Here is a 288,358-nt window from a genome sequence, read left to right as displayed (position 1 = left end):
AGGGTAAAGGAGACATGTCCTGGCATTAGTATATATGAAAAATATCTAAATATCCTAGTAGAATTATGACCCATTGTTGGTTATGTTCATTGTGACTGAATTGAATGACCTACTGTGAGTAGGCATATACTATTTTGGGATATATTAAGATAACTTTAAACCCTAGGTCCTCAGAAGTAACAATCCCACTGTATTGTTTCTTGGTCAGGTCCCATTTAGACTAGGATGTCCAGTTTTGGACACCACAAGTTCAGAGAAGGCCTACTAAAATGGTGAGGGGGACCAGAAATCGCACCCTATGAGGATCTGGATTTACTGAAACTACAGAATAGAAAATTAAAGGGAGATATGATAAAAGTCTTTAGATACCCCCACAAGCTTTTAAGAAGTAAGAGATATGGCAAATTTTGCTTTCCAAATTAGGCAGCTGCTATGTTGGAATGTAGTCCATATTCCCGGGAGGGAGAGCATGCTTTCCAAAGGAGCAAAGACAGCGAAGTTTAAATAGTTTGTTTGGAAAAAGAGGGTTAAGAGAGCTCCCCACTAAGAAGTTCCCAGAGTATTTGTTGAATGATTTAAATAATATGTTTTAGTTTGGCAAGATTAATGTCAGGTTCCCAAAACCAAGAAAGACACAGGTTCCTTGAAAACAATTCTTTTATTGTCCCTCATCTAGAATCTTGCCAAATTAAGCTACTTGCATCATTAAAAAAAATACTCCAAGGGAGAGCCATCTTAACTCTTTTTCTCTCGCACAAACTATCTAAACTTCACTGTCTTTTACTCCTCTGGAAAGCAGTGTCTCCCTCCTGGGAATCTGGACAATATTCTACCACTGTTCCATTAGGTTTATGGTTTAGGTTTATTAGATTTATATGCATTACACATATAGATTGATGTTATAATGTTTAGGTCTTTCCCAAACACAAATGAAAATAAGTGATGGAATAATCAATATGATTTAGCACAATGTTTTTCAACATTGATAGCTTTAAAATGTCTGAACTTTAACTCCCAGAATCCTTCAGCTAAGCAAGTAGTTCACACATCTTAAAGTTTTCAAGGTTGAGAAACATTGATTTAGCACATCTGGGAGTTGGAGTAGACAATCCTTGAGTTACAATTCTATGATTCCATATTCTTTCACCAATTAGTTGGCCTTCTTATATAGAAAAGCATTTGTTTCATTGGTAGTAAACATTTTATAAGATATTCTTATTGATATGGAAAGATGGGTAATTTTATAAACAAACAAACAAATAATTTTTGTAATTACTTAGTGTATTGCATTTTTTGCATTCTTTATTATATAGTTTTATCACACAATTTTTTAATTCTGGTTATCCACCTTGGCTGAGAAAAATGCATTAGAGACATGAGCTATAAATATTACATAAGCAAACAAACATTATTTATTTATTCTTTAAGTTGGTTTTGAACATCTTCTTTCTCACAATCTGCAACAATATACTTAGGGAAATGATGGAATAGAATCAGACAGAATCTGACTTATATTGCTGGACTGATCTGACTGAAGCAGGATTTTTCCAAATCCAAGATACACACGTCTTTTAAAGGAACAATTCACACTGTCAGCTTATGCACTGCAAAGATGGACTTCTTCCAGCATTAGCAGGGCTCTTAAAAGCAATCAGAAAAAAAGATATTCTTCCTCATTAAGTGATTTTTACCCTAGCCTTGCAAATAAATTCCTAAGTAAATTTTTTGTTGCTTATGTAAATGCAGTCACTAAATTTGATGATACTTGGCAGTTTTCAACTCAACTAAGCTTGCTGTATCCTTTGGAGTACCTGGCAAGAACATTGTGTTCTAGTGAGGAAGTGTCAATAGCTGTCCAAGCAATCTCATTACAAGCATTTAGAGATTATGAAGCTAATGGGCAAAGACTGCAATCTGCACATCTCTGAGCTATCAGAATGACAGTCTATGAGGCTTAAGTAAGAAAATAATAAAATGTAATGCATCCAATTACAAAATCAGCTGATGGGAATCAAATTTTCTATTACATCTGACAGGTTCTCCCTGGTAAAAGGATGGGCACAATGTATCTTGAGATCTACTCTTTGTTTTTGCATAATGAATAATAACTTGGGAGCCCAGAAAATCTTACAATGAGAAGAGGTTGCATTTTACTTCACTAACTATAATGTTGTTAGATGTTGTCTCTTGTTTCTGATATCTTGGGAGAGGATTTGGAGATAATGGATTAGTTTGCTTCTCTGTAGATGAAATGTATAAGCTGTGATTGAACCATCTTGCAGGTTGTTTACAAGGCCGATGAGGTGAAAGGCTGCAGACTTAGTGTAACAAACAAATGAGAGCTTAATGCTTGAAAGAAAGGCCAAATGATAAACAGCACTCAAATGCTGATTAGTTGCAACAGCTTGTCTTGTCCTAAGTCAAGCCATTTCATTGGGGAAACAGCCTCAGAGTTGCTAATGTAATTGGCCAAAAGTTCAAGTCAAACATTGCTTTGCTAATTTCATTAGGTGTTTGTCATTTATAGACTTGTTAGCTATTGATTAGTAGTCAAACTATGGTTAAAGTTAATAGGAATTTCACAATCTCTTTTGTGGAAAAATTGGATACTTCCCAAATCCAAGATGGAATATATAATAATATTTGTGGCCAGCTAATGGGCTAAAAACAATAAAGTAACTGTTATCAATAGCAATTGCACTTACATTCATATACCACTTTACAGTTCTTTTCAGCCCTCTCTAAGCGGTTTACAGAGTCAGCATATTGCCCCCAACAAAATGAATCCACATTTTACCAACCTCGGAAGGATGGAAGGCTGAGTCCACCTTGAGCCTGATGAGATTTGAACTGCCAATTGCAGGCAGCTGGCAGGCAGCAGAAGTAGCCTGCAGTGCTGCACTCTAAGCATTGTGCCACCAGGGCTCATGTACTGTTAGTATATGGAGGCATGTGGAAGAAAGATTATAAGTTTTGTACATGGTAGCTACTCACCATAATAATGAAATCACAGCTTGGAACGTGGTTATTCGCACTGCCTTCCTTTGAAAGAACCTGCAGGTAGACATAACTTCTAATATTAGACTTCTAATATGAACTTTATTGAATACTCATGTGCAAAAAATTAAGTGGGAAATAGAATATATTAACAATTTCGTTTATGTGGATTTGTGCTGCAAATATCCAGACAATAACAAGATGGCAACAATGGTCTAGAGTTTTCTTTAGTTTTTAGTGCCATGTATACCAGCCCAGATCTGGTAGCTCTACCTTTCTGAATTAGAATATGCTTGTTGATTTAAATGCTAGTCATAAAATGTGAGGACCAATAATCTATAAATTGCATGTAACAAAGCACTTTTCTTCTTTGAAAAAGCCTTGGAAATAAATTATTTTGAATAGAATTTTGCATTGAAAATAATTGCCTCTTATAGCCTATTCTTCTCCCTTGCCCACTGCCCAGGGAAATCCACATGTGTACATTGCAGTTAATACTCAAGCTGGCCTTGCTGCTAGAATTAAAATTTACATAACAAATTAGTGATGAAAATCTTATTGTGTCTGTTTTGGTAAAGGAAACAATGTCCTTGGAAGAGGCAGGCTGCACATAACTTAGGTAAACATTAGTCTAATCAGAACAATGTTACCTAAGTTGTACAGGTTTTCATTTCTTGTGTATTGTTATTTACATTTTATAAATGTATTTCTTGTTATAATTAAATGCAATTCTAGTTTCGTTTACATTTTGAGTTCTAGTCCCACTTTAGGCATGAAAGTTAGCTTTGGCCAGTTCCTCTCTCTCTCAGCCCACAGAGTCGCTGTGAAGACAATACTGCAGACTAATATTTTCAACACCTTGAGTTATTTATTAAAAAATAATTTAAAAATTGTAGACCAGAATTCACAAAGCTTAAGCATGATTTTATTGTCTGTACTTCATTATATTTCATAAGAGGTCATCTGTGTTTATTTCTAGTAGGAGAAAATGTCATATGCTTCATATTATATGCTATAGATATTTTTCTAATTAGCTGGTACTTTTAAAGAACTGAAGTGGAACCAGATTTCAACAGCAAATTTCCATATAATCACTGTGGTTCGAAGAGATGGAGATGTTCCATGGTTATATGTGCATGGGTATGTGTATGTGTCAGTGTATATGTGTGTCACCATTTAATAATAATCATTTTTGCAGCCAGATCTGGTGGTGATCAGAAAAGAAGGAAGAATATACAGACCTTTTGAAGTTAGGATTAACCCCAAAATGGTACTTACGACACAGATTCAAAGTCCTGATTTTTCCACATTCACAACCCATGATTAAAAGATCATATTTTGGATGGTCAGCAACTTTACTGCCATTTGCAGCATCCCATTGTCACGTGACCAAGATTTTTTTGCTGGAGAACTTCCAATTTCAGCAAAAAATGCCAACAGATTCCATGTTGTATTCACTCCTCTCTGCTTTAAGCCAGATCTTGCTACCCTCTGGACATTTTCTATGACTTGCACTGGAGATTTTAGAATTTGATCTTAGTCTATATACTTATGTTCTTAATATCCTTAGTCCTGAATTGGAATATGGAATTATTTTCAGGACCAAATTGGTAAGCATTTGGGGACACACCAGTTTGGCTCAAAAAGGAACACTCACAGTGCTGTCAAAACACTTTTTCTTTGTTTTGTTGTAGTGCTAGAGATTGCTGTGTGATTTCATTGTGGTAGTAAGCAGTCTACCATTTTTCCTTAAAAATGGATGCAACTGTACATTTCTATAATTTTAGAAATGCTTGCAGGAGTATTACATAAAGCTAATACAGCAATAGCATGTCAGACTATGTGGAATCCAAAGCTTTAAGATTTATGGATTCCCATTTAATTATCTGTGTGCATATATTTCTCTTATCATTCAAAATAAGTTGTCACTCATGTGAAAAATCTATTCTAAATATTATTTATAAAACCATGGTATTAAAATGCATTCCCCTATATCTCAAATTATATGTTAAAATCCACTTCAGAGCATCGGTAATATAAGTTATAACACAAAGCTTCATTATCTGTGCAACAGAGATTAATGTCACATTAACAGTTCTTGTTTAACATAAGAATGGTTATACTTAAAGTGTTGGCTTTCCTGTGTTAAGTTTTATCTGGTACGAAAAATTCAAGAAGATTTATTACATTAAATCGTTAAGGGGATTATTACATTCTATATTATTGTTAAGTATAGCTCAGTTCCCTTAATAAGAAAAATTCTACAGTCTCAGCACACTTAACAGTCAGGTTGAAATTCCTTTGTAAGAAGGTCACTGAAGCTTGATTGTCACTTTGTGACTTTTTTATTTACAAATAAATAAAATATATACCTAGATTTCACTGCTTCCACATCAGTTCTCCAGGGAGAGAGCCAAGGACATAAAACAGCCACAACCTGTTAAAACAAAAATATGGAAGAAGCAGTAACTAAGCCACTTTCTGTTCTTCTCCCATATAAAGTTTACTCCTCCCCACATTTTAGAGGATGAAACTCTCTTTTGAAAATGTCCTAGTTTTCATGAGACATTTGATTCCCATGGCAGTACAGCGATAGTTGAGAGCGTTCTACCTTGGATGCAATGTCATTTAGCCAATGCATAAAGACCAGAATTCCTACTGGCAGAAATCACACCTTATTGGAAAGACAGAATAGTGCAGTTGTGGGGGGATATGGAGGGCTTATTTGAATGAATTACCTCCATTATTCCCCTGCCTGGGGGGGGATCGTGAGCTGAAGATTTGGAAAGTTGGGGAGAAAGTCTGTCTTATTCTTCACTATTGGGTTATAATACTCTAGAGGAGAAGGGAGCCTGAACTAATACATCTGTTACTCAGAATTTGTGTTATATGTGCTGTGCAGAGAATGGAGTCAATCCTTATCTGATGTTCCACTATTTTAAAAGGGTTTACTTAGATGCCAACTATGTTGGGTTTTCTGAATAACTTTGCAGCTGGAAAGAAATTAATTAGAAGACAGCACTGGGGCACTGGTCATAGCAGCCCAAGAATAGGCATTAAGCCTATTCATAGAAGCAAGGGTCTACCACACTGCATAGGACCCAAAGTGCAGATTATGCAGAGAGGTTTCAGAGACAGTCCAACAGTTAGTGGCAGGGTTTAAGATACAGGCAGGAATAGCATACACTTAATGGCATAGCCAAGTAGCTGGCATTATGTACAGAAACAGCTGTATAGAATATGGGCTACATCGCCTGAAGTCTAGATGGGAGATCCCATGGAAGGTTGTGGAAAGTAAGAGGGCTAAGATTCTGTGGGATTTCCAGATCCAGACTGGTACTGGTCAATCAACCAGATATTATGGTAGTAGACAAAGACCAGAAGATAGTGGCAGTGATAGATGTTGCATGATAGCAACATCAGGAAGAAAGAGAATGAGAAACCAGTACTGGTCCCTGAAGGAGGATCTGGAGAGAATGTAAAAAGTAAATGCAAAAGTGATTCCAATAATGGTAGGAGCACTTGGAGCTGTGACTCAGGGGTGGGTTTCTTGCCCTGTTCCAACCGGTTCGGTTGGAACAGGGTCGGTGGCGACCTCGTGCACGCGCGCAGTGCACGCATGCGTACTAGCACCTGTGCGATGCTCCAGCTGCTCCTGGAGGATCGCACAGGCGCTGTATGCGTTCTGCGCATGCGTGGAAGCGCAGAACTCATCAAAACCGGGTAAGAAACGTGGGCGGGCGGGTGTATCTTTTGGCGTTCCTGGAAGTTACTTACTTCTGGGTTCGCCGACCAACTGGTTCGCGGGGACCGCCGCAAACCACCTGAAACCCACCCCTGCTGTGACTCCTAAACTGGGAGAGTGGTTCTAACAGATTCCCAGGAACGACACCAAAATTCTTTATCCAGAATCCACACTGTATTTCGGACATTAAAACAATCGAGCGAGCCAGAGGTATTTCATGAGACGTATTCTACTCCTCTGCTCACAATAGAATCCCTTATGCCACCAGGCTTGAAATTTTGGGCCTGAACAACCTAGAACTATGCTGACTAAGGTCTGACCTAAGCGTAGTACACAAAATTGTCTGCTATAACATTCTACCTGTCAATGACTACTTTAGCTTCAACCTCAATAATACAAGGGAAAACAATAGATACACACTCAAGGTAAACTGCTTCAAACTCGATTGCAGAAAATATGACTTCAGCTGCAGAGCAATCAATGCCTGAAATGCACTACCCAACTCTGCTGTTATATCCTCAAACCCCCAATAACTTTAACCTTAAACTGTCTAGAATGGACCTTACCCCTTTCCTAAGAGGTCTGTAAGGGGTGTGCTTAAGCGCACCTGTGTGCCTATCATCCCTGCCATATTCTTCCCATTTATTTGTATCCATTTCCTGTGTTCATGTTTATACGTATACCTGTTATCTCTGCATGTTTGACTAAATAAATAAACAAATAAGATTACCGTACTAGGAACAACTAAGATACTGCACAGAACGCTCAAAATCCCAGGCCTATGGTAGCGGACTTGAGTTTGAAAAAAGACGTGATTTTTAAAATAAAGTAAATTTTAAATTTTACTTTATTAAATAAAGACTTTGTTGCATTATTAATTTTTAAATATTTCCATTGGGAAGAAGTGTGAGAAAATTTTTAGTGAGCCATTAACTAAAATTCAGCCTTCCAAATCTCTTCTCAGATATGCATGAGAAATATATGGAGCACTGACATTTTTTATCATGCACAAAATAGAACTTGTTTACATTATATTTTAATAAGAAATTCAAAGTAAAATCCCTTAAGAAACTGTAGAAAACATAAGAAGCCACTTAAATAACAAGAGTGTGTGCTTTGTCAAAATAACATAGCCTTCCAAATGAAATATCATAATTAACAGGGAATGTAGCCATCTGTATTTCCTTTTTCTAAACATGCTAATCTTGAACCAGATATTATTTCTTTGGGAGATGATATTCAGTAAATCTCTTCATGAGACTAGTTCTCCTACAGAACTGTGCAATTGATTAATGCTGAGAAATGTGCTGGGGGTATTTTTAAGAACCAGAAGATTTTGAATCTTGCAAATCCAAAGGTTCCTTTGAGTTACTCTGCGTACTGTTGTCCTGCCCCAGGTCCAGGTCTGTTTCCCTTTTTCTGCTAGAACTCCAGAATCAGAGAGGTAAAGACAACAATGCTGTTGGCAGGAACGGATTGCAGGGAGTTTGAAGGAGCGTTGAAGTTTGGTTATTTCTTTGTGAGGGTAGACCTCTTTCTCTCTTGATGGACAGTCCTTGAGGAAGAACTGTGGCAAGAAGCAGGTAAAATGCATTTTTCCTAGAGAATGCAGTGAGGTACGGCATGAGACAAAAAGAGAAAGATTCCCCTTGTTAAGTCCTCGGACTTACGACCTGAGTCGGGTCGAACCCGCTCGGTCTTCATTGATTGGTTCCAGCGCGCCTGTTGGCGGGCACAGAAATTGCAGCCCTTGGATTGGCTGCCCGCCTGGCAGCTGCCATATAAATAGCTGTCAGGCGGCCCCTGTTGTTACGTGTTGTTTCTGATGTTTGGTTCGTTAATAAACAGTTCTACTGCAGCACGACGTCTGTTTTACCTCAGTTTGCGAACAAAGTACCCCTCGCTACATAGAGCAGAGGGAGACACCTGCAATCTGAGAGTTAAATTTCTCAAATAATTTATTTTAAATAAATGGTTCAGGTGCATATGAAGGGGCTACTTCTGTAATTGACAACAGGAACAATTTTATTTGGGTAACAACTTTACATGATAAATTAATCTCATTAGTTTGCGTTTGATATGACTGTAAGGGTCAGTGCTACATGAACTACCTGTATTTTTCAGAGTATAAGGCACACCTTTTTTCCCTGAAAAGGAGGGTGAAAATCTGGGTGTGTCTTATGCACTGAATACAGCAGCCTGAAAACCTGCCCCCTTCACAAAGATTGAGGTGCAGAGGCTTTGGGAGGCCTACAAAGTACTCCTGGGAGGCTGGGGAGGGCAGAAACAAGCAAAAAATGGGCTATTTTTGCTTGTTTTTCCTCCTCCGGCCCCCAGGAGCACTCTACAAGCTTCCTAAAGGCTATGCATGCCCTTTTTATTTGGCAAAAAAACGGGCCCGTTTTTGCATAGAATTGGTCAGTTTTTTGCTCATTCCCCCTCCCCCAGCTCCCAGGAGCACTTTGCAGGCTTCTCAAACTCTCTGCATGCCCCATTTTTTTCCACAAGAAATGAGGTGTGCAGAGGGTTTGGGAGGTGTGCAGAGTTCAAAAACCTTTTTTAAAATTTATCTCTTCAAAATTTTGATGCATCTTATACTCCGGTGTCTTATACTCTGAAAAATACGGTGTACCTTATTCAAGAAATCCTAGTTTGATTAATGCAATATGTAATGCCATTCTTTTATATGTTGTTTTGCATGTACATATAGTCCTTGATTTACAGCCATTAGTTTAGCAACCCTTTGAAATTATAAGTATGCTGACAAAGAGTGACTTACCATCATTGTTTTCATTTACAATCATCTCAGCATCCCTGTGTCATGTGATCAAAATCCAGGCCTTGGCAACTGGCATGCATTTAAGATGGTTGCAGCAACATGGAGTCACCTGATTGCCATTTCCCGGCCAGTGTCTGACAAGCAACATGATTGCAGGAAGCCAGATTTGCTTAATGACTGCAGGATTCACTTAACAACCACAATTTACTTAACTATTGTGGCAAAAAAGATCATAACATAGCAATAGCAAACACTTAGACTTATATACCACTTCATAGTGCTTTTACAGCCCTCTCTAAGCGGTTTACAGAGTTAGCCTATTGCCCTCAATAATCTGGGTCCTCATTTTACCCACTTTGCAAGGATGGAAGGCTGAGTCCAACTTGAGCCTGGTGAGATTCAATATGCCAAACTGCAGCTAGCAGTCAGCTGAAGTAGCCTGCAGTACTGCACTCTAACCACTGCACCACCTCGGCTCTCAAACATAACTCATTTAACAACCATTTTAGCAACAGAAAATCTTGTTCCAATTATGGTCATAAGTTAAGGACTACTTGTAGTCATTGTTAAAGGGAAGAATCAATATATTTTAATCTATCTTCAACAGTCCAGAACAGGGGTGTCAAACGTGAGATGATACGTTGTCATTACATGACCTATCACAACTTCCCCCCTTTGCTAAACCAGGGGTGGGCATGGCCAGCACATAACACATCTGGCCTGTAGGACACTCCTGATGTAGAAGACTACCTAATAAAATTTAAGTATAACTTTTTATTTCTTGACATATTCATTTCTTTCAATGATTCCTCCTTTGTATTATTTGATAAGTGAAAATTGCAAGCTTCTCTCCAAGCTGTGCTGAATTGCCTGCAGAAATTCATATATTAAGTAGGTTTTATTTTTCACTGGAGACGTAGATATCTTTCTTAACCACCTCAATGCCAAAAAAAAAACCCAAAAGATTACAAATAAAAGAATGTTTGTAGAATATTTGTAGCTCAGGGTTGAACTATCACTGTCTACTCTGAGTGCAAACTTTGCTCTTTCATACTTAGATTGCAATGTCACTTACAAAGTAAAAATTTAAGGGAGGGCATTTGTATTGAAGCTTCACAATGCCCATTTTGTTATTTCCCACAGTCTCTCCTTGCAGATACCAATGAAAGGAAAACACATGATTTGTTAATAAGCATTCCATTTAAATGGTCAAGGACTCTTGCAATGTTACAGAAACCTTGTTACATCTAAAGTGTTGTGCTTTTTAAAGAACAATTCGATTCTGGCAACTATGTAAATAAACTCCCCTTGATCTAGCTCTTGAACATTTTGCACGTGTAATCAACACTCAAGAAATCTTGAATAATAAAATCTCAATGTTTGCTTAATTCTTGAATAAGACAGTAGACAATTAAAGCAATGCACTCTGAGCTTATAATATCTGAGCTATTCTCTAAAAAATAGCAAGATAGTCACAGAAGAGAGCATGATTGACGGCAAATATTAGACAGTGAAAGGAAAGAATTAAAAGTGAGAAATGAGGGAAGGAAATAAAATGATTATACAGTAGATACTGTGCACCACTCTTTATTATTAGTTCACTTATTTTGCATTCTAAGATCTGTCCAAGAACTCAAATGTTAAACAGGAGTTAAAGCATAAAGGTGTTAACTTAAAGGTCAGTACTGTACATTTCAGCTTATATGCTGATTTGAAATATAGTGCCATGAATACCAGGACACGAATCCTATTGTTTTTTACAACTTAATAGACAGAATCAATTACTATTCTGGAAAGCAGAATATTTTATATCAGAGACTTCTACTAGCCCATGCTCAGGAGAAAAACTAGATATTAGGGTTGTGCCAATGGTGGGATTCAAATAATTTAACAATCTGTTCTCTGCCCTAATGATCAGCTGGGTAGGTGGGGCTCAGTGGTCATGTGACTGGGTGAGCGTGGCCAACTCATCACTCACATCGATGGGCGCTTCGCCTTAGCTGTTACAATGTAATAAGGGTTAACTGGAGAGGCAGTTTCTGTAAGCAGGACAATAAGGATTAGGCTAGAAACAACACCAGAATATTTACTTCCTGCCTTCCTTAAAGGACTAGCCCTGTAAGGTGGGAAAAAACAAAATGAGATATCTTCCAACAACTGGTTCTCTGAGCTGCTTAGAAAGTTAACAACCGGTTCTCCCGGATAGGTACGAACTGACTGAATCCCACCACTGGGCTGTGCAGATCCGCTCAGAATGATGTGTACTGTTGACTTGAATTGATTTGGATGTATCTGATTCAACAGTTAAATTTGTTTTCTGATTTGTTAAATTGATTCGGTCAGATCAATTTCCAGATGACTCCTGGAACTAGAGCCTTATGTAACTGTTCTAGGTTTGCCACAATTGTCTGAATAATCCTACTAAATCATAAGGATAGGTAAACAGATGTGCTGTTTAAATATTTTATTATAGCCATCTTTCTAATTACACTCTGTAAGAATGGTATTTCTGATAAGTTTCTCAATACTCAGAATTTCCCCTCCTCATCCCTTGCTGCTGTTTCCAAATTTGAAATAACCAAATAAGGTAAAATTCAATGTAATCAATGAAAACTGTGTATTTCTCACATCACTGATCAGAATAGTCAGAATACCACATGTTCCTTATGACTTTGAACACCCTAAATAAGGGTTGCTGTTAAAGACAGAAACACATTTTCTTAGCTAAGAATTGCTTTCATGGGTAATATCAGACACACTGAAAGTTCCCTTGGGAACATTATGTTCTCAAAGAAGCCATATTTTCAAGCAATAACTTTCAAGCATACTGAAATTTGAGATAGATAACAATGTACTGCTTACTGAGCACATTCAGAGGCCTTCTACCATGGGATTTATCCAAAACAATGCAGACAATCTCATTATTCTTAAAAGTAGCAGTACGGGTTCTTATCAGAGAGACAAATATCTTAAAACATCACCAAGCTTCATAACAGAAAACTTTACAGAAATTGTTCTTTAAAAACTCTTCAGAATAATGAATTACTTTATGCCTTAAAATATTTATCCATTTCCTGTATACCACAAAGATGCAGTTCATCCAAATCCATTCTAAATCAGCAAAGGTATTTCAGAGCTCTAAGTGTATTTCACTTCTTTTGGTTCAAATGCAGGACTAAATTATTAGTTATGTTACTTTTAAAGCAGACGTGAAGCTTTGTGAGTTATTTAATTTTTTCCCCTCCACTGGATTGCTTCACCATTTCTTAGGATGTAAAGAAAAATTATCAAAGATTTCTATGGAATGAAATTCCAACCTAAACTATGACTTGAAAAGTGTTGTTAGGGATGTAATTCTAGTCTTGGGTTGGCAATATCTATATAAATAAAAATGTAATGGTTGTTTGTTCAAAATCGCTAATCTCTGAAAGTTCTTCACCGATTGCTTTGAAATTTTGACATGTTGATTTGAATATGCAAATGTTTTTATATACGTATATTACATAGATGTTACACCTGTGACAGGTAAAAACATGATTTTTGTAAAAACATGCTTTTTTGAAAACCAGCGCCATCTGGTGGACGTAAAAGCAACACACGCTATACTAAATATTTCATGATTCCATTTCAATATTTCTGATTGCATTGTTATATTGAATTTTCATAGATTTTGGTTTATTTTCATTTTGATTTAATTATTTCGTGTGACATTGCATTGGAATTGAGCTGTGTCGTTTACCATAGCGTTCATTTAGTGAGTATAGTATATTTGGAACAATTTGGTCTGTCTTCAGCTTCATCCCAGCGGCCCATTTATATGTGTGGCTGGGCTGTGGCTGCACCCTTTCCCCTTTCCACCCTCCTCTGATGAGCTTTGGCCATTTTTGCCAAGGAGAGCCAAAGCCCTTCGGCTTCCCCCTCCCCTCTCTCCCTTCCCCTCTGGCCGACCTATGCCATGATTGAAATAATGTATTTGTCACTTTAAATGCTCAAGTGAGATGCGATTGGATGCTGTTGCTTTAATCAGCCATAAGAGGGAGTAGAAACTACTACTGTTTATTCCTGGTTGTTCCTGTATGTTCTCCGTGCTTGTTATTGGAGTTGAATACTGTATATTGGATGATGGCTACTCTATATGTTAGTTACCTGTCTACATGGTGAATCGTGAGTTGAACATCTGTAAACCAATGTGTATATAATTCAAGACTACTTATCGCTTGTTTTGGAGAATGTTTATCCTACTTTATTTTTGTTAACGCAAGTAAAGTTATTCTTGTTTTAACTTCGGTGGCTGTGATTGATAGCGTGACTATTCAGCGGCACATTCCTTGCTACCTTCTGCTACTCAACTCTAGTCTCCAAAAGGAGATATACTTAACAGGTGTTAATTAACTTGTTTTTTAAAAAAATCCTGGTAAAACATTCCACCAAATGTTTGTTCATAAAATTACAAAGTTGGAAGGAACCTTAGGGGTTTTCTACTTTGTGGGTTATACTGATTTAATTTTTAAAAAATGTCATCCTGGATCTTCTTAGATTCCAGGAAGCATCTGGAATTTTTTTCAGCAATAAGTAGGAAACTCTCCAGACTCTGTTGACCCTTGGAAGCTGAGGGCATTGACATGATTACTCTAGTGCTCTTTCTCTCCAAGGTTCTCCTTGATTTACCGAGAAACTATAAGAAATAAGGGATCATAATTGTTATCTGCAGTAACAATGGTGGAAAGCAAAGTATGAATGTGGCTGAATGCAAACGTTAGCTTGAAACTCAACATTAAGAAAACTAAGATCATGGCATCTGGCCTTCTCAATTCCTGGCAAATAGATGGGGAAGAAATGGAGGTAGTGATAGATTTCATTTTCTTGGGCTCCAAGATCAATGCAGATGAGGACTGCTGCCAAGAAATTAAAAGATGCTGGCTCCTGGGGAGGAAAGCTATGGAAAATCGAAACAGCATACTAAAAAATAGAGACATCACCCTGCCAAGAAAAGTGTGTATAGTCAAGGCTATAGTTTTCCCAGTTGCAATGTATGACTGTGAAGGTTGCACCATAAGAAAATCTGAGCGCCAAAGAATTGAGGCCTTTGAACTATGGTGCTGGAGAAGACTCCTGCGAGTACCTTGAGCTGCAAGACGATCAAACCAGTCAGTCCTAGAAAAGATCAACCCTGACTGTTCTTTAGAAGGCCAGATCCTGAAGATGAAACTCAAATACTTTGGCCACCTAATGAGAAGGAAGGACTCACTGGAGACGAGCCTAATGCTGGGAAAGATTGAGGGCAAAAGAAGAAGAGGATAACACTGAGGTGGCTGGATGGAATCACTGAAGCAGTAGGTGTGAGCTTAAATGGACTCCAGATGTTGGTAGAGGATAGGAAGGCCCAGAGAAATGTTGTCCATGAGGTGTGATGGTCGGACATGACTTTGCAACTAACTAACAACAACAAGCTGGACACAGGTGTAACCCCATATTTAGACCCACTGATAAGTGTAGCACAATATCAGTATATCTTCTTATTTCATCAGAGGATTGTGATCTGGCAGCACAGGATAAAGTGGTTGAACCCTGTTGGGACAGGAAGAGTTAGTTAATGTTCCTTCAGGTTGTTCTATCAATTTTTCTAGACAAGTCCATATTAACTCATGTCCTTATTGTCTCTTGATTGTGCTACTGTAATGATCTCCACTAGGGTCTGTCTCTGAAGACTACTAGAAACTGAAGTTGTTCCAGAATAGTAGCTCTCTTATTGTTATATTCAAATCATCAGTTTGCCAGTTTTGTTGTTGATGTTGCATTAGCTGCTTTTAAGTCCTGGTACAGTTCAAGATGCTGGTATTAACCTGTAAACCCATATAGGGCTCAGGTCCAGTCTACCTTTGGGATTGTCTTCTCCACATAGAATTTGCAGGCAGTGTTCACCCTGACCAGGAAGCAGTCTTGCTAATACTCTTTTTTTTTAATGTCAGCAGGCAAAAGTCTTAAATTGGTCTGGTGTGTACCTTCCGTCCTTTGGAGTAAGCTTTGCCCTGAGTTTTAGATAATGTCATTTTCATAAAAACAATGGAAACATGGTTTTTTCCCTCCAGCAAGCCACTTGTTCAGAGGCCCCACTGGATTTTTTAAAATTAATTTTTCTGATTGTTGCTGAGTATAAATCATGTTTTAATATTGAAATTATTGGTGGTTTTATGCTACATATTATTTCTATGCTGAGGCTAGAATTAGAGAAGTAGACATGTTGAAGTAAATTAATATAAAATAATATTAAATAGTGTCTCAGAAGCTAATTAAATCATGAAAGTATGTGTAGCAAAACACTGTGTGTTGCAACAAATAGATATCAACTAAAACAAGATTGGTTAAAAAAAAAAAACCAGAGGGTTTGTTTTTCTGCCCTAGTAAAACATTTTGAATTTAGATTGACCAAACCTTGCTACTTTCAGCTCTCAATCTACAATGTATTTTGTCTAAAGGACAGGTTTTTTTTTCAATTTCCTGAATTAAAATATGCTTAAAATAATTATAGTTCAGGCATAATGAGTATAATAATTCCTGTATTTCAGAGATCTTCAGCAATAAAGCTAAATGGGGTAGGAAGTCTTGTGAAAAGTACAGTATGTTTGTTCTATGCATACAGCAAAGATTCCCCGTGGAGATTTGGATCTCCTGAAGTGCTAAGCACATTTGTTTTAATTAAGCTATATTTTCCTCCCTAAACCAATTATCAACCTGGGTTTGAATTAAGGACTTGTTTCAATATTGCCAAATATGCTTCCCTTGACTGATATGTAACTGACTTTTCTTCAGTGTGAACGAACAAGCACCAGATTCATGTTACTGGTGGAGAAGGTTATATCTCTTATGTCTTTGTCCATTATGGAGATTTATTGCAGTCATTTTTTTCATCCTCTTTCATTCTTTATTTCAGCTTTCATTGTACATATCATGTGTTGTCATTTTTCCCATAAAAGCAGTGTATAGCATGCCATACTTAATATGAAATAATGCTGCATCTATAGCAAACAATATTTGTCCTCTAGGCATTTATTTCATTTCTTTTTGATAAAAATGGTGCCTGCATCTATTCATTTTCACTCTTATGGTTGTTCACAGAGCCATGGGAAATTATGTTATGCTACATCAATTTTTTTGCTTATCTATTCTAACATCATCTTAAATTGACAATAATTCTTCAAGATCTCCTTTTTTATAATCTCCCATATCATCCTTTTGACCAAAGACCCAAAAATCTGAACACAGAATTTTCCATCCTCAAAACATGTTTTACTACAAAATTCAGATCCTTTTTTTTTTGTCCACTCACAAATAGGTTTTGTTTTATAGCTTTAAGTAGTGGCTGATCCAATTTATATTTCAAATCTAAATCTGGGAATAGGTATACCTAAATAGTCAGAATGTCAGGGTTCCAAAAAGCACCCCCAATGAAATAAAATTCTGAGGCTAGAAGTTCCTCAAAGTTCCATTGTCATGTTGGCACATCTGGGAGAACCCGAATCTGAAAGCTTCCAGGTTTCTCCCACCGAGTTGAAAATTCACAACTCTGGCCCACACCCACAAGTTCATTACATGGTCTAATCCATTATTCCCACAAAACTGGAGACAATCTCCCATCACTCCCATCCAGCAAGTGTCTCGCAGAATAAGGAATGTTGTTATGGATAAATTTCCACCATTCCATCGGGGAAAAAAAACCCCTTTCAATTTCCCAGGCTAAAATATGTGGCACGCAGGAAGCTAAAATGAAAAAAATGGCTTCCAAAACTGACACATGAATCTCTCCATTCATCTATTTTAACATTTTTCTTCACCAGCCTTCCCAATCTATTCATTTTCAAAAGTGTTAGATTTCAGAACTTCCAGTCAGAAAAGTTATTTCCATATTTGAGAGGAATCATGTTAGGGAAGACTGTTGAATACTGATTACCAATTTTTAACAGCCGCTGTCATCACCCATTCATTGGAGTTGTTATTCATTGTAGAAAATATTAGGTGAAATCCATAAATTGATGAAAGAGTGTTTTGGGATTCAACTGTACTTTCTTGATTTTTTTCCATTTGAAAACTGTTTGGTTCTCACCCAAGAAGCTTCTTCAGTTGTAACTAATTTATAGGGATGGAATGATTTATATTCTTTGCACTCATCAGGTTGTTAGTATTCTGAGAGTCATTGAGGCCATTTACAAATTTACCTGGGTTCTCAGAGTCACCTGAATCAGAGAGCAAACAGATGTGGAACCTTCTTGGGCCTGCTGAAAGGACTGGGTTGTAAACAGGAGATTGTTGCTGTTTTTTGTTGCAAAATCATGTCCGACCCATTATGATCCCATGGACAATGTTCCTCCAGGCCTTCCTGTCCTCTACCATCCTCTGGAGTCCATTTAAGCTCATGCTTACTGCTTCAGTGACTCCATACAGCCATCTCATTCTCTGTCTTCTTTTGCCCACAATTGTTCCCAGCATTATGCTCTTCTCCAGTAACTCCTTCCTTCTCATGGCCAAAGTATTTGAGTTTCATCTTCAGGATCTGGCATTAAGAGCAGTAATGGTTGATCTTCTCTAGGAATGACCGGTTTGATCTTCTTGCAGTCCAAGGTACTCGCAGGAGTCTTCTCCAGCACTATAGTTCAAAGGCCTCAATTCTTTGGTGCTCAGCTTTTCGTATGGTCCAACTTTCACAGCCATACATTGCAACTGGGAAAACCATAGCCTTGACTATATGTACTTTTGCTGGCAGCGTAATGTCTCTTCTTTTTAGTATGCCGTCTAGATTTGCCATAGCTTTCCTTCCAAGAAACAGGAGATTGGTGGTGTCATATCCCTTGTCCTGTGTTAAGGGAGGGCTAATATAGATAGTCTCTCTGAATCCTCTTTCAAACCAGTTGTCCTCTCTGTCCAGAAGGGTGAACCTAATGACCAACCCCCAAGAATGCTAGTGACTGGATGACTGAAAAAATCTAAACTGTTTCATTATCTATCAATTAGTTAGAACTGAAGAAGCTTCTTGGATGAGGAACAAATCACTTCAAAGAAAAAAAAGAAAAAGAAAGTCCAGTTGCCTTTTGAAAAAAAAACACCTTTGGAACAACCAAGACCTGGATGATTGTGAATCTCCATAGTAAAATAGCAGCCCTTCCGAGTCCTTATGAAGGATGAGGGAAAGGATTATAGTTATTTTACTGCTACTGTCTAACAGGATGGAAGCTTTTCTCTCAGAGCTCTATCCATCTGCTCCATAAATCCAACTCCATAAAATATGTAATCTGAGATAATCTTTGTATGTAACTAATGCAATGCACTGGTCAAAACAAAGATATAATTTCCCTTTAATTTTGAATTTTCTCTGAATCAACATCCTATGTCTCTTGCTAGACATATCAAAAGGTACAAACTATGCCTGCTAATTTTGCAGTGGAAATCTGGAACTCAGTTTAGCAGAATGTGTATACCCTGCACCATAGAATAAGTGTGCCCTTGCATAGAGGTAAGTGAAACAATCTGCACAGTAGTACCATTTATAGGTGTTTTATGTCTACACTCTGCCATTTATTAAGAACTTTAAATCAAAAGATTTAAATTTAAATACCTACTTTATTTTTTTTTAAGACAGTGGTTCATATCAAGTATGCAATAAGCTGTGAATTTTCCATCAAAAAAAATATGAAGCAGCAAAGATCCAAATGACTTTTCCCTTTTCCTTCCTCTCTTTTGTTCCCACACACTGATGTGATTTCTTTGCAAGTCACAATGGTTTGTTCCCACTGAATCACAACCAATGGCTAAAAGCAAAAAAACTTCAGGTATTAGAAAGAAAAATTTCTACTCAAGACATCTGGTATTTATTTCTGTGTATTGCTTTGGAGAAGGGAGTTCTCTAAATAGGCAAAATTCCAAGGTGGAGATCAATTGGACTCGGGAAATTCCTCCCTTTAACCTCTATGGTTGCATTTTTACACCATAGCAACTTTAAGATGTGTGGATTTCAACTCACAGAATTCCCTGGCCAGCTTGCTATTGGAATCTATTTTTATATATTTCATCTCAAAATATGCATTTCAAGGCTGTTACAGGGTGCTAAGAGCTTTATTGGAACATAGTAGTCTAAAAAGTTACAAGATTGGTTCTGATACATACTTCAGAAATGCAGAATAGAGTCTCATAATAAAGTCAGTGACAATCAGATTCCTTGATTTCAGAAATTCCTAAAGCAACTTTTCCCCCTCACCCCAAAAGTGATTTTTAAAGAAGGAACTTTTGGGAGTATATCTACCGTAATTCACTGAAAAGAAATAGCAATTTCCTAAAGAGTTGAATAAACTAAACTTTTTAATGCTTCATTTTGAAAGCTCTCACTCTAAATTATTTTCAATCAAATGCAAAATTAGTTCACTAAAACTCTCATCAGAACTGGGATTAAAATTGAGACAGGGTACCATGTGCATTTCATAGGACAATCTCTGTAGAATTTAAGATGCATAGTTAGAATAATCTGTCAGTTTTAAAACACTGGCAAAATTCAAAATCCATTTAATACATGATTTCTCTTTTAGAGTTTTGCTTTTTCGTGATTGAAGAAGAACTTTATTACAGTCACATCCAAATAGAGGAACAATTGAACTCATAATTTACAAGAAAAGGCACTATAAGCAAGCTACCTGGCATAAACACAACCATGATCTACTTAAACATATGTTTGCATCCTGAATTGCAAAGGAAAGGGAAAGCTTTGGGTCTTGGCCATCCAGAAGGTATCAGGGTTCATCAGGGTGCCAGAAATATTCCTAATCAGAAGTAATATTATACTATTGGTATTCTTACACGGGTTACAGGAAATCAGATTGTGTGCCAATATTTTGTTCTTGTTGTTAGTTGCGAAGTCATGTCTGATCCATCGCAACCCAATGGACAATGTTCCTCCAGGCCTTCCTGTCCTCTACCATCCCCTGAAGTCCATTTAAACTCAAGCCTACTGCTTTGATGACTCCATCCAGCCACCCCATTCTCTGTCGTCCCCTTCTTCTTTTGCCCTCAATCTTTCCCAGCATTAGGCTCTTCTCCAGGGAGTCCTTCTTTCTCATTAGGAGGCCAATATTTTAATAGCACCCAAATTACTTTCAATTTCACATATATTAAGGAATGTTCCTTCTACTACCATTGCATAAAGAATATTAAATTAGATGAGTGGTAAATATTCTGTAGTATTTTTTACAAAGAGGTAGCGGCCCAAAGTACTTTTTTTTACTATGACAACATATGTGGGGCAGATAACAAACTGGTTATTAACATCTACCTTTTTCTGCTTTGAGGTACTGCAGTTTGGTTTGCTTGTAGTGTAAATTTCCTCAGCAGTCAACAACCTATGCTAAAGCATTTTCTCTTCATTCTTGTGTTTCTAAATGGATATAAAACTGTCAGCAGTATTAAGGGATTTAGAGAATCTGTGGAAGGAAAAACATCTTCAGTCACAAATTGAAGATATTAATCCATGCCTGGCTTTACCTTCAGTAAACCTATTTCTATATGAACAGTCACACTGGGGATGTTTAATGAGGTGATAATCGGCCAGCTACTCATGTCAATGTCAGAGGTACCAATGTAACATTCAACAATTCCTTCAGTATTCGCCTTATATAGAAGTATGATTGCAATATTGAATATTGTTTGTAGAGGCTACAGAAGAAGCAGGAAATCTACTGAATCTGTAAAGCACTTTTGAAGAATGTAAAGCGCTTCAAAACCGCCTGATCTTATGAGCTGCATCAAAACAAGTTGCCATTCCAGTGTGAGTATCTGCTTCATTCGAAGGCTCACTGAATGAAAACACTTTGCACAGTCTTTGCAAATAGATTTGCAAAGGGAGAAAATCTGAAAATGAAAAGATAATTGTAAAGTAGGAATGTTAGATATCTAAGTGGTTTGGTCTGGTTCACAAGAACCAGTTATTATTTTTCCCCTAGAAAACTCAGCGGTGCTGGATGAGGTTCAGACTCACCCAACAGCTTTATCAAAGTATGGAAGTAGCCTGCCACATCACTCTTCCCATGAATTCCAGGACAACTACCTTCAAAAGAAACTGTCAGACCTGCAGCCATATTTTCTTGTGGATCTCAGGCCTGCCACACTTTCTATTATTCTACTATGCATTTCCTATTATGGGAAAATGGGAGGGGGGATTGTATGGAATTAGATGAGATGTAGCCATAACAAAATTCTTTCTAGAAAGCCAAGGTCATCTTTTGTTTGCACCGCTGCGACTGACCGGAATTGGATGGGTGGAACTGCCAGCATGGCAGTGGGAGATTAAACTATGTGATGGACTTGTGGGTGTGAGGGCAAAATCTTGAACTTGCAACTAGGTGGGGAAAACCAGGAAGCTTTCAGATTCATGGCTCTCTTAATAAATTGGAACTTTGAGCAATACTTTGCCTTGGACTCTGATTTACTTTTGGTAATGGAACACATTAACCTAAATCGACAAGAAAAAATTCTTCAGCACCCCCATTTCCACTAGCTCCAATCACCTTTGGACACAATGAAAATCTATATTAGCAATGGTGTCAAGTCTAGCATCAAATGTAGCACTGTTGGCCCTTATGTTAAAGTATCTACCATAAGATTACATTAAGCTCTCATTCAGCCATATGTAAAACAAATAGAGTTGAAATGTAAACTTGCACAATAACCAGAAAGTTAAATTTAGTACAATTATAATTCTGATAAGAGAAAAAATATCAAAAGGAAATGTTTTGAATGTCATAGTCAAGTGACAAGAATTAAGTCCAATTTTTCAGCTTGTCAAAAATGTGGGAGAAATAATAGATTTCTGGTCCCTGGGCTAGAATCAATCAAATATGGATGGTGGTGTGCATTGGTAAGTGTGCATGCTATGGTAGAAAGTAAACTGCATTCATCATTCTAAAATAGAGTATCAGAATCTGTTACCTTGGATGAAGATAACACAGCTTCAGAAATATAGCATTGTAAGCTGGCAGATGGCATGGCTGAGATTTTGTCTAAACTTCAGGCTCTATGGAACAGCTGTGCTTATGTTTACGTGGTAAACTCCAGCCTAACATTTTCCTCCTTTTCTTTAAATCAATCAATAAATACAAGGCTATGAAAACCTACATTACGCTGATTCACCAGTTGATTTTTGATTATCACATACTAGCAATTTCCCTAATTTTTCAGATCTCCAAAGTATTTTTTTTACTTTTAACAGATGTTGAACAGATGTTTATTTCTTAGCTAAAGCCAGATTGGAAACGATTCTGTATATGGCTAATTATTCAGCATGCCAAAAGTGTCTCTTCAGTAACTGAAGCGGCATATTGAAAATTTTACTCATATTCAGGAGATGCATCTTAATTGCAGCCAATTAGGTTCCACAAAGTCCAACATATTATTTAATACCACATCTGTAAGATGGCTGGCTACCACAAACTTATAAAGAAATTTCAGCTTCTTCATTTCAAAGTTTGGGTCTCTGCTCATCTTGCCTGACCTGGAATTCATGAGCAACAGCTGGAAACTAAGCCTCTAAACATGTGTTTCTATTTGATCTCACAGCTGCTCTTGATACTTGTAGTCTTGGCAAACTTTTGGACCACCTCTTGGTCTTGTGAGTGTAGAGAACTCTGTTGCAGAGATTGTCTTCTGTCCTCCAGTATTAATTGCTGCTAATATAGAAGAAAGTTGGATGCTGCTTTTATTTAACAGGACATGAAACTACTCAAGGAACTCACCTGCATCAAAATGTCAGGTATTATCAAAATCCTGATGATGATCAATTGAAAATAGCAATCCTGCACTGAGGATCTGAATGAGAAAAAAACTCAGGATGAAACTGGTCAAGGTGGGATAAATTTGGAATCTAAATAAAAGTCAGCTAAGACGTCATATTTTAACTTAGTTTTATCTGTTATTTAATTATGATGTTCCAAAGTTAACAGATTCATTATTTGGAGGTCTCCCAAATCCAGCTCAAAGACCAGTAGGCATCTGGTGATAGAAGGGTCTTTATCTTACTTTTAAATTTTATTTTATTTATGGTAATTGTTTTACATATCTCTACACCTTTCAGACATTATGAAGGGGTGTGTGATGGCTCAATGGCTAAGACGCTGAGCTTGTTGATCAGAAAGGTCAGCAGTTCGGTGGTTCAAATCCATAGTGTTGCATAAAGGTGTGAGCTCCTGTTACTTTTCCCAGCTTCTGCCAACCTAGCAGTTCTAAAGCATGTAAAAATGCAAGAAGAAAAATAGGAACCACCTTTGGTGGGAAGGTAACAGCATTCCGTGCGCCTTTGGCATTTAGTCATGCCAGCCACATGACCAGGGAGATGTCTTTGGACAGTGCTGGCTCTTCAGCTTTGAAACAGAGATGAGCACTGACCCCTAGAGTCGGGAACAACTAGCACATATGTGCAAGGGGAACCTTTATCTTTACCTTAATATATGGATGCTATTTGTTGTTTGAACAAAAGCCTAGCTCCACAATGCACATTGAGGTCTTTGATTTAGAATTTTAAAAAGAGAAATTTCTGGATCCAATGTCTCAACAATCCACAGCTACTTGTTCTTATGGGAGTTAATTATGAGCCTTTTCTTCTATTTCCAGATCTCTACACCTGTAAGACATCAAGCCAGAACCTTGACATATCACTTGGAAAAACCAGGGTGACATGTAAAACCCTTAAACCATCAGTAATAACTATTTCTAGATCAGGAGGTCTTGAATAATATGGATCAACTCTTGTTTTGATTATTGCCATTCTGCTCTACCTAGGGTTCTATTTGAAGATCATACAGAGATTACAGTTGGTGAAAAATATAGAAATTAAAATAGATGAGAGCATTTCTCAATTTGCCTTTTGAACAGCACTACCATAAAGGTGTAGAGACTGTATCTTATAGTTTGAAGCTGTTACTTTTCTTCGTTATTAATGGTTTATTCTAGTATCTGCAATAAAACCACCTTATAAAGATCTATATCATTGTCTGCAGTCTTTCTAGTTCAAGTTTTGGTCTGGGTGAAACTTGACAGGAAATGGTATACTCAGGAAGTGAATATAGTAAAGCAAGAAAAAATAAAGGTCAAGAATCACTGGACGGTAGATAAATGTGGAATGAATACAAAGTAAGAGACTGGTACAAGAGATGTGCTTTAAACTGATTTGGCCATATACAGACACTGAATGAAGATGGAACTGCAAATAAAATTAAATACTATGGAAGAATAGTGGATGGGCTAAGAGAAAAGGGAAGATCAAGAAAGTCCTACTTGGATGGAGCAGATGAGATACTCTAAAAAGTGATGTGAAAATTACAAAAGAAAAAAGATGATGTATGTAACAGTATCAGGAACAGATGTCCTCAGAAATGATTACTGTTCCTACCTAGGCTTCTTTAGAGAACATAAATCACAATCTTAGTCCCAAAAACCCTCTTTTATTTGGACAGCTGTGAATTTTGGTCATTCACAACCGATAAGGATTCACAAACAGTCTGTGAAGATTCTGACAGATGTCTGCTCGAGTTGACAACAGTCTTTCAGGGTAATGTTGATAAGCACCCTTATAATAAGCCAATTAGTTTTGCAAGGCCAAACATAGCACAGTCAAACAGGACTTCTCAGAGTTTGAACTGACTAGATGAACGAAGTTGCTTCCTGCAAAGGCTCACACCCATTTGCTCCTCTTTTATGTCTTATGGGAGGGGCCAATCATCTCCAAGCCTTACTCCCAAGTCGTCCTTTTTTTCTTAATTGTTCTTACCTTCTGGCAGCTCTGCACATGCACACACTGGGAAAAGGCTCACACTGTTCTTCTGCCTCACTTCTCTCAGACTCTGGAGGCTCCAAAGGCAGCACATAACTACCAGATGGCCCTGGCCCCCTCTCTGCCTCCGATACAGAGCCCTCATCCAAGCCTTCCCCCAGACTCCCGGACTGCCCCATGTTCCTCCCCAACCTCCTCACTGTCCGACTCTGCTGTCAGCTCCACAGGCCGCTGGCGTACCACAACAGTTTCAAAGACTTAACGGTATGAAGAGACATAGTGAAGAGCCTTAAATCAGATATAGATGTATTTCCTTTTTTCATGCTTTTAGCTTCTCTGACTTACATTTCTTAATTCCAAATCTTCAGTCATACATTTGGGCTACAATAGTTGTAATGATCCCAAATCTCAAGTTTCCTTGTTTCCTTCCTCCCTCCTTCCCTGATCATTGCAGTTTACTTCTGATTCTGCAGAATGTAACTGAAACAAATAGAATGGTTCCAGATTCCTGGTGCACATTTAGTATAGGTGGGGAATCAACATAATAATTCTTTCTTTCCATTTCAACCTTGAATTCTTTGTGGACAAGCTATGAACTAGAGTCACAGCTAAATTTAAACTCTGTTCAGATGTTTCGCCACCAAATAATGTCTAAAGGGTATTTCTGTGGAATCTTAATGGGTTGAAGACAGGGATCTGAATCACTAGTGAAATAAAGTAGTTTCCATTTTTAAAGCTGGAAATTATAGCTTCCCTATAGAGGCAGAAATAAAAGAAGGAAGGCTTGTATTTTATGGAATGAATTTTTTTCTCCTTCATTTGGATGACTTTATAAAGTTGGCAGTATATTCCTCATTTTGGCTCATAAGACTTTAGAAATAATACTTGTCTCATAATAAGAAAGGACAAGAGTGATTGGAAATATATTGATGAACATTTTACTTCATCACCCAGTGAAAATTGTCTAAAACTTTAGATAAATCATGAGAAACATTTAGTCTTTTGAACATACCTTTAAAAGAAAGAGTCAGTGTGTTCTGTTTGGCTTGTTAATAAGGAATCATCTTAAGAAAATGCCAGTGATAGCAGGATACTTTCCATTTTATCTTTGTATTTAAAACAAACCTCAGAAGTTAACTTGATGAAGAAAAGCAATATAAATCGTGATGTTACACATCAGATTTCCAATTAGTTCAAACTGCTATTGAAAACCTCTGTTGAACTGAAGATCAGAAAATAAAATTAGATGCTTTCATTGCTGTTCCGAAAGCAGTAAATAAAAAGCATTAATCACTGCATGTAACATTTTATAGTCTGGGGTGGAATGGGAGGATTAGAAGTAAACATAGAAACATCAAGGACATGACTTTAAGTCATATTAATTGGAATATCTAACTTTATGACCAGTACAGACTTTCTAGCAGAACGTGGACTTTAAATAATGGAAACATATTTGGCAAAAGCATCCAATAATAGCAAGATTTTTCAGTGCTCTTCCTTACACCTGTCTGTAGTTTCTCATTTTTCCCATTGAACTAATATCTTGTATTCTGAAACCAGCCTGAGTGGAGATTCCCACCCTTCCCTGTGCTAGACTGCAGTATATCCATTTTTGTTGCCAAACAGATGGAGAACTAGCAGGCTTCCATCAGATATTAATCTGCTCCAATCTTATTTAATGTTTAGCATGATAATAAGTATCCATAGAGATTAACATACTCATTTCACCCTAAAGCAGTCCCTAGTCTTCTCTATTGGAGAAAAAAGGATAAAATAATGGTCTTGATTCTTCTAGTATTATTACTGGCAATGGCCCGTAATACCTTCCTAAGACAAATACAAAATAGAAATGCAGCCCAAGAAAGTAAAATACTTTGCCTATGCCAAAGGTAGAATTAGGCATGTCAGATATTTCTTAGGTAATTAAATTTAGCCCTAAGAACAACAGAACATTGTACAAGTTAAATATTACCATCCAGTGACACAGTGACTAATTTAAGTAATAATAAGAAATATTCAGAGAATATAAATAGTTAATAAATAGTTCAGAGAACCGGCAAATGCCACCTCTGGCTGGCCCCAGAGTAGGGTGGGAATGGAGATTTTGCAGTATCCTTTCCCTGCCACACCCACCAAGCCATGCCCAGCAAGCCACACCATACCCACCAAGCCATGCCCACAGAACTGGTAGTAAAAAAATTTGAATTTCACCACTGCTCTTGAGTGCCGTTGACCCTTATCTAACTCTAAGCAGGTGCCATATACCCTGTTTCCCTGAAAATAAGACTTCCCCAGGTAATAAGCCCAATCAGGCTTTTGAGTGCATGCGCTAAAATAAGCCGTCCCCTGAAAATAAGCCCTCCATGAAAACATTGCAACAGAATAGCAGCCATGAGGTAGTTACACAGTAGTTAGTTGAAAAGATTACTTGCCTAGGCTTTTAGCAATAAATAAGTTTAATCGAACCTTCATGTGTGGAACTGATCTTTCATGCTGACAATGTGTCTGCATACATACAAGAATGCATCTTTTTGAGAAAGGGGATAACAACTCTAATTCACTACTATCTTTCTGCTTTATATCTCAGTGGAGACATAACAAGTTCAACTGAAATGGGAAGGCAGTTTTGCTTCAGTGGACAAATGTGAGGATTCAGGCATTTTTATTTTATAATAAAAAGGGCAAGTTCTAGCAGGCACACAAAAATGCTATACTTAGAACCTGCTGTAGTAATTACTACTCCGTTGTGAATAATTATCACAGCAAGGCCACAATTACATGTCACACAGGCATTCATAATGTATCTAAAATTACTAAAGTACAAAAATAACAGCAAGTATCTGAAGTTCACCAAAAGCAAAGAGCAAGGCATGCAAAACCATATCCGGCCTGATGCTCTAATCTCCTTTTCATTTTGGGGGCAGGCAAAATGATGACATAGGTGAAGTCTTTAATATAATATTAATACTCTACTTTCTTTTACAGTTGTACTGTGCGAAGTGGTTACTCAACAATGAGCCTCAATGCCTGGCCAATTAAATTGTGCAAAATTTCTTCCTTTAATGTCTGGCAGATAATCAGGGATTCTAAAGGTCAATTCTGGCTCTAGGTTTGATGGATTTAAGTGCTGTCTGCTAGATTCATCCCCTGTACTGGTAAATCCTGACAGGCTGATCTGTTTATGGTTTAAAGCCAGCCAGAAGCACAAGAAACTAATTGAAAAGCTGTTTACAGATCAAGTTCTTATAGACATCAGATTGTTTATTGATTTATTTTCATTTATTGCAAGGGTTTTTATGCCACTTCAATGAAGTGAATGTGGCTTATAACAGCTGTATAACAATAATGTATGTTTAATTTATGCATGCACCCAACTCCATATATATGTAATTCATGCACATATACAGACACATACACATATACACATACATACATACATACATACATACAAACAAACATACATACATACATACATACATACATACATACATACATACAACAATACATCAATGATATAGAGGATGTGTATGTGTGCATGTGTGTGTATTTCAATCAAATAACAAAAATATCAATAAAGCATAAAACAGAATCCCAAGTGTATAGATCATTGACTCCCCAAACATCAACTGAATTAACTAGGTTTTTAAAAGCTGTCTTCTCTATGCTAATAAATATTAATAATAAGGACACTTATCTTATTTCTGGTGCCATCTGATCCTGCAGAATAGGAGTTCCTATCTCTAAAATTATTAAATAAAAGTTTGAAAAACTGAAACATCACAGATCCAATTCATCAAGGCAAGGGATTAGAGCAGTGATATTCAGAAGTATTTTAGCATTTTGGTTAGCAGCCCATAATATACCATTATTGTTGATAATGAGGGCCACTGGGAAGTCTAATAGAACAAAGAAGAACTCAGTCTCATCATTCAATTTCCAAGGTGGATTGTCTTCCAGAGCAACAATGTTTTTTTTTTCTTTCTCATGCTCAATTTGGAATTCCAACTGAAAAGTACCTGAATAATTTGTCAAGTGATGACTCATAACCAAAAAGGTTAAGTTAGAGACAGGGCTAATATCTATGGAGATTCTCAATCATGGTTGTCCCACAGGTGCTTTTCAAAATGCAACTGGACATTCTTAGTTTTTAGCAATAGCAATAGCACTTAAACTTATATACCACTTCACAGTGCTTTTACATCCCTCCCCAAGTGGTTCACAGAGTTAGCATATTACCCCCAACAATCTGGGTCCTCATTTTATCCACTTCAGAAGGATGGCAGACTGAGTCAACCTCGAGCCGGTAAGATTTGAACTGCCGAACTGCAGCTAGCAGTCAGCTAAAGTATCCTGCGGTACTGCATTCTAATCACTGTGCCACCTTGTGAAAATGTTTCACTTCTCTTCCAAGAAGTTTCTTTAGTTCTCAAGAAGCTTCTTGAGTGAGAAGCAAAACACTCGCTTAGCAGATTATTCAGTTGCCTTTTAAAAAGCACTTTGGGGTTAGAACAATAATTCTCAAGTAAAGCTGGATGAGATATGGTGTCTTTAAGAAAGAGCACACTACTATCTCAGAATAACAGAATACCAGAGTTGGAAGTCTTCTTAGTTCAACTGCCCACTCAGGCAGGAAACCCTACAGCATTTCAAACAACTGCTCATCCAATTTCTTTTTAAAAACTTCCAGTGTTGGAGCATCCACAACTTCTGGAGGCAAGTCGTTCCACAATCAGTTCACTGATCTCTTTCCGGATTGATGGCACTCTGGTCTCTTTTAAAATCTCTGAATCTGAAATTCAGCTGATAAAAGAAATCAGACCTGGTCCAAATCAAAAATGGCATGTGCATACTGCAAAGAATCATATCTATTTCCTTGATTTACACAAGCTGAAATTAATTCTAGGTAACATTATGAGGCAATCATCACCCTAACTTCACTCCAAATGATTAAACTCAGACTATGTTTTTCCACTGATTATGTGTAACAGTAAGGTGATTTGCTAGAATTGGAAAAAAATGTTCAAGAAGCAAGAAGTCCAGCATTCAAATGCTTAGTTTATGTCACCAGACTATTAATTGGAGAAAATGAAACACAACTGATTGGGATGGGTTTTTTTTTTCTTTACGTAGACAGCGGCTGCAGGCTACTTAGAACAATAATTGACAATATTCCTATGGCAGCTGAATTGCTTGAGGGGATGTTATCTATAGCCATCAGCAATCAAAAAGGAGAGTGAGGAAAGTAAAGGCCAATTGTCCAAAAATAAATCCAGTGATTTATTACAATTCAGCACTTTTTTTCTTATAAAGTTGGTGAAGCAGCATGCAGGAAATGGGATGGAACAGAACAGCTTGTCCTTTTGTATTGAAGCAGATTTTTCACATTTTTTCCAAGACAATGAACATGTTTCAAGTACCACAATCACTATCTATAGATTTGTCAAACTACACAATCATATCCTGAAATTTGGAAGCACCTCTGCGGAGTTGTCTGAAAGGGTGACTAACAGATCGCCATGGTTTCCATAGTCTTCTCTTCAGGCAAAAATGCAACAAGCAATGAGGTTGGATTCATTACAAGGACAAGTTTGCATTCCACTGATATCACTCACTGTTTCACTGACTGAACACTAGACCAAACAATCATTATGTTAAGTGCATGTTTCAGAAACATTATCTTCAGTCTCTTAAATGCAGAGAACTGCCCAGAGTACGTTATTGCAAAACTATCTAATGTGGGAAACCTTGAACTTAGAATGATCCTGATCTAATCAGTATTATAACAAAAACTATGTTTGACTACATGATAATGAAAGATACTCAGTGGATGTCTGAGTCAAACAAGGATCTGCCAATAATTTTCTAGGAAAATTGTCACTGTCACTATCAACATTATCACTAGAAAAATTTAATTTAGGCACAGGAGGAAAAAAGACACATCATTCTTATTGTGGAACATATTTGTTTATTATGGGAACTACTTGATTGGCATTTTGACCTCTGGAAATAATATTAACATTCGTGACCCGACAAATGCGTGCTCGACAAAAGCGCACCGACGAAACCACGGGTTAGGTTTAGGGTTAGGTTTAGGGTTAGGTTTAGGGTTAGGTTTAGGGTTAGGTTTAGGGTTAGGTTTAGGGTTAGGTTTAGGTTTAGGGTTAGGTTTAGGGTTAGGTTTAGGTTTAGGTTTAGGGTTAGGGTTAGGGTTAGGTTTAGGGTTAGGTTTAGGGTTAGGTTTAGGGTTAGGTTTAGGTTTAGGTTTAGGTTTAGGTTTAGGTTTAGGTTTAGGGTTAGGGTTAGGTTTAGGGTTAGGTTTAGGGTTAGGTTTAGGGTTAGGGTCAGGTTTATAGTGCGCTTCTGTCGGCGCGCTGTTGTCGGCGTGCTTCATCGCTCATTCGTCGGCGCTGTTTAGAACTCGCGGTTTTGTTGGTCGCTCTTTTGTTGGTGAACCATTAACATTTACTTCTCTGTCAATGATTGTTACAATTGAATCGCTGAATTCTTCCTGGAAAAACAACCTGTGAAGACTCATGCCAGACCTGGTTGTTTATGGACTCAGCTACTATTGTATTAACACATTCATTGAGAGATTTATCCCCATGAATCTATGTAACTATTTTTTGTTAAGCCACGTAACCTATGTTCCTTGCATCACCATTTTCTTTTTTAAAAAAATTAAGGAATAAAAGAACATTATTGAATGTTCAAACTTATGACTGACCTCCCCAAAACTACTGACCATTTCAAAGATATGACAGTGCATGCATCCTTGTGGTCACTTGACTCCATTTTGGCTGTTTGGCAACCAAATCACCTTTATGGTCATTTGCAGCATCCCACAGCCATATGACTGTGTGTATTGTGATGTATTTGTCCAGCATGTTCTGGTTTATGAGAAAAAATGTCAACTGGGAAAAATGGATTCACTTAAAGACCACCACATTCACTTAACAACTGTCATTTAAAAAATTGTTATTTTGAGTCCAGTTACATGCCTTGACTTATACCTGTAACAATTTACAATGTAATTCTAAGCTCAATGACAATCATAAAGGCAAGGACTATCTGTATTGTATTTATGCCTCACCCTTTCTTCAAGAGAATCAAGGCAGTATATATAATTTGCCCATTCCCCTTTATTTACCCTCCCAGCAACTCTATAAAGTAAGTTGGGATGAGAAACGGGGATTAGCCTACCAAAATTGAACCAAGTTCTACATTGGGAGGAAAAATTGATCCTGGATGTTCTTAGATATCAGCATATAGCCAACTCACTGATTCTCAGAAAATACATGTGGTGGAAAAAATTCTGTAAAGTAATTAGGTAGAACAGGATAGTTAGATAATTTATAATGTTATAATGTCAATCCTGGTAGTGCCATCGTTAGAATGCAGCATTGCAAGGGAGAGGTGGTATTCATCAAGTCCTGACCAGTTTTGGAGAATCGGTAGTGGAAATTTTGAATAGATCGGAGAACTCTGGCTGGCCTTGCCCCCATCTATTCTCTGCCTCCTGAGTCCCAGCTGATTGGAAGGGAATAGGAATTTTGCAGTAACCTTCCCCTAGAGTGGGGAGGGAATAGAGATTTTACAGTATTCTTCCTCTGCCACACCCACCAAGTCATGCACACCAACTCATGCCTTGCCCACCAAGTCACGCCCACAGAACTGGTAGTAATTTTTTAAAAATCTCACCGCTGTTGCAGGGTAACTCTGTCCACACAATCCTGATGGGCTCAAGGTTGATTCAGCCTTCCATCCTTCTGAAATTGGGTAAAATGAGGACCAGGATTGTTGGGGGTAATATGCTGATGTTGTAAATCACCCAGAGAGTGCTATATAAAGTGCTATGGGATAGTATATAAGCCTAACTGTAATTGCTATTGAACAAGACTAATAAAATGGGGGGGGGGGTGTAATATGTAGCCAAGGACAACTTGCCATTCTTGGCCAAATTTCATGTAGTCCTTAGCCCAATTTCAAAAGCTTCTGGAAGTCATCGGTTCAAATTTCTTGCAATAGTCCACTATCTCTTCCCTGCTAGCCAATTGTGCAGAGAAAAGGAGTACAGATAAGGACTGTTATTAGAAAAGGGAAAATAAAATGAAAAAAAATGAAAAAAGAAGGAAAATATTAGGAATTGGAGCCTACTTCTAGTTCAGGCAATACCTCTTTGCCCAGAGTTCCCTAACCACATACTAACTCAGGGAAAAATGATTTTGCCCAGAAACAAGTTGCTTATTCTTAGTTTATTGTCTAGCTGATAATCAGGTGGTACATGTAAGTCCAATCAACAACCTGGATTAATCAATGAATATTTAGATAGAAATATTAGATAGCAATATGAAAAGCTAAAAAAAAGAGCCATATCATAAAATATATCTTACATTTGATATTTATGCCAAGGAATACATTTAAAAAACCTTGAAAGCAAGGTGAGCTTCATAACACACTGAATGGACATGCTGAAATGAAATGGAGAACTTAAAGGTATTAGAACTTAAAAAAAAACTTTGGGACAAAGATATATTGTGTCTCATTCTAAGGCAATAGGAGAGCTGGCTAGACATCTTGCAAGGCTTTTAATCAAAGTATTCCTCAAGAAATTATCATCTTCCCTTGAAGAATAACATCCTGTCACTACTCAATGAAACTTTGGGGGTTATCTGATATAATACAAGAGAGGAAAACCACCACCAAACAATTGCTTTTTAGTTGTGTGCTTTCTTTATAATTCTACTTGAGCTTTGTGAATTATTCATTATCTCAGGATTTGGAGCATAAACAAAGTTTATCTCCAGCAGAAAAATATCATGCCTTTGCACTTCTAAAATATTCAGCATTGGCTGAGTCATATTTCCCAGTTTCTTTACTATAGTTAGCAGATCAGAAGTGCATTCCAGATTGCTTATACTCCTCTTTCTATTTTACTTTTGAGTGCAGACATCTGCTACCACTGATGCAAATGATCTCTTCTTAGGGCCAAAGTTGGTAGAATCATAAAGCTGTAAGGAGACATTTAATTAATGGAGTCTAATCCTCTACTTAGAGCAGTAATCAAAATTAAAGCATGCCTGATAGGTACACCTCAAATTTAACATTTGGTTAATGCTAAATTTAAGGAAGTAAAGAGAGCCCTAGAATTCAGGGGTGTCAAACTTGTGGCCCTTGGGCTGGATGCATCACGTGCAGGCCATGCCCACCCCAGTTCTGCGAATGGGAAAAACGTTGTGAAATGTCAACATGACATGGCAACATGATATGGTGAGTTTGATACCTGAGCTGGAATTCATAGGAAAAGTGGGAGGGCAATGGTAGAATAGCCTTGTTGATGGTGAACCCAAGGGAAAAAACAAGGGGCATTTGTGTGAGGACATCCCCCTTGTGCAAATCATTTTAACTTGATTTCTCTTTGCTTTGAGTGCTATTGCCCATCCCTTTTTAAAGTACAATATCTGCATTCACCCTTATCATGAGCAAATTGTTCAAACTCAAACTAATGTTTTGCAAGGTCGGGCAGAAAATCCTGCCATTCCCAATCCCTGACAGTAACCATGGAGCAATAACATCTTACTTCAGTTTGTTGCCTTTGCATTTTATCCAAAACAAGAGCGGTCTGATGTGGTGACCTTACCTTGCCCCATGTCAGGTGTGGCCCAGAACCCTGAGTATGTAATTGAACTGTAGCAATATGAACGCCAGCCATATTTTAGATTCTAAAATAGAATCTGAAACCCTGTTCACGATTAGGATCCATTTAAATTGGAGAAGTAGAATTCTGCCTATACTTAGTGTTCAGAAGGAAATAGAGAGTATTAAAGCTGGAGGAAGTGGGGGAAACAACATCCTGAACACATTCCTCCTTTGTGTAATTTCTCAGAGATAATCTATTTAATCCCATAAAAATAAAGCAGACTTCTTTGAACTTAGTTCTTGTCAGCTACAAGCCCAAATTCCTTAAATTGCTTCTCATTCATCACTCCCACATCATATGGTTGATGCTTTGTATGTTCTTTACTTACAAGCACTCTGTGGTATGTATATCCGCAAAATCTCTTTTTTGATTTCTCACACCACAATCTACTTTAAAAGAATAATCCCTCTCCCCCAAACAAATCCCTATTAAATTTAGCAAGGTCGCCTCCTCCTGCCATATCTACCACATCTATATAAATTATATTGTTTTCATGCAGGTGCCTTCCTAAATAGAGATGAATTCATTTGTATGGTGATAAGAAATGAATTCATTTTGGAAAATAACTCCAAATGGCCAAGTTTACACCTACATAAAAACCTTCCACCTATTCTTTCTGAAAACTGTCAGAATTCCATTCTGCAAAAAAGGTAAATATTTTCGAGTTATATTAACAGGGAAGTTAAACAAACCTTGTCAATTCCTTCATCTAACTTTAAACTGCTGGAAATTCGGCACAGTTTGTGCTCTTAAGGGCACCTACTGTGCCTACAAATCTTACAATACTTCTGTCAAAAACAGGCCCTTATTAATTTTCAGCAAAACCCAGTAGGGAGACTGAAACAACTGAATATCTAAAGCACTGTTTCTCAACCTCGACAACTGTAAGAGCAGTCTGGCTGGGGAATTCTGGAGTTGAAGTCCACACATCTTAGAGTTGAAAAACACTGATTTAAAATGAGATTTTGATTGGATTCTGAACACGGTTAAGAGTCTTCAATAGCAGTGTTTCTCAACCCCAGCACCTTTAAGATGTGTGGATTTCAATTCCCTTACTGGTTGGGGAATTTCAAAAGGCCAGGCTGAAGTAGCCTGTTTTCTAAATCACAAAATTGGCATGGGAAAGTTTTAAAATAGCAATAGCACTAGACTTATATATCGCTTCACAGTGCTTTTACAGCCCTCTCTAAGCAGTTTACAGAGTCAGCTTATTGCCCCCAACAATCTGGGTCCTCATTTTATGAAGGATGGGAGGCTGAGTCAACCTTGAGCCTGCTGAGATTCAAACTGCCAAATTGAAGGCAGCCAGCAATCAGCAGAAGTAGCCTGCAGTACTGCATTCTAACCACTGCACCACTGCAACAAAACTTCTAATAATTAATGTACTGTTATCAGTTTGACTTGCATAATTCCAAATCATGAAGTAAGGTTTTCCTGAGTTTCTGTAGCTCACCTTTTTACCCTCCAAAATAGGAGCAACAACAAAAAAATCATAGGATTTTTAACATTGCTAACACACACACTTGTTTAATGGGACTCACTCTTCCTGAATGCATTCTAAGGCCTCTGTCAACAGTATGATTCTAATCCAAAGGTGTTAGATTGGGAATGGATAGGCACACACAAGCTTAACAGTAACAACAGCTCTTTATTACGTACAACAGGTGAGAACAATCCAGCGAAGGTTGAGTCTGACAGCAGCACTTTTATAGGAAGCTTCGACCAGTAGGATTAAACCTCTGTTCCCTCCTTAACAGAGGACCTTGGTGGAAACCACTGTAGTTAGAACAAGTATCTAACACCCCTCCCCTCTTGGATGGAACAATCCTACTTGTTATGAAGTCACACAGGTAGGTGGGCTTTTGGGTAGCTCTGCCTGACCTGTGCAGTTCAGTAGGAAGGGTTTCCGTGAACAGGTCAGACAGACCTGTTTGCTCCGCAGCTCTGCTTGGTGGAAGCTCCTAGAACCTTTTACCGGCCGTGGCTGGAGCTTCTAGAGCTGGTTTGCTCAGAGCTCGCTGTGGGCCTGCAACATAACCAGATAAGTTTCCCAGTACCCTTGAGCTGGCCGTGGAAGTGCCACAACGTACGCATTAATCGACTCGTACTCTTTCTGGTTCCTGATGTTAAACTCATGCCGGCAAACGTGCTTGGACGGCTTGGAGGCATAGTGGATCCTTAGCATCTGCTGAAGCACGGACCAGGTGACTGATTGTAGCGGTGTCAGCTCAGAAAGGCCTTTCGCTGTATCGAAAACTTCCCAACCACAGTATCTGAGGAACTGTTCTTCTTGCAGCCCTCAGAAAGGCCCATGAGGTCATTTGCCTCAAGGAAGCAGTCAAATCGTAGCATGTATGAGTCCCAGTGCTTGGTGACTGGGTCAGACAGAGTCGGTGGGGGGTGCATGGCCATTTTGTGTTGTGAGGGCGTTATGAGTTTGCCATCAAAAATGGCTGCTCGAAGCCACACTGAGCTCTGGGCTGGATGTACTTGCTGGATTGCTACGCTCTTTTTGGTTCGCCTAGTTGCCTTCCAATCCCATCCTCATCACCAGTGTTAGATTGGGTAATGGATAGGCACACACAGGCTTAATGGTAACAACAGCTCTTTATTAAGTACAACAAGTGAGAACAATCCAGCGAAGGTTGAGTCTGACAGCAGCCCTTTTATAGGGAGCTGTCAGACCCTTCGACCAATAGGATTAAACTTCTGTTCCCGCTGGAACAGAGAATCTTGTTGGAAACCACTGTAGTTAGAACAAATATCTAACAAAACATGTGATTAATCATGCAGATATTTATGTGAATCTGCTTGTGTCACGTTGGTAGAATTAATAAATTTTACCATTATGCTGGTATGTATATGATATCCAGGGGTGGGTTTCTCACCCCGTTCCAACCGGTTCGGTTGGAACGGGGCCGGCAGCATCCTCGTGCACGTGCGCGGCGCACGCATGCATACTAGCATCTGTGCGATGCTCCAGCTGCTCCTGGAGGATCGCGCAGGCGCTGTATGCGTCCTGCGCATGCGTGGAAGCGCAGAACTCATCAAAACCGGTTAAGGAGCGTGGGCGGGCGGGTGGGCCAGTCACCGTTCCTGGAAGTTACTTACTTCCGGGTTCGCCGACCAACCAGTTCGCAAGGACCGCCGCGAACCGGTTGAAACCCACCTCTGATGATATCAATGTTTCAGTATGATCATATCTCTCAGTATGCATACTACTCATCCACGTGTGAAAGTAATAAAAAGTTCTATGAGTATGTAGGAACTTGTGCAAACTTTCTTTGCTGAAGTCACAATGAAGGATATTAAATATGTCACGGAAAAGAAATTGGATTCAGAATTATCAGTCTACTGAAATTTTTTTTATCTCAGATTGAACAAATGGAACTTTGTCTCAGCCTCATGATAATTGATTCCAGTAGGTTTTGAATGAGAAATCTTTCAGTCGCATTGATTAAAATACAGTGGCTTAAAGTATTTTATGCTGTGCTTTCAGCATTCATTCGAAAACAATGAAGACAACTTTAGCTGGGTTTATAGAAGATTGCACCATTAAATATGTAAAAAGGTATATCTTCTGTACAAAAATTAATTTGACACACAGACTTGTGCAAACAAAGGCATTTAAGTGCCAGTCTGGATTGGATATAATAAAAAATATATATTGCTAGACGCCATCTGTAGTTCTCTGAAAATATTCTAATACAGATGTTCTAGGAAAATCATTTTAGAACCTCACCTTTTTCTTGCTTGCTTGCTTCCTTGCTTTATTAAATGGTTGTTGATTTAGCCTTTAGGAGTTTTTTCCACTGTTCAACCCTTAGGCTTGTGAGCAAATTGCATATTATAAAACACTAAATACAAGGGTCAGACCATTGTTCTACTGCATAGAAATGGGTCACTGATACCTCATTAAGGTTATTAAGTCAATTAGTAATTAGCGACTCAGATTCTGCAAAGAAGTCAATAGCTTGTTGCAATATTCTCTTTAAAATTATAGTGTGAAAAAAATTGCTTTAGTGCCACATAGTGGTGAAATTAAGACATACATAATCTTAGACAAAGGCAAGAATGCTTTTATGATCATAGTATTCCGCCCCCCCACCCCCGATGCCCTATAGGCATCTATTAACGTAATTTTTGAAATTAAAAAAATGATAAGTAGTCAACTGGTAAAGAAGTCAGACTTTTAAAAGTAAATTTCTTTCAAATCCCAGATTGTGGAGATTGGTTGCAGGGAAAGTTTTATTATTAACATTGATAGTGCTTGACTTACAACAGTTAGAGACCATTCAAAGTTACAAAGGCACTGAAAACAATAACTTATGATCATTTTTCACCCAACCATTGTAGCTGTTGTGTCCTCGACTTGCAACCGGTCCTAGGTCCTTGACTTACAACTGGCCACAAGTCCTCGACTTACGAATGACAGCCCGGCAACCAAGGGCTCACGCCTATTGGCTAAGATGCGCCGGGCTGGAAGCTGGCTTTCTGTTGTATTGCTACTGGCTGCCCTGCTTGACAGCGCCTGTATAAATAGCCGTCAAGCAGGGCATCTTGCTGAATTGTACATAGTTACATTTACCCTTGTTCCTATTAATAAATCGCTGTTCTAATTACCTCAATTGTCTGTGCCTCATCTGTCAACCCAGAATTCAATAGTAGCATCCGCTGATCACAGAATCAAAGTACAAATGTTTGGCAACTGACTGATATTTATAATGGTTGCTGTGTTCCAGGCTCATGTGTCATTGACAAGCAAAGTCAATGGGGAAGCCAGATTCACTTAACAACTGTGCTACTAACTTAACCACTGCAGCAATTTACTTAACAACTGTATACAAGAATACAAGAATACAATACCAGAGTTGGAAGGGACCTTGGAGGTCTTCTAGTCCAACCCACTGCCTAGGCAGGAAACCTTATATCATTTCAGACAAATGGCTATCCATTATCTTCTTAAAGACTTCCAGTGTTGGGCCATTCACAACTTCTGGAGTCAAGCTGTTCCACTGATTAATTGTTCTAACTATCAGGAAATTTCTCCTCAGTTCTAAGTTGCTTCTCTCCTTGATTAGTTTCCACCCATTGCTTCTTGTTCTGCCATCAGGTGCTTTGGAGAATAGCTTGATTCCCTCTTCTTTGTGGCAACCCCTGAGATATTGGAACATTGCTATCATTTCTCCCCTAGTCCTTCTTTTCATTAAACTAGACATACCCAGTTCCTGCAACCATTCCTCATATGTTTTAGCCTCCAGTGTCATCATCTTTGTTGCTCTTCTCTGCATTCTTTCTAGAGTCTCCACATCTTAGAGCCAAGGTGACGCAGTGGTTAAATGCAGCACTGCAGGCTACTGCTAGATCAGCAGGTCAGCGGTTCAAATCTCACCGGCTCAGGGTTGACTCAGCCTTCCATCCTTCCGAGGTGGGTAAAATGAGGACCCAGATTGTTGGGGGCAATATGCTGACTCTCTGTAAACCGCTTAGAGAGGCCTGAAAGGCCTATGAAGCGGTATATAAGTCTACTGCTATTGCTATCTTTTCTACATCGTGGTGACCAAAACTGAATGCAGTATTCCAAGTGTGGCCTTACCAAGGCATTATAAAGTGGTATTAACACTTCACGTGATCTTGATTCCATCCTTCTGTTTATGTAGCCTAGAACTGTGTTGGTTTTTTGGACAGCTGCTGCACATTGCTGGCTCATATTTAAATGGTTGTCCACTAGGATTCCAAGATCTCTCTCACAGTTACTACTGTTGAGCAAGTTACCACATATACTGTACCTATGCATTTTGTTTTTCTTGCCTTCAATGTTTCACCATTGAATTTCATTTTGTTAGATAGTGGCCAATGTTCAAGTTTGTCAAGATCCTTCTGTATCTTAAGCCTATCTTCTGGAGTGTTGGCTATTCCTGCCATCTTGGTATCATCAGCAAGTTTGATAAATTCCCCATTTAGCCCCTCATCCAGATCATTGATGAAGATGTTGAAAAGTACTGGGCCTAAAACAGAACCTTGGGGTACTCCACTACATACTTCCCTCCATGTAGATGCATTTCCATTGAGGACTACATGTTGAGTGTGGTTGGTCAGCCAGTTATGAATCCATCTGGTGGTGATGCTGTCTAACCCACATTTTTCTACTTTATCTAGTAGTAGGTTATGGTCTACTTTATCAAATGCCTTGCTGAAGTCAGTAAATTATATTGACGGCATTCCTCTGGTCCACTAATTTTATCACTTTGTTGAAGAATGCAATAAGATTAGTTAGCTCTTTACCAGTCTCTGGCAGTTCCCCAGTGCTCCAGGATCTTGGAAAGATATAGTTCAGTGATTCTGAGATCTCGTCTGCCAGTTCCTTCAGAACCCTGAAGGAACCCACCATCCGGTCCTGGTGATTTGAACTCGTCTAGGGTAGACTGGTTCTCACTCACTCTTCCAATCTTATAGTTACTATATCTTTCTTCAGACTTTCTGGTATAGCTTGGTGAGAACCATTACAACTGCTTCTTCTTTTGCTTGTCATATTTCAGGGAGTATTCTGTCGGTTGCCGTTGCTTTCCTATTTGGAAATATTAATGAACTAACTCAAGTACTCAACTATCTAACTCTAGTACTTGAGTTAGTAAATATGGAATATCTTCTAAGCAGGGGTGGGCTTCACAAATTTTAGCAAGGGGTTTTCTGCCTGGTTGCTGGGTGGGCATGGCCATGGTGGCCTCCTGCACCATGGTAGGGGGGGCATTTTCAACCTGCCCGAGCTCTGGAGGCTTTCTGTGAGCCTCCAGGAGGGCAAAAACAGTCTCCCTGGGCTCCAGAGACCATCTGGAGGCTGGAAATAGGCCATTTTTGGCTTCCTGAACTTCCGGTAGGTCTGTTTTTCACACTCGTTGAGCCTCTGCACATGTCCTGCACTTACCTGCATCCAAAATGTGCCATGTGAGGACTCCTGAGAGGGACGGACAGGGAGGGTGTGGCCAGCCAGAAGTGGGATTTGAGTGTTCTCCGAACTGCAGAATTTTAGCTAGAGGTTCTCCCGAACCCCTGCGAAGCCCCAGCAGGCCACCTCTGCTTCTAAGATACTGTGGATATTGACATTTCTATTGTACAATATACTGTATACAAACTACAAGTATAGTGTTTTTTTCAATCTTTGATCTCCTTTGAATCAGTTACTGTCCATTGGCATCCTTTACCTATCAATCTCATGGTTGGAAACTCGGAATTCAGAATTCTTCTGAAAAATTGTCCTTATTTTTCTTTTTCTTTTTGTTTGTTTGTTTGTAGATGACAATGTTGAGGAGGTACACCAACTCCACTGACATCACAGAAGAACTTACCAAATCTGCTGTTAGGGCACCAAGAGGAAATGACTCCCAGTGCCTAAAAAAATTGTTCATGTACTTTTTAGAGATTACTTTCAAAAAGCTATAAGAGAGAAGTTATTAAACAGCAACATTCCTTGATTTGTAGATTTGGCATACTGTCCATATTTTACTTTTCTTAGGATGAAACTATTTTTCAGACATATTCAGTCATCTATTTCAGCTTTCTATTGGGAGCTGCTTATTCCATTCATCTTTTTAACATTATCTTTTCAGTTACACCCCAACATGTTTCAAAGGAAACAGCTTTAGGATGTGAGTGCTATTTGATCCTGAGGTTTTTTTTGCAACCATCTGTTCACAAAGCTATTGATAGGGAGACAGAAGGCAAGTGAACTCTAGAATAGTTTACAAGTTTATGGCTGCATAATTTTGGTTCTTAAGGAGATACAAATTGTATAATACCCAGGCAATAAACGTAGTCCATTTTCAAAGACAGATGCAGTGTATAAGCAGTCAATATGGATCTTCTATGAATTTTCAAGGCACAAAACTTTATACAACTAGAAAGCACACCATATGTTTTATGTAACAATTCACTAATCCATGATGCACCAGAATTATATAATATTTGAGCCATGGTGGCGCAGGGATTAGAATATAGTACTGCAGGCTACTTCTGCTGACTGCCGGCTGCCAGCAATTTGGCAGTTCAAATCTCACCAGCACAAGGTTGAATCAGCTTTCCATCCTTCAAAGATCTGTAAAATAAGGACCCAGATTCTTGGGAGCAATATGCTGACTCTGTCAGAGAGCATTGTGAATGTGGTATATAAATCTAAGTACTATTGCTATTAGAACGTCTCAGGAAGTCTGAGATTCTTACCCCCCCTCCCCTATCATCATCATCATCATCATCATCATCATCATCTTCTTCTTCTTCTTCTTATTTCCCACCTGTTGTCATTAAAATAATAATCACCATAGATAGGCAACTTACTGCCTATGGGCCAAATGTGGGCTTCCACCTAAATTTATCTATCTATGGTCCGTAAAAGAAATATATTTACTTGGCCTGCAGAAGAGTAGAAGAAACTGCTTGTTGATTCCTCAAATGGTCATATGGGGGATGGTTTCAATGACTGACCCCTGAAAAAGTGGTGCCAGTGGTGGTGTAGTCTCTAGTTTCTACGAGAAGAAGGTTGCCAAACCTTCAACTGTATTATGCCTTGCTGGGCAGTAATGCAAGCTATAGAAGTTCTGCCTGTAGAACTTCTTGGAATTACATAAGCTTTAGTGTCTTCTAATGCTGCTTCTGTTCTCCATTGAGAAAATTAGCAGACCTTAGCAGGATAGCTGGGAGGAGAAAATGAGGGTTGCCCTACTATTTTGTTTGAGAAGACTTGTTCATGTAAACTTTGCATACAGTAGGGATAGGAAATCTATAATCTGAGGAGCTAATCCAAAGTGCCAGATTCCCATCAAGTCTTTCCTTGTCCCTTGGAAAACTACATGTTCCTCCCTATTTATTCTTTTGCTAGGAAAGAGTCAGGCGAGAGGTCCAAGGAAAGGAGAAATCAAGCACAACTTACTGTCTTTTCTCCTCTGATGGTAAGAAGACAGTTACATCTTATCAGTTGGGAGCCAAGTAGTTCCGTTCTGAGTACATTTGCCTTTTCCTTTTGGAATATCACACTTATGGAATTCAGGGTGCACCTTTTCTTTCCTCTTTGAAGGAAAATGACCAGTGCAACTAGAAGATTCACATTGTGCGTGTATTGAATTTGATTTTCAAGTTGGCTTCAAGTTCTTTGAAAAATTCTTGTAATGAAAATTCTTTTTTTGACTGTATTTTGAGTCATTTGAATTTGTTTTCATCTTTAAACAATCACCTTTACATAGTGTTTTTGTTTCACGTTTTCCTGTGTGGGAAGTTATCATCCAGCCCTCTCCCAGAAAAATGAAATATCCTAGGAAATATTGAAAAGGCAGAATATTTTTCTGGATGTGAAAAGAAAGAAACATGTTTTAAAAGATAGAATAGTTGCCTGTAGCTTCCTGCCCATTCCCACTGTTAATAATAAAGACTTCACCAGCAGCTACAGGAAAGCATGATAATATTGGCCCTTTACTCAACTGACCACATGGCAACTGAGAACTCATCCATACCTGGATTCAAAACACAGCCTAGAGAGTAGCCCCTGCATGGCCCCATGGCAGTCTGACAAGCAATCAGAATACATTTCTTACACAGGAACAGGAAACAGAGAGGTGGGACTAGACAGGTTATAAAAAGCCTAGCAAGCCCCTTCTTCAGCCCTTTTCTTCTTCTCCACCAACATTGAAGCATGTGATCATCTTTTCTGTTCAGGACTCAAGCCATGTGGTCCTGTCCACCAATAAACCATCTTTCCAAGCAGCCTCCATGTCTCCAGTGTCTTTTTCCCCACTTGGAGCCAAACCCAGAAGGACATTTCTTTCATCACCTGCTTATGTTCTTATTCAGCCTGTATTTTTCAGTGTGTTTTATTTTATACTGCCCAGAACGCTTTGGCTATTGGGTGGTTTTTCAAAATAATTTAAAATTAAATAATCACTGGCATATCCAGTTAAGACAGTGAGAAGGACTTCTACATAAAACTGGAAAGTTACTGAAATAAACAACATGGGGGCGGGAGGGAAATCCTGGGCAAGGCAGTCTCTTACATTCCTATGATTTTTGCTTCTTGCAAGCTAGGAAATTCGATAGGGTTCCTCCTTCTGTGATTGTTTTATTTTGTTTCTGTCTCCAACCACTGGACCATTCAGTATGAAGAATCATCTGCCATGTTTGATTTTATAGTTCCTCTTCAACTCGTACCATTTTGATGGCCTGTGCAAGAAAATGAGACAGTTAGTTTCCGCATGATTAAGAGACCTGCGCTTTAAAAAAAACTTTAAAAAAGCAATCAGCACCAGACTTATAATACTTTTTTGCTGCTGATAAAGCTGATGGAATATGAGTGAGAAAAATAAATGAAATGCAGTCAATATCATCATCACTTATTCCACAGAGTATTTGCTTACTATGGCTTACCCGCAAATGTTTGAAATAAGACAGGAACGTCCTAATTATTCTATGTAGATTTATTATTGGTGACAAATAAATGCAAGATATGTGCCTCCTCTAATCCTCCTGATATTTAATGTTTTCTTTTACTAGAATTCCTCAACACTGGTGTGGCTATTTATTGACTATTTAATTTCAAAAAAAATTGTTCTGGAAATCAAATTTGTTCTACAAGGACAGAAGTTCTTGCAGCTAATCTCCCCCACTTCTTTCTAAACCCCAGATCATGCTTACTTATTTTATTTAAATCACCTATTAGACAATACTGTTCTGTGTTGCTATACTGAATTATACAGTATATCCATTTTCCCATGAGTTGTTTCTGTTGATACTTAGACAGTGTTTTACTATAGTAGTCTTTTCCTTTTTGGTCTATAATAGTAAGAAAGTCCTCCCCTTCCTTCCTCTCCCCTCTTCAAGCTATCTCTTGCTGCATAATCGCAAGTTGCTCGGTCAGCATCACTGTTTTTTTCCCCCCAAATAATTTTTATTTTTTTTATTCTTACATACCATTTTAAGAATACATTCACATAATTGGTATTCTTCTTTACTTTTATCATTCTTATACATTTATAATTTCATTTAATAAGTTATAATGTACAATTTGGGTTGCTTTATTTACCATCCCTTCCTCCTTTTGTAACAGCCCCTTGTTTTCCCTTTCTTTTCTCCCTCCCTCCCTTCTCTGCTTCCTTCCTTCCTCCTCTCCTTCTCCTCCCTTCTTCCCTTACCTTTCTGATATTCCTGCTCTTCCTCTTCCCCTTCCTACCCTCTCTCCTTCTCTTTCTCCCCCTTCCATCCTCCTCTCCTTACCTCTTTCTTCTCCCCCCATCTTCCTTTCTTTCTCCCCTTCTCTCTCCCTTTCTTTTTCTAGTATTGTTGTTGTTATATTTCAAAACTCAGTTTATGTTTCCTTGGGATGGTATTTCTATCAGCCCAGTTATAATTTAGTATCATTTCTTATTCCCTTACCTTCACTAGTCTACCTAGGTATGTTTCCACAGTCAGTATCACTGTTAAGCTTTTTTTAGCAGGCAGCTCAGATCAAGCATCAATATCTAGCTGACTTTGGCTGACTTAAAAAAAGATAAAAACAAAAAACCCACTTTCCAAAACTTAAATCAGTTTTGAACCTCTGTGAGAGTTTAGCAAACTGTAGGTGAGACCTGAAGATTCAGTGGAAAAGAAGTCAAAAGAAAACAATTACAAACATTTCCATCTGCATGTTTTCTCAACTACCCCACTCACAAACAATCCTTGAAGACATCTACATGTGTATCAAGAATCAAGTCAAATTGAAGCTTTGAGCAAACAGCAGATTAAATGTATTGCCAATAGGTGGAGACAAAACAGTAAAATTTCAGCTCACAGTTGAAAAACAATCTTGCTCAATTCAGCTTTCTAGGAATCTTGAATTTCTTCTTTGAATCTAACATGTTTACTGCTATACGCACATTTCTTAGTGCAAAATAATTAATTGTTGGACACCATTTCCAACAGCAAGCTTAACTTCAGGGTCTTGAGGAATGAAAGAGATAAACTATATCATAATTCTTAGTTTTATTTTTTCTGTACACTACAAATCGATAGAGCAACTCTGCACATTGATTGTAGATGCATACGATTTTGTTTTCTTTTGTTTTGTTTTGCCTTTGGTGGATTTCAATTTATTTTTATTTCACATGATTTAGAAAGCTTGGAGCTTTCCTAATTATTTTCTCTCCCCCCCACCCTCGCTTTGGTTTTTCTTCCTTTTTTTCTTTCGTCAGTCCTCATTCATTTTAGTCGCTTTGTGTGTTCTGTGTTGGCAACTCCTTGTGCAAGTGCCTGCCAACTCCTTGCAAATCCTCATGTCTGTTTTTCCACTTGGTATGTTTTTTGGCTGCTGGTCAATATCTAGCCTTTAACGTTTTCCAGTCTCTGTTCTCAATAAGCATTTCTTTCTTCCACATACTCTGATTCTTCAGACATGACGTGGAAGTGGCCTCACTGATTTCACTGGAGCCTCTTTTCAAAGAAGTATGTTTTGGATCCCAGCTTAGTCTCCATTCATCAACCTCCTAATTATTACCAATTTTCCCCTTTGTTTTTCTACAGAGCATCTCCTGGGGAAACCATTTCAGATGTAAGTTGGAGGAAAGAGTGGGGTTTTTTTTAGGGTGGGGACTGGGCAGCTGATATTAGATAACCTGCAAAAAATTAAACCATGCATTTTATGATCATGTATTTTCTGAATTACTTAAATACTGCAGAACAATTCCAGCAATGTTATAGATGCAGCTCAAAGGTCCATTTTTGGTTTAAACAGACAGATTCCACTATGCGTAAATGCCATACTTTTGTCAGGCATAAATGGATGGATAGTACAGAAATACAACTTAATCATTCTGAACAATCATGTCTAAAAATTAAAGAGCAAAAACTATGGAAGTTAAATCAATTGCAAACTGATAGTCATCTATTGATTTTAGAGTCATCTACTGAGTTTTTTTACATTCCAGTTTACTTTATGTCAATATTTTCCCCTCTTTTTTCCTTCCCTACAATGCAATCTCTCCCATCCCTTGAGTCCTGTTGTAATTAAATGATCCTATTGGGAACAGCATGTAGTGTGGTTACAAGATGCTCAACTTGGGAGGGGGTATATTTATAAGTACCACAGCCCCAATATTTATGGGAGAATAGAATGTTAGCTGGTAAACAATTCTAATAATAATGTTTTATATTCTCTAATTAGACATATGTGTTTGTATAATATACATCTTGATTAAACTGCATTGTACAATTGTATATTGTACTGCATTGTTGAATATGACAAGAATTACTCCATATAGAATCTGTGAAGAATGTACACACACTTGAGAAATAACTACATGTACGTCAAAAATGGACTATCATCTCCTTTTTCCAACAGTATCCGTCTATTCCTGTTAAATAATAGACTTTGTTTTTCTTTTAATTTAACTGCAAGCAGAATAATTTGCAAAAAGATACACTTGCACTTCCAAAGTCTTCTAAGGGACTCTAGGTTGACACTGTGTTTTATCTGGATCTGTAGCCCTTGACAAACCAGCGAGAGATGAAAGAGCATTGCTTCTGGCGGAGTTATTGCTATTGGCTGGAAGTGTACATTATTTGAGAATATGAAAAACTCTACTTGCTTTGAATGTACCATGATGAAAGAGATTAGCATTTCTATCAGTTTAATTTGATGCACCAAGGAAAGTTAAGTATAAAACAAACACATTAAGGAGGGGGACAGGGAAGGAGGGAGGGGGAAGCATTTTTATTTTTCTGACACGTTAGTGTTATTTTATGCTCGTGCTCAAAGAGTGGAAATATATAATGGAAAACTGTACCAATTACAATTATTTTTCCAGCTATTCATGGTCTGGTAAGCTCCTATTTATATTACAGGACTCATGTTTTCTAAGATGATCTGGTGATAGACATCAACATAGACAATTTAAAAAAGGGATTGAGCAGATTTACAGGTCATCAGATTATGAACAGTTAACTATGTTAAGTATCTTCAGTATCTAAAACATTTTCACCGTCAGCTGCTGGGGAATGTAAACCAAGATTGCTGTGACATTCAAGTCCTCTTGTGAGCTTTTCATAGGCATGGGGCTGACCACCATGAAAACTGAATCCTGACCAGATAGGATTGAGAAGAGCATGAGTCTAACTTGAACTCCTGATTCAATGACTTTAGGGCAATTACTACTATGCAGCCCAGAAACTTCAGCAAATTTCAGTGCTATTTTATATAAATATAAAATCATAGCCATATCCTAAAGAAAGGAGATGAAATAATACTAATAGTAATAATTTAAAACACTGCAGATCTAAGTAACTATTTTTGGTGAGAAAGGACATTGCTTCTTATTTACAGTTAAAGTCTACAGTGAATCAAGAATTGATATGGTTTATATAATGTTTATGGAAGAGATATTAGACAACTCTTATCATGCATTTATAGAACCTTGCAGCTATATCATCTACATATCAAAGTCAGTTTAAGGTGAAGTTTATAATTTGAATATATTTGCTAGCAAGAAATGGGATGGGGAATCCATTCCCCCACCCCCGACACACACAAACATTACTTTCTGGCCCTACTGATATAAAAATTATATATGAACCATGATATAATATCTGTGTATACCATGCATAGTAAGAAAGAGATAGGACATAGTAGGTAATTGATTTTCAAGGTAAAAGAAGCAATAATTTTGCTAGTAACTGAATGTCACACGTAAATTGATGCAATCTTTCATTTTTGTAGTATTGCATCTGAAGAACAATTCTGGGGAATTTAAAACTTAGTATACTTTATTTACTATGATTGGTTCCAATAAAATTATTATCTATTATGACTTAATTTAATGCAATATAAAATTTATGAATTTACTGATTGCATTTATGTTCCTCCTTTCTATTTATAGAAATATTCAAGGTGGCTTACTATGGTTAAAACAAAAATACAAAGCTTAAGACAACAGCTAAAATCAATTAAATTAAACAACATATTTGATTCTCATTTGCTGTAACTAAGGTAAAGGTAAAGGTTCGCCTCATACATATGTGCTAGTCGTTCCCAACTCTAGGAGACAGTGCTCATCTCCGTTTCAAAGCTGAAGAGCCAGCGCTGTCTGAAGATGTCTCCCTGATCATATGGCTGGCATGACTAAATGCCAAAGGTGCACGGAATGCTGTTACCTTCCCACCTTCCCACTTGCATTTTTACGTGCTTTAGAACTCCTAGGTTGGCAGAAGCTGGGACAAGTAAAGGGAGCTCACTCCATTATGTGGCGCCAGGGATTTGAACCACAGAACTGCCAACCTTTCTGATCAACAAGCTCAGCCTCTTAGCCACTGAGCCACTGCGTCCCTCTACTGCTGCAACTTCTACAGAACTATTTTGAAGGGATAACAATGATACATTCAGCACTCTTCCCTTTAAAGATTAGCTTCATGCTCTTTATCTGAGAAACCCCAACCCACCCACTCCCCATTTTAAGTTTAATAGTAATCGTCTCCTAGAAATCATATATTACTTTGTTCAGTAGAGAACTTTTATTGCTTCACTCTTGGTTATTTTCATTGCTGTTGTCTATCTGAGAGCATCAATTAGCCAAGAATGTTTTCTTTAAACATCTGTTTTAGAATGAAGATGCAAATTTATCACATGCAGATTTATTATGCAAATTATCAATTCCTATAATGAATGTTCAGGAAGACATCGTGTCAGGAAGAAACCTTGAAAAGATAATTATCCCTTAGTTGCAGCACTGAATTTCAACTGGTTTGTGTGGGCATTTCAGGCATATGGTAGTATCTACTGCAGCAGTAGAAAACTTATTTCAGCCCAAGATCCAAACTGACTCTAGGCAATTTGCCAGGTGGCAGAAACCAGTAGTAATTCCAGGAAGTGAAGGCTTGACTCTTTCCCTCACCATTGGGTAAAGATGATTTGAGATTTGGTGGGTTGTTGGGGAAGAAAAGGATGATTTCATGTTTACCATGTTCTCATTGCTTCTTGTGCACCTAGAATCATTGCATGAGATGAATGACCATCTAGATCTATGATGGTGAACCTATGGCACGTTGCCCGAAATAGCACACGGAGCCATGTTGGTTGGCACACACAGCATTGCATGTTCCTCTTCTGGATTTCTTGGGTGCATGCACACACGATGATCAGCTGTTTTTGCAGATGCGGTAATACCGGAAACTAGAAGATATGGTCTTCTGGTTTCCGTTGTGTGCATGTGTGCCATCCAGCTGATCATCGTCTGCACATGCACACCAGTAACTAAGAGATAAACTGGTCAGTGTGCATGCACGTGCCGGAAACCGGCAGTTCATATTCTGGCACATGCATGTCCACTTGGCAGCTTTTCTTCTGGGGCATATTTCTGACAAGCGCACGGACACTCCCTTTTCGGCACGGGGTGCCAAAAAGTTTCGCCTTCACTGAGAATGTTCCGATAATACTTGGAATTATATTAAAATCTGTTCAGGATACAGAACGTTATTATTAATGACATATCATTACTATGTATACATTTCATATGTTGTAGTTACATTTGATGTACAAAAATATATAAACATTTTTACTGGTTTACGTTTTTATAAGCATGTTAAAAGTTGGAATTGAACTTTATGAACGTGGGGTTTTAGCTTCAGCCTTTTACAAGAACAAGAAGTATATTTCTTATCTATAACTGCCTTACAGACCACCAACAAAAAAACACAAAGAAATAACACAAACCACAGGGAAGCTTTTATTATTTGTAATCCCTATCACTAAGCCTATTTCCTGTGATAATTTATGGAAGCAAAACTTGGACTTTAAAGAGGCAGTATAAGAAGAGTATTCATTCGTTTGAATTTTGGTACTAGAGAAGATTCCTGAAAATACTTTGGACAGTCAGGAAAACAAACCAATGAATGATTGAACAAACCAACCCAGCATTCTTACTCAAGCCACAAATGACGACACCCAAATGATCCCACTTTGGACACATTATGTGAAGTTGTGGCTCTCTGAAGAAGGCACTTTGGAAAATGAAAGGGAAAGAGAAGAAGATGTTATTAACAGGAAGGTAGACAGACTCTCTTATTGTAGGGATGAGTGCATCTTTGAAAAGATTGTAAAAACAGGTTGAAGATAGACCATCGTGGAGAAAATCTCTATGAGACTTTACATGGTCAACAGGAGTTGAAAATGATGCTTGATAGCACATAATCTGTATGCCCATGCAGGGGTTTTTATCTAATACCTAAACAGTCCTAAGAACAATTCTGTTCTCCTCAGTTGCAGAGAAGAGCAACAAAGATAATTAGGGGACTGGAGGCTAAAACCTATGACAAATGGCTACAGGAATTGGGTATGTCTAGTTTAATGAAAAGAAGGACTAGGGGAGACATGATAGCAGTGTTCTGATCTCTCAGGGGCTGCCACAAAGAAGAGGGAGTCAAACTGTTCTCCAAGGCACCTGACGGTAGAACAAGAAGCAATGGGAGGAAATTAATCAAGGAGAGAAGCAATTTAGAACTATGGAGAAATTTCCTGACAGAACAATTAATGAGTGGAACAACTTGCCTCCAGAAGTTGTAAATGCTCCAACACTGTAAGTTTTTAAGAAGAGATTGGCTAACCATTTGTCTGAAATGATATAGGGTTTCCTGCCTAAGCAGAAGGGTGGACTGGAAGATCTCCAAGGTCCCTTCCAACTCTGTTATTCTGTTTTCTGTTTCTGTTGCCTGAACTTATAACATGGATTTTAGCCAGCTCTTAGCCACTTTCAAGTTACTTGGCTTCTATGGCTCTTAGCTGCTGTACTGCATTGCTTCTGAAGTGTTGGTTTTTCAGTTTCTTGGTCTGTGCTAAAGTGGGAAAAGGAAGATGCTTTACCAGCTGGTCATAGCATCTCTATTGGGATAGTGAAACTGCTGGATTTCTTTTCAGCTTGTCTGAATCTGCTGTAGCCTTGTAGAAGTCCAAACTGGCTCTTCCTTCACCATCAGTTGCCTGCTGAGCTGATGGCTGCTCCACTCCCTCAACTGTGAATTCTTCCTCTCTGTGCTCCCACACAACACAAAGCTTTCTCCAAAACACACCTACGTACCCATGCTCTTGTGTTAACAGTGTTTTCCTTTTGTAATTGGAAACCAAGTGTAGAAACCAGGGCTCTTGACACTGCCTTAAAGTTCCAGGGGATGAATGAAAGGGAAGGAAGAGTTCAGGCAAATCACTGTAAGAATTTTCTTAAAGTATATTCCTTAAACCATTTCCTTAATAGTATATTTGCCTTGCATATTCAGAGAAAGCTTGAAAATGAAGAAAGGACTTTGGACTTACTTTTCAGAAAGTATCCTGCTATTCGAAGTGTCTCTTTGACTAATGTTTTTCATATAGCCCTGAGGAGAAACATTTGCCATTCAAAGGGGAGAAAAGTTTGTTTGATACCCTGATTAGAGATTTTGAACCCTGGCCAGAGATAATTTTCGGTTATTGCAAATCCAGTCTCTGAATCTATCTGTGATCTTTTAATACAAAATTCCATTATAATCAGTTGCCATTTTCATTCTCTTTCTCCCCTTCCTCCCCCACCAATATGCACAAACTACATTCAATTTTCACACTAAACTTGGATTTCTGGAATATTTTCATTGAATAATAAAAGCATTTCTTTTGCTTGAGGGAAGATACATGTTCAGCTGATCTTATCTACCAGTTATATTACTATTAATCTTCAAATATATTTTTAAGCTTAATTTTTCCACATGTATTTTCCCATCAAGGATTTGAATACTGTTAATACTGACAGCTAAGGTACAGTAAATCAGGCGTGTCAATGTTGTGTCATCATGGTGGTGTCACGTGACATATCGGGACTCCCCTCCCCCTTCGCTAAAGTGGGCAGGGGCGGGACCAAGACATGTCGCATCTGGCCCGTGGGCCACAAGTTTGATACCCCTGCAGTAAATGATTGGCTCAATGCAATTTTTAAGTAAGATTTTTGTTGGTTATTAAAAATTAGAAATATGCTAAAAAAAGATACACAATGATTGCCTTTTGCTCAACTAATATCAATCAGATAATACTAGAAGGATTTATAGAACCAATGGTTATAGTTTTATTCTTGTGTTACATCTAACCATGACTGGCTGACCGCTGTTGAAAATGAAACATTGGCATATGCCTAGTTTTAGGTTAATAGAGTCACTAATAGCAGACATGTTCTAGGATGATCTATTAAAATACAGAATCCTTTAATGCCAAATTTCCACTCTGTTACTTGGTGCTAGGGATTCAAACCGCTGAACTGCTGACCTTCTGATCGACAACTCAGTGTCTTAGCCACTCAGCCACTGCGACTCATACAGTATACATACCATCCTTCAAATTTCACAGCCTGCTATTAGGCAGAAATAAGAGATTGTTAATGTTTATCTTTGAAGAGTCAACTTTACTTTACGATTACCTCCCTCAGACCGATTAGATCTCACAGGTTAGGTCTCCTCTGGATTCCATCTGCCAGTCAATGTCGGCTGGCGACTCCCCGAGGGAGAGCCTTCTCTGTTGCAGCTCCAGCCCTCTGGAATGACCTCCCCGTGGAGATCTGGACCCTTACTACCCTCCCGGCCTTCCGCAAAGCCACCAAGTCCTGGCTGCTCCAGCAGGCCGGGGGGGGGGGGGGGGCTTGTGAAACATCCAGCCCCATGGAAATTGTGAATGTTGCGTTTTTAAAGTGTTGTCTTTATCTATTTATCCCCCTTGCCTTGTGAGCCGCCCGGAGTCCTTCGGGAGTGGGCGGCATACAAGACAAATAAATACAAATACAAATACTATCCTGAGATTATTCCATTTTTAATCAGTTGGATTTGGTAATCACGCTAAGGAGTACAGAAAAATGAATTATCACAATTATCACACTAAATTTATGTGCATGTAGGACAGAGGTGGGTTCCTACCAGTCCGCACCTATTCGGTAGAACCGGTTTATCAAATCTACCAAACCGGTTAGAAGAGGTTCCACCAGTGAACCCAGAAAGCAGGCCACACTTACAGAAGAGGTTCCAAAAATTTTTGAAACCCACCACTGGTCCTTGGATATGATTATTCTACATTATCAAGCTCATATTTATAAAACTCAGTGCCTCTGTGAAAGGTAAGGATGATTACGGCATTTGTGGGGTAATCAGAACATTGCGTGTATTGAAGTTGTTTTAACGCAAACCAAACATGCCTTTTAAAAAACAAGTTTACATCATATTCTTATGTATGCCAGTGCTGTGTGTGAGGTAATTTAAGGTGGTTCTGACAAGTGTCGTCGGCATATTCATATCTGGTCACATGGGCGGCAAGCCACTCCTATCCGGTCACATGGGTGGCAAGCCACTCCCACAAAGGAAGCCACGCCCACAGAGTAGGTTCGAACAATTTTTGAAACCCACCACTGATGTAGGATCACATAAACCCTAAGCAAGAAAAAGGATTTTCATTTTCTTCACACTTCACACAAAGCTTTCTATTGATGCTTGCTAGCTAAATGCCCACAAAAGTTACATTTTGATACCTTTTGAATAATATTTTGAATGATTCTCTTTTTTTAATCCAAAATTAGAACTGTTTTTGTCAGAAAGGTATGCTGCATCCAGACATCAATCTTCTTTGACATTATTCTGTCCAATTCTATTTTATTTTTCTTGTGGAACTGTCAGGTGGCAATCACACATTTCATACTTCATTTTATGGCATCACTCACAACCTGCCAGGGTCCATTCTTATCAGGAGCAGATTGTGATGGAATGTGTTTGGAGCTTTCCATCTCTGCTCTAGCTGTCCCAGCCATCCTTTCTCCACCTTCCACTAATCACTCTCCAGAATGTAATTGAAACTGTGATCCCAGAATACAGGTGTGCAGGACACCTGCACAAGCATTTTATTTAAAAAAAGATTAGACCTGAATACCAAAATAGTGAAACTATTCATCTTTGCTTAATCCCCCTATGGTAATAAGAAACTTGCATTCTTGATTTTGATGCTTGTAGTGTCAGTTATAACAATATGCTGTTATTTGGAGCGAAACCTTTAGCAACAGGTTTCGTTTTATTTTTTATGTGGTAGTGTAGCAGATTTTTGGGAAAGCTCTGAAGACTTGTCTTTTCATCAGGGCATGGGCAGGGTGATGTGTGACACCATTAAAAAAATTTTTTAAAAGAACTGGTCACCAACTGGTGGTCCATGGACTACTGGTGGTCTGTGAGAAAATTTTGGTGGTCCGCAGAAAAATTATTTGCCTTTTTTATATTGCACTAAATACTATTTGTCTTTTTTAAAAAAAATCGTATTAGTGGTCTGCGAAATTTAAAATTATGAATTTAGTGGTCCCTGAGGTCCGAAAGGTTGGTGAGCCCTGTCCTAAAGTTTGTATTTGCAACTATAATTATCATCTGCCATGACATGGACTATTAAAAGTTGTTGAAATTGTTGCTCTTCAGTGAGGCATTAGTTGAAGGAGAGTGAGATCCCTCACTTCATCATACTTGCCATCTTTTCCCCATAATCTTTAATTGTTTTTATTGTAATTTCTTGGTTTGATTGTTAGAACTAACTGCCCGGAGTTGTTAACAGTCAGGCGGCATAGAGGTTTAGTAGATTAGTAGTAGTAGTACAGGTACTTCTTGACTTACAACTGTAATGGAGCTGTATAATGCCTAGAGTTGCCATGGCAATTTAGGCAGCTACTAAATAGATTAGATAAATAAATAAATAAAATTAATGTATATTCTTTCCTCTTCCTGTCAACTATGGTTACCTTCACATCTTTTGTGTGTTGTGTGCATATGCAGAATTGATGGTGGGGCTGGTGCTTGGAGAAATAGACTTCTACTAACGGGGAGAATTCAGTTCACAGACTATTTTATTCTTCTTCCAAGCTTGTTTCAGTTTCCAATAGCAACCGCAAACTCTGTGTGAGAGTATTACACATGCCCTTCTTCTTTTCCTTGTGTTTGTTCTGTGGAAAGTTTTTTTTTTTTTTTTTAATTTAACAGTAAGCCATGACAAGTGGCAAAACTGGGTACAGTTCATGAGATGTGAAAATATTGGTGGCACTTACATCTGAGTATTCTCATATCATATATTATTCAAAAAACAGACCCATCAGGGTTTCTGCCTAAGAGAGAGTTACTGCCTGAGGATATGCATATTTACTCAGAGGCAGTGCCAAGGGAACATTTGTCTGGGCCCCTTTCCCACAAAAGGCCATGTCTATTTTGAAAAATTAGGGGATTGATTGGCATCCTTTTGCTTCTTGAGCTCTTTTGTTTAAGCTAATTGCATTTCTGGCTGTCTGGTTTGTATTTGTAGCCAGGCTTAGCAGGATAACATACATATACATATAGAGGGGAGACAGATGCTGCTGTTCCCCAATATTATCATGTCTTATATCAACATCACACTTTATTCAGCCTTCAATTCAGAGGTGGGTTGCTGCCGGTTTGGCCCAAACCGGTAGTGGAATTCAAGCCTGAGTCGCAGAACCGGCAGTGACCCAGGCCTGCTGCGCCCCCGAACCCATTCCCTTGCTGCTGCTTGGCTGCTGCCATTTTGGATTTTAGTGACTCTGCATGCGCAGTTCACTGTAAATTGTTCTGCACAAAAAGCGCAGAACAATTTACATTGAGCAGCACACGCACATGCACTTTGCGCGCAGGTTGCGAATCGGCAGTAACACCGGCAGCAACCCACCCTGCTTCCAGTATTATATTTATATTAAGTTCTGCCTTTGATGAAGACCTCAGCTTGACAGTTGTCTATCGGACTCTCCTACACTGCTGTGGAAGAATGGGAAGATCATGAGGGAAAAATTGAGATTCCACTAAAGAGACCACGGTTGAAAATATCATGCAAGTAGAAATATTGCTTCCAGTTTTAAGGTATCTAATCCAAAATAAAACCTGATTGTCTAAGGCACATGTGTCAAACTCGGATCACATGATGTATTGGGCTTTTTTAACCCTTTGCTAAACTGGGTGGGGGCGGGGCCAGTATGTGACGCATATGAACCGCGAGCCAAAAGTTTGACACCCCTAGTCTAAGGGATCTGTTTGGGACACCCTAAGTGCCTTTTTTCCTGATTCACCCCTATGACAGCACCAAGAAAGTAGCAAATATTACCTATGGACCTTTTGCCATATGTTTTACGGAATGAATTCTGGGGGTTTCTCTGGAAATCTCAGAATATATTAGTCAGCTTATTCTAAAGACCCCTAACTTTTATTTGTTTCATTAATTCATTTTACAGTACTTAAAATATTTCATCTCTGTCAGAAGTACAAATCTTTACCTTTAATCCAAAGCATTATTAACATGAAAGCAAGGATAAAAACTCAAACGTGGCATCAGATAAGTGCCTACAATCAGACAGCTAGGACTAAAAACACATTAAAAAAAGACAACGTTAATGTTTTTCTGGAACTGCAGCAAGATAAAAGCAACATATTCCTCAAGAATGTTCCATAAGTTGGGAGCTATTTCAAAGAAAGCATGTTAACTTGCCCACTGAAAAGGTATATGGAAACCCCTTGAAGGAGGAATGCAAGAGTAATTAAATGAACATCTGGTCAGCACTGAAAAGGGTGAGAAAGGAGCTCAGTTCTCTTTGGTATAAATTGGTGATAAACCGATAAACTTTTCACTATTATTATAGTCAGGTGTGGGTTCTGGCTTCTTTTACCGCCAGTTCACTCAGGGATGCACTTTGCGCATGCACACTTTGCACGCTATGTGTGTGTGCACAGAAGTAAAAAAAAATGCTTCTGTGCATGTGTAGAAGCAAAAACAAGATAGTGGCACCTATGATATAACCAGTTTGGGCACGTATCTGGCTGAGTTACTCCCTACTTGGCCGAACTGGTCTGAACCGGTAGGAACCCACCTCTGATTATACTCTACAACATCAAACTAAATTCCTATAATCTTTGTGGTGTCTAATCATGTCCCACCAATCTCACAATGGGACCCAGTTTTCTGCAGCTCCTCTTCTGATGATCTGTCATGGCAATCTCAAATGAGAGACCAACAATGAACAGCCAGTTACAGATTTGACTAGCCATAGGTGGAGAGGGTGGAGCTCACTGTTAGCGTACAAATTAGATGAAAGCATACAGGTTTCTCAAGTCCTCTTTCTATGTTCTAATAAGAAATATTCTACAGGTAGTTCCCTACTTACAACAGTTCAGTTAGTGACCATTCAAAGTTACAGCGACACTGAAAAATGACTTAGGACCGTTTTTTGCAGGGATGACTTTTGCAGCATCTCCATGATCCTGTGATCAAAATTCAGCTGCTTGGTAACTGGTTCATACTTTTGATGATTGCTGGGTCCCAAGATCATGTGATCACCTTTTGCAACCTTCTGACAATTAAAGTCAGCGGGAAGCCAGATTCACTTAACAACCAGATTACTAACTTATCAACTGCAGTGAATCACTTCACACATGTGGCAAGAAAAGTTGGAAAATAGGGCAAAACTTGCCTAACAAATGTCCCAGAAACGTTGGGCTCAATTGAGTTCATAAATTGAGGACTACCTGTATTTCTATTTGAAGTGCAGCATTTGTTAAAGTTTTCACTTCTAGTTATAAATTAATTAGTTTACACAAACATGCCATTTTTGTCTTATTTTCTTCTTTTTTTCTTTTTGGTAGGATGACATGGAGCTTCAGGTTTGATTCCCAAAAGGAGCTAACTAAGAGTGTAAAGGATCCCAAATATTGCAACTGTTTGTAACTTTTTAAAGTATGTGTTTCTTCATGAGAAATGATGTAGCTGATTTAATGAGTTGTAGTCAGGTAGTAGGTTTTTGCCCTTGCCCTACTGAAATCAAATGTGAACTGTTGCATAGTCCCATTCTGCAGTAATGCATATGTAGTCATGTTTATCTAGGTAAGTGGAAAGATGTATTAAGGATAAAAATCACCAACTTCAAATTTAACTCTAGAGTTAATTGACTATTCATTTGTATGTTGTTTTTGAAGATAGTGTAGCAATTACAGGAATACTGCTTTGAAGTTAAAATATATCATTTTAAAGCTCAGATGGCAGGGTACATTATAAAAGCAAAAATGTTTCTTGCTTGAAAAAGTTTTTTTAAAGCCTTGGGTTAGGAACAAGGAATGGCTAAGCACTCCCTGTTATGTGAATATTCCAAAAACAATACTTGTGCTCATTAATTTTAAAGTGAGTATGATATATTAACTAATTTTATTCAGAAAGACTCCCTGTAATAGAATATCTTGGTAGAAAAGCTGATGGTAATAAAAAGGGATTCTAAGAAGTTAATAGGCTGCCGTGGGCTGGAAGAAATACATAATCTGCTGAGCATTTGAAAGAAAAGAATTAACTTTGAGAAATTAATACGGGATAGCAAAATGTGTATGGAGTACCAGACAGTGGAAAGAGGTATGACACCTGGGGCTAATCCAATATTAAGTATTTTTACAGTGCCAGTTCTCTTCCTCATCAATTTCATGAAACAGTTTGATGATCTTTTCATTTACTGACTTTTAAATTCTATGAAAACAAAGTAAAGAATATAATTCACTTACTGTCCAAGTCGTCTGAGCAATTCCTATGAAGAAGAGCTGCAAAGACAACATTTCCTTGTAATTCTATGACTGCAAAAGCCCAGGAGTGGGAAACAAGATGGAGCCAGAGTTACTATCAATGGAGAAAGGAACTATCCCAAATTCCAAAGAACCACAGTGTTTTAAATAAAATAGAGTTTGGAAATGGAAGAGTCATCTAGAGTTAAGATTAGGATTAGACTTCCATGAGATTGGCCAAAAACCAACACCATAGTTCAACACCTGGGCCCCAAGATCACCACAGATGGGAACTGCAACCACAAAATTAAAAGACGCTTGCTCCTGGGGAGGAAAGCTATGGCAAATCTAGACAGCATGCTAAAAAGCAGAGACATCACCCTGCTAACAAAAGTGTGTATAGTCAGGGCTATGGTTTTTCCAGTTGCAATGTATGGCTGTGAAAGTTAGACCACAAGAAAGGCTGAGCGCCAAAGAATTGAGGCCTTTGAACTATGGTGCTGGAGAAGACTTCTGCAAGTCCCTTGGAATGCAAGGCAATCAAACTGGTTAGTCCTAGAAGAGATAAATCCTGACATTTCTTTAGAAGGCCAGATCCTGAAGCTTAAACTCAAATACTTTGGCTACCTAATAAGAAGGAAGGATTCACTAGAGAAGAGCCTAATGCTGGAAAATATTAAGGGCAAAAGAAGGGGATGACAGCGAATGAGATGACTGGATGGAGTCAGAGTAGGCGTGAGCTTAAATGGACTCCAGAGGATGGTAGAGGACAGGAAGGCCTGGAGGAATGTTGTCCATGGGGTCGTGATGGGTCGGACACAACTTCGGTACTAACAACAACAAGTTCAATTTAGAGAGCCTCTTTATGCCTAATCGATCTGCTTTCTTTCTAATTTGTCTCTCTTGAAATCCTAAGCACATTGCATGGGAAAACTCTATTGAAATAGGAAAGTCATCTAGAGTTAGGGTTTTGCCCCCATCTTGGTTCAAAACTAACCTCTTAATTCAATTTAAAGGGCCTCTTTAGGCATGGTAGACCTTTTTCCTTTCAAAAAGAAAGTCAGCAGCCTTTGTTGAAGAGAAGCAGAAATGACACAGATCAGGCCTATGTTTCAGGAAGGTAGAGAGAGATTCACTTTGTGGCTATATGGTAAAATGCTTCACTGAACTAGGTCACGGTCAATTTATACTATTGTTGAATTAAGTTCCTATATTAGAAGGAGATACACAGAATTGTGTGCATTAGGGCAAATTGCTTGTAATAACAAATATATTTTTTTCTATTTTTTAATGTAGAGAAAACGGAATGTGACAGAATATATCATAAGGTAAAGATTTCCCTTGCACATATATGCTAGTCATTCCCGACTCTAGGAGGCGGTGCTCATCTCTGTTTCAAAGCCAAAGAGCCAGCACTGTCCGAAGATGTCTCTGTGGTCATGTGGCTGGCATAACTAAACGCCAAAGGTGCACGGAACACCGTTATCTTCCCGCCAAAGGTGGTTCCTATTTTTCTACTTGTATTTTTACATGCTTTTGAACTGCTAGGTTGGCAGAAGCTGGGACAAGTAATGGGAGCTCACTATGTTACCCGGTGCTAGGGATTCGAACCGCCAAACTGCTGACCTTCTGATAGACAAGCTTAGCATCTTAGCCATTGAGACACCACGTCCTGATATATCATAAATGAATACAAATAAGGCAATACAGTAAAAATATAACGATGTGGTCTGAATTTACTTACACCCACACATTCCTATTTCTAAGATCTCCATAATTATATTTGCAGCAAATAAGAAACTTTCTTTCTGGAAAAAAAAACTTTGCTGATTTCTTCAGTTCCCAATTTTTTGCTAACTTGCATGGGTGGTAAAGCTAAATCTTTCTATATAGCTGTGTTACAGACACACAGCACATGTACCTATATTCCATTATATTATATCTAAACAGAGAACAGTTTGCTCAGATTCTTACTCTGATTTAGAACCAACATGGAGTCATTAGACAAATAAGTCATCGCAGCTGAACAAGTACTTTCAACTCCAAACAGTGGGTAATGTTTATCAGAGACAAACATTTCATTTCTAAAAGGTTCACAGTTTTCTTTTATATACTATGAAAACATAAAGTTGTAGAAGAACAATCATATTATAGGGGGAAAAAGATTGTTAAATAGGGATGGGAAAGCTTATAACTATTTGTAGCCTCGATATGTAAAGTGGAAAATTCATCTTTTCTTTTTTTCAGCCAGGATAGATTCTACAAGTTTAATGTTAAATTTACGTGATACTTGGGTCATTTGTTTTCCTTTTTCGTACATCAATCTTCATTGTTGTTGTTGTTGTTAGTGATGGATATATGTTTTTTTGTATTTTGAATTGACAAAAAAAATTGATTTACAAAAATACTTGGAAATTGCATTTTATTTTTGTTGATAAACAAATATATTTTTAAAGAACAATAGAAAATGATTTTAATTAGTATTCACAAAGAGCATATTAATTCCAACCACCCCCAACTTAAAAAGAGAAATGGCAACCTGAGGAGAACCAGCATTATCTAAATTCAGAGCGCGGTGCCAGGGAAATAACAGGGTTGGACAGCAACAAAGCAGAAGGAAGTTCAATTGCTAATTTAAAAGAGAAGCTGGGGGTGGGAGGCTAAAACAGTTATTAGAAGGCAGAAAAACTGAAAAAGTACAAAAAAAAAAGCAGTTTCTGTTTCAGGTAAGAGAAACATAAAAACATTAAATTTCAGGTGTTCATATCTCAATAACAAATATATGTTGCATAAAAGTTGAATCCTAGGGAAGTTTATATTTGAATCCAAATTAAAATAGGTTCAAATATATAAGCTTTGGAACCCAATCCTGAAAATGAAGAAGTTCCCAAGTGCCAACCCACCGCCACCACCCACCCCAAGCCAGTTCTGGCAGTGATGCTCCCGGGGACAGGGAGAGGAGGCTTCAGTTTTAAATCCTGGTTATATTGGTTGTAAAAATAACTTTAAAGAGAGCAATAGTCAGCATCCACTTGACAACTTTGATGGTGGTCTTTCAAATGGCAAGTTCCTTGTTTAAACAAAACAACAATATGCTTTAGGGTCAAAAGCTCAAACAGAGGCCTTTTCTGTCGGCAGCTAAAGCTTGATCATTAAAGAAGTACACATTGAATTCAATGGATGAGTTGTGTGGATGGTGCCAATAAGACATCTGTATCTCCCCAACTCTCACTTGGAGATTAAAGTCTAGTACATGACTCTTGAGCCAATCCAATGTAGTGGTTAAAACACCAGGAGAACATGATTTCTAGTCCTTCCTTGGGCACAAAGCCAGATAGCCCTAAAAAGAAAGCATTGGCAAACCACTTCTGAAATCTTGTCAGGAAAACTGCAGGGACTTGTGGAAGTAATCGTTAGGAATCAAGAGAGAAGAAGGGAGGGGATAGGAATAGAGGGGAGGGAAGGGGAGGGAAGGGAGGAGGAGGAGAGTCAATTCGAAGGGAGGGGAGGCCCTGACTATGATAAATATCATTATTTACCAGTTACCAGTTTGTTTAACTGGTTATGTGCCATCGAGTCATTTTTCATTCTAACAACAAAGCTTTTTTTAAAAAAAAGATATAAATAGTTTTTAGGTAAGGAAAAAAAGGAAAGGGTGAAAAATATTTTTTTTAAAAAAATCCAGATCAATTTCTTGAACCAAATCATTATGCAGGAATTACAGTAAAAAAAGTAATAACCCCAAAACAAGCAAAGAACAAGAAAAGACAACTGATGCTCAATCTTAAAGACAATTACAGGCTTTAGACAAAGCACCAAGGGATTCGGTGATCATGGGACTACGCTTAAGATGGGCTGAAACAAAGAAAGCAGTGTGTTTCTTTTCAAGCAATGAAAAGAAACAGAAGCTTGATTTCGCTTCATTGCCTTTAAAACTGCTAAACAAAGACAGACTACCATGGACAAAGTTGCTATATGCAGTTAATTTATTCAGGTTGCACACTGAACCTCTTGATCTGTGAAAGAGTTGGTTTCCTTATTGGCTTTATTGGCAAAGGGAGTTGGCATTCTTCTCTGAATTTTCCTGCATACATTTCTTCTTAACTCAATTGGTAGCAGAAGCACATGCATAATAGCAGCACAGGAACAATTCGTGTGCTTTTGTCTGTATCAGTTCCACAAGATTCTTAAGCTTGGCAGCCTTTTTTGGAACAAAATTTAAATATGAAGCTATGAAAACTGAGTAAGGTTGAAAGAAAATGTATGGTATTAAATTCATATGAAAATATTTCCATATTTCCGACTTTCTCTGCAATTCTAACCTCAAACCCAATTTTTTAGCCCCCCCCCCCCACATAGATATAATCTACATATCTGATCAGAAATTTCCTGTATCAGGAATGATATGTAGCCTTTATATCAGTGGTGGGTTCCTACTAGTTCAAACCGGTTCGGTCGAACCCAGGGGTGAGTTGTTCCCGGTTTGCAGCGGTACGCCAGAAGGGGTTCGTCAAATTTACTGTACCTTTTAGAACCCATTCGCTGGTGGGACAGTACCGGAACGACCCCTCCCACTTGCCCCACCTTGCTCGTTCCCCCCGTCCGTCCGATCACCGCTCACTCACCCTGCCCATCTGCACCATGCTTTTCCCGCCCTCCGCTCACTGATTGGCTGGCTCACCAATCGCCCCACCTCTGAGAGGCAGGGGGGGCTTTTTCGCATGCCTTCTTTCTTTCTCCAAAGGCGTGCGAGAAACACCCTCCTCCATTGCCCAAACGTGTGAACTGTGAAGGAAGGAGGCTGAAGGGTCATTTGCCTCGACTACGCGATCTCCTTTCATTCTCAGTCTGCCTCATTCACTAATTCGGGCAGCAGAGAATGAAAGGAGGTCGTGTAGCCAGGGGCAAATGAGCCTACAGCCTCCTTCGTTCACACATTCGGGCAGTAGGGGGGGAGCTTTCTCACATGCCTTCTTTATTTCTCCAAAGACGTGCAAGAAAGCCCCCCCCCATTTCCCGAATGTGTGAACTGTGAAGGAACGAGGCTGCAGGCTCATTTGCCTCAGCTACGCAATTTTCTTTCATTCTCCATCTGCATCATTCACTCGTTTGGGCAGCTGAGAATGAAAGGATGTTGTGTAGCTGGGGGCAAATGAGCCTGTAGCCTCGTTCGTTCCTTCCTTCCCTCAGCGTCCACCAAAGTGCTGCTGCTGCTCGGCTGCTGTCATTGCCGCCATGCCCCCTCTGCATGCCTGGCCTCCGGCCTGTGTGGTAGCGAGCAATGGCGGCATGGGGCAGTTGGTGGCTGTGGCTACTGCTCCTGGCTAGCTTTGGGTCATGCTGCTCAGTGGGCAGAGCCCTGACTCCCCCCGCCGCTGCGCCACCTCAGCAGCAGCACCTCTCACACACAGAACCGAGGTGGGGAAGAAGATCGAGAGACTTGGAGCCACAGACACCCACTTTTCCCTGCCCCACAGCTTGCCTCCTTGGGTAGGACCAGGGAGCACACAGGGTGAGTGGAGTTCATGACTAAGTTTAAAGTGAATAGGGCTGTTTGTGATTAAATGGGACAGAGAACATAGCGGGATGCAAGGGAACATGGAGGTAATCTAATCCAACCCCTTTCCAACACCTTCTTTCTCTTTGAGAGCTGTCAATGGCAGGCAAGAGGAAAATGGTGTGTGTGTGTGTGTGTGTGTTTGTGTGTGTATGAGAGAGTGAGAGAAAGAAAGAATGAGAAAGAGAAAAAAGTTGGAGAGAAAGAGATAATAAAGAAGGAAGGAAGAGAAAGAAAGAAAATGTATGGGAGAGAGAGACACAAGAAGGAAAGAAGAAGGAAGAGAAAGAAAGAAAATAAGTAGGGGAGAGAGGCACAGGAAGGAAGGAAGGAAGGAAGGAAGGGAGGGAGGGAGGGAGGGAGGGAGGGAGGGAGGGAGGGAACTTATAATCACAATTGAACCCAAAAATTTGGTTGCTAAGCAAGAGCGTTGTTAAATGAGTTTTACCACATTTTCCAACTTGGCCATGCCCACCCGGTCACATGACCACCAAGCCACTCCCACCTGGTCACATGACATCCGAGCCACTCCCACAAAACAGACCACACCAACAGAATAAGTTGTAAACATTTTTGAAGCCCACCACTGGTCGAACCGGTAGTGGTTTGGTGGCCTGGGTCACAGGAACTGGCAGTGACTCAGGCCTGCCACCCCCCCAAACCAGTTCCCCGGTCGGCACCGTCGGCTCCACCATCTTGTTTTTCAGTTGCGTACACAGCGAAGAGCGCACACGAGCGAAACAACAGTAGTGCCAGCTGGAACCCACCCCTGCTTTATATGTTAAATCCTGTTGCAATTCACTAAATAGTTATTCCAACTACTTTTTACAGCTCACATTTTCCTTTTCCAGATAATGTTTGGAACAGAATCGCCGCTGTTCTCTGCATGGCAAGTTGGATATAGGCCCAAGTTTTTGTTCTAAAGGTATGTGTGTAGGTGAGTATTCAGGTTCAAATTCACTGAGGGAAGGAAGCCTTATCTTTTCCCAGGCACAATGAAAGCAGAATGCCTTTGTCAAGTACAAGGAAATTGGCAGTAAGTTTACCAAATGACTAGCTAGCTTGCACTCCTCTACCTGTTTCCTTTTAAGCTCAATTTCAGAAACAATGACCAATGAACAATGAAATTTTTCAACATGAATTTAAGTGGCAGGAAACTTGAAAGTGCGAGCCAAGTCTAACAGCAGTTATAGAAGGTATGCAAGACTTTCCAAAAGAATGTGTCTGCTTGAAAACTGAGGACTTAAACCAAGATCTAAACATAAAAGAGCAATATATATTCTGGAAAAATATATAGTACTCCAAAATTCTGAGCCTGAAAAATAATTAATAACTATCCTAGTTCAATGACACTTGGGTTTTATTCCTAATTACAATGGAATGTTTTTCTTTCTACATTTTTGGAATTTAAAATAACAAAAAAATGACTCTATTTGGCAATGTTCAGGCTGTTTTACAGGGGAATTAAAGCAATGGATTTAAGCCAAATATGTCTTCATCACTTATCAGTTTACTTAAAATACATTCTTGAAGCCACTTTAATAATAATAATAATAATAAAAAAGCTGAGCAGGGCTAGATACGTTAATATGGATGGGAGAATATCAGGCAAACCCTGGGGAATAGGTTCAAAGAAACAAACAAATCCTGGTGAAAGTTAATGGCAAACCACTTATATATTGTTGCCAAACCACTCAATTTGTGTCCACATAATCATTTTGCTTGTCAATCCATGCAGATTGTTTGTTGTCCATGTAATCAGTAGATATTGTGCTTGACTTGAGGCAGTATTTATCATTACTTTATAGTAAAATGTCTTACATTAAGTTGCAGTGTTTAACTAAATATGGCAGGATAGAGGCAATGGCCCATGGTGAACTGGGCTATGAACGAATTCAAAAAAACATTATATTTGTTAAAATTAGAACTATGTTGCTTCCACAGCAATGAGAGGAATGTTTGCTATTGTACAATCTATTGTCATATTGGCTGCATGCCCATTACATAAAAAGATGAGGATATAGCAACCTGTTTTTAAAAGTTATATTCTTTGTTTATAAATACACCATCTCTGATTAATCACTAGATTCTGAACACAATGGATTTTCACCCATTGTGGTTTAAAAAAAATAAATTATGAAAATTTGAACATACTAGTTAACTCATAAATTAGCTGTAAAATTTCTAAGAAAAGCGTTTGTCTGACAGAGATTCCTCTTTTTTAAATACATATTATTTCCAAAACAGCTTTCACTAATACTAAGTAGTTGGTAAAGTCTGCTTTCCCTTCCCACTTTTATGTATTGATTCAATTATTATGGTTTATTTTAGAACTCTCTCAAGAAGATTTTAGGAAGTTCTCCAACTATGGTTTCTACATATAACTACAGAAACCTCTTGTTGACAATGAAGGCAGAGTGTGCAAAATTCAGACACATCTATCTATCTAGCTATCTATCCATCCATCCATCCATCCATCCATCCATCCATCCATCTATCCATCCTGTTTTATTCAAAGATTATGTCAACAAAGAAACCTGCATAATGTAAGTAGGCAGAGGATACTTGATATGGTAATGGACTTTGTCTTGCCCGATTCTAAATTTCAAAGTAATTGTGTAATCATGAAAAAAGGAAGTCTCTTATGTGGAAGAACTATTATTACAGATTTAAACACATTATTAAAAGTGGATATATTGCACTGAAATGCAAGGACAATACTGCAAGGGTATAGTTATCCCATTTGCAGCATATGGCTGTAAAAGTTGGAACATTGGACTAAATGAAGAAGAAAAACCATACTGTTGAACTGAATTTATTGAGAATACATTTGTTCTTAACCCCCACTAAGAATAAATGATTGGTTTCGGTGGAATACGTCGATGACCAGCGCTAGTAGCGTAGCCTTGCGCAGGTGCAGTTCAGTATGGCTAGCATAGATAGCATAGCACAAACTGCGCCTACGCAAGGCTACACTACTAGCGCTGTCTACGCTAGCCCTACGTAGCTGCGCAGGCGCTCTTAGGTTTTTTTCAGGAATCGGCCAGCGCTGAAGTGCTGAAAAGGAATGAGAAGGGCGGCGCTGGACACAGGGGGGCGGTGGGCCGCTGGTGACGTCAGAGTGCCACCAGCGGTCCAGTAACACCCCTTGTGCCAGTTAGCCCTAATTTGCATACAGAAAGAAACTATGGCCCCCGGCCGCTGCAGCGATCATGGCCCCCGGCCGCTGCGCGGCCCGGTGCCAGATACTCCACGGCCCGGCACCGGTCCGCAGACCGGGGGTTGGGGATCACTGTCCTAGGAAATATTGAAATGGGAGAATATTTCTCTGGATGTGAAAAGAAAGAAACATGTTTTAAAAGACATAATAGCTGCCTGTAGCTTCCTGCCCATCCCCACTTTGGCAATGGGCCATTAAGAAGGCCAAGCTAGTCCACTTTACATAATAAAGGCTTCTCCACTGCAGCAACAGGGGGATGGGGTTAAAGCATGATAATATTGTCCCCAACTCACCACATGGCATCTAAGAACTCAACCAAACCTGGATTCAAAACACAACTTAGAGAGTTGCCCCTGCATGGCTCCATGGGAGTCTGACAACCAATCAGAATACATTTCTTACACAGGAATAGGAAACAGAGAGGTGGGACTGAACAGGTTATAAAAAGCCTAGCAAGCCCCTTCTTCAGCCCTTCTCTTCTTCTCCACCAACATTGAAGCATGTGATCACCTTTTCTGTTCAAGACTCAAGCCATGTGGTCCTGTCCACCAATAAACCATTCTTTCCAAGCAGCCTCCATGTCTCCAGTGTCTTTTTCCCCACTTGGAGCCAAACCCAGAAGGACATTTCTTTCATCAATGAAGGGTATCCAAATCCCTACCCTCCCCCACACACAAATGGATGAAATATTTTCCTATAGTGGTGGCCTACAAATTGTTTTGAACATGTTACAGTGATCCAAATAAAATATAAAGAGGCCTTCAAACCAGGCCTTCTTTATCTGAAGTTGGCAATTCCTGGCCAAGCAATTTTGTTATAAGACTCACTGTATGTTTGAGTTGGGTGGCTATATAAATCTGTTTAATAAATAAATAAAAATAAATAAATAACCTGACTCCAAAGAAACAAAAAAATGATTGAAACTTCACGTTACATCTATAATCATCCAGAAAACATGTTGAACTAATCTATACTTGATTTTTCCCATCATCCCAATTTGAAAGCAACAGATAAATTTAGAACACTGAATAATCTTGGGGCTCTGGCACCAGATGAGTTTTTGCCAACTCACTTTATTCAACCTAAGAATTAAATCTGACCTCCCAGGAACAGAACTGTGTTCTGTATATGTTCCAAGTAGGCAGAGCACAGAATAAATAAAATCTGCAGAATATTGCTGGCGAAATAGTTCTTTATTTCCTAGCTTTAGTTGCCTTTCTTGAACAGTGAAAGAGGAACAGGAAACAAGAAAGGAAATGCCATTCCTATTCATCCTTCGGGAAAGCTCAGATTTTAAATCTAAATTACTAGTAGAAGTGTTTCCTTTTTCCTGTACTTAGAAATAGATGGTATAATTATATTGCCTTTGACACTACTTCTTATTTACCAGCAATGAAAGATGGCATTTGGACTTTATTTCCTGCTGAATATTGTGGTTTAACAACTACTTTTTGTCCTTCTTTTTAAAGGTGGTTGTTAAGATTATTAATGTATTTTAATTACTGCGCTGTAAATTGGTCCAGAGGCATTAATTAAGGGTGGCATGCATATAAACACATTAAATTTTTTAAAAAAAACAGCGGTCACAGATTTCTACAAATAGAAAGAGTCACCCCTTAAGGCCTGTCCTCATTAGTAGTCCTTAGCAGGGTTCAATTTTTATGGTGGCAGTAGAAAATGTTGCTGGCATAATAATGCATTGTCTTGACCATCTCTATCCTCCTTTGTATTTGTTGGCCTTGCTGGGGTTTTGTGATTTAGAAAACAGTGGGATAAAGCTGTGTAAATCATGGTCTGACAAAGGTCACCCTCGTAGGGATAGGGACAAAACTCTGGTTGCTAGGCTGTTCCACTTATGCTGTAAATAACTAATAAAGGAAGGCTCTGAATTTTAATGTATGCATGTACGACCGGCAGTATCAATTTAAATACAGGACCTGTTTGCATTACATTTTGGCCTGAATAATTATTTTGGTTTGAAAATTTATGGATTGCATAATTGCTGTGTTGCCCTGATGAAAAAAAAAAAAGACAGTGAAATTACAACTAAGTTCCTACTTTGCAGTAAGCCATAATTTGAAGATTTCTTACCAAAGCTTTATGGAACAATAAAAGATCCACAAAATCTTTCAGTGCATTTTATAAATCACCAAAACTGATTGTTTAGTGATATGGTGTGATGTACATACAGTGCTGTGTGTAAAGGCTCATACATGTTCTGGTAATCTATTATCTAGGAAATAGTAAACCTGCATGAAGTCACCTTAGTTTTCCTTGAGTGAGGGAAGCACTTTGCATTAAAAAAGAAGAAAAATGTGATTCGCATCTAGAAGTTTCATGTAATTCCGAATGCTTCCTCTAGTAGCTGGGAGAAATTTTTGCATATATATGCAACTGATGTATAGGAGTCATTGGCTGCTATTCATTGTGTCAGAAGATCTTATTTTACCGTAGGGGCTACGTTAATTCAAGAAATTGGTTTGAAAAGTGTTTCTGTTAGAGAAGAGTTAATCCATACTTTTTCAGTTTTGCTAAGTCTTAAGAAATGTAGTACCTCTTTTTATGTTTTATACTCATGGTTTTAATGTAGAGTTACTTTCTGGTTTGATCCCTGATCCTATCAAAAGTTTGATATAAGCATACAAAATTGTCAGCAGGGACATAAGAGAAAATCCTGTCAATTCAAACCACACAGTAGTTGAAAAGTTGTGATTTTTTAGATTTGTTTTGTTGTGTTTTGTCTTATTGAGTTTTTTTCTTTGCTGTGTCTTTCCTGTTGTTTTTAAGATCAAAACATTTAATAAAAATTATTTATAAAAAAAGAAAAGTTGCGATTTTTAAAAATCATGTAATTGCAATAATAAAGAAAACCTTACTTATTCGATTTCCAGCTTGCTTGATTTCTAGCTGACATGCAAATAGAGGTAGAAGGCTTCTCTGAAAAAGAAGTTGGCAAATCTACATATTTTAAAGTTGCCAAATTTGAAAAGGACTGGCCTACAGGAATTCCAATGAATGCATACAGGAGCCTTTGAAATTCTTGAAACTATCTAAAAACCTCTTGGCAAATTTGCATGATACAGAAGTGATGTTTACTACTTTAAATGTTTTTCTTCTGATCCTTAAAATTACAGCATGTGCCAAAGCCTTCAAAAAGTTGCAACATCTTTGAAGCTGCAGGCTTTGGTGCTTAGTAATTTACAAAGATGGCCAACATTATTCTGCTTATTTACAATGCAAAACCATGACTTTCTCTAGATGTCATTGTAAAACTTCATTTGGAATGCTGTGAAATGATAGCAGAAGGTAGATGTGACCGAAGAATAACAGACCAGAAAAATGACTGCAGCTGGGGATATAGAAGAACTGGAAAGTCTCATTGTATTCATTGTACTTCATTATAACAGACATTTTTAATAATAATAAACAGATAATGGCAATTCTACAATGAATTGTATGGACACTTTCCTTTTCAACCCTTTAGGCTCACAACTCTTCCATAAGAAATATGGATTAAATATTGGGACATTTGCACATGAATAGAAAGGTTAGAGTAATAATGTACAATTGTTTGACAATTATTTGACTAACTTCACAACAAGCATGCAGAACCTTTTTAACATAGAAAGGCGTATCTTTTTTGACAAAGTACTTTTCTTCTTTCCTATTTATCCAGTGAAATCATGGTCCAAAAATGACAATGCAGGAAGAACCTCACATTTCTCAGCTCCTAGGATTTTTTTTTCTTTACTGTTTTAGTACTTTAGTCACTGAAAAGGTCAGATCTATTTTTAATAGGCTCTTTTTTATGTAGGGAGCCCAGTTTAGTACTTTACATCAGACTGGAAAATTAGGATAGCTGCAAAAAGCTCCAAATTAATGCTGCTCAAGATTATACTTTACTGAGGCTACAGAATGCAACCCCATGTTTTGAGTGAGGTAGTGTAGCTCAAGTCCTGCTGAGTTGTAACAGCCAAAGCCTCCATTTAGGTTCCAATACCTTTAACTTGTCACCAGAACATAATTAAAAACCCTACAACATAATATGGCTGATTTGATTTAATGCTGTGAAAGCTTATTACATATTAGCATTATATGAATCAGTCCACTATGGTAGGGCTACAATAGCCATGTGGTTTTACTCAATTTAATTGGTATCGTCATTTGATTAATCATTAACAAACTAACATATCCATGTGGCAAACATCCAAGTTTCAACCAGATAACAGCAAAAATGACCTAAGTTTTCCGTATTTTTTGCCATCTGGATATCTGCCATTTAGACCTGGCAGCCGAAATTATGGCAGGTTTAACGAAAACCCAGTTTAATTTGTTTAAAGAAAACCCAGTTTAATTTGTGCATGAACCAGGATAACGTGCAAGTCTTCATGTTCATTGGTATATACAGTAAGTTGATAAAGGGGGAAGCAAAGTTCTAGATTGCTTATCTCCGTCTAAATTTGCTCCTGGTGGCAAGCTTTATTTCATTTAATTATATGACGATCCCAACCAGGTGATTTGGTTTTTACGCCTCATCCAGGTGATCCCTTTTTTAAGGATCTTGCAGGGTCCTCACATGTTTTGGTCTGATAATGTGTCATATATTTTGTCTATTGCGATCTTTGCACTTTTGTTAGTCCCACTGACTGAAATAGCTCAAAGGACTCCAGGCTCCCTTATTTCCTCCTCCGCCTCTTTTGGACACCATCCCCTTCAGCCTTTAGGACCGGGGAGTCTCATTCCCAAACGCTGCGTGATTGATGGGACAATTTCCCCGCGCCCTTAAAAGCCCTTCCCGGCTCCGTCAATCGCGCAGCAGACGGGAGGGTTGTGTTTTTGCATGCAAATCAGACCAAGTTCTTTGGGGGCGGGTTGAGAAAACCTCGGGGGGACTCGCGGGTCTAAGCCGCCCGAGTCCCCGCGAGGCGGCGGCAGGAGTAGCTGGGTTAGGCTTAAACATTAACGCCCTCCTGTCGAATTGAGAAGGCGGGGCTCCGAAGAAGGCCGAACACGGTGCGGGGACCGGACAGGAGGGCAAAGGAGCAGGTCGAGTTTGGAGCGCGCGACCTGGAGCGCGCCGGAGCAACCGGAGGGAAGTTTTTGGCTGCGCCGAAGCTCGGAAGCTTCGCAAGTGCTTTGTCCGCCGCCGCCTTTGGTGCGGTTCCAATGAGGTGAGTTGGCTGGGTTTAACTGGGGAAGGATTAGACTTGACCTGGGGGCTTTCTGTATGTTGATATTTTGGCGGGAAAGGCGCTTGGCGCTTCCTTAGTTGGGAGACAAGCTGGCAGGACCCCTCTCCTCTTCCCCGCAGAAAGTTTCCCTAGCAGACGCTGCCGTTAAAGGGATCTTGAAGGGAGGGCTGAGTTGGGGATTGTAAACACATTTTTATTGCTGAGCCGCAGGAGTTTCTCATGTTGGGGGTCTCTCTCTCTCTCACACACACACACACACAAACACACACAACACCCTCCAGAAGACTACTGTAGACATTAATGTCACTGCTAACGGGAACGGTAAACTGGTATGCACCCAGTTACAGAGGAATGCATAATATAGGAATTACTCTAGTGCTCATACCAGGAGTGCGTGTTCAGAATTTTCTTCTTAAAGGTGCAGTCTGCTTAATTCAAAGGCTTCAGAAGGATTACGCCGCCCGTCCTGGAAGGACAAAAGGAGGGCAAAAAATAATCTGGTTTCAGATACTGTTTATTTCGAGGGATCCTACACAGAAGGTTTCTCGCCCTCCCCTTCTTGTGCTTCATTATGTGTCATAAACTCCTCCAAACCCTATCAGAGTGCTGGAGTCCTGGAACGGTTGCAACTGTATTATGGCCTACAGTTGGATTAATGGGGATGCTGGAATTCTTGTTTATTGACCTCCCTAGTACTAACTCTGTAATGTTTTACATGTTTTCCCACAAGTTCCATGGGGCTGAAGGGGTCTTATCCTCAAAACAGGCCTGGGTTTTCTCAGCCTTAGGCTAAGCAATTGAGTAAACAGGGCAGGCATACTTTTGCATGGAGTTGGAGCAAATACAGTTCTAAAACCCTATTTTAAGTATTTTGGAGCAAATGTCCAAAAGCAAAATGTTCGTTTCTGCTATCTTGCTTTTAAAAGCTAAAGTTGTGTAATAAATATACAAGTTTGTAAAATATTCCTAGACTTTGTACAGTTCTGCTTATCAGATTGGGATTCTGCTGGCAGGAGGCACAAACTTTGCTGCTGAACTGCAATCTTATACATGTTAACTCAAAAGTGAATACCCTGGAGTTCATTGGTGCTTTCTTCAATGTAAATTTAAGAAGGATTTATTTGTCTGGGAAAGGAGGTGAAATTTGTGTAATGCCATTATTCTTCGTTGAAACAGCTTGGGAACAGGTTTGTCCTACAGTAGCTACTTTCTTAGGATTCCTTGTGTAAATTTTGGGGTATATTTGAAGGTATCTCCACCCCTTCTCAAAAGCACTGTTAACATTTGGACAAATTGTACCTATTTTCTTAATAACCCTGAAATATTTGCATATTAGTATTTGAAATATGGATTGGTAGTGCTATTGAGTGAAATTATGTTTGATGGAGAAAAAAAATGTTCCAGTCTGCATAACTATTGCATATCCTACAAGGTTTCAAACTTAAAAGAAATATTTTTCTACAGAATTTATTTGTGATAGGAAATATAAAGAGTTCTTAATTTGCCTGTCTGCTGGAGGGCAGAATGTGACTTACTTGTAGATCAACAGAAGTTGATCCAATACAAATGATTACTTTTCCTTTGCTTTGCCTTCTGGAACCACGTGGCTTATGTTAAATTATTCTTGGCTAGTAATCTTGTGCTGTAATTAAGTAGACCCCTTTATTTAAAAACAGTCTTGCTGTTTAACTGCATGTAGAATAAGAAACTGCCTACTTTAAATGTCTCAGAAAAACCTCAATTAGAAATTTCTATTTTTTTTCCCTATATAACCAGTCAACCTTTTCATGTTATCATGCTGGGAATAACTGCAAAAATACATTTGAAACTGCCTACTTATTTAAATGTTAAATTCTGCTTCCATAGGTCTACTATTAGTATACTGTACTCACTAGCTGTAGGCCTAAAGTCTTAGAGTGTTCATCAAGCATTTATTTCATTTTATGGAACATAATTTTTCTTCTCTATTCTTTAACCACACTGATCGGAGTCTGTGGGAAGATGGAAAACACTGGAACAATTTTTTGATATTTCAATTTGAATGAGAAATATCAATACATCTGCTAATTATCCTGCATAAATGGGGCACGGGAAATTACTGTTTAAAGAAGGATCTAGAACTTAATCCATTCCTCCCCTGTATTTTTGAGAAGCATTTGAATGGTATCCATTAGCTATGTTAGCTGCTACTGCTCAAATCCTCTTCCAACAGTACTAGGCATGCTTTGGAAATGATAAACAGTTCCTTTTTTTTTATTAAAAAAATAAAACTGAAATGATGGACACTTTCTCCTCTATCATTTCTTCCCATCAATGGAAGAATTTATTAGATTGTAGCTACTGAATGATTTTAAGTTTTTGTTTTTCCTTTTTTGTTGTGCAATAGGACATATTGCAGTCCTGTGTTGATGTTGAATTGACCTCAGTTCTGGGTAATGGATGGACAAAATGAAGTAGACTTTTCCAATAACAACATTACACCATTGTGGAAGAGAAGATCAGCGCATCGTGGGCATTTGTATACCAAGAACAAAACTAGACCACAGTCCTATCAGAGTTCCACTGGGGTCCTCTTCACAGATTTTCCTGTGGAAGACAAAGACACATTCACTTTAATGCAACCTGATGAAACAATTACTTCTCCAGAGAGCAAATCTATTCAAAGACGTCCCTTGCTTTTGACCTGTAAAAGTATGCCAAATGGAAAGGTTCAGTTTCCAGAACACAGAATCTTATCTTCTACACTTTCTGATCAAACCCCACAAATCTTGAAAATGGTTTCAAATAACTCTATAAACTTTAAGTCTAGTGGTTCTATAGATTCAGCAAGCAGTAAATCAACTTACGCAAGGAAGGCCTCTAAGCAAGCATCACTTAGTCCTGAAAAGGAACGTATTGTTTTCACATCAAGCCTTGGAGTGTCGCCACCAGAAATTGGGCATTTGCCAAACAATAGCACAACCATTGCCTTAGCATTACAATCCAGTCAACCTCCTAAAAATTTAGAAAATGAACCTGTTTGCCTGCATGCTCCCCCAGACATTCCACATTTGCCTCTGCAAAGAATACCATCAAATCGGAACGACCAATCTGATAGGCCATCTGTGACTCTGAGCACCAATAGTCTTGCTGCATTAAAAGTGGGGAAACAGCAGCTCATCCCTAAGAGCTTAGCTTCTGAAACGAGAGTGATTGGCAAAGCTAATGGTCAGAATTCAGAGCCAAACAGCAGGGTACTTAAGGTACGCAGCATGGTGGAGACACTTGATGTTCCTTTGGTAGCCAGTGAAGATGATGAAGCAGAAGGGGATGTGGAAAGCCCAGGGATGCTAAAACGTAGCTTGAGGTCTACTTCATACCGACGAGCTGTTGTGAGTGGTATTGACTTTGATGGTATTGCCAATATTAAAATGAAAAACAAACTCTGTCAGCCAGGGCTGAAGGCAGTCATAGAAGATAAAGAGAAATTCTCTAGTTTAGGAAGAATAAAGGTAAGTAAATAAGTGAAATTATTAATAGTTTACACTCCTTGGTAGTACAGATTGGCTTATTCTGAACTTTTGCTATTTTAGTTTTTATGCTGCAAGATCAGGATAGTATTTTAACTGTAGATTAATAAGAAAAAACGTGAGAAATCTTACAGGTTTAAGGATGAGAAAGGAAATACTCATCACAATTAAGTGATAACAGCCATATCACAAAATGAATCTTTGAAATCTTCCTGAACAGGCCCTTTGCGATTATATATAATCTTACCCATTTAGGAAAAAAACTTAATAGTTTAGTATTTTTCTTAAAATGTACACATTTTAAGTTTTTATACAATTCATCACCCACTTTTCATTATCTGTGATAATCCTTTATTTACTCTGTTAAGTGGAAACTTAATTGAAACTCTGTGGCTGGAACATTACAGTGACTTCTTTATTTCATTAAGTGCTCTTAGTAGCTATCCAAAAATTTATCCCTATGGCATATGGGATGAAGTCTTGAGTCTGAGATGTTTCTCAACTCTAGCACAAGCTCTGGATACAAACCCATTTTTTTCCTCTTTGTGTTCAAAACTTGGTTAGTGTGGAGCAGTGGTGGGATACGACCAGTACGCCCCAGTATGGGCGTACTGGTGCCTGTTGGGAGCACCAAGTACTTCCGGTACGGTGCTCCAGAGGGCCCACTCACCCGCTGTCCCTACCTGTATTTGAGCTGATCGGAGCTTCCATGCATGAAGCGTATGTCGCCTGCACGATGCTCCGCTGAGCAGCTGGAGCATCACGGGTGGTAAGTATGCACACGTGCACTGCGCGCGTGCATGTGGTGAACACCTGGCCCCGTTGCACTGTACCAGTTGCAACAGGATCCGGAACCCACGACTGGTGTGGAGTATTGTTCAGTGCAGAAATAAACTGTTGAGAGCAGTGACTTTCTGTGACCTTTTTGGCACTCTAGCTCTTATTAGGATCAGAGGTAAGCCATGTGCCTCTTATCTCAGAAAAAAACAAACTCATGCATTAATTTGCTGCGGAATGGCAACCTAAAATGTTTATATGTATAAGAATGAGATTACTTTTGATACATTTCTATTCAGATTCTCAAGTTTATGACATTGAAATGGTAAACATGATTGTTCCAGAATATGTCAATATGACTTGATTGAAGATTTGGGATTATGAGCCACGGTCGCGCAGTGGTTAGACTGCAGTACTGCAAGCTATTTCTGTTGACTGCTGGCTGCCTGCAATTTGGCAGTTCAAATCTCATCAGGCTCAACCTTCCATCCTTCCGAGATTGGTAAAATGAGGACCCAATATGCTGACTCTGTAAACCACTTAGAGAGGACTGTAATGAGCTGTCTACTGTAAATTTATGGTGCTAAGGATTTCCTGGTTGTAAATATGTGTATAACTTTGATGGAAATATTGCTTATATAACCATGCGCTTCAATTATACTTCAAGATTAATCCACTATATAAAGTTTATATTAATTTTATTTAGGACAGTCATGGAACTGACAAATGAGAGGAGCAGAATGCAAAGATGCAAGCTAGCAATAGCAATAGCAATAGCAGTAGACTTATATACCGCTTCATAGGCCTTTCAGGCCTCTCTAAGCGGTTTACAGAGAGTCAGCATATTGCCCCCAACAATCTGGGTCCTCATTTTACCCACCTCGGAAGGATGGAAGGCTGAGTCAACCCTGAGCCGGTGAGATTTGAACCGCTGACCTGCTGATCTAGCAGTAGCCTGCAGTGCTGCATTTAACCACTGCGCCACCTTGGCTCTTTTGAAGCTAATGAATTCAAACGTTTTGTGCATATTACATGTCCTATCTAGATTCCAGTGTGTGTATTTAGAATTATTTTGAGTTGGGGTTTCTTTTTAGATAATTGTATTAAGTGAGTGGATATTCTACAAATCAAATTTTTCTGGCATCTTAATTCATATTAGTCAAAAGAAACTGACAGGATTTCTTGCTATCTATTCATGTAGCACCTTTTTCATAAAGAAAAGTTAAATTTCCCAGAATTTCAAAGTCAAATAATTTGTGCAAAGGCAACATAACTAATTACAGAGTTCAACACATATACAGTGTATAAGGTTGACTCAGCCATCCATCCTTCTGAGATTGATAAAATGAGGACCCAGATTGGGTCAATATAGTGACTATAAACCACTTAGAGAAGGCTGTAAAGCACTGTAAAGCGGTATATAAGTTTAAGTCCTATTGCTATTTGACATGGTTTTTTTATTGGATATTTTTGTATATACGTTTGCCAAATCTTGACTTTACTAAAAGCAACATGTTTTTTTAATTAACAGTCCAGTCTTTTCTAGGCCCCAAGGAAAGCTGTCCACCCAATATTTTTTTTTAAATATCATAATCAAACCTACCTGGGACTTCAGAGATTTTATGCAGGAAATGTATGCATTAAACCAGAGGTGTGAAACTCAAAGCCCATGGGCCAGATCTGGCCCATGGGGTGGTTAGATCTGGCCTGTGGGGCCACCATGGAAACAGCAAAGGACTAGCCCACGGTGCGTCTGCCAGCGAAAACAGAGCTCAGGAGGGCCGTGGGATGCCTTCCCAAGCTTTGTTTTTGCTGGCAGACGGTTGCCGGGGGCGATCACAGCCAAAAATGGAGCTTGAGAACCCATTTTCATTGGCAGAGCACTCAGGTACCCCCAACACAAATGATATCAAGCTGGCCATGCCCACCATGGCCATGCCCCTTGCCCTCCTGAAGTCAGACACAACCCTGATGCTGCCCTCAATAAAATCGAGTTTGACACCCCTGTATTAAACACTTAAAAAAAACAAAGAATTTGAAGATTTATTTTTTAAAATTCCATCTTGGAATGTAGAGATCATCTGAAGAATGTTAGGCTTTTCTTTTAGTATCCCTGATCCACTGTGTGGTTTGTTTAGTTTTAGCTTAATGTGTTGTGCGGCCCAGCCATTCTGTGTTGCAAGTTATGATTATCTCTTAGCAAGATGCATAAACCTAGCTCGTCATTTAACACTCTGATCATGACTGTTATATCCTGTTCTTTTCATTTCAATTCTTCTATTGAAACTGAATGAAGTAAATTGTGATGCAAGAGGTCTTTCTGTCAATCCAGCCTTCCTCTGATCGCTAACCTGTTACTTTTGACCTTTTATGTAACTCTGGGAGCATGGAGAATCTGCTTGGTGGAGGTGGAATAGGAAAGTCTATTTAAGTCAATCCTGTTTCATGTGTCCAAATTTTTATCCAATTCCCTAGACTTATTATCAAATGTGAAGACATTATCTATGATGGAATATATATGAAGTCTAAAAGAAAATGCTTTAAAAATCTTGAAAAAATAGAAATTTAGAGAAAATCTGGTGTGAAATTCTTAGTAATTTTCTATAGAACTAGAGGGTTTTTTTAGGATAATTAGGGGGAAAAATGGCCCTTTTAACCAAATGCTATTGACTTTAAAGACCTCCCCTCTTGAGTTGTAGCCGCCCTGAGTCCCCCCAGGGAAAAGGGCGGCATATAAATTTAATAAAATACTCAAATACTCAAATAAATAAAATCATTTACTGTATACATTTTATTACGCTTAAACTGAACCATTACATATTTTAACAAAGAATTTTTTAAAGAATTTCAGCGAAAACATTACTGATACATGTTAAAAGTCTGTTATTTTTAAACATTCCTCTAATTTCAGTAGACTGTGATTCTAAGAGTGGTTTTATTTTGTGAATGGGTTTGGAAAATTCTGGTTCAGAATCAGAACTCTACCAAAGTTTTAGATCTGGAAGATGGCTACTATCCTAACTTACTAATGATTAAATATGTTCTGGGAAACATTTGAACTTCATTTATTCTTATGCAATGCACTGAACATTCCTATTTTCACCAGTTTCCCCTTCCCCTTCTCTATTTTCTTTTTGGAATATTATAGAAGAAAATGCTAAAAGGACAAGGAACATTTGATGGACAAGGTAAGAGCTGCTTGGGTATACTGTACTTATTTTTAATGATAAATTGCAGTTAAGGCGAACCTTTTTGGCTCCGAGTGCCGAAAAGGTCACATGGAAACGTTGCATGTACCCACGCTTATCAGGGTTGTTCTCCGGAAAAGCCAAACTTCTGGGTCCTAGCATGCATGCACAACACTCAACTGTCTGGCACACATGCGCAGACTGGTTTTTGGCAATGCTGCACACGAGAAGGGATAGTGCTTCGGAAAGGCTGAACTTCCGGGTTCTGGCATGCAAGTGCTCCCGACAATTAGCTGGTTAGTTTTCTGTACCGCTGTGCGCACGAAGGACAGCTGATCATCACGCACATGTGCACTAGAAACCCAGAAGACCAACAGGCAAGGTCGCGCATGCCGGTGACATCGCTTCGCGTACCACTTTGGAAAGGCCTGCCATAGGTTCGCCATCACGGATATACTGTATAAAGAGGTGGAACCAGGTTAAGTTTTACACCGCAAAGCAAAGTTTGGATCAAAGGTGTAGATTTTTCTGTTTATATTAAGAGGGTGAGGGAAAACAACCAAAGTTATTGCAGCAAATATAAAGTAGCATTATTGTTGCAATATTTAGTAGGGTTCTTCCGCTGATATCATGGATGTCAGGACCAACTTCATAATGTATTTAAGGAGAGTAAAACGGGAGAAGAAAACTTCCTATTGCAAATAATAGTTGCAATTCTGTCATATTGTATAGTTAATGATAGGAAATGCAAGGTATTAATCTTGTTATAATGGTTACATAAGCATTGGTTATGTCTTATTTGCAGGGGTTTCCCATCTGTTCTCATGGATATTGTGATATTTTTTTTTGATATCATTGTTATCATTCTTGGCTATAATGTACATATTTTTATCACTTGTAGGCAACACTATGTTTGTTGGTTATTTGCATTTCAAAAGTCTGAATTTTTTAATTCATAATTTTCTTTTTTTTTTACATTAAGTTTTCTCATCAAGCATTTTTCTTTAACATCTTGTTCATTCAATGTCTCATATTTCTTAATTTGAGACTGTTTCATTTTTTAGCCACAATATACATATATTGCTTTATGCTGGTCTGTGACCATAATAAAGGCTTGATTTGGTCTACATATGCTGCTGGTTTAATATATTGCAATTTTTAATATTTTTTCACACTTTCATTGGCATCATCACACTTTGTTATTATCAGTGTAACTTATTTATATATCCTATATTTTAGAAATTTTAGGCTTTTAGTCCAAGTTGTAATTTGAACAGTTGAAAAGTAACATGATAAATTGAAAGCAGGGGTGAAGTCCAGTTATTCTTCCCCTATTCCAAGAGTATTAATAACAGGAAAGCAGACTTGATAAGTTTGATCCTATGTATATATGCATAGAACTAACTTCTATAGAATTCAATAAGTAATCATAAGATTCATATCTAGAAAGAATTGAAACATAGCTCAGCCTACTTTCACAAAGTCATCTTATGGTTGACTTCTTAGGTTTCTTAACTGATTGTGTGTCTATTTTTAAACTGCATTAATTATTTGTCATTTATCTGGAATGTAAAGACTCAAATAGGGCTATCTGGGGTTTTTGATTGAAACTTCAGATACTTAGGTCAAGTTTATTTATAATAACAGTATGGTACTGTGGATTTACAATATGTTGCTCACATTATCAATTTCTTGAATCTTAGGGTAATATATGTTTAGTATTTAAAAAGTAAAAGAAATCTAAATATCAGATTAGGTATAATTTATGCAACATGATAAAGTATGGAGTTATTTGATTGACATTTTAATAGACATGAGAAAAAAACCCAATATTTAGTACTCAACTCTAAGATGTTGCTTTATGCACTTTAGCTCTGCATTTGCAATTATAATTACAAGAAGCTAATTGATTCTGTTTAAAGTTTCAAATGATTTTATACCTTGTTTACATACCTTGCTAACAAGATAAATTGGTCAACTTTCATAAGAACTTTTTGTGTTCAATCATCCACAGGATGGGAGAAATAAAATAGGTTCTTGTTTTTCCTTCCTGAATTTGGCTGAACTGATGTTCCTGTAATTTATAATATGCTTTCCCAGTGTCTGTTCTGAACAAAACTAGCTGTCTAAGAGAAAATTATTATAATTATATAGTCTAGAAGCATCTCAAATCATTTTCCTTTCTTGTTATTCCAGAAAATGCAGTGTTGTATCAGAATTACAAAGAAAAGGCTTTGGATATAGATTCCGATGAAGATGTAGAATCAAAAGAACACAAGTCAGATGAAAAAATAGTTATTCAATACAAACCTCTAAGATCAACATGGAGTCAACTGTCTGCAGTAAGTGTTGTAATATTAATAAGTACCTCAAAGTTCAAATTGGAAACTAGTGATGTTTATAAGCAAGTTTTTTTTTTACCAGCCAATGTGAATTTTTACAGCCTTACTTTACCCTCAATTACCTCCCAAAGCAAAATGTTTATCAACATGCAGATACTATTCAATAGTTGTAATTGGCAAAGAGAGGTGGCTACTACATCTGCATTCCTCACTTTGATTCATGGTTTTTAAAGCAATCAAACTTAACTGGGTGAATATTTCAGGAAACAATTAGAGGTAAACTATTATTTTATGGAAATGAAAACCTTTGATTCATTCTTAATAAAATAAGCAAAGGGAGCATGGTCAGGGTGATCCGTTCCTTCTTAACACTTAGGAAACCAGGGTCAAAATCTGGGTCTTTCCACAGAGCTTTTGGAAGATCTTCACATGTGATTGATAGAACAATATGGGTTAGCTATTTAATTGTCCAATGATTAATTGCACAGATTTTATTTGTGTTGTCTAGAAGCTCCACAGAATTCATGGAGCAAACAATACACCAATACATAAAGAATAAAAATACAAAACATGAAGAAGGAGCGACCGAGCAACTTTCTTTTACTATAAACGTTTAGGCAAACAAGGTCTGGCTCCGTACAAAGCTTTGCTTGTAATATATCTTTAAAGAGTAGTCTCTTTTAAAGCTATCAGAGGACTGTCTCAGCCTCTTTCCCTGTCCCCTCAATTCCATGTCACTGTTGTATTATCAAGGAACCATTGGGACTTCTTTCAAACTGGTCAAACTAGAATCCTAACTTTTTGGGTAAAGATTTGGAGATTGCTTTGTCCGAGTACTCTTTTCTTATTGGGGTCCTTCATTCTACGGAGAGGTGGTTACTGTTTAATGACTATTTGTTCAGCAATCATTTGAAATTTTAATGGCACTGGGCTTAATAACTCAAAGGTGCTTTTTTCAGGAGGCAACTGGATTATGTTCTTTTCTTTGAGGAAGAAGATGTTTCACTTTTCATCAGAGAAGCTTCATCAGTTCTGATTAGATAGTGGGGGGTGGAAGTGGGAAATGGAAGGATTATATTTTCTCACAGTCATCTGGTTGTTAACTTAGCACTCTCAGTGAACTGTTGAGGCTACTTGGAGGTTCACCTGAATCATAGTGCAAATGGTTGTGGATCTTTCTTGGAATTGCTGAAAGGACTGCATTGTTTTAGACAAAGGTGATGTCATATTCCTCCCCTTCTAATGAAGAGGGCTGTTCAGTTCTAACATAGTTGGCCTTTTTGGCCCCTCTGTCAAACCAATGGTCCCCTCCATCCAGAATGTGGACTTAATAGCTGTTACCAGAATTTGCAACTATTGCAGCGCCCCTGTGACTATGTGATGAAAATTTGGACACTTGGCAGTCTGTTTATCTTTATGACCACAGGTGTGCTGCAGCTTCTGCCACCTGCCAATCACCTTCTCACAAATAGTCATTCCAAAGCATTGTGAGAGCAGCCATTATTCTCATGATTGTTTGAATGGTGGTGGTGGTGGTGGTGGTGAGCAGGCCTGGACTTCCAAGGAAGTGGCAACCTTGTGTTGCACTTCAGCACCCTGCCAACTCACACATAGCCTGTGCCAAGCTTCCTGTGGCTTCCACAGTGCCTTCTTACCTGGCACTCCTTCCACTTAATGACTTGCACAGTTGCTTAGCAACCACAACTAACAGAGCCAGGATTGCAGTCATTGAGCAAAGAGGTCATGTGACATCTTTGCTTAGTGACTGAGTTTGGTCCCAATTGTGATTGTTAAATGAGAACTACATATACCGTATTTGTTTCATATCAAACCAATGTAAGTAACAGTTTTGTTTAAGATATATATAGAGCTGTACAAAGAGCAGGAAAAGCCCAAGGGCATATTTTTCTGTGTATTTCTGTATGTCTAGCTTTCTATACATTCAGCTGCACCTGAACAGATGTTCCATTCCTCCAAATTCTAAACTACTAAAATTTTTAAGAGAATTCAAATATGACCTTAATCAAAAGATTCACTGTGAAATATTACTTAAATCTTTCTGAAACAGTGTGATTGAATTGGATTTCAACTCAATCAGAACATAATTTAACAGCATAGTTTAAAATTAAGCAAAAAAAAAACACCCCTCAATCCTTTATTATTTTATCAACTGCTCTAAAAGGTTGTTTTCATTAACTACTCAAAGTTTGACCTATTGCAGTCAGAACAACCAACTGTGCTGTGCTGTTAATTTCCCACTGTGTTCTCTGCTGGAATAGAAGAGAAGATGGACTGAATCAGCTGAAATGGCTCATTGCAGAGAGCTTAAATTATAGTATGAACATCCAAATTTGGCCATTATCTTAGCAGTCTGACTATTGCTTCCATGGGGTTGCTTCCCCTAACCATTCCACAGGGGCTCCTGCAGAGCTGTTGCAAAAAAACAATCATGCCACTAGTGCCTTGCCCACTTGAGATCAGCAGCCTCAGCAGTATCAGACCAATATGAATGGATAATGCATAATGAAAATCAGTTCTGTGATTTAACTATCTTCCTGCAATTTCGCAGATAAGGAAAAAATTAAAAAAATATTAAATCTCTCTCTCTCTGTGTGTGTGTGTGTGTGTGTGTGTTTGTATCTCTATCTCTATCTCTATATCTCTATATATGCTGGTCTTGTTGTATTCGGGTCTTTTCCCATGTAAGATTGAGATTGTCGTGGCAACGTTTCAGTGAGGTCTCACTCGCCATCTTCAGGCTGGGTTTTGGTCTTAAGGTGTGATCAGAGCAGCCGTCGTTCTATAAATCTTGATGGGGGTGTGTGGAGTGCTGGTTTTGTTTCAGTAAGTGGAATGATTGGTTGTGTGGTTGTATCATGATTGGTAGATTGGTGCTGGCTGTGTTGTTTCGTGTTGTAACGGCCTTGGGCTCTGTTGACTAGGGCTGGTTTCCAGATGTCTGGTAGGCAGGAGGTATCGTCACGTTTATTCATGTTGTGGGGGTGTTTATTACGATAGATTCCATAATAATTCTCTTGTTGAAGTGTTCTGCTTTGGAGATTAACCTGGTTCCTTCAAAATTAATTTCATGTCCTGTAGCTTTAAGGTGCTGGAAAAGGAAGGAAGTTTTTTCTTTTTTTCTTACTGTGTTCTTGTGTTCTGCGATGCGTGCATTTATTCTTCTGTTCATTTGTCCTATGTATGTTGCAGGGCAGATTTTGCATGGTATTTCGTAGACGCCTTGGTTTTCTAGCTGGATTTTGTCTTTGGAGTTTCTTAAGATGTTGGCTATTTTTTGGTCAGTGTTGAAGGCTATCTTGATATTTTTTGCTGATTTTATCTGTGGTGCCATTGATGTAAGGGAGGAGGGTGATGCCGTTGTCCTATTCTGTGTCTTGATTTTTGGGAGAGTCTCCCTTCGGATTAGGTTGGTAATTGTTTATCTTTGGAATCCATTGGAGATTAATACGTTTGCGAGAGGGTGTAATTCAGTTTTCAGGTGGTCTTTGTCGGCTAGGTTCTGGAGATGAAGGTCTTGGCTACAGAATTAATCTGTGCAGAGTGGTGATAGGATTGTGCATTTAAGTAGCGGTTGGTGTGTGTTCTTTTCTGGTAGATGGTGTGTCCTAGGGAGCCACTGGGTTTTTTTGTAGATTAGGACGTCCAGAAAGGGAAGTTGGTTGTTTGCTTCTATTTCCATGACGAATTGTATTTTGGGGTGTAGGCTGTTGAGATGTGTGAGGAAGTTGTCCAGGTTTTTTTCCCGTTTGGCCAAATCACGAAAGTGACATCAACATATCTAAGCTAAAGTTTGGGTTTGTGTTCAGATTTATCTAAGGCGTTAGTTTCAAAATGTTCCATATATAAGTTTGCGATGACGGGTGAGAGGGGTGATCCCATGAGTGCTCCTTCTATCTGTTTGTATCTTTGTCCATTATGGATGAAGTATGTGTTGGTTAGGCAGGGGTTGGTCAGGTCTAAGATGTGTTTAGGAGGGTTGCGTTTGTTCTGGATAGCTGTGAAGGCTTCTTTTATAGGCACTTGGGTGAAGAGGGATATGACACCGAAACTCACAAGTAGGTCGCTGGATTGTAGGTTTTGTTTCTTTATTGTTTCTATGAAGTGGAGTGAGTTTTCTACATGTGAAGTGATTGATTCTGTGTAGGGTTGGAGTTGTTTGGCGAGGAATTTGGCAAGATTGTGTAGAGGTGAGCCTATGGAGCTGACTATAGGTCTGAGTGGTATTCCTTCTTTGTGTATCTTGGGGAGGCCATAGAGTTTGGGGCATCTCGAAGATTTTTCTCATCCCTATATATATATATATATATATAGCGTGTTTCCCCCCAAATAAGTTAGAGTCTTATTTTCTTTTGCCCCACGAAATATGGTCTTGGGCTTATTATAGGGTGAAGACTTACTGTTTTGGGGTTTCCGGGCAGCTGCTCCCTTGCAAGCAGGCTCTCGAAGAGCCGGGCACAGCCTCAGGGGCAAAGCAGCCATGAGATGACCATGCTCACAAGCAACGGCCCGGCAAACCCCCTCTCCAGCCGGGCAAAGCGCCATTCACTGACCTAGGGGGTATCCCTAAGACACCAAGCCACGTGGCGCTCTGCCCGCTCCGCAGCTCCCACGGCTTGGCACATTAGGGATACCCCCTAGGTCAGTGCATGGAGCTCTGCCCGGATGGAAAAGGGGGTTGCATGAGCACCTGTTCCACCCCCAGCAAGCATGCCTCCCAGGCTCACTATGCCCTGGCCCAGCTCTTCACCAAGCCAAATATAGTTCAGTAATCACACTTTATAACTTCTTGATCTCACAAATATGAAACAAAATTGGGTAATTGCTTGGTTGGGTTTATTGTTGACTGGATTTATGCAACCAAACAAGTTGCATTATGATTTAATGCAGTTGTGAACCCATGTGGTGGTTGTAAGCCAAGATTTATAAGTTAGCAGAATCTAATCTATTAACAAGCTAAAGGCCATGATTTTCAAATATGGTTTTAAAGTTGCTATGTGTAAATAGGTGATGAATTACAAATTGTGCTGATTCTGTAGTCAGGTGGATGCATCATTAAACAGTTATGTTGATAAACAGCTATGTTGATAAACAGCTAATATAAACAAGATAAATGTGTGTAATTATAAAGGATAGTTTTCTTTTTGACAGTGCTCTTTTAAAAAAATCTTCATGATAAAACTGTAAATTACAAGGAGGAACATAGTACTATTTGGACAAGTTGATCACTTAGATCATTTGGATCTAAGTGATTAATTAGTCACAGTTTTCTGCACTAGGAAAATACTGTTAAATTTTGACAATTACTTTGATTAGCTGGTATCTTTTGAAGCAGAGTTACGTATATAACTTAGGACAGTGATGGCAAACCTTTTTCACCTCGGGTGCCAAAAGCACACGCGTGCGCGCTATCACACGATCTCGAGTGCCCACCCACATAACTTAATGCCCCCCCCTCACCTGTGTTGGCCGCACGTTTTTGTGCAAGGCTTCCTCGCCACTCCCTGCTCTGGCTGCTTCCCCTTGGCTAACACCCAGTGAGGGGAGAAGTTGCTCTGCCACAAACGGGCAGAGATTGGGGGTGGGGTGGGGAGATGCTCAAGTGTGCTCCTGTGTCAAAAAACCTTCCCTTATCATTGTCTTGTGTAAATATTGGGCCCTTTTTACTCCCCCCTCCCATCAAAGAGGATCCTGGGCACTACAGTCAATAGACAAATGAGGAAGGGAGCTGCTGGCACAGAGGAAAGACAAGCAGCAAGGAAAGAAGAAAGAGCAGCTTTTTCCCTCTTGCTGGCTGCTCTGTTCCCCCCCCCCCTCCCCCCGTGCTAACACAGAGGATCCTGCCTGGTTGCTGCAATCCAAAGGGAAATGAGGAAGAGAGCTATCTGCATGAGGGAAAGACAAGCAACAAGGAAAGAAGAAAAAGCAGCTTTTTCCCCCTCAAGGTGGCTGCTCTGTTGTGTTTTTCCCCATTTCAGCACCACTCCATGGAGCCTGCCCCACCCACCATCACCCAGGTCCTCGCTTTCCCCAAGGATTTCTTTGCCTACCTAATTTCCCCTCTCTAGCATTTTTCCATCGTGTTTCTTGCCGTTTTGGACAGAAAAACAAAGTTTGTGGGACTAAAAAAACCCCTTCAATCAATCAATTCCAACTTCGCAAGATCTCCCCCCTCCCCAAGTTGTCATTGATTGATTGATTTTTTTTTAGTCCCACAAACTTTGTTTCTCTGCACATGCTGGCAAGAAACATGATGGGGCTGGAAATCAGGTAGGCAAAGAAATGCTTGGGAGGAGCTGGGCGATAGAGGGTGGGGCAACCTCGACGGCGTGGCACTGAAATGGAGAAAAGGGCAACAGAGCAGCCAACTTGAGTGAAAGAAGCCTCTTTTCTTCTTTCCTTGCCGCTTGTCTTTCCCCCATGCTGGCAACTCTCTCCTCATTTCTCTTTGGATTCCAGCGATCAGGCAGGATCCTTTTTAGTAGCACGGGGGAGAGGGGAACAGAGCAGCCAACCTGGCTATTCCAGCAGGCCTGCGGCTGTTGACCTCTTGACCGAGGTCCAGCCCCGATTAGACTGGGTACATGATGTGTTTCTTTTAATCTGCTTTCTTCTGTTTGTTTTTTAACCTTTCTCTTAAAATTTTATTTCTGTAAGCCGCCTGGAGTCCTTCGGGATTGGGCGGCCTATAAATTTAAGAAATAGAAATAGAATAGAGTGAAAAAAGCCTCTTTCCTTGCCGCTTGTCTTCCCCCCCACCCCTTTGCTGGCAGCTCTCTCCTCATTTCTGGTTTGCGTTGGGCTGTTTTTCGCCCTTTGGAGGCTTTAGGGAATCGTCCAGAGATAAAAAAATTGCCGAAAATCAGCTGGCCAGTGGGCACATGCGCACTGGAGCTGACAGGGCAACACCTCGCATGCCTTCAGAAATGGCTCCGCGTGCCATAGGTTTGCCATCACGGACTTAGGATGTACCCATTTTCTGTAAACCTGTATCCTCTTGACTTCTGTATTTGATAATGCAAGGATCAGATGCAAGCTGTGTGGATTGTATGATCCAAAAATTAGCACAGTTCTCATTATGCTCTTGTTTTAAATAGTTATGATAAGCAAAATGTGTTTGTTGCTCATCGATTCTACTATATCATAAACATTTGATACCAGATACTCATATGACTTTATGAGTTAGATCCAAAGAACTGGAAATGGGATACTTACTATGCATTGGAGCTTTAAAATCAATCAATCTTCCATAATTTGCTACATTTATCATGGAAACATTGTGTTGGTAAATGTAAAGGAAGTCCCTGCAGGTTTTACTCCACCCATAGCCGATAAGCATTGGTACACATATTGCAACTAGCATAGTGCAGTTTGCTTGGTTTTGGTTTAATGGCCATTGGAGGTTGTAAATCATGGTTTATGATTTGAAGTAATGTATAAATTTGACCATTATAACTGAGTTAAACAATATCTGATTAACTATTGAGAGATGAGGATTGAGATGTTGAATAGGAATTGCAGCTGAAAATCTCTTGTGGACCAGAAATGTCTTCTTTAAACAAGCAAGCAAGCATGTTACAACCCCACTTATATATGTGTGTGTGTAATATGCATAGGAAATATATGGGTGATGTTGGACCTATGTGTGTGGGTTATTATCCTTTTTGTTTTTTCCAATGCTCTGGTTTTATGTAAGGTCTTTTTTTTAGTTTGCTTATCTCTTCTTAATTGACTGCATAAAAAAGGAGCTGAATAGAACAGAAAGTCTTTTGAAAATAGTTCTAAGCTATTAGAAATAAGATATATTCAGCTGTTTTTAAAGGTGTCTTTGTTTAAAGAAGTAAAAGCTACGCTGTCTTTCACAATATGCAATAGCAGGGCAATAATATGCATGTGAAAGTAGCTTGAATTGTGAGCATACCAGGAAGTAAAGTGAAAATGCATTTGGCAATCGTATATCTTCAGTTATATAAGTAAGTTTTTCAAGTTATCTGCAACTCAAGTTATCTGCAACTCAAGTTATCTGCAACTCAAGTTATCATAAAATAGTTGCATCTTTTGCCAGGTTACATAAAAACAGTAAAGTCATTATAAAAGTAGACTGCTAACAGGGAGTATCAAGTATACCCTGTGAAGCTACACAGAGACATGTGGTAGATTCAATGAATTCTTGCTTTTCAGGTAATTTTGATTCATTGAGATTTAGGCAGCTGATGAGAGAAGCATAGAGAGAGACCAAAAAAGGTATTTAAAGATACCATATCAATATTTCTTTCTTGGTGACAGCTCCTTGGCTTTCATGAACAGTGAGAATCATGGCTAAAGAAATGTTATAGGGAACAATTAAACTTTTCTTTCATAAATCATCAGAAGAATGGCCTTTCTTATTACCTAAGTACCTATAAATGACCAATTTGCTGGATTAGTCCCAAATTTTGCTCTCTGGGAAAGAAAACAAAATAGTGGGGATAGAAACTTGAATTCTTTTTTTTACATGCACGTTTGACATTCTTGGGCTATAGGAATGTGAGGAGCTTGATCAGCATGATTAAATCTGTCTAACAGGGACAAAAATGATTAATTTTAATTCTAATCTTTTAATGAAGTAATAGTTTTGTTTTATTAACATAGTAAACTTAAAGCTTAGATATGTCCATTTCCTATTAACTTTATATCTTTATCACTGTTCTGAAATTATTTGGCCCAGTTGGATCTATTGTTCTTTGCCATTTTGCTCAGGTGCTTAAAAAGAACACATTTACACTATAAGTATAGGGATGTCGTGGCTCAGTGGCTAAGACGCTGAACTTCTTGATTAGAAAGGTCGGCAGTTGAGCTCCCATTACTTGTCCCAGCTTCTGCCAACCTAGTAGTTCAAAAGCATGTAAAAATGCAAGTAGAAAAAAAGGGGACCCCCTTTGGTGGGAAGGTAACAATACTCTGTCCTCATTCAGCATTTAGTCATGCCAGCCCCATGACTACGGAGACATCTTTGGACAGTACTGGTTCTTTGGCTTTGAAATTGAGATGAGCACCGCCCCCTAGAGTCAGGAACGACTAGCACAGTGATGGTGAACCTTTTTTGGCTCCTGTGCCAAAAGTGGGGGTAGCGCAGGGTGGGTTGTGTGCAGGCATGCCATACCATAATGCTATGCATGTGTTCTCCCCCCGCGTGCATGTGTGCGCATGACCAGCACACACATCCCCCCCGCCACTTTTAGCATGGTTTTTTTCACCCTCCCCAGAGGCTCCAGAGGCTTTCTAGGAGGCTGAGGAGGGCACCCCCCCCAGAAGGCCTCCGGAGGCCTCCGGAGCTTCCCTAAAGCCACCGAAGGCCTCAGGAGCTTCCCTGAAGCCTTCGGAAGGCAAAAAGCAGATCTTTGGGGAACCCAGATGTTTGGGAATGGTGACTTCCGGTTTGTCCATAGGGCCGATTTTCAACCTCTGGAGCCTTCAGGAGACTTCCCTGAAGGCTCCGGAGGGCAAAAACTGGCCCTGTGAGCAAACTGGAAGTCAGTTTTTCGTGCTCCAGAGGGGGGGGGGGAAATCTCAAAAGGCTGAAGTCAGCTGGACAGTGAGCGCATGCGTGCTGTCCAGCTGACAGGACAACGCCTCATGTGTCCTAACAAATGGTTCCATGTGCCACCTGTGGCACACGTGCTATAGGTTCGCCATCACGGAACCAGCACATGTGCGAGGGGAACCTTTGCCTTTACCTTACACCATCAGTATATATGTCTCTGAGTCATATGCTACTTTTCTGGTCTCTCTCTGCTGAATTCCAGTTGACTTGTCTATCTCATTTCCTCAGCAAATTTATTGGTAGGGAGTGTGCAGCCAATATGTAAATATGTCCTTCCAGTGTATGTTGGCGTGTGTGCGTGCGTGCGTGCGTGCTACCTTTCCTTGCAATTTGAAACTATTTTCTTTTTAACTGTTTTATTTAAAGAGCTATAGATACACATATATAATACCCATATGTAAATTATATTTTATTTGAATTTGACCTCTGGCCTTATAAACAATTCAATCACTTTAAAAAATAAAAACTAATTAAATAAAATGCAAACACATGCTATACATTTTTAAATTTTTGAGTAAAAATAAGCACACATGGTTTTTTCATGTAACAAAAATCTAATGAAAATTATATAAAGTAACAGAGATAACATATGTTTGTCTTCTGTTCCTCTTCCTTACAGCCTGCCCAGGCTCTAATCTTACCACACATTTGTGAATATTTGCAAGGTTCTTGTCTTTCTTGCTATCACATGCCCACCACCGATCTGCCAATCTTCACACACTGATCCATAAGCCTACATACCTCCCCAGTAATCCAAAGCTTTTAGAATTTTAATATAAGAAATACCCATTTTAAGAATGGATTTTGCTCCACTCTTCAAATTTCATATTCTTGGTCCATCCTTGAAATTTCTGGGGTGTCATATAATTTGAGAACTCTTGCTCTAGTAGAATTAAATCAACACCTTAATGTATAGGGGAATCGAGAATAATACCCTTCCCAGGGCAATTTTATACCTATGGAAGCCATAATAAAATCTTTCCAGAATGAAAACCTTTGGTTGCCCAGAGCTCCAGTAGTCTCTAACACCTGTAAAGGGAACTGACAGCAGAGAAGTTACCTATGGTTGAGACATTGACAGATTATTTAGGTATCATCACTTGTCAGTTGCTGTTTGTATAATGAAGTAGCTTTATGAGTTAGGTTAAGCAAATGGACTATCTATATTTTTTTTTTAAAGTATGAGTTATAAAAATATATTAATTAAGCATTTATTTCAGGTGAAGAGGAATGGCTTATCTCAGACCATCAGCCAAGAAGAAAGAAAAAGGCAAGAGGTAAGTGTTATAATAATTAATTCAATTATTAATATATGCCTTTCTAGTACTTTTGTTTTATAAAGACAGTAAGTTCTAGTTCTCTTTTTCTTCGAACTAAATTACAATAGCATTCTTTTTATCCAAGCTTTCTGAAATTGTATTGCCCCTTATAGAGTGGGTACATATTTACTGGTAGAAAATGATTATATAAAATATAAATTCATATATAGTATAAATAATATGTAGTTTTGGAGGTATGTTAATAATGGAAAGAAAATCCTTAGCCCATGTAAAGTAGGTAGAAATAACCAGTGTATATTAGTGACTTTTCTCATAACCAATTCTGTTTCTGCGAGTTTTGATGTATTTTTGATAATTTTGGAATTGCAAAGTTAAAAGGGGTTAATAGCAAAGTTTATTTACCTCATTGACTCAAACAACAACAGAAGTAGAAAAGCTAAAGATGGGAGCAAAATCAAAATGTAAAAAAATGCCAAATCATTAAAGGCGAGAAAAATTATTTTGCTAACATGGTGTCAAGAGATTAATTTAGGCTGTACAGTTTTTTGCCTTTCAGCTCTAGATGTCAAATCTAGTCAGTTATTACTAAGACCTCCAGGAGCAGTAGTGTTTAGTAACTTGGATAGCATTAAATTTTTGGTAAATATTCTGCTGGAATATTCTTGTGGCTGCAATGCAAAACTGTAACATAGGTCTGATAGGAGGAATAATCTTCTCTGGGAAATCTTTCACGAGACACACAATCAAATACATCCATATAAAAATGACAGTATAGTTAGCTGTGATCCAAAGATGTGCTGAGACATCTCTTTATACCCCCTCTACCATATCTATGTATACTTATCTAATATTCAGTAAAATGTATTTAAAATGTGTTTTATCAGTAATAGCAGAAGGTTGTATGTCAAGAGAAAGAGCTCTGTGATGTTTGCCATTTGTTATATTTTGCCATTTGACTAGAGGTATGTGGAAATAATTTCTTCCCCGTTTTGTGACTTTGCTCATGAGCTTGCATTGGATCTCTAATCTTTCTATCGTATTAGTAGGAGGAGTGATCCTAAAATTTGTTGTTTTCTCCTCCTCAGCCCTCTAGAGGCTTCTGCTGCCTTCTGGATGAGTTTGGAAAACTCTCCTCCAGCTCCTTTTGGTCTTGACTGCACTCAAGAGAACTGTTCCTCAGAATAGTCCTGACAATTCAATGAGAGATCATAAGGAAGGACCTAAAGAGCATTCTGAGTGTAAGTGAAGTCAGATTTTTAAGCTGCATAAAGTCAGGGTAGGGAATGTCCAAAGAAAGAGGGAACATTAACCTTTTAAATTAAACTCTGCTGTGAATAAAGTGGGGAAGAAGCAACTTATTCTTAAAATGATAGGAACTTGCCAGCTGTCAGGGAAAAAGTTGTAGTTGGTGCAGTTCTCTTCAGCTGCAGTCCAAATCAAAGGAGCTCAAGGTTGGGTAATGATTCAAACTAAAGAGGGAAAAAGGGAAAAGTCTTTTGGATTGGCTCGAGTACAATTCTATAGATGGTAAAGTAGGAGGTGCAAAAGGTAAAGGTGATGGTGGTTACAAATATTTTGTGGTTTAAGATGGGTGTGAACCCCATGACAGTTTGTGAGGTCTGTGGCTTGGCTGTTAGATCACTTGGCTTTTTTTAATAAGCTGATTAAAACAAATCTTAGGCTTAATATTACATGGTGAAGCCAATTTACATGTTGGTAAGAAAGATTCCCCAAATGTACAATTGTTCCATTGGACAGGAATGTTGAGAAGTCTTTCACTTTAATATAAACTGTATGTAACCTAGACTGCTTTAATAAATAAAGTATACCCTGTTTCCCCGGAAATAAGACCTCTCTGGATGATAAGCCCAATCGGGCTTTTGAGCGCATGTACTAAAATAAGCCCTCCCCTAAAATATTTAAACTCATGTGCAGCTGGTCCCTTCCATTTCCTGTGGGGGAAAGGGGGGAACATGCCCCATGCACCCTGCATGCAGCTGCCATCCACGTGGAATGACCTTGTGGAGGTCGTCCAGCAAACTCTAGCTACCACGCCCATTCTCTTAGTGGCATCCACAAAAAGAGCGGCAGGCCCAGTGATGCTAGGGCTGGCAAGAGTGTGCCAGAAACAGAAATTTTGGCCCTCTCTGGATCAGCTGATCCGCGGACCATGGAGTCTCCTGCACCCCAAAAATAATAAGACCTCCCTGAAAATAAGGCCAAGCACTTATTTCAGGAGTAAAAAGAAAATAAGTACCGTATACCGTGTTTGGAGAAACACGGTAAAATGTATACATGTAAATACAGTTTACACTTTGATGCCGTTTCACTCATTTTACTGATTAGTTTAAGGTTCATACATTTTGTACATAATGATTTATCTTGGATGTTATTGCTGCAATTTATAAATTTAACCTGTGTGATAATGCAAGCCAAGGAGAAATAATCTGGCCTTAGATAGCTCTTAAAAATGTATCTGCTATATACAAGTCTTTCTAATCTTAAATGTAAATTACTACAGTGGACCTAAGCACTAGCTTTTAAAAATATGCCTACTGTTTTAAAGCCCTTTTAATTATAAATGCAAGTACTTCTTCAGTGCCATATGCAAAGCTTCAGTGCACATTTCATCTCTAAATACTTCTGACAACTGTTCATCAGCTATCAGGCTTTAAACATCTGTGTGCATTGCTGTTACGCAGATGAGCTGAAACTACATTTTGGAGTGTCACTCATGAAGATTGTCATTTGTCTTGAGTAAGAAATAAGAATTGGAAAATATGTTACCATTCTTCATCTCCAATTAGCATCACTAGGTTATATGCATGAGCTCAAACACTCCTTGTTCTGTTTTTTTTTAAAAAAAAACACCTAATTGTTTGGAAGTTTTCTGAAATCCTTTGAAAAGCTGTTTTCATTATCTGCTTGGCTCACAAGCAGATATAACTATCTCATTTTCACTTTCAAAACTGGGATGCCTAGTCTTGAATTTCTCAGCTTTGAAGGAATCAATTAGGGCTGTCATCAGGAGGGAGAACAAAGAATCTTTAAATAGTCTTGAAGATGAGTTCTCTGATGTCCTTTCTTTAAAAACAAATCGGATCAGAACAAATTAGTCATGGAACACTGCTGCTCTCTTTAGGCAAACCCTTTCTTTATAACTGCAGTTAAGGCAACAAGATCAACAGAAACATAGTTTTCAGAGCAAGATGATAGCAGGAATGTAAGTCATAGTGCGTCTGTTGCCTCTAGTCATATTATACAGATCTTCTTTATGTTCACTCAGTTGTTGATTAAGGACTTGAAAACAATTAACCAGCCTGCCCCAGAAGCCTGGACATTTTCCAGATATTTGGACTTTAATTCTCAGGGTTTCCAAGCCAGAATTTCACTGCGAGAACTTTGGGAGTCAAAGCCCACCCAGCTGAAGAATGCACAGATTGAGAAGAACGGAAATACATGCATGCATGCTTGAAATGCTTACGGACTTTATAGCTACAGAGCAGCTCACTGTGGACTTTCAACTCTCTGTTGAAGAACAGTGACAGTAGGGAACACCAGGATCTCAATCAGTATGCTAAATATTCATTGTAAAAACAACAATGAAAGAATGGGCTGCATAAAAACTACATTAAAAGATACATTTTGGGGGAAACCAGAGAATCATATTGAAAGTGGTACAGCCATCATGTAAAAGATAACTAATGCCCATTGAGGTAATAAAAATGTCCTGTTAGATAAAAGGGTTGTTTTTTAACATTCACATTCATTCATAAAAGGGAATTTTTAATTAAGTACCTTGTACTGGCATGTAGGTCTGGGTTTTTTTGTGTGTCTGTACGCTTTTGAGTCAGTGTTGATGTCTGGTGACTGCCTGGACTAGTCCATGCAGTTTCTTGGAAAGATTTTTGGAAATGGTTTACCATTTCAGCTTCATATGGCTGAAAGAGAATATAAATCATCCAGTTGCTTCATGCCTAAGGTAGAATTAGAACTTAGAGTCTTCTATTTTTTAGCCTAGTGCCTTAACCATTAAACCAAACCAATTCTTGTAAGTCCTTTGCACCCCTACCTTCACCAAAATTTGGACACTGCTGTTGTAACCAAATTTAAGAATAATTAAGTCAGTCTCATATTCTTCTCTCTCTGCTGTTTTCTTCTTTATCACTTTCCTTGTGTCAAACTGGATGTACATTGACCTGAATCATGAATAATAAGTTGCGAAAATAATTGAGAGACGATATATATATTCTGGATCCCCATCCTTTTCATATTCAGCCAACCTTCAATAAAAAACATGATAGCAGATGATTCTGTGCAACTTTGCTGCTGATTTTACTATGAACTATTTTAATTTTGTATTAAATTAATAAAGTTTATTTTTGTTTTAAGTATATTGGACAATTCAATATTCAATAACGAACACATCTTATAAGGTCTGGGTTTGTCTTATTTTTGTTATTTTTGAGCTGAATTAACAGGATTTTTTAACTCTGTTACAATAATATAGATTTATTAAATTGTATCCTGGATTATTAGAATATATTATAGTATCAAGAATGTAAGATGTTGGTAAATAGAAAATATAGCCAGTAGTGGATTGCTGATATTTGTGATTTCTTAATGCTTGATTTTTTTTTAATCTCTTAGGATTTTTCAAGTAATTTGACATTTTAATTTTTTTAATGGAAGTTTTTTTTTCTTTCTTTTTTTTTGTGTGTGTATGTATATGTATGTGTGTGTGTGTATTATATATATATACACACACACATACATATACATACATTAAAAACCAAATTGCCCCTCTGTGGGGTGTGGGCCCCACATTGGGAACCATTGTAATTTAAAGGATGAGATTGTGATCCAGACCACAGAGTCAAATTTCTGACACTTGCTCTTTAAAATACCCCCATTTTTAAAAATCTTAAAAATGGTTGAAATATGCCACATTTTGATACCCAATCTACCTTAACTAACTCTTTTACATACTTTGTTCTTTCTATGTTTAATATATGTATTTATTGTGTCTTGATTTAGCCAAGCAGGGGAAAATATTTTTATTCACCTCTTTTCATTTAATTTTGCAGGTTTAATTTACAGGGTTTTTTGTTTTAAACAAAGTACATGCTAAGACAGTCCTAAAAATCATATTTGTATTTTTGCTTACTGTTGAAACATGTACTCAAGTATTATGTTTTAATTTATAGTTCAGACTAATTCTTTCAAGATAATTGTCCTGGATATTCAAAAATACTCTTGTGAAAATGTATTACTAGGAAATGATTTGTTGTATAAAATCTAAAGAAATAATTTTAGTTTTCTCTTTTACTCTTCCCATTCCCCGATCATGCAGGCTATATTTGAAGTCATCTCTTCGGAACATTCATATCTTCTCAGTCTAGAAATTCTGATTCGGATGTTTAAAAATTCCAAAGAACTGAGTTCCACAATGACAAAGACAGAAAGCCATCATCTTTTCTCCAATATTGCGGATGTGTGTGAAGCTAGCAAGAAGTAAGTATTAAGCAGTCTTTATTAACCAGAGTTAGTGGTATGCATCTGTTTGTTGCTGTTTATATTGTTGGCAAGTACATTGTTACTGTATTTCTTTAGACCAGGGGTTGGCTACCAGCGGCTCTGGAGCCGCATGTGGCTCTTTTATCCGTCTGCTGCGGCTCCCTATCACCGGTCGGCTCCACCTTTGAGAAGGCTTTCAGTTAGGACAGATAGAGAAAAAAGGATGCCACGCTAGGAGGAGACTCAATGACGGGGGAACTGGACTTCCGGTTGGAGAGGAAAAAGGATGCCCCGCTATGAGAAGACTATAGTGGGGGAACTGGATTTCCAGTCAGCAGAGCAATAGCAGATTTTTATATACCGCTTCATAGGGCTTTCAGCCCTCTCTAAGCGGTTTACAGAGTCAGCATATTGCCCCCAACAACAATCCGGGTCCTCATTTTACCCACCTCGGAAGGATGGAAGGCTGAGTCAACCCTGAGCCGGTGAGATTTGAACCGCTGAACTGCTGATCTAGCAGTCAGCTGAAGTGGCCTGCAGTACTGCACTCTACCCACTGCGCCACCTCGGCTCATAAGGAAAAAGGATGCTGCACTAGGAGGAGATTCTATGGTGGGGGACTTTTGTGGCTCTTTGAGTGTTTAAGGTTGCTGACCCTGCTTTAGACAATGTAGTCAAAGGACAAATTTATGAGAGTGTGATTAAGTGGGTCAAATTTTGCAGTGTGAGCTCGTAAAGAAGTCAAGAATTGAATCAAAGGAGCTTTTAGCTATTTTCCATCTGTTATTAAGACGTATCAAAATCAATGGAGTTTAACCAAGCATGCCTGCTAGATAAAAGAATGTTCATGGGAATGATTTTCTTTTAAAAAAATTCTTAACATTTTTTACTGCTTGAAATCATATTATGCTGCCTATCTTTGCTATAAGATATACAATGACATTCATGAAGCATGCTGAATATTTGTTACACAGCTCCATTATAACAGATTTATATATGTGCTGTGTTAATCTTTTGGCAGACAGTGTAGTGCATAGTACAAATACTGTTGAAAGCTTTGACAGATTTCTTCAATTAAGGCATTTCTGGTTGAGAATCGTATCTTTTCTGGTCTTAAACCAAACAGCTTTTGCCAAACCCTTAAGAGATATGTGGGAATCATATGCGTAAAAGATTAACTCGTTAGCAGATACTATTGTAAGGTTGTGAATTTTATAAAAAACTATTGATTTCAATTGTGCCGGATATTTCGATGATTCTTTAATTTGTGGTCTAAATTATGTTTGTAAAGTCTACAGATTTCTAATCATGTTTAGATTATTTTGTACTAGATCTTCTGAAATAGAATCAAAGTTACTATTTATCTGTTACTTATACATGGCTGTACCATGCCAGATCAAGGTAAGGAAACCAGAAGTTAAGAAATAAATACACTTACGTAAGAAAATATCATAAAGTAAACAGTATCACCTTGGGCATTGCCTAATATAAGAGTTACTTGTACTATTGTTTGCTTTCTCTTGGCTGAAAAATCATACATTTGATGTCTTTGGCACCTAGAACAGTTGCATCATTGTGATTTATTAACCTGTTGTTTTATATTAAGCTAATATATATAAATACAGACATTTCTTTCTTTCATGCTGTAACAGGGATATGTTCAGGTCTTTGATATCCATAAAACTTTTATAAGTAGCTGATTTGTTAATAACAAATCAATAGATATTGATTTGATATTGAGCACATATAATCTTTTTCATATATCTGGTGAGGATATGGCAGTATTGTGGGATGTCCCAGGAATGCAGTCATAAAACTTTTAGGCCATTGAATAGGGATATACAGTGCTGTATATCTTTTCCAACACACAAAAAGACCATTCATGTATTTATAGCTATTTAGTACTTTAATGATGTATTCTTTCTGTGAATACATTTTCAATAATACGGGCTTCCCAATTTTGTGTTTCTGGTGGTCTATTTCTGCAATGGGTTCAGTTTCTTGTCATTCATAACTTGTTTCCCAATTCCAAATAAGCACTATGAGAAACCAAAGCCAGATTGTCTCCAGCGGAGAACTGTACCGATCTGCTTACTATGGTATGCATAGGTCTTCAGGTTAACAATAAGTGTAAATTTACAAAAGTTATTATATGTATAGAACTTCCTTGTTTACATGAAGCAACCCTTAACTAGAACTAAATTTATTAATGTAGTTGTGTCGTCGAGGTATCATTTCAGAGATACAGTAGTTCCTTACCAGTTTCCATAATGCCTTTAACAATGACAGAGTTTCTAGTATACTGCCTTCACTGGAAAAAATCTTAATTTTTTTAAAAATATAAATTTAAAAATTTAAATAAATATTTACATAAAAATATAACCCCTGTAGATCGATAGCAGTCATATTTCTAAAACCTGGCATGTAGGATGTGTAGACTTTTTATATCCACTGTATGTATGTACAAAGAAAAGGCGAAAGTAATCACCATCCATCTGGCATTATTGGAAATGAAACATTCAGGAGCTACTACATTATGTAACATATCTGGTCATTAGAAGTAAGTAAAGTCCCATTTCAGCCTCATATGTTTTAAATGAGGAATAAAAGAACCTAATTTAATTCAAACATTCTTTTTTCTGAAACAAATGTATTTCCATTCAGTTTCTTCCAGTTGTTTGTTGAGTAACTTATAAAATATGTTCGTTCATTCTTTTTGAATGCGGTCTCAGCTGTAGTCAATTTACTGTTCACCTTCCATCCAGAGAGACTAATCTCAGAATAAGGAAAAAAAGGTGTTAATGGTTTTCAGACAATTAGGTCAAGGTTCTACATAGAGTATGTAAGGCTGTCTAGCAACCAGTTGTTTGGATGGAAATACAATTAAGGATCTCTTTGCTTTTAGTTAACAAATTGTGATTAAATTTGTGATTAAATCTTCAAAAATGTTCTGTTCGTTTCAGGTTCTTCACAGAGCTTGAGGAAAGGCATCGAAGTAACATCTTCATAGATGATATCAGTGATATTGTAGAAAAGCATACTACATCAACTTTTGATCCTTATATAAAATATTGCACAAATGAAGTCTATCAACAGCGGACGCTTCAAAAACTGTTGTAAGTAGTGGAAACTACTATACTGGAATTGCTTGGGGGAAAATGATGTTATGAATCATGTATAAATTTGGTTTTTGAAAAATAAATATTTCAGGCATACTAATTGAAGGAGACAATAAACTTGATACATGTAAATTTACACTTATTGTTAACCTGAAGACCTATTTTTTAATTTTGCTCAAGTGATTCCCCACAGGGTTAATGTATTTCAATATATTTATAAATTGTCCTTTAACTATAGGCATCCCGCCACCTGTCAGAAATGATGTAGGGTCTCCTCCTTGAGCAGGGGATTGGACTGGATGACCTACAAGGTCCCTTCCAACTCTGTTAATCTGTTAATCATGGGTAAACTATTAATATGATTGTAGATAAAACTTAAAAAAAAGTTTCAGTCACAATTGTTATTAAAATGTTTTGGTTAATTTTCTATTTAAAAATCTTACTGAAAAGTTTGCCATATTAGTACTAGATCTATTCTAGGAAAAAAATAGATTTAGAATAAATAACTTAGCTTCACTTATAAATAACTTAGCTTCACAATAATTGTGTTTTTGCAATGTCGCTTGACTTAAAGACATGTGAAAGAGCTTCTGTGGTAACTAATCATTTTCTTTGAGTTGAAAAACCATAAGCAACAGTTTTATGGATATTACTGCATCTTAATAGAAGATTTGTAGAACAGTCTTATAAATTTTGGGCAAAACCCTAATCTATGAGTGATTATTGGTATTAGTCTTTATGTTTTCAAGAAAGCTATTGGCAAACTTTTTTTTTCTTCAGACAAAGGCTTTTAAATGCATCACCTTTATATTTAATGTTGTTTATAAAATTGTTGCTCTTTTGGACAGAGCTACCAATCCATCCTTCAAGGAAGTATTATCGCGGATTGAAACTCAAGAAGAGTGTAGGAATTTACCAATGATCTCCTTCCTCATTCTCCCAATGCAAAGGGTTACTCGGCTTCCACTGTTGATGGATGTAAGAGCAGCTTATTTTTAATTGTCTGTTCTGTTTATGATTGCGTTTATATATGTAATTCTGATGTGATAATTTATAATTATGTAATCACTTATTTGCTTATCCATCATATAAACTGCTGAATTGTCATAATTTCAGTAATTTAGAATTGGCCCAGAGAAACCTGGGAAATACTTTTGCTGGGGCAAGTAAACATTCTGCCTAGGGTATTTAATTTTCTATGGCTTCTGTTGGATTATAAATTTCTATATAAAGTATAGAGCCTTATAATCCATTTTTTGTCCTTTCCTGCTGGTTGACTTTAATAGGACTATTTAGTGCTATTTTATTTTCAGATTATATTTTGCACAACAAGTGCTGCAACAACTCTTATAAAACCTTTAGAACAATTTTAGGCTTAAGAATGTGGACAATCATTTCTTAAAAGTGTTATGGGCTAAAACACAATTTAGTCATGCTTAAACCTATTGTCACAATGCCATAGTACCTTATAATATTTATTTAGTTTATATGCTTGACCTTCTCACTTGAAATATGATTCAGTGCGGCATGCACAATTAAAGCACAAAATCCAATCATTAAAACCAATTGAAACAGTTACAAACTACGATAACAAAAAGACAAGAGGAAGTGTTGTCTAAACCAGCCAGTTTAGTGTAGGGGTTAAGGTTAAGGCACCAGACTACAAACCAGGAGACCATGAGTTCTAACCCAGCCTTAGCTGTGAAAGCTAGCTGGGCTTTTCCCTTTCAACCCAGCCAGTTATGGGGAAAATAGGAAGAAGGTATGGTATGTTGAATATGTTTGCCATCTTGAGTCACTTGTAAAAACAAAGGTGGGATATAAATTAAATAAATGAAAGTTATGTTTGGATCTTGTGCTGTACAGATAAATCTTATAGTTTCACTTAATTAAAAAGCTATTAATAAAAAGCTGTATTCATAAATAAAACACAAGACAGAATTTCAGGGGTGAGAATGAGTGGTCTGGACCACTCAATGAATTTTGTCAGCAAGAGTTTTGAATCTTCTGCCAACATAACTAGGTATGCTAAATTATGTATTAATACATAATTGCTATCATTTGGCCTGGAAAACCAACAGTAATGGTTCTTTTTATTCCATTAAGCCTCTAAAAACAACATATTACCAGGAACCATTTTATAGCATTTTGGCTTCTCGCAAAAAAAAAAAAACCCTCTTAACTCCCTTGTCATTAAAAATATATCAATGTTTGCTTTGGTGCGCGTTTGTTTTCATAGCTTGCTTATAAAAGCAAGTTAATAAAATGTTGATTTAATGGTCAGACTGTTTTTATTACGTTCCTTTAAAAGAGAAAATGTTAATTTGCATCTTGTTCTAAATCTAACTATACATGTTATCAAAGACTTCAGTATGCAGATCTTTAATACCTTGTTAAAACTGAACTGAAGAAGTAGGCAGATAAAGACATTTGTACTTGAAACTAAAAAAGAAAGATGGTGTTACCAATTCATTACATTAAATATTAAAAGTGAAATTTAAGTATTTCCTTTTAGAAAAAACATTTCAGAGTAAGATGTCTCGGTAATCTAGAATATAGTATATTTTGATTCAGCAAAAGGTAAACATTTGCATAAAATTCATAATACAGATTTGCATATACAAGTATCATACACATTTCCCTCTCACTAATTAAAAAAAACACCACATCTCTAAATTGGTGAATTTTTTTATTTCAGACAATTTGCCAGAAAACGCAGAAAGATTTGCCAAAACACGAAGTTTGCAAAAGGGCTTTAAAAGCAGTAAGCAAGGTATGTTTAGGTTATCTTTGAAGAATACAACGTGTTTATTGCTGAAATTCTTTTGTGCATGTTTAGAAGTCAGAATTCCGTATATAATCTTCTAAGGGCAAAATCTTCTAAGTAGTCTTACAACCACAGTTGAGCCCAAAATTTCCATTGTTGAGCAAGATAGTTGCTAAGTAAGTTTTGCCCCAATTTACGACCTTTCTTTCCACAGTTGTTAAGTGAATTACTGCAGTTGTCAAGTTAGATATATGGTTGTTAATAAGTGAATCTTGGCTTCCCCATTGAGTTCACTTGTCAAAAGGTCACAAAAGGTGATCAGGTGACTAGGACACTGCAACCCTCCAAAATATATCCCAGTTGCCAAGCGGCCAAATTTTGATCACGTGACTGTGGGGATGCTGCAATCCTTGTAAGTGTTATAACCAGTCATAAGTCTTTTTTTTTTTTTTTTTAGTACCGCAGTAATTTCAAACAGTATCTAAATGAAAGGTTGTAAGTTGAGGACTACCTATATCAGAATTTCACTGGGCAAATCTACCTTTTGGGGGGTAAAATTTGATTCAGAAAAATTATTCATTGCCTCTAGGAAAATGATGATAGCAAGAAGAATGAAGAGCTTCCTAGGCAGTTAAGTGACCTACTGGCTTAGCAAAATGAATTACGTTGTTCAGTTATAGTACAGTCAGATTTATTTCCATAAATTATAAGTGGTATATGTGGTCCCCATCCTAGTGTTCTATTATCTTATGACCTTCTATGTTAAATTGGGTTGAGACATAGAGACCAAAAGAGGTTATCATGGGACCTTCATTACTGAGTATCATCCTTGTCCTTATTCGACATGCTCCTATTGTAACTACATTGATTCTCATTATCAGAGATACTGATTCTACTTAATGCAATGGCATAGTATCTTCTGCACACTTATACTAGTGACAAATATGTTGTCTCTTTTGCTGTTATAGTAGCTTTAAACATTTTTTAAAATTTTACTGCACCTTGAATTTAATTTTCTCTTTGGGATGAGCTAAAATATATGCAGCTGCTTGATGTCTGAATTTGGCTCAATAGCCCATGAGTCGTCCAAGATTGGTCAGCTGCAAACTGAATATAGTATACCATTTTCTATCATTTATTTACCACTCAGTTTTATGTTTGTCAAATCTTTATACATATATGTTGGTTGATGCATATCATCACAGTAATCTGATACAGATATAGTAGTGTCAAAATGTGTTAATGTTTACTACACTAAGTTCGCATTTAGAACACATTCAACCATTAATTTCACATACATATTGATTCTCAATTCATTTACTTTAAGGTACATCCTACAATTATGTACTGATCATTTGACTTAGAATTTAGGATGAACTATCTGTTATCTACCACATTAACGTTTGCAGCAGAATTTCATTGCAAGCTAAATTCTTCATTTAGCTTAGCAGCCTCTGAGCCTTCTGTATTTCTAGAGGTGCACAGAATATTGAAAGAAGGAAGGGAAAAATGGCAGCGTTGATGGGTTCATTTCTGTTGTGGGATGGTGGCTTTATATTTTCAGCTGCTAATTTTTGCAGCCTAATATGAGCCTCAGTAGCACAGTGGTTAGAGTGAAGTACTGCAGGCTACTTCTGCTGACTGCTGGCTCCCTGCAATTTGGCAGTTCAAATCTCACCAGGCTCAAGATTGACTCAGTCTTCCATCCTTCTGAGGTGGTAAAATGAGGATCGAGATTGTTGGAGGCAATATGCTGACTCTGTAAACTGCTTAGAGAGGGCTGTAGAGTACTGTGAAGTAGTACATAAGTCTAAGTGCTAGTGCTATTGCTATTGCTAATATGGAAAAGAAAGAACCACCCTTCTTTTGTCAAAGGACAATTGAAATGTCATAGCTTGGACTTCTGTGAGAAGCACAATTAATTTGTCTATATTGCAATCAGCGATCATTGAGAATCTAAAAATAAAAAAAGGAAAAAATGTTTTCTGGCTAAAAATTGAAAATTAATTTGGATGCCTCCCCCAAATCTTCAAGACAGATGTGCACTTTTCTTCCCCAGCCAGGGACATGTTTATCACTAGCAAGAAAATTAATTAAAATTTAGTGATACTGATCTTTCAATGAAAACTTGTAAAATACTATACCTTATCAGTGGTATGAAATTATATAGGAATGTAGTGCTAACTTTCTCCCATGCTGGATAGAGAGAATAATATTCATATTATTATACAGGACCCTAGTTGTATTAAGAACTCTTGATAAAACACTATTTATTGGAAGTCTCCTTAATACCCAGTAATTTTTGTTGCAAATTATTAATGGTATTAACATTTTTCATAAAATATATAAAAATGGAAAGGGGAACAATATAAAAACTGCTTCATTCAAGAATAATTATTGATTATTTATCTGTCCATGCTGATACTGCATGTTATATAATGTGGTTCCACCACAAAACCGCGGTAGACTAAAGCGCGCTCGACAAAAGCGTGTACCTGACGTCATCACAGTGCGACGAAAACATCACGCTGTGAGCGGTAAAGTTAAAATTAACGCGAAAACCTTACCCTAACCCCCCCAAACCTAACCCTAAACCTAAACCTAACCCTAACGCTTAACGTAACCCTAAACCTAACCCTTACCTTTACGTGAATCGGCTTGCTTTAAAAGCGCTTTTTAAAGCGCCCTTTTTTCTCTGCGGTCATATTTGTCGCGCTGCTGATGACGTCAGGTACGCGCTTTAATCGGGCGCGCTTTAGTGGACCGTGGTTTTGTCGTGCCACGATATAATGTAATCAATATTTAAGAGTTTTTTAAAAAGTGGTGCATTTTTCATACTGTTCAGATCAGAAAAGAAGACTAGCATTCCCGTGACATATACTGTTACTCTATATGGAAGTCGCTAAATTATCAATTAATAAATCTGATTTTATCTTTGGCTCATAAAAATGGCTTCTAATGGCTTGCTAACAAATACTTTCCAGAAAAAGTATGCCTCATGGGTCTTTTAAAATGCCTTTATCTTCATTTTTCCAAATTACTCATTATTTGCACTGAAATTCATTGCTATTGAAGAAAGAAAATACTTTAATATGCCTCCTACACAGAAAATAGCTATAAATAGAAATGTAACTGCTTTGTATCTAAGTAACTCCAGATGATTTTTTTTAAGGGTATAGATTCCCCCTCCCCCTTTTTTTCTTTTTTTTTGGGGGGGGGGGGAGAGTCCAAAGTTTTTGGGAAAGAGAATAGACTTTCCCAAAGGTATCTTCCAGAAAGTTGGGTAAGGTTGCTACTGTGTATACCAGTTTTATCTTATTGGCAATTAGAAAAAGCAATATCTCATGTTCCTTTTCTCTAATGATATAGTTGGGAAATGGATTTAATGATATAAATTGGAAATAAATAAAATCAACATTTTGCGTTATTACAATTCTTGAAGTTGCCCCTTGCAATAGAAATCAAAAAGGACAAAGGGAAAGATTTAAAAACTTCCTTTTGGTTTCTCTGGCACTGAAATCCTGCATTTCCTTGGTAGTAAGGAAAATAAAGTCTTACATTAATTTTATTTATTTATTTATTTATTTATTTATTATTTATTTATTTATTTATTTATACATTAATATTAATCCATAGTAATATAAAAAATGCCATTGGAATTTTACAGTCGGGAGTCTATAGACTAGAGCCATGATGGCAAACCTATGCAGAGCCACCTCTCCAGGATGGCTCTCCAGGATGGCTCTCCAGCCATCGCCCAATGCTCTTCCGGGTTCTGACCAGCAGCTCTTTGTGCTCACGGGAATGCCAGAAGCTGGCAGAGTAGCTCCCCGGCATGCATGCACATACTAGGAAGCTGAACTTCTGGTTTCCGGCACGCACATACATGCTGGCCAGCTAGTCTTCATGCACACATGCACGCCAGAAATTGGAAGACCAAGTGACCAGTGCGGAAAACTGAAGATTAGCTTCCCGGTGCATACATGCATGCCGTTGAATTGCTCTTCTGTTTTCTTCTGTCAATCTGGTACATCAGATACATCCATAACTGCCTGGGCAATAGCAATTGCACCAGCTGTAGTTTCTGGGTGTGTAAGTGCATCACAGTTGTTCAAAGGGGAAAATAAGATATGAGTGGCCTAAAAAGAAGGTATAGATAGCCAGTGTCCTTGGATATGTGCCTATATGTCAGAAGGGGCCTGTCAAGAAAAACCAAGGCAAAACCCAAGAATCCTGTTGTTATGAGTTAGAATATTAAGGAAATTGTAGCAGTGCCATTTTAAAAAAATAGAAGTAGCATTCTTAAATTGTTTGTAGAAAAGGCTAGTTCATTCAAAAATAGCTGCACATTACAAATATTTTTTTTCTGATTCCCTTATTGTTACATATCTATAAAAGATGTAAAGAAAAAAAACTACATTTTTAATACCAAATGCAAACCTGCTGGGTGACATAGATGTCTCTTTTTCCAGTTGGTTCGTCTGTGCAATGAAGGTGCTCGAAAAATGGAAAGGACAGAAATGATGTATACCATCAACTCCCAGTTGGAATTTAAAATCAAGGTAGGAGACTTCCTTCCATGCATTTTATACAGACTTTTAGCTTCTGGTTTGTTTTAGTGCTGAGTTTTGTGAGTGAGAATAAGCTGTGTTTATTTTTTTTTATGATGAAATAGGGATTATTCAGTTGTTGTTTTGGAAAATAACAAAAGTGCTTCCTGAAAGCAATAAAGATTAAAGCACAGTTCATATTTTTGGCTAGCAAATGTCAATTCTTTTTCTTTCTTTCTTTTTCTCTTTGCATTCAGAACTGTAGAAGGAACACATTTTATTGTAAAAATGTCTGCTTAGAAAACCAGGAGAAAAGATTAAATTGCAGATTTCTTACTTTGTAGCCCTTTCCACTGGTTTCTTCTTCACGATGGTTAGTGAAACGGGGTGAATTGGCAGCATTTGTTGAAGACACTGGACTTTTTTCTAAAAGGACTTCTAAGCAACATGTATACTTCTTCCTCTTTAATGATGTCCTCATTATCACAAAAAAGAAAAGGTAGGAGCTATGCTGAATACATTTTTTACAGTGAAATGGTAAAATTTTGCATGTATTCCTTTTATTATGCCTAAAAAAGAAACAAATTATTACTTTTTAGTTCTCTTATTTAAACCTTTGACAGCTCTGTTGATTTATAATCCACTGCCTTTTTCTGTGGGTATAATGAACAAATCTTTGTTTGTCATGTTAACAGGATTTATTTCTTTAAAGAAATCTGCTCAGAGTACTAATTCACACTTTAAGAAAACTAATAGTGGGAGAAGAATTTTCATCTGAGTATAGTATGCACTGATATTCATGTTTATTAGGCTGATCTTTTTCTCACAGTTTTTGCTCTTCATTAAGAGATTCTACTAAGGAGTGATATGAGATACTGAACCTGGAATCTTAAAGATTGGTGATGACGTTCAGAACTGAGAAAAAGAAAAATATGTTGCAAAATGATCTTGTAGTTAAGGACGATGTTGTACATTGTCTTAAAATTGCTTGCATATTAGAAGAAGACTTTGCAAATGCTTTACATACCAGCTAGGTCATGAAATGAATTACCTGGATCTTTTCTAATGATCAAGCATGCTGAAAGGCATCTAAGTAATGAGACTTTTTCAAGTCCAAGTAGCTATAAGTAGCTAATTTTATATACTTAAATGTTCTTCATATTGAGACAAAATCTGATGGGTTGTTATGCTTTAGTTGAGTGCTTCCTAAGAATAAGTTGTGACCCAAAAGTGATTCCTGTTGGGTTGAGAAGTAGAGTTGTAAAATAATTCCCAGAAGATTGATTAATTTGTAATTTTATAAATATTTGAAAATCAGCTCACATTGCAGAATTTACCCAGCATATTGTGCGAGTTGTTCAGCCTGGGAAAGCCCTTGACCAGCAGTGAATGAGATGTCTTTCTAATTTTATACATTTGTCTCTTTATGTTCCTTCTAGGATAGTCTAAAATTCATAATTTCTGGAATAGTCTGTCCCCTTTGATGCATGTCATTCCAGAGACAGTTTTGACAGATTTCAGGTTTAAATTCTCTGAGCTGCAATTGGTTTGAATTATTCCATCATGATCCAGCTCTGAAACAAGTATATATTGTCCAAAACTCCGTATCTTGGGTACCTTAACTTGTTTTCAGTTCTGAAAAAATATCTTCCCGAAACCATGCTGGAATAGCATGATCCAAAGAGGTTAGGCATGATCTGGAATTTTCCAAAATGTTCTTTGGCCAGGTCACCATGCTTTGTACATCTCTACCAGTTTTGAAGCACATGGAGGCCAAGTGGTCCCTGTGTCTTTCTAAAACTAGATGGAATATGTTGCTTTTTTTTCCTGCTTCTGTATTAAGACCTTCAGTGCTTTACAAAATAGCTTTGAAGTGGTATTTCTTCTTGTTCTTCAGTGAATGCCGCACTGTTGTTAGTCTGTACTGCCTTAAAATATAGCATATGTGATTTGATTAATTGAGATGTATTTTCCTCTCTTATCCACAGTTAAATGTTTCTCTTTTTGAACTGTTGAATTAATTATTTTTACAACAATTCATATTACTGTGAAACTTCATTAACAGAAACACGGATAACTGTCAAGTATGCTCACATTTTTAGAAGGCCTTCCCCCACCCTTTGTTTAACTGTCTGGTTATTAGATATTCTTATATGGTTATACAGTTCCCTTAGGAGATCACTGAAATTCTTTCTCCATCTAATGGTTTGTCAGCTCTTGAGATAATCCTGGTAGTGGAATGCAGCTTGACTTCTTCAATATGAAGCCAGCCAAAGGTCACAAAACTCTTTGGAATGTTACCTGTGCACACTTTGTGGATACAATGGAACTTGGGCTATATATATCAAAAAAATATTCAAAACGATAACACCCGTTTGTAATTAAACTATTGTTTGAGTTTCTTCAAAGTTGCAAAGTTTTACAGAAGATTAAAAGCAACAAAAACTAAAGCTAAAACTAAAGCTTAGATGTATTGAAATCTTTGCAATTATTTGCAATTTAATTGAGAAAAAAAACTCAGAAAAGGAAAGATTTTTTTTATTTTATTTTTTGTATATATGTGATGTAACATTGGCTGCATTTCTTGGCATGCAGGCAAATTTTTACGTGGAAACTACAGAAATAGTTTACTAGTAACCAGATCCCTAATTTTTGTACTTTTACACTTTTGGTATAAAGCCAGCCTTATTGCATATCCATTTTCATACATCTGCTAACCATCTTCTCTAGCAATACGTTGTTTATTGAGATGGGGAGGATTTGGCATTACTCATAAGGACTTATTATGCACTGTAAACAAATTAAGCTCTTTTATTCTAGTGGAATTGAAAAATAATTGCTTTACAAACTTCAGAATATCAATTGTTTATATATTAAAAAATTATCTGTATAAATTTTCAGTTGGATCCCATAGACGGTGATGGAACTAATGCAATATATTTACTAAAGTTGAAGGTTGGGGAGAATTATATGTTTAATGATTCAAAATCAGCTAAACATTACACACAAATGTTTCTTTTCTTTTTGGATCCAAATTGAGTGACCTGACTTTAAATCAGTTTATTTAGTGCAGTCACTCAGTCAGGAACAAGCATTGTGGAAGTTATGCATATTCATCAAATTTGTATTCTCATTAATAATGTTTTCTGCAGTAAAAAGCCTATTGATTGATTGATTGATTGAATAGAAACAGGTTCTCTTTCTGGGTTCCTTCAAACAAAGATGGCTTCTTGGAGCAGACCAATACCAGAGGTGGAGGAACAAACTCTCAAGGATGAGTGTTTCACCACTACCAGAATTCATTCACATCACCCCAAGATGGCTTGGCCAGACAAGAAGGGGATGGATCTAAAGGGCAGAATGGGAATATTACAGTCATAATGACCCCATCACTTCCTTGGGTCCATCAGGTTTAAACAATTCTAATACAACTGTGCAAGGCTGCACCCCAGGGCCTGTATAAATGTCATTATCCAACTAAGAATAAATCCAAGTCATTTTATCCAGCGTAAATGTCCATTTTCAAAGAAACAAGAAATGTGATTTTGACTGATCTGTTTTTTAATGAATTTAGTATAAGCAAATGCATTTAAACTATACTTATTATATGATTAAAGGACAGTTGTTAAACACACAAATTTCACTTGGCACAGGCAATTCTAGAAGAAGCACAGATAAAATGCAGCCAGCAGAAATATTTGTTTGTATTAATTATGTGCCCCATAATCTGTCTCAAAGTTTTAAAGACTGGTAGTAAGTGATGGGAAGTTCTATATAAATCCGACCTAAGAAGAGAGATGAGTCTTAACTATCTGGTTAAAATGTATAACTTCTATATCATGAGTTTCCATAGTTGTATGCACATTGCACATCCTAATACTGAATGTACTAATGTTGAGTAACTCTGGTTTGGGTGCAAAACCTATGTAACCAATCAGAAGGCTTGATAATTCCCTAGCTAAGCTGCTGAAAACGCTTAACCTTTAGAAACGAACTCCATTGAAGCATTTGTATGGATGACTTTTCTCTGAAATTCTGGAATCAGATAATCATTTGTTGCAAAATGAATTATGTGCATATAGTCTATGTCTTGAAGAGGTCCATTTCAGCTGGAACAATTGGGTTGATGGGACTTGCAGCATGCTCCCTCTGCTAACACGAGTGGTATAGGCCAATCCCAGTGAGGAGAGAGAGTCCTTCAAGTAACCTGGACCCATGCCTTGAAGGGCTTTAATGATCACCCACACCTTGAATTGCACCTGGAAACAGACTGGGAACCATGCAGCTCGCACAGCAGTAGTGTTACAGGAGCCATTCTGCATCAGTTATAGCTTCCCAATGCGCTTCAAGGGTAGCCCCATGTAAAGCACATTACAGTAGTCCAGCCATAAGATGACTATTGACTGAATGATTGAGCACAGGGAATCCTGGTCCAGGAAGGCTGCAACTGGCACACAACACAAAATTAGGAGTGTTTAAATTAAATATAAGAATGCATACATTTAAATATGGAATAGACTTCTAAAGGACCCAATATTGCTATAGCAATAGCACTTAGACTTATATATCACTTCACATTGCTTTTCAGCCGTCTCTAAGCAGTTTACAGATTCAGCCTATTGCCCCCAACAATCTGGGTCTTATTTTACCAACCTCGGAAGGATGGAAGGCAATGTTCCCTCTAATTTTTTTTCAGTGTGAGCGGAAAAGTACAGTGTTTGAGCTGCACAGTTTCATGCCTGAGCACCTAAGAGAGCAACAGTTTGAACTGCTGTCACGTCTGCTGGACATTTGCGCAACATTCCAAGCGTCAAGCACCGATTGCTAGCAAGATTTCAGCCTGATGAATGCCAGGCATGAAAAGTGCCACTCAAACACTATACTTTTCCGCTCACCCTGAAAAAAAAAGGCTCTCTGCTCAGCTTTTACATTGTTAGACTGGCTAGAGAGAGACATGGCACCAACAGCCGGGGTCCTGGCATTTTGCAGGCAACCTGTCCTCTCACATTCCTTTGGAATGCAACCCATCACATTTGAATTAGATCTTGCCAATTATCCTATTAAAATATAATCCTATTATTCTAAAATATGACTAACTCAATATTAAAAACTGTAAATATTTAATGCTGATAAATAATAGCAGTAATTGTTATTTAGTATGACTAAAATCAGTATTGATATATCAATATAATATCTATCAAAATTGACAATAAACACTTAAATAACAATACAAATATATAATGTGGAATATAAATGTAATAAATATAATATATAAATGCAACATAAATGTAATAAAATAATTTATCATGAAACTCTCCCCCTTTAAAGTAGTAAGATCAATTAAATAGTCTAGCAAGTTTGGACTATCTGCCATATGTTATGTTACTTAAGAATATATATACCTCAGAATCAGATACAACATCCACATCATTTCCAACTGAGTCAATAAAATCATATGCCATGCCAAAACTATTTTAAATAAAGATATGAAATTAATCAAGTATTGCATTTATTTTTCAAAATGAATGTACATTTTTTTTATTATTTAAGTTTTGTACCCTATCTTTTCTAACTAACGTTAACTTTAAAAAGATGTTACATCAGACTACAATACAAGTAATTAAATGAAGACTAAAATAAGTGTTTTGGCACATTGAGCTTTTTATATTTCTTTCTTATATTGCTTCCTTAGTTGAGAACTTGCTCCTCAGCTTACTTATGCATTAACTATTTGTTACTTTTATGGTTTATTCATTCACTGCTCCATCTTCAGTTTTTTTCACAGGGGGCAGGGCTGCCGTTGAAGACGCCGACGAGCCCCTGCCTTCACTAGAATAACTGCTGCCGCCGCCTCCTCCTCCAACAGCACCAACACATTTGCTGCCCAGAGCTGCGACTGAGGTGAAGCCGGCAAAGCTCCCGCTGGCACTCCCGCCAATGGCAGCGGCGGTGGTGCCTCCCCCTCCCCTTGGAGCAACTCAGCTGGGCTCTGGGTTACCCCTGCTGCCGCCTCCACCTCCGCCACTTTCCTACTAGCTCCCGCAGCCTCATGGCTCCTCAAAAGCACGGCAGAGGAGGAAGGGAGAGGGATAACGCGGGGGCCAGCTCAGGTGCTCCGCGTGGAGGGAGAGGCACCACTGCCACGGGAGGCTCATCAAAACAAGTCTGGGGGGGTCCTTTGCGGGCGGCCAGTTCTAGCCGCCTGCAAAGGACTCCCCCCGTTTGCTTTGATAGAAATCTCTGCGCGGCAGTTAGAAACTGCTGCACGGGGATTTCTTGCCACGTGCGCGGCCGCACAGCCGCACACCTTAGAGGGAACAGTGATGGAAGGCTGAGTCACCCTTCAGCCTGGTGAATGCTGGCAGCCAGCAGTTAGCAGAAGTAGCTTGCAGTACTGCATTCTGACCACTGTGCCACCACTGCTTTATCTTGATAATTGGATCCTTTATGTCCTTTTTTCTCCTTTGCTGAACAGCTAAAAATGTCTGAAAATCAGGCATTGTGGACTGTTCTCTAGATGTTTGTTACACACCTGACATGTTTAGCATTGATTTGAATCTAAGCTCCCTTTGACTCTTGTCTCTTTTGGTTCCTTTTATTGACAGTGACGAGAGCTACAATGTTACAGATTACTCCTTAAGGGATCAGTTACTAGTTGAGCAGTGTGACAATGAAGAACAGAATTCCTCTCCAGTAAAAAGTAGCACACCAATGCTTTACTCTCGGCAGAGTTCTGCCAATCACCTCTTCAAATTAACTGTCCTGAGTAACCATGCAGGAGAGAAGATTGAACTGCTTTTGGGAACCGAAACTCAGTAAGTAAATGTCATATAGTAAATTTCTTCAATTTGTTTTTTTTTTAAATCTGGGATTCTCGAAAATATTTTTCCATCCATTGTATTGAAATATATTTTTCTGTTTACCTTTGTTCTGCAAATACATAATAATAACATAGTCTTAGATTATCAATTTGCTTATTTTCTTGTTAGTAACTATCGTAGGATTACAGATTTTTGAGACAACACATAATATCAAGTTAATTACATTAACAGAATTGGAAGGAGCATGGAGGTATTCTAATCTTAACCTTCTGCTCAGGCAGGAAACCCTATAACATATCAGACAAATGGCTGTCAAATCTCTTCTTAAAAACTACCAATGTTGGAGCATCCCACAACTTCTGGAGGCAAGTTGTTCCACTGATTAATTGTTCTAACTGTCTGGAAATTTCTCCTTAGTTCTAGGTTGCTTCTCTCCTTGATTAGTTTCCATCCATGGAAACAAGGCTTCGCCAGTTCTGTAGATGTTGGAACTCTTCTATCATGTCACGCCAAGTCCTTTTCATTAAACTAGACATTTCCAATTCCTGCAACCGTTCTTCATATGCTTTATCCACCAGCCCTCTGATCATCTTTGTTCCTTTTCTCTGCATTTTCTAGAATCTCCACATCTTTTTTATATCGTGGTGATTAAAACATATTTTGTTTGAATAGCAGCTTCATACACCTTTGATTTGAGCCAAGAGAGTCTGCTAATTTTGCCTAAGGGAAGAGTATATATTATGTGTGTGTATGTGTGTGTGTGTGTGTGTGTGTGTGTGTGTGTGTATATCTATCTATCTATCTATCTATCTATCTATCTATCTATCTATCTATCTATCTATCTCTATCATAAAGACATAATTATTTGTTCCTTTACTATATTTATTACAATCATTTGTTTAAGAAAAGTCATGTAAAATCTCTCTACATTTTAAAATTTTGTCGTGTCTCTAAAAGGTTCAGCTTAAACATTGCATTCATTTCATGCACATTCATTTTCTAAGAAATAAATATTATAATTCAGATGTTAACTCCAGACTGCAGCGAAGCCATGGAAACTATCTTGCTGAATTCTATGTAGCCTGGAAAAAGGAGATGATAAAAGAATCTGCCCTGCCTTGTTTGGCTAGACTACATTGAAAGACTATTCATCCTAAGACAGCAACAACAAGAAGCATCTTGTTTTCAATGATTCAGATTCCATTAAAAAAATAACCCTTCCATTTTGTGGAATGGCCTTGGCATCTGAGTATCTTGCTGAAAAGTAAAAGTCTAAATCTGTTTCTGGAATCTGAAAAGCAAATCAAGTGTGTATGTGCATAAAAGTCTGTACATTTTTGCCCAATAGCGTTAGGACATTTGTTCCATCTCAAAAATTAAAATGAACCATGAAGCATCGCATTGTGAGATACACAGACAGACGGACATTCCTATAGGATGGCTAGAGAGCTAGCTGATTAAATATTGCAATATTATTAGATTAAAATGCCAGAATGTCCCTAGTGAATTCAGCCAATTTGAAAATTGGCATAACTAAACCTTCTCTACCACAGATCAGTCTTTTAAAATCTAATTATCATAATTTCTTCATTGGAAGAAATGAAGTTTCTTCTAATATCGCTTAGCTGTCTGTGCTGTATTTCAAATGACAAGAATCATTAGCATAAGTGTAGTTACCTATCTTCTTATGTCTTAAAACTTAATAAGTAGTGATGCATACATATATTTTAATGCATTTTTTCAAACAATTTCCTTCATTAAAATTACTGTTTAATATATCATAGCTTTTTATTCAGGTACTGAAACTCAAGTGATTTTCGTTTTTGAGCTGATCCACCGAGACCCTTCTGTTTCAGAAAATGTCCTACATGCATTACAAACTAACCACCTTCAAGACATAATTACCTTTTTTTTGTTAGCAAGCTTCTATAACTCCCTGGGATATATTTTCTTACTGCATTAGCAGTCTTGTGAATAAATAACACAATGTCTTTTACATAGAAATTTTTGCTTTGTTTTAATACCAAAGCATAATTTAAAAAATGTTATACTGAGATATTTGTGGGAGATTACGTTGGTCAATTTATTCCATCCCAGAGCCAAGGAGAACAACTTAGGTGTTCAATAGCTCCGAGAACCATGATGGTGAACCTATGATACGCATCCCGGAAGTGGCACGCAGAGCCATCTCTCTGGGCATACCAGCTGGCGCCCGTTGCTCTTCCGGGTTCCGGTGTGCGCTGGCCAGCTGCTCTTCACACATGCATGTGCGCCAGAAACTGGAAGACCCGGTGTCAGGCATGCATGCACATGCCAGAAACCAGAAGCTCAGTTTTCCGGCGCGCACATGCACACTGGGGAACTGCTTTTCCGGTTCTGGCACATATGCTCTGGGGAACTGCTTTTCCGGTGCTCCCCCACGCACACGCTCCCATTTCAGCACCCATTGCCAAAAATGTTCAACACTGTCCTAGAACATAATCAGGACAGGAATTATCCGTGTCTCTGAAGAGATGTTATTCCAGAGATTAGACACTGCAACAGAGAAGACATGGTTCCTGAAGCATTATCAGAACACCTTCATTTTGCCACACTATTTGCTGTCTTTGTTCCAGGTGGGACACAAGATTGTTAACCTGCAGGTTACTTAACGAACCACCTATCTACCACAACATCTGCCTGCCTAATTTGATCCTGCAGGTGAGGTGCTCAGGTTCCTTCAATTAAAACCAAGTCACATATTGGGGCTCTGGAAAGGGACCTTCTCTGTAGCAGCACCAATCTTCTAGATAGAAGGAGATCCTCCCATCCCAGAGATATGAGTGGCCCCCAATGTGCTGTTATTTAGATGAGCACTTGGCCCCTATCAAGGTCTTTGGTGAGGAAAAGTGAAACTCCCACTTCATTGTCTTTGACATCTTTTATTGATTTCACTGGAATGTCTTTGTTGATTGTTGTGTGCCCTCTAGTCATCAAGAGTCATGTGGCATAAGAATAGAATAGAATTGCATTGAATTGAACTGGATTGAATTGAATTCTTTATTGGCCAAGTGTGAATTTGTCTTTGGTGCATATGCTCTCAATTTATATTAAAAAAATCATCAAGAATCATAAGATACAACACTTAGTGATAGTCATAGGTTACTAATAATCAATCAAATCATACTAGGAAACAAACAGGACAATATAAATTATAAAAATACAAGCAATAGGGTTATAGTCATAAGTACTTGAGAGACCGCCTACTGCCAATTACCTCCTCTAGACCAATAAGATCCCATAGATTAGGCCTCCTCCGAATTCCATCAGCCGGGCAATGTCGACTGGCAACTACCCGGAGGAGAGCCTTCTCGGTGGCTGCTCCGACCCTCTGGAACGAACTCCCCGTGGAGATTCGTACCCTCACCACCCTCCAGACCTTCCGCGTAGCCCTTAAGTCCTGGCTGTCCCGACAGGCCTGGGGCTAAAGATTTCAACCCCACTCAAATAGTATGACTGTTGTGCTCTTTTAATGATGTATTGTTTTCGTGTTGTAATTGTTTGTCCTCCCTCCCCCTGAATTGTGAGCCGCCCTGAGTCCCCTCAGGGAAAAGGGCGGCATACAAATAAAGTATCTATCTAAATCTAAGTGGGAGGAGATAGGTAATAAGGATAAGAAGAATAATAGTAATGCAGTCTTAGTAAATACTTTGACAGTGTTGTGGGAATTAGTTGTTTAGCAGAGTGATGGCATTGGGGGGAAGGGGGTGTTAATCATTAAATTAACTAAATCAAATTTAGTTAATCATTCTCTCTAGATTTAAAAGGCTTTCACATCTGCAGCCATTCTATCTTGCTAGTGAGCAGCCTACACCTTTGTCCCAATGCAGATCTTAATCACCTCCATTTAGTCACTTCTTTGGCCTGGGGCAGAGTTGAATGCAGGTAACATAAGCATAGAGATAGTAATTTTTTACTCCATGCTAATGAATTGCCTTCCAGAGCATCTGCGAGTTTAACCTCCCCCCCGCAGCTGACGACTAATATTGGCCACTTAAGGAACAGAAGAAATAGCACAATGTGGTGGTGCTTACTCCAAAGTCTCCTGTACAGTTCATAAAGATATTTATGATATCGAAAGTCAAAGAGAGATCCATAAAGATTTAGGAGGATCATTCTCTTCTGTCCTAGTCTTATCAGTGCAACCTTTTTAAATTCCAATTAATACAGGTTTAAATGATCTGTTTTCTCCAGGAGTTTCTATATACTGCTTTCTCCCCTGTCATTTTAAAAGAGGAAGCTTGGACCCTAGACACATATTTAAAATAAGTGTAATATAAATGCATATGCATGCCATGAAAAAGAGGGAGATACTTAAACATTTATAATTTTTCCCCCTTTAGGAATGAGAGGGCTCGCTGGATTACTGCACTTGGACAAAGCAATGATAGAAGAAGCAAGGACAGGACAAGTAAGGAAGGAATGAGAAAATGATAAACTTATTTGGGATTGTAAAGCGAGCTTCAGTAACCATTGATAAAAAATTAAGCTTAACTAGGTTTCTGATGTTTTCCCCCGGGCCCATATTTATCTTTCTACTTTGAATAATAAGTAGACAATACAGACTTTTTTATGTATCTAAATTTCCTTTTATTTTTATTTTTATTTAGTTCTCATGAGAGATTGAATAAGATTTAACATTTCTAGGATGCCCCCTACTGGTCTATAGCTTTGGATGTAATTGATAGTTAAAAATGATTTACCTGAACGTTTTTGATCTTGTTTCTTTCTGTATGATGTCTTGAGTCTCCTGGATTTGCAGGGGGGGGGGGGGATCAAGAATTTTCCATTTGAAGAGAGTTTGGAAACAGCATGCCGAGAAACTTAAGTCATACTGAATATGCTTATAATTGCTTCACCTTTAAAGTGTGACCATTTGAATCAATAAATACTATTTTTCCCTTCAGCATTGACTCAGGTAGAAGTTATCAGGTCATACACTGCCAAGCAACCTGATGAATTATCCCTCCAGGCTGCTGATGTAGTTCTTGTTGATCAAAAAGTCCAAGATGGTAAGTAAAGGGCTTTTCCAGTTTTTTTAGTGGCTGTAAAACTCTTTTAAATGCAAAACTCTTTAGCATCTGTGCTATACTTTACTCTCTACAATTACTCTTTATAGAGTTGGGATATCTTCTTTGAGATTTAATATGTAAGAACCAGTTTTACCTGTTTAAAATATTACACTATGATGATTGAGGTTCATGTTTCATTCTGGTTTTGTCTCCAGTACAAGTAAAATGTGGATTATCTCAACATAAAGTACCTTCTTTGGGCATTTTTTCCAAGTGTGCGGGAAAACCATAGATGGAATATATGAATTTATATTTGATCATATAAATTTGATCAAATAGAAATATTTAATTTGAAAACATCTTTCTGAAGAGCTTCCTGAAATTTTTGTAAGCAAAATGAGTATTAACAAAATACCACACTTTATATTTTATTTATGCTTTCAGTAAAATCTGCAGTACTTTCTATAAAAATGTCACGAAAGTATCTGACCCTGTAATTTTACCTAACCAGGCTTGGTGGGATGTTCAGAAAAGTCACTTGACCAAAAGCGGCAGAAATATATTGGATATTTCTAAGTAACCATAAAAAAAGGAATGCAAAGTATACTAAAAGTTTAATGATTAATCTTAACAAATGTTAAGCTTTGCAAATTTAAATTAATGCTTACTTTAATTGATGATACATGAAAGAAAAAAATGTTCTTTCCATCCAATCCGTTTGGGACCCAGAGTATTTGGAATGTGTGGTTTTTGTAACATTATAGGTATTCATATTTAGAAAGTTAATTACATAGCACTTTTCTGTGTTTCACAACTGATAATTAATGGTTATCCCTTAAAAATCAGTCAAAATAATACAGATAGTACTTGCTTAATGTCTCTTTGTTCAGTGAGCATTTCAAGTTATGATAGAGCTGAGCAAAGGGATTTACAATTAGTCCTCAAAGTTCTGGCCGTTGCAATATTTCTGTGCTCACATGATCAAAATGAGTGCTCCTGAGGTTCACCCACATTTATTTTTTTATTAAATTTATATGCAGTCCATGTCACTGTTAAGTAATTCTAGGTGGCTCACAATAGCATAAAACAACCATATTAAATAATTAAAATGTTAAAAACATTGAACATATTTACAACTACTTTTGGGGCATCATTCTGCCCCACGACTGCCAGCTGCCCCCAACACCCTGTTCTGCCCATCACTGCTGCCCTTATCACTATTTTTTTGCTTAGCACTGCCTTTTATGCCACACTCTTTTGTACTTGTTCAAGAATTGTCTTAAACGTAATTGTCCTATTTAAAAAACACTGGTAGGGCATTTATCAATGCTTACCTGGTTTCATTCTGTACAAGCTGATGGTTCCTAACCAGTTTGATGTGAGTGGCTAGACTCCTCAAGAACATGCAGCAAACTCCTTGTCCCAATAAAAACCCATTTTATTAATTTACTGTGAATTCTGTTGATTCACATCCAAAAAAGTCTTTGGAGGGAGGATTTATAGTCACAGACCTTATCTGGCTTGGAGAGCTGACAGGTCAATATCTGCAAAACTTGTGAAGGAGTCTCTGAAAGTCATGAATCAATTAAGTGAACTAATTGTCTCCTGAAAACTCCACTCCCCTTTCACTCCTTCACTCTGGGAGGGGCCATTTGTTGTCCACCTATGTCCTTACTCCCAAGTTGACCCCTATTCTTTAGTTGTTCCCTTCATCTGGCAACTCTGCACATGCACACACTGGGAACAGGCTCCAGCTGTTCATCTTCCGTCACTGATGAGAACCCTCATTAGAGCCTTCCCCAGACTCCAGGACTGGCCCATGTTCCTTCCCAACCTCCTCACTGTCCGAATCTGCTGCCAGCTCTGCTGGTGGGCCATAACAATGAGGCAAAATATAGTCTTTGGAACTTTAACTTCATTAAATTATGTCCAGAGGCCAAAGAAGTTTCCCTCCTACTAATTGGCCAAGTGTTCCATCTCTCAGGCTGGGGGGTCAAACAGTATGCCCCTCAGACAGGGTTCGCAATTTGGGAGTCCTCCTGGACCCACAGCTGACTTTTGAACACCACTTGTCGGCTGTGACCAGGGGGGCATTTGCCCAGGTTCGCCTGGTGCACCAGTTGCGTCCCTACCTGAACCGTGAGGCCCTCACAACAGTCACTCGCGCCCTTGTGACCTCTAGACTGGACTACTGCAACGTGCTCTACATGGGGCAGCCCTTGAAGAGCATTCGGAGACTTCAGCTTGTCCAGAATGCAGCTGCGCGAGCGATCGTGGGTGCACCTCGGTTCACCCACGTAACACCTATCCTCCGCGAGCTGCACTGGCTGCCTATTGGTCTACGGATACGCTTCAAGGCGCTAGTCGTCACTTATAAAGCCCTTCATAGTATTGGACCTGGGTACTTGAGAGACCGCCTGCTGCCAATCACCTCTACTAGACCGATTAGATCCCACAGATTAGGCCTCCTCCGAATTCCATCCGCCGGCCAGTGTCGACTGGTGACTAGCCGGAGGAGAGCCTTCTCTGTGGCTGCTCCGAAGCTCTGGAACGAACTCCCCGTGGAGATTCGAACCCTCACCACCCTCCAGGCCTTCCGCAAAGCCCTTAAAAGCTGGCTGTTCCGACAGGCCTGGGGCTAAAGAGCTGTTGCCCCCGTCTCGAATGGTATGACTGTTGTGTGTTTTTAAATTATGCATTGTTATGTTTCGTTTTTATTTTTTGTCTGTACCCCACTTCCCTGATTTGAATTGTGAGCCGCCCTGAGTCCCCTTCGGGGGAAAAGGGCAGCATATAAATATAATAAAATCAAATCAAAATCAATCAAATCTTTGATATAGGAGTCCAAGGGGGATCAGGGTTTAACATAATTATATCAGCATGTCCATTAAACTTTACCCTTTGAAATTATTCATTTCTTTCTGCTTGGAAATGCAAGGCCACTGCTTCCCTTATCCACTGATAGAAAAAAAGAGAGAGTTCTATCTCTTCTCTCCAAAGGAAGAGATAAATGGTGAGAGATAAATGGTGAGAGATAGAGACATCATTTTAGCTCCTGGTGATTATGCTACATTTACTTTTCTATTGTCCTTTCCTTGAAAGAAAAAAAAAAGTGCAGGTAAAGTAGAGCTGATGCAGTCCTGGATGTACTTGTGCAGCAGAGCTTGGAAATTCATAGTGGCTAGTTTTGGGCATCAAAGGGTGCAAGCTCCCTATCCATTTTTAGTAAATCATTGACTATCACTAATTACCCTGAGGGTGTAGTAATACACAAAAGTTTTATTAAATTAATGGTCTTTGGGAACCCAGCTGCATATATTAAATGCAATATTAAACTCAGTAGAGCTCTATTGGATCTGGCAGGTTTCTTTATCCTTATGGTGGCTTGTAATGTGTTTAATCCTTTTGCACTTCATCGCAGGTTGGTATGAAGGAGAACGATTGCGTGATGGAGAAAGAGGCTGGTTTCCAATGGAATGTGCCAAGGAGATCACATGTCAAGCCACAATTGACAAAAACATGGAAAGAATGGGACGTTTGCTAGGCCTAGAAACTAACGTATAAAGTTGTCTCTAATATACGTACTCTAGAATTTGCACTAAAGTCAATGGCATTTTGGTTCCTTCCGCCTCGCCCCGTTTTATCTTGGTAGCAGATCAGATCTATGAAGATGGATTTTTAAGAATGGAAGAAATTAACCCAATTCAAGGCAGATAAGGGTTCTTCTGAATCAATTTCTACACAATAAACTTCATTTTTAAAATTTTCTAAAATAAATGTTGATTTATTGATAGCGTGTTGATAAGCATTCCTATTTACAGTATTTACAAAATATTCCTGTATCTTATATCTAATATATCTTTGTTCTAAAAACTAGTTCTGTAGTCCATTCATTTCACCTATTTTAATTTAATAAATAGTTTTCATTGTTTCACTCCCAACAATCAGCATTTTGAATTGGATCAAGCTTCTGTTATGTGTGCAGTTGCTGTGGTGCACATGATTGAGCTACCTGTTTGTATATTTTGAGGTAGAGAAAGGCTGTTGAGACCCATGAACATTGATTATTACTCTTCCAACTGATTTCAGTTGAACTGAAACACAATTGATTTCATAGCACACACTGTGACACATGGACTAATTGGAGACAAATGATGGATGAAGACACAGAAACTACAAATATGGCAAAGACCAAGGAACAGTGCGTAGACTGCTTCCACTTATGCAGACTTCAGATAAAGATGAGAAATTGCCACAATCACAAAACAACATTGCAATTAACATTTGAAGGTGGGGGAGAAGAACGGATGGGAGTAGGTTGAAACATTTAATACCATATTTTCAAGCATTTATCATTGGTTTGTAAATATGACATGGTAAGTTTATTGACAAGGGGTTTTCCATCCACCCTCATCCCTAAATCACATTTTTTTTCAAAATACAGGAGTAATTAATTTTAAAAATCATTAACTATTCAAAAACATCCATGTAGTGGAAATTTTCCAATTAAAGGGGAAATAATCCCATACATTATTTTAAATGGGATAAGAATTGTAGCAGTGCTTGAGAGGGACTATAATGTACTCTAAACTTCCTTTTTCTACTTTAAAGCACTAAAAACATGACTTGACTTCCTATATGCTGTGTTAATTTTACCTCATTGATTTCAAGTTGTTTTTAGCAACTAGTTTTTTATCAAAGCAGCCTATTGGATTGTGAAAGCTATATTGGTCTTCCTTTCCCTTCTAAAATGACTCCTGTATTTCTGTTAAGACTTTTATCACATGATGTACAGAGGAATTAATTTGCATTTATAGTCATAATTTATCAATTTAAATTTGTAATGCATTTGCTTATGTAAATAGGCATGGCATTTTACTGACATATTTTAGCAATTCTGAACTTTTTTTTAATAACAAACAGCTAAAAAATTCTATGAAGTTAATACATGGTCCAGAATAAAGCATTATAGGAGAGAATCAGACAATAACCATTATTCTAGTATTGTTTCTGAACTCTTAATAAAACTATTTTTTTTTTAGTCTCTCACGTCATTATTTCTAATCTCATGTACTTACGCCTGTACTTTGACTTGCATAAGAAGGTTGTATCATGGACTCTGTCTAGGTTTGCTATTGCAGTTTATTTTGGTTTGCTAGCACCAAAATAAATATAACCTGCACTATTGAAAAGTTCCATCTGTTATTAAATGAAATTTATTCTCTGAGCTGGAGTTAAAAGTGGGATTAACAAAATAAAGGAGTGGTAGTAGCAGTTCTTCAATAAATACCATGCTCTGCTAAGGTAAAAATTGCTCAGGATTATGTTACCTCTGTATAGTAAAGCAGCAGTAGCTGTTCAGTTTTTAGTGGTGACCCTTTATCAATGTAAATCTGCATCTGATCTGTGTAGAATGGAAAGTCTTGTTTGCATTACTACCATCATATTGCATATTCCAGTTTTGCATTTCACCAATTATCCAGTCTGCATCAATGGAGCATAAATTTACAGCTCGCATATCTTCATGCAGGCAGTCCATTTGTTCATCAGCTGGTTTTGAGGGTGCTGGCAATCTGGACAGAGGGCAAGGGTCCACCTCACAATGGATTCCACATCACTCTGACCACATATCTATACTACCAGTCTTGCTTCTCTCATTTTGTCTTGAAGGCCTTCCAGATGTTTTTGTTTGCAATGATCCATCCAGGTGACCCTTCCCCCGTGACCATCTGATCATTTGTATTTTCATTGTGTGTGGTCCCTGTTTGTCTCTCTGTTGGCCAGCATTCTGCCCCATAGAGTGCCACTGGATGGGCAACCATGTGGTAGATCTTCGATTTAAGGCACAGCAGGATCTTCCAGATGTAGAGGATGCCAGTGACCTTCCACCACTTCAACCAGGATCAATCACTTGTGTCCAGGCATCCAGAAGTATGTCATCATCAGTTATGCAGGATACAAGGTAATGAAAATCAGAGGCCTTTACAAGCAGGGTACTATCAACTGATTTTACCATCTGTCTGGATGCTGCATTCCAGGTATTTAATTCTTGCCAAATAAAGTTGCAGTCCAAATTCATTGAGCCATATCTTCCATTGGTTAATCAGTCACTCGATTGCATCTCGAGTTCTATTCTGTATAGAATAGAATAGATTGAAATGTCTGACTAACATATTCATTCAGTCTGAAAAGGAATGCTTGCTGCTTCCCAGTATTGCTGAAGTGGCTGGATTATCAAAGGTTGAACCAATGGACATTGTCTTTAGGATGATGTAGAACATCTATGGCTCCCAAGCCAATAACTATATCTGGAAATAGCATATCTGTACAACACTGAATGAAGAATTCCAGTTCTTGGTTCAGAAAGCATCTGATCATAAGATCTTGCACTTTTTTGCATGCTGCTGGGAAATTTTTGGACTTGACGTCCACACATCTTAGAGTTGCTAAGTTTGAAAAATACACACTTGTACAACTAAAAGTTTGAGAGGCAGAGAGGAAAGATAGATGTTGAACCAATGACAGTCATAGCCCTGATTTCTTTCAGCAAAAGATCAAGCTCCAACTCCCTACATGTTTTTGGCTTCAGTTTTGATAGGACGGCAAAGTTTAGTCAACTACAACTGATGATTAAGTACACCACTCAGCCTTCAGGGAGTCTCAAGAAGTGAACCCATCAACTTTGGCCCTAGCAATAGAAGCCCTTGCCTCCATAAACAATCCTGGTGAAAAAAAATCAAAAGCAGTTGAAAGAAGAGGATGACAGAACATCTACATGGCCAGATACAACTTCTATAAAATTACAATTAATATTTTAAAACAATTGGAGTTGCATGTCAGATGACAGACACGTGAGCTTGGAAGAAATGTTTGATGACAGTCTTGATAAAATGCTATTAAGTCACAATGAGTCAGAAATTGAAAAAAATTAAAATCATTTTTCAAGATCCTGAAGTTCATATGGTTGAAAAACAAATGTAGTAATATTTATATTAATTAAAAAAAATCAGATCTTAAAATGTATTATGTATTGGTAGGATACATCTCTGTTTTGGTTACTTGCAATCTAAAATAAACATTGCAATCTACAAACAGAAAATATCAAGTATTTTTTTAAAGGAACAAGTTATAAGTAGAAAGATTTGTATTTGATCATACTTCATATTAAGTAATATAACTGTACCATGATAAATAAATAAGCTATGGAACGAAATGTGAACTGTTGAATCAAATTAGCCAATGAACTCAGTTAATATATTGTCACTTGGGGAATTGCTAATATTCAGTTTTATATTTTACATTATATAGCTATGTATGTAACATAATTCATTGCTTGGTTACACAAAGTTTTAAATTTAACCCATTAGGCACGTTTATACAACATGTGTTTGATGCTCAAGTGTGCAACCAAAAAATTCCATTACAGTAACAGTTTGTTTCCCAACAGATTCATATCTACATCAGAAAATTATAAGATAACATGCTAAAATAATTTCTATTCCTTAAGGACAAGTGTTTGCGAATGAGTTCAAGTAATTTATCCTACATTAATTTAAAAAATGCCCAGCTAGCAATAGCAAATAAGGCTTATATACCATTTTACAGCCTTCTTTAAGCAGTTTAGAGTCAGCATATTTCCCCTAACAATCTGGGTCCTCATTTTACCCACCTTGGAAGGACAGAAGGCGGAGTCAACCTTGAGCCTGGTGAGATTAAAACTGCCAAACTGCAGTCAGTCAGCAGAAGTAGCCTGCAACACTGCACTCGAACCACTGTGCCACCTTGGCTCAATTTGGAAGCATGCATATGAGTAGATAAATAGGTACCACTTTGTTGGAAAGGTAACAGTATTCTGTTCACCTTGGTGTATCATGCTGTTCATATGACCAGAGATGTCTTTGGACAACGATGACTTGGCTAAGAAACACAGATGACCACCACCCCATATAGTTGGACACAACTGGACAGGGGAACCTTAACCTTTACTTAAAAAAATAACAGCTACAGCAAGGAACCTCTAGACAACCTAATGTATTGAAGGGCATGTTTCCCACACAATACACAATACTTCCCAGATGAATTCACTGAGAAGATAAGATCAGAAAAAAAAATCTACATAATTGTTTATAGGAATCTATGCAGCTACTTTCATTAGCAAGCACTTAGCAGGAGTACTAAATTTTATGTGGCCTTCTGTGCCTAATAATGTCTGTTTTGTTTTACAGGATGGAGAGAGAAATAATGTTCCACTTGAATATTAATACAATCTTTCCTAGCAAATCTTCTAAATTTTACAAGTGAACTGGAACATTTTTTCAGAACTGCCTATTAAACAATATGTGCATATACAGTAAAAGTATATTGGAATAAACTGCAATAATATATTAGGAAACCAACTAGAGAACCAAACATGTGAATTTTGGACATAATTTATGGAAAATTTAGGGAGTTCATCAGGTTACAAGAAATCAAACATATTCAGCAAACAACCTTGAGTCATACAAGCAACGTCTATAAAATTGCAATTAATCTCTTTAAAAAGTTTTTTAAGATTCAGAGTTGCATGCACCAGGAAGAGGAAGGACTTGTACCATGGTTTAAAAGTATATTAGCTGGACGTGAATTGATACATCAGTTTCAAGATATCTATATGTCTTTAAAATTAATTGTTTAATAAGTAGATACTGCTTAAATCCAGATTCTGCAAGAAATATTTGTGTAGTCCTGAAGAGTTCAAAAATGACATTCAGACACGGCCAAAACAACCATGTATTTCTCCCATTCTTGAAATAAGTTCATGAATATTCTAAAATCCTATAATTATGCTAGAATTTTCTGCATTATGAACACTAGGACAAATACATTTCCAAGCTTTCACGGTCTCCAAATGTGTCAACTTCAACTCTCACAAATCTCAGCTGGGAAAACTGGGAATTCAGGGAGTTGCATACATTAAGAGGCTGGCTAACTTGGACAGATTGATTTTTTAAAAAGGGCTCAACTATAATTGCAGGAACAATTAAAAATACACTATTGAAATAGAGGTTGTTCTTTAGTGTACAGTTAATGCATATTTGATTCCATTAGAATTTGAAGGACCTTATTTCTATTCCACAGCTCCATATTCAAATTCCCTTTGCAAAGAGAAAACATGAAACCCTGTTCTCATCCAAACAGCTGGCAGTTTTTTGCAAGCTATCAGACAAAGCTTGGTTGGTGAAAGTCAACATATTATTTCTTACATTGTATGCAAAACAGCTGGAATGAAGCTCACATTCCTAAAGTGATTCCATTTCATGAATGCCTTTCCCATCATACTCTTCATCTAGTGACTTCATTCAATTCTACAGCTCCCAGGAGGATATAAATTGGTTCTAACTGAATTCCTTACTAATTCTAAACAGACAATAAATATAAGACTAATATTCAAAAAGTGAAATTTTAGTTAATCTGATCACTTTTCAAACCAACAATTTCACAGAATTGTGTAAGCCAAAAAATGTAAAAATCGGTTCATTTTATTTTATCCAACTTTTGCCAGAGGGAAATCAGTTATACAAGAAGCGGAAAATAACTTGACGCACATATACAATATTACAGATGATAATGCACTTAACAAGTACTTTATACACGCCATGCCATTTACACAAAGCCATTATGAAATACTAACGCTAAAGATGAAATAACAAGATGTCCAGATGTAAAAAAATTAAAAGAGATGGGGAAAAAATTGGTAGCGTTACCATGTTTTCAACAAGGAAACACTATTAATTGTATTGTTCATTTTGGAAATGAGGCGCAAAGTTTCTGGCAGTTTCATTCTCTTGTGTAGTGATTAAATCTATAATAGCTGTCAACACTGCAGTGTCCCTTGATTTAGTATTGTTCCAGTCCACAGGTTGTGGATTTTCTATTTTCTCTTGCAGAAGGTCATCCAATTCTTTTTTCAAATCCTAAGGATAAAAAAGAATTGTTGGTGAAAGTTTATAGGTCATTCTCAGCTTATAACCACAATAAGGACAGGAATTTCAGTCACTAAGTGATATGGTCATTAAGTGAGTCCTCCCTGGACCTGATTTAAAGCCCATTTTTATCATGGTGATTAAGCAAATCATGGAGTCATTTAGTAAATTACACTATCATTAAAGCAATTCCCCAATTGACTTTGCTTGTCAGAAGCTGATATATTTTCCGTTGTATACAGGGAAAAATAACAGCATTCTTTCAATCTTCAGGCATAGAAGCAACCTTCAAAGATGTGTTAAACAAGTTGCACAGCCAACAAGCCATACTCATGTTTTTCCAGTTATACTGTGCATACCTGTATATTTAAGATTTTCACAGAATTTATGACCTTTTTAATTTATTTTTCTCTTGACAGTAATGTTTAAAGTATTTGCTTCAATTTTTCTCTTTGATATATCACTACCGTGTTTCCCTGAAAATATGACCTGTCCTGAAACTAAAGCCTTGCCACATTTTTCATGTGTGCAAAAATATAAGCCCACCCCTGAAAATAAGCCCCCTGGACAATCCCCTCCCCTCCGGCCAGGTAGAGCACTGCTCGCTGACATAGCAGTATCCCGAAGGCACCAAACAAGGTGGGGGGCAAAGGAAATAATCTATATGACACATGTTTTTAAAAGTCTTTATAATATAATTATTAAATTGTGTAAACTATTTTAAGTGGCCAATTCCACGAGGGTAGCGGAAACTCACCTTTACTAACTGTGCTGTTCTTGCTGGAGACTGAAAAACAATCCATTCATCTACAGCTATTGTATCCTGATCTTTGTCCTTTTGAATTGAAATATCTCCTCCAAAAAACAAAAGACAATATGGCGAAACTTCCGTACAGTCATACAGGTATATCTACAGTAACAAAAACATTTCACACACAATAAATATAGAAATGTAATCAACATAGGGCCTTGGAACATTATTTGATTTTAAATGCCTTTACGATGTCCAAATAGCACAGCAAATCATGATTTACAATAAAATAAATAAACCCCATTCTTGCAGCTTTGGAAGTTATATTTGTTTTCTACTGTAACCACAAAGAAAAAATGAGGAGTTTTTGTTTTTATTTCTAACCCATCAGGCATTTCATATTATCTATTTCACTAAGTTTAATTAAATTAATTAATTTAAAGGCTTGTTTTATTATTCAGACTAAAAGCAGCTCTTAATTGCGCTTGACTGAATGCAAATCAACTCAGATATTTTTGTAATAATTACATAAAAGTTTTCTCTTTCGTACTGATAGTATTGCATAGGACCAAATGCTAAGCAAAGGCGATAATACCTTTGTACCTTTTTGCTTTGTATTAAGCAAAAAGCATGATACAAAAGTGAATATACAATAGGATTTATTCGTATAGATTTATTCATACTGGCTACATCATCTTAATACTTAAGTATTAAGTACTTAATACTACTTAATACTTAATACTAAGTATTTAATACTTAATGTTCATGTTAATGCTGACATCTTCCAGTCTCAGCTTATCTACCTATTGCTATTACTTTCTTGAGGAAAGCTTAATTATATCTACTTGATGTCTGTAGCTAATAAGGGTTATTTGGGATGAAACAAGCATAGAAAGATCACAATTGTTTCAGCCAACATCCATCTATATACACACATATTTAAAATTAGTAAAAAAAATGTTCAACTTACACTACTTGTCCTCATTTTCAAGTGATAAACTAGCCAGTTGTAATGGAATTCTGTTTCTTCAACATTCACAGATTTGGGATGAATATTCACTGTTCCATCTGTTTTGGTGGAAACTTTAACCCTGAAAGACACAAAGCAGTTACAACTTACATGACAGAGATGTACAGGAATAAAAAAAATTATTTTTTTAAAGGCCTGAAATGACAATTTGCTGATTTACTCTCCATTCTACAGTGAGACACTGACTTCTGACTGGTCCTAAGAGTTGAGGGAGCCTCTGAAAAAAGTAGCATGGAGGGAGGTAACTAGGAATGGGGAAAATTGAAGAAAACCTGGAATGCAATTCCCTCAATGAAATAAAACTATTGTTTTGTGTAAGGATCAGCAAGTGTAGATGGGGAACATTATATATGTCTTATCTCAAAAAAATAAGTTAGAAAGTAGCTTATATACTGAACCAATGTTTCTCAACCTTAGCAACTTTAAGATGTATCCACTACAACTCCATGGCTGGCTGGAGAATTTTGGAAATTGATGTCTGCCATGGTTAAGAAACATTACATTAAAACTTTGACAAGAACCAAAAAGTACACGTAAAGGAGATTAATAATAATCTTTTAAAATTCCTCATTAAAAGAATCCAGTTATTTTCCTATATTTAGTACTCTTGTATGCATAAATTCTTTTATTTTTATTTTCCATGTATAAAAGATTGCTTTTTCAAAGATAGTTCCAAATCGATGACCCACTGCTACCTTTTTATTTACTTTTTACATAGTAGATGTTCTGTTATTAATAAAAAGCCATTTTCTACCATTTCCTAATTCAGGATATCCCAAAAATAATTAACATATTTTTGCTGAACAAACATACTTTTAGAATATGTAAATGAGAGCAATTAAGAGTAAAGATGTTAAAATGTTCATTAGCAACACCATCTAGTGACAAAACAATATTATTGCAACTTGTTTCAGCTTTCAGATGTTAATACAATCAACATGATACCCTTCAATAATATCTGATTAGATGACTTCTTAAAGATTTTTTTTAATAAGACTTTAGAGAGCTTAAAATAACCAAAATAAACATGAAATCTATATAATCCTCAAATTCAGTTTCTGGGGTTTTTCTTATATTATGGTGATTAGGATGTTTAAAATATAGCTAGGAGCCATGGGAATAATGCAACAGCTTACTCTCTTGAAATATCTTCCTCTCCAAACTCTCTACTGTGAAAGGTAGGAGGATAAGGCAAAAGGATTGCCTACAGGAATAGCTTGGGTTGTTTTTCCTCTTCCCCCCCCCCTTAGATTATGGAGATATTATAGAGACAAAGGGATTTCAAGAGAGTAAGTCTGCATAGGGCCCCATGGCTCCCAGCCCGGGGTTGCAGTCTGTTCACATTGATTTATACAACAAGACATTAAGCAGGCACTCAAACATTCCAAAGTGGAGGGGAATTATTAGGAGGCAAGCAATAGTCAATGGTGTAAAACTGAATTATTTTATCTTTTCAGCCAGACAGTACAGTCATGCCATTTCTCAGTGACAGCTTTGCTTAGCAGCAGAGTTTCTGAACCCAATTAAGGTCATTAAGCAAGAATTACCGGTAGCTGTATGACAGTTTTTGTTTTTTGTTTGGAACACTTTTAAGCAATTTGTCTTAAACATGGATAAAGTAACAAAAAGCATGGATAAATGTAGTCTTCCAATTCTCACTCTTCCTTCCTTGCATATACTGTAAGAAAATCTTGGGGCAGACCCAAAAAGTTTGTACTGTACAGAGATCTTTAAAAAGATCCTAGATCATGTTGGCTACATTGTTGGAAGCTAGGATTGAAGGACTATTGAAAAGTCATACCCTGCTGCTTAAAAGAGGTAAGATGCCTAATAGTGCTCATTGAAAAGTATTCTCCTCAATGATTACACACCAAATCTCAGCAGGCAGAAGTGCTAAAAAGACAACCAATATACCAAGTAAATTTGCTGCAATATTATTGAGCTCTGCTTAATAAATTGATCTATATGCATTCCTCATAAATAGTCTCAGAGTACATTTTCAGAAGCCTTACATTTTTCTCTTTTTGCTGAAGTTTGCTCGGATTTTGGCCACCTTTGGATATAATCCAGCACAGATAACAGCTTTGAGTAACTTCTCATTTTCTGGAAGACAAGATAGTCAGGGGAAGTGAAACTTTCAATGGAAGAACCGAAAACCTCTCTGTTATTTTGTTTCTCCCTCAACATTTACCTGAGTTAATGTTGGATTTGGGATCCCAAGGGTTCCTACTATTCACAAACCCAGCTGCAAGGAGATGTTCTGCAAATTGCCCTTTCATGTTTCGCAGCATCTAGAGAGTAACATATACGCACCAATTAATCTTTTGCGGATTTGTAAAATGCAGTTTCCTGCCAGAAACAATGTGGTAAAATGTAGTCTGGATTTCCTATATTCCAAGAAGAAAACAGTTATTACCTTCAGGGTATTGGGAGAAAGAAAGTACTCCCAGCAATAATCCTTCTCATACCTGAAGCCACGCCGCTGAGCTTCTTCCCAACCCTGAAAACAAGATGCATGTGTTAATACAGGTCCTACTATAATAACTCAAAGAAAAACTGAATAAATGTGATTGCTAAAATAAAGTGAGATGCCAGATACCAAGTAGATTTAGGAATTGTCATAGGATAGGAAATTTTATAATTAAAATACATTATTTTTGAAACAGTACATATACTGATAATCTCTGTCATACAAGCTATGTATTTTTGCAAAACAAGAAATAGCCTCGAACAAAATTAATAGTGATACCTTACAGCATTCTCAGATATAATAAGAATAGGGAAGGAATAATCCCGTCACCCATAGTTTCCTTGTAGGGGAGATTACATTACATAAAATGTAATGAATAAAAGATAAATAAAATTAATTCCAAAGCACTATTTTTAATAAAAAGGCAACTAATGGACTATGATCCAAAAGCTTGCCTTTACCTAAACTATCACAAGATTTTTTTTTCACAAACACATTTGAAGTAATTAATCTTAGGCTTTAAAATAAAGATAAAGGGACTTCGTCATATACAAACCGGATGAAACATTGAAGTGAAATTAAACTGAAATTTTAAGATTATTTAGAATGAATCACAACAGGTACTGATGTAAGAATTTGGTGTTCAAATTAAAAGTATTTGTAACATAGATTATGCTTCACTTTGCCAGTAAATTAAATATACACCGCAGTAAGAAAACTCCTCTGGCTTTCATTCATTGCCCAGCAACAAAGGTTTCTTATATTTATGAGTTCTGCAAGCTTTTCTTTCAAAGAGGCAGCTATCCTCTGAAATTACTACAGATTGCCAATTGTAACAGAATTACCTTGAAAGCATTCACAACAGTCAGGTGATCACTTTTAGAATTTCTTGAGAGTTCCTTTCTTCTTGCATCTGCTAATTTTTCTTTACCCTTTAGAGGAGGAAAATACTTATTGAGATAAACAAAGAACCCTTTTTCATCTGTTTAGTTTTTAAAAATAAATCATTCTGAGCATGCAATAAACTGTGGTTGAATTTGCTACAATTAGAATAGAATCAAGTAAAACATTGGATTTCTGCCAGCTATTTCCTACTAACATTTTTAAAAAAAGGCATTTTACATGTTTTCTATTTTATTTTTAGATACGTTACCAAGGGAATGACAAAGGGGTCCTTGAAGCTGAGGCCAGCTGCAATAGTGAGAACAGGATCTAAGCAACAGAATAAGGCTCCAAACAGAATCATTTTTCCAATGTGTGGCTCCACAGGTAATCGTGCCAAGTGGACACCAAGGGGAGTCAACTGTTCTTGTCTGTCCAATGCATTCTATCAGTGGGAAGAGGAAAGAGACAGAACCAATGAAAAAAAACATACAACATGAAAGAGGAGAGCATGGATAATGGCTTTAATAAAGAAGAATGAACTACTAAATTAGGTTTATAAAGTCAATGAGCTACTAAATTAGGTTTATTAGGACAATTAACAGGTTTCTTGCAGCCACACTGCTGTTTTAATATCTAGCATGACATATTTACTGTAAGAATATTTGTGTTTATTCCAAATATCTTTTCATCACATGAAAATAGAAATTGAGGGCCAAATTTAGTCACAATGCTGACATACCAGTCATTCCTTCCATTTTTCACCCATTGGCAAAAATAAAGGAAGAAAATTCAAAAACTGATTCAAACTACAGATTAACTAATGCCTAAGAACAACAGAACATAAACAATATACATACAATTCTAAGCATGAATTTTTTAAAAAAAGTTGAACAATGTTTGTAAGCAAAACAAAGCTTTCATTTTAAACATTTTCTAAAATGTGCAACTGAAATTATTAAAATAAATATCGAATTGTTTATGTTAGTTTACTTATTCACATTTTATTTTATTTGTAAACACAATATTTATAACATTTTATTTTATTTATTTTATGAAAAATACTTTTTTTGCAATTCAAAGAAAGAAAGATTTATAATTTCAAAAAGGAACATATTTTGAATCTGGAAAGTTGCAATGCTAAATTGGTATTTGTAGATATATCAATATTTTTTTATTATAAAAAAGATCGTAATTGTTGCAGTAAATGATGCATTATTTTATGCTAAATATGGCAATTCTTTAACTTTTCAATGATCACTCTAAAATTAATAATGAATAAATTTGTTAGTACAGGTGGTCCTCGATTTACAACCATAATTGAGCCCAACATTTCTGTTGTTAAGTGAGACATTTGTTAAGTGAGTTTTGCTCATTTTACGACCTTTCTTGCCACAGTTGTTAGGTAAATTGCTGCACTTAATAAATTAGTAACCTGTTAAATGAATTTGGTTTTCCCATTGAATTTGCTTATCAAAAGGTTGCAAAAGGTGATTGCATGACCTTGGGACATAGCAATGGTCATAAATATGAGCCAGTTGCCAAGTATCTGAATTTTGATCACATAACTATAGAAATGCTGCAAAGGTTATAACTGTGAAAAAACAATCATAAATCATATTTTTCAGTACCGTTATAACTTTGAATGGACATTAAACTTTTGTTAGTCAAGGACTATCTGTATACAAGCTAGAGAAAAAGAAACTCACCAACTCCTTTAGATGCTTTATGGAGAGCACTACAGCATCATGTGATGGTGGATCCATGAGCTTCATCAAAAAATTTGCAATACCTCCAAGTTTCAAAATCTGAAAGAAAACCATGATTCTGCATGATTATATCTGTCCATGATAAAGTAAAACAATTAAAATAAAACATCACCTGTAAGAAAACTAAACAAACATAGCTAATTTACAACCCTAATGATTCCAAAACCACAAATAAGCTCATGGAACTCAAAACCAACAATACCACATAGAGCATGAAAAGATGATGCAGGAAAAATCACATTCCTGAAATTTTCAAGAATTCATCCATTGTTAGTCTACCAAAAAGTATTACCAGGGAGGCCAATCTGACTTCTGGAGGTAAGTTAGAAGTCAGGAAATTGACTTTTGTAATTTTCTCTTAGGCATGGAAGCCAGTTGTGTAACTAAATATTCTCTTTCAGACCCACCCACCTCACAAGGAGGTTGTTGTAAGAAAAATAGACAGGAGGAACATTAGGAATACAGGTAGTCCTTGACTTGGTAGACCATTTGTTTAGTGTTCAAAGTTACAATGGCATTGAAAAAAGTGAGTTATGACAGTTTTTTACACTTATGACTGCTGCAACATTCCCATGATCACACGATCAAAATTTGGTATTTATGACAGTCTCACTGTCCCGGGGTTATATGATCACCATTGTAACCTTCCCAGGCAGATTCCAACAAGCAAGGTCAATAGGGGAAGCCAGATTCATTTAACAGCTGCATAATTCAACTGCAAAGTTGTTCACTTAACAACTGTTGCAAAAAAGGTCATAAAATGGGGCAAAACTCACTTAGCAATTGTCTTGATAAGCAACAGAAATTTTGGGTTCAATTGTGGTCATAAGTCAAGGACTACTTGTATTTGCCACCTTAGACTAAATAAAATTTAAAAAATGAGATAAAAATATAACAAATAAATATGTGTTATGAAATGAACTAGAAATCATGCTAACAACAAACTGTACATACTTATACTTACTACTCAAGATTTATTTTAAAAACTTTTGACAGCCAATATGCATATAAATCAATAGTCTGAATACCAACACAATTATATTAACAGTTAAAATTAATATTAAATAAAAGGCCAAAATTAACCAATGTACAATCATTTTATTCTACATTATCCTCACAAGATTTAATCTTTTTACCTCAAAGCAAAAAAATAAGTCCATTTAAACTTTTCCGCTAATCTAGTCATTAATGATTATTTTAAAAATGTACTGTCAATTTGCTATTTTTTATTCCTTATTTTTGTTTCTGATTTCTCTACTCCAAAATCTTTTAGCATCCTAGCTTTGAATTAGGTTACCCAGAGATTCAGAATTATTGTAAATTATAGTAAAAGTTACTGAATGACCAATTCAACATTTTTATCAAAATCGGTTTCCTAAAGAGCAAGACCAAGCCTTCACCAGAATACATTATCACTGTCCCAATTGTGTAAATTACCTTGATTTGCAAACACAGTTCCTCCAAAGGTGTCCTCAGGATTTCAGGCAACTGATAATCATCTAGCAGACTGGCACGAAGACCATTATATAAGTGGTAGCACTGCCCAGGTTGAACTCTAAAAGTATAAATATATTCTATTAAGTACTTTTTCCAAAGCAGTAGTAATAATGCTTTGTATAGCACTTTTTTACAGAATGGTGTTACATTCAAATTCAACCTGAATAATCTAAACTAATTGCAACAAGAAAACATCAAACTTAATATCCATGCCTATCTAATATATCATTCAGAAGCAGTTATAAAAATGGTCAGTGGCCTATACTTTATCATTTTTATTTTATTTATAAAATTTCTTTGCAGACTATCTCTCTTATAGGAGCTGAGGAAAAATCCTGTGGCCAAATACCACTCTTTTCCAGTTTTAGGAACACTGATACATAGTGCATACATCCTACATAGTGTGGGATAAAATCTTGTCACCAATGTAAGTGGAGCTTAGTTATTCTCTTTGGAGAATATGGAGGGTTGATTTGTTTTTAAAACCCAAGAACTTCTCCTATACTTTATATCAGGGGTGTCAAACTAATGGCCTACAGGCCAGATATGTCACACGCTGGCCATGCCCATCTCCGGTTTAGCAAAGGGGGGGAAAAGTCATGATATGTCATGTGACAACTTGAGTCTGACACCACTGCCTTATAGAAACAGCCATTTTGATATAATGGTTAAGCACTAGCCTAGAAACTGGACATTCCAATCCTGCCTTAGGCCCAAAGGCATCTGGCTGACCTAGGGCCAATCACTTTCTCTCAGCCCTAAGGAAGCAATGACAAACCACTTCTGAAAATCTTGCCAGGAAACTACAGGGACAATTGTAAATATGGGTACACATAGAGACACACAGAAAAACCCTTCATAGAGAGTATTAATAGATTTTGTTCAGATGCTTGGAATTTGGGATTTACAAATATTTATATGCAACTGATGATGAACTGTACATTTTAAAAGAACGTTAGTAAATTGATAAACAAAAAATACTACTGATAAATCCACACTAAGTGATTAGTTTACAAACACATGCAACATCTAGTCAAGAAGAAAGAATCTGGCCCTCTGAATTCAACCTCTCATATTATCTGTACACATTTGTAGGGAAAAGAAGAATTATTTTGAAGCTTCCAACAACTTTTGATAGACAATGGTTAAAATACATTCAGATTAAGAATTTGTATTTTTTATTGTAACTCATATTACATACTACATTTTTTAATACCAGTATCAAGAGATCACAGAAGAAGTAAAATAAAAAAACTGAATTTACACAATATTTAAACTAAGTTTAAATACCAGAGAAAATAATCATGTTAATAATTGGTAAAGCATTTTTTAAAAACCACTAATACATACAATTCAGGTATCAATTTTCATAGTTTAAGCACCTGACTAAGTGAAATATGAAGATAGTAGGGGTTGCATTTGATAAAGCAACTTCTATCCAAATCCCTGATATATTTACCATAAAATATAGTGGGGCTCAGCTATACTACCTTGATTTTTCTACTCATTAAAAAAGTATTAAATTAGAAGAGCCAGTCAGCAGATAAAATTTCAGTAGGGAAGCAATAAGACTTCAATATTAAGAAAGCATCTGCAATGAAGGGAAAAATGAAATGTCTTTAAAGTTAATTAGAAAATGTTCCAAATGAGCCAACATTTTGCTACTGAACAAATTTTATAACAATAGGTATTACACTTACCTGCCTGCTCTCCCTTTTCTTTGCTTGGCATTTGCTTTGCTAACCCATTCTGCAGCCATGGTGCTGATATTATTCTGTGTGTCAAAATGAGTTTCTTTTATCTTCCCTCCATCTATAACATAAACTACATCATCTATGGTGATACTGCAGAAATGAGAAACAGAGAAATGAGAAGCAATTTGCTTATCTATAATGCCTTGTTTTCTCCTTTGCCAAAAGTCATACAAAAAAAGCAATCCTGGTAATACTATAGTGTGAAATGATGAAATTTACACTGCAATATTAGAATTAAACCACATTGCCAGATATAACTGGGAGAAACTTAATGGAATTGCTTAATGTATAATACTTAACTCTGACATAGTGTTAATTCTACATATAATTAGCTACATTTCATCAATAAGAATTGCCAGTCTGAGCATCAAATAATTGTAGGACAGGTACCTTAAGCCAAATAAATCTGCCTTAACTAAGACTGGCAGTGGAAATTTAGCAGTGTAAGTAAAATAGCAATGTACTATTCATTTAATTTCAGATGTGCCTTCTGAGGCATAACCAAAAAAATAAAAAGAAATAAAGCATCTTTGCATTTATTCTGTTAGCCTGCCTTACTCAATTTCATGCCTTCCACAATTTCGCAGCACAGACAGTCCGTATTTCGTTGTATTTAAATACAATGACAATAAAGATTATACTTACTTATACTTATATCCTGGTTTAGAATTCTGCAATTCTTGACTCAATAAAATTAGAATAGTATAGAATAACAGAGTTGGAAGGGACCTTGGAGGTCTTCTAGTCCAACCCTCTGCTTAGACAAGAAACCCTATACAATTTCAGACAAATGGATATCCAATATTTTCTTAAAAACATCCAGTGTTGGGGCACTCACAACTTCTGGAGGCAAGTTGTTCCAATGATTAATTAACTGTCAGGAAATTTCTCCTTAGTTCTAGGTTGTTTCTCTCATTAGATTATGGTAGGTACTGTCCCTAACTCCAAACTCAGGAATACAATTCAATTTATAAATGCTGAATATGCCTAGATCCTCTTGTATATCCTTTAAAATATCTAAACAAAATAGAATAATAATGAAAAAAACAGAGAAAATGTTTAGAAATATTTCCCTCCATTTTATTCCTACTGTGATACAAAGAAATAACTTCAATTTTTATTAAACTACTCAATTTTTTGCTAATAAATTAATTTCATATATTTCTAGAAGCATAAACTAATGTTTACCTAGTCTCAGCAATGTTTGTAGCAATTACAATTTTACGAACACCAGGAGGGGTCTTTTTGAATACCTAAAGGAAAGCATGGAAAAGACACAAGGATAATAAATTATCAAATCTATTTTTATTATAAGGGTTTTTAATGTATTATTTATTAAATTTATTAAACATTAAATCACTTTAGTTAAAAAAATGAATATATCACTTGATATACATCATTTAAATACCAAGTACTAGCAATCAAAAAGGAAAAAAAATACAATATGGAAGCTGAAGATAAACTTCTTATATATAGAATAGATTTGCTCAAATCAGTGTGATTTGAACTACTTCTAAGATACTCAAGTGCCACAGACAAATGGATCTATTCTTGCTATGTTAAAACCTGACTATAACCAATAATTTTTAATCTCTTGAAAAACAAGTGTTTGAAAATAGAAAAACTTCCCCTAATTAAAGCATTATGTTCTTTATCGTAAGAGATATATTACTTATTTTGCACTATTTATAATCCACCCCAATCCCACAAGACTTTGTGTAGTATATGTAACACTGCTAAAGTTGGGTAGTATAAGATCATTCTATAATATGTGAGATTTATGATGTCTACATTTTGAGTTATGTCCTTAATCTTTTCAGAGTAGGAGAAATGCTGATTTTTTTCCACATTACTTAAAATGCTCAAGAAAATGTAAATATTATATTCAAATTTAAGATATTTTTAAGAGATGCATACATTTTCTACTTAGTGACCAAAATTAGAACCAGCAACTTCATCGCTTAGCACCATGGTTGCTAAACAAAACATCACACAACCAACCATGACTTATGATTCTACTTCCGTCTTCCCTATTAACTCTGTTTGTTTCAAGCCAATTGCAAAGCACACAAATGGGGACTGACACAAAGTCAGAACTGACTTTGCCAGTTGGCAGGGAAGTATAAAAGGGATATGCAATCTTGCGGGTGGTTGGTGATGTGAAGTTGCTCCTTAACTTTAATAGCTCAATTTTTAAGGGTGTTTTTGCATTAGTTTTAACTCTGCTTTTATTTCTCCTTTTATACTATGGTATGTTTCTTACTACAAATCATCCAGAGTTACTTAAAGAGTAGTGTAGAAATGAGATAAATAAATAAATGCCAGGTTGCAAAGCACCCTAATGGTGATTACATGACTGTTAGATGCTGCAACAGTCATAAATGCAAGGTCTGGTTGTAAAGCTATTATTTTTTACATTGTTGTAACTTAAGAGTTGCCAGATGATACAGTCAATGTGGGAAGACTACTACTACACATAAAGTTAATAAAATTATGGTTAGCACCAGTTATACATACCTGAGTCTGGTTAACAGTAGGCATTAATGAATGCAAAGGTATGATGACAAACCTATCTGAAAATTAAAATACACAAGATGTTGTATGTGAAATTCAGTTAGGAAACAGAAAAAGTAGAGGTCTTAAATATAAAAAGACAATGAAGCTGTACAAACAGTTCTCAAAGGTACTTTCCAATTAATTAAAAACTTAAGTTTTACTAAATATGATTTTTAATACAGCCACATTTGTTGTTACTAAGATAAAGATACTATACATTTTCAATATTAGGATAGGTATTAAATAAATTGGAATGGATGGATTTGACAGAAAGAATAATGATAAATATTTAATCAATATTTCCCAATAGTCAGCAGTGTGTAAAACATTGGAAGGGATGGATCTATGGCAATAGTGGGTTGCAAATCCCGTTTCAACCAGTACGGTTGGAACAGGGCCGGCGGCGTCCTCATGGACGCACGCAACACGCGCATGCATCTTAGCGCCTCTGTGACTCTCCAGCTGCTCCGCAGAAGCCTTTAAACACCAGTAAGGAGCTCGGGCGGGCGGGTGGGTCCTCCCGAGCACCGTACCGGAACCTTATCCGGTGCTCCGGGCTGGCTCTGATACGCCCGTATCGGGGCGTACCGCCTGCAACCCACCACTGATCTATGGAAACTGGAGTATTCCATCTCTGCTAATTTTTGAGGAAAAACTGAAGAGCCACTTCTCAAGGATGATTTAGTTTTGCTGTGTTACAAAGGGCTTCCTAGTTTATATTTGTTCTCTATTCCAAATGTACAATTTTAACAGATAGGGGTATGATCGGGGGAACAGTTTCTCCAAAGATTTTCTCAAAGTGCATGTTCGTGTGGGCATGAAAATCTCTTGAAGTTCCTATTTAAAATAGTTCACACTGCGCCAGTAAACATTGTATGTATGAACTTAATACATACAACTATGATAAAATCGGATAATCGTTAAGATGACCTTTTTCAACTTATTTTGCAATTATACTGTGCTTAGCCATTCAGGCGCTAGTCTCATAGCTGGACTATTGTAGTGAACTCTACATGGGGCTACCTTTGAAGAGCATTCAGAAGCTGCAGCTGGTGCAGATTGTGGTGGCGGGGGAAGTTCTTGGAATCCGAAGAACAGCCCATACAACATCACTGCTCCATGAGCTGCACTGGCTGCCAATCTGCTTCCAGGTGCAATTCAAGGTGTTTACATCTTGTTAAATAGATGCTTATGAAATAAATGAAAAAAGCACTAAATATTAATGTTATCTGTTTAGTTAGATTTCTTTAATATCATTAGCAAAACTATCTATATCAAGTTCAATGGCAAAGGCACACAAACATTCAGAAATGAAAATATGAAAGGGGTAAATATTTTTTTCACAGAACTGTGTAGACATAGGATTGTAGTTTAAATCTATTCCACTAGCATTGACCAGTCAAAGCCTCAGAGTCATTATACTGGGGTAGCATATATATATTTAATATGTTTCTGTTATTGTTGCTGCTATTATTAGTATTATCATCATCTCCTTGACCTATCCCTTAAATTCTATTATCACTTACTGTGCTGCCTTTCCAACAACAAGTAGTTCAATAATCCCACTTTAGCTATTATGTAAGATGAAAATCAGGACTTGGATATTCACTAGCATGCAAAGCAATTTTAAACAGAATAGAAGGAGAGGTTCAGAGTACCATTATTATATTATTCAACATAATGTAGATATACATAGCTTTATGAATTAGAGTAGTTGTTCAACAATTTAGTTCTTCATTCCAGTTCTAAATTGTAAGGTAATGTAAGCCAATATACTGTATGTCTGAAAATAATTTACTGAATTATTCTACAAAAGATCTAGCCTACCATATGGTATTAAAGAAACTATTTCAGTTTTAAAATTTTACCTGATTTAAACATAACTTGAGAAACCAGAAGATCATGCAGTGTGCTAATGTTATCCCATCCAGGAAGAAATACTAGAATTGCGCCTTCCTGGATATAAAACAGGCATATTAAACAACACATCTGCATTTTAAAATTTATAAATATAGCATACAATATGTTCACACACATAATTCTAGGGTGATATTTTTAAATAGAGCTTGTTTAAAAAGAGGTAGGCCAACCCTCATCGGAAGCCAAGACTTAGATTTTTTCTCCTTTTTTTCCCACCCTCCAACAACCAAAGGATATACTATGCCAATGAAACTGAAAGAGGACAACATGGAATTTTTCATCACCAAGATCTCTCCTTTCATGCTTGTGGAGTTTCTGTAGGAAATTTACTACAACAGGAGTGTAGATTGCCTACCAGAAATATTTAAATCTATTTTGCTGGTTAGTACCATTTGCTTTTGTAAATAAAATTGTAAATTCCATCTGGCTAGCTGCTGAATTTTAAGTGGAGATGACAATTTCTAGGTTTACCTACTCTTTTTTTATATAAAGCAAAATTCTATTCACACAACATACATTAAAAACTGTCTCCACATTCTCATTTTCATCCCATTTCCGCTAGACCAGATTGGAAGTTCAGAAATGCAAGTTATATTAATCTCTTCTTAACAAATAAATCAAAAATATTACATATGTTTTTCTCCTAAGCTATGTAACAAAATATAAGAACATGTATTTTCTGTTTATAAACATGAACTATTTCTTAAAATAATCCATTCAAGCCTATACATTTTCTTTGCAGGCATATATCTGAGAGAATATTTGGAATGGCAGTGAAGTGATCTTGTATCATGCTCATCATTTATTGAGAAAAGGTTAAAGTCATCAGATAGTGGTCAAAATCTTGATAGCCTATTATTTATCTAGTATTATTCAATACTATATAAATTAACACTTGTATAGGCAATGTATAACACTAAGAAATATTTTATTATTTATTTTAGTTTGATGTTTTGTTGCACCTTTATTGTTTTTAAAGTAACTCGGTGTGATGAAGATACTTCGTACTTGTTCGTCTTCCTATTTTCCCCACAACAAGTCTATGAGATGGGCTGGGTTGAGAGAGAGTGAATGATCCAAAGTTTCCCAGCTGGCTTTCATGCCTAAGGCAGGACTAGAACTTAGTCTCCTGGTTTCTAGGCCAGCATCTTAACCACTACACCAATATGGCTCTTTTCACTGTTTCTCAATATATATTAGCACTTCTCTGCACAAACAAGTAAATAAAACAAGCAAACCAATCTACTAGCCAATAAGAAACTCACCTCTTCTTCAAGAGCAATATATCTTATTAATGCTGCTATCAAATCAAGATCAATTTTATCATCATCTATCATTCCCAGTGCATCAATTGTAGTTTCTGAGTATCTAGAAATCATGCAAAGAATAAAGAATCAATATAGCTAATACAAAATTGCTATGCTTAAGGTTATGCTGCTTCTCACTGTATGAAAAAAAAAACAGAACTAGTTATAATGTGTTTTAAGGCCAGGATAACAGTTCTAAAAAGAAATTACATTAAATAAACTATTTGTTTTCAAGCAATGAGAACTTTTTTTGCTTTTCCCTACACAGCTACTTACATCTTCTGTACATTAGTCAGTAAATTAATTTGTAAATAAATAAATACTGCTTCAATACACTTAGCAAAAATTCAAAAAATACTGCTGCTTGTATATAGGTGAAACTCGAAAAATTAGAATATTGTGCAAAAGTTCATTTATTTCAGTAATGCAACTTAAAAGGTGAAACTAATACATAAGACTCATTATATGCAAAGCAAGATAGTTCAAGCGGTGATTTGTCATAATTGTGATGATTATGGCGTACAGCTCATGAAAACCACAAATCCATCATCCTCTTTTCTGATGAGAGCAACTTTTGCCAAAGGCACCAAAAACTGGTTCAATGACCGTAGGATTACCGTGCTTGATTGGCCTCTCCATTCTTCCTCCATATTCTGGATCCTTGGTTTCCAAATGAGATGTAAAATTTGCTCTCATCAGAAAAGAGGACTTTGGACCACTGAGCAACAGGACTTTGGACTACTGTGCTTCATTAAAACTAGGGTCAACGCAGCCGTTTACCAGGAGATTTTGGAGCACTTCATGCTTCCTTCTGCAGACGAGCTTTATGGGGATGCTGACTTCATTTTCCAGCTGCCCACCCTGCCAAAAGCACCAAAACCTGGTTCAATGACTGTTGGTGCTTGATTGGCCAGCAAACTCGCCTGACCTGAACCCCATAGAGAATCTATGGGGGATTGCCAAGATAAAGATGAGAGACATGAGACCGAACAATGCAGAAGAGCTGAAAGCCGCTAGTGAAGCATCCTGGTTTTCCATAACACCTCAGCAGTGCAACAGGCTGATAGCTTCAATGCCACGCCGCATTGAGGCAGTAATTGCTGCAAAAGGGGCCCAAACCAAGTACTGAGTACATATGCATGCTTATACTTTTCAGAGGTCCAATACTGTTCTATATATAATCCTTGTTTTATTGATTGCATGTAATATTCTAATTTTCTGAGATGGTGGATTTGGGGTTTTCATGAGCTGTACGCATAATCATCACAATTATGACAAATCACCGCTTGAACTATCTTGCTTTGCATGTAATGAGTCTTATCTCATATATTAGTTTCACCTTTTAAATTGCATTATTGAAATAAATGAACTTTTGTACAATATTCTAATTTTTCGAGTTTCACCTGTACTTCTGTTTCACAATCTCACTTAATTACCATGAAGTCAACTAACAGTTAATCAATAGCTTGCTTCCTTACAAAAAGTTAAAAGAGTTATTAGATAAAAGAAATTTGAAAGTCGCTTTAAAAATGGAGAAGAAATATACATACCGTGTTTTTAATTGCTTTACATAATCTGGCCATTGTTCATGATAAATTTCTTCTTTTTCTTCCTTTTCTGGTCTGCTTATATGTCCCTGCATAAATCTCTTTTTCCAATGTGGCCTGCGATCTGTATTTTCTGGCATGTACCTTCAAACAGCACAATGTTAGGATTACAAACTTGTAGCAAAATTATATTTGCTTGCAAAATGAATTTTCTTTTTTTTTACTACACAAGTAATCCACGCTTAATGTAATTGGGAATGGAATTTCCATCGGTAAGCAATGTGGTTGTAAAGCACTATATCATGTGACCATATCACTTAGCGATTGACCGTATCACTCAACAGCAATCCCAACAATCACTGTTGCCATAGTTATGTAGAAATTATGGGTTCTTGGGCAAGGGCCTCACGTGACTGTGACTTGCAACTTCATGCCAGCTTCCCACAAGCAAAGGCAATGCAGAAGCTGGCTAGAAGGTAAAAATCCTGGGCAGGTGAATACTAGAAGGTGAGGTAGGGGAGTGCTGGGGCACCATGCAATTGTATCCAGATTGGGGATGCTATCGGGTATTGCAAGTATGAGAGCCCTGTAATTTTCTCTCTGCAAGAGAAAAAAGTGGGAGCAACTTGCAACCTTCCATGCCCAATTCCCCTTGATCTCGCTTATAGGAAGCTGGCAAAAAGGATACAAATTGCAATTGTGTGCTCATGGGATGCTGCAAACTTTCCATGACTCAGTTGCTGAGCACCCAGATTGTGATCACATGATTGTGAGGGCGATGCAATGGCTGGAACTTCAAGGTCAGTCATTCAGCATTATCACAACTTTGAACGTTTGTTGAACTAGTGAAGATTAACCACTAAACTTCAAATTTATTCTGAAAGGTTTCAGTACAGGATCAAGTGTGGCAATATGAAGAAGAGATTAGAGGGAAACCTTATCTATAAATTGAAATCTATTCGCTGCTCAATTTAGATTAGAATTAATTCTGAAAAGGGGAAAAAAGGAGTTTTTGACTAACCGTAATTTCTCAATTACATCTTCCAAAAGGTATTCCTTGACAGGATAAGCCAAGCCAGGAATATGGATCATAGGACAACCGTCTTACGAAAAGAAGAGAAAAAATATTACAACAGTAGCATTTTTAACAAGGCTGCTATGTGAATGAAACAGAGGCATAAAATACTGTTCAAAAGAACATGAAGCATATAAAAAATAAAAGAACCTCTCAAAAAAACTTTGCACTGATCTAGTTTCTTAAAAGAAAGTAAGCATTCTTTTACATATGCATAAGAGTACTATAAGGGACATAAAACTATACAAACAAAAAAACCAACTGCAAACCTATCTATGCATTAGAAGATAAAAGAGTAAGCCTGTAACATCTTGGGAATGTGCAGAATGTCAGTATTCATACAAAGATGCTGTTTGGATGAGTTAGCAGCCCATCTATGGGATATACTTGCATACGTTCAAGAAAGGTTGCTACAACAAGCAGCAAACCTTGGCAGAAACCCAGCAAAAACTTCAGCATGTTTCTAAACATGAAATACCGGAAATAGATATTGTGCCGTGGTCTTCAAAGTGTCAAAGAAATGGATTAAAAAGGAAACCTGCACATCCCAAATCCCACTTTCTAACAAATTCATTTAATTTCTGCCTTCCAAAATATGTAAACATACATGTAAATATGATGTTACGCTTGGAACACCTATTTTGCACTGTGAAACTATGAAATCACCCCAAGCTAGAAGAACCCCCTTTTTTACCCAAAGAAAAAATGCTATAAAACATTAAAATTAAATTCAAATATGTCTAATTTTTGTCCTGACCTCAGTTTAGATTTTGCAATATTTGACAAATTTATATGCACCTTGGTTTGATTAAAAACGTGTGCCATACCACACAACATTTATTACCTATTTTGATTTAGCTATTCTGATTCAGAAGTATTCAATGCTAGTTTCATGCTAGTGTAGGCTTGTTTTATTTTTAGATATTAACTAGCAAGTTAAAACTAATTACATTTTACATATTAAAATGTTGAGTATGCCGTATACCAAAATAATCTGAAAACTTCTCAGCATTCAGTGTAGCACTCATCAGAATTATTTTCAAATCTAGTCGTACATTCAGGAGGTCTTTAATTATTGCCATTAAAACATCTGATTGAAGATTTCTCTCATGGACTTCATCAAGGATTACATGACTTACACTGGACAATTGTCTGCAACAAAAAATACAAAGGAAATAGACAGAGAGGTTTTCAAAACCAGGAAAAGCAATTAAAAAGTAAGTAATTGGAAATGACTAGCCATGGCAAGTACAATAGTTATCAGCAACAAATGTGCCATTAAATAAATCCTTGAAAAGTTCATTTACTGGTTCTTTTGATTAAAAAAATACATACTTGTCTGACTGGAGCCATTGCAGGACAATTCCTGTTGTGCAGTATAAAATTGAACCTTGTCTCCTTGGTAACCGGCTGAAAGAAATCCATTAAGAATACTTCAGTTTCCCTTTTTGCATTTGAAAAAAAAAATAGAGGAATAGGACACACAGAGTTTTAAAAGCAATAATGAATCAATATGACTTTAGCAACAGCTCTATACACTTATTAAGATTCAAATGGAGTGGCTGTGTAAAATAAAGATGAAAACTATAATTCTATCAACACATTTCCTCAGACAAAATCTCAATTGAAATCAATAGAGTGGATAAAAACTTGCATTCAATCATATTCCACTGCCATTAGAAACAATCTATAAGCTGCTTGAATAGCATACAAAAAGATTTTAGTGGTGCTGAAAAAATGTCAGAAAAATGCCTCCGTTGGAGTCTAGTTCTACTAAAGAATGGAAGGAACTCTTCACAGAAATGAATATCTGGAATCAGTTCTGCACAAATTGTATTACATTAACTATACTAAAAATCCCTTTGGATGATTTGCAAAGCACGGGTGGTGGACAAGAGAACTGTCCATAGTATGGGGGCAAAATACAAATAGTTTTAACTCTCATAAAATCATAAGAACATGATATGGTGGTGCAAAATTTCAAAAGATTTTTGAGATAGATATCCAAAATAGATGGAGATTTTAAAACAAAATACACTATATTGCCAAAAGTATTCGCTCAACCATCCAAATAATCAGAATCAGGTGTGCCAATCACTTCCATGGCCACAGGTGTATAAAATCAAGTACCTAGGCATGCAGACTGTTTTTATAAACATTTGTGAAAGAATGGGTCGCTCTCAGGAGCTCAGTGAATTCCAGCGTGGAACTGTGATAGGATGCCACCTGTGTAACAAATCCAGTCGTGAAATTTCCTCGCTCCTAAATATTGCACAGTCAACTGTCAGCTGTATTATAAGAACGTGGAAGTGTTTGAGAACGACAGCAATTCAGCCACAAAGTGATAGGCGACATAAACTCATGCAACATCAGTGTGTGACCTCACAAATGGGCTTCTGGAAGAATGGTCAAAAATTCCCTAAACCTTGTGGACAGCCTTCCCAGAAGAGTTGAAGCTGTTATAGCTGCAAAGGGTGGACTGACGTCATATTGAACCCTATGGATTAGGAATGGGAAGTCACTTACAGTAAGTTCATATGCGAGTAAAGGCAGGTGAGCAAATACTTTTGGCAATATAGTGTATCAAAATCTTGTAAAATTTGGTCATTTTATTAAATGTTATCCGTTTTTAAACATTACTATTATTCTTTAATTTGGGGGTTCTTCCCTGACTCATCTTTAGTCATGAGCATCATGAGCAGGGAGGGTGGACTAGAAGACCTCTAAGATCCCTTTCAACTGTGTTATTCTGTTAGTTTGTTATTTGGAACAAAACAATACCCTAAGTCCTACTGTTTAAATAGTAGCTGTTCAGCTTTTTAAAAAAATTCATTGGAACTGAAGCATGACTTTGGTAAATTATAGCTTATTAAAATAACTGAATAATATAGTGGCGGGATGGCGAACCTATGGCCAGAAGACAAAAAACAACCCTACGAGCAAACTGGAAGTTACTTGCGGTTTGCTCGTAGGACTGTTTTTAGTCCTCCGGAGCCTTCAGAGAAGCCTCCTGAAGGACCCTGAGGGTCCAGAGGAGTAAAAACGGCCCTATAAACAAACCAGAAGTGACTTCCGGTTTGCCCGTAGGGCCTTTTTTTTTTTGCACTCTGAAGGCAAAAAGCTCCTGAAGCATCCAGAGGGCCTGGGGGGGGCGGGAGAGGCTGTTTTTGCCCTCCCCAGGCTCCTATATAGAGCCTGGGGAGGGCGAAAACAGCATTCAAAAAATGGGGGAATCGCTGGTCATGTGCGCTGGGGGTCACGCATTGTATTATGGGTGTGGCTCATCCGCGTGCGACCCCCCTGCACCCCCCCTTTTGGCACGCGAGGCAAAAAAAAGTTTGCCATCACTGATATAGTGTAAGAATAAAAGATAAAGAGAAGCCACTTCCAATGTAATCACATAAACACTGTACTGAGTACTATAATACAGATAAGTCTCATTTAGCAACTGCGTCATTTTGCAACCATTTGCAGTTACAACGCTGATGAAAAAGTAACTTTATGTCTAATCATTGCAAATAACTTCTCAAGTCTGTAAAAGAAACAAAAGCTGAACTAAGATCATAAGCACAGTTTTAGTTTCACTTAAGAACCGATTTACTAAACAATTGAGTTTTTAGTCCAAACTGTGGTCGCTAAACAAAGACCACCTGCATTGTGTTTTTGCTATGAAGTACTTTAATTTCAACACACAAAGAAAGCACAGTACAAATGAAGCAACATTCAAGGGAACAGCAACAAACACACATTTTGATCAGAGTAGCACAAGTCATTCAATTAATGTTTGATCCAGAAGTCATTATTTGTTTAATTTACTCTAATTTATGTTGTGTTTTACTTAGTTAGCAGTATCAAAAGTCAGTCTTATGATGGTCCTGAAGACCAGGCATTGTATAATCGTGCTGGCAATCCTCCTAATTCTTTTAAACACTGGTAAATATAGCATCCCAACATCTTACCCACTTCAACATGGCAGATAATAATTAGATATCAGCAATTAATTGGTAGATAATCCACTTTATCTTCATTCCCAATGCTTTTCTGTTTTACCCTCACTAACCAAAATTAAGAATTTTGCAATCAGTTTGCTTCAGAAGCCAATAATAACTAAATCATCCCCTTTGTTCTTTCCTTGAACTTTTTTGGGTGTTTCTAGAACAAACAGATATTTAAAGCATTTGTAAAGGCAGCACATTAAAGCCTAACTTAGACCTCAGTATGTGTGTCAGTATTCATGAGCCACCAGAAAGTGAGGTCCTATGCATTTCCTTCATTCTGAAATAAAACCATCTTACTTCCCCTTCTTCATAAATCCATTATGATTTCTCCATTACTATTTTCTGAACTGTTATCTTTCTTTATGTCAATCAGTCTATGTGATATCTCTTTTCAGTGCTTAGAATAACAGTGTAATTATAAAGGTGTCTCTACATATATGCAAAAATGTGACTAACCAATTATTTATTTTTCTATCAATATCTGTCACAGTAAAAATACTGCTTGGCTATAAAACAATTATTGTTAAGCTGCAACTCCAACACATCAGTGGAGTCTTCAAAAGTTGTGCAATCATGTACCCAATTTTAAAGGCCAGTCAAGCTATAGAGCTTCATTTTTGTTCAAGTTAACAACTGAAATGCATAAGCCATTCTTGGCTATAAAATCAAACAAAATTTCATCTGGCCACTCAAATGTTAAATATACTTCCAAACTGACTGGAAAATGTTCAAGAGAATCTGCATTCTGTGAAATGTCAGGCTGTAAACAGGAATCACGTACCTTTCAAGGCGAATTTGATAGCCAGTGCTTTTTCCATTACCACAGCTTTCGGCCCTTTCTGCTGCAACTCTTTCTGCTACCTTAATTTTTTAAAAAGAAATACTTTATCAAAATATATGTTTTCTTAAAACATAGCTACTACTTTTAATTACAGAATGGAGTTAAATATCACTTACAGAAATAGCACTGATTCTCCTAGGCTGAGTGCACACAATCCTGCAAGAAGATCCTTTTCCTCTTTCAATATAGTCATCCAAAATGAACTGGGTTACCTGGGTTGTCTTTCCACAACCAGTCTCACCACTTATTACAGTTACCCGACTATTATTTATAAGGTTGACGAGCTCCTGTTTTGAAAAGAATAAAAGTAGTCACTTTGTGTGTGTAAATGCACCACTTGCATATCCATGCATCAATTCATCGATGAAGCAAATAAAATTCACACTACACAGGATCTAGTTAGTGTTTGGTTTCAATTTTGTCTAAACTGCTCTTCTAAATAAAAGATAAGATATACATTAAATTAATTAACAAAGAAACATTATTCATTAAAAAATATATGCAACATAGCCAGAAACAATTATACCAGCTGCAGCCCCTTTGGGAAAAGAAAAAAACAGACATGTTGGCAATTCATTAAAAAGCAGTCTGGATTTGCAGAAACCAAATGCTTATCATTTGGTGCATTTCCAGCAAAGAAAACAGCTGCACTAGATCTGAAATGTCTGCATTTATTCTTAAGTCTCTGATCAGAAAAATGGATTAATACATGGAACTAAATAGAAACAAAAACAGCTTCCTTGTACTATGGCTCGCACAAGTCTTACATGTTAAAAGGGGTCATTTTTTTGCTAAAAAAGTTCTCTCTTTTAAGATTGTTAAAATAGATTTGCAATAAATAAATGTTAGCATTAATACAACAATGGTTTTTAAGTACTTTATAATCAGCTATTTAATTTCTTGAGTTACAGTCTACCTTTTTAGCCAACCGCATTAACTAAAAGTAGTGTTTTAATATTAGGTTCATAACCATTTCAGCAGGAATACTAGATGACAATTTTTAAAAAATGGTAATTAAATTTGATGTTATAGTGCAGGGGTGTCAAACTCAAGGCTCTTGGGCTGCATCCGGCCCGCAGGATGCTTTGATCTGGCTTGCAGGGCCGACTTGGAAATAGCAAAGGGCCAGCAGCAGATGGCCCTCCCAAGTTCCGTTTTTGCTGGCAGAGGGCTTCAGGAGGCCATCGCAGCTGAAAATGGAGCTCGGGAGTCCGTTTTCGCTGGCAGAACCCTCGGCCACCACAACATGAGTGACATTGAACTGGCTACGCCCAACCCAGTGCTCCCCGGTCAACTACCCCCTGATGCGAGCCGCAATGAAATTGATAATACATCCATTATATTATCAAGCTTCAACTCCTTCAGAGAAATGACCCTTTGCACTACTTTTAATATGTTATTGATATTTCTCTCATGCTATTTAGCATTCCTTTTGTTCATATTAGACCTCTTTATCCAAACCCTGTTAAAGATGCAACAAAATTATTTCAATAAACATTCCATACCTTCCTCATACTGTGGGAAGGCAATTTCTCACGAAATCTCTGCAAATTAAAGAACATGAAACTTGTTTACTTCATAATAATTCATTTTTCTTAAAAGTTCAATAGACATACACTATATTGCCAAAAGTATTCGCTCACCCATTCAAATAATCAGAATCAGGTGTTCCAATCACTTCCATGGCCACAGGTGTATAAAATCAAGTACCTAGGCATGCAGATTGTTTTTATAAACATTTGTGAAAGAATGGGTCGCTCTCAGCTCAGTGAATTCCAGCGTGGAACTGTGATAGGATGCCACCTGTGCAACAAATCCAGTCGTGAAATTTCTTCGCTCCTAAATATTCCACAGTCAACTGTCAGCTGTATTATAAGAATGTGGAAGTCTTTGGGAATGACAGCAATTCAGCCACAAAGTGGTAGGCGACATAAACTCATCCAACATCAGTGTGTGACCTCACAAATGCGCTTCTGGAAGAATAGTCAAAAATTCCCATAAGCACACTCCTAAACCTTGTGGACAGCCTTCCCAGAAGAGTTGAAGTTGTTATAGCTGCAAAGGGTGGACCGACATCATATTGAACCCTATGGATTAGGAATGGGATGTCACTTACAGTAAGTTCATATGCGAGTAAAGACAGGTGAGTGAATACTTTTGGCAATATAGTGTAAATTCCCTGATATTCCATATTCAATAGATTTCAGTTTTATCTTTACATTTAATATTTTTTTATTATACATAAATTGAGAAAATTATTGAAACAAGACAATGTATACCAAATATTTAGGAGACAGCATCTTTACTAAAAAGGTATCTTAGCATACCTTTCTCTAAGTCATGTTGGTGACATCACTGGAGTGCTAGCCTCAGTGAAAATACCATGGACTGCAACAAGATCCTTCAAAGTAAGCTAAAGCTCTGAAAACTGCCTATTGCATATCAGCTACTCACTATCTAATTTAAGGAGAAAACAAATGCTTACCCTACTTAGTAGCAAGTTGAGATCCACATACTTTTACACATGAAGTTGTTAACTGAACAACACTGGTTTGAAACAAAAATGATACCCCCAAAGGTATGCAGAGGAGACATAATTGAACTTACATATCTCCTCTAATTAGTCTAATTAGGCATAATTCATAATCCTATAGATTTATCTCACTTGTTAGCCAAATACATGAGTTCCTTGAGCCTAGTAAGTTTTGTTCTTTTACTTTACCAAGACACCAAGAACATTTCCAAATCCATTACAACTCTAACACTTATTGGATTCTATATTATTATGAAAATTATTAACTCCAAGTAGAGATTAATATATAAACTACTTTTCTCCCTCACTTCCATATCATCATTCCATTGCCAACAGGATTTCAGAAGTATGAAACTTCAATAGTTGAGCATTCTTGACTGAAGGGAAAATGTTATAATTTTATACATATCAAGTCATACATTAAGTGATTCTAGATTTTTGAGATGGATACCTCATGCTCTATTAAATTACAGCATCCTACCATTCAGAAAACCTCAGTACCTGCATCTCAATATATCTTGAATCAGACTTTTTCTTTCTCAATTCTTCTTTAAATTGTTCATCTAAGTCACTATTAGGCATATTTTCTTGTAAGAGATAATCTGAATCTTGAACCAGAAATGAGTTTTCCACTGCTGGCCTTCTCTTTTCAGGAGCCTTCTCCACAACAGGATTTTCCACCACAGGCTTTGTTTTAGTAGGAACCTCCTTTGCACAGCTGGAAAAGAATAATTATAAGTATTCCTACTGTGAAAAAGTGCATGTTATTGAAATGTACATTTAAACATAAAAGTCTGATCTATAACTATTTGCTTATCTACAATTAAGTAGATGCTATTAATTTCAATTAATCTTGCAGAATCAAATTTTATCTGTACTTTGTTTTCACCTGTATTAATCTGCATTCTCCCTCTGCCTACATCACTATCTCAAATAAGCTGCAGTCTAAAACTTTAATTATATGTGTAAGGTATAACATAATGTGCTTATCTCTCTGATCTCAGTGGGCTGTTGACTAGTTAATTCAGATACAAAAAAAAATCTATTGTCAATGGATACAACATTCAGAGAAAGTGTTGAGAATAGTATTTAGAATAAGACAGTAAAGGACATTATCATCATAGGCAATCAAACTTCAGCATGTTAGTTATTCACAGGTCTAAAGTTATCACATAATTTAAAGTAATTCATTTTGAATTTAGTATGTTCATTAATAAATACCAAAAGTTCACTTAATTTGTCTGTCTGATATTGCCAATACCAATGGACAATGACTCAAACCAAAAGGCTCTATTATATACTTCACAACAACAGCAAATAAACAAATGATTGTATGTGTGCAGTCTTCGTTTAGTGACTGCCTTGCTTATCGATCATTTGCAATTATGACAGCAATGAAAAAGTAACTTTATAACCAATCGTCACATTTACAACCTTCACAGGTCTGAAGAGCAAAGAAATGTTGAAGTTCATAAGCAGTTACAGTTTTATTTAGCATTCGCTTTGCTTCAAAAACAGACTTCCCAGTATCAGTTGTGGTTGTTAAACAAGGACTACCTATATATATACTACACTACATACACTTCATTCCACTCCATTTAGATTTAATGCAGAAGACAGGTAAGAAACAAAGGGTATAAATGACAAGATAGGAGGTTTGATCATACATCAGAGGGGGAAAACTCTAAAATTGAGAAGTATTGAATACTAGAACAGACTGTCTTAGGTGATGGTTCACTCTCCTTTCACTGGAGTTAATTAACTGGACCTAGATGGCCACAAGTTTGGGATAGTAGTAAATTGATACACGGGGAAGGGGATTGAATCAGATGATCTCAAAACTTACATTTTTTTATCTGCAGTCAGGACATGAAATCAGATCATTATTTGTTTTATCATTCTTAAGCTGTCCTTGCTTGGCTTCTAATTCCTACTGAAAAATAAAGTAATTTTGTCTAAAACAAAAAAGATTATTATTACCCTTCTTCATCAGACCACCAAGACATAGCTTCTTGCTCTTTTTCATTTTTGTTCTGGACAGTATTCAGCAGTTGTACAATCTGTTCTTCTCTGCGCTCATCCATATGCACCACAGCTCTCTATGTAAATAAAATGTATCTTATTAACATTCAACATGCAGTATTTAATATTATTTTGGATTTAACTGTCTCACTGACCAATGTTATCCAAAGTGTCAATAGGTAGTGGTTAGAGGATGTCAGAGTTTGTGGCATAGGTAGTGAAAAGAAACAGAGCCATTCTTAGAAGTATCTTTGTTCCTCTATAAATCATTACATTATGTGCCCCCAAATTCAGATGGGCAATGACAATGCCAGTAAAAGAACCACAAGCTAAAACTGCATGATAATATCATTACATAGCCACATCTGTTTTACAATGTTCAACTTGATACCCTGTACACAGAAGGATCTACTAAAATCAGAAAAGAAGAAGAGTTGGAAGGGACCTTGGAGGTCTTCTAGTCCAACCCCTTGCTTAGGCAGGAAACCCTATAACACTTCAGACAAATAGTTATCCAATATCTTCTTAAAAGCTTCCAGTGTTGGAGCATTTACAACTTCCGGAGTCAAGTTGTTCCCCTGATTAATTGTCCTAACTGTTCTAAATTTCTCCTTAGTTCTAAGTTGCTTCTTTCATTGATTAGTTTCCACCCATTGCTTCTTGTCCTCTGCCCTCAGGTGCTTTGGAGAATAGTTTGGCTCCCTCTTCTTTCTGGAAGCCCCTGAGATATCGGAACACTGCTATTATGTCAGGAAATTTCTCCTTAGTTCAGCAGAGAATAATCCAGGAGAGAATAATCCAAATTATCAAAGAGCTTGGACAGGTTCAAAGGTAACAATAATTGAAGTTTGTTTTGCTTAGGAAAAATGACAAATAATGAATCTCAATCTCTCTCTCTCTCTCTCTCTCTCTGTGTGTGTGTGTGTGTGTGTGTGTGTGTATACTATGTTGGTCTATGATTCTAATAACCTGATTTGAAGATGGAAAACAGGTAAGAGCTTTTTCTCTCTTACCTTTTCATAGAATACCTGAACCTCAAAGGCCAGAGATAAATTGAAGAGTCTCCCACGTTCAACACATACTTCACCGTCATTTCTATAGCAGCAACTCCCTAGCCCCCTCAGTCGAACTCCTGGCCGTACTTTCAAGGCTCCGCAGTCTATCAAGGAAAACGGCCTTAATTGAGGCGAAGGCATACCCCGCATCGCCAACTGAGGGAGAACCGAGCTCTCCTTCTCTTCTTTTCCCATCACCCACCTGCTGTCTCTCGGCTTCTTTGCTTCTCTCGCCTTGTCTCCGTGCGTACCACAGGCCAATCTCGCGGCCCTTCAGGTGAGGAGGAGGTCGGCCCCGGCCGCCGCCGCCGCCCCCTCCGCCCCCGCTGGAAGAAGAAGAAGAAGAGGACGACGGCTGTGAAGCGCGGGGCCCGCCCCTGCGGCCCCAAGCCCGGCGGTTCTCATAGCTCATTGTAAACCCGTCACCGAGGCGCGGTTCGTTAAGACTCTCTTGTCAGTCGGCGGACGCAATGACCTCCGGAAGCAAAACCGGTCACCGACTCAAGCCGGTCTGACACAAGATTATTAACTTCCGTTCGGAAAGCAAAGGCTGGCGCGCAGGCGCAAACGCCGCTCAGTGGGCATTATAAAAGAACAGCGTTTCTGAATCTCCGGAACTTTAAGGATGTGTGGACTTCAGTTCCCAGAATTCCCTGGCCAGCGCGTCTTTAGTATTTAGAACGCGGCTGAATGATCCGCGATGTAGAGGCGTTGCTGCCCTCTAGCGGCGGTCGGGATTTGCTCGGCAAGGAGATGGGGGGGGGGAGTTGTTCACCAAATCGTACTTTTTATGCGCTTGAATCTTATTTATTTTTATTTATTTAGCTTGCCACTCATGTATAAGATAATAGGGATAAGAATAAACATGAATAAGAACACGAGAAATGGGTACAAATAAATGGGGACAGTAGGACAAGGACGTTAGGCATTTTCAACTTTCAATGCTTCAAATTTTCAACTTATTTTCAACTTTCAGCGAAAAGTGTTTTTGGTCCAGCCTCACCCAGAGTGGTACATTGTAGTTACAATCCCAGCCTTTTTATTAAGTGGTAATACTCACCGGTTTAACAAGCGGCAGCATTTTGCCAACTTATTCGGGGCTGTGGGGTCGATGTGAGACTACCAGGAAATCGCAGCCTAGACGCGAATCGGAGAAGGGTGAAAGCTTTGGTATGGCACCTCCACAGGCAAAGGGATGAAGGTTTGCAGATATCATTTTGGGTCACCGGCTTTTTTTAAAAAAAATGATTATAATGAGCATTTTGCCAATTGTCGAATTGCAACAGCCCGCAATATATTTTCAACATGCAGTAAGGATGTGCAGTCTTTCAGGTCCGCTTTTAAATTATACTTCATTTATACCTCGTAGTTATATACGTCTTAATTTATAAAATCCTGGTCTGCAACTTTTCAAAATAGACAATCTTACCCCAGGATTATGTGACAATTACAATTATGTGACAATGACATTAAAGAGTTGCACACTCTGCTCCTAGTAGACAGCAGTCTCAAATGGCAAGCCGTGATGTAATAGCTGCAATTTAATAGGTGTAGTTCATGCTAAACCTATCATTCTAGTCAGTCAGTGGATAAAGAAGGTTCAGTGAAACTAGGTATAAATCAAGGCAAACTCTTATTTATGAAAATTACATTGTAATGCCTTTGCTAATACAATTAGACTCTTATTTCCATTTCATGTACTGTGTAGTGATTTTGAATTTTGATTAGCAGAACCAAGAAAAATATGTCTAATGATTACAGTCAAGGATATGTTCAGAATCTTAACCATCTTACATTTTTCAGTAGCTGATGTAAACATGTTCACTCAGATATTGATTTTCTGACAGAAGGATAGGAAAGGTATGAATAAAGCTGTCAGGTTTGTATGTGCAAAAGCATGTGGATGACACTTTGAAGCAGCTGTCGTAGTCTATTTCTTAAAGGAAAAAGGCAAGAATTCTCTTCACCCTTCTTCAATAAGAATTTTCTAAAGTTCTCAAATATTAAACCAATTGTCCCAAAGGAACTTTTTCAAGAGGCAACTGGACTTTCTGGTTTTTTTCCTTTGAACACACATAGCTTCTTGGATAGAAGTGAAACATCTTCAAAGAAAAACCAGAAAGTCCAGTTGCTTCTTGAAAAAGTTCCTTTGAGACAACCATGATCTGAATGACTGACAATCTCCATAGACATTTAGCTATGCACTTTATTAAACCAGTTGTTATAAAACTGAAATAAGATAAAAATAATGTGAGGGAATGCGAAAGTGGCATTCATCCCTTCAGGCACAGAGCTTAGGATGCTTGCTATTAGAAATGTGGCTTTGTATATAGTGCTGATTTTTGTTTGTTTGCTTGTCCTTTCGAGTCAGTGTTGATTCCTGGTACTGTTCCTGTAGTTTTCTTGGCAAGTGGTTTTCTGTTGCTTCCTCCTGAGGGCTGAGAGAGAATGACTGATGCAAAGACAACCAGATACTTTGTGCTAAAGTGGAACTAGAACTCACAATTTCCCTGTTTCTAGCTTGGTATCTTAACCATTACACCAAAATAGGGAACCATAGTGAGAAAAACAGTAGATTCTAAGTTCATTTTCAATTATACCGAATAAGAATAAATCAACATAATAATTGGTTAAGATAATTTATTTCCATATAATACATTTCATTTTGAGTCTGCAGCTATAATAAAGTTCACTTTGAGTCTTCATCTGTAATTACTAATTTATTATTAAATGTCAAACATTCTGAAACTAACTTATGATGTACAAGATGTTTGGAAAGGATGAGTATTCAAGTAGATATTTTCATTACAGTTCTGTATAATGCTAAAATCAGAACCCTGAGCATTTTCTGAAATAATTACTGAACATTTTCAGCTTTAATGGCAATTAATGTACCTTTTGCTATGGACATGATGAACACCATTAATTCTACTTGTGTTAAGTGCTGTTTCTTGTCATCTTCTAGCTCATATTTCAAAGAATTTATTTTCCTACCATTTCGTGTAGCTACTTCCCTGTTGCTGACTGATGTAGTAGAGCCCCCAATTCCCCAAAGGAAATTAAGGATGCGGAATAATAACAGGTATCAGAAAAAGTCAAAGGTCCCTGCAGTACCATTCAGCTGTCTAGAATATGTTATCCTTAAAGTACTTATTTATTCATTCAATTTCTATAGCTGCCTAATTCAGCCAAGTGATTCTGGGCAGCTAATGTTTATTATGTATATGCCTGCTACTAAAACAGCAATAACAATAAAGATTTTTAGGAACTACATCTAGAAGAAATTTTTGAAGGATCTTTGCAGATCTAATCTTCACACAATATAAACATATTTAAAAGAAGTATAATAATTTAGAAATAATTTAGAATTGAGGACTTAAAATATTTTATACACTTGCTATTAATTCTTACCCAAAGAATTTTAGAGAAATCCAGACATTTCTGTCTTCTATTTCTAATCTTACTTGTTTGTTTTTCTGCTGCTGCTTCCTATTAACTTCCCACCAAAATCCATGTGAAATAGAGAAAGTTGGAAGAACTTAAAATTCTAACTTATCCAGATTAAAGTCATATTTTGCTTCTTGCAGCTTCTCATCATGCTGTTTACCAGTTTTTCTTTTCACAGCACCCATCAGCCTCATTTAGGAACAGGAAATTACAGTTTTGCAAATAATAACCATGAATAGGAATAGTCTAGTTTTTGCTCTGCTGTTTGCTATGACTGTATTAAATTATTTCAGTGATCTAAGCTTTTTTCATGAGGGGAACAATGTAGGAACAACTAAAAAAGAAATCTTGCCACCTGAACTCATTCATTTCCTATAGGATTTGGGGATTCATCTCCACATTCTGATTTTCCAGCATAAAATGAAAGCCATTATGGGTGCATAAAATAAAAGAAGTCTTTGTATGTATAAGATCCGCAAATTTATGTATGTTCTCATAAAAGGTTCTTGCCAGACTTACACAAAGCATTAGAGGGATGTTTCATTATACTTCAAGCACCCCTTGAAGTTGTTTTGAAATGTAATATGGTTCCCGCAGCAGAATTCACTTAGAAGTAAGATTGGAAACTTCTAGGTTTTGCCCAGTGAATAACTTCACATGAGGTTCTCAGATTGATGCTGAGTCTTGGGGAACATTTGGGATTGTTCAGTGGTGGGATCTGACCGGTTTAACAACTGGTTTGGTGATTGCGCATGCACGCTGTTTTAAGAAAAAGTACCTTCTGCATTACTGCTGGTGAGGAAAACAGCTGAAGCGCAGCCATCTGCTTTGCCGCATGACTCAGCTGACAAGATATAGGTGAGTTAAGCGCAAGGGCGGGATCCCACTTCATCATCAAAGCAAACCGGTTCGCTCCCAGTTGATGGTTGAAGCTACCGGTTCGCCCAAACCAGTAGAATCTCACCCATGGGATTGTTGCTAATGTTTCACCCTTGCTGCTGTACATTAAGAGCACTGTCTGACCTGCTGAATTCTATTGCTGGGGTGGTTTTGAAAAGCCTGCCCTTGGGGCTTCCATTTATTTCCAGCTGATTGGATGGTCTCAGCAGTTTATGGCCTTCACGTCAGCCATAGACATATCCAAGATTACTGAAGGTCAACAAGTACCAGAGGGCCACACTTCTGGATTTTGTCTCAGGACATTTGCAAGTCAGGACATTTTTTTTAGAAAGGACGTACATTATCATTTTATATGAGAGAGATTTGGAAGTATTCATATCACCAGTAGATGGGGCATTCTACAAGAAGATCAATGTAGGCCTCTGGAAAAATTTAGAGGGTACTTCCACACCACCACCATTTCCATCCCAGTCATTGAATGAAATGGCTTGACACTGATCTGTGATTATTTGATTATTTATTAAATTAACGTACTGCTAAATTTTATGTCTCGTAGTGATTTACAGAGATAAAACACAACAGAGCTATAAAACAACATATATTAAAATCAGAATAAATAACAGAATAACAAAACAATATCCATTTCAAATATTATAATCAAAGGAACCCACCTTTATCAAATGACACTACCTCTCAAAGATCATGCAGACTAGCTCAGTTTTAACTACTGAAAAATTTCAAGTTGGTGCCACTCTACACTCCATTGTTAAGGGTAGTCCATAGGTTGGGTGCCTTCACAGAAAATTCCACCTCTGGAGTCCTCATGATCTGACCTCTAATATAGTAATTGCAAACAAATCCAGCTAAGTGTAATGGATGGCTTCTGTGTCGAGAACATGATCCTTCAAATACCTAGGTGCAAAGCTGTGTTGCAGCCTATTGGAAGCCAGCATAATGGCTGCAATACGTGTGTCACATGGCTGAAGTGGCTTTTATTCATCAGCATATGAGTAACTGCATTCTGCATCAATTACAGTATTAATACAGTAAGCTAGTATTCAAGGATTGCCCCACATGGAGCACAGCTCATTAATCATTCCTAGTGGTAACAAGGGAATGAGCTACTAGGTCATTCCACGTAGGTCAACTGTGCCTATTCTTGCAAGAGTCACTTCTTAGACACCTGTATTGTAGATCAATGGCTCCCAGTGTTTTGAGCACTAGGGACCAGTTCTGTGGACAGAAGTTTTTCCACAGACCAGAGAGGGCGCGGTTTCATGTTCTGCCTGTATCCCGCGGATGGAGCTTTGCTAGTTTGTGTAGCCCGATTGCTGGCAGTCCGTGGACCAATAACGGTCCACGGAGTGGAGGTTGGGGATGCCTCAAGGATAGTGCCACTCTCTGATTTATATTGAACAAAGAATCAGATAATGTTTGGAAAATGGCAACTGCTTATTTTTAGGGTAAAAGCTTTGCCTCGTTCAGGTCATAACCACCACAATAGGTTCAGGAATTCTGTGGCATCTCTGGCCTACAAGGGGCGGTGATGTGTGGCTGAGTATTCATCAACACCCTGATAATAACCCACCCTAAACTGAATATTTCACAGCAGGGCCATGTATATATTAAATGTAACAAGAAAAATACCTCACATGAATCTACAAAGGAACCTTTATCAAACTGGACTTGTCTTCCCTCCCCCTCTCCGCAATTCCACCTATTGGATTCATTCTCTGAGAAAGTAGCACTAGCAATAGAACCTAGACATATACCGCTTCACAGAGTTTACAGAATCATCCTATTGCCTCCAACAATCTGGGTCCTCATTTTACCACCTTGGAAGGATGAAAGGCTGAGTCAGTCTTGAGCTTGGTGAGATTCGCACTGCCAAATTGGAGGCAGTCAGCAGAAATAGCAGTACTGCATTCTAACCTCTATGCCACTACAGCTCTTGTATCGAATATTCACCCCTTACAGGTGATACAAGTATTAGTTTCAGATAATCCTCTCAACACTCTTCCCGTAAAACAGAATGTGGGAAAGAAAGCAGAAATTCTAAAAACATGGATCCAGAGAAATCTTTACAGAAAGAGGCAGACCAATGATTCCTTAAAGGCACCTGGCACAATGTTTCTCCTAAAGAGACGTTGGAAATTGAAATATAAGTATTCAGAAATTTCCCAGCCACCCATATGAGCTGAGAACTATAGAGAACAGAGTACATGCCAAAAAGCATATACACAAGCTGGAATGAATCCTAGATAACTGCAAGTCACTATCCTATTACCATTTCATCCTGCCCATGAGGAGTCAAGATTCTGGTGAATTTGAGTGACTAAGATCACAAAAAAAGTGCAAATGTATCACAGTGACCACGAAATGGCTTGTCTATTTTTCCTTAATATGATTCAAGTGACTGTAAGAGGCCCACCAGATAGCACTAGATAGTAATGTCAGAGTGACCTTAATAATGTCAATAATGGCATTGCAATAATGTCATTTTGCTGTCTTTGCCCAATAGGGTAGGCTCAAACATGACTTTTTTTTACGTTTTGTCACATTTACAGTTAGTCAATTTCCTCGGATGTTCCCAGCATTGTTTCTGCCACTATATCTCCTAGAGCTCCCCAGTAAACCAAGAAATACATCAGAATCCAATAGTAAAAAGGAACCAAATCAAGCATCTGAGCAGAACTACTTGCTAGGATATTGGAAAATCCATAAAATTTCCATTGATTCCTCAATTGTGTAGGGTGGGCCATGCTAATCAATCCTTCCACCTTCCCGAGGTCCATGATAGTAAATGTTATCCAAGCTAGGGAATGATTTCACCGGTTCCACCACAAAAGCGCGTAGGACAAAATCGCGCTCGACAAAAGCGCGCTGTGACGTCATCACAGCGCGACAAAAAAGTTCGAAAAATGTAAAAATAAAGCGAAAACCTTACCCTAAGCCCCCCAAACCTAACCCTAAACCTAACCCTAAACCTAACTCTTAACCTAACCCTAAACCTACCCTAAACCTAACCATTAAAGTAACGAAAAACCTAACGCTAACCCTTAACCTAACGCTAACGCTAATGCTAACGCTCTAAATCTAACCCTAACCCTTAACCTAACCCTAAACCTAACCCTTACCTTTATGTGAATCGGCTTGCTTTAATTTAATTTTTATTAATTTTTATTTGAATTTTTCGATCTTTTTCGTCGCGCTGTGATGACGTCAAAGGCGCGATTTTGTCGATCGCGCTTTTGCCGTCCGCGCTTTTGACGGGTCATGGATTTCACCATGGTCAAAGCCTCAGATTTGAATTATATTTTGGTCTTTATCAAGATAATTACCACAAAGACATGTGGGGATTTTTATTAAAAGCTGCTTTAACCTCAAATGTTGGATTGCATTGATATGACAAAGTAGCTACAGGAATGAAATTAAATTTCAATAGCAATGTTCATTTTCTTAATCCCTTTTAATCGATTAGGGACACTGCGGGTGCTGATTATTCAGAAAAGGGCGTTAGTAATAATATGAGACCTCATTTTGAAAGTACAATGACCCATTGGTTTTGCAGTCAAGTATCTAAGGTAGCAAACCATGAAATGTAGTGCCTGAATTTGAAATGCAATTGAATTTTAGGCATATTATGGTTATGTGGTTGTTAGTGTGCATTCAATGCTTTTTGCAAAAGTTAATTATGTATTTGAAGGTAACACAGTATTGTCATTATTAGTAACGTTAATATCTAACATTTGCATTTCTCCATTAGTTTAGGATTATCAACTGGCTTGAAAAACGAATCCACCTCTGGTTTAACTACATATGTATATTATGTAGAAATAGAAGGAGGAACAGGATGATATGATGATAATTATGATGATCTAACCGCAAATGTTGGCATACACAGATACAGGTAAAGATCATCTCTCTTCTGGTGCTGCATCTGTGAGCAATTCCATTAAAAAGTGTTGTATCTTAGATTATGTCAAGTGTGAAGAAAATTCTTTTTTTAATGGCTTATTCACACTTACTAACAGGAGTTTTGTTACACACAGTTTCTTGTTATGCTCTTCCAAAGTAGACAGGATTCACATAAGTACTAAGATGAGCGTGTTAAGAACGGATGGATAAGGCATTGCTAAATGGGGTTGAAAATGAAAATTGAAAAATGTGACTTACTCATTTACTCTTTGCCCTCAGAGCATTGTCAAACATAAGAAATGATATGGCAAGGAAACAAAAAGCTTACAGCCACTTATCACTCTGCAGTAATACTATGTTCACTATATTCATTAGTCTACTAAATGCTATGAATCCTTGGAAACAATCCATTAGCACAACAACACAAGCTATTAGAGACATTGGAGTAATTTACACTTAGGGATTAATTACTGATTTAGAAGACTAATAGACATATTCTTGAAATATTCTTCAAAGCACGAAACAAACAATAACAGATACTGTGAATATTTTTTAACTGGTGCTAGTTTTATCTTTTAATTATAATGTTCCTGTTATATATGTATTTTGTTGTCAACTGCCTTGAAGGCCTACTTAATGTTTTTAAACTAATACTCCATATTATACTAGGACTAGGTGCAAGCTACACACAATTCTCAGTTAATGTATTTGTGGTCTAATCCTCAACATGTATTTATGTGGAAGAAAACCCTATTAAATTAGATTGAATACACTATCATTCACACTGTTTTGGTTTGACATACACGTTTTCCTCCCCCCCCCCAAAAAAGCTGATCATTTCAGCACACTTTATTTGTTAAAATATTTGTGAGAATGCTGCATCTAGTACTTAATCATTAAATACAATAGGCTATAATTTCAAACAACATATGCAGGAATGACAGAGTTGTGTGTGCTGTCAAGCATACCCTAAATTCCCTAAAATAAATTAATGGCCATAATTGATCCAGACCTCACATCCTATTGCCAACATTGAAGTCAGTCCAATTATCTTCTACACATGGAAATAATAAAAGCAAAGAAATCGTTGTAATAGAAAAGAGAGAAGAATCATGTTGCTCAGTGCCTCAGGCAACATTTTTTTAAATCAAGCTTTGTTAGGTAGTTTCACAAGTAAACATATGGAGTAATAGATTTGCTGCCCCTTGCTGACAATGAAGATGGATTTAAGAACAGTCCAGGCCTTTTATTATTATACAATTGTATCACAGCGGCCAGTTGTTTCGCCGGATTTGGCATTGGTTACTAGTCGGGCCCCACCCAGGGGCCTAGGACGTTGTAACGTATTTTCGTAATATGCGTGCAGATCCAATCAGTGCGGCTTTTTGCATTTGACTGATGGTGATTTTTGTCAATTTTTAACTGTTTTAAATGTAATTCCAGTGCTTTTGGAATAGCACCCAGTGTGCCAATTACCACTGGAATTACCACTGCTGGTTTGTGCCATAGTCATTGAATTTCAATTTTTAAGTCCTGGTATTTTGCGATTTTTTCATGTTCCTTCTCAGCGACCCTGCTATCACCTGGTATTGCGATGTCTATGATTGTGACCTTATTTTTCTCAACCAGTGTGATGTCTGGTGTATTATGCGCCAGTATTTTGTCGGTTTGTATACGGAAATCCCACAAGATCTTGACCATCTGATTTTCGGTGACTTTTTCAGGCTGATGTTCCCACCAGTTTGTTGCTGTTTTAATATTATAATTTTTGCACAAATTCCAATGGATCATTTGTGCTACTGAATTGTGCCGCAATTTATAATCAGTCTGCGTGATTTTTTTACAGCAGCTGAATATGTGATCAACAGTTTCATCAGCTTCTTTGCAAAGTCTGCATTTGGCATCATCAGAGGATTTTTCAATTTTGGCCTTAATGGCATTTGTGCGGATAGCTTGTTCTTGCGCAGCCAGGATTAGTGACTCTGTTTCTTTCTTGTACCTGTTGTTAACCATAACCAAGTTTGTTCACTGTCCACTTTATCTTTTATTTTTTCCAGAAATTGGCCATGCAGTGCTTTGTTCTGCCAACTCTCCATTCTTGATTTTATCACATGTTTTCTGTATTCTTGTTTCGTCTGTTGGGCCTTCAGTAGTTTTTGTTCTTTACTTCAATTAATAGATGTTCTTGACTTTCTTTTAAATAATCAGCCAGTGCATGTTTTTCTTCTTCAACTGTTTGCTTCACTTGTAATAATCCTCTGCCACCTGATTTTCGGGGCAGGTAGAGTCTATCAGTATCACCATGTGGATGTAAACTGTAGTGCATTGTCATTAGTTTCCTGGTTTTTCGGTCCAAAATGTCCAAATCAGCTTGTGTCCAGTTAACTATACCAGCTGTGTATCTTATAACTGGTATTGCCCAGGTATTTATGGCCTTGATTGTATTTCCACCATTCAATTTAGATTTCAAAATTTTCTTAACTCTGTTGGTGTACTCTCGCCTGACAATAGTTTTTACTTCTCCATGCTTGATGTTATCCAGCTGCAGAATGCCTAAGTATTTGTAGGATTCATTTTCGTTGCATTTAATTAGTTGACCATTGGGCATTTCAATTCCCTCACATGCAGTGATTTTGCCTCTTTTTATGGATACAGTGGTGCATTTTTCCATGCCAAACTGCTTATTATTATTATTATTATTATTATTATTATTAATAAGCAGTTTGGCATGGAAAAATGCCAAACTATAATAATAATTGTTACATTAGCCAAGAGACCACAATGCAATTCCAGAGTAATTGTTTGGCTGCCAATTTACCAGCTCTGTTGTAGGGCACGCTCACATGTTTCTCAAGCTATGTCACAGGAAGACAACCTGGCTTTGTCCTCCGGGATTGGGTGGCCTATAAATTAAATTAAACTTGAAACTTTGCACAAGAAAAAATGACAAGCTGCTCTTCCTGCAGCATCATACAAAGCCCCCTCCTTTCCCTGGAGCTGCCTCACAAATTGGCATTGCAACCAAGAAGGTTCAGAGCTGGAAAGAATCTGCCTGCCTGCATGGAGCATCAACTCATCTGCCCACTGGTGGTACCTATTTATCTACTCTCATTGAACATGCTTTTGAACTGCTAGGTGGACAGATGTTGAGGTGAGTGATGGGAGCTCATCTTGCCAGGCAGTGCTAGGACTTGAACCGAATCTATTACTCCATATGTTTACTTGTGAAACTATCTAACAAAGCTTGATTTAAAAAAATGTTGCCTGAGGCACTGAGCAACATGATTCTTCTCTCTTATCTATTACAACTTGAACCGTGGGAACAGAGACTACCTCTAGTGTCATTAAGCCACTGAGCCACTACACTTCCTAGCCAAGGACTGATGTTCTAGATTATAGTCCAATTAAATAGAAATTGAGATGTGAAAGGAGAGGAAGAAGTAAATGTTTCGAACATCAAACCTCCCAAATTTCAATGTGATGTAAAATATATTGTTCAATAGCCTAAAATTACTGCTGTTCAGGTAATTCAGTGTCCATATTTTTTTTCCAATCCCACATGCAGTTTGGTTGGATTACATTTCTTTCAAATCACCTTCAAAAAGATCTTTTTGACAACCTTTCTTCTGCTCAGAAATGTCAAACACTATGTTCTGAAGTTTATTAAAGGTCAGAGGGATGGAAAAATCAGAGAAGAAAAGGATGAAATAACTCATTAGAGCTTTAAAAGGATTTAAAATTTTAAATCTATCTGGTTTTCTAAAAATGATAAGCAATTCTATTTCTAATGTTCTCTAATAAACAAACAATTGGAAGAGATAATTAAATTTTAATATAATGCAAATAACTCTTAATGGAAAAATGATATCCAATTATTTCATTTTTTTACTGAAATGAAACAGAATACAGTTGGCCACCGAACAGAATGCCATCTATAGTCTGGGTAACAATGCTTTCAGCCCACAGTACATTACCTTACAAAGGTTGAGTTCTGAGCTGGTTTTACCAAATGCAAGATGAATGCACAACTACCAATAACAAATTCTTGGAAGTATGATTACATTTCTGTGTACAGTCATTATAGTCTCAAGAAATTAATAGAAAACAGGACATAAGGCTGTCAGTACTGAACAGTGAAGATTTGGAGACTTTAAGATAGAATTTTCATTTCAGTCTGCAAAAATTCAAAATGTTCTCCACATTTGTGGTTTGCAGTTTCAATGACTTCAAAACACATCACGACGGGAGTTCTGAATCAATAATTTGAAAAGTTCAAAATGCCCTAATTGAAAAATTCTCTTTGAAGTTAATAAAAATCAAGGAAAGGTGAAAAGATAAATTAATCATCTTAACTAACAGACTGATGATTTCAATTCAGATTAAAAATAGAACTGGTAAACAAGAGCAGTAAAATATCAGCATCTCTCCTATCAACCTCACAAAAATATGGACATTTTAAGAATGACTTAATCCCTGTATGTGTATGATGGCTCCTCTGAAATCTATGCACTGTTGATCCCTGTGGAAATAGGTCACTTGAAGGAATTCCAAGTTTTCAGTAAGCATCAAATGTGCTCATCTAAATTCAATTTGTTGAGAATGTCTCTGGATTTCACACTAGTTTCATACAGTTCAAGAAAGATGAAGAATTACTTCCTATAATACATTTTGGAACAAATATTACGGTAATATTATTACCCCCACTTTATTGATGTTCCTTTCTGGAACCATGCTTTTTTCTAACTTTTGAGACTGTTGTGAGATTTGAAAAACTGACTTCCATTGTTTATATGCTTATTGATTTAAAGGAGCCATAAATTGAACAGGCTTGGCTTGTGAAATATTTTGCAGAGATATGGAGTTGAATATAAGTTGTTGAATATGGTAAAAGTGTTATATGGTGGAAGTAAAGAACGAGTGACAAGAAAGTTAAGCATTTGACAAATGTTTTAACATTGAGAAGGGAATAAAACCAGGACATGTGATGATCTTATAGTTGTGTAATATATTGATAGACAAATGTATGCTTGTGTTCATTAGAGGTAATTTGCTTATGGATTTCAGCATGTCTGCACTTTTGTACATACACAATGCAATGTTTGCAGAAAACCTGAATGGTATACAATGGCAAGAAAGAAAGCAATGAGAAAAATGGATGTGTAAATGAATACATCAAAGACAAAGTTAGCTGTGTTCCACAGAAAAATTAATGATTGAAAGATGGTCAATCACATATAAATCACTAAAAAGCAGAGCAAGATAAAGTCATGTTCTTGGGTAGAATGTTTATTAAAGATGAAAAATGGATTACATTGGTTAATTACTGCAACTTTTGCAGTAATTCTACTGGCACTCAATTTGTGTCTCAGCAAATACTGGGATAAAACTGTCAGTGCTAAAGCAAGCTACAAGACTTTATGCAGCACAGAGCAATTATTTCAAAATATGAGAGACATATCTCAGTTTTATGAAATTAAAAACTGAATACAAGAATTAAAAAGTGCAGGTAATTTTGTGTATCTTTGTACAAACACACACAGCATGTTTGTGTGTGTAATAACATTCCATTGGAAACCATTGGACCATTTCCACTTTTATATCCACATGGAGTTAGGCCAGTATTAAAAATTAAAACAAATGGTAAAAGTATTAAATTGGGAAACACACACTCTCTCTCTTTCTTTCTGTCCTATTCAAGTTAGAAGTGGTTTCAATATTTAAAACTATGCATAAGTTGTGTAAATCCAATGGAAAGGGAGGGAAATTATTTTTGTTATTCTAGGTATGAGACCCAACTGGCTTTTTGAGGTCAAAATGAGAGATGGAACTGGTTTCTTTATATTACTTCTCTCTCATTGGCTTGAATAGGAGAAAAAGTATTATGAGCTTTCCAGATTTCATCTAGCCCTAACCACATTCTGATGAAAGCAGTAGATAGCATTCTGTATATTCATAGCCTTCATAGCAGACCTAGTTCCTGATGGAGCTAGTGGCTTTCCTTCCATAATATTTGTGTATGCTCTATGGGAAAAAGCCTTTCCTATCTATCTATCTATCTATCTATCTATCTATCTATCTATCTATCTATCTATCTATCTATCTATCTATCTATCTATAAATGACTGTGTGTGTGTGTGTGTGTGTGTGTTCCAGCATAACTCTGGAACGCCTAATCAATTTCAACCAAACTTGGTACACAGATGACTTACTCTCGGGGAAAAAATACTGTGGGGGTAAGACACCCCTCGGGGTATTTTTTTTTTGTAAGATACAGCCTGTTATCCCTTAAAATGGCTTCCACTGAACTGCCATAAAATGGCTTCTACTGTGCAGCGCAGTGGAATTGCCATGGTAACGGCTTCACAGAACTCTACAAGGGGGCTTCCTCTGATCAGGGGGAAAATCCAACGTTAGAAATTACGTTTAGCCCAGACATTTCCCCCTTATAAATAAATACCCGGGCAATGCCAGGTTATCAGCTAGTATACTATATTAGTGAAATAAGCAAGTTACATGCCTTCTTGAAAGCAAAAGGGGACTCTTTTCAATGGTCATTAATCACAACTCCAGGAGGATAATAAGATCATTGGGTTAAAATAACCAAAAAGTTCTTTCTGTAAACAAGTGGCCATTTTGCATTAATCTCTACACTTAACACTGTTCACAAATGTACTATCATTTGGTTGGCTAAATATACTGAAAGATGATAGCAATTTCCTTTCTGGTGAAAGAAATAGACTGACTAGTGTTGCATCTGGTGGTTTGGGTTTGGAAACCAAGCAGAGTCAGGTCTGGTTAGTAATTGGCTATCATACCATTAAAGAATGCCAAGCTGTAGGCCAGGTGGGAAGTCAAAACCATCTTTATCATTTTATCAAAAATATTACAATGTAATCATAAGATTGAGGCTAAATTCATTTTGCCTCAATAAAGCTAGAAATCAGCTCTTTTTTTTTTTAAAGAAGACTGTCCCCCTGAGATTGTTGGCTGGGAGGCTGCAATCCTTTAACCCCAATTTTTAATCCAGGATTCGCAGCCTCCCTTACATATCCCTCAAAGGCCTCACTTTTGGCTCCATTGCTAGCGCAGCAAAACTGACGTTAAAAGTAGAGATTTAAACTACCTCATCAAGCAAACTTCCAGTAGTAATTCTTCAGAAGACAGAGAAGGAAATCTGCCCTTCCCTAGTACATATATAGCAGTACGGCTTAAACAGCTTTTGGACAAAGTATGTAATTAATGCATTCTGTTGTGAATGCATTAAAGTTATTCAATTGTTTCTGCAAATTTCATGGATAAATGGTTGAGGGTCGAAGCAAACTTTAAAAATGAGGGTACAAATTATTCACAGCCCTTTTTTCCTCCGTTTCAGTTGCCAAGCCCATCTTCTTCTCTTTTCCTGTATGCTTTGTTTAACATTTGTATTTCTTCTTGATAACCCTCTTTTTCCAAGTGCTGTTTTTTACTATTCTGCCTGTGAGCTTCGACAGTGTCAGGAATAGATATGTTAAGATCACTGTTGGGATTGCTTGACGGTATAAAGAGTGAATAAGATGCTGTTTCTCCTAAATCACATGAGACAAATCTATTTTCTTTCCGAGAATAACGTAAGGATGGAGAGCGGACCTGGGCAGAGGATTGGCTAATATTACTAATGATGGAAACAGTGTCCATGGCTTCTTCATTGTCACAAATTTCAAGCACCTCTAAGTGAATCTTCACATTGGTGTCAGTAAATGTGGTTGGAGAATCCTCGGGATTTGGCTCATGGCCCACACTCTTGGAACGATACACTTCAATTTTCTTGGATGTGGGAGTGATTTTTTGTCCTTCTGAGCTTACCTCATATGTAGATAAAGAGAGGGTTTTTCCTGTGGGAGCTTGAAGAGAGACAGTTCCTTGAAATGCACACAGAGGAATAGCTAAGGCACCGCCTGAACGCTGAAATGAGAAAAATGGTTATTATTTAATGTTGCTTCCACAAGCAAAAAAGAGTTGTCAACAATCCAAATACATCTCATTATTTTCACTGCTGCGTGTTGAGAATACCTTTTAAAGGCTTTAGATTTCATTGATGGTATAATAATATATGCTTCTTATTTATTCTTATTCACAGTTCTTATTCTGAATGTGTGAAACAGAATTTATTTATCATGTATTGACTCCTTCTGTTTCCCACACAATTGCACAAAACTCACTATTCCTTTTTACGTTTTAACCATTAAGACAATTTTGTCCTTGAAGGTATCAGCGCCTGTCCAATGTTGTCTAAGTTTGGAAGTTAGGCAGAATTAGCCCTGGTTAATACTTGAATAGAAGATCTCCAGAGGATACCAGAGCTATATGCTGGTATCTTGAAAACAGTGCAAAGTTACCAGAACTTCATAATGAAATAATTATCTTCCTAGACAAATAACGTCTCTATCCATTAATATCATTTGCTCATTTGGGATGTATCAAATAATAATAATTAATCAGTGATTATGCTGATAAATTGATTGGATTGAAGTGTATAATTTTATAAACTAAAGGCTGTGTGTGTGTGTGTGTGTGTGTGTGTGTGTGTGTGTTGCATTTGTGCTGATAAATAAATAAAGGGAGACTGGTATAGATCTATTTCAAGCTATTTAGCTCTCACCAGCTAGCCATACCCTTACTGGGAATCGAACCTGGGCTGTATTACATGTCAGGCACTTATATTAGCCACTAAGCCACAGGCTCTCTTCCTTTATCAGCTATTTGGGCATACCAGGGGTTGTGACACCATAAATACATACATACATACATACATACATACATACATACATACATACATACATACCATGTAAATGAACTGGGCCACATAGCTACAGCCAGATATTTTTCAACTTATGACCAGTTGTGCAATAGCAATAGTACTTAGACATATACTGCTTTACAGTGCTTTACAGCCCTCTCTAAGTGGTTTACAGAGTCAGCATATTGCCCGCAACAATCTGGATCCTCATTTTAGCAATCTTGGGAAGGCTGAGTCAATCTTGAGCCAGTGAGATTCGAACTGCCAAACTGTTGGCAGCAGAAGTAGCCTGCAGTACTGCATTCTAAATACTGTGCCACCACAGCTCTTAATGGCCATTTGAAGTGATGGCAGACTTTTCCAGAACTACTTATGACTTGATTCACACCCCTGTGGTCACAGGTGTTTGACAACCAGTTCACTTTTATGGGTGTTTGCAGCATCCCACAGTAACATGATCTGTGATTTGCAACATTTTTTGTCAATTTTGATTTTTACTTCTGTATTCCAGTAATAAATGGGGCAATAAATGCCCCCAGGTTTGCTTCACATTTGCTTAATGACTGTTGCAAAAAATGTAATTTTTAATCGGGTCATGTGATGCCTTGACTTACGATCATAATGACTTATGACTATAATTTTGGGTTTGAAATAATTATGGCTGCAAATCAACGACTACCATATCTCTGCAGTAGAAAAATATACAAAATATATTTGCAATAGAAAAAAAATATGTGAAAGATGAATTCCTTTTCATTTTCTTTTTTCATTACCCAGGCTGTTGAAAGTGCAGAAAGTTTTATTATTTCTAAAGACAGGAATAGAGAGAATCAGCTTAAAGAGATCAAGGTGACAATCTGATACACACTTTTCTGGGAAGAAAAACCACACAATCTACTCCTGACTACACACAATCTTAGCTTATAGAAGATATTAATTTCTATAATACACACACGTGTGTGTGTGTGTGTGTGTGTGTGTGTGTGTGTGTGTGTGTGTGTTACATTTGTGCTGATAAATAATTTCAAGCCATTTAGCTCTCATCAGTATGCTTCCTCCCATATTTGGGCATACCATGGGTTGTAATATAACACACACACACACACACACACACACACACACACACACACACACACACACACACACACACATATATATATATATATATATATATATATATATATATATGTACACACACACACACACACACACACACAAATAGTCGGATTTCCATGCTACAGGAAATCAACAAATGTGCTTTTATTTCAGAAGAAAAAATAATCATCACTACTTTTTTCTGTACTGAGTGCCTTCATTATGATGACCTGCACCACCAATACATGGATCTATTTTGTCTTTCTGGTCAGTGTAGGAAAGCATTCCAAGTGAAAATGTATGTAAAAGTCTGAAAAGTGTACCTAGGTTCACCAATGAAATCAGTAATCCAAATGCTGAAGAAGTTTTGAAATGTTTTCTGTAAAATGTGTTTTTATTTTCCATTTTCCATTTTCATACAGTCACATATATACTGTGCATAACCGGGGCCATACAACATTAAACAATAAACACAGCAATTCCTCTTGTCAACAATACCCCCCAAAATAGAAACCCAATATACCTCTTCGACCCTCCATACACCTCTTTCTTTCGCCCCCCTCCAACTTTCCACCTTCCCTCCATCATTCCCCTCTACCCTACTTCCCCTCTCCCTCTACCACTCCTCTCTCCCAGTCCACTCCCTCCCTTCCTTCTCACCCTCCCTCCAATCCTCTCTCCCACCCTCTCTACCCCTCTTTCTTCTATCCCGCTACTCCTCCCTTTGGTGTATTTCTACTATATGTCAATATATTCAGCTTGTCCTATTTTTACAGTGAAATTAAAGAGCAACAGTATGCAATCGCATTACATTGAAATCTAACACATACTATATATGAAGTTTTGAAATGTTATTGAGCTGTGGTGGTGCAGTGGTTAGGAAGCTGTATTGTAAGCTGACTCTTCCCACAACCACAAATTTGATCCTGACTGGATCAAGGTTGATGCAGCCGTCCATCCTTTCAAGTTTAGTAAAATGAGGACCCAGATTGTTGAGGGCAACATGCTGATATCTGAAACTATTTACAGAATGCTATAAAGCACTATGAAGCAGTATATAAGCCTTAGTGCTATTACTGTCCTAGACAGATTGATATATAGCGCAGTGTATGGGCTGCTATTTAATGCAAAAGAAGTACCAGCTGTAAACATTGAAGGATTCTTTTGCACTTTATTATCTTTCTAATATACCTTTGTAGTCATGTCTACAGCTTGGAGCCTCCATCTAAAATCTATTCAGGATATACACCAACTGAGATAAAATGCTCAAACACCAGATTGGATACAAAGGGAGATTTTGACTTCAGGCTTGCTAATTAGATTTCTGGCAGAAAGTGGTCAATGTTGCAGGTTATAAAAATGTCTGGAGCAGTAGGAGCCTTTGTAAGGGAGTGAATCTTGTTGAACAGAATGGAAATCTAAAACTACCCATGCAATGGCTCTATGGTACAATTCCTGTAATGTATATCCTTGGGGGATAAGGGAAGAGATACTCTGTAGGACAGGGTCCCCAACCCATGGGCTGTGGCCTACTACCAGGGGGCAGCCTATTTGAAACTCGGCCATGGGAGAAATAGAAATTCATGTGTGAAGCTCTACACATGCAAATGGTGGGCAAGCATGTGCACCAATGGTGGGCTGCCAATTTTTTTTACTACCAGTTTGGGTGCACTCCTGCATGCATGTAATGCTTCTGCACAGAAGCGCCAGGCAGGTAGGTGGAACATCTGGCCACCACTACTACTGGTTTGCCCGATCCGGGCTGAACCGGGAGCAACCCACCTCTGATGTGCACATGTGCAGAGCTCCACTCATGCCTGCACAAGTACCCTCTGCTTGCATGAGTGGAGCTTCGTGCATGGAACTGTGCATGTGGAAGTGCACCTGCCATTCACATGCCTCTCCTACACCGGGCTCGGCTACACTGGCTCACATGCATCTCCTACACTGGGCTCAGCCACTATGTTGGGGACTGCTGGCCTAGGAAACAATCAGAGAAGTGGGGGAGGAGCCCCCGATGGATTAACAATCAGAGAAAGAAATTTAGGAAGTACCTGCACAGGTAAAAGGAGTGGTGGGGTGTTGGACCTTCAGACTTGCAAGATTCTGTTAATGTAGCCTTACAGTAAAGTAGAATTAACTTATCCAGTCACATTTCCTGTCTCATTTGCACAGGTGAGCTGACAATTTCTAATTATGGAATTATGTGCAAGACCATAATTAGGCAAGAATCACCAGATATATTTGGGAGATCTGTTTTTTTCTTTCTGTTGTTAACCATGCTCTTTCATTGTTCTTCCTTTTTACCTTTCTGCTCTCTCCTTGGAGCATAAAGCAAGAAAGGAGGGAGGGAGGGAGGGAAGAGAAGAAAGAGAGAGAGAAAGAGAGATGTTGCTTTTATAACTCTGACAAATTTTATGAGTAATCGTGTAATGAAAAAATCCAGGAAAAAAAACCCCAGCATCTATGTGGAGCAATTTAATTTAAAGAAACATCTTTCATTTTCCCTGGTGGTAACTTATAGTCTTCATTCAACTTTTCTTTCCACATATTTCTCACATGGACATACTGCAGTGCTGCTCAGCAAGTGGAAAAAAGGGCTTGGAGAGAAGATGGGAAATTGTTTGGACATAAAGGTGGTATTCAGCCAGTTCTGACAGATTCTGGAGAACCAGTAGTGGAAATTTTAACTAGTTCAGAAAACTACTAGTCTGGCCCCACTCCCGCTGCCGCCCAGTCTCCCAGCTAATCTACTTTTGTTGCCCTGAACAGGAGAACGAAGCTGGAAGGCAGGTTAGTGGGGTGCAGTGGGGAGGGAATGTGGATTTTGCAGTATCCTTCCCCTGCCAGACCCACAAAGCCACACCCACAGAACTGGTATTAAAAAAGTTTGAATCCTACCACTAAATTTATTCACAAGCAAAACACTTTCCACTCTTGATATATATATATATATATATATATATATATATATATATATATATGTATGTATGTGTGTGTGTGTGTGTGTGTGTGTGTGTGTGTGTGTGTGTGTGTGTGTGTGTATATGTATATATATATATATTTATTTATCAGCACAAATAAACACACACACACACACACACACACACACACACACACACACACACACACACACATATATATATATATATATATATATATATATATATATATATATATATATATATATATATATATTAGATTTTTTACAACCCCTGGTAAGCCCCAATTATGGGAGGAAACTAACAGCTTCCATCATCTGTCATTCGGCTTGTCACAAGAGTCCATCACGACAGAAACCCAATATTTTTACTGTTGCCTTTGTTATATTTGTGTTTTTTTATTTGTGCTGAGTCTCCCTTTATTTATTTACCAGCACAAATAAAACACACACACACACACACACACACACACACACACACACATATATATATATATACACATACACACACATATACATATACATATACATATACATATACATATACATATACATATACATATACATATACATATACATATACATATACATATACATATACATATACATATACATATACATATACATATACATATACATATACATATACATATATATATATATATATATATATATATATATATATATAGAGAGAGAGAGAGAGAGAGAGAGAGAGATTTTACAACCCACGGTATGCCCAGATATGGGAGGAAAATCACTACTTCCATTCTCTGTCCTTCGGCTCGTCACAAGAGACCATCCAGACAAAAACCCAATATTTTTACCGTTGCCTTTTTGTTACATTTGTTGTATTTGTGCTGATAAATAAATAAAGGGAGACTAGTATAGATCTATTTCAAACTATTTAGCTCTCATCAGCTAGCCATACCCTTACTGGGAATCGAACCTGTGCTGTATTGCGTCTTAGGCAGATGTGTTAAACACTAAGCCACAGAGCTCGACTCCTTATCAGCCAAGCCATAGTGATTGGGTATTGGGTTTCTGTCTGGATGGTCTCTTGTGATGAGCCGAAGGACAGAGAATGGAAGTAGTGATCTTCCTCCCATATTTGGGCATACCGGGGGTTGTAAAATCTAAATAGATACCTTTCACCCTGGCTTGGCTGATAAGGAGTCGAGCTCTGTGGCTTAGTGGTTAACACATCTGCCTAAGATGCAATACAGCACAGGTTCGATTCCCAGTAAGGGTATGGCTAGCTGATGAGAGCTAAATAGCTTGAAATAGATCTATACTAGTCTCCCTTTATTTATTTATCAGCACAAATACAACATGTGTGTGTGTGTGTGTGTGTGTGTGTGTGTGTGTGTGTGTGTGTGTGTTTGTACCCTTGTAAAGGCTTTCAGAGGACTCCTGGGGGTTGGGGAGGTCAGAAATGAGCAAAATATGGGCCATTTTTGCCCCCAGCCCCCAGCAGCACTCTATAAGCCTCCATAAGGCTATACATGCAATTTTTTTGACAAAAAATGGGCCCATTTTCGTGAAAAACGGGCCACTTTTTGCTCAGTTTTGCCCCCCACTGCCCCCACGAGCTCTCTGCAAACCCCTGCCCCCCAGGCTATTCATGCCTTTAAAAAAAACAGACCAGTTTTCATGAAAACCGGGCCGTTTTGGGGAAGTTTGCAGAGTGCAAAAACTTTTTTCCCCTTTCGGAAAGCTCTTTAGTTAGAGTGATTGATGAGAATTACATTGAAGTGCTGTGCCAGCAAAAACAAGTCTTAGGTGCTACAGATTGTCAGCGATTTCCTTCTCCAGCACATGGATAAATACACCTGGAAACATCTACCTACCTACCTACTCTCTCTCTCTCCCTACCTATCTACTGTATTTCTCTCCCTTTCTATTTATCTCTCCCTATTCCTCTACCTACTAGCTACACCCTCTCTCTCTCTACCTACCTACTGTATTTTTCTATTTATCTTTCTATTTTTCTCACTCTCTATCCCTTTATCTGCCTAACTACTCTCTTTCCCTACCTACCTACTGTATTTCTCTCTCTTTCTCTCCCTCTCTATACCTTTATCTACCTACCTACTTTTTTTTTAGAAAAAAAGCCTCTTCAAAACCTTGGTGGGTCTTATACTCCAGTGCGTCTTATACTTCGAAAAATATGGTAATCACAAGCTCTTATTCTTTGTAGCATAGCTAGAAAATGGGAATATGCAACAAATTACATAGAAGGAAGGATGGAATTCTACAGTTGAAACCTAATTTAAGTTTTACAGGAACCTGCCACAATTTTTGGTCTGAGTGGGAGAAACACTATCAAACACCAGTGTGATTTTTCTTCAGGTTACAAGTCTGAAGACCTACATTGATTTGTTCCTGATGAAAATGCTAAAAATGTCCAAATGAATCCTTGGAAGAGTATTTACAACTTTGTTCCAGCAATACTCTTTGTTTCTATGACTCTTATCACTTGCCTGTCCCATAAATCAGGTCTTTACTTGTTTGACTGCTTCAAAAGGATGTAATATTGACTGAAATAAACATAGGGTTATTACTTCTGCCTTTATAGCATTTTTATATTTAAAAGGTATTCTCCCCCCCCCCCTGAGAGCTGCCTAGATCTCTGTGATGATTGCTATAAATATCCTGAATGCAACATTTTAGAGATGGAGATAGAGAGCTTTGGAGTGATGTGCACCAGGCATTAATCCATCAAGTAGCTACTGTAGTCACAGTAGGGTAAATGAGTGGGACAAAAACAAAGGTCAAATTTGATGGAATGTATTTTATGTTTAAATTAATTAAAATTATATCAAATAACTAGTGGAGTTAAATTCTTTCTCCTTATTAGGAAAGGATGGAAAGAACCCAGGGGCGAGAATCAGTTGGATAGCTAGTAGCTATTGTAGGAAAGTATTAGAGGAAGAAAATTGATTTCTCTGTACAGAAACCCAAAGAATGGCTTTGCTTTAGTTTGCTGAAGAGGAGAAGCTCAAAGCAATTCAATAGTCAATTTCTCATAGAAAGATATTCTTACAGGAGAAGAAGGATCTGTTGAGCTGGCATCAGAGGTGGAATTTTAAATTACAAGAGGAAACCTAGAAAGAAGAACAAGTAGTGGAGACAGAAATGGAATAGATACAGCATCTGGCAACTAAGATCGACCTAAACAGCAGTGACTATTATAGATTGATGGATTTAATAAAGAGTGGAAACAGCTGTTAATCCTAAATGTGACTAGGCAGTGCTATACAACTGAAGCTTAGTTTTGTTTCCAGGTTCAAGGTGAATGTGAAGCCTCCTGAAACAGACCTGGCCATGAGCCAGAAAAATGTATCAGACCAGGAGGGGGAAGCTTTAACCATTAATTACCAATGAAAGAAATATTTGGTTTATTTTTCGTAAATCATCAACGAAAGAACATAGGTAAAAGTAAAGATAAAGGTTCCCCTTGCACATATGTGCTAGTTATCATGTACTGACCAGTGAATTTTACTTTAAAAGACAGCCTTGAAGAATTATTTGAGGGCTGAACATTTTTTTGTTTGTTTATTTCTGCTTATATTTTCTCACTTTATTTGTTAAAATTTGCTTGCTGTGCAGCTTAATCTGCTGGGAAATTGGGAGAGAGGGAGGTGAAAATGGAATAATTGAGCAGCTATTTGGTGGGTTTTTGCTTGCTGATGTCTTCTTGGGTGTGAGGATACATTCCTCCAAATCTGTTTATTATTCAGATGTTATTTGTGCCTGATCTAATTTTTGTTTATCTTAGTACGTCTGTCCAGCCTGACTTCTTTCAATTCCTCATTCATTTGTCTTCATTCTTCTCACTCCCACATCCTGTGCTTCATTCCCTTTCTAATTCCTCTATTGTCACCTACTTGTACATATCTGTCTTGAGTTAATGGCCCAAGACATGTGTGAGGTTAGGTTACTTTATACTGAATTAGAAGTAGCTGTGTTCCTATTTTTTTCTGTCATGTCTTTAATTATTCTGTTATTTATCTGATTTATACGGTGACTCTGAGCAGTATACATAACAACATTCAAAAATATGATTTGCTTTAAATTTGTCATTAGAGCTACAATGGCAACACAATTTGATTGGAGCTGATTTTGGGGGGAAAACATTTATATACTGTAGGGGTAAAATTTGAGTTTTGGAAGCTATTGATTAAAGTAGCAGGCACACATAATTTTTCTTGCTCCGTTTCTGCTTTAGGTAAAGGTAAAAGTTCCCCTTGCACATATGTGCTAGTCGTTCCTGACTCTAGGGGGCAATGCTCATCTCTGTTTCAAAGCCAAAGAGCGAGTGTTGTCCGAAGACATCTCTTTGGTCATGTGGTCAGCATGACTGAACGCCAAAGGTGCACGGAATGCTGTTATCTTCCCACCAAAGTGGTCCCTATTTTTCTACTTGCATTTTTACATGCTTTCGAACTGCTAGGTTGACAGAAGCTGGGACAAGTAACAGGAGCTCATTCCGTTACGTGGCACTAGGGATTCAAACCGCAGAACTGCCAACCTTTCTGAACATTAATTTGGATTTTTAAGTTGTAGTTGTAGTAGGGTATACCATTGGTTCAGTTAATTTCCTTACAGGCTCTTTTCTAGATTTCCAATAATTTGGAGGGTTATTATACTGCCATTTCCTCTACACTAGCATTCTATCCTAAAAGGAATATCTTAGAAAAATGCAATAAATCTCTTGGAGGTATGTAACTAAAACCTGGCGGGGCTAATATCCTGCGTCATCCTGCTATTTTAATCAATGACTTTCAAAATTGTAATTGCATTATTGCAGCTATAAATGTTTTTTGCCAAATCAGTTCCCATCAAATTACATTGTCACTGTATATTTAGTGGAAAAAAATAGAACAAATCATGCTTATTTAAAATTTTGAATCTCCAAGTGGAATAAGAGCTGGCTTACACCTAATATTTTAAAGAGGTTTCTGAAAAGGAAGCAGCATAAAGAAGCATTTGATTTTTTTGGCACTTCTGCCACTTCAGAGCAGCATATCTTCCTGAGTAGCATCACTGTAAACATATAAAATCTGAGCTCTGTTGGATTGTGAAATGCTTTTTCAGTCTGCTACCTTGTAAGAAATCTGAGAGATGAGAATACAAATTATTTTTTTACCATGAATTTTTTATTAGATTTATTTGTTTTTCAGAGGCATGCCCGCCTGATTTAACAGTTAATACCAGCCAACATCCATTATCACTTGCTCTTTGTTTTGCAGATCCAAGCCAGAACGTCAGAATCATAGAATCATAGAATGGATGAACTGGAAAAAACATTATAGATTATATAATCCAACTCCTGCTCTGTGCAGGAATCCATTAAACCTTTTAAGCTTTCATTTGAAAACATCAATAAGAGTAAGTACCCAACTCTTCTAGACAGACTGTTTCTATTGGTGGCAGAGGTGGTATTCAGCAGGTTGTGATCAGTTCTGGAGAACCGGTGGTGGAAATTTTGAGTAGTTCGGAGAACCGGTAAATACCACCTCTGACTGACCCCGCCCCCATCTGTTCTCTTCCTCCCAAGTCCCAGATGATTCAAGGAGGAAATAGGGATTTTACAGAATCCTTCCCATGGAATGGGGTGGAATGGAGATTTTACAGTATCCTTCCATTTCCATGCTCACCAAGCCATGCTATGGCCACCAAACCACTCCCACAGAACCAGTAGTAAAAATATTTGAATCTCACCCCTGATCTGTGGGCAAGTTCTCATAATTCTCAGACTGAATCACCTTTCCTGAAATTGTGATCATCCTTGCATTGCTTTTGTTGCAGTTTCAAAAGAAAACAAATCCTCTCTCTCTCTCTCTTGGAGATAGTCTTTTAGATATTCCACTTAAAATAATACTTTTTTTTTTTTTTTGCAGATTAAGCGTGCCCAGTTCATTTAACCATTTTGGACTTAGTTTCCAGCCCCTTTAACATCCTGGTTGCTCTTCTGAACTCCAACTAACTTAGATCTCTTAAAACACTTTGTCCAGGGTAGGATGTGGTTGACCAACTCTAGTCTAACCAATTCAGAGTACAATGGAAATATTATCTCCTATGGTTTCAACACAATCCTTCTAATGTAGGCCAAGCAGGTATTGATATTTTTATCACCTGATCTAATAGGGCCGCCACAACATCCACCATAGTTACCTAATGTGGACATTTCATTTTCAACATTGCAATGTAAGAACAATTATTTTAATGCCCCATAATGTCTAAACCATTCCAGGACATTTTATTAGATAACCTCCTGTCCCAATCTGACCAACAATCAGAAGAAAATCACATGACTGTTGCTGCTTCCCAGCACTTTTAAATATAAGAGGAGAGTCATCAAAAGGTATTCCATTGGAGATGGTACAACTGGACAAGAAAAGAACAGCTTCAAGTAAATGAGTGTGCTCTGCTTAAATGCGTCAAAGTAGAAGCCATTTCTTGGAGCCCTGAGAATGGAGACTGTAGGTTTCTTTTTTCAGGGTGAATGGCATGAATATATAAATATTACACACACACACACACACACACACACACACACACACACACACACACACACACACACCAAGGAGGCATCAAGCCTCTACTTTAAAGCAACCATCCTAACATGCCACTCATAGAGAGCCTGTCCTTCAATTGCTTCAGGCAGGAAGCCCAGCTACACAAGCTTAATTCTCTATTACCACTAGAGCCGAGGTGGCCCAGTGGTTAGAGTGCACTACTGCAGACTACTTTAGCTGACTGCCAGCCGCAGTTCGGCAGTTCAAATCTCAGCGGCTCAAGGTTGACTCCGCCTTCGATCCTTCCGAGGTGGGTAAAATGAGGACCCAAATTGCTGGGGGTGGGGGGGAATATGCTGACTCTGCAAATCCATACATATCAAACATGATTCTCCATTCATGAATAAAAGCACAGGAAGAAACTCTCGAAATAATTTGGTAGGTAATATAATCAACATGGAGTTTGACCTTTCCATAATTCAAAGGAACAAAAATTATAATTGTATTTTTAGATAAAGAAAAGCATGCGCTCCCCTCCATTTTTTGTCCCCCTCGCTTGTATTAAAGGGGTTAGTATTTCAGACATGTATTCAGCATAATTACTGACTTCTCTAAAGAGCCCAAAATATATGTGGAACTTATTCAGAATTGGAAGAAATATTTCAGACTACCCCAAATCATATTGCAGTAGTGATCAAGCAAAACAGTAGCAATCTGTTTGCATTTATATCTCAAGGCACATTCATGTTAAAATGGAATTCAGATGCCAAACAACATGCCAAGAAAACTAAATTTACCTCCTATGACATTTGCATGGTTTGTATCTTTTTTTCTTACAGAATTATTAGCATAATCTTAGTGTATTATATTGGTCTTAAAATTGCTTCTAATGTACAGACTGTACAGTTTTTAGAATAGCACATAATAGGGTTAAACTATCCTGAGAAATAATAAACTCCATTTTAAGAACATAATGTACACAATTCAGGCTGAAATATGACAATTATTCTAGGAGAAGTTGAAGTTGATGAAATTTTAATTTTTATGTAGTACTTAAACTATATTACTTGAACCTCCTGGTTCAAGATGCAGGAAATATTGGAAGCTGTTCAGAGAGTCACTTCTCACCATGAAAGTATAACCTGGAATGGCTAAAAGCATAATATAGCATATTAAGAAAGAATAAAAAGTAATTCTCTACAGTTTCCTGGTTTTTCCCTTGCCCCCAAATAATATTTTCTTACATTTGTTGGAATTCATTATGACTTTTATTGTTTTATCAATATATAAAATACAAAGAAAAATAAAAATAGGAAATTAAGGGAAGGAAAACAAGAGGGAAAAGAAAATATGAGGCATAAGGGAAGAAAAAAAAAGTGTTGACTTCCGACTCCTTTTAGCACAGTACAGAATAACAACATTCCATCTTTTTTCTTACTTTTGTTGAAAGTCTAAAGAAGGCTGTAGTGTGTGCATATGTGTGTGTGTGTGCATGTGTGTGTGTGTGTAAACAGGTAGTCCTTGATTTACAATAGTTCATTTAGTGACCATTCAAAGTTACAACAGCACTCAAAAAAGTGTCTTATGACCATATTTCACACTTATGACACTTGCAGCATCCCCAAAGTGATGTGATCAAAATTCAGATGCTTGGCAGCCGGTTCATACTTACGACCATTGCTAGGTCCCAAGGTTGTGTGATCAACTTTGCAAACTTTTGACAAGGAAAGTCAGTGGCGAAGCTAGATTCACTTAACAGTGAATCAACTGCAGTGATTCACTTACCAACTGTGGCAAGAAAGGTCGTAAAATGGGGCAAAGCTCACTTAACAAATGTCTCACTTAACAACATAAATTTTGGGCTCAGCGGTGGACATAAGTCGAGGACTACCTGTATGTATGTATGTATGTATGTATGTATGTATGTATGTATGTATGTATACATGCATGCATGCATGCATCTATGTATCTATTGCCTGCCTGCCTGCCTGCCTGCCTGCCTGCCTGCCTGCCTGCCTGCCTGCCTGCCTGCCTGCCTGCCTGCCTGCCTACCTACCTACCTACCTACCTACCTACCTACCTATCTATCTATCTATCTATCTATCTTATCATCTATCTCCCTCTGTGTGTGTGTGTATGTGTATGTCTGTGTAGAATCTCACTGCAGATGTATTCCTAAGAAAACATTCAGTTCATTTTGTTTCCATCAACTTTGAATGAGTTTTATTTGTATAACAAGCCCACTGAAATGTCAATTGTTGGCTGATGAGCTTGTAGGTGAAGAAAGAAATGGGCAGAGCTTTTTCAAGCACTGCATGAATGCTTCGAAGTCCTGATAAGGCAAAAGAATAAGAATTGGAGAATCAGTCAGTTTTATTTATCCTTATTTCTTTTTTTGCCAATCGATCAAGGTTTTTCTTTCTTTGCTTGCTTTTGCTCATTTGAAGGCAGGTTCAATTCAAATGGAAGGTTTTCTTCTTTTAAGGACATTACTAAAAGCTAGTATGGGTTGGGAGAAGATTTCTTCAGTAAATGCATTTTTGTTGGCAGTTTTCTCATTTTCAAATATCTTTCTCCAATGTAATATATTTTTCTCTATTATTTTCCTATATATGCATTTTTAGCAGATTTTGCTCTAATGCATCTATTGTTTTGGGTATTGTTTGTTTTTTAAAAATAGCAAGCAGCATTGTAACCTTTGGAGAGTTATAATATTCTGATTTGAGTTTTGGTAATATCTGAAAAAATAAAACAAAACAGAAAGGTGAATTTGCATCCAAATGCAAACTGAATAAATTGACTTCTTTTTCTTCCAAAGAGGCTTAGGTTGAGTCTAAATCATGCAAAAAATATATTTGTGGTCAATCCATCTGGCAACATAATCTACTATTTTTGATAGTAGAATACTTTTGTAGATAGTAGGTAGATAGATAGAAGAGAGAGAGGGGGGAAGGGAGGGAATATTCCATTTGCACAAAAGAAAAAGAAAAGCTCAATACCATGTGCAGTTCCTCAACAAATTTTGGAATTATTTAAAAGTTCCAAGTACAAAAGACTTAAATAAGGTCTAAATATATTTGTCATTTTGTCAAACTTTAATGTGAAAAATGATGTTGTGTAGGAAATGTAACACTAGTTTTTAATGCATTTCATGTGACGTTTGGCATTTCCCCAGTGTCTAATAATAAGAGTGCAACACCCATTTTTTGCTCTCTGGAAAATATCTATTTAGATGGAACAGAATTTCAGACAGAAATGCTTTTCTTTCTATGCTATCCTTTTATGCTACTATTTTAAGAGACAACTATAGAGAAAAATGGGATAGATTGTCTCTGAGAAAATTGAACACTCTAATTGGATGAACTCCTCTGGCAGTTCTAACAGCACATTTTCAGAATGGTCCATATGAATTTGACATAAAGAAGAGAGGTAGCATTTCAAAATGTAATACTTATTTGATATTGGATATAAGTAATAGATTGGAATATTCTAAATGGCTTGCCTTTGCTCTAACACAATTCTGTATAATCATATGGAAAATTAGAATGGACATTGTCTGCATTAGATAGATGCATAAATATATTATCTATGCATTTATGCATGTCTGTCTGTCCATCCATCCATCCATCCATCATCCATCATCCATCATACATCTTCCATCATCCATAATCCATCATCCATCCATCCATCCATCCATCCATCCATCCATCCATCCATCCATTCACCCATCCATCCATCATCTATCATCCATCATCCTTCCATCCATCCATCCATCATCCATCATCCATCCATCCATCCATCCATCCATCCATCATCCGTCCATCCATCCATCCATCCATCAGTGGTGGGTTGCTAGCTTGTTTACTACCGGTTTTCACATGCTCATGGACAACACTTCTGTGCATGCACAGAAGCATCTGGGCAGGTGAGCAGAGCCTCCTGCCACCGCCATTACCGGTTCAGCCAAACTGGGCCAAACTGGGAGCAACCCACCTCTTTCTGTCTGTCTGTCTGTCTGTCTGTCTGTCTGCCTGCCTGCCTGCCTGCCTGCCTGCCTGCCTGCCTGCCTACCTACCTACCTACCTACCTATGAATGATATCATTTTATGTATACTAATAGTTTTGGTCTAAATACATTGGCATATCACTTTAAATTTAAAATCATTGTCTGAGAGAAGATAGAAGATGTGGCTTGCATAGTTTTTCACCATTTCATGTGTTCTTTTCTAACCTTGAAATACAAAGCTCAGTCCACTGAGAGCCACTTCATTTAATATATTTTAATGACATTCAAAATGTCAACACCTTTGTTTTGTTGAATATTTTCTTGATTGTCTGGGACTCATATTGCTTTTCTGTTATTGTTTCCTACTAATAGTGCAGGTTTTTTTTAATGCTTTTAGAATATTTGTGCATTTTGTGTTGAAACTATGAAAAAAAATAGGCCCTTGCTTTTAGCCTTCAAAACCACGTGACTGCAGCAACTGAAATGGGTGACAATAAGTGTTTTGTTACTATGTTTTCAAAAAGAAAATAAATAGGCATTGCAAGTCTGCTTGCCCTGAGTATCAATTTGTCTTGTAACAACTGAACTTTGGAGATTAAGAATTAAATATCTCCTGTAATTGACTTGGAGGAGAAGTCCTATAAGAACACAAGAATCAAACCTATTAAATTGAGATCTGATTCTGAAAAGGCATATATAAAATTTAACAATAGTCCTGAGATTAATAGGAGATACAACATTCCTGATGACGAGTATGTAGAAAACCAAAGCCATTTTAGAGCTTTAGTGTTGCCACACTGGAGCGAGGGATAGGGGAGGGGAGGGATTAGAGATAGCTGGAGTTACATAGTAAAAATAAAATAAAAAATAATAATAAAAATAAAATACTTTCTCCTGGGAACCAAGGACATACACCTGGCTGGAGGAAAGAGGAGTGATGTCACCAGACTGGTGGACACGGTCTTGATTGGGCCATGTGACTGATTGTTTGGGATTGAGGGGAAAACTTTCACTTTTAGTTAGGTGAAAACCAAGGGGCCCCCAGAGTTGGTTTTCACCAGATATGTGCCAATTTGATATTTCCAATAAAGCTATTCTTTGAGGAATTCACCTGCCTCGGAGTTTTTGCTTGCAATGTATCTACTACTTGGAACCTAGTTTCATTACCATTTCTAAACTATGTCTTAATCTTGAAGGTATCCTAATATAAGGTATGTATGGGTAATCTAATACCCTAGTGCTCCTGACAGACACATTTAGAATCCAGAAGTTTCCATGCCCTAACCTTTATAGGGAAAAAAAAGGAAATCAGTTATAAAGCCTTGCAGGCTACAGTTTCCACCTCATCTCCAAAAATACCTGTGGGAACTTACGTAATTTATATTAGTATTTGTATGAAATCAGTTGGTGAACACAACCTGAGGAATGGTTTGGAAATATGTGTACATGCCTGGGGGGGGGGGGGAGCAGAGGGAGAATGCAAAAGTAATATTTTGTGGTGATGATCAGAAGCCGTTTCTATCCAGTTTACCTTCTAGTATATGGGAATGTTATATCAGAACACACATATCATAGTTTCAATTTTTGTAAAAACATACGTTTTCTCATCCCATTGTAGCCATTTTTCAACAGTCTGCCTTAGGAAAGATTGGGGAATCCTATCTTAACATACCCTTCTTATTTTGTCCATTATTGATAAAACAAAGGATCTCTGTTTTGTTTGTGACTACCACTCATTAGTTAGGGAAGAAATTTAAACAAGGTGACATTATTTAAAAACCTTATCCAAAGTTCTTTCATTTAGAAGTGTTGCAAAGCACCCAGAATCATTTGGCTAAGATGGGTGGTGTAGAACTTTAATAAATAAGTACAAGACAAATAATGATTTTTTTCTTCGTTTGATTTCACATTAAATTTCTTTTCCACAAAAACATCCAGTTTCTTAATCCTGTGGTATCCCTGTTCAATCAGTTCAGCAACACTCATATCAAGCATTTAGAAATAAGAATTATATCTCATCTGGTCACTCTCTTACCAGTTGTTTCAGACCATCATTCTTTAAGGAAAAATAATTGTGGTCAGAGGTTAAATAAATCTGTTATGTCAACTTAAATAATATACCTTCCAGGACATCAGGGGAATAGCTCGTATCTGTTGAGTGGGAAGAACGGGGGAAAAACTCTAGAATTTAAATCCTGGAGGATAGACCTATATGTTTGCATTTTTAATCTGGAGAGGATTGCTTTCGTTCCTCACTTATCTGATTTTAATGTTCATTTTGGAAAGATCAGTTTTGTGAATTACATCTGCTTATAGTTATGTACCACACAAGGTCTGCTCTTTTTCTTTTTTATTCCATTAAAAGTGTCTGCACTTTCCAGAAGTGGAACTAATTATTGATTCCTACCATGAAGTAATTAAGGCTTTGAAAACTGAAACAGAGAGTATCATTAAGCTTCCAGAATTTACTTATAGACAAATCTGTATCTTGGTAGGGCGACATTGTTGAAATAATAATTCCACGCTGTTATGGTTATGATGGCTGTTCTGTTATATTAGTTTGACATATAAAACTACCTAAAATGGTTCAACGACAAAAGGGCGAACGACAAAACTGTGCCCGACTAAACCGCGGTGACAAAACCGCGAGTTCTAAACCGCGCTGACGAATGAGCGCTGAATCGCGCCGACAACAGTGCGGCAACAGAAGCATGCAGTAAACCTAACCCTAACCCTAAACTTAACCCTAAACCTAACGCTAACCCTAACGCTAACCCTAACCCTAAATGTAACACTAACCCTAACCCTAAACGTAACGCTAACCCTAACCCTAACCCTAACCCTAAACGTAACGCTAACCCTAACGCTAACCCTAACCCTAACCCTAAACCTAACCCTAAACCTAACCCTAAACCTAACCCATACCTTAACTTAAATCACCCTTCTGTCAACGTGCTGTTGTCAGCACGCTGTTCTCCGTGCGTTGATGACATTGTGGTTTTAGTGATGCGGTTTTGTCAGCGTGCTTTTGTCGTGCACGCTTTTGTCGGGTCACAACCTAAAATGAGGACCTCCTGTTTTACTACTGTGGTAGAGGGGGGGGTTGATAGTTTTTTTTTACTACCGGTTTGGTGTACTTCCGCATGCGCTTGCATGCACGATGCTTCTGCGCATGCGCAGAAGCATCTGGGTGGGTGGGTGGAGCTTCCCATTACCACTACTACTGGTTCACCTGATATGGGCCTAACTGGCAGCAGCCCACCTCTGTACTGTTGATATGAGAGCATAAGATATGAAAAAACTCTACTAGGTGAACAAGTTTCAAAGAGCCAATGCTTTTGCATGGAGATAGCTAATCCTGTTTCTCAAAAACAGATTTATGGACTAGTCTTGCCTAAATCTGATGCTCCCTCGATGCAACTTTTCTCAAAATGCCCAAAATTGTTCCTCAAAGTGTTAATTTCAGACACACACACACACACCCACGCACACCTTTCCTGAAGAGTGAAACATATTTGGCAAAAAGAACTGATGTGCAGTCAACTACCATTACATATAAAATGGCAAACATTAAGGAAAGAGTTCCCTAGAAAAGCACATCCTTGAAAATATTATCATAATTTTTATCAGTTTGAGCATTCAAAACAGTATGAATGACATATATTAAATATATGGAAACAATATAAATAAACATAAACTTGCTGTTGAAAAATATGACTACCATAGTAGTGAAATGTAAAGTAATTATTATTTTAAGTAAAGAAAACACTTAAAGGCTATTTATCTTTGATTAATTTTTAAACTGCTGGCTAAAGTCCTAAGAATTTAAATTATTTGTTATCTTTAATACTTATTTGATGACCTATTGGGAGAAATAGTATAATCACTGGGAGTTGGGCAGTACATAAATTAAACAAATTATTATAAATTCAATATAGGAAAGCAAGCAACCAGATATAAGTAAATGTAATAAACAAATAAGCAAGCAAGTAAGAAAGTTGCTCTTTTCTTCCCCCCCCCCCTTACCACCAGAACTGTGAACAAAATGTGATGGGTCTTCACCTTTATTTTTTGAATCCCTGTGATGAATTATATTGAATTATGTGCATAGATTTATTTTCCTGTTTGATAATATGTGAGGCTTCAATCTACATATATCTCAGTGTTGTAAGTAGTATGTTTATGTCCTCACATAAAGAGCCCTGCAGAGAACGTGTCATTCTTACTAATCTGAGTGATGTAGCTTCAGGTAGAAGTCTGATGAAGATTAATTTTTGAAAATGAGTGAAAGATCCCCCCCCCCAGAGACCAACGTCACATTAATGAATAGCTAAATTTCAGCAAAGATTCCTTTTGATCAAGCTTGTTGTTGCCAAAGATCTACTTAAATGAAGAATTGCTATAGTATAATAAAACTTTTCTGAAGGAATAGAGTACAAGGCCCAATCAAATTCATTTTGCCTAATGTATATGTACTGAATGAGTTTTCCCATTAGAGAAAAATGCTAGTGAACAATGATGAGAGGAGCACTAACAGCATTAATTTTGCAAGTTCAAGATGACCCTGAGAGAAGGGTGGAGGAAGTGCCGAGAAGGAAATGCACAATGCCCTATGCAGAATGCTAAGTCTAGTATTTGAAAGTCCTTTAAATAGGGGAGCCCCAGGTAAGAGTCAAGTGGACAGCTGAGTCCTGGTAAGGCATCTATTCTCCACCATCCTCAATTAATAAACTTCTTGAAGCAAACATGAAGTACATTACTATTTTTGTTTCAAAACCCTCTAACAAGTATTACCATGGGGGAATCCATGGGCTATTTCTGCCTCTGAATGTATGTATGTACGCACGCACGCACGCACGCACACACGCACGCACGCACGCACATATAGCTATCACGGACCTTAAACCAGATAAAAAGAGTTAAGAAAAATATTCTCATCCTCCTTTTTTAATGGCCAAAAGTAGCATTATGCTGAAGTAGTGGACCATTTTAAATGAAAGAATTCAGCAAGAGCCTGAAGCTTTTGGAATTAGTACTGAAAAAGTTGTAGTCCACATCCTTCTGAGTTAACTATAAACACATATAGGACTTATTGACTACAATATGGTGCTGACATTCATTTTCTAGAAGGCAAATTGATGAGGCTAGTTAGAATAATTTGCCTAACTTTCTAAGCAGAAAGAAAAGCCTGAGTCCAAATTGCACAACCACATATTTCTAACAAACCGCTATTTAACAATAGGAGAGAGATAACAAGAGTGAGGGAGTGAGGGAAGGAGAGATTGGCCTGGAAGGCAATGGACATGGTCAATTGAGGTAGTCCTGTCCAATCATAAAGTTAGAAATATCTAGGTTTAGGTTTATGTAATTAAACATAATAGTCTTTGAAACTGGAAGGAAAACTAGAGGAGCAGAGACAGGAATTTTATACTTTGTGGTATAAAATTCATGTCTCTGCTCCTCTAGTTCAAATTTATTTACCCAGTTTTAATTTTAAAACTTCTCTATTTTTTCAAGGTTTTCATGATAACCTAATGGATTTAATTGAAAGTCATTATGTCAAGCTCTTGATAAAGGTCCTTTAATTTTAAATGACATGGATCTAAACAACTATGATTAAACTTTGAGATTCATGGATTTTTTTAAAGAATCAGAACCAGTCCCAGATTCAATTTTAATTTTATTTAGCAATATTAGCTAAATAAAAGCTAATATTTATTTAGCAATATTAGCAAGAGACAATGCTATTTTGATGATGATGATGATGATGATGATGATGATGATGATGATGATGATGATGATTTAATTGATTTTCTCACTTGCTGGGTAGAAAAACAATTTTTAGACACTGCATTTTTATTCTATGTGCTCTATTGAAAATCATTCTCTTCAATGTGTTGCAGTGAACTGTTAATTAGAGTGCTTTAAAGAAAAACCACAGGATAACATTTGTGATGTCACTAAAAGGAGAACAATTTGCTTCTCTCCATGATACATAAGGAACAACATTTACTCAAAAACTGAAAACAGAAAATGAGAAGAAAATGGTCATATACTGTACAATTTGCAAGAGTAATAAATCAGTCATTAACAAACCAATATACTCCATCTATTTTCCATAGCCTCTGAGATCAGTTCTAATTTGTTTTTATTTTTGCCATTCTCCTGATTTTTTTCAGGAAATATATGGCAAGCTAATGGTTACATCTGGATTCAGAAGATAACTGATCTTGCAGATAAGAGATCTTGAACTTCAGATATTGTACTGGAAGAGGGCATAATGTCAGTGACCTGAATTATGCTTTTGAAAACATCAAAATCATAGATATGATAAAACAATAAACTATAAGACAGGGGAAGCACAAAATAGATAACAGATAGACTAAATGTATCCAAAATTATGAATTTAACCTCTTAAGACAAAAATTATAGCTGCTTCTGATCTACACTGGTTTTTTGCTGATGTCAAATCTAGCATTTCAAAAAACTTTTACAAGGGGAATATTTTTTTATATGTTACTGTTCTGAAAATATTCTGACCTTTCTGGATTAGGAGAGAGTAACAATGGTAATTCATGCACTTGTCAGCTCACGGTTTGATTGCAATTTGTTCTACTTGAAATTACCCTACATTTAGAAGCCATGTAGCTTGCTTGCCTTATAATGGGGGAAGACAGAGTCTATAGTAGAATTATCTGGGTATTGAAGGAATCATACTGGTGGTCAGTTGACTTCTAAATCAACCAGGTTTTTGTTTTATGGACTTATGCTCATGTTTTATAGTTCTTTGCTTTTACTGTTGTTGCAAGCTGCTCAGAATTAAGGTGGACACTGATACAAACCTTTTAAATACATAAATTAAATAAATTCTAGGAGTATTTAGGTGACATATATACAATGATGCATAAATCCTATAGCTTTTATATAAGAAATGTACTACAGTGGAATCAACTTTTAATACTGGACACAGGGGAGGGCAGAGAAATGACAAAAATGAAGCCCTGATTTAATTTCTAATTATTCATACGAAGTTGGCTTATACCGAAGCACAGTCGAAGAAAGGATTTTTTTCTAGTCTGTATGCATATTTGTGTTTGGGGGGTGTGTGTGTAATTTTGATTCTCATCCTATTCTATAAGTGTTTATTTTCATTTCATTTCAGTGAGACAGCTCTGAAAGCCAATTTTGTCTTTTGGGGAGTGGAGGGATAAATGATAGTTTTGTTTCTTTCTCTCCTGCTTTCTCACTCACTATATGAATTTGGAGCTTGCTCATTTGAAAAGATTTCTTAATACAATCGGTTTTCCTTCTATGAACAGATGGTTTGAAATGTTCAGCCTTGCAGTTTACCTTTAGAACTTATAAATTAAGGAATCCAAACTCAGAAAAAAGAAGAAACCCCAGAAATGTATTTTTTAAAGTGAAATAATGCAAATTTACACAACCAAAACTATCATAAGCATGTTAAACTATACTCACAGAAAACACTAGTTTGTAAAATATGGTTAAGAAACAACAGTATCCATGTTTCCATAAGATACTAGACTAAAACAAAGTTAAATCTTAAGACATGTCACATAACATATTAAGACAATGAACATGTGTTCACTCACATACACAGGCAAGATTTTGTCAAAGTACTATGTAAGCCACAACTTAATAGCCTGTTCAACCTCAGCTAAAGAGACAATAGCCTATTCTTCATTTGGAAAGTGAAAAAACATTGCTTGATATTGTCTCCGAATAGATGTAGACAAGATTTAAGAAAATTTCCAAGAGATTACACTATGATCTTTCCATTATAGATAAAAACTGAAAAAAACTAGCTTCTAATAGTTGTCGATATTTTACAAGACTTCCAAAATATTTGAACAGGCATGAAATGAGACAAGTAGCTCAAAGGTACTCAAAACATAACTGCATTTGAGTATCATAATGAAAATCAAATAAAGGTCAGCGTCCCAAGACAATTATTGTCAAATGGATGGCACTAAACCATCACATTTTTAATTTAAATTATGGAACAGTGTCCAAACATATAAACCAAAATAATGTATTCTGAACCTGGGGCTGGAATGGTTGAGGGAATAATACAGTTTTTAAAATGAGTGTTTTAGTGTGTTCCCATTTAAAAAATTGTTGATATAACACAGGGATCAGAAACCTTAAACACTCAGAGCCACAAAGATCCTAATTGGAAGCCCCCATTCAATTCTAGAGCCAACTGGAAATCCGGTTTCCCCACCATAGAGTCTCCTCCTAGCGCGGTGTCCTTTTTCCTCTACTTGCCCTAACTAAAAGCTCTATCAATTGTGGATCTGACCATAAAACCTACCCCTTGCCATAGAGTCTCCTCCTGGTGTGCCCTGCTTCCCCCCTAACCAGAAGCTCCTCTCAAACTTGTGGTGCTGACTGGCAACAGGGAGCCACAGCAGAGGGATGAAATCACCACATGCGGCTCCAGAGCTGTGGGTTGCTGACCCCTGATATAATACATGTTAAAGAAATGGAAACTGGAAAAATGCACTATTTGGGGTAATCTTGTTCGGTTTGTTCTATTCTGCCACTCTAGCTATTTTTGCAATGTACACTTTACAAAAGGTGTATCCAATCTGCGGCCCTAAGCCACATCCCCGGATAGCTAGTAATGCAACCATACAAAGTTTATAGAAAGCAAAGGAAGTTTATTATTTATATACATTAATTGTATTATATATTTTATATGTGACCATAGGCAATTTATTTTCTCTCAATGTGGCCCAGACAATTCAAAAGATTGGACACCAACCTATCTTGTGCATCATTATTGCTTGCTTTAAAGACTATTTTCTGGGGAGGTTTTCCCCACAGCAGGAAAGTACTTTTAAAAAGTGTATTTCTAAACTTTGGAGCATAGAATTAGAGCCAGGATTGAGTGGTGCATGGGGTTAAGTCAAATATTAAAATCGATTTAATTTAAGCTGAAAATTAATTAAAAAGAAAGTTCCAGCCACTTGGACTATAGGCTGAAAGCTTATAAAATGCATGCTCTTGGATCAAAATGAATTTGGATTAAGTATCAGGTCTAAGCTAACATTTCCAGGCATTGGTCCAAATATTTACTTTTAAACATGAGGGGTTGAAGTGAAGATCAACTCTACAAAAGCCACTTTATCCATGCCAGTATTTTGTCTGGGAGCTTTGTTTCTAGTGCCTCTGCTACGTAATATTGACAGACAAACAACCAAATCTTGCTCAGATGAGACCAAGCTTCACTAATATATCCATTAATATATCCACCCACCCTGGCACCCAGAAAAGTTTTTCCAATGAGTGGCTAAGTTTGCTGATCTAGTATACCAATCTGTCTGGCCATCAAGTAAACCAAAGAATGAGAAGTAACAAAACCACAGTCTTAAGGTAACATAACTTCTTTACAGATTCTTATCTGTCTACAGTTCCTCATTAGAATACATGGAAGCTAATTTACTGACATTTCCTTATCCAAACTATGTTTGTCTTAAAAGAGGTATAAAGGAAATATCCTTTTAAAAATCATTAGAGTGAAACTATTCAGTCCAAACTCAGCAGAGGTGAGTAAAAGATCTAACTTTCCTGGTATTTTTATATTATTATCCTTTAAAAAAAAGAAGCAGCTGCAGATGTTTTTGTGTTTCCCTTTATAGTCTGAAGTTATTTATTTATTTTCAAAATCAGGTGCAGGCGTTTGAAGCTGCTTAAATTAAATATGTGCCCTATTAAGCCACACATTAAAATTGAATCCTGTCTTCTTTGAATTATACTTATATTTGAATGATCAGTAATAATTCATATATTATTACTGGAACTCTCCCGATTTGCATCTTAACTGCCAAAATAAATTACTGACCTATCCTATCTGCAACATACTGTAACTAAATTAAAGTATCTTTGATTTAGGTTGACTCAACCTTTAATCCTTCCGAGGTGGGTAAAATGAGGATCCAAAATATTGGGGGCAATATGCTGATTCTCTGCTTAGAGAGGGCTGCAACGCACTATAAAGTGCCATATAGTTCTAAGTGCTACTGCTATTACTATTTTCCAGTGAAATACATTGGAATCCATTTTACTATGCTGAGTATATTGCCTTAACCAATTGATAATTTAGAACATGGCTATGTTTTTTACAAACCTGAGTAGCAAAGTGACTTATCACTTAGAAAGCTTAGACCCTGAAATTCTTAGCACTTGTTACACTTACAAAGGAACCAGCATGCACAACTTTTTGCTGCCAACCACACCTTTCTTTTGAATGATATACTCCCCAAAGTAGACAGGACCAGGACAAAGAAGTGAGCAAGTCAAGGACAATAACTAAATGTGATTTGTTTACATTTGAGCTGTATGAAATTAACTAAATACAATTGTTATGATTGCTCCCCATACACTTAATTATCTTCTCCCTTTGTATCATTTTAAAAATTATACTTTACTGGAAAGTTTTGAAAGTTCTCTGGAATAACATTCAAAGGTTGAAAGAGGCTTAAAGTTATGAACCTTGGACATAAAAGATTTCAGTACTAAATTACACACTACCTGTCGAGGGGTCCTTTCCGACTTACTTCTGCACCACTCCCAGTCAGAGAGTTCTGGTTTCCGGCCCTCCTCATGAGACAACCTTCTTTCTGGTCCTTCAAAAAAAGTTCCTTTTTCAATATTCCCGATCTCTTCTTTCTTATATGACATTTTATCAGGCATTAGGCAGTCTATGAATTTATCCCTGCTTAAGTCTTTCCTGGTGTCTGTGCTGTCAACATTTTTGCAACCAGCAATATTTTTATACATGGAGCTGTCCACCACAGAAATGGTGCTGATCTCCAGTTTGCTGCTTTCTTTTTGAGTTCCTTTTGTGTTCTCACAATCGCAGTTGAGCAAGCTGTGGTAGGATATTGAATTGCTACCATCACTGTGGTGATTGTCATGGGATATCTTATAGATTCCATAACCTTGTTGAAAGGACAAATTGAATTCAAAACCTCTTCTTTTGGCTAAAGAAAAAAAGAAAGCAAAGCATTGCATTAAAACAACTAGAAGCCGGCAGGACAGTTAATAGTATTTTTTTTTTTAAAGTACACCATATTTTAATAATTGGGTGTCAGTAAATTTTATCAAAACATATATTTTAAATCAACGTTTCAAACATTAAATGACAAAATAGGAAACAGCTGAAGCCAAAGTGTGTTTGCACAACATTCTTTACTGGGGCAGGGAATAGGTCAGTATATTGTATAAATACAACAATCCAATTAGCACCAGACAGTAGAGGATATTTGTTTTAGCTGTAAACATACTATGGTTCATCACTGTAAAAACTGGAACAAAGGTTAACAAAAGGTTTACCTTATTTTTCGTTGCTGGCAAGGAGATCAAAGTTCTAAAGTGATTGCTCTAAGGACCTCTTGTCTTACTTTCTCTTTGCTTTTTATTTGCAGCTCATAGAGGGATTAAATAGAGGAAGTCATAGGCTGTGGTGAGTGAGCCTTCCCCAACTCTCCTCTGACAGAAATGTTGACCAGGCCAACAGATGTATTTTAATGCTTAAAAAAAAAAGCAGCAGGAAATAATTATCTCCCAGACAGTGTGGCAATTGGGCAGCCATCCAAAAAAATCTGTCCTTCATTTGATCATGTGCAGTAGATGGACAAAGGGAAATCAGTCATACAGTCATTATGAGTGTGTTTAAAATTGTACTAAATGCAATAAAGGTATTTTGTACTATATATGTATATAACATTTGGAATGTGAAATAAAAATTTCTTAGAACAAGAGCATAGTTATTTCCCAGCTATTAGAAAACAGTTTTTTATGTTGGTTCTATTAGGAATTGTACACTTTATGAAAGTATGTTAAATTTACCCTGGAAGTAAATTAAATGACCTTATTGTAACAGAAATAATATAAAAATAAATTCTAATTTGACTTGGAGCTAGCATTAATAATATTCTGAAAAGTGTCCTGAAAAAGAAAATATTGCTATATAGTTGTACAATATACACTACAATATAGTAATATACTATTAGTATACTTTTGCTAAAATATATTATATAATTTCCTATTCTATTCTATTGTCTGCTCTGCTCTGCTGTCCTGTCCTGTCCTGTCCTATCCTATCCTATCCTATCCTATCCTATCCTATCCTATCCTACCCTATCCTATCCTATCCCATCCCATCCCATCCCATCCCATCCCATCCCATCCCATCCCATCCCATCCCATCCCATCCCATCCTATCCTATCCTATCCTATCCTATCCTATCCTATCCTATCCTATAGTTTTACAATTTTCTGCATATTTTGTTGGTTTAATTATTCAGCCTTCAACTTTTTTCAGGGCTTGGATATAATTTTATTTCAGCATCACAAGTCCAATATATACCTCCACAAACAAAGCCTATAATATTCTAATGAATCTCAGATCCAAAGTGAATCACATTGACCTCAATGAGATTTACTTTTTGGTAACTTAATATAGCATCGCAATAAAGTAAATTAACTTCTCCCACTGATGTAAACTTAACTTCACCCTTATATTGTTGGCTGTTTAAAACAATGAACTCTGAAAATATTCTGATAAAATTCAGACTATATAAATTAGTCATAAAAAGTCACCTTGAGTTAAAAGGGAATTACATATAAGTAAGTAATGGGATTTTTATTTTTTAATGTCTTGAGAGGAATAGAAGTAGGAACAGAGATTTCTGAAGTGACCACTCTTGCTGGTAGAGATAGATGGTAAAGTTAAGAGTAATATTCAAAGCAGTGAGGCAGGCATAAAGAAAGGTAGCCTGCCTAAGAAAATAAAATCCAAAATTAAATCTAGAAAAAGGCAATCGCAAACCACTTTATACTTTGATCAAGAAAATAGTATAGGCATTGTTAAAACATTGTGAGACTTCTAGTATGGGAAATACTTCTCTTGTTACTGAGGAAGAACAGGGAAACTTCCATAGGCAAATAAGGAGGTAAAGATAAGGCATGACCAAAAGAGTAAGAAAGTCTAGATATCAATGGTGCCAATACTGAGAAGAAGATTTTCTCAAAAACACATAATGTTATAACATGGGATGGCATGAAACGAATGCAACTTTTTTAAAAAGTGGAAATGAAGTCTATTAAACTGAAATTTTAAGAATATTTAAACATAGGTGGTCTGGAATGAGGTACTTCAAATCATATAATTGCATACTATATTATTATGGAACTGGACAATACAGTATAAAGAAATTGAGTAACAATAATACTAAAAACAAGCACCTCTAAGCATGTGCCTAGTTATGACTCAATAAATATTTATTGCTAACTATTTTTAAAGCAACATAAATGCATATTAAACAGTATATAGTATATGGGCATTACTGGATGTACTATAGCAGAATCAAACAAACAATTAGAAAAAGAAGATGGAAAAATGCAATCCAATGCAATCAAGGCAGTCAAGCAGTTTCAGAAAGAAATTGAGGAAGATACTATAACTATTTGGGAAAATAAAAATAGAAGTGTTAAAAGAAAGAATTCACAAGAAATCATGGGGAAATGATATATAGATAGGAATACTTAGAACTATGTAATCACAAAAGAGATATATAGTTGAATCAAATGAGGTTGAAGGCATATGAAAACAAATTGAATTATACAATTATAGAAAGCATTTTCAGAATATGTTCAGGAACCACTCAGTTATGATAGAAAGCAAACTAGGTACCACATAAGAAAACAGTGGAGCAAGTTAATACATATTTGCACTGATTAAAGTTGCAGGAGAAGAAGCAGTCACTATGCTAACAGTTCTCTGTCAATAAATATAGAACAAGATTTTATAGCCTAAAGATTATAAAATATTGGTGAATATACCCATGTTGACATGGTTGATTAGGTCCTTATGCAAGCAAAGTTCAACTTCAAATTTTACAAAGATGTTTACACAGATTTCTACAAACAAGAGAAATCAGATTATTTTCTTTGACTCTGATGATTCTTCTGACAAACTTTTACAATAAACTGGAAGTTATTGCAGAAACCAAATTTAGAGAAAAATAATGAATAGGGAAAAAATGAGACAAGGATATCTCTTGTTCCCATGCATGTCTAACAGAGATTTAGTGTCTTAAATAGTAAACGAATGGAAAATGATTCTAGATAAGAATTTAAGATGTGAAAACATTGTCAGCAGAGAGTAAGGCAGTTCTCACAATGAAAATATGCATTGTGAAAAAATCTGGGTTAATGTTATTATTAATGGTAAAGGATTTGAAGGGATAATTTTGTTTCCTTGGGCTCAAGGATAGATAGACAAGGTCAGTGTGCTGTAGAATAAAAAGCAGATTAATCCTAATGAGGAAGGCACTGATAGTGTCATGAAAGGATAGTTCTATGACAACAAAGATCAGAACAATTACAATTATAATCTTTCCACTGGCAATATATGGCCGTGAAAGCTGCTATTGAAAAGAGAGAGAAAGAAGATAATTGCCATCAAATTACAGACCTGAAAATTATTACTAAGAGAATCATGGATTTAAAGAAGAACTCATCAATCCTTGCTGTCCCAAAATGAATTAGAAATACAATTTTATGTTTGGAGATATATTTAGTTTCTGTGGAGGCTAGAGCTTGGCTTTTACTTGTCAACTTTTGACTAAAATTAATTTTCTTCCCTATAAGTCTGGCCCGTTTAGCCTTTAGGGACTGCTTTAAATCAATGTGGCTTAAGAAAGCTACTGATAAAATCCATTTATTGAGTTTTTCAATTCAGAGTCTCTGCTCCTTAGGCTTTGAAAATGCCAGATGTGCTCTCAAGCCTCAAATATTGTTATTAAGAGTAATCTACTGTTAAATTCACAGTCTAAGCCTGGTGATAACATAATAATTCAAGATCTAACAAATGACCTAAGAATTTTTAAAGGTAGTGCCTAAATATATAGGCAGTTCTAAGCAAGGTGAGGTGTTTTTTTTGGGGGGGGGGGTTTAGGGGAAACTACGGTGTTCAGGTCCAATAAATTAAATAAATTTTTAAAAATTCCAAATATTGAATGAGTCCTTTGGGTATTGCTCTGAGGGCTCCAATCAAGATTGGGATAAATACAGATTTATTTTTTTCATAAATATACAGTATTGTGGTTTGACATAGTCAGCCAGCTGTTCAGATTCTTGTTATTTAAATTTATTGTCTACCCAATTCTAGGGAACACAGCACTTCAGTTTCCCAAACTGTGAGGTGTTCCTTCCATGGGGAAATATGAAGAATCTTTCAGTTACATTGTTATAATAAACCTATATTTTCCATCATTTCAGTGTATTATTTTCATTATTCATTTATGTTTGTTTTGGTCTTTGGATTTTTAGGGGAGATGTGTACATTAAAATAAAGAAAGGTATGGTGACAAAGAGTTTAGGAACCCTTGACCAAAACTAGGTTCTAATGTCTAGTCCTAAAACCTGTGAGATTGCACCAGCCTACTATTTACCATCTATTGTAATATCAATATATTGTAGGTCTTTTACCTTAACTGGACTAGATGCACAGCCTTCATTAGTCATCTTTGGATGGTCAAAGAATACTCCAGTGCATCACCACCTACTGTAGACCCATGCAGAGATGGTTCATTACAGCCATAAGTTCCTCTATTGTTCCTATAATAGGGACTCTAGCATGACTCAAACACTTCATCCTAAAGACATTTGGGGACAGAGAGCACAACATTTATTTATTGGTTCTCTTATCTGAGAGTAACCCAACTCATATCCTTCTAGGTTGCTCATTCCTACATGTACTAATCATAGTACCTGTAGTTGAAGATCCTGACTTATTAACTTTCTGATATTTTATGATAGTTTATTCTATAATTATTGCACTTTTATCCCTATACTATTAAATTCTGTGTTTTATTCTTATTTCTTGTTATATATCTTATATCTATATAGACTTATCAATCAATATATATGTATATTTATATTCGCTTATTTTTAAGACTTTAATTTATTGCTTTCCTTATGATTGTAATAAGGTTATTTGATTTGAATCCTGGGTCTAGGAAAGTCTGATTCCTCCCTTGAGGAACAGCAAAAAAAAACTCATATACTTTGGGCATGTGATATAAGATGGACTAGATCTGTGTTGTCTATGTTTAGAAGTATGGGAGAACTAAAAAAATGGGAAGACAACTGATAAAGTAGATAGAATGAATCAAAGAAATTATAGGTTTTTTGGGAGAAGAACTTCAAGGTGTTGAACATTTGTACATGCAGTTGTCAGGAATCAGGTTGACTTACTAGTGCCTAACTAACATATTAATCATCTAATTGAATGTCTGCAATTTAAGTTTATTTTTTTTCAATTTTGTTTGTTTGCTTGATGTGCAATTGGCTTGGAATTCAACATCTGCTACTTTTTTTTGGTCTGACTTTAATTCTTCATATTTGTTTTATGTAGTGATTCTGGAAGAACAGTGAACATAAAATCCATCTCTTCAAAATCAACTGTGGCTCAATCACCATCTTTGTTTGAGTCCCAGATTTAGACTGAATAGTATTATCTACATCATTTTTTAACATTTATGTTAAACAGGAACCTATGCAATTATTACTAATACCAGTATTAGTTTATTTTCCTGCTCTGCACAAAAGAAGGAAGTAATATCTCAGTTCTGCAACAGCTTGATCCAGAAAGTTTTCTGCTCTGGAACACATAAATCCAGTTCAATCCAGCTTCTTAAAATATTAAATAATAAGTTTGGTGTAGTGTTTAAGGCATCAGGCAAGAAATCAGGAGACTATGATTTCTAATCCACAGTAGGTACAAAGTCAACTGGTGATCACAAACTAGTTTCTCTCAGCTATGGGAAGCCAGCCAGTGGCAAATCACTCCCAAAATACTAAGAAAAATGCAGGGACGTCTTCAACACTGACTTGAAAACACACACACACACACACACATACACACACACTAATATTTAAGGACTTCAACAGGGAAGACAGTAAGCGTCTTAAGTGTCAGCCTCTAACATTATTTGTATTCATAAGAATGTTTCTAAGTTCAAATAGCTCATACACAGTAGGTGTTCTTAAAAAAATCAAAATGACAAGGAGCTGCAACAAATACTCTAAAGCTGTATCCACCTGCCCAGAAAAAGGAAAGGCTAATTAAATTGGGAATTGTAGGGTGCTCCAAATAAATTGAAGGGAATAAATGTTTGACGTCTCGCTATCTTGTATATAACTATCATAACAGTCATCTTGTGGGAGCTCTCATTGTATGTTCTCAGAATTCCAAGCCTGTCATCTCTGCAAATAAGTTGATTAATTACAGGTAGTCCTTGACTGGCAACAGTTCATTTAGCAACTGTTCAAAGTTACAGTGGCGTTGAAAAAAGCGACTTATCACCATTTTTCACACTTATGACCATTGCAGCATCCCCATGGTTAAGTGATCAAAATTCAGACTCTTGGCAACCAACCTATTATGGTTGCAGTGTCTCAGGGTCATGTGATCATTTTTGGTAACCTTCTGGCAAGTAAAGTCAATGGGGAAGCCACACTCACTTAACCACCATGTTACTAACTTAACAAGTGCAGGGATTCACTTACTGTTGCAAGAAAGATCGTAAAATGGAGCAAACAAATATCTCACCGAGCAACAGAAGTTTTGGGCTTAATTGTAGTTGTATGTCTTGGATTACCTGTAACATTGATTCTGGAATACAGGCTTAATGGTAGCGATCCTAGTGTCTCCAGATGTTTCAAGCAACAGTCCTCACAATCTCCTCTCATTGGCTCCCTTAACTGCATCTGATTGGAATTAGATTTCTAAACTTCTAAAGAGCACCAGGTTTCCTATTCCAATTGCCACTTTTTATTCCTATCCTTTGTAACAGAATATGTTAGAAATAAAAGCGAGCTGTAGTTGCCACCAAAAGTAGCCATAAAAATAAAAGATTTTAAAGTAGAGGGATATTGTTTTTAGATACTATGATTGTATGTTTAACTATTTAGTTCTGCCTGGGGCCATAAAGATGGGTACATATTTTATTTTGGGGCGGAGGGGAGGAATAACCTTTAGCATTAACAAAACGAGAGAAAAAGTTTACCTTTAAATTGTTAGATAATTGTTGGATCACCATCTGCTATAAATATCTTTCTGCAAATATTTGATCAACTCCAGAAATATGCAGAAGGTGTACACATTGTTTCTTAACATAAAGCAAACACGGAAGAAGGCTGTAGAACAGGGATGTCAAATGCAATTTCATTGAGGGCCGCATCAGGGTTGCATTTGACCTCAAGGGGCTGGGGTGGGCACGGTCAGGGTGGGTGTGACCAGTGCGATATCAGAGGCACCTGTGGTGGCCCGAGCACTCTGCCAGCTAAAACGGGCTCCTGAGCTCCATTTTCACTGGCAGAGGCATGTGGGACGGTCCTTTGCTATTTCTGGTTCATCTCTGTGGGCTAGATCTAAGCACCCTGAGGACTGGATCTGGCCCATGGGCCTTGAGTTTGGCACCGTTGCTCTAGAAGATTCAGAGGATGCACCTTTTTGGACAGAAAAGATCCATTTTGCTTTGGGAATGAATTGGGAATAAAATTGTACTTCACAACCACTGAAATGTACTGTATATGGGTTGCCTTAATGGGCAGTTTTAAACTTTGGCTGTTAATGAGACATGGAAAATTAAAACAATACACCATGTGAACTGCCATTAACTTTGATGAAAGAAGAGTGTAAAACCATAGCAATTCTCTTCCACCACTATTTGGTCTTATTTTATGTAACAGAAGTTGAACTTTTGTCAGTCATATTGATGTTCCAATACCACAAAGGAGTCTGCATTTTAAAATAAGTCAACTCAGGCCCAAAGAAAGTGTTTGAATGAAAAATGTTAAAACGATATAAAACTATAGGTTTTACATCCCCTTGGATCTGCAGTATATAACAGTAGAACTTGATAATGTCTCTTTGGAAGAAGCAGTATAACCTCTTTCCCCATCCTTCCTCCTTACCTTTGTTTTCCTCTGATGACACTGAATAGATGCTCTTTCTACAATTGATAATGCAACCACAAGGCAGGTGACTCCAGTGCTCTGACAAGACAAACATCGGAGTGACAGTGACAGCTAGCAAAGTTAGCAGGAAGCTGAATATCTCAAAGGAAAGATTGTGAAACTCAACAGTGTATTGAACAACCATTTGTATCTGAAAGAGAGAGGTATTCCAGAGAAATTAAGCAACAGACAGCTGGCTTCTACAAAAGCAATCACATATTATGATCCCTCTCTTAAATATGTGCTTCATAGGCTTCCCCAGAGTTGAATATTGGCATCTTAGAAAACAAAGACATGATCCAGACAGGTGTACAGGACTCTTCTAAACCTGCTACTTACAAATAAATGCCACTGAGTTTGGTAGAGCTGACTATTACTTAGCATGGCAATGTATGTCTGCCATATGTTGCAATCCTATAGAAATAGTACAAGTGATGCTATTCCTCCCAACAACCTCATTTACTTGGGGATCATCTTCTACAATCCACATAATATGGCAGGCAAAACCAAAGCCAAAAGTAGCCAAAACCAAAATTGCACATGCTGTATCATTACATTCACCAAACATATTTATGAGCACACTTATCTCTGCTCTGCTCGGCTCATGGTAAGGCTAAGACCCAGATTTGGATGGCTCATAGTCCATTAAGTCCTGGGCATGACCTAATGTTCTTTGTTAGACTCATCCAGTAGCGTATACAGATATTTTGCTGAGGATATATTTACAGGGCCATTGCAAAATAATGGACGTAACAACAAGCAGTCTGTGCTGCCTATCAAAAGACATCCAAAGCCATTTGCTCTCTATTATACAGCAGATAAACATTCCTGTTCTCCTGGAATTTGTCTCAACTGAGCTTCCGCATGTCTTTGAATTTTGACAGATGTCGAAAAGGAACTGTTCTAACACAAGTCCCATCTGTGCCTCTCAGAAATGCCAGTTGATTCAAGTGAAACAATAAATATTGATGCCTGTTCTATAGCAGAGAAGTAGCTTCAACACTGAGCTATTAATAAAGAGCCATTTGAGTTATTGCAAGGAGGTGGAAAGGTACCCTTGAGAAGATCACGTTGATAGATGATTTGCACAGTGCTTTCCTTATGCAGAGCTTCATAAATAAAGAAGCAAGTCCTTGCCCCATGGATCTTACAATTTTAATCTCATAACTAAGGGCAAAGGGAGGATTGCTAGGGGAGGTTACAAGGGAAGAATGTGAGTGAATGCAGCTCTTACTACTGGATTGGCAACTATGCATTGCTTCTGAAATAAATTCTTATGTGTCTAATAGTGCTTATTTCCAGGGAAGAGTACACAACAATACACACACAAGCCTTAGACCAAACTGATGTAAAAATTAAAGTTCATCAGTGAATGTAGGATTGGAAAAGGGCTCGGAAGGAACAACAGATTTCAAAATATTCTCCCTAAGTGCTGGCAAAAATGGGATTCACAAATGCAATAGGGCACTGAATGTGGTGTAAGAGATACATGACAAAAACAAAACAAACACATGTAAATGAATTGCTCTATCTGCAATCTATTGTCACAAACTTCAAGGCAGTAATTCTTTTTTTTTTAAACAAGGAAATAGAAAATAATGAAATTCTTCTAGTCATTTAGTCATACTTCTGAATTACATGGCTACAAGCAATTCACCACGAAAAGGTGTGCCTTGCAGCTAATAAACAAAGCAAGGAATATTTGGAAGATGCCAAAACAGACAACCTAATGCCCAACTGAACTGCATGAAGCATAAGAACTTGGTTTATTCCACCTAGTTTTCCACCCTTGGAATCATTCAACAAGATGTATTTGTAGAAAACTTATGCTAGCATAAAACTAGAATTGTAAAGTAGTTGTCTGGAATCTTTCTTGCATTTGACTATTACAAACCATTTGGCAAAACAAATCTCAATCATCTGAAAAGTAATTAAAATCTTACTCATTTCCTTAAGAAAACATCAATATATGTGCATTTTGAATTCCTGAACGTTAAATAAACCAGTATTAGAAATATACAGTACATTCAGTTGAAACTACAGTAATGTACCCAACTGTTTGACTAGACAAGGAATACTTTAAGCAGTAGCCAAACTGAATAAAGAAATACAAAGCAAGTGACACAGTAACTCATAAAAAAAAATCTTGATTAACCAATGTTTTAAACACAAGATGCAAGTTTTCAAATTGGACACAAGCTGTAGCTTAATTTACTCTGTTCTGCTGCTCCCCACTTCCAAATATCACTAGATACCACTTAACAAAGCCTTTAGAGATAAGGAAAAGAAATTTGGACAAGTTTTTTTTTACCATCATTGGGAGCCAAAGAATGACTTTGGTCAGAGCAAGAATTAGCGAGAAACGTTTCTGAGCAAATTCCACAGTGGTGTTCCGGTTGTTAGGTGGCACATTTCGTGTGCCGTAGTGATCCAAGTGACAGTGGTCAGCTGGACTTTGTCTGATAACTGGGTCAGAGTTCTGACAGTGCTTCTGGGTTTTATTCATAGTGTCTTCTATAGGAAGAGAAGATGTGTGACTTTCAAATGGAAGTACCCCAGAAGAAAAATGGCCACCAGTGATTTGATGATAATCATCATAAAAATGCTGTTGCTCATCTGAACACAGCAATTGATAAATAAGAGGAATGGAGAGTATAATTAGGAGACAGAAACACAATGAATAGATTATAAAGAGAAACAGGATATACGAACTGGAACAGTCAGCAAAACATCCCCAGGAGGTGGGAACATAGGTGCCCCAACCACATAAAGGCAAAATACAAATCAGCAGGCAGACAATCCAGATGGTAAGAACAGCCCATATTATGCTCACTGGCCTCTTGGTGGCCCCTTGGCTCTCTCCCATTTTATTGAGGCTGTAGAAGTTATAGGAAACTACAAGGGACCCCATCAAGTTGCTGGAGAAGCCCTGAAATAAGTACAGTAGCGCTGAAGTGTTACACGCAGTCTGGGGAAGCATCTCATTCAACCAAGGCTTGAGCATAAAAATTGTTGCTGGTACCACACTAATCAGATCATCCACACTTAGAGAAGTTGCAAGCATTGAAACTGTACTTTTGTTCTGCATTCTCAGCAGGGAAACTAATGAATAGATGCTACCCAGCAGGGTTAGGAATGTGATGACAAAAGTCAAGCAAAAAATAAAAAGATTCAAAGATTTTTGGTCTTTGGGTATATCCATCATTCCCTGGTTTGGGAAGCTTGTCCCATTTAATGAATCATTAATATGGGTGACTGACATTGTCGCCAGGATGGTTGGGATAGCTGGGGTTGATGTTACTTTACCTTCTCACAGATTCTTTGAGTTCTCGTCCGGTGAAAACATTGTTAGCTCCACAGTAGATTCCTCATCTTCTCTACCAAGTTTATTCTTGGACTATACAGATTTTTCCCCTTTTTGAATGCCTGCTTAGGATGCTCCCAAGTAGCTCACACTGTTAAAAGAAGCAATAATGTTAAGTCCCAAGGAGCAAAAAATTCCAGCCAAGAAAATAAAGCACAATAATTTCTCCTTTCCTCAGTTCTTTGTCAGCCGTTTATAATCCTCAGAAGCGGTAAAGTTTAGCCTTAAAGTAAAAAGCCGATGTCAAAAACGTGCCCGTAAGAGAAAGCAAGCAGAATATCAGTCTCACACTGCCGGCTTAGGAGAAACTATAGCAGAGGGGAGGGAGGGAAATAACCACCAGAAGCTCTTTGGTTCAGTCTGCACAATTCATAGCTGCAGGAGGGAGGAGTCAGATATAAGCAGGATAGCAGAAGAGAGTACAAGAAGAATATCTCAAAGCAGAGCTGCTCTCAGATCATAAGCAAGCAAGACTCTTTGCAAAGCCACACCTTCACCTTCAGCACTGCTCCATAGAACCAATGCAAACATTGATCCAACAATAAATGTCATCTCTTTCTCCCAGCCCCAGAACTACTGCACAGCTGTTGTTGGACGGGATACACAGAAGATGAAATCCAAGTGCAACAACTTTCAGAAAGGCTCTGAGGTCAAAGCCAAAGCATTCATGGGGTTCGGGGTCCTCAGATTGAACATTCCTGTGCTAGAATTTGGGGGAGAAATAATTGTCGTTGAGGTCAACATTATTTTTAATCATTACAACGGGTAAATCAAAACTGGAAGCAAACCATCTGTTGAGTGGGTAACACCTGGTCTCTTTGACTCTCTAAAACTGCCTCTGTGGCTGTCTCTTGTCAGAAAGGAGGAAAGCCAATGAAGACGGCTTGGGGGTGATTTGGCACAGATGGCTTTAGAGCATCATCTCCAATTTGGCACTTTATATCAATGTTGGAATTGCAGATTCCATAATTCTTACATTGGCTTCACATTCACAGGGCTGTCTTTCTGCATTCAACACATTCAATAGTCATCTCATTATGATAGTCTCTGGATGCCATTTCTTTCTCACAAACTGTTTCTGATTACAAGCTTGGGGGAGTTCTGTATGAAAAACTTGATCAATAATACAGCATATTGAATTTCATCTTACTCTGCTCCCGTCACATTTTATCAGTGAGTTCTCACAATCTTTATTGGTATGGCTCAGCCCCTAACCCTGTTTTCTTTTGGAATTAAAATCAATGCTGTGTTGGAATGACAGAGTTGGCAAGAAAAATGGAAATGATCCAGGAAAAGCGCCTGAAGAGTTCTTTTTCTCTCTTCCACAGTACTCAAATTCTTAAACTTTTTTGTTTGTTATATGCTAAGCAGAGAATTGAATTTGTATTCAAGGTTTTTTGGGCTGCTGCAGATGGGTACTCTAAATCCCATAATCCAATCTGATACTACAGTATCATGGCCTGAAAAGATTCAGGAAATAAATTGCTACTCGAAGATCAAAATACTGTTTTCAGAAAAATGAGTTACATGTTTAGTTTTCTATTCACTGTAAAGCCTGAAAGGAGTGATAGATTTTATGACAGGATCTTCCAAGAGGTGCATTGGGCTGTTTATTTCCTGAATCAGTAGTATCAATGCAAGGTGATTTGGGATACTTTATAGACTGTAGTTCTTGCCTGAAGATCTTTCCACTCATCGGTTCATGAGAGACATACTAAATGAAATATTAAAATTCAAACCAATTTCTCAGTCTGAACAATTCATTTCACACCCTGTAGAATCCAATAGCCAGGCTTTGCTCTTAGGTAGGCTGAAGCAGTTGCTTCAAATTGAAGATGTTATAAATGATTATTAATTTTTATCCTTCTCCTTCTCCATTATTAATTTTTTGTGTTTGTACAAGTTTTTTATTTTTTAGACAAACGAAAACAAACAAAACATAAAACCATAATCAATTACATATAGCATGTTGTTTGGTTACAAGCATTTGTGCAACACCACTTTCAATTGTATATAAAATCACAGATTGTCCATCGAATATACATAGGTACATTATTATCATTGTACATCATTTGTTCAGCTACAATTGTTATTCCTTCATTTTAAACAAAATATTCTAGATATTAGATTCATATATTTACCAATATTCCATTGCATCATTCTTAGTCCATTTAATAATAATATGTTTTTATCGCATCACCTATATCATTCTATTATTCTTACAGTATGGGAAAAAAAGAAAAAAAAATTCTCCGTTTTCATTTCCATATTTTTTTTATCTAACCACTGATGGAACAGATCCCATACCTGATAAAAGTGTTCATCTTCTTGTTCTCTTATTTTAAATGTCAATTTACTCATTTCAGCACATTCCATTATTTTTTGAATAACTTCCTCCTGCATTGGTATTTTCTCATTTTATTTCAAATCTTTTTTGTATATTTCCAGTATAATTCCCAATAACAAGATCTCTGGTTTAAAGTCAATGTGTTTTTGTATCATTTTCTCCAACCACGTGTGGATTTTAGTCCAATATTTTTTAGCTTCTATGCAAGTCCACCACATATGGTAATATGAACCCGCTGTCTGATGACATTTCCAACACTTTTCCGATTTGTTCTTGAACATTCTTGCTATTCTCGTGGGGGGTAGGTGGCACCTGTAAAACATCTTATACAAATTTTCCTTATATGCTGTTGACATTGTCATTTTATAATTTTGAGACCACAATTTCTGCCATTTCTCTAGTTTAATCCCATGTCCAATTTTTTTCTTGCTATTCTCGTTGGGGGTAGGTGGCACCTGTAAAACATCTTATACAAATTTTCCTTATATGCTGTTGACATTGTCATTTTATAATTTTGAGACCACAATTTCTGCCATTTCTCTAGTTTAATCCCATGTCCAAATTTTTTCGCCCAAGCTATCATAGGTTCTTTAACTTGTTCTTCCTTTAGTTTAACCTCTAGTAAGTGTCCATATAATTTTTAATTACTTTTTCATCAGTACCTGTCAAGATTTTATCTAGTTCAGTCATTTTATCATAGAACCCTTCCGTTTCACGATCTTTATCATATCTAGATTGTATTTGCACATATGAAAACCAATTCATTCCTATCCCTTCCTGTTTCAACTCTTGCATAGATTTAAGTTCACTCTTTGCATTCAATATTTCACCATATCTAACTGTTTGTTCCTTTTTGTATATTATTGAATATGAAAAAGCTTCAATAGTTGATAGCCAGCCTGGAATTTTTAAGTAATATTGCCTTTTGATCTTCTCCTAATTTAGTAACAAAGCCTCCCGTAAATAGTGTCTTCTAAAATACCCCTGTGTTTTAGTTTCCTTATCCCTTATATATAACTATGATGGAGTTAATTGAAGCACTTAAAAAAACAAAACAACGGAACAGCCCCAGGCCCTTACAGGCTGCCAGTAGAATTTTACAAGACACTCCAGGAATCGTTGTCTCTTCCATTATTAGAAGTTATGAATGAGGTGATGTCAGAGGGGAGGATACCCAAATCATGGTCATCACTTCTTCCAAAAGAGGAGGTGGATTTATTACAAATTAAGAACTACAGACCTATTTCCTTGTTAAATTCAGATTATAAATTATTTGCTTCAATATTAGCAGAGCGACTCAAAAATATTTAAATAGTTTCATTCACTCTGATCAAAATGGGTTTTTACCTAAGAGACAAATTAAGGATAATATGAGAATAATACTGGACCCACTTTGGAGTGTTATGAGGCGCACCCAGAAAAACAAATGGCTTTAATGTTCTTAGACGCATAGAAAGCATTTGATAATGTGAATTGGTGATTTATGTTTCTACAACTGGAACAGATGAGTTTCTGTAAGAAATTTACCCAAGCCATACAAACCATATAGCATAAACAAACAGCAAAGATAATGATAAATGGAGAACTGACAGATTCTATTGAAATAAGGAAAGGGACGAGACAAGGCTGCTCACTATCACCTCTACTAACATTCTTCTAAACATTAAAACTTCTAACATTAGAAGTTTTAAATAGAAAGATCAGAGAGAAAAAAAGAAATAAAAGGAATGAAAATCCAAAAAGAGGAATATAAATTACAAGCATTTGCAGATGATTTGGTTTTTATCCTAGAGGATCCATTAGAAACTGCACACAAATTGATAGAAAGAATAGAGGAATATGGAAAAGTAGCAGGTTTGAAAATAAATAAAGATAAAACGAAGATTCTGACAAAGAATATATCATCAAGACAAAAGGAAGAATTGGCAGAGGTCTTGGAGATTCACGTCACAAATAAGGTTAAATATTTGGGGATATATTTAACTACAAGATGTAGCACACTTAAAGAGAACAACTACCAAAAACTTAAACAGCAGATTGTGATTGACTTGATGAAATGGGAAAACCTACAACTATCAACGATAGGGAGAATATCTACAATCAAAATGAACATTTTACCCAGAATCTTATATTTGTTCTAGAGAATTCCAATCAGATTAGAGAAAGACTATTTTGATGATTTAAACAAAATAGTGCTAAAGTTTATTCAGGGTAAAAAAGCAAGAATAAAATTAAAATTGTTACAAGATGCGGGAATAAGAGGAGGATTGGGCCTGCCTAAGTGGGAATTATATTATCAGGCAACAAGCTTGATGTGGGTTAAGGAGTGGATTACATTAAGGAATTCCAGATTATTGACTGTAGAAGGACATAATTTATTGTTGGGATGGCATGTTTTTTATGATATAAGGGAATTATTAATTTTCTTAATGTATTCCTGCAGCGGAAAGGAGACAGATCCAATTGGATAATATTGTGAAAAGCAATATTCACTTCCAGACAAAATGTAAACAATGTATGATTTATAGCTAGTACAAAGAATATATGTGGTAAAAATGTGGTTTGAGAAAACTCTGTGTATGGCTTGCTTGGAAATTTGCATGGGTATCAAGAAGAAAAGTATATCTGAATTGATCTGTTACCAGATTTCAAGGTACCTATGATATTAGACCTAACATGGCTTCCTGTATGTTGCTCTCTAATAAAGGAAAATAATCAACATAAGCAAGGGCATAGATATGCAAACAATGTGTAGATGGAAGTTTAGAAACTATTGACATTCATTCATTCATTAATTCATTTATATACCACCTTAATTTTTTATAAGTTTTATTACATTATCAGTATAGAGTTTTAAAAAACTTTTCCCCAAAATCTAACATGCATCTTTACAAGATTATGAAAGGAAAATAAGCTGAATTTTTTTTTCAGTTATTTAGGATTAAATCTTATTTGGTGCAATGACAGTCAACTTCTAAGTGGGCATGTATGGGATCGCGCTGTAAAAAAATGATCAAAAATGAAACTTGTGTTTGTTAAACTCTGAATATTTTTTTAAAAAATATTGTTTGATCATAAAAAATAAAATACAAAACCATAAAACAAACAAACAAAATGAAACAAAACAGAAACATAACTGAAACATAACAATAATACAATAATAATACAATAGCAGAGTTGGAAGGGACCTTGGAGGTCTTCTAGTCCAACCCTATACCGTTTCAGACAGATGGCTATCCAACATCTTCTTAAAGACTTGCAGTGTTGGGGCATTCACAACTTCTGGAGGAAAGCTGTTCCACTGATTAATTGTTCTAACTGTCAGGAAATTTCTCCTCAGTTCTAAGTTGCTTCTCTCCTGGATTAGTTTCCACCCATTGCTTCTTGTTCTACCCTCAGGTGCCTTGGAGAATAGTTTGACTCCCTCTTCTTTGTGGCAACCCCTGAGATATTGGAACACTGCTATCATGTCTCCCCTAGTCCTTCTTTCTCTTAAACTAGACATACCCAGTTCCTGCAACCGTTCTTCATATGTTTTAGTCTCCAGTCCCCTAATCATCTTTGTTGCTCTTCTCTGCACTCTTTCCAGAGTCTCCACATCTTTTCTGCAGTTCCATTGAGGACTACACGTTGAGTGCGGTTGGTCAGTCAGTTATGAATCCATCTGGTGGTTATGCTGTCTAACCCACATCCTTCTACTTTATCTAGTATTAGGTAATGGTCTACCTTATCAAATGCCTTACTGAAGTCCAAGTAATCTATATCGACGGCATTCCTCTGGTCCACAAATTTTGTCACATCATCAAAGAATGCAGTAAAATTAGTCTGGCATGATCTGTTTTGACAAACCTATGTTGGCTTTTGGCTATTACTTTGTTTGCTTCTAGGTGATCACTAATTCGTTGCTTGATAATTTTTTCCAGAATCTTTCCTGGTATTGAGGTCAGGTTGATAGGTCTGTGGTTTCCTGGATCTATTTTTTTTCCTTTTTTGAAGATGGGAACCACATCAGCTCTTTTCCAGTCCCCTGGTAGATCCCCAATGTTCCAGGATCTCTGAAAGATATAATTCAGTGGTTCTGAGATCTGTCTGCCAGTTCCTTCAGAAACCTGAGGTGTAATCCATCTTGGTGCTGGTGATTTGAACTCGTCTAGGGTAGACAGGTACTCACTTACTGTTTTCTTCTCCATTTCAATTTGTGTTCCTAATCTGATTTTTGTGGTGCTGTTTTTGATAGGTTGGACTGTTTTATCCCTTTGTGTAAAGACAGATACAAAACATGAATTAAATAGTTCTGCTTTCTCCCTGTTTCTTGTCATCTTCTTGCCACTTTCTCTCAGCAATGGACCAAAGAAGAACAACAAAGAAAAAAAATAGTGTACAAAAAAGGAGAAAGAAATGTAAATTAAATTTAACTTTTAACATGTTACATGTAAGAGCCACTCTGGCTGGGTGCTGAAAGAAAAAAGCAATAAATTATCCTCACCTTTTACATATATAAAAGGAAGGAAGGAAGGAAGGAAGGAAGGAAGGAAGGAAGGAAGGAAGGAAGGAAGGAAGGAAGGAAGGAAAAGTATCTTTCACTCTGTGGGATATCCAGAACTTTTCAAAGGGCATCACCTTTTGAAAGCCCTCTTTCTATTGAATACATACATAGTTTAACATCTCTAAGGTTACCATCTAGGAGATGCTTTTTTTCAGATAAGAAAACTTCATTTTAAATTGTCGAGCATAGAATTGCATTGTGATAGGAGCAATTGCAAGAATTGTTTTCATAGTAGCATTATGAGAGGAATAAATTTCTCATGGTTTTCTCAGTGACTGATCTATGAATTTCTTTCTCTCTTTTTTGTCTGTCTCCTTCCTGAATTCTAATTTAGTGGGAAATATTCTAGGATTAATTTTTAGACTCAATTTTTGTAGAACAAATAAGGAATAGCCTTGAAGCACAGGAGGAAGAACTGCAGCCAAGGCTAGTATCAAATAAGCAGGGTTAAGCCTGGTCCAAGAAACTAATTTGAGAAAACCACTCGAACAGGACAAAATAAAGGAGAGGGAGGGAGGGGGGGAATATCTGATCTTCTGATCTTCCATTTTGATGGATATCAAAATATCCATGATAGTCCCAGTGTTACCAGCACACTGGTGCCAAATTCAGGTTTCTAAATTTCATACACACACACACACACACACACACACACACACACACACACACACACACACACATATCTTTGGATGCATTTTTTGTTAAAGACAAAAGTGAACAGTGGAAGCGCCATTAAAGTCCTCAATACCTGGACCATACCTCTGATATGCTTAATAGTACACAAGCTGAACTGGCAGTTTGGATCAAATAATAAAAAAAACCAACAACAATGCAGTATGCTGTAGTGATATTGGTAGATTATACCTCCCACACAGATATGGAAGCAGATATTTACTTCAAACCCAAATGAACTGTTGAAGAAAAGTGTGCATTGTGTATTATAACAATGGCAGGTTTATTATCCACGATCTGCCTTGATCTGTAAGTCCACAGGCCCTTAGCCCTGTTCTTCTCTATAGCATTCTGTGGAATTCCCCATTTTGAATTGGGAGGATCTAGTCACAATATCCAACAATGTCCTATACACAAAGCTGGCTGCTTGGTTATGTTGTTCCCAGGCTAATAGTTCAGACCCTGCCTGCCCTCTTTCCAGCTTATGTACAATCTCTGGGCATTGGGCTTGGGATAGAACTCACCATACATTGTGAGGAGCTTCTAGCATTTGTTCAATTACAGGTTCTCTTGTCTCATCCATATATGGTTTCTTTCAGTAGCCCGTTTATCATCAACATGAGATGTGGACCTTATTAATCTGGATGATACACAAACACAAACACAAACACACACACACACACACACAATTTTTAGTCCAGGATATGAATCTATATCTACATATAGATATACCAGTAGATACACACACACACACACCTCCAAAATTAAAACAGTAATTCAATTCAGAAGCATTCTAATTCATGTCAAGTCTTGGATTTTAATTATTTTAGTACAAAAAGCCCAGAATGTATTTAGGTTAATTAAGCATGCAGAATAACTCCAGATTTTTAGAATGACGCAATCAGTTTATTTAGAAAGGCAAAACAAAAGAAAGGCATTAAATTGAATTGAGACACTTTAATGAACCCAAGAGCAAAAGCCCAGTTTTCAGGAAGAAATCAGCACATCTGCTACCCTAAATTGCCTCTTTTTATGTAGAATAAGAGTGAATGGTCCTCTTTTGTATGTTCTCAGGTTTATGAAGCTTGATGCGTTCCACCATAATTTTGAAAACCAATCCTCGCATAATAGTGAGATCTATTTACAATGCAGAGCTAGGCTGTAGCCATTTGGCCTTGGTAGGAAGAAAACTGAAAAGGACAAATTGATACATTTAAAAGTATATTCAGGTGTTTGGTTCTGAAATAATATAATAAACAGCACAGAACATTCATTTGGAAAATGAAAGAGAGAACCTGAGAGAAAGATGGTCTGATGGAAAACTCAGAGTGGTTCAGAAGTAATAAGGAAAAGTTTAAGGGACCATCAATTTTGTGAGGAATTCATAGGAAGTTTTAGCGAGATGAGTTGCCAAATGCAAGTTAAACTTTCAAGGGGAAAAGGTTAATTGTTTTTTTTTAAAATCAGGTTAGGCCTAAAAGATGAATCATATTAAAGTACTTTCTGTGATGACTGTCCTAAGATAATACTTCTAAAGGCCAGGAGAAGGAGGGGACACTGCATAATGATTATAATACAAAATAGAAAAGATATCAAATTGGAAAAATCAATACTTTTCTGAAGGACTAGAGATGTTAAGAGGTATGGTTGATGGGGTGAGCGACCCTGATTTTATGCCAAAGAGAGATTGTTACTAAAGTGACTTCAAGGCTGTAAAAAGAGAGAGAGCCAAAAATCTATTACTTTGAACAGGTAGAAGAGGTCCTAATTTGAAATCTGAATAACATATACAGAAAAAAGGTTTCCTGAGTACTTTATACACAAAAACATATTTGCCCACGTGAACTTCTTGGGTCTGTGAATATAAAGCTGGCAGTGAATGTTTAAACTCATATCTAGTACTAAATCTTGACAGGAGACAATTCTACAATGTAAACCTCAAAATTTAATTTCTTTTTATATAATATTGCTCTTTTCCCTTTTGTTCTTCATATCATGGCTGATCATTAGAATATAGATTTTGGAAAAAAATAAATTCCTTTCCCTTGCCTGCTTAACTCTATAATAAATTCAATCATTGCCTCTCATGTATTGATTGATTCAACTGATCTGTAACTTCCTTTTCTTCCATCATGACATTCAAATGCACAGCCAGAGATATTGACTAATTCAAGGATGTCCAATCTGTTTGGAATCAAAGGCTGCAAGGGATTTTATGTCATGAGTCACATTCTAGAAACATATAGTTAATTTAAGTTTTAAAATATTAATTCCAATTAATACAATTACTTCCCACATGCCTAATATTTTTATTCTATTATATTCATGAAAAAAACTTTAGAAGCGCTCTATAGGATGCATACAACATTGTAAGGGCCAACTGAAGCCCTAAATTCTAAATTGTGCTCTGGAGTAGATCTAATCTGCTTGATTTCAACTGGGTGAATCATCTATCTACAAAATCAGAACTAAACAAAAGACCCCTCCTGATTTGAACATACTAACTATCATTGGAAGGACACGATCAGTGAGTTAGTAAGATTCTACAAAGACTTTGATTCAGATCAATATGCTGTACTTTTGAGCATCAGGAGCTATGTTATTTTACTTTCTCCCATGTTTTTCTTTTCCTTTTACCTTGTTTTTGAAGAAATTTCCTAAAGTTGATAAAATGTTAAAAACTTTTTTTAAAAAAAAGTTCTTTTATTTCTGCAGTGCCAAATGAATAGATACATTTGTTCTCATCAGGAAGACAGATTATGCATTATCAGCCTGCCATGCAGAGGTGTCAGAAAATAGAATTTGCAACACTAATAGAATTCAACAAACATAGCTGAATACACAGAAATTCAAAAGCAGACTTTTAAGAGCTTGGAATTTAAAGCTTATTTCCAAATGAATGAATCAGTCAATGCTGTTTTCTCCCACATTCAATTTTTGATTTTGTTCTATTTCTTTTATGAACAAGGCAAATTAGATGATGAAGGTGATTTATAACTTACTTTTCTTCTAAAATCTCAAGGCATGTATGTAGGAATCCGACGCCTCCGCCTATTTTATTCTTTACAGCAGCAATTCTATGAGGTAACTGAACCAAATGTTCTCATACATCCCCACAACAAATAAAATGTTAGGCATCAGTGTTTATGAGGCCTTTGGGCAATGTCAACCAGGCATCCTGTGAGTTTCACACTTAATATATTGAGAAGATACTAAGGCTACCACACTGGACATTTTTAATGTCTTCATAACACCATATACTAGTAATTGAAGTGACAGAAACCTTACCCTTCTTTTTTCCTGGCACAGAGAAGGTTGCATGATTCTAAGCTGCTAGTAGGGAAATGAGGACTATCAAAGATTATTTTTACTGCATCATGAGAAGAATAATTGTATTTACCCTACATATTTTAATCTCGAAATAATTAAATTCAAAATTAGTATTTTACTTTCACAAAATCATCATGTGGATCTGATGCGTAACTGGAAGGTCTTCGTGAAGAATTTCTACTGGAGTCAATTCTCCTTTGTAGTTGCTTCCTTGTTAGTATTCAGATGATTTCCACAAATGAGATAAGTTCTCTAAAATAATACAAATCTTTTAAAATGTGTTCAGTTTTAGTTTACTCCTCCTTCCCCTCCTCCTCCTCCTCCTTCAGGCAACACATTCTAAAACATTTATTTCTGAAAAAATAGTAGCATTCTCCTGAAATTATAAACAAGCAGAACAATGGCACCATAAACATTGTAGACCTTTACCCTGTGATGCCAATAGTTACTCTTCAGAGCCACTCAAGCTGCTATCTTTAATGCAGGATCTCTGCCAAGCAACGAACTGTGTGCATGGACATAGAATTTATGGCTTGATTTCCCCCTACATTCTAAAACTTTCAATTTAATTAAGCCAGCTGCAAACTCCTGCCATTTCACAGAAGGAGCTCTTTCGTACAAGGAACCCTCCTCAGTTTCAAAGCGTGCATGAAGATCAGAATGTTTGTCAGCCCTTAATTACTTGCTGTCCACAAATATAATTTGAATATATCACATTCTATTTTTACGCACCCATAATCAAGAACAAGAGAACAACTGACAAGCAAACAGCCTCTGCTTTTATTCCTTTTCAGAAGAAACTTCACATTTCTCCCCTTCTCTTGCCTGATAGCTTTCAAAGTAGAAGGAAATTAGTTTGAAACAGAAGCATTTTGGAATTATCAAATAAGATGCTCTATAAACCTAGTAATTGTGCAATAAGAACACAAGAACGATCCTGTTGGGTAATGATCCCTTCAGAAGGGGGCAAATCTGTTAGATACTTGTTCTAACTATAGTGGTTTCCACCAAGGCCCTCTGTTTCCGGCAGGAACAGAGGTTTAATCTTATTGATTGAAGGGTCTGACAGCTCCCTATAAAAGGGCTGCTGTCAGACTCAACCTTTGCCAGATTGTTCTCACTTGTTGTACTTAATAAAGAGCTGTTGTTACCATTAAGCCTGTGTGTGCCTATCCATTACACAATCTAACACTGGCGATGAGGATGGGATTGGAAGGCAACTAGGCAAACCAAAAAGAACGTAGCAATCCAGCAAGTACATCCAGCCCAGAGCTCAGCGTGGCTTTGATCAGCCATTTTTGAGTGGCAAACATGTTTGGTAACTGGGTCTGCATTTTCCCATCTACTTTTTAGAGGCCAGATGCCACAGGACAAAGTTACCAGATCAGATGAGTAGGAATTTAGAGAAGTCTAGGTGGTCTGGATGATTTTGTAGAAATGTTCTACAAAATTATGCAAACACAGATGTTGTTAGCTATCTCCTCCCAAAAGCAGAATGGAAGACTGATAGTATGGAGAACTCATACTATCAGTGTGGATTCTGGAAGTTGCAAAAAGGAATTCAGAGTCTGCATATGGCCCATGAACTGACAAGTGAAATTTATAGCACTGTCTCCTACATTGTCCAGATTCTACTGCAACATCCACACTAGGGTTTAACACAGCTTTTATTACTTAGCTGGATCAGTGGTCTCTTATCTCTTCAGGAGAATAACTGGGTCTTCCTTGGAAAGTTGAGAATGGACTGAGAACAACTACAAATTGAACATGTAGTCCTGCAAGCCACCATATATAAAATTACACCATCACTAGAAAGTGGCAGTAATAGAAACACAGTGCTTTGAACTGTGTAGAAACTAATCATATAACAGGTTTAGCCATCAGTGTTATTATAGCAGGCTTCATCTTACATTATACTAATATTAAGAATGGAGGTCTCAATTACATTGTCTCCATTCCCTTTTCTTTCATGTCATAGCTTTTTGGATTATATAATGTGTGGTTTTTATTATTCTCTGAATCCCTCTGATAGGTTTTCAGACTAAAAGAGCAGTGTATAAATACTTCAGATATACCACAAATAATTATAAAAACACATGGAAGGAGATATTTTACTGCATTTTAAGCCATGTGGTTGAGCAATTTCAGATATGTTGTATTTAATGTAAAAAAAATTGTCCCTGAATTATGACCACACCTCTGTTGCCCAATTAACACAGCCAGTTACAACTCTTCATTCCCAAAATTATTATTCTGTGATTGACAAATCTTTTGTCCCAGGTTGTAACAGCGCAGGCTACAGGGACCCTGAAATCTGTTGTGCAGTTGCTTCATGTCCATTTCTTCTCAGCTCCTAAAATCAAAGCCTTTCTTGCGTAAATGTATTAGAGAATTGAAATGTCAAAGATGGAGATTTTTTCCAAGCAGTGACAATATCCTGGCAACTTTAATAAAAGGAGAGAGAGCGAGAGAGAAACAGCCTAGCATCCCATCTTTAAAAAAGTTGAGTAAAAATATACCTATACAATATGATCTTCAGAAGATGCTGAACCTATCAAATCTAATAATTTTTCCTCCAAGGATTTTAAATCAAGGGCAACTTCAATATACAAAAGAAGCCTCTATTAAATATAATTGCTTTCTTCTCTGGTTTGCATAGTAATGCTACATATGAAAAAGCAGGCTTGCTGTTAGGGAAAGAGGGATTACCAGACAAGAATAGTGTTGAAATCAAGTCGTAAAAATCTTCAGTTCCATTTTCATCCAGAGAAGCTATAAGTTTATAAGTTTATAAGTTTAACAACATTTATATGCTGCCCAATCCCGTGGGACTCCGGGCAGCTTACAGTACAAAAATAATCAAAAACGAAAAAAAAGCAAGATACAGGGAAGAAAGATAGATATAAAATACAACCCATCATGCACTCCGTTCTGAATGGGGCTGGACCGTATTTGGGGTCAATAGTCCCAGGCCTGCCGGAACAGCCAGGTTTTAATGGCTTTCCAGAAGGCCGAGAGAGTGGGAAGGGTCCGGATCTCTGCGGGTAGATCATTCCAAAGGGCCAGGGCAGCTACAGAGAAAGACCTCTCCCGAGTAGTTGCCAACCGGCATTGCCCGGTCGATGGTACCCGGAGGAGGCCCAGACTGTGAGATCTTATGGGTCGTTGGGAGGTATGTGGCAGGAGGCGGTCCCACAGATATCCATGTCCCAAGCCATGTAGGGCTTTAAAGGTAATGACCAGCAACTTGAAGCACGTTCGGAGACTGATGGGAAGCCGGTGTAGCTCGCGGACGATAGGTGTAACATGGGTGTACCTAAGTACACCCGATATCGCTCACGCGGCCACATTCTGGGCCAATTGTAGTCTCTGAACACTCTTCAGGGGCAGCCCCAAGTAAAGCACATTGCAGTAATCAAGCCTAGAGGTGACGAGAGCATGAGTGACCATTTGAAGTGCCTCCCGGTCCAGGTAGGGCCGCAACTGGTGCACCAGGTGAACCTGGGCAAAAGCCCCCCTAGTCACAGCTGACAGGTGGTATTCTAATGTCAGCTGAGAATCCAGGAGGACACCCAAGTTGCGGACCCTCTCTGAGGGGTGAAGAGTTGTAATCCAACATTCAGGTTCAGCATCAAGCTAGGGTAATCTTTGATTATGCAATGATGACATTTCTTTGTCAGGGTCAGAGATATATAATTAGGTATCATTAGAATTCTGATGATCCTTCACCCCAAGGCAATAGATGAGCTCAGCTAGCAGCTTAATTAAAGATTGGTGAATACGAGTACCAAATCCTGGGGCATACTGGAAGTAGAGGCTGAGGGTAGGATCTTCCTCCCCCAATTACCATCAACGCTCATCAATCCCAAAAGAAAGATAAAAACCAACATAATACTGTGCTGCCCACCCCTGATCCCCAGAGCATGTCCAGAAGAATGCTGCTGTCAAACAAGCAGAGCAAGGAGGGATGCACAGAAAGACATAGTGAGAAAACAAGCGCAGCAAGAATAAATGCACAACCTCCATCTCGCTCCTGCCAGATTGTCCAAAAACATGACCAATATCATTTCCATCATGTACATACCTGACTCTTGAAATTATCACTTGGAAGTGATAATTGATTAGGAGAGAAAGAAAAAAGAAAAATAGCAATAGCAATAGCAGTTAGACATATACCGCTTCATAGGGCTTTCAGCCCTCTCTAAGCGGTTTACAGAGTCAGCATATTTCACCCACCTCGGAAGGATGGAAGGCTGAGTCAACCTTGAGCCGGTGAGATTAGAACCGCTGAACTGCAGATAACAGTCAGCTGAAGTGGCCTGCAGTACTGCACCCTAACCACTGCGCCACCTCGGCTCTTGGTAAAGGGAGGGGAGCACAAACTTTTTATACTAGCACTTTTTAGAAACATTTGAACTAAGCAAAAGTAACCTCAAATATACACTGATCTCTTGTTAACTTCATGTTTAGCACATAGATATACTGTATTTACTTAAAAGATGTGAGATATAAACTAGTAAATACAGTTATGGTTTCTATGCTTCAAAAGTATCTGGAAGCAGCACTTTAGACGGCATACAGATGCAAAGTGAACACTCTTTTGCTATTTTTTCTGCCTGCGCTTCTATGTGAGCATGAAAAAAAGATGTGCTAATTTATGAGACTCGGCAGTAAAGCTCTTTAAAGCAGTACATCTTTTCTGAAAACAGCTAAGTGCTGTGCTCACTCTTGTGCAATGTCTGAAGCACTTAGTTGAGCCATATTCAAACCACGCATAGCCCTAATTTGACATGTAAATTTAAGTGCTCCCAGAATTAGTCCTCAGAAGAAACGGCCACAGACTATTTTAGATATAGGGAATGTACAACTCATTGAGGAAAAGGACTACATTGATGAATTAAATATAATTGTGGACCACAAAGGAATAGCTGCCATGCAAATAATTGTTGGTGGCTAGTGTCAGTGTCAGTGCGGCCTTGCGAAATTGCTGGAGGCATTGAAGGCACTTGGAAATGTGTGTTTCAAGGCAGAGTCAGAGGAGGAGAGGGACATTTAGTAGTTTGACTGAGTTTCCAAATATGCTGTTGATCCAAAAGTACAAAGCTATTTGATGGGCTGCATGCGGTGCATAGGCCTGGCATACTTGTATAGGCCTAGCCTAGGCTAAGGAGAACTTCTGGAGTATAGGGAGTGAAAAAGATGATCAGGATCAGCTAGTAGATTTTCCAACAATTATTCTTGTTTTTTTTAAATCTTGTCTCTAGTCATGATAGAATGGCTTCGTGTTAGTTATAATCAGTTACGGGAGAGCTAAGGAAGCTGTGTTATCCGAGAGGCAACAGAAGACCCTGATTGTTGTTGTTTTACTTGTTTTCTTTGGCTACACTGTCATTCATCTATTTATCTATATCTACATCCTATATCTGTGGTGGCATAGTGGTTAGAATCAGTGGTGGGATTTAATTTTTTTTACTACCGGTTCTCTGGGCGTGGCTTGGTGGGTGTGGAATGGCTTGGTGGGCATGGCAAGGGAAGGTTACTGCAAAATCCCCATTTCCCCCTATCAGCTGGGACTCAGGAGGCAGAAAATAGATGGGGGTGAGGCCACTTAGAGGTAATATATATTGGTTCTCCAAACAACTCAAAATTTCTGCTACCGGTTCTCCAGAGCTGGTCAGAACCTGCTGAATACCAGCTCAGGTTAGAATGCTAACTCGGCTCATTGCCAGGAGTAAAACACTATAAAGTGGTATATAGGTCCATGTGCTATTGCTATATTTATAGCTATCTCTCCAACTAACTCTGTTAAGAGATTCAGAAAAAAGATCCAAGCAGCTAAATAATAATTTTATGATAGTTAGGATTTTCATATCTTTGAAAAATAAAAAATAATTTTATCTACCCAAGCTGGATGCCTAGAGGGAAATAAAAATCAGTTAAATTATCAGCATTATCATCTGCAATCTTATGTCATAAGATTTTTCTCATGATCTTGTTTTGTTCCCTAACTTCATTTTCTTTGGAAACTAAAGTGGGGCAGAGGACAAGGACAAGAGAGTCTATTATGTTGAATCCAATATTATTTTAGTTTACATAACAACTTTTGCCTGAGATGCAACTTCTTATTTGAGGGGGAAAAGTGCCAGTTAAAGAACATTCTGTGGGAGGCTGCTTTTAGTGGGCTGACCTATTGGGAACTTATTATTGAAAAACAAAACAAAATCTGATCTATCATAGATTTAATAGCATGATGTAGAACCTTCCTGAAATGAGAACGAAAGTGGAAAAAATACCATTTTCCATGTGTTTCTGATGTTCGTTTGCTTTGAAAGCAATTTTATAAGGAAAGATCTGCTAATTAATTTTGATTATCAGGAAAAGGGTAGATTAAGTCAGCCCATATAAAGCTGAGCTTCAGGGGCTGAGAAAATCAGCAGACTAACTGAAAAAAAATTCTCCCTTCAAAAAATAAAAAAAGCAACACAAGAAAAGATATTGTCATGTCTAAATGTACCTACAGGTAGTCATCAACTTACCAGAACTGAGCCCAAAATTTCTATTATTAAGCAAGACTGTTGTTAAGTGGGTTTTGCCAATTTTACAGCCTTTCTTGCTGCTATTGTTAAGTGAATTAGTAAAGCTGTTAAATTGGTGACACAGTTGTTAAATGAATCTTCCTCGTTGACTTTGCTTGTCAGAAGGTCGCAAAAGGGGATTACATGACCCCAGGATACTTCAATCATCATAAATACATGTCAGATGCCAATCATCCCAATTTTGATCACATGACCATGGGAGATGCTGCAATGGACATAAGTCTGAAAAATGGTTATTAGTCATTTTTCCAGTGCTGTTGCAACTTTAAATGGTCACTAACTGAATGCTTGTAAGTGAATGACTACCTGTAATTCATTTAGTTGACATCCCTGCTTGCTTTCTTCAAGGGGTTCAATACACTATTAACAATAACAATATGAAGAAGGATGGATTGAAATGCACTGATTGGGCCAAATCATTCAGTAAACTTCCCTGGCTAATGTGTATCTAAGTTTCCCTGGTTAAATTCTTAAAGTATCTTAATCACCCTACTACACAGCCAGTGTAATTATTGGTGCAAACTTTCCCAAGAAGAAATTAAGCAGTAAACCCAAAATTATGTGTCATCTCTGAATAGGAGATTCAGAGGTGACACATAGGTTCCCTGAATTTCCCTGAATAGGATTTTGCTCCACAGTGATCCTTATACTGCTTACAATGGTTGGACAACTCAGAAGATCCACTATGAGGTTCAATAGATTTTTTGAATTCTGTTTTTATTCTGCGCCTGTTCAAGAAAGCTCAGAATACTCATAGTAATGCCCCACACAACATCCAAGCCACCATGAATTTTAAAAGGGATACGAACTAGAATTTTCCATTTTTGTGCATTTGAAATTCTACCTTCTATTGCAGTAGATTGATGTAGTGTTGTTACTTTTTTCATGGTTTTTTTAAAAAGAATTTTAAATTAGAGTGTTTGTTAGGAATTCTGTCCCAGGAATTAAAATATTGATGATCCATGCTCATCAAATATCTGCAAGGCAGCCAACAAAAATCAAACCAAAATATTAAGAATTTACTAATTTATTGTCTAATTATGTTAAAACATATATCAAAATTTAAAAGCTCTGGAGAGAAACTAATTAACCACATTACTCATAGCAGCAGTAATACACAAAATAGAATTGGTGGAGGTTATGTAAAAAGTGTTACCATCTATAGCCTCACCGTCTATAGACAATACAAGAACTGAGAGTAGATCATATATGGCTAGTAGTTTTAGTGGCTATATCTCTTTTCCAGAATACAAGAAAATATGACCGTCCCAGTATCAATTGTTACACAGTAACAACAGAAAATAGCTAGTATCCGCAGAAGACCAATTCTGGCTTCCTGAAAGTAAATAGTTGAGCCTTGTGTTACATAAGATGCCTGTTGCATGAGATGTTCAATCAGAATAACAGAGTTGGAAGGGACCTTGGAGGTCTTCTAGTCCAAACCCTGCTCAAGCAGGGGACCCTATACTATTCCAGACAAATGGTTGTCCAGTTTCTTCTTAAAAGCTTCCAGTGATGGAGCACCCACAACTTCTGAAGGCAAGCCATTCCACTGGTTAATTGTTCTCACTGTTAAGAAATTTCTCCTTAGTTCCAAGTTGTTTGTCTCCTTGTTTAGTTTCCATGTCTTGTCTTGTTTCTTGTCTTGTTTTCTCATGCTTTGAAAAGTAGGTTGACCCACCTCTTCTTGGTGGCAGCCCCTCAAATATTGGAACACTGCTACCATGTCACCCCTAGTCCTTGTTTTTACTGGACTAGATCTATCCAATTCCCAATATGTTGCTTTTTCACAGTGGCTCACTGAATATATTCAGGAACCTCACAAAGATGGCAGGGGACATTGTAGCTTTGTTGCAGCTAATATTTAAGATATACAACCTGGAATTCTACAAGTGAGCCGAGGTGGTGCAGTGGTTAGAGTGCAATACTGCAGGACACTTCAGCTGATTGCTATCTGCAGTTCAGTGGTTCAAATCTCACCGGCTCAAGGTTGACTCAGCCTTCCATCCTTCCGAGGTGGGTGAAATGAGAACCCAGACTGTGGGGGCAATATGGTCACTCTATAAACTGCTTAGAGTCGGCTGAAAGCCCTATGAAGCAGTATATAAATCTAACTGCTATTGCTATTGCTAAGTAGTAAGCACCCATCACATGCATAGCCACTGACAAACCTAATGTTAATCTAAGAATAGAATTAATCAAGGTTGCTTTCAAAATAATCTAAATTGGTGGTTGTATGTCTATGGAAATTCTCAGTCTATCCAGATCATGGTTGTTCCAAAGAAGATCATTCAAAAGGCAACTGGACTTTCTTTTTTCCTTGAAGATGATTCACTTCAGGGGGTATATGTTGTTGAATGAAGTACATATAATGGTGGATAGGACAAATAGTAGTGTGTGGCCTAATTACCATACATCTCTTCTGTGTACTTCTTCAGTTTAAGTACCACCACTTGAAAGAGTTTGGATTGCCAGCCACTATAATTTGAATAACTAAGATAGAAACTAAGGAAATGAGTTACAAGCAGGAAAACACTGTTGAACTGATTACCAAATGCTTTATGATATTATAGAAGATTTATACTGTAATGTTAGCTATTTCCATTGATTTGACTAAGTCTTCCATGGTCATTATTCCAATGAAAATATTTGTTTTCTCCCCCAGCCAAAGAGAAGTCACAGTTAATAATATTATCTTGTCACTGTCTGTTCCCACACTAAATCATCATATTGCCCTAACAATGACTTAGCAGGGATAAGTCACAGTGGCAAGAATAACCGATTATAGGTAATACCAATTATCATTTCCTAAGCGTTTCTTCTGAATTAGGAATTCTGGTTACAGGAATCCTCCATATTAAACCAGAAATCATGTCCTATAAATGTGCCCAAAGTGTAGTATTGGTTTTCTGATTGTGCATATAGTTTGCATATGTTTGTGGGTAATATATTCCTGATCTGTCTGGCTGGCTGTTCAAATATATTCTTAATATTTGCTTTGGTTGTAACAGCTGGTAAAACTGAGGAAGTATTATTTCCCAAAGGATTGGTAGAGAAGCCAACTCATGATCTCATTTAAAAAAAAACATATTTCTAATGCTGAGGAATTATTTTACAGAAAACAAAGGAAGGTGTATGTAAACACTGAGTGCTCCATCTATTAAGCTGTCAACCAAATGAATAAGGCACAGTAAGCAAAATGTAATCTAGAAGCTGATATACAGATTGTTCCTGTCCATAATATAGCCCGCATTAACATGTTATTTGTACTTTGGTCAAAACAATGTCATTAAAAGTTTGAGAGTTCAGAGGCTGCAGGAATTGTGACTGCTTTCTTTGCTTATTTCATGAAACATAAAATAACATGTCATTTTAGAGTGCAATCCCATTTGGGTTAGCAGAAGGATAAACCCTGCTGAGATCCAAAGAACTATTTATTACGCCATATAACGTTGCAGCATTTATATTGCTAAACTTAGTGATGGGGGCAAGAGACAACCCCCCTCCCCCCCCAGTTTGTCTGCCTTGGAGTTGAATGTGGGTTCATTCAAATGAAACTGATTTATAGGGCAAAGCTTCATACAGTACGTTTTTAACTTCACTTCCATGAGATAAATGGGCATTATTTTAAGATGAATTGAGAAGGGAAAGGATTACAACAAGGAGGATAGGATTATGGGTGCTATATTTCTATTTAAAGACTGGAAAACAAAATGAGAAAGACATTTTATATACTTAGGAAATGCCCAAGGGAGTTGCATGAGGGATTGGGATGAGTAGTGGAAAAGTAGTCTGCTTATTTAAATAGGCTTTTGGCCATTAAAACATGACATTTGTTGGCAGCTATTAACAAAAGGGATTTTATTAACTGTTCCCTGGCAATTCCTAATTTATTGTTATTTGCATGTATATATACATATATATAACAGTGTACAGGGAATAGAGGGACACGGTGGCTCAGTGGCTAAGTCACTGAGCTTGTCGGTCAGAAAGGTCGGCACTTTGGCAGTTCGAATCCCTAGTGCCACATAATGGAATGAGCTCCCATTACTTGTCCCAGTTTCTGCCAACTTAGCAGTTCAAAAGCATGTTAAAAATGCAAGAAGAAAAATAGGAACCACCTTTGGTGGGAAGATAACAGCATTCCATGTACCTTCGACATTTAGTCATGCTGGCCACATGACCACGGAGACATCTTCGGACAGTGCTAGCACTGCCTTCTTTAGTCGTGAATGAGTAGCACATATGTTTGAGGGAAACATTTACATATTACAGCATATAGATGGCATTAATCTCTCAACTGCCATGTTGTATCTGTACTCTACTGCTAGATGGAAGATTGACCAATTAAAAATACACTGGCATTGATTAAAGTATCCCAATCTGGAAACAAGCCAAGGTGTCATTAAGTGAAATTTCAAGATTTGCTACTAGTGAAGGCAAGGATTCTATCAATAACAAATGGGCTAATCCTCTGATAAGGCAGTGTGACACAGCAGCGTCTAGGCAGTAGATTTATGCCTTTCAGGTATTGTAGATGACACTTTATCATTGAGATTGTCCAAATAAATTCAGTTATTAGTCAACTCAATTTCTATAAACAGAATTGAGGCGAGGGTACTATCTTTGCCTCAGGAGGTTAAACATCTTGAGTCAGGAGAAATGAAAAGGAAACAACTGCCTGAAATGTCTCTATAATAGTAGAAAAGTGGCCATTTTTTTCCAAGGACTTTCCATGTTCAACAAAATAAATGAACTTAAAATATAGAACAATCTCAGTCTGATTTAGATACAGGTTACGTTATGGCATTATTTTCAGGCTTCTGGAAAGTTGTTTAGTTAAATCAGAGACTTAAACAATACTCAGCTCTATAAATCAATTTTCTCAAAATTTGTTGTCGCTCTTTCTCAATACTTGAGGAGAAAATGTTAGGTAGATATTATGCTTGGGTCTCTAATGATCAAACATCATTAACAGTAATATTTTTCCAAGCCAAATAAAATAAATCTAATTGGATTCTTTCTGCTTTTCTATTTCCTCTCCACATAGGATGATGTTACAGAGATTTGCATTGGTTATATTTTTCTAACCTGAGAACATTACCAATTGATGTGGAATGATCCTCTTTAAATTATGTAGGTGAGTAATGCTCCAGGGGGCTTGACATTTAGACAATTATTTTTGTGCCTCTGCAAACTTACATATAGGAATAATGACAGCGAGAACTAAAGCTTTGTGTACACAGGATTTTTATTTCTAAAACTTATTTCTTTTCACAAAGAAGAAAAGCTACTTCACCTGTTAAAAATTATTAAAAGATTGTATAACCTAAGAAGTATAATGAGATACTGGTTCTAGCAATCATAATGTAGATTGCAGAAATTCACTTCCTTTTTCCTCTTTCAGTAGATGTGTTTTTCTTACTTCTACACACTGAGTTATGCTACCTCATATGGGCTAAATGCATTTGGCTAAGGCTAAGTTGAGGAAAAAAAGGATAGAAAAGAGTTGTTTATAGAGAACGTGGTGTGATTTAATAGTCTGTTCAGATGAGAATGTGGTTTCTCACTAGCCTGCTGCTTCTGTAACATAAAACATTTAATACAACCACTTTAAGAACATGAGAAGTCACAGATGGGGTTAAATCAGGGAAAGGAAATTCTCATCTGGCCTGTTAGAAATTTTCTATTGATGCAAAACAGTTTTGAAGGAATATTTTTGGCTAAAGTGCCAAAGAAGAGGAATTAAACTTTCCTTCCAGTCAGCTGCAATTTCGTCCTCGTGGCTATTGTTTTTGATAATACAACATATATATGAAATAAAAATTCAGCCCACACTTGAGTTATTTACTGGTAGCAAACTGCTTATTAGATAAAGATAGCCAATTAAGTATAAAATATAAGTAAATAATAAATAAATAAATAAATAAATAAATGATATTTTAATGAATTAAGGATTAACAATATTATTATTCATTTTAATGAATTAATAAAACTTTGAATTGTGTTCCTGTAGTTCAACCAACCAATTAGGCACTTTCCCAGAATGCTCTGTTTTATTTATTGTTTTGCCCATCCATTTTCTCAGTCCTGAAGTTTTATGACAATGGTGATAATAAAGACAATGGTGATGATGATTGCACTTTTGCAAACGGTGATGTAGGAATAGGAAAAAAGTTAGACTTGGTGCAGATGTAAATTTTAAATCAGTCCAGATCAGGTACAATGGGACTTAATCAAAACACTCTAAAGACATAACATGGACGTGGTAATAATGTCAACATCCAGCTCGAGAACCCTAATCCAAATAAAACTCCAAGTTCATTTTGTTTCCGAAAATCTTACTGTTTATTGAACACTGCATGGTAATATCAAAGTACAACTAACTCTGACTTTCCCAAACACCAGTTCATGGAATTAAACAATAATTTCCCCAGCTAAACCCCTAACCTCCTACAGTCCAGATAAACAAGTTCACTTTGTTATGGGAACTGTCTGCTTCAATGCCACACCTATTATGATGTCCTTGAAAAGGTTCCAAGCTCTCATAGTCTTCAGCGGAATCTAGAGGTTTTGTTTCTCTATCTAACCATTTGAAAGCAACATCTCCCCCTCCTACTCTAATGGCAAGTTGAAACAAAGAGGCACATAGCTGCCAAAGTTTTATCCTTAACAATTCAATTATTATAGCCCAATGTTTTTGCAAAGCCACATGGTCATCAGAAACCAACGTGCATCAAATAAAGGTATTTGCAGAGTAGAATTTGATGGGTTAATATTAGAATAGCAATAGCAATAGCAGTTAGACTTATATACCGCTTAATAGGGCTTTCAGCCCTCTCTAAGTGGTTTACAGAGTCGGCATATTGCCCCCACAATCTGGGTCCTCATTTTACCCACCTCGGAAGGATGGAAGGCTGAGTCAACCCTGAGCCGGTGAGATTTGAACCCCCGAGTTGCAGAACTAGCAATCAGCTAAAGTGGCTGCAATACTGCACCCAAACCACTGCGCCACCTCGGCTCCATGCACGCATCTGTGTATCAATGATATCTTAGTTTCATTCTTGGGACAATGTACATGGCAGCCTTCCATCACTTGGCAAGCATTAGAATTCTTATATGCTATATACTGGTGGGAAGATCACATGGGTATAGTAACACAAGATCGATCCTTTGTCACTGTGATAAAATATTCATAGATTCATGGGAGCTGATCCAACTTACAGCCCTTTCTTGTGCTTTCCCCCTTTTTATTAGCCACATTAACCCAGTAACAAATTTTGTAACAGGCACATAAAGCAATTCAAGGAATATTTAATTATAGTAACTAAAAAATAACAGCCACTGATTAAGCTGGAACCCATTTCTCATTTTCTGATACATAGCAAAACAGTGACAAACAAAAGTTTGTATTATTAGCACCTGTTCAAGTATTTTTAAACTGAGCTACCTGCTGGGTATGTATATACCCTCACATATTAATACAATTTCTATTAACTAGCATTTTCTCTGTTGGGCTGGTAGAACATTTATCTCTTCCTTCTTCTCTTTCCACAGAAGGGTTTTGTTTTGTTTGTTTATTTTGAAAGGCCCTGTCAATTTCAAGAATCTTATCCTGGATTCTTTTAGAACCAATAATTCTTCAAAATCCAATCTCTTTTTGACCGATCATTCTTCCTTCTTCTTCCCAGAAGTCTCCTCAAATCAGAGGAGATTTTTTTCTAGGAGAAATCTACATTCTGTGACAAAACATATTATCTGTATTTCTCAATTTCTGCTGTAAACTAAAAAGAATGAAATATTGTTTGGGACAGGATTGAAGACAATTCTTGGCTATCTCATGCTATCATATTCATGGTGGATGGGTTTAACTCGAATGTCGATCCTATTTTCTTTATCAACCCTTGCTCTTAAGAGAGGCGAATAATGAAGAAAATATTTATTTATTTAGTGTATGGTATAGAATGTCAGAAAAATCTACAAATGCTAGACACAATGCAGTCCTCGTAGCCTAAATTGCTAGTTTATTCTCTTGAGTGCTTGTATGCCTATCCTTGGTGCACCACAGGGAGTGAAGTAGCTTATACCAGCTGATTAGCAGCACTAATGTTGTTGGCTCTTTTGGGCTCTTCTGCTGTCTCACCTCATCTTGTCTTGCATTGTTTCACATCTGCCCAGGTCCAGCACCAGCTTCTGGTATCTGCACACATGAACTCAGCTAATTGAAGTGTTACCCATTCATCTATTTGCAATATTGCTTTTGAACTGCTGGGTAGGCAGGCAAATGAAGAAAATAAAATCAATTATAATCCAATAAGTCTAAGAAAATATGGAGATAGAGAACATACCATTGTGACAGCAGCAACTTTTGTTATTGGTAGAATGACAGTAAGGTAGTAGAGTAAATGTTTCCAAAGCTACTAGCCAGAAGTGTCTATTCATTGTAAATAGTAATCTGAAATGGGGAAAAATAAATCAGTCTAGCGGGACCTTACCAATATATCTGAAATTCAAATTATGGGTGATATTTATGTCAAATGTTTTAGCCAAAGTGGTCAAAATGTTTTGGAAAAAACAATATCTATTAAAATTGGAAAATTGATGATATCACAGAATGTTGCATTAAGAAATTCTTATACAATAGCAGAGTTGGAAGGGACCTTGGAGGTCTTCTAGTCCAACTCCCTGCCTAGGCAGGAAACCCTACACCGTTGGGCAGTTGGGTAAATTGGGTACTCCTGTGTAATCACTCTTTCACTCTTCAGCTCTCAAAGACAGTTTTGACATTTATTTGTAGCCATCATTTTTGCTGCTAGCTTTACAGACTGAGAACAAGGAACAACGTACAAAAGTCCTGCTATGATTTACTACGGAACCTGGAAAAATAAATATTCCTTTACTCTATTTATTCCATGTAAAAGGAAATCAAATGATACCTTGCATTATATCTTTCCTATAATCCAAGTTTCTTGTGTTATAGCAATAGCAATAGCAATAGCAGTAGACTTATATACCGCTTCATAGGGCTTTCAGCCCTCTCTAAGCGGTTTACAGAGAGTCAGCATATTGCCCTCAACAATCTGGGTCCTCATTTTACCCACCTCGGAAGGATGGAAGGCTGAGTCAACCCTGAGCAGGTGAGATTTGAACCGCTGAACTGCTGATCTAGCAGTTGCCTGCAGTGCTGCATTTAACCACTGCGCCACCTTGGCAATAGCAGTTAGACTTATATACCGCAATCTGGGTCCTCATTTTTACCCACCTCGGAAGGATGGAAAACTGAGTCAACCCTGAGCCGGTGAGATTTGAACTGCTGAACTGCAGATAGCAGTCAGCTGAAGTGGCCTGCAGTACTGCACTCTACCCACTGCGCCACCTCGGCTCCTATGTACTGCATATTTGCTCCATTAAATGCAAAAAAATAAATAAATAACTGAGTGGTTCTGTGAAGGGGAGTTGGTAATCTATCAAGACACCTTTGTACTTTCTAGGGTAGCAGAAAGCTCAGAAGCAGGAAGAGAAGTGTGACATGTATTCCAATACAATGTTTCTCAACCTTAAGATGGATAAATCCATTTCCAGAAGTCCATGCTGGTTGAGGAATTCTGGGAATTGAATCTTACAATTCTGAGTTTGAGAACCACTGATCTAGTAAGTGGAAAATCAAATTGTCCACATGTTCCGCAAAGCATTTATAAGGAAATATTGTTTTACATTGATTATAAAGACACCTTAGCAGCCCAAATCAGTCATAGTTGTGGGATCACATCAGTCCAGAACTGGTTTCTGAGTGACACATTTTATCTGTCTGGAAGGGCCCATTTACCTTATATTTTTTTGCCCAAAATTCACCTAGTAAATTGGTCTCCTTCTCAAATATTATCAATGGATTTTTATCAAAAGGATGAATAAACTTTCAGAAGCAGCTTTATTTCTTTTCCATCTTCTTATTTTTTTAAAAAAAAAATCTCATTCCTACTTTCAAAGAAAAAGATTGGCTTTTTAAGAGGCAGATGGTTTACATCAGATGAGAACAGAATTAGAGTCTAGGGTAGGTGGTAAAATGTATGTTAATGAGTCAAGACTGCTAATTGGCACATACTTAGTGCAAAAGCATTTGGCTTCACAGGTCTTACAGCGAGAGACATAAGCTGTTTTGGTTTCATAATGGAACTGCTAATGATCAGAAGGATGTTTGAAAATTTCTTTCAGAGCTTCTGAAAAAGATGGGAGGTAAACTGCTTCTGAGCATCCTACACTCTCAATACACGCAGACTTGCATGACTACCAGATAATAGAATAATAATAGAAAATAATAGAAAAAAAGGGGTTTTATTTTATTTTTTTCCAGAGATGAGGCATTCATATGCTGCTATTTGCATTTTGGGCTGTAATGCAGGGGGGGGGGGTAGCTATCTTTTGTAAGCTGACAATAACTAGCACACATTCTCTCTTCATTTCACATCACAAACAGCTAATTCAAATAAACTCCTGAATTCAAAACAATACAAAGAACTAGCTAGAATGAATATTCAAGCTCATATGGACAAGCAAGCATATATGGGAACAAAGAAGAAAATGATCTATCATTGAATCATAAAGTAGCAAAGGATTTGAAAAGCCATCTAGTCTAATTCTTAGTTCAGGAACTGCTAAAGGATTTCAGACAGTGGGTTACCAGGCTGTGTTTGAAGAACTCCAAGGAACAGGAATATGCTTTCCTTCACCCTCTTATCTATACATGTTCTACAGTGGTGGAATTCAAATAATGTAATAACCAGTCCAGTGCCCTAATGACCAGTTGAGTAGGTGAGGCTCAGTGGTCATGTGACTGGGTGGGCGTGGCCAACTCAACATCACTCACGTTGATGGGTGCTTCGCCTTAGCCGTTAAAATGTAATAAGGGTTAACCGGAGAGGCAGTTTCTGTAAGCAGGGCAATAAAGATTAGAAACAGCACCAGAATGTTTCCTTCTGCTTTCCTTACAGGACTAGCCCTGTAAAGTGAGGGGGGAAAAAACAAAATGAGATTTCTTCCAAAAACCGGTTCTCCAAACTGCTTAAAAAGTTAACAACCACTTCTCCTGAATAAGTGCGAACTGGCTGAATCCCACCACTGATGTTCTACCTCCTCAGGATCAACTAAACGCAATTCACCCTTTTCTTCTCATAGTGCATCTTTGTATTATTTCCTTTGGTTTCTGACATATCCAAATCAGGCTTAGGGATGGAGAAGGGCATTTCTTGCAAGCTTCAGCTAATTCTGATCTTTAGATTCCCAGAAACATCTCTCTTTCAGAATAACCAAACCATTAGGGTATGACTAACCTTCCTTGATTATGAATTCATCAAAATCTGCTCTTCTGAAATCCAGTAAACAACTCTGAATATTCTCTATTCTTTCTATTCCTGCCTTTGCTAATATGAATTCAATGATAACATTGACACATGGTCTCAAAGTTCGAATAATCTGCACATTTTCAACCAATTCCTTTCTGCCAGTTAGGATTAAGTTCAGAATAGAAGATTATCTTGCTTTGTCTTTCACATTCTGACAAATGAAATTGTCAGCAATAGAGGTGAAGAATATTGGAGACCTCTAAGTTTTGGCAGAGTTACATTTCCAACACAGTAGTTGAAATCTCCCACTGGCATTATTGCAGGCCTATCTGAAACTGTATTTATCTGACACAGAAAGTCCTCAGCTTCTGCCTCACCAGATGGTCTAAAATAATAATAATAAAAAAACACCACAGTTGTTTCTCTCTTCTTTTATTCTTACCTAAATATTCGCAACATGATTTCTATACTCTGAGTTTTGAATTTATGTGTAGGCATATGGTTGTTTTATGCACAGTGTATCTCCTTTTTTCTATTCTTTGTACATAAATTGTAGCCTCCAAGGTTATATTCCAGATCTGTGCGTCATCCCACCAAGATTCAATGGTGTCTATGATATATTTGTTCTACTAGGTTAGGTACCCCTGTTTCTTTTCCATAGCTCCTACCATCTAGTTTCAGGTTACTCCCTGTTTGTTTTCCACATTATATGCATTGGTACAGAAACTTCTAGAATTGTAAGTGGTAACTCCTACTGGGTTTGCTGTTGCAGCTTTTTTTTTTTTTTTGACAAGTTGGTATGTCAATTCCCTAGCAGATGGCCAGCGTATTAATACCCAGAAAACTGATTTAAAAATAGAAAAAAGTCAAATTAGATAAAAATAGCTTTCATCCAATAGCGACGGATGGAGGCATTAGGGATTTGGCAGAGCTGGACAGCTACAGGGCCAGAAAAGCTTGAAACTTGTGAAAATGTTGAAAATTGAAGGAGAAACCAATGTTAAAAGCACAAAGTTGGAAACTGCAGTACACAAGGGGATCCACTGTTTGACTCAAAATGTTGAACAGAGTGACAATAAATAATTAAAGTGGGTTTTTTAAAAAAACAACAACCAACAGTTTAGAATTAGAATTAAGTACGGACAAGTCCAAATGTCTTGATTCTGTCTACTGATAGAAAGACATGTTGATGATAATAATTTACCAATGATATAGAGGTGGTAAGATAACATCAGTAGAATGTATATGAATTGCAGTACAGTAAACATGCAAAATTGATAAAAATAAATAAATTGTCCTAAGCATAACTTAGTTTCTTACAGTTGGTCTCATGGTCAGCTAGATTTTTAGACTGGATTTGGCATGTTTCCCAAGTTCCCAGGATAGGCAGATGTTTGATGGTGTTAAAGATATCATCGCAAGTTGTAAACTATTCCAATTAAAGGTGCCTTTTGCAATTAACAGAGGATGATTTTGTCAATGCAGATGGGCTTCAAATGGTGCTCTAGAAATATGGGGATTGCACCCAAGGTACCTATTACTATTGGTGCTATCTTTGATTTCTTTTATCACATTCATTCTACTTCTATTTGCAGATTTTCTCCTACTCTCTCTTTTCTTTTTAGCTGTTTTCAGGTACAGCAATGTCCACTATCCAGACTTTTTTTTTTTTGCCTTTCTTATTGACAGTGGTTAAGTTTGGGACATTATAAAGCAGGTGCCTGTCAGTTTTAATTCTGAAGTCCCAGAGCATAACTTCTTTATTTTTATTACTTTGCCAATGTTGTGGCCTGACCACAAGTTCTTGCTTGCAGGCAAGTGGCAGTTCTTGCCAGTATTTCAATGCAGCTAGAATTAGCTCCTCTGTCTCTTTCTTCATCTGTCCTGGTCTTAGCTATTGCCAGATTTGAATTTATTTGCCAGAATTATCCATAGTTATTAAAATGTAAATGTGGCTCTGTAAGATTTCACTGATTTTTATATAATTAGCTCTGCAAAGTAGTAGAAATAGGAAGGAAAATTGTTTATTATTCTCCGTCTGTCTCTGTCTGCCTCTCTCTCTTTCTCTCTCTCCCTAGCATTCAATATGACACTTTTGCTAATTTTTTTTCTTTTCATATAGATTTAAAAGTTTTTTTTTTCACTTTGAAAGACAATTGTAGTACTTTAATATTTCAGCTTCCTAATACATTACAAAGTACTCTTGGGATGTTTCAGAAGATAATATCAAATGATTGTTTATGCAGTTTCCAAAACTAAATGTCTTTTTGAGTATATCCTCAGAATATTCACATTTGTATTTTTAAGCTACTCATGTTAATATTTTTGCTAATCTGTTAAAAAAAAATCACCTCCTATTCTAGTTTCCAGGATGTCTTTATAATTTCCTACTGAAAACAATCTGATCTAAAGCTAAGAAATGCATGGCAGGCTCAAGAATATAATCCAATTAATGCAATGGGATTACTCTACTTTATTGGCTGGAGGACAAAAGTCCACCTCATCTTATTTCAGAAGAGTAATTATGACTTCCTTCTACAGATTAGATTATTAAAACATGAACTGCAATGACCTAATCAGTTTGCTTTCCTGACAGACTTAACAAGTTCTTAATTAGCTTGGATAGTACTTTTTCCCCCTGTCAACCATTGTATCTGTTCTACTAAAATAACAAGCCCATTGTGTTTTACATTATAAGGTTGTAAATTTGACCACCTGGAATAAAATATTTATAAAAAGCTAGGCACCTAGACTTTGGCAATGGGCTGACCTATTCAGTAAGGCTAGTCTTATTTCTTTTTTTCATGTTACGGCCAATGTTAAAATGCCCTGCCAATATTGGAGATGACATGCACAGATAAGAGACTTAAGCAACTGCCAAAGGCACCAACAGTTATGGCCATGAGCCATAGCGCAAATGTTATGTTTCAAACTGCTTCTGTAGAGTTGTAAAATGGAAGTGCTACAGAAAGTGGCACTTATTTTGAAACAAACATGCCAAAGTTGAGGCAGTTGTCCCCAAACAATCATTCTATTTAAGAGGCATTTCCAGAGTTGGGTTCCTACTGATTCAGACCAGTTTGGCTGAACCGGTAGTAACTTGGCGGCCTGGGTCACTAGAACCGGCAGCGATTCGGGCCTGTCACGCCCCTGAACTAGTTCTCCTACAGTGCCACCATCTTGATTTTCAGTTCTGAGCATGCACAGAACAATTTTCATTGCAAAAATGTATTTTTCCCCTTTTTAAACATTTTGCACACGCACAGACCTTTTAAGGTACAAATCAGGGGTGGGGCCGGCGGCGTCCTCGTGCACGCACGCAGTGCACGCATGCGTACTAGCGCCTGTGCGATGCTCCAGCTGCTCCTGAAGGATCACGCAGGCGCTGTATGCGTTCTGCGCATGCGTGGAAGCGCAGAACTCATCAAAACCGGGTAAGAAACGCGGGCGGGCAGGCGGATCCTTCGGTGTTCCTGGAAGTTACTTACTTCTGGATTCGCCGACCAACCGGTTCGCAGGGACCGCCGCGAACCGCCTGAAACCCACCGCTGGTGCAAATGCACGCCTAAATTTTTTGCATGCTGAACCGGCATAATGCCGGCAGCAACCCACCCCTGGGCATTTTCATATTGTTAGCTGTATCATAGTGGGGTGGCGGGAAAGATATAGTATATATCTTTATATATGTAGTATAGTAGTATACTACATATATAAAGATATATACTATATCTTTCCCGCCACCCCACTAGTTCTTCTTGTAGGTGTCCAATGTTATATGAATTGCCAGTTTTACTTCAAAAAAGTAAAACCACAAATACTAGCACTGCCTTTATTCTAATGTTATAGTAATAGAATGCACTCCCCCTCTTCCTTGCCTTTTCTTTAATCCGGTGGCTAAGGCACCAGGTTAGTAATTGCAAGACTGTGAGTTCTAGTCCTACCTTAGATATGAAAGTCAGATGGGTGACTTTGGCCTAGTTCCTCTGTCCCTCAGCCCAACCCACCTTACAGTATTGCTATTGTGTGTGGGGAGGGAGGGGAATAAGGAGTATTGGGTATATTCAGCATCTTGAATTGTTTTAAAAATAATAAAGGTGAGATACAAAACAACATATAAGCACAAAACCAAGAATAATACTTGATTCTACCAAACTGAATTCTTTATTGTGTTACATGTATGAAACAAAATCTTGCCAGACTGCAGACTCTACTATCTGCATCTATAATACATTAATAGGGAGGATATGTCTTCACCCTCTTTCTCTCACACTTGATATCTGAGCTGAGTTGCCTCTTACTCCTCTGGAATGCAGCCCCTCCCTCCTGGGGATCTACCTCCTCAATGCATTCCATCACAGAGGAGTTCTTTCTGAGATACTTGCTGTTTGCTGGTCTGTCTGTCTATCTATCCATTACATCTATGTGATAGATGGATAGATGTAATTAATAGCTGTTATGGTGGACACACAAATGGATGGTTGTCTGGCAAGCAGAGCAGATAGACAAAGTGTGTGTGTGTTTGTTAAAAAGGAACAGGGAAAATGATGAACATTAAAGGAAATGATTGAGGGTACCTGCTTGCCATCCTCTGGCCTAAACAATGTACCAATGTTGCTAAATTAGCTAACATCCTGATACATCTACTGTTCTTTCTGATTTTTAGCTCATGAACACCTCACTTAAGCCTACAATCATTTTTTTCTTCCTTTCATCTAGATAGCTATTCACTCAGAACTCCTTTGGCTTCCTTTTCTCTGGTTCCAAATAAAATCCTTTTAAATTCCCCAACACCGATTTTAGTCCAATACATTGACATTAACTGATCTTAAGGAATTGAATTTCATAAGTAATCTGCTTTTCTGGATATACATGTTCATTTCTCTCCTACTGGTTCTTTGTGTTCTTTTTATCTGTATTACCCCCTCAAGCAAATTCTCAGTTTCTTTTGATATCACTATACATATATACAACTGTTTTCTTTATTTATATCATTGGCTTCTTGTAAGCCTGTGGAGAATTAAGAAATAAGCAACTATGATGAGCTTCCAATTTGTGTGGGTGAATGTCATCTTGTTATCATTAATGTATTTTATCATTTTAGAAGCCATATCATTAATCATTAAAACTACTTCAATATAACAAGTAGAGTTTTTTTGTTGTTGTATGTTTGTGTATGTTTATAAATCAACCTCAAGATACATAAATCGTAGGATTCTGAATTAACATCTACATTCCGATAACTCACTTTCTGATTCTTGGCAGATTGTATATCATAACAGAATAACAGAGTTGGAAGGGATCTTGGAGGTCTTCTAGTCCAACCCCTCCTCAGCAGAAAACCCTATATCATTTTCAGATAAATGATTGTTCAATCTCTTCTTAAAAACCACTAGTGTTGGAGCATCTACAACTTCTGGAGGCAAGTTGTTCCACAGATTAATTGTTCCAATTGTCAGGAAATTTCTCCTCAGTTCTAGGTTGCTTCTCTCCTTCATTTGTTTCCATCCATTGCTTCTTCTCCTGCCTTCTGGTGCTTTGGAGAATAAATTGACCCCTTCTTCTTTATGGTAACTCCTTAGATATTGGAACACTGCTATCATGTCACTCCTAGTCCTTCTTTTCAGTAAACTAGACATACTCAATTCCAGCAACCATTCTTTATATGTTTTAGCTTCCAGTCCCCTAAATTATCTTTATTGCTCTTCTCTGCACTCCTTCTAGAATCTCAACATATTTTTTACATTGTAGCAACCAAAACTGGATGCAGTATTCCAAATGTGGTCTTAACATTGCATTATAAATCAGTACTGACACTTCATGTGATTTTGATTCTATCCCTGTTAATTCAGCCTAGGACTGTGTTAACTTTTTTGGTAGCTGCAGTACACTGCTGGGTCATATTTAAGTGATTGGTTTATTGGGATTTTAAGGTTTTATTGGGATTTATATGCCGCCCTTTTCCCTGAGGGGACTCAGGGCGGCTTACAACCACAGGGGAGGGGGGTGCAAGGTCAAAAACAAAACAATATGTGCACAAAGAAAAAATAATAAAACACAACTTTCATTCAGCGATCAAACACTCGGGCGGGTAATTGGAAACCTATCCCCAGGCCTGCTGGGAGAGCCAGATCTTGAGGGCTGCGCGGAAGGTCTGGATAGTGGTGAGGGTACGGATCTCCATGGGGAGCTCGTTCCACAGGGTCGGGGCGGCAACAGAAAAGGCTCTCCTCCGTGTGGTCGCCAGTCGACATTGACTGGCAGATGGAATTCGGAGGAGGCCCAGTCTGTGCGATCTAATTGGTCGATTTAGGGAGGTAATCGGCAGAAGGCGGTCTCTCAAGTACCCAGACCCGCTACCATGGAGTGCTTTAAAGATGGTCATCAGTATCCTGAAGCGCACCCGGAGACCAACAGGCAGCCAATGCAGCTCGCGGAGGACAGGTGTAACGTGGGCGAACCGCGGTGCGCCCACTATCACTCGCGCGGCTGCATTTTGGACTAGCTGCAGTCGCCGGATGCACTTCAGGGGCAACCCCATGTAGAGCCCATTGCAGTATTCCAGTCTAGAGATCACAAGGGCTCGAGTGACTGTTGTGAGAGCCCCCCGGTCTAGGTAGGGCCGCAACTGGCGGACCAGGCGAACCTGGGCAAATGCCCCCCTGGTCACAGCTGACAGCTGGTGATCGAAAGTCAGCTGTGGGTCCAGGAGGACTCCTAAGTTGCGGACCCTATCTGAGGGGTATAAAATTTGACCCCCCAGCCTAAGCGTTGGTATATTAGCCAAATTATTGGGGGGGAAACACAACAGCCACTCGGTCTTATCCGGGTTGAGTACCAGTTTGTTAGCACTCATCCAGTTCCTAACGGCCTCCAAACCCTGGTTCATCACGTCCACCGCTTCATTGAGTTGGCACGGGGCGGACAGATACAATTGCGTATCGTCCGCATATTGATGGTATTTTATCCCGTGCCTCCGAATGATCTCGCCCAGCGGTTTCATGTATATGTTAAATAGTAGGGGGGATAGGACCGAACCCTGAGGTACCCCACATGTTAGGGGCCTCAGGGACGATCTCTGCCCCCCGACCAACACCGACTGCGACCTGTCCGAGAGGTAGGAGGAGAACCACCGCAGAACAGTGCCTCCCACTCCCACCTCCCGCAGTCGTCGCAGAAGGATACCATGGTCGATGGTATCGAAAGCCGCTGAGAGGTCAAGGAGAACCAGGATGGACGCATAGCCTCCATCTCTGGCCCTCCAGAGATCATCGGTCAATGCGACCAAAGCGGTTTCTGTGCTGTAACCAGGTCTGAAGCCGGACTGGAAGGGGTCAAGATAGCTAGCTTCCTCCAAGGCCCGTTGAAGCTGAAAGGCCACCACCTTCTCAACAACCTTCCCGATAAAGGGAAGGTTGGAGACAGGACGAAAGTTGTTTAAGATGGCTGGATCTAACGATGGTTTCTTCATTGTCCACTAAGACTCCAAGATCCCTGTCACAATTACCACTATTGAGCCAGGTACTACCTACGCTATACCTGTGCATTTTTTTTCCTTACCTAAATGTAGAACTCATCCCAAAGCACATTTTATAACCACATTCAAGATTTCATATTTCTTTCAGAGTCTCATATGAGTCTCATTTTTTACTGATTTAAAATAAAGGAATGCCTTTGGGAAATTTTATGTGTGTACCACAATAGCCAAGGCCATTTGATGTTGATGTCAACAATGAGGTACATATATTTGACCAATTCTAATCTCAAAATGCAATAAATCATTTTCCCCAGATCCAATTCAGAATTACTACAAACAGTTTTAAATAATGTTGACTATTTCAAGAAAAAACTCCATTTCATATGCTCTGAATGCTAGGTATTAACTTTTCTTGGAGTCCATAAAGAGTATTTCCAAATCACAATTTTCTATGCTGTAACATCTAGAAGTTCAAATTTGATTTTGATATCCCTTATCTTCACTAGACCTAGGGAGGCTACTTAACTAAAAACTAAATGTAAAAGATACCTAAGCCATGGTTCAGATAAACCATTGTTGGTGAACCTTTTCGGCATCGAGTGTGTGCGAGGGGACTGCCGGAAATGAGAAGAACAGTTCCCAGGCAGGCAAGCATGTGGTGGGAAGTTGAGCTTCTGGTTTCTGCTGTGCACATGTGCGCCCGTCAACTGGTCTTCCAGTTTCTGGCATGCATGCGCCTCTGAAGACCAGCTGGCTGAGGCACTGGAACCCAGAAGAGCAACGGGGAATGGCTGGTGTGCCCAGAGTGATGGTTCTGCACTCCACTTCCGCATGTATACCATACGTTCGCCATCACGAAGCTAAGCCTTTGGCTGTGTTAGGTAAGCTCCCCATTGGGAGAGCAAGTGCGTTCAGAGAAGCGTTATGAGAGCGATGTTGGAGAACACACAAACCAGCATACAGAGACACTGCAGTTTAAATAGGCTTTTACTTTTGTGGAAATAGAGATATCAGAGTCCATCAAACAGTCCAAGTCATACACGGTTAAGACAGTCAGTCAACAACATCTTTCAGTTAAGGGATAATCCAAATAACATAGTCCAGTATCATAGAAACAGTTTGACACACAAAGTTTTCTAGCAGTTGCAAAACTTACAATAGCTCACACTGGTCACTTTACGGCATCTCTAACAGCCAGCTTCCAAACACTTAGATCAGATCAGCATCTAACAGTGGTTCTGACTCCATCTTATGGCAGATTGAGGTAACAGCAACCAATCACATTTACAGCATGATTTAAAGAAACAGGTATAGCATTGTTACATGATTTATATATTGCCAACCCAACTGTTAGATTATATTCCTAACAGGCTGTGAAACGGATGTAAAGATCTAGGCTGCTTGAAGATATTAGTCAGGTGTAGATCAACAGCTAGTCAACTGATAATATAACTATTTGGCCCTTAAAAAAGGGAAAGATAGTTTTTAAGAAATAAAGGAATAGGAACAATGCATTTGCAACAGGGAGGGAGGAAAAATGAAATGAAAATGTATCAATATTGTCAATACTTTAGCTAAGATTATAATATTAACCTATTACAAGTGTGGATTGCATCCAGTCATATTTGTTTAAAATGTGGACATTAATGACATTTTTACAAATATGAAATTTAACAAACTAGCCAAAGGCCTTATGTGGTTTTAAATACGTTAATCTTTTGTTGAGTCTCAGTTTGCACTTGATAACAAATGTTTGTTTTATGGATCAGGTAACATGATAACTGTTAAGTTTTCCTCTATTCCCCACTGCTATTACCTTATTATAAATGTTGTCACTCCTTCCTTTACCCACTGCTTCAACGTGGAGGCTACTTCAACTATGTCTATGCTCTGAGCAACTAGTGGAACATAAATGTTGTCATTTGTGTCTCCCCAGGAGCTGGGGAATAGTGCCCCAGTTGATGAATCACTAAACTGTTTTTAAACAATGTATTCCAAAGTACTGATAATTTCTGCTCATTATTACAACTCTTTCTTTCTGGAAGGGAAGGGAAGAAAAAAATAAATCATGCTATTTTTCCCCTCTTTTAATATTGTAATATGAATAAAATGGAAAAATTTTTTAAAGGTGCCTGAGAAAATCAAGGAGATCTTAAGCTACAAAGGCATTTTTGCTAAAAAGAGAAACATGATCATTATTGAAAAAAAATCATTATTACGAAGTGGACTGCATGCTGATATATTTGAGGCAGAAAACTCAGGAGGAAATTGATATACCCCCTGTAGGCTCGAAAGGCATTGTTAGAAATAAAATAAGCAGGAGATGGCAACGGATGCCTTGCTGAGAAGTATGTATTCCTATTCAGAAACACTATAGGTGGACCAAGCATTGTAGATGTTAGAAGGAGTAAGAATGGAGACCCGCATCTATTTGCTCTCTGGTTCCTGATTTTCTGGTTGGCCATACTAGTGGTGGGTTTCTAATTTTTTAACGACTGGTTCGCTCGTGCGTGTGACGCTTCTGTGCATGTGCAGAGCATCCGGGTGGGTGGGTAGAGTCTCTTGCCGTCACCACTACCAGTTCACCTGATTTGGGCTAAACTGGGAGCAACCCACCTCTAGGCCATACCCATTGTTGCAGCCAATTTGTGGGAAGATACTGAATAGCTTTGAAAATTCTTCTCCATGCTCAACAAATTAACTAACACTGGTTTACCTCACTGATCTTCCTTTCTGCTTCTTTCACCCCAGGATTTTTTCTCAGAAAAAATCTAGGAAAAATGGAATTGAACAAAAGAAATGAAATAGAGGTACAGGCACCAATTCAAAAGCAGCAACAACAGATAGACATTTATTTGACATCTATTTCTGTTCCATTTATTATTTTCATATATCAAAATAATGCCAATTACCTTATCACAGCTTGCAATCAACTAAAAATAATGATAATAATTATAATGATAACTATATATTACCAACTTCATCTGGTATGGCAATTTACAGTACTGTATGTGTTTAATAATTGTGTTTCTCACAGTTATTTTATATTATATGAAATACAAGGCTGTTGTATAACAAAAACAGATATTTTACCCTGGTGTACTTAAAAAAAAAATCTACAGAGCAAATAGCAATAGTGCTTAGACTTATATACCAACCCACAGTGCTTTGAAGCACTCTCTGGACAGTTTACAACATTGGCATAAGGCCCACAACAATCTGGGTCCTTATTTTACCAACCTCAGCAAGATGGAAGGCTGAATCAACTTTGAGCCAGTCAGGATCGAACTCCTGGCTGTGAGCAGAGTTGGCCTGCAATACTGCATTCCAACCACTGTGCCACCACAGTGTACCCAGGTGGTAACAGTCCTATTAGTTTAAAAACATGAAACAGTGGTGTATGTATTCCTCCTTAACTGATTGGTTTTAATGTGTCAGAAAAGAGTTGTAAGAAATGGAAAGTAACATAGGAGGACAATATATGGAAGTCCTCCTACAATTTTTTACACTGCATGTGCAGTAGTAAAAAAATTGCTTCTGTGCATGCGCAGAAGCAAAAAACAAGATGGCAGTGCCAATCAGTTAAGGGGCATGGCCAGCCGAGTTACTACCTATTTGGCCGAACCAGTCCGAACCGCTAGAAACCCACCCCTGCCCCAGCCTATTAAAAACACAGTTGAGCAATGGGCCAGTAAATGAAACTGAAACCCTGGTCTGTGGAAAAATTGTCTTCCATGAAACAAGTCCCTGGTGCTGAAAAGGTTAGGGCCTGCTGCTCTATAGCCCTTTTACGCTGATATTTGTTCAGGCATAACATTTTTACCTGTTGTTTCTGCTGCTGCCATTTTATTTATTATTGATATACTCAAGCGTATTGTGTGCCAGAATAGGACTGATATATTCCGGTTAGCTTACAGCAAAAGCAGAAATGTTCAGCATGAAAAATCCCCTTGTTAGAACAACACCAGATCAAACAAGCACAAGGTAGACAATTGGAACCAGAAGAAAAAGCTGCCTTCCCCTCCTCCCTCCCTACACACACACACCACCAAAATATACTCCTGATCAGCCCTAGGAAAAGAAACATATCATTCTCTGGCACTGAAAGAACTTTGAGTGAAGTATGAGGGGCTATATGTGAATACTGTAGAGAAAGAAATATTTCAAAATATTAGACAATTTCTGGGAATGCTCTTCATGGCTATACATGGAAGAACCAAACCTTTTCCTATACCTCCTGAGTGATCTTGGGCTTTGCATTTTAAGAAAAAGGACAATATGCCTTTTGGGTTTTTTTTTTATTACTGTTTTTATGGTTGTTGTTGTGCCTTTGAGACAGTGTTGACTCCTGGAGACTTCCTGACAAGTCTCTGTAATTTTACCGGTAATATTTTGGAAGTGGTTTGTCTGTTTCCTAGGGATGAAAGAGGCAGACTGGCCCAAAGCCACCCAGATATGTTCAAATTGTTTAGCAACCGTAGTTGGGACTGGCAACTAAGTCATTAAACAAAGGAGTTGCTAAGTGAAACCAAACTGCTTGCTCAGTTACTTTTTCATCCTCATTTTATATATAAAAGATTTCTTTCAGGGGCTTAGATATTATATATCTAGGTGTGTGTGTGTGTGTGTGTGTGTGTGTGTGTGTGTGTGTGTGTATCAGGGCCGTGCAGTCAGGGGAGGCAGGAGAGGCAGAGCCTCACCACTGTCATCATGAAAAGAAAAAAAATGTAAAAGGAAAAAGGCAATAGCAATAGCAATAGCAATAGCAATAGCAATAGCAGTTAGACTTATATACCACTTCATAAAGCTTTCAGCCCTCTCTAAGCGTTTTACAGAGTCAGCATATTGCCCCCAACAACAATCCGGGTCCTCTTTTTACCCACCTCGGAAGGATGGAAGGCTGAGTCAACCCTGAGCCGGTAAGATTTGAACAGCCGAACTGCAGAACTGCAGTCAGCTGAGGTAGCCTGCAGTGCTGCATTTAACCACTGCACCACCTCAGCAAGAGCTGAGTTCAGGCTGAGCTAGTTGCTGTCAGAGTCACCGTGGATGACTCTGCTTAGTGCTTAACTGTTTTAAAAAGCCTCTAAAAAAGCGCCCTCTACAGGAGGAGGCAGGAGAACGACGTGCCTCATCTAGTCTGACTTTAGGCATTTTATAATCACTCAAACAGAGTTAAGCAAGGGTTAAAAGCTTAAAAAATCCTGACGTAGGTGAGTCATGTCGTTCTCCTGCATCATCCTGTAGAGGGCGCTTTTTTAGAGGCTTTTTTAAACAGTTAAGCAGAATCATCCACAGTGACTCTGGCAGCAACTAGCTCAGCCTGACCTCAGCTCTCGCCTTTTTCCTTTTACATTTTTTTTCTTTTTATGATGACAGGCAAGAGCAGAGTTGAAATCCTCTCTGAAACAGCTGGAAAAGGTACGTGTGGGTCGGAGGGAGGGGGAGGAATTCAAATTTCATTCTCAAGTGTAGATGCCTCCCCAAGTGTAGTTTGATTGCAGGCAGAGCCACGTTGCCTTTTCAAACACACACACACACACACACACACACACACACACACACAACTATATAAGCCCAGATTCACTGATTACAAGTTTGAAAAGGCAACGTGGCTCCGCCTGCAATCAAAGGCTCAGATCAGCTTCTATGCCTCTTCTCTCACCCCAGCCTGCAAGCAGGAGGTGAATGGGTGGGTGGGCTTTATTGCATTTCAGGCATTTCCCACCCAGACAGCAGGCTACATTTGCAATGGTGGGGGAAGGCAGCAGGGGAATTGGGGGGGGGGTATGGCAGAGGAGCTGCTTTCAAGCCATTGGAAATTATATACAATCCAACTTCTGTGTTTGTGTCTGTTTGAGAGAGGGGGGAAGGAGGTAGAGAGGGAGGAAGGAGGGGGAGGGAGAAGAAAAAGAATGAAGGAAACTTTTTTGCAAAGGAGAAAAACAAATGTTGTCATTTTAAAATGGAACTGAGCATGCCTGGCTGTGGAATTCTGGGAGTTGAAGTCCACAAGTGTAAAAATATTTGAAACCCACCACTGTGCCTCACCAGCCATAATCCTCACCGCACGTGTGTGTGTGTGTGTGTGTGTGTGTGTGTGTGTATGTAGAGAGAGAAAGACACACACACACACACACACACACAGATGAGTGTGTGTATGCATAACATATCTATTTATTTTAAAATATATTTTAAATAGAGTTGATAGAAACATATAAATATAAATATCTATATCTACTATGTATATTGAAGAACAATAATATAAGAGGTTCTTTATATAAAGAACCAATTAATCTAGCTTTTCAAATATTTCCTATCTGGTTCATTTTTTTAAGGGAAGGCAAATAATAAAAAATACAGAATAACAGAGTTGGAAGAAACCTTGGCGGTCTTCTAGTCCAACCCTCTGCCTAGTCAGGAAACCCTACATCTGTTATTCTATTCTATTCTATTCTATTCTATTCTATTCTATTCTATTCTATTCTATTCTATTCTATTCTATTTATTCTATTCTAACTTCAAATCATTATAAGGATTGTTTGTAAATAGAAGGGTGTATTCAGTTCAGTTTTAATTGCTTGCATACAGAGACAAAGGATATGAAAATAAATTGTGACTTCACTGATAGCATGCAGAGTTTCATAAATTTGTTCCTTTTCACTGAATTCCTTTATGGTAGGGAGTCCTTTTGGGCTGATGAAGTTCTCCCTAAACCCCATAACATACACATCCCTAGATAAACACATGCATGAAAGGCACACAATATCGATCATGTACCTTTTTTCATCCCCATAGCTGGACAAAACAGTTGACATTTAACCCAATAGGAAAAAGAAATATGCAGTGATGGGGCACAGGATATGGAAGATTGCAAAATAACAAGGCCTTTCATGAAACTCATTTCCTCTTTGGAATGTAAAAAATACTATATTTACTTTGGTTACAAAATATGCAATGAATTATTTATAGGATCAGATTTGATTATGATTGAATTTTCCTCACATAGAAGTTTTTTCCTTTTCTGATTAAGTGTTCTTTTCTTAAAATGCATAATAAATGGAACTAATATTGAATTTGAAAACAACTTTTAATCTTTCTATTTACACGAAGAGATCATTGAAATTGTTCTTCCATGTTCCTCCGGAGACTATTGGAGTTGGACAACTAATGTTTTTTCTATGTATTATTATGTATTTATATTTTTACTGAGAGTGAAATGGAATGAAGGAAGGAAGGAAAGAAGGAAGGAAGGAAGAAAGAAAGAAAGAAAGAAAGACTATTTTACTACTATTTTACTAAGAAATAAAGAAATGTCATCCTGAATAGCTGAACATAGCATCAAGTTTTTCAGCCAGGCAATGTGTTTTATTCATATTGCATTATGTTTTATTCCCAGTGATACTTTGCAATTTATGGCATTGACGCAGTTTACTTTTTTGCTCAGTATGCAATGCCTAAAGGTTCCAATGGAGGTATCTGATTGGAAGTGGTTCAAAAAAAACATATTTGATTTCCTATCATCAAACATGTAGAGTACATCAGAGCACAGTACTTCACATACGGTGTAGCACGCATAGGCATCTGCTTTTGAACAAAAGACATCACGAAGCACTACAATCATCTAAGCAGTTAAAGTCTACTCTTGCTTTAATTCTTCATAAATATTCTGCTGATGGACTAATTATAAGTAGCAAACCTGAAAATTGCTAACACTCATGTTTGATAAAAACTTACACAGTGAATACTCCTGTGCTGAAGCGGCATATTTGTAAATAAGTGTGTAAATAAAATAATACCTTCTGAAGAGCATTAGAGGAGACAATCATATGAACCTATAAGAACAAAAGCAGCTGATCCTGGAAAAAGTGTCCTTGGATTTTCAGAGAAGGAATAAGGGTGCTCCATATCTTGTAATTGCTGAAATGTTGGACTACAAGTGTTCTCAGGCTGAGCCAGCAGCATAGCTGACTAGAATGCCAAGAAAAGGTTGAATATTTTTCCCCACCTCCCTAAACCCATAGTTATGAAATCTACCAGCTGAACTTCTTCCAATTGCTTTTTGTCAGTTCCAGAATATGATTATGAGCACAGAATGCAGGGAATAAAAATCATATATGCATTATCTTGAAGGAAATACATGATACCAATATTACAATTACAATTAATTCTTTCTTTATGCAATTTTTATTGAATTTACAAGCATGGATACTTTTCATGATTTTCTCAGCCCATGATAAGCAACTGCAAGCTGCTTGCAAGCCATAAACCTCTTAATGGTACTCTTCAAGATTAAAAAATATTTTAGAAATATTTCTGGGCAAGTCACTGAAAATCAATGGGAAAGAGAAAGAAAAGCCCTTTAGTGAATTAGACTTTTGTTAAAGTAAACCTATTAGAATATCCCAGACTACTGCAGAGGTGAACCAAGTGTTCTGACCTAGGCTTCCCAAGAGCATGAAGTAAACTCCTGGTTCTGACAAAAAACCCTTTTATTAATTTACTGTGAATTCTGCCCATTCACATCCAGCAAAGTCTTTCAAAGGAGGATTTACAGTCACAGAGCTTATCTGGCTTGGAGAGCTGACAGGCCACTATCTGGAAAACCTGTCAAGGATTCTTGGAGAGCCACAAAGCAATTAAGTGAACTAATTATCTCCTGCAAACTCCACTCCCCTTTCACTCTTCTTTTATTTCCTCTGGGAGGGGCCATTCATCATCCACCTATGGTCTTACTCCCAAGTCAACCCCTGTTCTTTAGTTGTTCCCTTCATCTGGCAACTCTGTACATGCACACACTGGGAACAGACTCCAGCTGTTCGTCTGCCTCACTGAAGTCTGCCTCTGAAGCCAGCTGATAGCTGGCATACGTCTCTGGTCCCCTCTCTGCCTCCAACACAGCGCCCTCGTCAGAACCTTCCCCAGACTTCAGCACTGGCCCATGTTCTTCCCCAACCTCCTCACTGTCCGAATCTGCTGCCAGCTCCATTGGTTTCTGGCGGGACACACCACCAGTCACATCATGAAGTCCTGATCCTATCTGATTGGAGGTGAACCATAGCACTATTCCTGCCACCCAATGATCTATCAGATACCATTGGAGAGCCCACAGTTAAAGCAAGAACATATTTCTTCAAATATAAACTTTTTATATTGAAAATATTGCCATATGCTAAATAAATAAATCAATTGGAAATATTATATGGGATCACCACTAATGGCTGTGATGAGTGGTAAAGACCAATGTTGCTAGTGACATCAGCATTTTCCTGCAATTTTTGTGCTTATTGCCTCCTATGGCTACTGGACATGGGTAAATATTGGGTGTCTGGAGGATGCACTTAGATATGGGAAGTCTACTATGGATAGGTAGATAAAGAAAAGTTTTTGTGCTAGATGTGCGTTATGAGAAGCAATGAGCCTCTTGGATTTTTGTGGCTGAAGAAGTGACCATGTTTTGTTTCTATTGTGAGCTTCCCACTGGCATTTGGAATTTTAGAATTTAGAATTTTATTAGAATTTGTAGGCCGCCCTTTTCCCTGAGGGGACTCAGGGCGGCTCACACAAAAACTGGGAAAGGGGAATACAGACAGTAGGACAAAACATGTAATAAAATAGCAAACAACAAACACTCATCATTCGGGCGGGTAACTATCCTATCCCCAGGCCTGACGGGCGAGCCAGTTCTTCAAGGCTATGCGGAAGGCCTGGACGGTGGAGAGGGTACGAATCTCCACGGGGAGCTCGTTCCAAAGGGTCGGGGCTACTGCTGAGAAGGCCCTCCTCCTTGTAGTTGCCAGCCGACACTGGCTGGCCGATGGAATACGGAGGAGGCCTAATCTATGAGATCTTATCGGTCGTAGGGATGTAATTGGCAGAAGGCGGTCTCTCAAGTATCCAGATCCACTGCCATGTAGGGCTTTATGGGTGATTAATAGCACCTTGAAGCGCATCCGGAGATCAACAGGTAGCCAGCGCAGCTCGCGGAGGATAGGTGTTATGCGGGTGAATCGGGGTGCACCCGCAATCACTCGCGCGGCTGCATTCTGCACTAGCTGAAGTCGCCGGATGCTCCTCAAGGGCAGCCCCATGTAGAGCACATTGCAGTATTCCAGCCTAGAGGTCACAAGGGCCCGAGTGACTGTTGTGAGAGCCTCCCGATTCAGGTAGGGTCGCAACTGGCGCACCAGGCGAACCTGGGCGAATGCCCCCCTGGTCACAGCCGTTAAGTGGTGGTCAAATGACAGCTGTGGATCCAGGAGGACTCCCAAGTTGCGAACCCTCTCTGAGGGGTATAAAATTTGACCCCCCAGCCTGAGTGGTGGAATAATAGCCAAATCTTTGGGAGGGAAACACAATAGCCACTCGGTCTTTTCTGGGTTGAGCACAAGCTTGTTCACCCTCATCCAGTCCATAACGGCCTCAAGACCCCGGCTCATCACGTCAACCGCTTCATTGATTTGGCACGGGGCGGACAGATACAATTGAGTATCGTCCGCATATTGATGGTATCTAATCCCGTGCCTGCGGATGATCTCTCCCAGCGGTTTCATGTAGATGTTGAATAGTAGGGGGGATAAGACCGAACCCTGAGGCACCCCATAATTTAGGGGCCTAGGGGACGATCTCTGCCCCCCCACTAACACCGACTGCGACCTGTCCGAGAGGTAGGAGGAGAACCACCGTAACACGGTGCCTCCCACTCCCACCTCCCGCAGTCGTCGCAGAAGGATACCATGGTCGATGGTATCGAAAGCCGCTGAGAGGTCAAGGAGGACCAGGATGGAGGAACGTCCTTCATCTCTGGCTCTCCAGAGATCATCCATCAATGCGACCAAAGCGGTTTCTGTGCTGTAACCGGGCCTGAAGCCTGACTGGAAGGGGTCTAGGTAGTTTGCTTCCTCCAAGGACCGTTGGAGCTGGAAGGCCACCACCTTCTCAACAACCTTCCCCAGGAAGGGAAGGTTGGAGACTGGACGATAGCTATTAAGAACAGCTGGATCCAAGGATGGTTTCTTCAGGAGGGGTCTCACCACCGCCGCTTTCAGTGCGGCGGGGAAGTTCCCCTCCCGAAGGGAGGCGGTCACAACCGCCTGGATCCAGCCTCGTGTCACCTCACTGCAGTTAGTAACCAGCCATGAGGGACACGGATCCAGAACGCAGGTGGAAGTACTTACAGCTCTCATGGCCTTGTCCACATCCCCGGGGGTAACGTCTTGAAACTCAACCCAGAGCTGTTCTACTTGGTCCCCCTGCGCCTCGGCTGGAACTGCGGGGGTGGAGTCCAAGTCCGACCGAAACCGAGCAATTTTGTCCGCTAAGAATTGGGCATATTCTTCAGCTCTGCCCTGCAAGGGTTCCCCCGCCTCCCTTTTGTTCAATAGGGAGCGGGTTATCCTAAACAGGGCGGCTGGGCGGGACTCAGCGGATGCTACCAGGGTGGCTATGTGCGATCTTTTTGCTGCCCTAAGTGCCCTGGTGTATTCCCTGGTGCAGGTGGTTACCATTGCCCGGTTCGATTCGGACTTATCGGACCTCCAACGGTGCTCTAGGCATCTCCTCCGGCGCTTCATCTCCCGGAGTTCCTCGGTGAACCAAGGGGGTCTCCGGGATCCGCCGCCTCGGAGGAGCCGCAGTGGCGCAATCCGGTCGAGGGCCTCCGACGCTGCCGAGTGCCACGCAGCAGCCAGAGTCTCCACCGGATTGTGGGCGAAAGAGTCAGGAATAACCCCAAGCTCTGTCTGGAACCTTACTGGCTCCATAAGACGCCTGGGGCGGAACCACCTGGTCGGTTCCTCCTCCCTACAGTGGGGGTTTGGCCTCCGGAAGTCGAGCCTCAGTAGGCAATGGTCTGACCACGACAGGGGTATGATGTCACTCCCCCTCAGACCAAGATCACAAATCCACTGCTCCGAGAGAAATACGAGGTCAAGCATGTGTCCCGCTGAATGGGTTGGGCCCCGAATTACTTGGGTCAAGCCCATGGCTGTCATGGAAGCCATGAACTCCTGCGCCCCATCAGAGTTTTCACCGAGCGACGGCAAATTAAAGTCCCCCAGGACCATCAACCTAGGGAACTCAATTGCCAGCTCGGCTACCGACTCGAGGAGCGAGGGGAGGGCTGCTGCAACGCTGTTGGGAGGCAGGTACGTTAGCAGCAGACCCACTTGACCCTTGAGGTCCAACTTTAACAGCAAAGACTCACACCCGACAATCTCCGGAGCAGGGACCCTACGAGGAACTAACGACTCTCGGATAACAGCGGCCACACCCCCACCCCTTCCCTGGGCTCTCGGCTGATGCAGCACCTGAAATCCTTCTGGGCACAGCTCTACAAGGGGGACTCCTCCCTCTGGGCCCAGCCAGGTCTCAGTAATACATGCCAGGTCTGCCCTCTCGTCTAAAATTAAGTCCCGGACGAGAGGAGCTTTATGTACAACAGACCTGGCATTTAGCGACAACAGCCTGAGACCAGGGTCCTGACTACTTGCGCCATCTGGTCTTGGAGTGGGACTCCTAGGGCCGGAAGGAGGGATCTCTGTAATGTAGCGAACCCTCCTTCCCCGGTAATGGCCTGCCCTAAAGTCCCCGCCGTATCTGCCCCTCCCTGTTACGACCGCAATACCCCGACCCTCTCCCGTGTCTCTGGTCCCCTCAACCACCCCCGTGGCCCCCGCAACTCCCGGCAGGTCCTCCGAATCACGCATACTCATACACTCCCCCAAACAGTCCCCACGTAAGAAGTTAAAAACACAAAATTACAACAATATGATCATAAAAAAGTGGGACATTCATCCATCTCAAGCGTACCTCAAGCATAACCCATACAAAGACAGAAGAAAAAGGTGAAAGAAAAGAAAGAAATTATAAATTGCGCATAAAAATTGATTGGTTTAAAGTGCGAATAGTTCTGGGAAGGTCCAAAAAAAGTCCAAGATGGGAAGTTGCCATTGTGTGGCAACACGTGTTGCTAGGTATGAAGTTTTTCTTCTTCTCATCATTAGGGCCCTTGGCCATCTCAGAGACAAGATTAGAGACCCAGAGACATTCAGAAAATTCCTAGCTGTCCTAGATCATCTATGAGCTGATGCATTTGGTTTTTGAAATTAAGCACATAATAGACAAAGTGAGTATGTGAAAGGTTTTTCTTTCAAGTCTACAGATGATGTTGTCAATGAGCAGAGCAAGGGCATCTGTAGGAGGAGGTTAAAAAAAGTAAGGAGAGCAGTTGTGACTGAGTTATTAAAGCTCTTCTCTCCCTTTTTATAAAAATCATGAGCAACTGCATCACATTCAAAAAGGGACAGACTTTGGTCATGCAGTCACAACTGCACTCTAGTCTTTGGGGAAACATCCATGTATACCAGAAGTCTTCAAACTTGGCAACTTTAAGACTTGTGGACTTCAACTCCTAGAATTCTGGGAGTTGAAATTCACAAGTCTTAAAGTTGCCAAGTTTGGGGATCCCTGATGTATCCGCACACTCTGCAGACTTTCCTGAAGCAAAGCTACCACAGAAACTGAAAATCAAGAAGCGAGGCAGCTACAGTGTCAGGGTTCCAAATAGCCTCCAAAAGTAAATCAGAGTCCAAGGCAAAGTATTGCTCAAAGTTCCAATTTATTAAGAGAGCAATGTTAGCACATCTGGGAAAACCCAAATCTGAAAGCTTCCCAAGTTTGCCCACCCAGTTGAAAGTTCAAGGTCTTGCCCCCACAAATCTATCACACGGTCCAATCTCCCAGTGCCATGCTGGCAGTTCCACCCATCTAATTCTGATCAGATCCAGAGGTGCAGAGACAAAGGATGACCTTGGCTTTCTGGAAAGAATTTTGTTGTGACTACATAGCATGTGACTCCTTACAATCCCCCCTCCCATTTTCCCACAATAGAAAATGCATAGCAGAATAATAGAAAGTATGGCAGGCCAAAGACCCAAAAGAAAAGATGGTTGCAGGCGTGACATACAGAGCAGGAAAGGATCATGAAGTAGGCAACAAATTGACTCAGTTTTCAAAAGTGGCTGGCATGGAGATGAATATTGTGCTGCTTGGCAAAAGAACTGAAGGAACCCTGAGGAAGAAAGCCATGTACTAAACAACAGGACAGATAACAACAGGTAGCAGAGGATCTGGCTTTTCAGAAGGTTAAGTTAGAAATCAACTGTAAGCTTCTAGCTTTCTCTTCAGGCCAATTCAATGCTTTTACGCGAGGGTGTCAAAAGACAAGAGTAACTAAGAAGGGTATTAGCATAACACAATCTGAAATTTGTTGTTGTTGTTCAGTCGCTCAGTTGTGTTGACTCTTTGCAGCCCTATGAACCATAGCATGCCACCACCATCATCCAGCCTCCACTGTCTCCCAAAGTTTGCCCAAATTCATATCTGTTGTGTCAATGACACTATCTAATCATCTCATCTTCTGCTGCCGCCTGCTCCTTTTGCCTTAAATAATCAGAAATTGGACTGGGGATTATGGGAAATGGTAGAAAGTTTGCACTTTCAGCTCTGTGTGGCTGAAACCTGAAGAAATATTTAAAAGAGGCTTGAAAAATGCATGTAGGCAAAAATGGTTAAGTTAGGCTTCAGTACCAAAGCAACTAAGATAAATAGGGGACTGGACTCTAAACCATGTAAAGAATGGTTGCAGGAATTGGGTATGTCTAATCTAAAGAAAAGAAGGACTACGGGCGATGTGATAGCAGAGTTCCAATATCTAAGGGGCTGCTACAAAAAATTGGTCAACTTATTCTCCAAAGTACCTGAAGGCAGGACAAGAAATAATGAATGAAAACTAATCAAGGAGGGAAGCAACCTAGAATTAAGGAGACATTTCCTGACAGTTAGAACAACTAAGCAGTGGAGAGACTTGCCTCCAGAAGTTGTGGGTGCTTCAACACTGGTAGTTTTAAAGAAGAGATTGAAAAATCATTTATCTGAAATGCTATAAGGTTTCCTGATGAGGAGGGGTTAGACTAGAAGACCTCCAAAGTCCCTCCCAACTCTGTTATTCTGTTATGATCTACAATCAACCAAGAATCAGAAACCAAGTCATCGGTTTTTCAGAAGAAACTGGACAACCATTTGTCTGAAATGCTATGTGCTTTCCTACTTGGTCAGGGTGTTGGACTAGAAGATTTGTCTTCCAACTTTGTTATTCTGTTATCCACATTCATACAAACATAGAAGGGAGAAGGACATTGTACTTGAACACACATGGCACAAATTGTTCACTGCAGTCTCCCATGCATGGTAACAAATTTCATTTTAATTGGTGTCTGAATTGATTACAATCCCTATCAATAATTTTTTACAACAAAATGCTAGACTATGCTTTTGGTCTGACTAACGTCTGATATTATAAGCTTTCATTTGATACACCCACACAACTTTTTCAAAAGAATACTTGGGAAACTTGTCAGCTGCAGCTCAGCTATTTTATATGCTATATAATAAATATTTTATTTTACATTTCATGATGTCTGGATCCTAATGTTTTTTCAACACTGCCTTCCAATGTTTAAAAGAATATGAAAGCAATACCATGGCCTCATTTTATGAGCTTCAACATTCTATAGAGGACATCCTTAAATATGAGATTCAAGTGAATTTAAGAATTAATCCAGTTCTACCATGAAAAATCAAATTTATTCTTGCAGGAAACATAAATGAATGGGAGCATACGTTCTCAATTGGACATAATCTGCCAGCCTTTGTTTTCATGATTCATGATGGTATAATACACACCAGATATTTGAAATAAATTATTTTTTTACAATGTGTTACTGTGCTTATCACAACAACGTAAGAAAAAAGGAAGAACAAGGATGCTATTAGGGCCTAACTTAGGATCAGGATGGTGGCAGTGGTGATGGTAGTAGTGGGTTGAAGTCCTTAATGCATCTGCAGATAGTTGCCCTGTTCCAGGTGACCCAGAGCCTCCTGGGTGGGAACAGTTTTGAGGTTCACTTAGAGCAGTGATGGCTAACCTTTTTGTCCTCATGTGCTGAAATCCTGTGTGCATGATAGTATGCGTGCCCACACCCACAATGCAATGCATCCTGCCTCCCTGTATATGTGCACTCAACACTCCCCCACGCATGTGCACATGTCTCCCTGGTGCATGTGCATGTGAAAAAAACACATGCCGTTTTCGCCCTCACCAGGCTCCGGGGGCTTTCCTCAAGCCTCCAGGGGGAAGCCAACCTTCCCCAGGCTCTGGAGGCCCTCCCTGAAGCCTCTTGGCACAAAAAAATGGAGTGGCGGGGGGACTCCCTTGCATGCACACCCATCTCCTGCATTCACGGCAGAGACATGAAAACCAGCTGGCTGGTGGGAGGTGCACGGGCCTGTGTGGTGGAGCTTAGCTGTACAACGGCTTGCATGTCCACAGAGTGGGCTCCGCATGCCACCTGTAGCACACTTGCCATAGGTTTGCCAGCATGGCCCAAGAGCAATGTTTCTCAGACTTGATAACTTTAAGACATGTGGATTTCAATTCTCTCCCCAGTTGTTTCTATCTATGCTACCCAATCTGGCAGGAAGGGTACCATTCAGATACCATGTTATCTGGTAGAGTTCAGGAGGAGAGCCTTTTCTGCTATGGCACCCACTCTTTGGAACATTGTTACTGTCAGGCCTGCAAGCCATCTTTTCTTTTGGACTTCGGGCCTGCCACACTTTCTACTATTTATTTTCTATTGTGGGGAAATGGGAGGGAGGATTATACGGAGTTGGGTGATATGTAGCCATAATAACATTCGTCTTAGAAACTCAAGGTCATCCTTTGTCTCTGCAACTCGTCAGAACTGGATGGGTGGACTCTGTCTTCATGGCAGTGGAAGGTTGGACCATGTGGTGGACTTATGGGTGTTGGGGCAGGATCTTGAACTTTCAACTGGAAGCTTTCAGATCCGAGTTTTCCCAGATGTGCCAACATGGCTCTTTTAATAAATTGGAACTTTGAGGAAACTTTTGCCTTGGACTCTGATTTAATTTCAGATGCTATTTGGAACCCTGACATTAATCTGTATCTCCCTTAAAATACATCACCAGCTACCCAGAACTTTGGGATGCTGTCCAGGGTCCTGAGCATCAACCCAAACCCGGGAAGTATAAAGGGAAGATTGAGGGGGGAAATGACAGTTCCCTCTGAGATTAGATTGGTCTTGTTCCTCTTAGCCTTGAAAATCTGACTTTGTGTCCAAGTCTAACCCAAGATGGGTTAGATTCCATCTATTAAAATGGATGCAAGATGCGAAAATGGCATCAGTTATATGGGTTATATCATACAGCTAAGTGTTTTTATTTTTGTTTATATTATGTATTTTTGTGTTTTTATTTGTTTTATTGTAAGTTCTTTAGTGTCACATAAAAGTGAGATGGGTGGTTACGTAAATTGAATAAATAAATAAATTAAAAAATGTTTTACTCTTGCAAGTACTGATATGAACTTCATTTAAATAAAAATACCTAATATAGTAACATAATGTCAAATGGTTATGATGTCTCTTTGGTAAGTCTCCATGTCTTAAAAAGAAAGATATTTAGAACTGTGACAATCCAATTGTCTTCAGTAAGACATATATAACCTAGTTGTGACATTTTATGCAGAACAATATCTATAAACTGCAGTGAAAAAATAGAGTGTATTTTATTTTCAGAAGTAGATTGGAAATGCCACAAAACATAATCAAGTTACTGTCTAGATCAGGGTGTCAAAGTTGAATCATGTCATTGTTACGTGATGTATTACAACTTCCCCCCCTTTGCTAAACTGGGGGGGGGGGCAGCATGTGATGAATCCGGTCCACGGTCCACGAGTTTGACACCCCTGGTCTAAATTATGCACTAGATTTTAATGATAACAAAGTAGGTTACCATTTGTTATTTTTGAAATATAATAAAATTGAGTCCGAATATTGTATTATATTTAAATCAGTTAAATGCAGTCCTTCTATTGCCCATGCACAAAATGGGTTCTTGTACATATGCACAAAATGATTTATTCTCTAAGTGTGGATCCCACAGCCACTGCCATTCAAGCCAAAAGGAGAAAAACTAACAAATAAAGAAACAATAGATACATATCTAGAAAGATCTCCCAAAGGATCTCAAAACAGCTCAGCCAGGTATAATGGTATTCTGTGGGCATACGATATAAATAACATTGTTGATGTTTCTTCTTTCTGAAAATGAAAGAGGAAAAAAAACAATGAATCTGAATACAGGTAGAGGAAAATAGGCTATGAATCTGAGCACAGATAAGAGCCTTTATTGGGACACACCTTGCGGCAATAAAGATGATGAAATACACCTATTTCTCCATCTTTCTTGCATCCACAGATAGAGCCCAGTGACCCTCTTTAGAGTGACTCGATCTCTTCTGGATAGGAATAGATAAGGAAAATACCTGCATAAAGTGAGGATTATGTCAATCATCTTAATGTAAGACTTGCCACCTAGGTATCGTATCCATGGTCCTCCTTAGAGCTTTTATTGGCCTTTGACACATCTGTTTCTTTTCTGACCCAGCTACCAAATATAACAAACCTTCTGTAGTTAAATAAATGTTTCCTTTATTAGGAGTGCCAGAAGCTCCGACAAAAAGTCTTTCTCTCACAGCAGGCTAACAAGTCTCTCTGGCAGGGAGATGAATAGTTGTCTCCAAACCTTTTCATCTCTGCCCCTGACTTTTATCACCAGACCTAGGATGGGGTGGCACTAGCAGCGGTGGCTCTTCCATCTCAAGGATCGGCCCATAGATTTCCATTGCTCTCCTCTCCTCTGCCTTCTGAGCATCTGCGCATCAGGTACTAGACCCAGCTGTTCCTCCTCTTCCTCATCAGAACTGGAGGAGGTTGACTCTTCATCTGAGGGCTGATGGATGGCCCAGGCTCTGCCTCTGTCTCTATCACTGACAGCTCCATTTCCTCTTCCCCCTCAGAGCTCTCACGTTGCCTTGATGCTGGCCTTGATTCCCATGCCACCTCCACATCTGATTCAGCTGCTAGAAGGACCAGCGGCCGACGGGCCACAATAATTTCTTTCTTTCTTTCTTTTCTTTCTTTCTTTCTTTCTTTCTTTCTTTCTTTCTTTCTTTCTTTCTTTCTTTCTTTCTTTCTTTCTTTCTTTCTTTCCATCCATCATCTATCATCAATCTCCAATTCGGCAATATGAAATGCCTTCCCCTTAAACATGGGTATCAAACTGGTGGCCCACGGGCCGGATGCGTCACCCACAGACCATGCTCAACCCAGTTCCACGAAGGGATAAAAATGTGATACATCATGTGATAGCAATGTGACATGGTGAGTTTGACACCCACACTTTAAGTTATGATTTGTCCCTGACTCTATCAGTTTTTCAGAAGACTGTGAAGACTTATTGCTTTCTCAGGTCAATGAGCATAAGTTGACAACTCTGGTATGAATTGGCATGATTTGTGATTATTGAGATGGTTTTGGGCCTTGATTTGGGCTCTTCTTACTATTTACTGGCATGTTCTATTATTATTTTGTTCACTGCCCAGAATTTCCTTGGAGAGATGGATCGCTGTATAAATTGGATTAATAAATAAAATAGAAATGTGTTCCATGTTACCACGAGAATGCTGCTGCCCATCTCGGTCAAACTGCTTGCGGTTGAAATATAAGTCATTCCACTTTATTCGTCATCATATATAAATGACTAAAAACTCTCTCTGATTCACTTTATCAACATCATCCCCAGCAGCAACTGTTATTTTGTGGCTCTTGCCCTGGCATGTAATCATTTTCATCTAAGACTAAAAATGTTGTGTGAAAAATGGTAAGACAAAAGTAAGTCTGTCATCTCATTCTTCCAAAACCCCGTGGATTACTTTTTGATACTTTCTTAGCATGTTACACATTGTCTAAGTTGTGATGAAATGACATTGTCCTTATCTGTTTAAACGTTATCCATGCCTACCTGTTCAGAAGTCCTTTCAGGAGAGTAGGTTCACTTGGCTAGAAATAGTTTCAAGATGTTTGGTTCAGACCCCAAAATAAAGAAATTAATATTAGCTCTTTGCATGTCAGAATTCTTTGCCATATTATGACTGGTGTCAACTCAAAAGACAATTGTTTTTCCTGGGCTCTATGTATCAGAAGTGATTACCACCAAGAATGTCTGGTGCTATTCCTTTTCCTAACCATTCAAGTGAGTTGTCCACTCACTTCTGTTTTTTCTCGGTCTGAAAGAGTTGAGAAACAAAGTTGATATAAGAAAATGTGTGTATTGTCTGTCCAGCAATCAAGCAAAGTCATCAGCAGTTGGCACAAAGGTGAGAGTAGGAGTGCCATACGCTTTGCTATACCAAAATATGATTAATGTGCGTTCAAAAGCAACCTTAATATATTTTGGATAACTGAGCTCATTCTGCAGTGATTTAATCTATTCTGTATTCAAATCAGCTTTATATTTCTTAAGGGACCTTTAAATTGTTAGCTGCTATGTTTCTTTAGTTTTAACATCTCAAGGACAACATTGCTCTAGAAGAGAAAATCACCAGTAAAAAGAAAATAACTAATTCAATATTGTTATTGTACAGCAATCACTTATTTTGTTCATTCCATGGTATTTTAAAGGACCGTCTTTCTTTTATTACATCCACCCAGCTCAAGAGGATGGGTAGGCAGAACCCATTTGTTGGAGCCACAAAAAAGTGCCTTTTTAATATAACCTTATGTAAAAATGTAGCCTCTTCTTTATGGAACATCTGCCAACTGCCTTCAATTTGACAGTTCAAATCTCTCTGGCTCAAGGTTGACTCAGCCTTCCATCCTTCCAAGGTTGGTAAAATGAGGATCCAGATTGTTGGGGGCAATAGGATGACTCTGTAAACCACTTAGAGGACTGTGAAGTACTGTGAAGTGGTACATAAATCTACTGTAAGTGCTATTGCTATTTTACCAGGTAGAATTAAAGTGCTAATCTGGTGCAAGCAGCAAAGAAAGCCATTCCAAGAAGAAGATTGTAATGTTTAAGACACAACCATCTCAGGGATGCATTTGAAGACTTTCTCTTCCTACGGGATCCAATCTGGGTCAGCACCTGGGCTAGAGGTTTAGTCTTCCGAGCTTTCAGATTTGTGCTGGAGCCCATCCTCAGGGAACTTCAAGCAGAGAGAAGTTCTAGAGCCTACACGCATGCTTAAGAAGACTCCAGCATGAGTCTGAAAGCTCAAAAGACTAAACCTTTGATCCCAGTAACCAACCCAAATTGGAACCTGCAACATTATCCTGGGACATGTATATTCATTGTCATTCACCTTCTCTTCCTCTCTTCTTAACACTGGAGAGCTGTTGGTAGAAAACAACTGCAGTCACCCGCTTCCCAAAGCTCACTGGCTCAAATAAAGGAAACATTTTCTGATATACCTTCTGAAAGATCATATCATAAATGGCAACACAAATGCCCATATCAATATATCTGTCTGTCTGTCTGTCTGCCTGCCTACCTACCTCTCTCTCTCTCTCTCTCTCTCTCTCTCATCTCTCTACCTCTCTACCTCTCTAACTCTCTACCTCTACCTCTACCTTCCTACCTACCTATTTAAAATAGCTATTTATTTAAGAAAAAACAGATGGAAGAAAAAGGATCAAGCAGATTTATACTGCTCATAACAGAAATATCACCCCATCTGTAAGGATTTGTTTGGACCAGGTTTTTGATCAGAAAGGTAGGTTCTTTTGAAAAGGGTGAATTATTGCCCTCTCTGTAAACAGCGGATGAATCCTTTAGCTACAAATTAATAAGTTGCACTAATAAGGCAGAAAAGGTCACAATGCTAATTAAAACTAGAACATGTTTAATCAAGATGTATCTTAACCATCAGAGGAATAGGCTGCCAGGTGAGCATTCATAGCCATCATAAATAGTGTAGTTTAAAAGCTGGCTCACATGAAATCTTAACCAATTCAGACAATCCTTTGTTTTTCCATAAAAATAATCTCTGGCCAAACACCTTATTTTGAGGGCTACTCTGCAGCACCAGTAAGGAATGGATTTCAAATGAAAATGAATGATTTATGGCTCAAATAGAAAAGGTTCTGAGCCAGACGGCAGCTGTGATTTAAATAACTATTAAAGCATGTGCTTCTCTAAAAAGCTGATCTTTTTCTAAAAACCTGGTTTAAAAATATAATTATGTTTCACTCCTACTTTTACCCACAGTCGTATATTATACTGACAGCCAGTTTGGCGTAGCAGTTTGAAGCTCCAGGTAAGAAACTAGGAAACAGTGAGTTGTAACCCTGCCTTAGGCATGAAGACTACCTTGGGGCAGTCATTCTCTCTCAGTCCTACAAAATAGACAATGGCAAACCACTTCCAAAACTCTCATCCAGGCAGTTTCCAAAAGTCAATCTTTCACAAAGGAATAAACATATTCTCTCTCTCTCTCTCTCTCTCTCTCTCTCTCTTCTCTCTTCTCTCTTCTCTCTTCTCTCTTCTCTCTTCTCTCTTCTCTCAGCTCTCTTCTCTCTTCTTTCTCTCTCCTATATAACATCTATCTATTTATCATTTTTTCATTTCATTTTTTTTCATTTCATTTATTAAGATTTATAGGCCGCCCTTTTCCCTGAGGGGACTCAGGGCGGCTTACAATCACAAGGGAGGGGGGTGCAGTATCAAAAAACAAAACAAAATGTGAACAAAGAAAAATAATAAAACACAACTTAAAAATATGGAACGCTTCACGAATTTGCGTGTCATATCATCTGTATATCTGTCTGTATCATATATCTATTTATCCATCCATCCATCCATCCATCATCTATCATCGATCAATCCATCCATCCATCCATCCATCCATCCATCCATTTGAGGATTTAACTGAGCATAATCTCATGAATTTTTCTTACCAGTTCTCATTCAATTTAATGAAAGAGTATCTGCTTTTTAATTATTTCAGTGGATGAGAGAAATTTGAAGAAACTCTTATTCAAAGAATATAATGTTGTTGTATTTATTTAATTAGTATTATTTAATAGTAGCAAAATGTATATGTGAATATCCTGACTTTCAGTGTACAATCATCTCTTCAGTTGCCTGAAGAACCCTTGGTTTTCCATGTTTAATTTGAAAACCAAGTTTGGGGGCGAAAAGTAAATCTCAAATTCCAATAAAGAGAGAGAATAAAAATTATAACCTTGGAAATAATTTTTCCATGTATAACTGTGACAAAACTCTCTAACGTGTCTCTTGTTAATAAAAATGATTCATGAAAGGAAAATATTTCTAATATTAGCATTTCAGTACAATGCAAGAACAAGATATCATATTTAAAACACTGGCAACACTTTTTATAAGGACACATTGTTCCAAATACAGTTCATTGTTCCATCTTGATCTGCAGCCACACACCTACAATTTCAAAGCAAGAAGAGTTTGTGTCTTTCATTCCAAGATGAGACTATTTTTAGAAAATCCTGAAGGAAAATGAGGAAAAATTCTCAATAACCTTGGACAGACGGCGATTGTAAAATAATAATAATGAAGTGTTCAATTGTACTAGTTGTAAAATGTTGACCAAATGATAAAATCTAAAACCTGGAATTTCTATAGTCAACATACTAGACATGATCAACACCATGGTCTGTCACACTGAGAACTCACACACTGATTCCAAGAAATATTGCAGCAGATGAAAAGTCAAAACCACGAAGACATAGAATAACAATTCGTTAGTGCTCTTCATATCATCCAGAACAAAGTGTACATCTACGGGAGACTTCACCAAACTGGTGCCCTGTAATTATTGGGACTACAATTCCCACATGCTGGCTAACAATTCTTTGTAATTTATGCCCAATACATCCAGAAAGCATCAAACTTTAGTCAGGATTCGGTTTGGGAAAGTAGTAAAGAAAAACAACAGTTATCACTTCCTCGGAAAATAGAACTGCCAGATTTAATTACCATTCTGTGCTGTCCCTTGGGTACCTGAGACTACTATTTTCTCCCACAAGTAAATAATGTCAGCTATACTGGGGAAAAATAATATTCCTCTTAGGGACCATGTATAAAATTTATTCTAGTCTAATTTTGCCAGTTGTTTGTGAATGTTAAGATCACATTCAGTAGACAAATAAGAAAAAAATCATGACTGCTTAAAAATAAAAGAAGTCCTTAATAATTCACTTACAAAATGGAATATGTAATGTGATAAGTAGTAAATGACAAGATGGAAATTTGCTTTAGCCTATTTTAAGAAAAAACAGGAGATTGGGATTCTAAATACCACAAGTGTTACATTGTTTTCAGGAAAGAAATACTAAATTATTTTTCACTAACTGCTTTTGGGTTTGTGCAAAATAAGGTTCCCTAAGTGGATATTTTTCTTTTTTTACTGGAATGTGAAAAACACAATATAGTGCTATAGTAGCTTATAGGACATAGTACTATAGCAAAATGAAAAAGAAACTATAAAATTGTTATATGGAGAAATACCTTATAAGTAAGTCATATTAAAAATAATTTGTTTCATTAGTCAAACACTCTCTCTCTCTCTCTCTCTCTCTCTCTCTCTCTCTCTCTCTCTCTCTCTCTCTCTCTCTCTCTCTCTCTCTCTCTCTCTCTCTCTCACACACACACACACACACACACACACACACACACACACACAGTTTAATTGTATTTCAATGAAAAAGAATTCATCCTGTGGATTATATTTTGTTTTCTGTGCTGCAACTGTAAAATAAAAGATTGAAAATTACAAAGACTTTTTAAGTAAGGGTGTGGAGTAATGTATTTGTTCAGATAAAATATTCAGATAAAATTAGAAAAATGCTAGGATGTTTTGTATTAGGTTAGGTTCCTTTTTAAAAAAATGTAAATTTCCTCAGTTTTTTAGGTTCTACATATGTCTTGTGGAATTCTGACATCTCAGCTTGGTTGTTTGCTTGCAGACATTTCATTACTTGACTCAGTAAGACCATCAGTGCTAGTGGGTGTGCAGTTTGTTACCTGTTGATATAGTCATTTGTTCTGTCAGTATTGGTAGGAATGTTGTTTTCTCCTTGGTAGTTTCTTGATTAGGCTGTCGTTTACTGCTTGATTATTTGTCTGGTGTTAATTCTTGTGTTAATCATTGCTTACCTGGGTATTGATTATTGGCAAGGAGGTGTTCTGGTCACTTATTTTCTTTTTAAACTGTTTACTGTCTTTTATTAATGCTGTGTAAATGTTTATGCCTATGTTGATGGTTGACATGTCTAAATGCCAAGCTTCTAGACTTGCAGCCTTTTGAGAGATCACAATAATGATGTCTGCTTTCAGGATGGTGCCTGCTTCTGGGATGATTCAAGGCAGCCTCTGTAGGAAAACTGTGCATCTCATTGGTTGGGTGCTCTTTCAGAAAGGCAATCTTTGGAAGAGGTAAGTGGATTGATATGTGACAGGGCGAGGAAGAAGCCTGCAATGCAGGCCTGGGTCCACATTACGTCTCCCATTCATAGGTACCTCAAGCTCTGCTTAACAACCTGTACTGTTGTTTAACAACCCACAGAGGTGCCAGTGTTGCAGTTTTTGAGCTAAGATGGTCACAAGAGCTGATTTCTTGACACACAAAATTACTTATGACCATAATTTCTGGTTCATTTGTGGTTAAAAGTTGAGGATTATCTATATTATGTATTTGGAGAGTTCTTTTTAAACTAAGATAAGCTCCTATAACATTCAGAATATGGCAACTTTTGGATAAGAAGTTAGAAATGGATCTGAAAAATCTTCACTTGAGACCTTTTCCCTTAGTTAAAAATACCTCATGTTTTCTTCCAATCAGGAGAAAACTTCCTGCTCCAGTGTAAGAATGTAAGCTTTCTTCATAGAATCAACCAAGTGACCTTGAGGTCTTCAAGTCCAACCCTCTGCCCACACCTTGGGCATGAAGCTGCTGGGTGGTTTTGAGCCAGTCAAATTCTCTCAGCTCTAGCAAAGAGGCAATGGCAAACCACTTCTGGGAAACCTGGCAAAGAAAACTGCTGGGATTAATCTAGACAGTTTCCAGAACTCAAAATTGAGTCAAAGGCAACCCCAATATTGCAAAAACAACACTGTCATGTGGGTATTGATTTTGGATATTTGTTTCATTAAATTATTTAATTTGGCAGATTTATATTTATGTTCTAATACAGAGATGACTCACAGAAGTAAATATACACAATAACACTCTGTTTAGAGGCGGTTGCAGCCTCTCAATATTTTTGTTGACACAAATACTGGATGAGGACATACCTCAGTAAAAATGTAAACAAAGTGAATTATTTATCATAGATTGCTTGTATGTAGCTCCATCCACTTAATGAGCATGCTGACAGCCAGCACAGCTGTTGGCAGTTCTGGTGCAACTGGGATAAAACAGGAGCTGGAGATCAGGTGCGTTTTTCTTTATATTCAAGCCCACTGCTGAATCCACAAAGTACATGCGCTGCATGGTGAAGAACTGTGCTATGCTGCCTCATGTGAATGCTGATGACTCCAGACATGAGTGTGCTGAAAGAAGCACTGGCGTCACCGAAGAGTAATGGATCATTAGAAGAAAATTGTTGAACTTCTTGATCAATCTTTTGCTGGCTTGGATTCCAAAGCATGGAATCATAATATAGAAAGGAATTTATGGGTTTATTTGTTAAGGTTTTTATGCCACTAAAGATCTTAGTAGCTATAAGAACCCAGAAATAAGGATCTCTACACATGAACATCAACTAACATTCCATGGCAACATCATCCATGGGGAAAGGTAAAACTCTGCATCTCAGAATATAGTCCCAAATCACAGAGCTTTGGAATCCTAATAACATAGAGAAGTACTGGATATCTATTCCATAGAGCAGAAGCCATCACTGAGAAGACTTGCCCAAGGGTTCTGCATATCAAATTCCTCAAAAAGGAGCAAGGACTTAGGATCCAGGAGCCCCTCCCCCCAAATTATACACATGCTCTATTTGAAAAAGTGTAAATCCATCGAGATCTAATGTTGAAAACTACTTGTAAATGAAAAGTCCTTGAATCCAAAACTGCACATGTTTCTAGGAATGAATCTAAGCTAGTTACTCCTTATACAAAACCTAATAAAGTCCAGGTATTTGACAATCCCTCCATCACATATTGACCCTGGCATAAGGATATAAAGCTGAAAGCCTGCAGATTGATATCTTCTGACCCCATGTTAATAGATGATGTAAACCAATGATTGATATTAAATAGGAACATGGAAAGTGTGGAGCACTGTGGAATCCTATAAAAAGATCAACTTGGGTTCGATCTCTTTCTCAATCAACACCTATTGAAACTGATCCCAGAAGAAGGAAGAAAACTGCAATGCGATGCAATGCAATGTGTCACCCTTCCAGACCCCCCCCCCCAAAGTTCCTCTGAATTTCCAGCCATGTTGCCTTCTCTATAAAGTTACATCCAAAAGAATATCTTCTGTGCTCCAAAAGACTTTCGGCATTATCTACTTAAATGATTTGAGAATCCGAAATGCTGTTTCCTTACACCTGCAATTTGATAATAATTTTGATCAACCTCATATGACTCTTTCTATTGTTGTGACAGATTAAGAATGAAGAGGTTATTGAAAGAGTCAGAATTAAGCATAACATGGATTGTTTCCTTTAATGTAGCTGTACTTCATGCCAACAACTTTCTTTTTCTTTGGAGCATTGATTGATAATAATGGTACTATACATACATACATACATACATACATACATACATACATACATACATACATACATACATACATACATATATATATCAGCCTTCCAGGCAGAAGATCTATCTGTGTGGACATTAAGAGTCGAAAATGACTTGATGGCACATAATACCAGGATTATTACCAATGTAGTTATTTTTTCTTCCTCTGTGATTGTACTCTAGCTACAGGTATGAAATTTTCTCTTCCTGGTCTATGTTTCAGTTCAACAAAGCAGAACTCAAGATTCATAGATGTAGTTTTCCAGTAATATTACTCCTACTTAGTCAGAATTCTACATTTAGTGTTTCTTTTTTAAAAAATCATTCTTGCTTGCTCATTTAAAAATAGCCGTACTCTATATTTCATTTGTTTCCCCAAAATATATTATTTATTTAAGATATGTTTCTTTTTTTTTTTCATTTTAGATTTTATGGGTTTAATTTTTGTTTGTGAAATACTCAGAAAAATGTTTTTTTAGTAGACCGTGTAATTCTCCTATGAATAAGCACCATAAATTAAAAAGTTATAAGTTTTTTGCAGAAAGTAATTTAAAGCAGTTCCCAAGAAATTGATCAGGTTGCAGCAGAGTGACTAGGGACAGAATTGAGAGTTTTTTGGGAAATAATAATTTCAGCAACAGCTGTGCTGAGAAATTTGCTTCAAAAACAAAACTGGCTGTGGTGTGCATGAAGGAAGGCTTTAGAAAATATAATGCAAAAGACCAAGTAAAACTATACTAGATAGTTTTACAGTTATAGGAATAAGGAACCAGGACTCAAAGTCTGTAGAGATTCTCAGTCATCCAGGTCATGGTTGTCCCAAAGGTGTTTTTTTTCAAGAGGCAACTGGAGTTTCTTGGTTTTTTTCTTTTCTTCTTTTGAAGACATTTTGCTTCTCATCCAAGAAGCTTCTTCAGCTCTGACAGGATAGTGGGGAATGGAAGGATTTGTATTCCTTGTAGACAGCTGGTAATTTGCATGCTTTTAGAGAGTCATTGAAGCACTTGGAGGTTTATCTGTTTCCTCAGGGTCACCTGTATAGTGCTCCTGGTTCATGTAGTCTGAATTTCCCCCCCCCTCTGGAAATCCATTCCTACTCTCACACCACTTAAATGGTGTTCATTCAAAATTGTATAGCTAAGTCTATAGAGATTCTCAGTCATCCAGCTCATGGTTGTCCCAAAGGTGCTTTTTCAGGAGGCAACTGGTCTTTATTGTTTTTTTCCTTTTGAAGATGTAACCAGTACCTCTATATTTTCTGGAGTTTCAGTTTCATCCAGCTGTGCCAGGATTTATAGTCCACTATTATTATAAGGGCAATAGTTTCTTCATTGAATAGAATCTTTAATTGGCCAACTGTGCTTAGACACAAAAGGAATTTGTCTCTGGTGTAGAAGTTCTCAGTGTACATGAAAAACAGCAATGTAGTAATAATCATAATAATGATACCAATAAGAGAAGGTACTGGAACAGAGAAGGATAAAATAATACAGTCATACTACATGGGTAAATATGCTGAGTTATAAGACAGTCCTGTTCAGCAAAGTGATGGGAAAAGAGGAAAAAACTGTCTCTATATCTATAATTGTTTTGGCATACAGTGGCCTGTAGTGGTGTCCGGAGGAGAGGAATTCAAATAAGATATCCAATTATTTTTGGTTGTCACTGATTATTTGACCTCAGAAAAGATTCATTGGTTGTTTATTTATTTAGCATCTTTTAAAAAAATTCAAGGAAGGCAACAGCTGTACAGAATGCCTAACAAATTCAAAACCAACAAAGTTATTTAAAATGGTGCAATCCAGTAAGTATCTCTGGGCCAATTGAAGATAATATTTTTTTTTATGTTCTCCTGAAGTGGAGTGACTTTTCAAAGAATATTTTGGGTGGGGAATAAAAGGCTTCAGGGAGCCTTTTTGATTTTCCAATAGAAAGCTTCCATTTGAGGGAGGAAAGCAAACTGGATCCATTTAGTAACCATGTCAACCATACATATATAGAGTTCACATATAGAGTAGATGAATTTAATCCAAAAGTTATCAGGAATCAAAGAACTCTGGCATTCACTCTGAACTCTGTTCAGAAATAACCTTGTCTGAAATTCTAAACATTATGTAATACTTAGTGTATAAAAATATGGAAATTGTTTGACCACTCAGAAAGAAAAATAGCCTGCTGCTACATTATCTATCTGAAACATGAAATGCCTTGATGTGTATATATTAAAAAAATCATTGTAGTGGGAACATTTTGTTATGGTCATCAACAGTAGCAATTCATCCATAATTTCAGTGTTTAACTGAGATCTTTGCCTAGTCTTCATGTTTCAGAAATAGGCGAGAGGGAATCTGCTAGTTCTTTTTTCAATGATGTGAGATGCATCTTATAACTCCTACTGGAGATTGTTTCCATTCCATTCTAAATCTCAAGTTTTAATTTGGCCTGGATGATGATGAAGTTCTTCAACCTGATGTTTGAGCCACTTTGTCTGATGAAGAATCTTACACAATTTGGAAGCGTGTACAATTTTTTTGATGCATCAATTTTTCCTGATGTAGATCTTGTTCATTTCCACTGATTTGTGAAGAAGCACAAATCACAAGTAAGAAGCTGACCATTCTTGCTTCACTACTACACAGACCCATTTGGATGATTGAAGACTAAAACCTATTGAGACTCTGAAGTGTCACGAAGTGCATTGTTAAGACAGACTGTATTGCCTCTTTGCCTGAACAAGGGAACTGTATCACTTTTGTAGAGTAAATAGCCTATATCAAAGCTACCTTATACAAGACCTGCCCTCTAGTATGCATAGTTCAGGTTATGGAATTACAGTTTTTAGTTAAAAGAGGGCAAATTCCAGTTGAAAGTTTGAAAAATATTTTTAATAATTGTTCTGACCCAGGCTTCCTTAGAAAGCAAGAAGCAAAGTCTTGTCCCCGACAGAACCTCTTTTATTTACACGACTATGAATTCCTTTCATTCATAGTAAGCAAGGCTTAGCAAACAGTCTTTCAGAGGAATCCACATGCACCTTTTCTCGTTTGGAGCGCTGGCAGATAACTGTTTAGATTCCAAACACAGGGCAAAGCAAAACTTGGCACAAAATCTCTTATAGTCTCACTCTTGACATGACCGAATGAACAAATTGTTTCCTGCAAAAGCCCACTCCCATTCATTCCTCTTTTGTTCCCTATGGGAGGGGCCAATCACCTCCAATGTGTGGCTTGACCCCTAAGTCAACCCTGCTTTCTTAATTGTTCTTGTTTTGTGACAGCTCTGTGCATGCACATGCTGGGAACAGGCTCCAGTTGTTCCTCTGCCTCGTTGCTGTCTAGCTCCTTCTCTGCTTATGGTGCAGAGCCCTCTTCTGAGCTTTCCTCACTCCTCAGGACTAGCCCATGTTCCTCCCCAACCTCCTCACTGTCTGACTCTGCTGCTAGCTCTGCTGGTTGCTGGTACTCCACAACAATAATTAAAAACAGTTGGGTAATGAAACCAATTACCCAGGAAGGTGATGGGTTCTTTGCTTGATGTGTTCAGGCAGTGGCAAGATGGCCATTGTTTTTGAATACTATAATTTGGGGTTCTAGCTTAAGTTATCACTTCTAATCCTATGATTCATAATTACAATATATACAAATGATCTGAAAGCTTACAGGAAATAATCTGTAAACCAAGTCTGGGGAGCCTGAATATTTTATTTTCCATAAACTCTGTCTCCATCTTGACTACTTCCATTTTACGGACCAAGAAAACGAGGCAGATGGCGTTTATGCTTTCAGCCACAAAATTAGCTCTTCAGAAAAATAGTTCTTTCAAGTTTGTAGGACACTTTTTCCTTGCATGTCAATCTGCAGAATATTAAATTGGGGAGGATTTATTCTCTTTTAAGTTTTAAACAAGAGATACAGATTATTTGATGCAGAAAGGAAACCTTTACAAAGCATGTTTTTCTAAAATTTAAAGAAAGGAGAAGGAATTAGGTAGGGCCATTAGAAGCAGCTTATTCAAGTGTATTTGAAGAGTTTTGTTTTTCCCCCCAGATGTTTCTCTTCTTTGGGACTGACTTCATTTCTTCTGACTAAAACAGAATTACAAAGAATGATGCCTACATTTAAATGCAACACCTATGTTTGATGGTACTCTTAGAGAACTCTCAGGAGGTGATTAATTCTGTGCACAGAGGCTTGTATTTGTGCATTCAGTCAGAGCTTTTGTGTATGAGTTTCAAAAGTAAGAAAGGTTTCTCTCTTGCCTTTCTGGTACAGAGATTTCAGTTCATGGATGCTGGAATAATTGGTAAGGTGAAGCCTGGCTTGGTAATGTTGTGAGAATAGCTGATGGTCAGATCCCGAAAGATCTCCTGTATGGAGAATTAGAACAGGGTAAGCGCCACAGAGGGCGGCCACAGCTGCCATACAAGGACATCTGCAAGAGGGATTTAAAGGCCATGGGAATAGACATTAACAGCTGGGAAACCTTGACCTCTGATCGTTCAGCTTGAAGGCTAAAGATGCAGCATGGCCTTCTCCAAGTCGAAGAGACACTTGTTCAGCAGGATGAGGCAAAGAGGCAGACCAGCGAAATCAGGGGGGCTGGGCAGGGGACAGAATGTATCTGCCCTCGGTGTGGAAGGGATTGCCACTCTCGAATTGGCCTTTTTTAGTCCACCAGATGCTGTTTTAGGAACTCTTTCCAGAGCACGAAACCATAGTCTTTTGAGACTGAAGGATGCCAATGTAATGAAGGCTCCATGTTGCTTGGATCCAAGAGTTTAACATATAGGTGCTTGACCTGGATTTAAATTTCAGATCCAGAAACCAATCATAACACAGAACAGCTGTGTTGAATCAGAAAACAAATCTTTCTCCAGCAATTTCATCCTAACAATAGACCGGATCCAATACAAGATGAGGTGGCGCAGTGGTTAGGGTACAGTACTGCAGGCCACTTCAGCTGACTGTTATCTGAAGTTCTGACTGTTATCTGCAGTTCTGACTGTTATCTGCAGTTCAGCGGTTCTAATCTCACCGGCTCAAGGTTGACTCAGCCTTCCATCCTTCCGAGGTGGGTGAAATGAGGACCCAGACTGTGGGGGTGATATGCTGACTCTGTAAACCGCTTAGAGGGGGCTGAAAGCCCTATGAAGTGGTATATAAGTAACTGCTATTGCTATTGCTATTGGTAAGACAATATCAGGGTGGAAATGTGAAGTTCTTGTGTTCTCTGAACTTAGTTGTTCAACTAACTTTACTACTGTCAGAGTGTTCATTTTCAACCAATTCACTTATGCAAAAGAAATCTCTTTTGGCACACATACTCAATTTGCACTCAAAATTGGGGTGCAAATTGATTCGGCTGACACAAATTACATAATTATATTAGAAAATCAGATCTAGAAAAGATGGAGAAATATTTTCATACATAGAATGTGAATTAGGGAAGAAAACAGGCTTGAGAGATGTAATGCTGAAGAATAAAGCTTTGCAACCTCCCTTTTTCCACTGGTTCAGTGTTTCACTTTATATGAATTTATTTTATGAAAATGTGGGAACATAAAATGTAAAGCATAAAATCTGTATTTGATAAACGTGTGTTTATAAGTCTTAGGCAAGCAAAAAACAGTCACACAACATCTAGAACTAAGACCCTAATAGGTAGTTATTAAATTGGGTTTTTCATTATGTTTCAACAATGGAATATTTCTGAACCAAATCTACCTGCTTACAAAGTTCTAGGAGACTTCCTTAAACAGTCTAGGTCATTAATCCTTCTATTTCTGTACCACAAGCAATAATTTTTCCAAAGCCAATATGATTAAGATTTCCACCATTTATAAATACAACATAGGGGTTCAGGGTGAAGAAGTTTGTTCTCCACACTTTCCAGCAAGAATATTGAAGATTTAGGGAGGGATCGTCTTTGAAGAAGGTAGAATTAAATCTGGGATTTTTCTATGCAAACCTGTGCCTCTTGTGCCAAGAATTTTGTGTGTGTGTGTGTGTGTGAGAGAGAGAGAGAGAGAGAGGGAGGGAGGGAGGGAGGGAGGGAGGGACAGAGGGAAGGGGAGTGGGAGGGAGGGAGCTCTTTAGAACAATACTGTTGTCTTGTGCTTTTTCATTGAGTACTTCATACAGTACAATAATAAAGAACATTATTGTTGGACAGCTATTGTCTTATGAAAGCTAATTTAGTGAAAACTACTGCCAGTTTTTCTTTGTGACACCTTTTTCCAATTAATTTGCATTAATTGGAGATAATAATTATCATGAACATGAAGAGGAACAGTTACTACATGACCTTCAGCCTCTATTATTACAGTATATGCCCAATGTGACCAATATTTTGATATTATCATTAACAACACTGTTCATAGGTCAAATGGTCATCAAAGCTAACAAAAAGCAAATTATCACTGCTAATAGTCAATATTTACCAGAAAAATATGCCTCTGACAGTATCCACAAATACTCCTGCTGTAATGAGCACCATAAAGCATATTGGAAGGTAGATGCTTTCACACTTTGGTGACATTATTACTGAAATCATCACCAGAAGGAGTAATTGGAAAAATAGCAGCTTGAAGTCCACAGTTCCAATTCAACCACTCTGTCAACTTGTTTCCTTCTGCTGTCAGAAGGAAGTATATCATTGTTTTTTCTGTTCAAATTCAAGCTGCCAAGTAATTGAGTATCAATCTACTGGTCAGTTTTCATGCCCATTGCAACTTTTCATTAATTTTCCCCTGTAGGCTCTTTGGTGCCCTCTGAGCTTGCAGGTGTTTCATTAGGTAACATCAGTGCGCTGATGATGTTACTTAATTTGGTAATAAAATGCCTGCAAGAAAAGCACCAAGTTCAGAAAACACCAAGGACCCCACAGTTTAACCCTGAGCTAAAAATATTATTTTCTATCAGTAATTTTCTTTTTTTCCTTCCACAGTCAATGTAGATGATGAAAAGTCTAGCTGTTGCTATTTTCAAGTTCTTTAGGGAAAATTGTGAGTTCTGCAGGCAGTGATGTTCTCTCCGTGGTTACATTTCTATTATATCCCTTTTGCTTCTTTAAGAAGTGGTATTTTAATTTCACCATCATATTTACTAGATAAATCGTAGGAACAAGGATTTGTCGAAAAGCTATTTTGTGAAAACGCAGTGGAATTGATTTTTTTTTTGAAAATATCTTTTTTTTAAAAATCCCCTATAACAGTAAACTCATTTTATAAAACTAATTTGCTGTTGGGAAGGTTTTAGCTCAAGGATTGCTTGTAGTTCTTAGTTTTAATCTGAACTCTATCTTCCTTAAATCCCAGAGGTATAGTCTCTGAAAAGCTGAGGTATGGTTATATATCCACCTGCTGAGATTGTTACCAAAATGTGCTCTTAAGCAGTATTTCAAAAAATAGTTTGCAGGAAAATGTATCTGAGGGGTTGATACTTTCAGGAGATATGACTTTTTGAAACTGTATGCTGAATCTCTGCTAAGTAACAGCCATAGCTTCTTGTGAAAGGCTCTAAAAAAGCAGTTTACCTATGATGCTTTTCTGCCAAAAATGATCCATGCCTATCTAATACAGGTAATCCTCCATCAATGATGGGTCACTTAATGAGTGTTTGACGTTACAACAGACTTCAAAAGAGCAATTTGCAACCTGTCCTCAAAGTTACAAATATTTGCCCCTCTCCACTCCATCACATGATCACATTTTAGGTGGTTGGCAACTATCTTGCATTTATGACTGGTTGCAGCATGCCAAGGTCACATTACCATGATTTGCTACATTTTGTTTTGTCATTATTTAGCAGAAAATGGAAAAATAAACACTCACTAAGCAGGGGGTTGGACTAGAAGACCTCCAAGATCCCTTCCAACTCTGTTATTCTCAACTCTGTTATACTGGATAATGCAGGATTCAATCATTTTGTTTTGTCCTTATTCAGCAGAAAATGGAAAAAAAAACACTCACTAAGCAGGGGGTTGGACTAGAAGACCTCCAAGATCCCTTCCAACTCTGTTATTCTCAACTCTGTTATACTGGATAATGCAGGATTCACTCAACAACTCTCCAGTTTGCCTAATGAACACATGATTCATTTAGCGATTGCAGTGACTTGTTTTATAACCACTGTAAATGGTCATAAAATTGAGCCCGGTCACATGATGACCACAGTTCTGAACTCCATTGAAATTGCAAGTCAGGAACTATCTTACTAATAGGAGCACTGCCATGGTCACCAAATGGAGCCTTATGCAGGCGGTTTTCA

The 288,358-nt window shown here is 37.8% G+C and overlaps 3 protein-coding genes across 6 annotated transcripts; 1 reads left to right on the top strand and 2 right to left on the bottom strand.

The window, feature by feature from the left end:
• Positions 1 to 74,237: 74,237 nt before the first annotated feature.
• ARHGEF26 (Rho guanine nucleotide exchange factor 26) lies at positions 74,238 to 128,114 on the top strand. Of its 4 annotated transcripts, none has more exons than XM_087725344.1 (15): positions 74,238 to 74,531; positions 76,939 to 77,794; positions 81,987 to 82,026; positions 84,223 to 84,368; positions 95,190 to 95,246; positions 100,603 to 100,763; positions 103,730 to 103,882; positions 104,734 to 104,863; positions 106,584 to 106,658; positions 111,125 to 111,214; positions 111,547 to 111,701; positions 117,808 to 118,017; positions 122,406 to 122,473; positions 122,970 to 123,074; positions 126,496 to 128,114. In XM_087725344.1, the coding sequence occupies exons 2-15, from the start codon at positions 76,988 to 76,990 to the stop codon at positions 126,636 to 126,638; spliced, it is 2,340 nt and encodes a 779-aa protein (XP_087581470.1). In that variant the 5' UTR covers positions 74,238 to 74,531; positions 76,939 to 76,987; the 3' UTR covers positions 126,639 to 128,114. The 4 variants fall into 4 exon arrangements, with proteins under 4 accessions (XP_087581470.1, XP_087581468.1, XP_087581469.1 ...); XM_087725342.1 differs by having other exon boundaries at positions 76,939 to 77,923; XM_087725341.1 differs by having other exon boundaries at positions 74,239 to 74,531; positions 76,939 to 78,043.
• A 4,457-nt stretch (positions 128,115 to 132,571) lies between these two features.
• DHX36 (DEAH-box helicase 36) lies at positions 132,572 to 162,512 on the bottom strand. Its single transcript, XM_087725340.1, has 25 exons — positions 162,246 to 162,512; positions 160,947 to 161,065; positions 159,468 to 159,684; positions 157,939 to 157,977; positions 156,550 to 156,720; positions 156,374 to 156,453; positions 152,930 to 153,004; positions 152,580 to 152,746; positions 151,541 to 151,622; positions 150,523 to 150,663; positions 148,931 to 149,033; positions 147,614 to 147,701; positions 145,707 to 145,762; positions 144,378 to 144,442; positions 143,136 to 143,279; positions 141,376 to 141,493; positions 139,879 to 139,977; positions 138,441 to 138,614; positions 138,133 to 138,219; positions 137,234 to 137,317; positions 137,009 to 137,108; positions 136,830 to 136,920; positions 134,758 to 134,878; positions 133,794 to 133,946; positions 132,572 to 133,027 (listed from the first exon to the last, which is right to left on the bottom strand). Exons 1-25 carry the CDS (start codon positions 162,453 to 162,455, stop codon positions 132,842 to 132,844), a joined length of 2,970 nt encoding a protein of 989 aa, XP_087581466.1. The 5' UTR covers positions 162,456 to 162,512; the 3' UTR covers positions 132,572 to 132,841.
• A 13,937-nt stretch (positions 162,513 to 176,449) lies between these two features.
• On the bottom strand, positions 176,450 to 216,335 carry GPR149 (G protein-coupled receptor 149). The gene is made up of 4 exons (XM_014053034.2): positions 215,015 to 216,335; positions 212,662 to 212,854; positions 204,205 to 204,656; positions 176,450 to 178,249 (listed from the first exon to the last, which is right to left on the bottom strand). Exons 1-4 carry the CDS (start codon positions 215,963 to 215,965, stop codon positions 177,677 to 177,679), a joined length of 2,169 nt encoding a protein of 722 aa, XP_013908509.2. The 5' UTR covers positions 215,966 to 216,335; the 3' UTR covers positions 176,450 to 177,676.
• Between the last annotated feature and the right edge of the window lie 72,023 nt (positions 216,336 to 288,358).

The sequence above is a fragment of the Thamnophis sirtalis genome, unplaced genomic scaffold, assembly GCF_051295495.1.
Source record: "Thamnophis sirtalis isolate CommonGarterSnake01/CBP01778 unplaced genomic scaffold, rThaSir2_p1.2 scaffold_11, whole genome shotgun sequence".
NCBI classification, from domain to species: Eukaryota; Metazoa; Chordata; class Lepidosauria; order Squamata; family Natricidae; genus Thamnophis; species Thamnophis sirtalis.
The sequence above is the reverse complement of the archived record's forward strand: the minus strand, read 5'-3'. Positions and strand labels throughout refer to the sequence as shown.

Bases quoted from the DNA above. Each gene is read 5' to 3' on its own strand.
- ARHGEF26 (XM_087725341.1), top strand. From the start codon at position 76,988: ATGGATGGACAAAATGAAGTAGACTTTTCCAATAACAACATTACACCA. The intron at 106,659-111,124 runs GTATGTTTAGGT...CTCTTTTTCCAG, and splicing joins CTTTAAAAGCAGTAAGCAAG to TTGGTTCGTCTGTGCAATGA. The intron at 111,702-117,807 runs GTAGGAGCTATG...TTTTATTGACAG, and splicing joins ATTATCACAAAAAAGAAAAG to TGACGAGAGCTACAATGTTA.
- DHX36 (XM_087725340.1), bottom strand. From the start codon at position 162,455: ATGAGCTATGAGAACCGCCGGGCTTGGGGCCGCAGGGGCGGGCCCCGC. The intron at 138,220-138,440 runs GTAACGTATCTA...CCTCCTCTAAAG, and splicing joins ACCCCTTTGTCATTCCCTTG to GGTAAAGAAAAATTAGCAGA. The intron at 137,318-138,132 runs GTAATTCTGTTA...TCTTGTTTTCAG, and splicing joins CTGTTGTGAATGCTTTCAAG to GGTTGGGAAGAAGCTCAGCG.
- GPR149 (XM_014053034.2), bottom strand. From the start codon at position 215,965: ATGTCAGTCACCCATATTAATGATTCATTAAATGGGACAAGCTTCCCA. The intron at 204,657-212,661 runs GTAAGGAGGAAG...TTTTTTCTTTAG, and splicing joins GTCATCAGAGGAAAACAAAG to CCAAAAGAAGAGGTTTTGAA. The intron at 178,250-204,204 runs GTAGTGTGTAAT...TTCTCATTTCAG, and splicing joins CGGAAAGGACCCCTCGACAG to CGTTCAGGCGGTGCCTTAGC.